The 218,416-nt window shown below is 46.5% G+C and overlaps 2 protein-coding genes and 1 non-coding gene across 3 annotated transcripts; 1 reads left to right on the top strand and 2 right to left on the bottom strand.

Moving 5' to 3' along the window:
* Nucleotides 1–4,586: 4,586 nt before the first annotated feature.
* Nucleotides 4,587–65,268, bottom strand: LOC115094525. Its single transcript, XM_029607663.1, has 9 exons — nucleotides 64,640–65,268; nucleotides 45,746–45,919; nucleotides 45,473–45,630; nucleotides 44,721–44,919; nucleotides 36,256–36,352; nucleotides 27,739–27,910; nucleotides 27,257–27,400; nucleotides 5,640–6,274; nucleotides 4,587–5,188 (listed from the first exon to the last, which is right to left on the bottom strand). Exons 1-9 carry the CDS (start codon nucleotides 64,993–64,995, stop codon nucleotides 5,132–5,134), a joined length of 1,992 nt encoding a protein of 663 aa, XP_029463523.1. The 5' UTR covers nucleotides 64,996–65,268; the 3' UTR covers nucleotides 4,587–5,131.
* Nucleotides 65,269–96,182: 30,914 nt separating this feature from the next.
* Nucleotides 96,183–96,295, top strand: LOC115082807. The gene has a single exon (XR_003854296.1). It is a non-coding gene; the product is annotated as a small nucleolar RNA SNORA17 (small nucleolar RNA).
* Nucleotides 96,296–104,885: 8,590 nt separating this feature from the next.
* On the bottom strand, nucleotides 104,886–217,775 carry ITIH6 (inter-alpha-trypsin inhibitor heavy chain family member 6). The gene is made up of 14 exons (XM_029607650.1): nucleotides 217,587–217,775; nucleotides 190,156–190,191; nucleotides 179,964–180,118; nucleotides 146,806–146,916; nucleotides 146,214–146,461; nucleotides 130,699–130,868; nucleotides 129,429–129,545; nucleotides 112,264–112,435; nucleotides 109,622–111,100; nucleotides 107,370–107,396; nucleotides 107,173–107,217; nucleotides 106,973–107,086; nucleotides 106,470–106,850; nucleotides 104,886–105,785 (listed from the first exon to the last, which is right to left on the bottom strand). The coding sequence occupies exons 1-14, from the start codon at nucleotides 217,695–217,697 to the stop codon at nucleotides 105,553–105,555; spliced, it is 3,399 nt and encodes a 1,132-aa protein (XP_029463510.1). The 5' UTR covers nucleotides 217,698–217,775; the 3' UTR covers nucleotides 104,886–105,552.
* Nucleotides 217,776–218,416: the final 641 nt, after the last annotated feature.

Genomic DNA, 218,416 nt, shown 5'->3' with positions numbered 1-218,416 from the left:
CTCTAGTTGTTGAGCACTCAGAGTTGGCATTTGTACCTCTGACATAAATTGCTGACATACTACTTCATCTTCCTGCTCCGCCATGTAAAGATCTTTATAAAATGCCCTAAGTACGTCTGTAATGTCACCTGGCCCAGCACAAGGTCTATTGGACCTTGAAAGCAAACCCATAACAAACCTGGAACCCTCGTGCGCCCTAGTTAAATTCGCCAGCATACATCCTGGATGATTACCAAATCTAAAAAATTAATGTTTTAGGTCAAAAAGAGAGGCAGTAGCTCTTCTATGCAATAAGTCACTTAATAATAATTTTTGTGTAGTTTGATACTTTCATTTTGCTTCCGAAGTCCTATAGCCATTGGCTGCCACTCGTGCAGAATACAACTGCCTCTGTAGATAGAGGATTCCTTTATTGATAGTTTTCTTCAAATGGGCCATAAAGCTAATAATTTCACCCCTCATGACTGCCTTTGCTTTCTCCCAATATAAAATTGGGTCAGAGAGGTGCTGTGCATTGGATTTAGCATAAAGTTGCCATTTCTTGTCCAAAAATGACTTGAAATCGGTGTCATTAAATAACCAATGAGGCATTTTCCAGGACAGAGAATCGTTAACTGTATGGGTAGGAAACAATGAACGGGACTATGATCAGAAATGACTATATGACCTATGGAGGCATCTACCACTTTGGGGAACAAGGATTCAGAGACCAAGACTTAAATCTATTCGAGACCAGGAGTCATGAGCCCTAGCATGATGGGTATATTCTCTAGACCAGAGCTTTCCAAACTTTTCATGTTGGTGACACACTTTTTAGACAAACATAATTTCACGACACAGTAATTTGGTCTACTAGCAAACCAGAGGTTAAAGGTTAAACGAACGAAATGTATTTCGACAATTTATATATGTTTCCTTAAATATATTCATAAATAAAATGTTTCACAACACAACCTATCTCATGAAAACCTTTCATTTATATTAAAAATATATAATATTCCAAGATTAATGTTAGTTATAATTTATGAGTAACAATAATAAAATAAATTGTCTGTTCCCCACACACTCATTTCTCTCCCCCCCCCCCCCCCCCAACACGTCTGGTCCCCACACACTCATCTCTCTCCCCCCAGCACGTCTGGCCCCCACACTCATGTACCTCTTCTTTTTGATTGCTGCCAGTATTTCATGAAAAATACAAGCGCTACTTTCCAAAAAAACAAGCCCAAGCAAGTCTGTTCCCCCACACCCTCATCTCTCCCCCCCCCAAGCATACGACTGTCCCCCACACCCTCATCTCTCCCCCCCAAGCACACGACTGTCCCCCACACCCTCATCTCTCCCCCCACACCCTCATCTCTCCCCCCCCAAGCACATGACTGTCCCCCACACCCTCATCTCTCCCCCCCCAAGCACACGACTGTCCCCCACACCCTCATTTCTCCCCCCCCAAGCACACGACTGTCCCCCACACCCTCATCTCTCCCCCCCCAAGCACACGACTGTCCCCCACATCCTCATCTCTCCCCCCCAAGCACACGACTGTCCCCTACACCCTCATCTCTCCCCCCCCCAAGCACACGACTGTCCCCCACACCCTCATCTCTCCCACCCACGCCCTCATCTCTCCCCCCCACACGACTGTCCCCCACACCCTCATCTCTCCCCCCCAAAGATGACTGTTCCCCACACCCTCTCTCCCCCCCAAGCACGCGACTGTCCCCCACACCCTCATCTCTCCCCCCCCAAGCACGCGACTGTCCCCCACACCCTCATCTCTCCCCCCCCAAGCACACGACTGTCCCCCACACCATCTCTCTCCCCCCAAGCACACGACTGTCCCCCACACCCTCATCTCTCCCACCCACACCCTCATCTCTCCCCCAGCACACGACTGTCCCCCACACCCTCATCTCTCCCCCCCACACGACTGTCCCCCACACCCTCATCTCTCCCCCCCAAGCACGCGACTGTCCCCCACACCCTCATCTCTCCCCCCCCAAGCACACGACTGTCCCCCCACCCTCATCTCTCCCCCCCAAGCACACGACTGTCCCCCACACCCTCATCTCTCCCCCCAGCAACCTCTTCTCTCCCCCCCAAGCACACGACTGTCCCCCACACCCTCATCTCTCCCCAACACACGACTGTCCCCCCCACCCTCATCTCTCCCCCCCCACGCTCATCTCTCCCCCCCAAGCACACGACTGTCCCCCACACCCCCATCTCTCCCCCCCAAGCACAGTCCCCCACACCCTCATCTCACCCCCCCACCGCCTCATCTCTCTCCCAAGCACACGACTGTCCCCCACACCCTCATCTCTCCCCCCAAGCACACGACTGTCCCCCACACCCTCATCTCTCCCCCCCAAGCACACGACTGTCCCCCACACCCTCATCTCTCCCCCCAGCAACCTCTTCTCTCCCCCCCAAGCACACGACTGTCCCCCACACCCTCATCTCTCCCAAACACACGACTGTCCCCCCCACCCTCATCTCTCCCCCCCCCAAGCACACGACTGTCCCCCCCACGCTCATCTCTCCCCCCCCAAGCACACTACTGTCCCCCACACCCTCATCTCACCCCCCCACACCCTCATCTCTCTCCCCCCAAGCACACGACTGTCCCCCACACCCTCATCTCTCCCCCCCCCACACCCTCATCTCTCCCCCCAAGCACACGACTGTCCCCCACACCATCTCTCCCCCCAAGCACACGACTGTCCCCCACACCCTCATCTCACCCCCCCACACCCTCATCTCTCTCCCCCCAAGCACACGACTGTCCCCCACACCCTCATCTCTCCCCCCCACACCCTCATCTCTCCCCCCCCAAGCACACGACTGTCCCCCACACCATCTCTCCCCCCCCAAGCACACGACTGTCCCCCACACCCTCATCTCTCCCCCCCAGCACCCTCTTCTCTCCCCCTCAAGCACATGACTGTCCCCCACACCATCTCTCCCCCCCCAAGCACACGACTGTCCCCCACACCCTCATCTCTCCCCCCCAGCACCCTCTTCTCTCCCCCCCAAGCACATGACTATCCCCCACACCCTCATCTCTTCCCCCCCAAGCACATGACTGTCCCCCCCACCATCTCTTCCCCCCCCCACCCTCATCTCTCCCCAAGCACACGACTGTCCCCCACACCCTGATCTCTCCCCCCCCCAAGCACACGACTGTCCCCCACACCCTCATCTCTCCCCCCCCCAAGCACATCTGGCCGCCACACCCTGATCTCTCTTCCCCCCAGCACATCTGGCCCCCACACATTCCTCTCTCTGTCCCCCAGCACATGTCTAGCCCCCCACTCATGTACCTCTTTCTTTTTGATTGTTGCCAGTTAAGTGCTTCACTCCCTTCAGGGTTCAAGCCTGCCATGGTACATAACACCTTCCATGATCACCAGACACCGTTGCTTGCAGTCAGTACTCCTTGTGGCCAGGCCTCATCAGCAGCAGCAGCCAATAACAGGGACAGCTGAGCTCAAGTCCCACCCACCAAGCCCAAAAAAAACCCCATGATTGACAGCAAAAATCACAAGAACTGGAGGAAAAAAAAAAGTGAATTGCTAAGAAAAAAAAAGCTCAACTCACGTCTGAGTTGACTGGGCTTGAGCAACACACCTGCACACTGCAGGCGACACACAGGTTGGAAAGCTCTGCTCTAGACCCTGGGTAAAGTGTCCACCAAATGTCTACGCTATGCAGCATGTTATAAAGAAAACCCACCCACTTTGTGCTATGAACACTCTTTGTTACCACTTTCCCGCTCCTGTCAAAATGTCACATCGCAACACAATTTAAATCGCCACCCATTATGAGAGGGGCATTACCCGTAGCTAACACATCTGTCACTAGCTGAACAAAAACTGACAATTATATTGATTTGGAGCACATACGGAAGCCAATATAACCATTTGGCTAAATATTTTACCTTGAACTAGTACATAGCGACCCACCGAGTCAGAGTGGCTAAGCTCCATGCAAAAGGATATAATTTTTATGAAGAAGAAGAATAGCCACACCACAGCGTTCGGTAGATCCAGAAGCGGAAAAATAACCCTGTAATTTGTTGTGTTCAGCTGGGTGCATATGCGTTTCCAGTGGCATGCATTTTTATTAAAAGGTTGTCTCTCTGCTCTTCAATGCAGAGAGACACAGGTGTATTGATCATAAAAGGGCCCTTTCTCCTTCTCCTTTTCAGTGATGAGCGCTATGGAAGGCCCATGCTGCCAGGGAAGCACAAGTTCTGTAAGCCAGTGTGGCAGGGGAGAGCGAGGGATTCAAGTGAAATCTGTTTGCTTCCGTCCTGCCGATGTATCTGTCTCCAAGAGAGTGGGGGCAGAGAGTTTCACCAGACACTCGGAACTGCAAAGTAAAGTGCACAGCAAAGAGTGGAGAGGGATTGCTGATGGGACAGGGCACTAACACTGCCAAGCAGTATAGAAATTTGCTGTGATATGTTTTTATCAGGGTACAACAAAAAGAAATACACACATCCACTAATAGCGGCAAGACAGAGTTAAGCAAAACCAGATTTTTAATAGGAAAATAGCAAATAAAAGGTTAAAACACAAATTAAAAAAAAGTTCCTTGTCATTTCATCTTGGTTTGTGACTGTGACCTGTCCATCATCAGCACTGCTGTGAGAAGTCACTAGCCACCTTCCTCCCCCAGGAGACATTAACCATGGCATGGTGATAAGTGATACATTACAAAGCACAACAATGATTTCTCTGCATGGTGCAGGTTTCTAAGATGAATAGTCAGCCATATTCACCCATTGCTCCAGTGTTATAGCCCTTGGCTTACACACCCACAAGTTAAATATTCTTTGCTTATTTCAACATTTCCACAGACTTGAACAGCCTGTTCAAACCGTTCCCTTTCCTTCCCTTCACTTTCTGCTACATGTAAAACTCACAGACATCAGTGAGCTACAGGAAACGGGCTCCTGTAGAAAACCAAAGGTCCCACCCATATTTTGAGGGACACAAAGCTGGTTCACACAAGGAAAGCAGGTGCTCTGACTGGTCACCCAGCTCCCGTGAGGCTTAATTTATACCAGACGAATGAGTCGGCTTCTCTCCAATCTAAGCCATGCTTCCCGTTAGTCTTGCGAGTCTCACTCCCTGATGAAGCCTGCAACAGATTTCCGGCTCCGTAAACTGTACCTGGGTGTCTGTGGGTGGAAGGGGAAAGAGTCAGAACAAGCATGTGTATACACAGCGGGCAGGGGTCAGAGCAGATACGACATTTCCAGAGAACTGTTGCCAACCCCCTCCCCCCCTCATGTTAGTTTTACTAGATGTTTATATTTGTCACACTATTATATGTCATAATTTATGTTTGTTACTATGCTCATCCCTTGCTTTGAGGGACTTTGGAAATGCATCTAAATTTAAAAAATAAACAAGCCTACATTGCAGGTACCTCCATCTTCCCCGATCACAGACATGTTTGAACAAATACCATGCAGTACCACATTATGAATTTCTCCTGGACAAAGCTACTGTTCTGATCTGCCTTGCATAGACACCAGCAAGTCCACTGAAGCTAGAAGCTTCTGAGGCATAACCCATCTTAGATGTTTTTCCCTCCAAGTGTTAGCATTAAATTAATAAGTGACTCACAGATTCTAGGGACACTGGGATACTATACACAGCCGGCTCTGCCTTGTGCCTGCTTTTGCAGCGGGATGGAGACCCTGGGACATTGTATGCAGCCGGCTCGACCTTGCAGCTACTCCTGCGGCGTGACGGAGACTCTGTGACATTGTATGCAGCCGGCTCAACCTTGCAGCTATTCCTGCGGCGTGATGGAGACTCTGGGACATTGTATGCAGCCGGCTCGACCTTGCAGCTACTCCTGCAGCATGATGGAGACCCTGGGACATTGTATGCAGCTGGCTCGACCTTGCAGCTACTCCTGCGGCGTGATGGAGACTCTATGACATTGTATGCAGCCGGCTCAACCTTGCAGCTACTCCTGCGGCGTGATGGAGACTCTGGGACATTGTATGCAGCCGGCTCGACCTTGCAGCTACTCCTGCGGCGTGATGGAGACTCTGGGACAATGTAAGGAGCCGGCTCTCCCCTGTGACTGCTCCTATGGTGTGATGCAGACTCTGGGACACTGAATACAGCTGGTTCTACTTTGTGTCTGCTTTTGTGATGTGATGGAGACTCTCGGCCATTGCCTGTAACCGGTTCCACCCTGTGGCATGAGGGCATCTTGCTCCTTTTCTTCGGAGTTATGTGTGACTTCACTGCAGAGAGATACAGAAAGTGATTATTCCATAGAGAAGGTCAAGGAGACATTAGTGCTAGATGTGCAGGCCACCACATCCATATCATAAGGATCACTTAGTGCATCCAGTTTGCCCATTAATATCCACTTCCTCATTTGCCGCAGATCCTAATTCCATTTCTGGCCTCTTCTCTCCCTTGGCCTGAAACAAAGGCCCTTTGGTGTCTACATGAAGCATACAGGAAGATTGGTTCTTACCTGTTAATTTTCTATCCTGTAGTATCACAGATCAGTCCAGACTCCGGGGTTTTGCCTCCCTTCCAGCAGATGGAGACAATTTCGCAGGCACCGCCTCTTAACCTGGTGTGCCACCTGCATCTCCTCAGTATTAAACAGTACCCAAGCAGAAAACACTTAATCAAAATGATTTCTAACAAATTAATTCATAATTCAGAACTATAATTAAATTTAGAATATATCCAAACAGGAATAATGAGAAACCTGTACCATTCTTCATTTTCAGATTAATCAGAACTATTAAAGAAAACAGATTGAGCGGACTCTTCAAAAAACTCCTGTTCCCCCAGGCGGGACTCTGGACTGATCTGTGGTACTACAGGAACGAAAATTAGCAGGTAAGAACCAATTTTCCTTTCTCTGTATGTACTCAGATCAGTCCAGACTCCTGGGATGTACCAAAACTTCCCTAACTGGGGTGGGACTGCGAGAGTCCGGCTCAAAGAACACTTCAACCAAAGTTGTTGATATCCGGAGCTTGGATGTCCAATCGGTGTCTGGCAAAGGTATGGAAAGACTTCCAAGTCGCCGCCCTGCAAATCTCTTGCGGTGAAACCAATTGGCACGCTGCCCAGGAGGCTACCTGCAAATGGGTAGAATGAGCTCCCCTCTGGGACAGGCAGTTGGCCTGTCCCCTCTGGGACAGGCCAACTGCAACAGATATATGCAGAACCAATGGCTTCCTTCAAACCAATGGGCTATTATGGCTTTTGACACTTTTTGACCATTTTTTGCACCACTCCATAGCACAAAAAGGTGATCAGACAGCCGAAAACCATTCGTGACTTCTATATACTGCAACAAGGCCCTCCTGACATCCAGATGCCTCAATTCCCTTGCATGAGGTGTATCAATCTCCAGATTTGTAAAGGCTGGAAGCTCCACTGACTGACTTAAGTGGAACGCCGAAACCACTTTCAGCAGAAAGGAGGGAGCCATCCTCAGCGAACTCCGAAATCCACAAAAAGGGTTCACTGCATGACAGGGTTGAACAAATTGCTACCAAGAAAACCACTTTCAGATTCAGATCTTTTATGGTGGCTCTCTTAAGAGGCTCAAATGGCATCTCACACATACCCCTAAGGATCAAATTAAGGCTCCAAGAAGGACACACCTTACAAATAGGGGGATTCAAATGCTTTGTCCCGAGAAGAAAACGCACCACATCTGGATGCACAGCCAGAGTTGTTCCATGAATCTTGCCCCATAAGCAGCCTAAGGCTGACACCTGCACCTCTCTGCAAGAAAGCCAGAATCTGCGCCACAGACGCCTGCTGAGGAATAACCCCCTGTTCCATACACCAAGACTCTCCAAACCTGGACATATGCCAAGGAAGTAGAGGTCTTGCAAGCTTGCAGCAGAGTAGAAATAACATCCTCTGGATAGCCTTTCTTCCTGAGTTGCCTCCTTTCAAAAGCCAATCCACTAGTCAAAAGCAATCCGCTTGATCTGAAAATATAGGGCCCTGCCGTAGATTTGGTAGATGGCCCAGCCTCAAGGGGCCGTCCATCGCTAGGTTGACGATATCCGCAAATCAAGGCCTTTGCAGCTAATCCGGAACCACGAGAATCACCTTTCCTGGGTGGACCTCTATTCTCCTTACTACCTTGTCCACCAGAGGCCATGGACGACACACGTAGATTGGAACATCATGTGGTCAAGGAAGCACCAGGGCATTGACCTCCTCCATTCCTTGCTCTCTTTTGCAACTAAAGAAACATGGCACCTTGGCATTCCTCTGAGTTGCCATCAGATACATGTGAGGAGTGCCCCTTCTGTGAGAAATGAGGACCACTGCATTCTCCAATAGCTCCCATTCTCCGGGATCCAACTGTTGTTTACTTAGAAAATCTGCTTGCACATGGTCAGACCCCACTATGTGCGATGCCTCTATCAAGGTCAAATGCTGCTCCACCCAGGACATCAGCATCTCCGCTTCCAGAGTTACTGGCCAACTCTTGATTCCTCCCTGATGGTTGAAGTAGACCACCATTGTCGCACTGTCCAAAAGGACTGACTACCCAGATGCCGCAGAAGAGGAAGAAACCTCTCTAGAGCAAACAGCACCGAGGACATCAGCATCTCCGCTTCCAGAGTTACTGGCCAACTCTTGATTCCTCCCTGATGGTTGAAGTAGACCACCATTGTCGCACTGTCCAAAAGGACTGACTACCCAGATGCCGCAGAAGAGGAAGAAACCTCTCTAGAGCAAACAGCACCGCTCTTGGCTCTAGACGACTGATGGACCAAGTCGCCTCCCTCTGTTGACCATTTGCCCTGTACCGACTGGGACTGACAACAGCCCCCCAACCAGTGAGACTGGCATCAGTAGTCACTACCACCCATTGTGTCTCTTCGAGGCCCACCCCACCCCCCAAATGGTCCCAGGAAGCCACCAGCCAAGACAGGACCTGGCAAATTCTGTAAGCGGTAATGGAAGATGAAACTGCTCTGACATCGGATCCCAGCGGAATAGCAACTCTTTCTATAGAGGTCTCATATGAGCAAACGCCCACGGGTCAAGCTCCTGAGTCAAGGCCATGGAACCAAGGACCTGCAAGTAATCCCAGACCCTGGGTACTTGGGTGTCCAACAGGTGCCGAACTTGCACCTGCAGCTTGACGATTTGCTCCTCCGTGAGAAAGACCTTGCCCACACGGATATCGAAGTACACACCCAAGAATGCCAGAATCTGAGAAGGAAAAAGGTGGTTTTTGGCCAAGTTTACAACCCAGCCCAAGGATCTCAAGTGGTGCAAGACCACTTCCACCGCCTATCTACAAAGTTTTTCTGATTTCGCTCAGATGAGCCAGTTGTTCAGATATGGATGAACCATCACCACCTCCTTTTTGAGGGCTGTCGCTACCACCACCATCACCTTGATGAAAGTCCATGGAGCCATTGTAGGCTGAACAGAAAAGCACAAAACTAAAAATGTTTTCCAAGAATCATGAATCTGAGGTATCTTTGATGATCCTGGTTGATACCGATGTGCAGATATGCTTCCATTAAATCCAGGGAAGAACTTCCTGCTGCACCGCCACTATGACAGAAATGAGAGTCTCCATCCAGATATATGGAACCTTGAGAGCTACGTTCATCTTCTTCAAATCCAGAACTGGGTGGCCTTTAGCACCACAAAGTAAATGGAACAACATCCCGTCCTCCACTCCTCCCGGGGGATGGGAACAATGGCCCCCAGCATTTTCAGCCTATGGATGGCCTCCTGAATTATCAGTTTCTTCACTGGCAAAATGCAGGGAGATATCATTAAAAGGTTTCTTAGAGGCCGAGCAAATTCTAAAGCATAGCCTCGCCTTATTATGCTTAGAATCCACTAGTCCGGCGTTATCTTGACCCACTCCTCATAAAAAAAAAAAAAGTCAAATGACCCCCAATGACTGGGACAGAGGAGTGGGTTGGCCTTATCTCATTGCGCTGATTTGGCTCCGCTATACCCTTGGCCAGAACCATCTCTGTCTACGTCCACAAAAGGACTGAGACCAGGACAGAGACCTCCCTGAGGTTTGTCTCTGGTCTGTGCTCGGAGCCCTGCTCTGACGGAAGCACCTTTGGCCCTGAAAGCGAGCGCGAACCAGCAGAAAAATGTTGGTCCCCTTAGTTTGTCTTCCAGTAGCTTGTGCACCTTATTATCACCAAGCTGCTTTATCAGTTCCAAATCTTCTCCAAAAAAGGAACTTGCCCTTAAAGGGGAGTGCATTAAACTGAGCCTTAGAGGAAACATCTGCTGACCAGTTTCGCAACCACTAGAGCCTCCTAGCCGAGACTGCAGACACCATCGTCCTAAAAGAGGTACAAAGCAGATCATATAAGGCGTCGGTCCCATAAGCCACTGCTGCCTCTAATCATTCTGCCTGCTCAGATTCTTGGGGTGAGAGATCTCTGGCACTCTATAACTGCTGTACCCATCTCAGCATAAAACTGCTACACACCGCAGCTCGGATGCCCAGGGCCGAAACCTCAAAAATCTTCTTGAGGTGCACATCAAGCCTTCTATTCTGGAGGTCTTTTAGAGCCGCCACACTGGCCACTGGGATGGTGGTTCTTTTTGTGACCACTGACCCAGAAGCATCCACCTTTGGTACCTTCAAGAGTTCCAGAGTCTCCTCCGGCAAGGGATAAAGTCACAAGGCTATGGAAAGCTTTAAGACCTGTCTCAGGAGTATCCCACTCCCTTGACCATTAACTGCTGAACCATCCTATGAAAAGAAAAAGCCCTGGCCAGGCCCCATAAGCCTGCCATGACTGGATCTACCGTGTCCTGGTCCAGCTCCACCTGCGAAACCGCTATTTCCAACTCTGCCAGGATGTGCAGGATCATAGGACCCAGCTCTTCTCTCTGAAAAAGGCAAACGACCTTAGGATTGTCCCTGTCCATGGGAGGAATTTTCTCCAGCTCCTTCTCTTGATCCTGACTACTGAAAGAAGGGGGGCACCAGGAAGACAATCCCCTGAGGGCACTCTGTGTTTGGACTCCTCCGAGGAAGTGTCATCCATGGTACCCCACACTGCAGGAACCTTGACTTTCTGGACCCTCATTGGACCCTGGCGTCTGACTGTCTGGGCACTTTTCTGGACGATCCCTCAGAAAGTCTGCACCTGGGGGAGGAAATGCCGCTTGGACTTCCTAGCCAGATATGCTTTGTGCAATAAAAGCACAAAGTCCATGGAAAAACAGGACGACCCCCCAAATCCCCCTCCAGGGAATCAGGATCTTCACCAGACTGCTCCTTTAGGGCCTCCCGGGCTTAAAATTGGCTGGCGGGAGATCTCCTTCCCTTGCCACTCTCTCCTCAGCAGTCTTAAAAGTTTTCAAAATGGCTGCCAATCCCGCACTCAGTGGGAATGTATTGGCCTCATCCTCCGGGGCAGCTGGCAACCTACCAGGGCCGCGCTGCCTACCCAATGTTGCTACAGCACCTCGCGACAAACCCTCTTCCCCCCCCCCCCGGAGAGGCAGCGGGAGCATTGGCTGGCCCGGGAGAGACGTGAAGATTGCTCTCCACAGGCAGAGCAGCGGCTTGCACGCGACATGGCTGGCGTGACTGACCATGCAGCAGGCGCCGACAATAGCAAGCAGGATCAGGAGCCGCGACAGCGCTACTGCCTGAATGTTCTGCCTCCAGCGATGGGGTGAGCAGCCGGTTTCCTGTCACTTCCTTTAAAAAACATTTACAAAGAAACATGTGACAAACTACTTCTCTGAAGAAGTGTGGCAGAGGCTTCTCACGATCCTCGCTGAAGGGGAGAGAGCCGGACCACCAGCTGTCACCACCGGCGCACCAGAAAAGAGCAATTTAGGTTCCCAACCCCTGCTCGTCCACAACCTGCTACCAGGGAGAATGGTCCCATGAGGACCTGCCAACCCCCTGGGAGAAATTTCTCCTTTTCCTGCACCAGATGTCGCAAACACTTTGTCCCCCCCCAAGAAATCGCACCACATCCGGATGAGCAGCCAAAGACATTCCATGCACCTTGCCACGAAGACAGCCCAAGGCTGTCATCTGTACCTTGAGGGAGATAAAACCCAAGTTTTCACCAACCCTTTCTGCAAAAAGGTTAAGATGTTGCTACCAATGTCTGAGTAGGTCTTACTCCCTGATCTGTACCCCAGGCCTTGAAGGCTTTCCAGATCCTCACATATGGCAAGGAATTGGACGGCCTTCTAGCCTGCAACAAGGTGGAAATGACATCCTGCAAAGATCCTTTCCCCTTCAAACGCTTCCTCTGAGAAGCTAAGCCGCAAGACAAAAGCGACCTGCCTGATCCGAAAATATTGGACCTTAACGAAGGAGCCTCGATAGATGTGCGAGCTACAATAGTCCGCTGACTGCCAGATTGATCAGGTCCACAAACCATGGCCACTGTGGCCACTCCGGCACCACCAGGATGACCTCTCTCAGATGATTTTCTAAGGCTGTAGCACCTTGCCCACCAGTGGCCACAGGGAGAACACGTGAAGAAGAATCCCTCGGGGCAACAGTGCAGCGGGGGCAAAGACTCCCTCTGCCCTGTGTTCTCTTCTGTGACTGTGGATGCAAGGCACCTTGACATTACATTGAGATGCCATCAAGTCCAGGCGGGGTATGCTCCACCTGTGACGTAGAAGAGCCATTGTCTCCTCCGACAGCTCCCACTCCCTGGGGTTCAGCCTCGGGTGACTGAGAAAATCTGCTTGAATATTATCCACTCTGGCTATATGGGATGCTGCTAGCAATTCCAGATGTCGTTTTGCCCTGGGAAACAATTCCTGGGCCACCAAATGACTCTCGATTCCCCCTTGTCGATTGATATAAGCCACAGTGGTCACGCTGTCCGACCAGATGCGCACCGGGTGATCGCGTAATAGAGGCAGAAAGGCAAGCAACGCAAAATCACTGCCCTCGTTTCTAACAGATTGATAGACCAGGATGCCTCATCCTTGGACCACTGCCCCTGGGCCGACTGGCACCCCATCCGGTGAAACTGGCATCTGTGTAACCACCACTCAAGTCCAGAACATCGAAGTCCAACCTGCAACTCAGATGGGCCCCAACCAAGCCACCTTGAAAAGCTGGACCTGGCAGTCTCCTCGAGAGATAACGGAAGATGAAACTGCTCCAACAATGGATCCCACCGGGAAAGAAAAGACTTCTGTAGAGGCCGCACGTGTGCAAAAGCCCAAGGAACTAACTCAAACGTCAATGCCATAGAATTTAGAACCTGAAGGTAGTCCCAGACCCTGGGCATCATAGCATTCAAAAACCTGCAAACCTGCGTCTGCAGTTTGAGTATGTGACCCTCTGTGAGAAAACCTTCCCTATCCTGGTATCGAAGCGTGCTCCTAAGAACTCCAAAACCTAAGAAGGGGTGAGATGACTCTTCACCAGATTTACCACCTAGCCTAATGACCTCAACTGCTGCAGTACTTGAGATGCAGCCTGTCTGCAGAGGATTTCAGACTTCGCCTGAATGAACCAGTCGTCTAGATATGGGTGAACCAGTATGCCCTTCTTCCTGAGCACTGCCGCCACAACCACCATCACCCCTGGTGAAGGCACACGGAACTGCTGCGAATCTGAAAGGAAGGACACAAAACTGAAAACACCTCCCGAGGATCATGGAATTTCAGGAATCGTTGGTGATCTGCTACATACAGGTATGCCTCTGTCAAATCTAGGGAAGCCAGAAATTCTCCTTTCGCGCTGCTGTGATGATTGAGTACAAGGTTTCCATATAAAAACGAGGAATCCTGAGACACACATTTCACCTTTTTCAAATGCAAAATTGGACGGAAGGACCCTTCCTTTTTTGGTACCTCAAAATATGGAATACCTTCCTGTTCTTTGCTCCTCTGTAGGCACGGGAACAATGGCTCCCAGCCTCTGTAAATGATTCATAGTTTCTTGGACCTCCTTCCTTTTGTTCAATAGGGCATAAGGGGAGACCATGAACAAGTCTCGTAATGGCCGAGAGAATTTTAACGCGTAACCGTCTCATCACTCTTAAGACCTACTGTTCTGCCATGATTTTGACCCACTCCTCATAAAACAAAGTCAGATGTCCTCTGATAGAAGGAACAGAGGAGTGGACCGCCCTCGCTTCATTGTGAAGACTTAGCTCTATCAGATCCCTGGCTAAAGCCATCTCGGTTTGGTTTTCTGTCCCCTCGAAAGGTATGGCTCCAGGATTTTTGCCTTCAGCCCCCTTGTCTCTGGGCTCCTGCACAAGGCCTACTCTGACAAAACCTTCTATTTGGTCAGAATTGGGAATGCCCCAAAAAGGAACCCTTGCCTCCTTTGACACCTGACTTGCTCTTCCAAGTCCTCTCCGAATAGGAGTTTTCTTTTGAAAGGCAATGATCCTAAATTGACTTGGACAAAACATTTGCTGACCAGTTCCTTAATCAAAGGAGGCACCTGGCTGAGATTGCTGATAACATAATTCTCAAAGAAGTTCTGAGGAGGTCATACAAGGCATCAGCTACATAAGCCACTGCTGCCTCCAGACAGTCCGTCTGCTTAGCCTCAGACGCAGACAGCAGCCTAGTAGCCTACAACTGCTGAACCCAGTGCAGGCTAGCACTCTGCTTAAAACTAGTGCAAACGGCAGTACGTTTGCCTAACACAGACAACTCAAAAATCTTTTTGAGATGAGTTTCCACTTTTCTGTCTTGCATATCCTTCAGCGCAGCTGAACCAGTCACCGGAATTGTCTTCTTAGTGACCGTCAACACTGACACATCTACCTTTGAAAGCGCCAAAAGCTCAAGTGTGCCTTCAGGCAACGGGTACAATTTTGTCATCTCCTGGCCAACCTTCAGGTTTGTCTCTGGAGTATCCCATTCCCTGATTACTAACTTCTCAGATTTGTGAAAGGGAAAAGCTTTTGTTGGACCCCTTAGGCCATCCATAACTGATCCCTCAAACTCCTAGGTCTTTTACCAGGATGCAGTCCAAGGGATCCCTGAGGCCGAGCTAACTGCCACCCTGCTGCTTTCCTGACCAAGTAGGTGTTATGCATAAGCAGCACAAACTCTAAGGAAAACACCATGGAGTCCTCAGACTCATCCCTGAGGAGGTCCCTCTCATCAGAATTAGGCTCTCTCCTGTTCGTGGGGCTCTGAACTGCGTGGATAAAGGAGGAGGCAAATCTTCCGATCCCCTTAAAGGCTCTGAAGCATATTCAGCCAAAGTAAAGATGGCTGCCAATACCTGGTCTGATGAGAGGGTGTTCATGGCCTTCTGGGGTGCTCCTGCGCCTGATTTTTGCTTGCCTTGCTGCTCCGATGCTGCCGTTGCCTGCCATGACCTACCTTCTCCTCCAGAGAGGCATCAAGAGCAGGGACTGGTGCGCAAGTTGTGCGTATTGCCATATGAGAGGCAGGTACTACCGCGCGCCATCAGCTGACTTTCAATGAACTACGCTGTGCCAGTTGAGTAGGCCTAACTGCGTGGATAAAAATCACTGCCAGCTGAGAACGTCTCCACAAATAAAACTTGACTGGAATACCTCTCACAGCACTCTTGGCTGCTATAATCCTGCCACTTTGCCAGCTGCTTTCTTTTTTTTTTTTTTTTAACTTTACCATACAAAAAGCCAAAAAGAGAGCAGAAATAAAGAGTACTTCCCTGTGTGGCTGAACTGCTGCAGGACGCCAAGAGTTCTCCTGAGAGGGAGGGAACTCGCACCACCAGTTGTCCACCCCCAGCGACAAAAGGACAGAGCTAGCCAAGTGTCCCCAACCCCCTGCTCATCCACTTCAGCACCAGGAGGGATAGCATCACCAGGGACTAGCAACTTCCAATCCTAAAAATCTTTCTTTTTTTTTTTTTTAAATTAGACTGCAGGATTTACACCTTACCATCTGCTCGAGACACAGAAATGAGGGACTGCAGGTGGCACACCAGATTATATGGCAGTGTCAATAAAACTTTCTCTGTCTCCATCTGCTGGAAGGGAGTCAAAACCCAGGAGTCTGGTCTGAGCTGGGTATGAACAGGAATGCTGTTTTCTAATAGACATTGCTTAATTCTCCTGTTCTACTTCGGTCTTGTGTGTGGCTGAATATTATAACAAAAAATATGTCCAATGATTAATAAGCTTATTTCTGCAGGTTCTTACTGTCTGTCTGTCAGGTATGTTGTGGTAATATATTTTGCTAGTCTTTTTGAAAACCCTGTGTGATTTTAAGAGAGGAACACAGGGCTCTACCTACTGGATTTTCTGGGTGTGGTGTAATCAGTTGTACAGTGAGGGGTAATTAAGCCAAGCACTATTGATGACCAGTTACACATAAAATTCTAGGCCAGCTCACCTGGTTCCAGCACTGCTCCTAGCCTCCTGCTTGGGCTGTCTAATCTAATTTTTATTGTGTATATTACCAATATTGTTTGCTTTATTTCTCAACTAGCTTATTAGTCACTATTAGCAAAATGTCCTTTATTCAGTGCAACAATTGTGCAGCTTATATCCGAAGGCCTATCCTTTGGAGAACTAAGGGTTGTCTAATTTGCCTTTGGTAGTCTGACATGAACAGGGAGCTAATACTCCTGAAAGAGATATTATACAAGATTCAAATAACCACTCCTTCCCTTGCAGCATCCAGAATCTCTCTCCCAACTTTGAGGATTCATAAACCCAGATATAAATGGTTTACAATGGGCTCCGATAGAACAAGATCTGTGACTTAGACACCCAGTTTCCCCAGCTTTGAAGCATCCTGAGTATCCATCCCCACTACCACAGAGAAGTCTGACATTCAAGATTCAATCTCCTAGGAATAACTGGATTACAGTGGGATCTGGCAGAATAAGGCCTGTGATGAAGAGAGACCCACTCGCTCCCACCTTACATTTTGTGCATTGGAAAATGAAGTCCAAGTAACAGAATATGAAACGAGGTGTGAAAGGGAAACAGGCATGCAATGCACCTTCAACACGATCAAATTGCCATAAAAGAAATGAAGAAATTACTTACCTGATAATTTCATTTTCCTTAGTGTCGACAGATGGACTCAGGACCAGTGGGACGTACCAAAGCTACTCCCCAAAAGGGTGGGAGGCTGCCCGCGGTCCAGGCAATACTGCACGTGCAAAGGCTGCATCCTCCCGGGCCTGCACATCCAGATAATAAAACCTGGAAAAGATGTGTAAGGAGGACCACGCCACAGATCGGCAGATATCGACGGAAGACAACCGGATAAACCTCCGCCCATGACATTGACTGAGCCCTAGTGCAATGAGCCTTAACCTGAGTAGGCAACGGTTTTCCAGCATCCACATATGCGGCCATGACTACCTCTCCTTAATCCAACGAACTATGGTAGCCCACAAAGCCGGAGCGCCCTGCTTACTCCTGCCATGGAGAACAAACAGGAGATCCGTCTTTTGAAAAGACTCAGAGACCTTCAGATACCACATGATAAGACACATAACATTCAAGAAGCGCAAAAGGCAAAACTCCTCTGCATCCCTGACCTTATCCAGGGATGGCAAGGAGATGGACTGATTCAAATGAAAGTCCAAGACTACCTTGGGCAAGAAGGATGGAACAGTACGCAGCTGCAACACCCCCGGAGTCACCCGAAGGAACGGCTCCCGGCAAGACAATGCCTGCAGCTCAGAAATCCAACGCTTAAAACATATAGCCACCAGGAACACAATCTTCAAAGTCAACAACCACAAGGAAAGGCTATTCAGTGGTCAGAATGTAAGGCCTGCCAAAAGGTTCATCACCAAATTAAGATTCCACAATGGAACAGATAAGCTCAAGGGAGGTCTAAGGTGCTTCACTCCCTTCAAAAAAAAAAAAAAAAAAAGGGCCACATCAGGATGAGATGACAAGGAAACACCATTCACCAGACTCTGAAACAGGCAAGAGCCACAACCTGCAGCTTCAGGAATTAAGAGTCAAGCCTTTATTCAATCCATCCTGCAAAAAAAAATCCAAAATGAGAGGGATCTTAACTGAACTAGGAGAAACACCCTGCTTCTCACAACAGGCCTCAAAAACTCTCCAAACCCACATATAAGCCAAGAACTTGCAAGTGCAGAGTAAAGTGGCAATCACTGCAGAGGAATAGCCACTTAACATAACCGAGTTGGATCCTAGTGAAGAACTGGCCCCTGCTGAAGTAGATCCATGTAATCACAAATCCGCATACCACGGATGCCTGGGCCAGTCCAGCACCATTAGTATTACTACCCTCCTGTGACCTTCGATCTTGTGAATTATCCTGCCCAGCAAGGTCACGGAGGAAAGGCATAAATCAACCAGTTTTCCGGCTAGACCTGTACAAGAGCGTCTATTCCCAGGGACCACAGATCTCTCCTGCGACTGTAGAAGCAAAGAAATTTTGCATTTCGAGAAGTCGCCAGCAGGTCTAGGAACGGAAGGCCCCAGCAATCCACAATCAGCTGGAATGCCTTGACTGACACCACCAACTCTCCTGGATCCAGACTCTCCCTGCTGAAAATGTCCACTCTTACTTTGTCTTTTCCTGCAGTATGAGAGGTCGAGATCATCTGTAGATGACCTTCTGCCCATTCCATCAGCTGGTCTATTTCCTACAACACTTGCTGTCTCTTGGTTCCTCCCTGGCAATTGATATAGGCCACCATTGTCGCGTTGTCTGACATCACGCAAACCGCTTCATTCGGCACCCTGTTGCTGAACTGTAAGCATGCCAGCTGTACCGCCCGGGTCTCCAGACGACTGATGATCCAGCAGGACTCTTCTGCATTCCAGCGCCCCTGGGCAGTTAACTCCAGACAATGAGCCCCCCCCCCCAACCTTGGAAACTTGCATCTGTTGTGAGTACCAACCAGACTGGAGAGGTCAAGGGAACTTCCTTTCTCAGATGATCTTCCTGCAACCACCACTGGAGGCGGGAGCAGATTTCCATCGTCAAGTGTAGCCGAATCACATAATCCTGAGACTGCGGGTTCCAATGAAATAGCAGAGAGCACTGAATAAGATTCATATGCACCCTTGCCCACGGCACAACTTCCAGGGTAGCTGCCAAACAGAGTACCTGTAGGTAGAACCACACCGTTGGGCGTATGGGGTCCTGTGTCAAACCGGACCCCCAGAATCTCCAATGACTAGGATGATTGAAGATTGTTGTTGGTCAGGATCACTACCCAACTGAGCTCCTGCAATAAGGAGATCACTTTGTGTCTCATCAGGTGGCTCTCTTCTTGAGTCTTTGCTCGAATCAGCCAGTCCAAATACGGGTGCACCAGAATTCCTTCTTTTCGCAAGGCCGCCACTACCACCACCATAAATCTTAGAAAATGTTCTGGGAGTGGTGGCGAGACCAAAAGACAGTGCCCGAAACTGATAATGGTGCCCCAACACTGCAAAGCATAGAAAGTGTTGTGTTCCAACTGAATGGGAATATGAACGTAAGCCTCTGACAGATCCAAGGAGGTCAGAAATTCCCCCGACTACACCGCCATTATTACAGAGAGTAAGGTTTCCATTTGAAAATGAGTCACCTTCAAATGACGGTTGACCTTCTTGAGATTCAAGATGGGGCAAAAGAAGCCCTCCTTCTTGGGCACAACAAAATAAATGGAATATCACCCCTATGTTCTTGAGACGTGGGCACCGGAACCACAGCCCTCAGTCTGAGGAGCCTTTGAAGAGTGAACGCCATGGCCTGCTTCTTCTGCGGAGAATGGCAAGGGGACACCATGAACACATCCTGAGGAATACTGCGAAATTCCAGTGCATACCCTTTGCGTATCACCTCTAGGACCCACTAGTCCAGGGGTCGAGAACCCATGGCTCACGAGCCAGATATGGCTCTTTTGAGGGCTGCATCTGGCTCGCAGACAAGTGTCGCCACACTTTCCAGTCCCCCGCTGACCCAGCTGCTCCCCGGTCCTCCTCCGCCCGGGCTTAAAATGCTGTCAGCCCGGGCGGAACGCAGCAGAATAGCTGGAGTCGGCGGCACCGGCATCAGCATGGTCTCTTCTTCCCGCCCCCCCCCCCCTGCGGCCCGGAAGAGGAAGTGGAGAGCATTGGGTGTGTGCGCGGCAAGAAGAGGCCACGCTAGTGTGGTCTGCGTCGGTCCGACGAAAAGAAGACTGCAGCGCAGCTCGGAGGAAAATGAAGAGCTTCAACCGTGGCCGATGGGACTCCTCCTCCGCGAGGGCTTAAAATGAAGGAGGTTAGCGTTGGGAGGAGGCTGCTGCTGCTGCCACGAGTTCCCGGGGTGGGGGAGAGAGAGAGAGTGAATGAGCGAGCAAGCATGTGTGTGAGTGAGAGATTGCATGTATGTGAATGATTGAGAGCCTGTATATGTGAAAGAGTATGTCTGTGATTGAGAGCCTGCCTATGAGAGAGAGCATGAATGTAAGTTTGTGTGAAAGAGTATGTGTGTATGATTGAGATCCTTTGTGTGTGAGAGAAATCATGTGTATGTATGATTAAGAGCCTGTGTGTATAAGTAAGAGAGAGATCATGTGTGTCTGTGTGTGATTGAGAGTTGGTTTAGGTGATGGAGCATGTGAGTATGTGATTGAGAGCCTGTGTGTAAATGAGAGAAAGAGAGGACATGTTTGTAAGCATGTGAATGAGAGTCTGTGTGTGAGAGAAAAAGACAGCATGTATTTATGTGATTGAAAGCCTGTGTGTGTGTGTGTAAGCGTGAAAAGATAGACAGCATGTGTGTAAATGTGTAATTAAGAGCCTATATAAGCGAGAGAGAAAAAACATGTGTATATGTGAGTACTGAGAGCATGTGTGTATAGGTGTGTCATTGAGAGCCAGTGTGAGAGAGAGCGCTGGTATGTGACAGAGAGGAGAAAGTTCTAAGCAAACCACCCTGCCTCCTGCTAATTCAGAACAATCTCAGGACACTGGATATCAAACTTTCCCAGGTATGCAGAGCAAAAAAATTTTTGTATCCTTATTATTTTTCATTACTGGGTCTTTGTGTCTGCTATTTTGAAATATTTTGTTGGTATCTGGAAATGTTTTATATGAGTTTTTAATTATTGGATATTCCACTCATCAGCTGATGATTTTATATTTCTTGATTTGTTTTATAAGGATGGGTGATGTTTCTTTTTTCCTTTGTTACACTGCATACAGAGACTCTGGCTTGTTGCAGTTTCCAATTCAGTTTTTTCTGCTTGCTTCTTGTTATGCGTTTTGGTCTCTTTATTCTATGTTGGGTGAGGGACAGCACGTGATTCAGGTGAGGTTTTCTGCTGGCGTGTAGTTTCTGTGTAGGACTCTATAGCAGCCTGACTTGGTCCGTTTTCCTAATAGGAGATGTATTGGTGTCTTAAGGCCTGGTGTAATATTTTCAGAGACTTATTGTACTTTAAAAGTGTGATCTTACATAAAATGCACACATTTACTTGTATTTAGTTTTAAACATATTGTATGGCTCTCATGGAATTACATTTTAAAATATGTGGCGTTCATGGCTCTCTCAGCCAAAAAGGTTCCTGACCCCTGCACTAGTCCGATGTGATCGTGACCCACCTCCGATAAAAGAGAGAGACGTCCCCCTATTTCCTGTTCTGGAAGGTGGGTCGGCAAACCTTCATTGGGAAGGTTCACCACCTGACCCACTCCTCTCTTGGGTTGCCAGGGATGAAAGGACAGACCTACCGAAAGGCTGAGTCCGCTGAAAGGTTGTCCCTCTGTACAGATGAAAACACCTGAAACCCCAGAAACAACCTCTCATACTAAAGGGGTACTGTAACTGTTTCTTAACCTCCAGCAACCAAGGCATCGGAGACTCGCCCCACTTACTAGCCAGGTTCTCCAACTCGCTCCCAAACAAGAGCGAGCCTTTAAAAGGCATCTTGGTAAGCTGTGTCAGCTGACCAATTTCGCAACAAGAGTTGACGCTTGGCTGCTCTCACCAAAGCCACTCCTCTGGCCGAGGTCTGGACCAAATCGCAGCCTGCATCTGCTAAAAAGGCAGCAACAGGAGGCAATCTGTAAATTCATCACAACTGCCTCAAAGGCTTGCTAAAAATAGCCTCAATCCTTCTATCATGTACATCTTTCAAGGCTGCTCCTCCCTCTACGGGGATAGCTGTCTGCTTAGACACAGCACCTACCAGAGCATCCACTTTGGGAAAATGCAAATGCTCTCTCACAGCCAGATCCAGGGGGTACAGGCTTTCCAATGTCAGACTCCCTTTAAAATTTGCCTCTGGGGCATCCCATTCCAGATCAATCAATTCCTGGATGGCATCCATCACCAGGAAAAAACAAGAGGCTTTAAGTAAGGAAACCAAAATGGGATTCTTTCTCAGAGCTGACATAGCATCCGAACCAGGCACACCCAGCAGTTTCAAGGTCTGGGAAATCAGGGCCAGCAGTTCGTTTCTATGAAAGAACCGCACATGGTTCGATACAGTTCCAGCCCTGGTGGAATTTTCCCATCTTCCAGGGAATCCGGATCAATCTCATCATCAGTGCCATCCGGATTCCTGTCGGGAACACCCACAGGGAGCTGGGGCGAGCCCTGGTGCTTAAGCATAGAACTGGAAGAGGGAGGAGCCACCAGCTGAGGGTCTGACTGGACAGAAATGGGGGAAGCAGAGGACTGCACCTGAAGAAAGGCTTGTAAGCCTTGAAAAAATTTCACCCAAGAAAAAGCAGCCGGGTCCAGAACAAGCCCAGAAGGAACTGGATCTGGTCCCAGAGAACTGCCTTTGCCAGTGGAGGAGCCAGTCAAGGGAGAATCAAGATCTGGTATCCCCCCAGTCAAGGCCATGACCAACCCATCATCAGAATGGGAAGAGCCAGGCTTAGCAAAATTCAAGGAAGACAATTCTCTCTCAGCATCTGAGTAGAGCTGGCATAGGTTAGAAGCCAGGTCACGCTGAGAAGCTCTAACATGACAGGCAATACAAATAGGAAGACACTTAGGCATCTTGCTTAATGGCGCCATCGCTGCAGTAAATGTGTGTCAGAACGGCTTGCGCTCAAAAATGAAATGCGCCCAAAAAATAAGCGCATAAAAAAGTTTTGTGCGCGTAAAAAGTGCGCCCAAAAACTAAGCTCACAGCACGTGTGCAGAGCCAACACACTGTACACACAGACATCCTATAGAGGGCAGAACACACACAAGAGCGCGCAAAAACGGCTGCTGCGGCCCACCACGTGGAATGCAAGAAACAAGACTAAGTGCGGGGTTTAGCCCACCAGGAGCCGCTCAACCCACCAGGCTGCCCAGTTCCCCAACCCCAACGGGAACGAACGTCGGCCTGGCATGCCAAGAACGGAGACCGGAGGAAGTTCTGAAACCCCTCTAATTGTCTGATTCAGGTAAAAAAGAAAATTATTCCTTACCTGCTAAACATCTGCCATCCCCACTGCATTTGGCCTCCTGCACCTGCTGCCTTTCAGATGAACTAGAAGCTAAGTCCATGTCGGGAAACCCAGCTACCGGACCAAGGCACACCTCTGAGGGATGATGGAAATCGCCTCAGGAATTCTCAGCTGGGGGAGGGACCTTTAGGTATCACCGGGGGAAAGCAGGGCTTTCTTTTCTTGAATTTAGAATTTCAAATTTCTCCTTTCAAAAAACTCAAATCAATCCCTATAGGGAGATGCACGTCCACCATCTGCTGGAGACAGAGAATACTGGCAGGCTGGGGGTCACTGCAGGGTTATGTATACAGTGACATCAGCTTGCTTCATCTCCATCTGCTGGCAGGGGAGCATAAACCCACTGGTCCTAAATCCATCTGTCTACACGCTAGGAAAGTGGTTTCTCTTGGGAGATTCAATCAAAGGAATCAATTTCGGAACTCATTTTGATGGGGACACAACAGTTAAATGCCTTCCAGGATCCTCAGCTAATAGAAATGCAAACCAGGTGTTGAACGCAATTATAAAAGAAAGCAAGAACTTTGATATCAATGTTATTATCCATCTGGGGACCAAGGACCTTGCTAGAAATGGTGTCCATAATGTACAGAACGATTTTAAAAATCTAGGGAAAAAAAAGATTAGACACATGACAAAAGACTATTGCCTTTTCAGAAGTATTACCCGTTTATGGAAAGGGAAAGGAAAGGTTATGCCACATAGAGAATTTTAATGCCTGGCTCAAAGCCTGGTGTAATGAATGGGGATTTGGATACATTGGAGGCTGGGGCCGTGTACAGAGCAATAAGAGATTATATGATAAGGATGGCCTACATTTGTCAATGGCAGGAAAGAGATTGCTAAGTGAAAACATTTTTCAGTACAGAGACCCTGCTTGTTTCCCTCACAGATACAGTCCTTAGAGGACTGGACTGTGGACAATTATATCTTTTAGTGATGCTCGACATTTCGGCAGCGTTTGACACAATCATGAAATTCTGATAAATAGGCTCATTGAAATTGGTATATCAAAGACAACACTTCAATGGCTTGAATCATATATAAAAAATAGATCGTACAAAGTAAAGAATGGAGTATTTGAATCTGAACAGGTGGATCTTAACACTGGTGTACCACAAGGGTCTTCCCTGTCTGCAACACACTTCAACATATATATATGTTGCCATTGTGCAAATTACTTTCTGGACTAGGATTAATTTATCACATATATGCTGACGATGTCCAAATATTGCTTCCTATTACAGGCTCTCTCGAGAATTCTTTAAAATTATGGGAAATATCTTGCTTCTATACAACAGCTCTTAACCCATACGAGTTTCTCTCTAAATCAAGCAAAAACAGAAATACTCCTAATATGCAATAAAAAGGACGACAGAATACTGGATATAAAAATGTGCAGCCTAAGTATGCTATAGTCAATGAAGTAAGAGACTTAGGAGTGATCATAGATGGTGAACTGAATTAAAGAAATTTATTAATTTGCTGATCAAAGATGGCTTTTTTAAACTTCAAGTCTTGAAGAAACTAAAACCTCTTTTACATACCAATGATTTTAGAACGTTCTACAAGCACTGATTTTTTCAAAAACGGATTATTGTAATGCTCTGTTAGGCCTTCCAGTATCTATTGGGCTTCACCAACTCCTACAAAATGCAGCTGCACAAATATTAACGAATAGTAGAAAACATGATCATGTAACACCAATCCTGAAAGAATTACATTGGCTCCCAATCACATACAGAAGTCAGTTTAAAGTTCTATCATTAATTCACAAAACGCTATTTAATGACAAAATTGAATGGTTCAATGCAGCTCCAAATTTCCATACACCACAATGGAATTTGCGTTCAGCAAACATAGGCTTACTAATACCATCTCTCAGACCGGCGCACTTAAATAGCGTAAGAGAAAGAGCTTTATCTCTAGCACGACCCAAATTATGGAATTCCTTACCACCAGAGTTAAGGCTAGAGGCGAATTTGCAGACATTTAAAAAGATAGAAACTAAAAACTTGGCTATTCCAACAAGCATTCGCGTGACCAAATTTGATACCTCGATCTGTTGACAAATGCAGAAATATAGTAGTCTTAAGCTAATGCTTTTATTTTTATTTCATTATTGACTTGGTTTATGATTTTATGATTTTTAGGATAACTTGATTTTATTTTTAATGCAATTTTGTTTTTATGTTTCTAATGTATATTTTATTAATAATGATGTATTTTACTAATTTTAATGTTTATTATGTTGTAAACCGGTATGATGTTGCCACAAATATCTGTATATAAAAATAAATAAAATAATAAAATTCAGATCATACATTATCAGGCATTTAAAACTAGGGAGCAGGGGTGGCCAGTGAATTTGGCATGTCACCCCCAACCAAAATGGGAAGAGGGAAGAGGAAATAAGATCAATTCAAAAAAGCAGAAAAGGTGAATTGAGTAGAGCAGCTGGAAAGCTATGACTACAAATGCTTGTAGTCTGGGCAACATAATCCCAGACCTGCAGGCCCTAAAGGTAGAGGCGGACTTGGACATTGTTGCTCTTACAATACCTGCTTCACTGATTCTCAGGATTGGGATATGGCCATTCTGGGCTATAACTTGCTAAGAAAGGACAGAGAGGACAGAAAAGGGGGAGTAGCAGCTCTATGTCAAAAACAATATACAAGCAACTGAACTGCAAGGGACGTGGGGTAGAGAAGCAGCATTGTGGACCTTCCTAAACAAAAGATTGTGTTTCCATTTTTACTGGTGTGATCTATAGGCTGCCAACTCAAACAGAAGAACAGTACAGAGAACTCATTGATGACATCCAAAAGGTGGGAAAGAAGGGCAAAGTGCTGCTCATTTGAGATTTTAATCTTCCTGATGTGGACTGGAATATCTCTTCTATGGAATCTGCGAGAAGTAGAAAGATAGTGGATGCCCTTCAAGAGGCTCTGCTTAAACAAATGGTAATGGAACCCGTGAGAGACGGTGTAATACTCTCCCTGGTGCTCACCAATGGTGGTAAATGTCTATAATTTTCGGGTAGGGGCTCACCTGAGTAGCAGCAATTATCAGACTGTGTCGTTTGATTTTGCAAATAGCACACAGAGAAGTCACACGAAGACCTGAGAATTTCTAAAATACAGACTTTGTCAAAATGGGGATGGACCTGGAGGAAGAATGGAAGAAAATGGGTGAGGTGGAACAACAGTGGGCTAAGTTAAAAGGAGTTATTACAAAGGTAATGAATCTATATGTTAGAAAAGTAGACAAGAGTAAGAGGAGCTGGCTGAAAAAATAAAGGCAAAAAGAGCAGCATTCAAGAAATATAAAGGATCCCAAAAAAAAGGAACACTGGGAAGAATATCTGTCAAAACTGAGGCATTCATAAACTTGCTGTCTGGCACTCCTCTTCATGACTGTGAAGCACTCCCTATACAGCCACTGAGGATTTCCTGCCTGCATTAATCAAAGGCTGCAGGCAGTGCAGCATCTTTCTCCAGCTCTGAGTCGTGGGCACCATCCTAAATACACCACGTGACTGACAGACAGTGCAACTAACTTAAAAATACTACCCGACACTTCCGACACTCCCCGGAGGCTTGCCCTGCTAAACTCTCTTACCAGGAGCAACTCTGAAAACCTCAACTAATGCCTTTTTTTTTTCTTTAAAGGCACAGTCCTCAATCTCTCTTATGCCCTCTGTCTTGAGATAAACAAGGGGCCACAAAGAAGGGGAGGCAAGGATGAAGGAAAGGCAGAAATACAAGAAGTGCATCACCTGTCAGGAGCTGACCAGTCTCCTTAGCTGTGGGCACCTGTGATTGGGACACTCACCAACTGGATTGCTGTCTTGTGGTTCGGCTGAAAATTCCTGGCTACCCAATTTCTCCTTCATTCCAGAATCCACAAACATTGCATGAACCTTGGAGGAAAAAGCATCACTTGGTGGAGCCAAGTCTGCTTTACTCAATATCTTCTCTGCAATCGAGACACAAGTGGTAAGGAGTCATATCACAGCCCCTACTGCAGAAGCAACCATAAGCCTCTTCCCTCCTCAACCATGCTTCATTGCTCTTTGTTTTACATATGTTATCCAGACAATGGGTATATTGCTGTCCCAGGGTAGTTATTTCAGAAATAAAGTAATTCTCCTCTACAGGTTTAGGAACAGGTGGTACACCTGTGAATGTTTTTGCTCTCCTCACCCCCTCACCTTTCCTTTTCCCCATGGATATCATCCTCCAAACCTGGGTCTTTCTCCTCCCTTTATCCCTCTCCCTGCCCTGGGGCCTTCTCATGCCTCTTGGTATTGATACCTGTCTCCCGGAGGATGCGCTGAAGCTCCTCCTGTCTTGCCTGCAGGCTCTGCAGCATCTTCAGGCTCTCTCTGCCCACATCTCGATGGCACACAATGAAGCCAAACAGTACACACAGGCCCAGCCCAGCAGATGCCCTGCGCACAAGACTGACCCAGAAGGAGATTCTCTCCTGAGAACACAGGTAAAGGGAGAACAGAGCTCTGCATCATCCAGCACAGGAGTGAGACAGCAAAGGAGACAGAGGTGAGGAATTCCATGCTCAGCGCTGCAAGAAACTGTAGCGAATAGCAAAGGAGCAGCAGTTAGCAGCATGAGAAAGCATAGTCTTGAGGGATAGGAGTACGGCCTATAGTTGTATGCTTCATGTGGGGTCTGCTTTAATTAAAGCCTCCCCTAAGGCCTCCCGCTGTGTCTTGGAACCTCAACCAGGTGTTGCTCAGCTGACGAAAGCTCCTTTTCAGCTGCTACACACCTGTGGCCTGACGTACCTGACCTGGAAGATCATATATTTAGTGGTGGTCACTTCAGTGTGCAGGGTCAGCGAACTCTAGGCCTTAGGGAGGGTTTGTGTATCCACTCTAAATTCCTGCCTAAGGTGGTGACAGATTTCCATCTTAACTTGTCAATCATCCTGCCAATATTTTATCCAGGCCCCATTCGCACCAAGGTGAACGAGCACTGCACAGTTTGGACTGCAAGCATGCCTTAGCCTTCTATCTGGGCAGATTGCATTTCCTTCTGTTATGCCCAGGAGGAACTGCATCTTGGGGGTCATGTCAAGGCTCATTCTGTCAGAGCTATGACAGCGTTGGTGACCCACTTGCGAGTAGTTCCCGTGGAGGAGATCTGCAAGGCTGCGACATGGAGTTCTCCCTACACATTCACATCTCATTAATGTCTGGATAGGTTTGGCCAGTCTGAACTTCGGAACCTGTTTGTTTGAGGTGTAGAGCCCAGCTCTCCTGCCTAGGGCCCGTTATTTGGGTTCAGGCTCTCTCTCCCTCTGTTACTAACAGCACTCGTGTTGTGCCCGTTGACACTTGGTTGGGTGTCTATTGGTTTTCTTTTGTTTGTGTTGGGGAACAGCCTTTAGCTAGGAATTCACCCATGTGAGGACTACCATCCTGTTTGTCCTCAGAGAAAGCAGATTAGTTTACCTGTAAAAGGATAGCAGCATGTTACTCCTCTTGAAAACCTCCCGCCACCCCGTGGAGTTGGGTTCCTCCTATTTTATATTAATTACAATTCTGTTACAAGACTGGAGAGGGACCCCACATGGACTCATGGTATAGTGCATGTTGGGCATGCTCAGTGCGCCTAGTCAAAGTTCTAGAAACTTTGACAAGTTTTCTGCATTGGGGCACCATCTGATTATGTCACCCATGCGTTAGGTCTACCTTCCTGCTTGTCCTCGGAGAGAAAGATTTAGCACCAGGAAACTTAACTTGCTCTTAGAGGAGAGAACGAGTGTACATACATGCAGAGAGAGAGAGAGAGAGAGAGAGAGCGAGCACTCATAAGCACATGCAAGCAAGAGAAAGAGCACATGTAGAGATAGAAAACACAAACAAATGCACATGGAAAAACGAGCATACAAATAATTGGAAGAAAGCAAGCACAAGGTCACACAGACAAAGAAAGCATAAGAGTATACACATGAAAGAGAGAAATAATAAATAAGGACAAGCGCTAGAAAGCATGGGCATAGAGGAAAAAATATACTGTGTCCTGTCGGGAGAAAGAGAGAGAAAGGAAAAAAAAAAAGAAAGTATGAGCTTAACCTGTCTTCCTGGGGTAGAGAGAGGAGGAAAAAGAGAAAAAAAATCACAAGCTTAACCTGGCTCCTGTGGACGGAAAAGTGGGAGGAGGAAAAAGCGCAAGTTTAGCCTGGGTCTTGGAGACAGAGGAGGAAAGAAATGCAAAGATAAAGAAAGCACAAACTAACAAGTTGATGCAATACCGTGCGCTCAGGCTAGCGCACAGGTTAATCTGAGGTTGGACATGAGTCTATAAACCCTTATGTAATAAGGGCATTAACGCGACCAAACTAGCGCTTCGCTAATAGCGCTCATCACAAGCAAATGCCATGCTGATGAGGCTCTAGGAAAATTGGTTCTTTCTTGCTAATTTTCATTCCTAGAATACCACTGGATCAGTCCAGACAAATGGATTTTGCAACCCTACAAGCAGATGGAGGCAGAGAATAACAATTTTTCAGGCACTTTTACATAACAGAGAATGCTACCCGCAGTCCCTCAGTATTGACCTGTACCCAAGCCAAGATGTCCCAATCCATCAAACCCGAACTCTGGACAAGTAGAGAAAGTTGGAGCCCCCTAAAACTTAGGACCCCCTGCTCAAAACAAGGATTATAATTAGCAACTCTAAGGCATAACCTAAGTACAATCTTAGTAAATCTGCATATGATTACAAACTGTTTTAGCAATATCATCATTTGAAAAAGCCAAAAAGGGATGGGTCTGTGGACTGATCTGTGGTATTTCAGGAACGAAAATTAGAAGGTAAGAACCAATGTTCCTTTTCTGTTCATTCCCTAGTCAGTCCAGATAAGTGGGATGCACCAAAGCCCCTCTATATTGGGCAGGAACTCGAAAGACCAGACAACACACTCTCCCCAAATGCAGACTCCTCTGACGCCTGCACATCTAGGCAGTAATGTTTGGTAAAAGTGTGAAGTGATGACCATTTCGCCACTCGACAGATTTCCTGCGGAGAAATCAGTTGACACTCCGCCCAGGAGGTTGCCTGCGCTCTAGCAGAATGCGCTCACAACTCCTCCGGAACTGACCGACCCTTACAGATATAGGGTGAACCAATCGTCTCTTTCAGGCTTCTTGTAATCGTGTTCTTGGAAGCTTTATTCCCTTCTTTGTTCCACTGAACAGGACAAAGATCTGATCTCTGAAAAGCATTCGCCACCTTAAGATATTGCAAGAGAATTCGCCGCACATCCAATAAGTAAAGGTCCCTCTCAAGTGGAGTATCGGGTGACAAATGTGGGAAGGCTGGCAGCTCCACTATCTGGTTGAGATGAAAAAGGAAACAACCTTGAGCAAAAAAGAACAAACTGTATATAACGATGCACCATCCTCCGAAAAGCATAGGAAAGGGTCTCTACACGATAACACTTGAAGTTCTGATATCCTCCTAGCTGAACAAATAGCAAGCAAGACAATGGACTTCAAGGTAAGATCCTTCAAAAAAGCCCTTCTAATCTGTTCAAATGGAGGACCACAAAGAACTCAAAGGACCAGATTAAGTTTCGAGGGCAGACATCTTCTGGATTGGAGATTGCAGATGCTTCACCCCCTTCCAAAAACTCACGATCTCTGGACGAGACGCCAATGGTCTTCCCGGCAGCTTACCTTGAAGATAACCTAAAGTTACCACCTGAACTCAGAGGGAATTATAGGCCAATCCTTTTGCTAATCTGCTTTGCAAAAAGGCTATATCCTGAGGAACAACCACATGCAATGGCTGTAGCCCTTCTGCGAACACCATAACTCAAATACTCTCCAAACCCGGATATAAGCCAAAGACATGGAAGGCTTCCTTGCCTGAAGCAAAGTCGCAATCACCGGCTCAGAGTATCCTTTCAAGCAAAAAACATCGCTTTTCAAAAGTCAAACTGCTAGACAAAAGCAATCCACCAGGTCTAAAAAGATGGGTCTCTGCTAAAACATACCATGCAGATGGACCAAATGAATGGGACTATCTATAGCAAGATGAACCAGATCTGAAAACCATGGCCAGCACAGCCACTCTGGTGCCATGAGAATCACCCTGCCTGGATGATGTTAGATGCGAAAAAACACTCGATCTATGAGAGGCCATGTGGGGGAATATGTAGAGCAGAAGCTATATCGGCCACTGTTGAACCCAGGGTGTCTCTGCCCTCTGAGCCTACCTCCCTCCAGCAGCTGTAAAACCGATCCGCCTTTTATTTCTTGGAACCGCCATGAGGTCCATCTCTGGCCTACCCCATCTGGCCTGTATAAGGGCAAAGGCCTCCGCTGACAACTCTTACTCCCCTGGATCCAACTGCTATCTACTGAGATAGTCCACCTGTACATTGTCCACTCAGGCCAGGTGAGATGCTGCCACTACTGCTAGATGCCTCTCCGCCTAAATAAACAATTCCTGTGCCACCAGATGACCATTTGTTCCACCTTGGCGATTGATGAATCCGACATTGCATTGTCCAAGAACACTCGTACTGTATGTCCCTGAATGAGCAGAAGAAAGGTGAGAAAGGCTTTGCAGATTGCTCTTGTCTCCATCTGGTTGATTGACCAGGAAGCCTCCTTTGGCGACCACTGACCTTGGGCTGTTCCTTCCTTGACAAATTGCACCCTCCAACCTCTGAGGCTAGCATCTGTGGTCACTACCATCCAGTCCGGCACTTCCAAGTCCATCCCTTTTTCCAAATCGAGATGAGACAGCCACCATAAGAGACTGCACCTGGCGTCCCCTTAAGCGGCAAAGGAATCTAAAATTCCTCAGAGCACATTCCAATGGGATAAAAGTGCCCATGGAACTAACTCCAGTGTAGAAGCCATAGAACCCAGGACCTGCAAATAGTGCCACACTTTGGGAACTGAAAGCTGCAGAAGTCGAAGCACCTGAGCTTGCAACTTGATCACCCTCTCCGAGGTCAGAAAACTTTCCCTACTTGGGAATCAAACTGAGCTCCCAGATACTCCAACAATCGGGACGGCTCCAAGTGACTCTATGCCAGGTTCACCACCTAGCCTAACGGCTGCCACAGCTGTATGACACATCAAATCGAATTATGACACTCCACTTTAGACTTTGCCCTTATGAGCCAATTGTCCAGGTACGGGCGCACCAGGATTTCATCCCTACTGAGTGTCGCTGCCACTAACACCATAACTTTCATGAACATCTGTGGCGCTATAGCCAACCCAAAAGGAAGGGTCCGAAACTGGAAATGATCCCCTAGTACCATGAACCTTAGGAATCTTTTAATGGTTGGCTCTTAAGGGAATATGCAGATAGGCCTCTCTCAAATCCAATGACACCAGAAACTCTCCCTTGCGAACTGCCACTATCACTATCCGCAGTGTTTCCATCCGAAAGCGTGGTACCCGGAATGCCGCATTGACCTTCTGTAGATTGAGAATGGGTCAAAAAGTCCCTTCTTTCTTGGGAACCACAAAATACACGGAGTACCTCCCCAGTCCCCGCTTTTGAGGGGGAACCGCAACAATTGCATTTAGGCGCTGCAACAGCTGTAAAGTGTCCTGCATCATCTCCTGCTTGGCAAGGGAGGCACAATGAGAGACCATATAGGCTTCCCTGAGCGGGTAAAAAGAATTCTAAGGCATAGCCATATCTAATCACCTCCAGAATCCATCGGTCTGATGTGATTCTGGTCCACTTCTCATAAAAAACAGGGACAGCCTCCTGACGGCTTCCAAAGATACCCTCCTGCGGCTCCCTGGCTGGCACCTTCATGGGAAGGCATACGCTGCCCCTGAAAGGACTGCTGCCTTCCCACGCCTTGCTTCTGTGCTGTAGGCAAAGAACTCCTGTTGGATTGAAACCTCCTTGTGTCTCGAAAACGAGCAAGTGGTGGAAAAGTCCTCTTGCCGGTCTTATTAACTTTGGGCAATTTATTTCCCTTCAACTCCCCCAACTGCTTCATCAACTGTTCCAGATCTCCGAACAGCAGCTTTCCTTCAAAAGGGAGATTACACAGCTGTGCTTTACACCACACATCCACTGACCAATTTCATAACCACAGGAGTCTCCGCGCTGCTACTGCAGAAACCATATTTCTGGCAGAAGTACGGCCCATGTCATATAGGGCTTCCGCCACATAGGCCACTCCCGCCTCCAAGCGAGTGGCCTGTGTGGCCTTGCTCACCTCCCCGGAATCCTTCTTCTGCGCCTTCTGTTCCCAGCACAAGCAGGCTCTCTGCGTCAAACTCCCACAGACCACCACTCGAAGGCTTAAAGGCCAAGACCTCAAACAGCCTTTTAAACAGAATTTCCAGCTTCCGATCCTGGATATCCTTCAGAGTGGCCGAACCTGCCACTGGGATGGTAGTCTTCTTGGTCACTGCCACATCCACCTTAGGAAGCTTCCAAAACTCCAAGGTCTGTTCCGGCAAGGGATGGGATATAACAGCCATAGCTCTGGCTACCTTTAGACCTGCCTCAGCAGATTCCCACTCCCAATCCACCAACTTTTTCACCTTCTTTGGTAAAGGAAAGGCCTTAGATGTTCCCCGTAGTCCATCCAAGACAAGGTTCACTCCCTCACTGTCAGAATCTTCTTGCGTGACCTTAATCCCTAATTCTTCCAACACCTGTGGAATCAGTGGCTGCAGTTCCTTCTTACGGAACAATCTCACCACCCTAGGATTGTCCCCCTTCTGCGATTGGGACATCTTCCACATCCTGCATGGTATCAGCTAATGTGCTCACAGGGTCCTTGTCTGGATCACCCCCCCGGACCTCCCTGCAGGTGATCTGTATCTTGTGCTTCAGACGTGCCCGCTTCATCACCCAAGGGATGAACCAGGACGAGAAGCTGAAGAATTCCCCCTGACCCTGACTGCTTAGCTGCCTTAGGCCTCTTAGAAGAACGGGTCCTCTGAGGGGCAGAGGGCTTGGTTCTTATGTCCTTCTTAGCCAAATAGCTTTATGGAAGAGCAGGACAAAATCTGCGGAGAATTCACCGGCATCACTGGACTACTGATCCTGGTCTGCGTTACCCTGCTCTTCCTCTCCTCAACAGGGTGTTGATCAACTGGAAAGAGAAGGGGAGAGGAGTTCAGAGGCTCCCTTGCACGTGGAGCGAAGACGGCCATTGCCTCCTCCGCCCCCCCCCCCCCCTCGGGTCTCCTGCACTGGTCTGGATGACTGGGTGGAATGACCATCACCTGTGAGTCTCACGGCGGTCCCTACCCCTCCGGAGACACAATCGGGGCAAATGCGGCTGCCTCAGGCCATAGCCCTGACAGATTCCTGCGCTGAGCGGGAGGCAGCATTAAGCCACTGTCAGCGCTAAAAATAGACGCCTGCCTGAGGAATACCCTGCTAATGCGACAAAAAGTTCCAACACTGTCCCGGCACCTGACCTGGCTGTCAAATCACTTTCGTCCCCCACTCACTTCAATGCTGCTTCCTGGCTCACACTGCTCAGCCTTCCCATTGCTCAACTCCTTAATTATTGCTTTTTTTTTTTTTTTTTTTTAAAGCAACAATACTTCAGAAGCAGACTCACACAAGGGAAGGCAGAAAGAAAAACTGAATACTTCCCTGCTTCTGGATGCTGGCAGCTGAGGGCAAAGGGGACACAGAGGGAATCAGAACCCCTGATTTTCCCTCCCTCTGGAAGATGAGGGCCAAGCTAGATCAGGGGTCACTAACCCCCTGCTCGCCCTGCTTTACCCGAGGGATGGCCCACAAAGGAACCTAACACCTTGAGGAGCCACACTCTTCTTAGAAATAGTCTTTTTTCCAATTTTAAATGTCTTTTTAGTTATTTATTTTTATTTCAAAACTCAAGATGGCAGGTTTGCACCTCTACCATCGGCTGGAGATAAATACTGAGGACTGTTATGTAGCAGTGCCTGAAAAGTTTTTATTTTCTGCCTCCATCTGCTGGTAGGGATGCAAAACCCACTTGTCTGGACTGATCTGGGGTGTGATCAGGAATAGCTATTACCCCCTTATGTAAAAAATAAATGTGTGCCTGACATGAACATTTTTACCCTCAAAAAGTAACGACAGCCCTGGAGTAATTAAAAGAGTAACTTAAAAAAAAAAAAAAAGTCTTTCTGGCAGTCAGGTTAGGAAAACGGACGCTCATAAAATCAAGCGCCTGTTTTACTAACCCAAGCACAGAGACGTCTCCTGGGCACCCAATGCCATGGAGGCACTAGAAATGCACAATTTATCCCTAGTGCGTCCTTTTTAGCGTGGCAGCACATTTGTCTATTCCATCCAACAGTCAGGAGACCATAAGAAATTGCCATGCTGGGTCAGACCAAGGGTCCATCAAGCCCAACATCCTGTTTCCAACAGAGGCCAAACCAGGCCACAAGAACCTGGCAATTATCCAAACACCAAGAAGATCCCATGCTACTGATGCCAGTAATAGCAGAGGTCATTCCCTAAGTCAACTTGATTAATAACAGTTAATGGACTTCTCCTCCAAGAACTTATCCAAACCTTTTTTTTTAAACCCAGCTACACTAACCACATCCTCTGGCAACAAATTCCAGAGCTTTATTATGTGTTGAGTGAAAAAGCATTTTCTCCGATTAGTCTTAAATGTGCTACTTGCTAACTTCATGGAGTGCCCCCTATTCCTATTATCCGAAAGTTTAAATACTTGGCACTCTTTAAAAAAAGAGGTGCATCCAGTTTGGACGCACATTTTTAGCGTGTTGGTATTGCATCGGCCAGTAAGCCTAGCTCCTGGAGAGAGAGGAGGAGCAAAAGAATGGGAACACTTACCTCTGCTTCATAGCTGGATTCAGAACTCCCCAGAATTGAAGTGGCAATGGATCTCTCTACATATATGTTCACAGCCACCAGCCCAAATAAGATCAGTCTAGAAAAGAATCAGAGGGACCTCACAGCCCTTCCATTTCACTTTTGTACCTCTCTCAGGATGGACCATGCTATGGAGAAAGCCACACACCATTCCCAGAGGCAGGCAGGGGCCCATGCTTACAGTGTTGTTCATACCATTGTCTCTATATACTGATCTGTGTGACATGCTTACAGTCACCCTGCATCTGAATGCTTCAGGCTCCATTTGAGTACAGGGAGGCCGAGGATCCAGGCCAGTGCTTCCAGAGTTGTAGTTCCATGCCCCAACTCCTGCACTGTGTTCAACCTGGACAAACATTTGCTGGGCTCTGTATCACTGTAGATAGCATAAGCTACATGCACATAATGCTGCAGTACCACCCCTAATACCCAAGCAGGGTAACTCAGTGGCCACTTGGAGGGTCCTGCCAAGCACTGCTGCACTGGCAACCTCCCACCCACCAACTGGACTTCTACTTGGCTCTGGGCAAGCCCTGTCCGCAATCTATTCCCTGGTGGTTTCTAGGCACACAGACCTCTCACAACCAAGGAACACACAGTTCCTAGAAATACACCCACAGACTATCAAGATCTTTAGTCAGTCCAAGACAGGCAGAGCTAACAAATTAAGAAGTTTATTAAGAAAACAGAGGAACAGTGAATGGATAAAAGAATTAACTGCAAACAGGTAACTCAACAAGGATTAAACAGTAGAAAGCAGAATTGCTTACCTGTAACAGATGTTCTCCTAGGACAACAGGATGTTAGTCCTCACACATGGGTGACATCATCAGATGGAGCCTGGCACGGAAAACTTATGGCAAAGTTTCTAGAAACGTTGGCACACTGAGCATGCCCAGCATGTCACCATCCATGCGTCCACACGGGGTTCCTCTTCAGTCTTGTAACAGAATTCCGAAAATATAAAACAAACATAGGAAAAACTCAACTCCACGGGATGGTGGGAGGGTTTCATGAGGACTAAAGGAAAATTGGTTCTTTCCTGCTAATTTTCATTCCTATAATACCACAGATCAGTTCAGACCAATGGGTTATTGATCTCCACCAGCAGATGGAGTCAGAGAAACAAAACTTTGAGGCACTGCTACTTAACTGAGAGGACCATCTGCAGTCTCTCAGTATTGACTTGTACCCAAGCCAAGATAAATATGATCCCTTAGAATAGGCGACTGGGCTGAAGGGATGGAAGCCCCCCATCTAACAATAAACTGTAAATGTGGGCAACCGCCACCGAACTATATACAAGAAAAATGTGGGACACTGCGGGTCCTGCTTGAAAGAAACCCGTTAAAAAAAAATTCTTCTTCTCAGTGTCCCAAGAATCAATAGGAATTGCAGGCTTTCGGAGTCAAAACAGGGTGGGTCTCTGGACTGATCTGTAGTATTATAGGAATGAAAATTAGCAGATAAGAACCAATTTTCCTTTCCTGAACATACCCAGATCAGACCAGACCAGACCAGTGGGATGTACTCAAGCCCTCTACACTGGGAGAGAATTCAAAAGGCCTGCACACAGGACACTCTCACCAAATGAGGACTCATCCTGCGCCTTCACATTTAGACGATAATATCGGGTGAAAACGTGAAGTGAGGACCAAACAGCGGCCCTACAAATCTCCTGAGGCAAAAGAAGCTGACATTCAGCCCAGGATGTAGCTTGCGCCCGAGTGGAGTGAGCTCTCAAGCCCACCGGACTCAGTCGACCTTTGCAAATGTATGCCGAAGCTATCGCCTTCCTAAGCCAACGAGATTTGGTGGCTTTAGAGGCCTTATCCCCTTTTCTCACTCCGCCAAATAGCACAAAGATGATCGGACTTACGAAAGGAATTAGTGACCTCCAGATAGCGCAAGAGAGTCCTATGCACATTTAAAAGATGTAACTCCCTAACCCTAGGGGAATCTTTCGACCAGTTTGGAATCCCGGCAAATCCACCGTCTGATTAACATGGAAGGACGACACCACCTTAGGCACAAAGCATAACGACATCCTATCACTGTAAATCCGCAAAAGCGAATCCCTACAAGACAGAGCCTGCAACTTAGAAATCCTTCTGGCTGAGCAAATGGCTACTAGAAAAACAATCTTCAGCGTCAAGTACTTAAGGGTCGCTCTCTTCAATGGCTCAAACAAAGCCCCGCAAAGCACTCGAAGAACTGGATTCAGATTTCAATTCCGGCAAATCTTTCACACTGGGGGAACACAGATGTTTAACCCCTTTCAAAAACCAGGCAACATCAGGATGAGCGGCAAGCGCACGACCGTGATGCTTGCCCTTAAATGCCCCCAAGGCAGCGATTTGTACGCCAACGCCAGTCCCTGTTGCAGGAAATCCAAGATATGAGAAACCTCTGCCACCAGGGTATTCAATGTGCGCCATTGACAGTCTTCAAACACTCTCCAAACCGTAACATATGCCATAGACGTCGCTGGTCTCCTCGTTTGCAGGAAAGTGGAAATAACCTGCTCAGAGTATCCTTTCAAATGTAGTCTCCACCTCTCAAAAGCCAGGCTATGAGACAGAAGTGATCCTCCCGATCAGAAAAGATGGGGCCCTGATCTAGTAATCCTGGGAGATGGGCCAGATGAAGAGGACCTTCCACCAGGAGCCGAACTAGGTCTGCAAACCATGGGTTCTGCGGCTACTCCGGCGCCACCAGAATCACCTAGTTGGGATACGACTCTATGCGCCAAAGTATCCTTCCTATGAGAGGCCATGGAGGGAAGATGTACAGTAGGTTGCCCATTAGCCATGGACACCCAAGAGCATCCCCTCCCACTGAGCAGACTTATTTTCTGTGGCTGAAAAACCTCTCCGTTGCCATCAGGTCCAGTTGGGGGGGGGTTTCCCTCCTGGTGCAGATGCGATTCGACGCCTCAAGAGACAACGTCCACTCTCCAGGATCCAGTTGTTGCCTGCTGAGAAAATCCGCTTGCACGTTGCGACTCCTGCGACATGCAAAGCTGTGAGACCTTCGAGGTATTGTTCCACCCAGGCAAAAAGCTTTCGCGCCTCCAGAGCCACAGCAGGACTCCTTGTTCCATCCTGTCTGATATGTACGCCACCGTCGTGGCGTTGTCTGAGAATACCCGAACCACTCATCCCCTGACCAGGGGAAGGAAGGCCCGAAAAGCTCGACGGACTGCTCGCATCTTGAGCCAGTTGATGGACCAAGCTTTCTCTTTCGCTATCCAGCGACTGAGTGGACCGACCCAAGCACACTGCTCCCCAGCTGGTGAAATTGATGTCTGTGGAAACCACCACCCAATCCGGAGGCTCCAGGTCCACACCCTTTCTCCAGATTCTTATGAGAAAGCCACCAGGAAAGACTGGATCTAGACCCTCGGGGCAGGGGCAAAGGGAAGATGGTACTGCTCGGACAAAGGATTCCACCTGGACAACAGTGCACGCTGAAGGGGCCGCAGGTGAGCAAAAGCCCAGGGCACCAACTCTAATGTGGACGCCATGGATCCCAAGACTTGCAGACAGTCCCAAACCAACAGGATCACCAGATGGCACAGACGCTTGACCTGGTACTGCAACTTCACTACCCTGTCCGCTGCAAGGAATACCTTGCGGGTGTCGAACAGGACTCCCAGGTATACCATGGACTGGGTATGCTCTAGGCGACTCTTCTGGAGATTGATAACCCAACCCAAGGTGCGAAGAGTGCTCATGACCTTCTGCAATGACCGCTCGCTTTCCTCCTTCGACTTCGCCCGAATCAGCCAATTGTTCAGGTAAGGATGAACCAGAATTCCCTCCTTGTGAAGAGCTGCCGCAACCACCACCATCACCTTGGTGAAAGTGCGGGGTGCTGTGGCCAGACCAAAGGGAAGGGCTCGGAATTGAAAACGTTGTCCCAGTACCACGAAACGAAGGAACCTTTGATGGTCCAGGCGAATGGGAATGTGCAGATACGCCTCCGTGAGGTCCAGAGAGGCCAATAACTCTCCCTTGTGTACTGCGACCACTACCATGTGCAGGGTTTCCATGTGGAAGCACGGAACTCACAGGAATCTGTTTACCTTCTGCAAGTCGAGTATGCGCTGAAATGTACCTTTCTTCTTTGGAACCACAAAGTACACGGAGTACCGCCCCTGCCCCTGTTCTGGGCGCGGCACGGGAACAATGGCCTCTAAGGCGAGCAAACGCCGTAGGGTCCCCGACACCACCTCCCACTTGCTGAAAGAGGTGACACGGGACTCCACAAAGGCCTCCCCGATGGGGCAGGAAAACTCTAATGCGCAGCCCTCTTTTATTGCCTGCAAGACCCAACGGTCCGAGATAATCTTTTCCCACTTCTCGTAAAAGTTGGACAATCTGTCTCCTACAGCTTCTACGGAGAAGTGGGGAACACTGGCTTCACTGGGCCACCTTTCCACCTCTGGAGCCCTGACCTGCTCAAGTCTCTGCCTGGCCTGCAGGACTGCTGTCGCCACAAGCCTTGTTTCGCAGCCACGGAAGCGGATTTGTTGGTGTGGAAATGACGCGAATCTCGGAAACGCACCCGAGAAGGGAAAACCTTGCCCGGCTTCCTATCTTCTGGCAGCCTGTTGCCTTTGGACTCTCCCAACAGCTTCACCAGCTAGTCCAGATCCTCTCCAAATAGCAACTTCCCTTTAAAGGGGAGGTTACACAGCTGAGACTTGGAGGACAAATCCGCCGACCAATTGCAGAGCCACAAAAGCCTGCAGGCCGCCATGGAAGAAACCATGGGACATTCAGACGTCCGCACCCAGTCATAGAACGCATCCGCCGCATAAGCGATACCCGCCTCAAGATGAGCTGCCTGCAAGGATTCATCACCACCAGAAGGCAGAACCGCCAGGGTCTTCTGTACCCAGCAGAGACAGGCTCTCTGCATCAAGCTAGCAAACACAGCCGCACGCAGACTCAATGCCACGACCTCAAACATCCGCTTGAGCTGGATCTCTAGCTTGCAGTCCTGCACATCCTTCAAGGCTGCGGCACCCGCAACTGGAATCGTGGTTTTCTTTGTGACTGCTGAAACTGCAGCATCCACCTTTGGAATCTTCAGAAGATCCAGTGTCTCTTCCATCAAGGGATAAAGCTTAGCCATTGCTCTGCCCACCTTTAGACCCGCATCTGGGGAGTCCCACTTCAGAGTCACCAACTTCCAGATCATTTTAGGCAACGGAAAGGCAGGCGTCGGCCCTGAAGACCATTGAGAACCAGGTTCGCGTCCTCATTATCCGATTCATCCTGAGAAACCTTTACCCCTAATTCCTCCAGCACCTAGGGGATTAAGGGGCATAACTCTTCCCACTTAAAGAGGAGCACGACGTGCAGATAGTCGCCCTCAGGAGTCGGGAAGTAGTCCGCATCATCCTTAGGGTCATCCGCTGAATCGGGAACAGGAGTTGATTCCGTTGCATCCGTGTCTCCCTGCAGCCAGCAATCCACGAAGAACCGTAGCCAGCCACTGACTAAAGGGCCTGGTTTTCAAGGGTACAGCCGATTAGCTTATGTTCCCCTGCAGCCAGCCATTACCCTGTAGTGGGGCTTGGCTGGGGTGCCAGCTGAGGCCAGGGGGGTCCGCTGCTATCTGTGGCAACTCCTAGAGCTCACACGTTGAGCATGGGCACAGGAGGCCAGAGGCTAACATTTCTTCTGGCGGTAAAAAGACCTTGCAAGCCCTGACGTGAGGACTTCCTGGCAGAGGATAGTGGGTCCAATGAACTAACCAACACATGCTGGAGGGTCTCATGGTGATCCTTCAACCTAGCCACAGAATCTCTCACCTTGTCATTAAAAAGGTTCTCACCAGTGCATGGGAGGTTCACAAGCTTCTCCTGGACCTCCAGCCAAGGTCCGAGGCTCAGAACCAGGGCATCCTGTGAGCAGCTGTTGCCACCCTAGCAAATGTTTCGAACACGCAAGTGGCGTGCACGCCACATTCCAAGCCTTGCTGGACAAAAGCCATAAAATTGTCCTGTTGCTGCTGGGGCAGACGCTCAGATAACTCCTGGACTTGTTTCCAGAAGTTCCGAGAGTACCGAGTCATATACAAGTGGTAAGAAGCAATATGGATGATCAACATGGCGCTCTGGAATACCTTCCTGCCCAGCACATACAGCGCTCTGTACTCTCAGACTGGAGGGGCAGAGGTATGGGTATGGGAATGCTTGGTCTTCTTGAGCACAGACTCCACGACAACAGCCTGATGTGGGAGTTACGCCTCTCAAAACCCAAGGCCTACTGTACCAGTTAGACAGCAACAGACTTCCTATTTACTGGAGACACAGAAATGGGGTGTTCCCATACTTGACATCTTCAAGGAGCTACTCCTTAGAATTTGAGAACAGCTACCACTTCCTTAGGGGCATCAACAAACTGAAGAACCTCCAGCATCTTATGCCTGGCATCCTCTTCCATCAGAAGCTGGAACAGAATGGTTTCTGCCATGGCCCACATTAATCCCGCAAAGATCAAGTCCTCAGGTGGGGACTGGCGCAGTTCCTCTGGAGGAGATGGGTCTGAGGGAAGATTCCCCGAGTCCTCAGACTTATCGTCCCTCCACGGGGCATCTTCTTCACTGAGATCACCCATAAACACAAGTGGAGGGCTCCTGTCCAGGCCCCTCAGTTTGGGCACCACAGGCATAGAGACCGCCCGAAGGACCCGGAACCAGGGAACACAGGTCGTGGAACCAAAGACCTCGGCGATGCCACGGGCTGCTCCAGGCTTTCCTCCTCCTCTGAACCCACAATGGGAATCGCACTGGACGGAGAAGGCAACTGTGGCCACCGGAGCATCGAAGTACCCCCAGGTACCAGCAGCGGCTGTGTGGGGAGAACGCCAAGAAGGACATTGAGCGCTCCAGCAGTGGTGCCAACATTGAAGGTTTGGGATCTGGCACCAGTGGAAGCACCGGCGGCTTGATGCCCTGAAAGGCTCGGATCACCACCAATTGCACCCTACGATCCAACGCCTCTTGGAAGTCTGCGGAGGACAAAACAGACTGAGGAGGGGGAGGCGTCACCAGATCTCCCTCAGAGCCCCGAGAGAGATCGGTGCAGGCACAAGCATCAGTGAGGGACACCTAGGACTCTCAGGTTCGATGGAGGAGAACAGTGCCTCCCCTCTGTGGGGTCACTTCGGAGGCATCACAGCTGATGCCAGTGCTGACTTGAGCCCAGTGTTATGCGAAAACGGCGAAAGGTGACTATGCTTCCGTCACTTCCCCCGGTGCTTGGTCTGGTCTCCCCCAAGACACCAATGTCTTGGGGGAGACCAGACTTGGGGGGGGGGGGGGGGGGGGGGAGTCGGACGGACAGTGAAGGCTCGGTGTCCATCTGTTCCCCGCGACCTCTCTGAGTCGATGCAGGTCCGTGAAGGACATGGTCTGTGGACACTGATGGCATTGGCAAAAACCTGACAATGCTATAGTAAAAAAATATCCAAGCAGTTGGTGCCCAGTGGTCACAGAGAGCGAGACACACCGGGAATCACCGCAGAGAAGGGAGAAAAAAAACAACCCACTTACCGTGCCGCCTACTGACTAACAGGTAGGGAGAAGAGGGACCCTGGTGCAGGCAAGTTTATTGAAAAATACTGAAGAAAAAAGCAGAGCTCCACAACCGTGACATGATAGCTCCGCGGAAAAGAAGAGACTGAAGAGGGACCCGCATTGATGTGTGGATAGTGGCATGCTCAGTGTGCCAGTCAATGTTTCTAAAAATTTTGACAAAAGGTTTCTGTGCCGGCTCCATCTAATGAGGTCACCCATGTGTGAGGACTACCATCCTACTTGTCCTAGGAGAAACTAGCTAAACACTTTTCACTATCTTACTAGTGTCTGGGGAAGTCAGGAAAAGGCTGTCCACTGGAACTGAACAGGCCTCAGCACAGAGATCTACACTCCTAGCTGAGACTGGAGAAATCCAGAACCTCTGTCTCCAGTGCCAATCAGGGCACACAGTATTATCAGTGAGCTTTCTGGCCAATGGCAATGCAGGATGTTTCAGTGTGACATTCACTCAGGACTGCTGGGATGTGTATGCTGATCAAAGCCACCCTCAGTCAAGGCACCATCTAAAGCCTCTGCTTTGAACTATCGGCAGAGGTCAAATACCACCTGCAGGGCAGCTCATAGGAAATGAGCTCTCTGGGGAAAAGTGTCACAGGGCAAAATAACTACAAGGCATATAAAACCTGTTTTGCCACACTACAGATATCTGGAAAGGCCTGCTCCAAAATGTCTCCCTCACCAACAGAGTATTTTTTCTCCTATTCCATGATAACACTTACTGGAGAACGGCATGGCAGTTCAACATTAACAGAATGCCCAGGGAATGTATCATGCCATGCCATCAAATGAGCAGCAGCAGGCATGGTGCTTACCTGGCCCCAGCAGTGCGCTTTGTGGATGTGAGCAGGAAGGCTGCTATGCTGGCCAGCAGGCTATAAAGGAAGGAGTAGAGCATGCTAGATTCGCCCACCACAAACTGCTGCAGGTATGCAACCCGGTTAAAAATCTCGGTAAAGAGGAGGCGCTGCTCACCGGTGGCCTGCTGCATATCCTGGAAAGCTTGTTTCACACCTGCAGCGCAGAAACAAGAGAATGTCAAGGGTGAGGGGAGGATCCCTTCTCCCCCATCCCTAGAGAGCATGCCTAGTGGCCACACAACATCTAGAAAGAGCTCTCAAACGCCAAGGAGCAAAGAAGAGTCCTAGCCCCATATCTTAATATACTGTATTAGAGGTGCTCGTCCTCTCTGCAGGCCGAGACCATCACACATTGTCGTCATCATTTCTCCTGCATTGAGACATTTTAGCCAAAGGGAGTACCTCAATCCACTCAGCCAAGGCAGCAAAGCACAGGCTCCCTCTATGGAGACAAGCTATAACAGCAGTATCTTTGTGATCAAGAAATGATTGGGTAGCACGCCATGGGGACCAAGACAGTCATGCAGCATTCTGGGTGCACTGAGGGCCAAGACTTCCCTCCACACAGGGACCTTAGCGATTCCTGCGTTAGAAGCACCCACCTCATGTCAGGAGAAGCAAGGGTAAAATGAAGTGTAATTGCTCTGTGTAGAAACCTACAGGGATCTTAGTGGAAGCAGGAGACAGGGAGCATGGAGGGGAATTACCATCTGTGGAATCCTGCAGCGATTTCTTTAGGAACTCCCCATTATGTAGGATCTCCTCTTGGGACAGAAGCACGGCATTCTGGACTTTTATCGTGTCTTCGGCCATCCGATTTGTGGCCTCCAGTTGTCGGGCAACATTGTCTGAGTTGACTGTTAACCTAGAAGAGAAGGAGCAGAGTGGGGTAGCCACGAATTGGGGGATAGCTTACGTGCCAGGTGTCATAACTGTCCTCGTGTTCTCGGTGGCCCGCCCGCTTCCTGTCCTATCCTTACCTGCTCATGGTGTCTTCTGCCTCTTGCTGCCACACCTCACTCTGTAGGAAGTAGCAAATGCTGTGAGTGTGGGTGAAAAACTCTGTGTAGGCGCCAAAGGCCACAGGATCCATATCTTGTGTGCACTGGCGGACAGAGCTGCCATCCTTACACTCAGGAAAACTCCTACCAGACCTAAGTGGAGAAATAGCAAGAAATGCAGGGACTGAGTATACATTTTACTCAATGGTTCATAAAATCTATCAAAGAACAATTATTTTATAATAGAAGAGAGGAAAATGGCAGAAACCTAGCCTGCACAATTTTAGATCACTATCTAGAGTTACTGACAAGGCAAAACACCCAGCATCGAACAGCACTCACCTGATTAAAGAGAACTTCCAAGCTCACCTTGATATGCTGCCTATGCATTTTATACCATACAATCTTCAGAATTAAACCATTTGGCACAGTGCACATAGTAAGAGCACTAGCAGTAAATTCCAGAAATTGTGACCATAGCCAACATACTGTACCCTGGCTTATGCACAAAGTTCATTCTTGTATTGTATCTGCAAAACAACCAATATAAATCCTGGACCTCCAGTTCTGTAAATATATATTCTCCACCAGAGCTGTGAAAGGACCTCAGCAGATGCAACATAACACTCCATATAAGAATGATGATGGGGCTTGGTTTAAGCATAGCAGGAACTGTATTTTTGTTTCTAGTTTTCCCACTTTTGTACTGCATACAGAGTGTCTTTTGGGGATTTCGTTTTCAGTTTTTGTCTGTACATTTGTAATTTGTGGCCAACTGTTCTGTATCTGGTGAAGGCCTTTCTGTGGTCTTTAAGTGTTACCAAGCTGAGGCATTCTGCTAGCGTGTCGAGACATGCACCAGTCTTGTTCATTGTGTTTTCCCAACAGGTGTATTGGTGTTGTAAGGCCTGGTGTAATATTTGCAGTGCTGCCTTTTCATAGGTAGGCTTGTTGCTGTTGGAATCCAAGGAGTTAAAGCTGTTATGGTATGGCAGGTTTGCTATGTACAGCTGTGCTCATAAGTTTACACACCCCTGGCAGAATTTGTAAGATGCGTAGCATTTTAAGAAAAAATGAGTGATCAGATAAAAACATGTTCTTTCTTTTTAATGTGTTTCAGATTAAACTATTATGCATCACAGAATAGCATAATCATTAAACAAACCATAGTGAGAAGGGAAATAATAAAATGGTCTTGTTCAAAAGTTTGCAAACCCTTAGTTTTAATATAGTGCAATGCCCCCTTGTGCATCAATGACGGCTTGCAGTCTTTTGTGATAGTTGTGATGGAGGCCCTTTATCTCATGTGGTAAAGCTGCCCATTGCGCTTGGCAAAAAGGCTCCAGATAGGAACATTGGTTCTTACCTAATAATCGGGCCGATTCAGTAAAATGCGCAGGAGAGCCGGCGCTCCGAGGCGAGCACCCGCTCTCCCGATGCGTGCCCAGGCTACTTTCCTGGGTGCGTGATTCTGAATGCAAATGAGGGCTTTGACAGCCGACGCTCAATTTTACCGGCAACGGTTGTCGAACCCGCTGACAGCCACGGGTTTGGAAAACAGACGCTGGCAAAATTGAGCATCCGTTTTCCAACCCGCGGGCAGATTTTTTTTTAATTTTTGGGGCCTCCGACTTAATATCACTATGATATTAAGTCGGAGGGTGTACAGAAAAGCTGATTTTTCTGCTTTTCTGTACATTTTCCCGGTGCTGTCTGAAATTAACTCCTGCCTGCTATTAGTTTCGGGGGGGGGGGGGGGGGGGGGGTGTGTTGGATACGCGTTTTCCACGCGCTATTACCCCTTACTGTATTACTGTAATATTAGCGCGTGGAAAACGCGTGTCCAAACGGGCGCTAACAGTACACTCGGCCTGAGTACCGTACTGAATCGGCCTGAATGTTTGTTTCTGAAATACCATAGATCAGTCTAGACAAGTGGGTTTTGCATCCCTACCAGCAGATGGAAGCAGAGAATAAAACGTTTCACTCACTGCTACATAAAAGAGTGCACCACCTGCAGTCCTTCAGTATTTCTCTGTCTCCAGCAGATAGTAGCAGTGCTAAACCTGCAGTCTGCGTTTTGAGTTTAAAATAAAATAAGATTAAGGAGAATTTTGCTCCCCCATGTGTTAGGTTCCTTCATGGACCACACCCGGGGAGAGCAAGGTGAGCTGGGGGTTTGATATTCCTGATCTGACTCAGCCCTTGCCTCCCAGAGGGAGGGAAAGCCAGGGGGGTCCTGGTTCCCTCGCTCCCTCTGTGCCCTTCTCACCCTCAGCCGGCAGCCAACTTCAATCAGAAGCAGGGAAGTTTTTTTATTACTATCCTTGTTTTTGGGTATTGTCGCTTTAAAGTCAATAGAGGAGCTGAGCGGCAGAGCTGCTTGTGAGCCGGGAGGCCAGGGGCATGGTTGATTCGACACTAGACCAAGACGGGGCACTGGCGTTTTAGGAGGTGGCTGGACCTTTTCCGTTGTGGTGGTGCACAGGATTACCGCTGACTGCAGCAGGAGACAACTTTGCCGTGCAGGAGATAAGAATTACCGCTGACCGTGGTAGCATGGCGCCTCCTCGCGGGAAATTGTGTTGGGTCTGCGGTGGAAGGCAATTGCATCTCAATGCAGCCTCATTATACCTTAATTGTGCCTCCGGAGGGGAAGGGAACTCCACAGGAGTCACTCAAGGCGGTTGCTGCACCCAATCCTCCGGTCCTATGCAGGAGGCCCGGGGGGGGGGGGGGGGGGCAGTCAGAAGAGGCGGTGGCCATTTTGTCTGCATGTGGCAGAAGGCAGATCTCTGCAAGGGAGCCAAGACTTTCCCCCTCCACTTTCTCTGGTGGAGCAGAGCCCTGTGGAGGACAGCGCAGGGGAGGGGGAACCTGACAACGAGGGGTTGTAGTGGTGCAGAGGAATTATCTGTGGATTTTGTCCTCCTCCTCCATAAAGCCTATTTGGCAAAGAGGGAAGCAGGATCTAAGCATCCTACATCCAAGAAGTCCCAGCGTTCAGCTAAGAGACTTAAGACGACTAGGCAGTCGAGATCAGGGGGAATCCTCCATCTTCTGGGGCTGGGACATTCTGCGGACAACGATGACACCTCAGATGATGCTGACTGTGCAGACGGTCTTCAAGATGGCCTGGAGGAATGATCCGGACAAAGATCTGGGGGATACAGCAGCGGATACCACATCTGATGATGAAATTCCTGTAGCTGAGGAAGACTATCAGACGATGGTGAGGTTGTTCCATAAGGAACTACGGACGCCAATTCCCGAGGTGTTGGAAAAACTGGGGATTAAAGTCACACAAGAGGATTCAGATAATGAGGGCGTGAATCCTGACCTGGATGGACTGCATGGGCCTTCTAAGGCTTTTTTTCTTTACTGAAGTAGGTGAAGAAGTTGATAGACCAGAATTGAGAATCTCCTGAAGTGGGAGCTATGGCTAAGTTGTATCTCTTGCCAGAGCAAACTTTGGGACTGATGCACATTCGGAGCCTCATGCAATGGATGGCCTCAGGGACCCTCCCCTCAGTTACCAGCAAGCCCTTGAGAACATAAGATATGCCATACTGGGTCAGACCTAGGGTTCATCAAACCCAGCATCCTGCATCCAACAGTGGCCAATCCATGTCACAAGTTCTGGCAAGTACCTAAACATTAAATAGATCTCAAGCTACTATTCCTTACTGATTAAGAGTAGTTTATGAACTTCTCCTCTAGGAGCTTCTCCAAACCTTTTAAAACCCTGTTATACTAACTGCCATATCCACATCCTCGGACAATGAATTCCAGAGCTTATCTATACATTGAGTGAAAAAGAATTTTCTCCGGTTTTAAAAATGGCTACAGCCACGTCTACAAGCTGACCTCTCCAGCGTCCCCGGAACGGCTATGGTGCTGCCTCCCGCCATGCTCCTCCCAAGGGCCTACTAGGGTACACGTGCACACGCCACCCATGTCTTTATTCCAGCATTGACGCGAACCTCGGGGGCGTTCCCCTCTACTGATGTCACGCCATCCGGGTATATAGCCTGTACTACCGTATTTTTCGCTCCATAAGACGCACTTTTTTTCCCCCAAAAGTGGGGGGAAAATGTATGTGCGTCTTATGGAGCGAATATAAAAAAAAAACAAACAAAAATCTAACACCCCCCCCCCTGACTCCCCCAAGACCTGCCAAACGTCCCTGGTGGTCCAGCGGGGGTCCAGGAGTGGTCCGGGAACGATCTCCTCGGCTTCGGCCGTCGGCTGCCAGTAATCAAAATGGCGCCGACGGCCCTTTGCCCTATGTCACTGGGACCGACCGCTGCTATTGGTCGGTCTCAGTGACATAGTGAGGGCAAAGGGCCGTCGGCGCCATTTTGTTTACTGGCAGCCGACGGCCGAAGCCGAGGAGATCATTCCCGGACCACTCCTGGACCACCAGGGACGTTTGGCAGGTCTTGGGGGGTCAGGAGGGTGGGGGGTTGCAGTAAATTAAGTCGGCAGGTCTTGGGGGGGTCAGGAGGGTGGGGGTTTGGGGGGGGGAGGGGGTTCCCAGAGAAAGAAACGTTTTCTGATCTGGGGAGTGGACCGAAATGGCCCTCCCCAGACCCGAAAACAAAATGGGGAGAAAAAAAAGCTATGCACTCCCCTAATTTGCTCCATAAGACGCCCAGACGCAGAGCCGGTTTAGCACAATTTTTTTTTTTTTTAATTTTCCCCCTCTGAATCCTAGGTGCGTCTTATGGTCAGGTGCGTCTTATGGAGTGAAAAATACGGTAAGTTGCTAGCTTGTTGAGTTAGCAAAGGATTGGTCTCGGTCGGTCTAAGCTACTCTGCCGCTTCTGTGCTGCCGCTGGAAGCTCTCTCTCTGCCCTTCGGGGTATTGCTAACCTGGGTACTCGCTCCTCGAGGGCCTGCTCTCCCTGCCTCGGTGCCTGTACCATCTTCAACCTGGTGGAATCGCATACCTACAGCAACCATCTAGTGAGTAATCTCTCAGTCTCTCTCATCCACAGTACTGCCTTGCTGGGAAACCTACACCAGAAATCCCCTATACCAACGGGGTGAGAAGGGTCCCCTCTGCCGAGAGTCCTGAGACTGCCACATCCAGACTACCTCACTACTGCCACCTCTGGTGGTATACTTCAAGCTGTATAAATAAAGAACTAACTGTGTTTGTGCGTCCTGTGTTTAGCCCAGTACTGTGGCTCCTCACAGGGCTCCTCCCCTTGTGCATGGTCATCTGCCACAGTACCCAAGAATCCACCCAAACACTGCTTAACCATAACAGATCCTATGATTGCGCTATTAATCTGAAGCCTAACACTGAACCACCCAAGGGACGGCTGTACCCTCTCTCCGTGGCAGAGAATAAAGCCATGTCCGCATATATTCAGGAAAACCTTCAAAAAGGCTTCATAAGACCCTCCAAGTCTCCTGCTGGCGCAAGCTTCTTCTCTGTGGGGAAGAAGGATGGAACATTACGTCCATGTATAGATTATAGAGGTCTCAAAGAGATAACTGTGAAAGATCGTTACCCACTACCTCTCATCTCAGAGCTATTTGACAGACTACAGGGAGCCAAGATATTCTCCAAGCTTGATCTTAAAGAAGCCTACAACTTACTTCGCATTTGCTCAGGTGATAAATGGAAGATGGCCTTCAACACTTGGGACGGTCACTTTGAATATTTAGTGATGCCCTTTGGCCTGTGCAACGCCCCGGCTGTCTTCCAAAATTTAATGAATGACATTTTCCGGATCTCCTCTATAAAGGTGTCGTCATATTCTTAGATGACATCTTGATATTCTCCCAAGACATGACCATTCATCTGGAGGATGTCAAAAGAGTGCTGCAAAGACTCCATGAGAATCAACTATATACGCTAAGTTGTCTAAGTGTGAATTTCACAAGGAATCAGTGCCTTTCCTGGGCTACATTGTTTCCAACCAAGGGTTCCAGATGGAGAGCATTAAGAATTGGGATCAACCCACTGGTCTGAAGGCTCTCAGGCATTTCTTAGGTTTCACAAACTATTACTGAACTTTCATCAAGAACTACTCCTCGCTCACTGTTCCGCTTACAGCTATGAACAAGAAAGGTGCCAATGTTGCTAATTGGTCTATGGAGGCAATAACTGCATTCCAGAAACTAAAAGACGCCTTCTCGAGCAAGCCGGATCCCACTAAGCCCTTCACCACAAGCCGGATCCCACTAAGCCCTTCACCACAAGCCGGATCCCACTAAGCCCTTCACCTTTGAGGTCGAAGCCTCAGACGTGGCGTAGGGGCCGTGCTAAGTCAGGCCGGTGATTCCAAGGCTTTACACCCATGCTCATTCTTCTCTTGTCGCTTCTCTCCAGCAGAGAAAAATTTCGGAATAGGCGATAAAGAGCTCCTGGCAATAAAGATGGCATTCGAGGAGTGGCGCCCTTGGCTCGAAGGAGCACAACATCAGGTCACTGTCTTTACAGACCATAAGAATCTGGAGTACCTCAGCCACACACAGTGCCTAAACCATAGGCAAGTGAGATGGTCTCTGTTTTTCAACAGATTCGACTTTGTGCTGAAATACCACCCTGGAGATAAAAACATCAGAGCAGATGCCTTATCTTGCTCATTCATCTCTGAGGACATCCCAGAGGAACCGCAATATATCATCAATCCGAAAAGAGTTATTTTGGCAGCTACTCACTCAGTACCTGCAGGTAAAACCATCGTACCCAAGAATCTCAGAAAAAAACTGCTAGCATGGGCTCACGACTCCAAACTGGCTGGACACCCTGGTCAACGCAGAACTCTGTCTAAACTGCAAAAGTTTTACTGGTGGCCCATCATGAAGGAAGACACATTCTCCTACGTTGCTTCCTGCGCCTCGGTGCCTGTACCATCTTCTTCAACCTGGTGGAATCGCATACCTACAGCCACCATCTAGTGAGTAATGTAACTCTCAGTCTCTCTCATCCACAGTACTGCCTTGCTGGGAAACCTACACCGGAATTCCCCTACACCAACGGGGTGAGAAGGGTTCCCTCTGCAGAGGGTCCTGAGACTGCTACATCCAGACTACCTCACTACTGCCACCTTCAAGCTGTACAATAAAAGAACACACACTGTTTGTGCATCCTGCGTCTAGTCCAGTACTGTGGCGCCTCCCGGGGCTCCTCCCCGTGGGCATGGTCATCTGCCACAGTACCCGAGAATCCACCCAAACACTGCGATCTCACCATGGAGCAATGCAGAGGTATTATGACATTCGTTTTATTTGCCATTCGCTTCCTAATAATTCCTATCATTCTGTTTGCTTTTTTGACTGCCACAGCACACTAAGCCGATGATTTCTATGACACCTAGATCTCTTTCCTGAATGGAAACTCCTAATGTGGAACCTAATATCATGTAACTACAGCATGGATTATTTTTTCCTATATGTAACATCTTGCACTTGTCCACATTAAATTTTATTTGCCATTTAGAAGCCCAATCCTCCAGTCTCATAAGGTCCTCCTGCAATTTATCACAATGCGCTTGAGATTTAACTACTCTGCATAATTTTGTGACATCTGCAAATCTGATCACCTCACTTATCATACCCCTTTCCAGATCATTTATAAATATATTAAAATGTTCGGTCCAAGTATGGATCACTGAGGCACTTCCCTGTTTACTTTTTCCCACTGTGATAACAGACCATTTAATCCTACTCTGTTTCCTGTCTTTTAACCAGTTTGCAATCCATAAAAGAACATCGCCTCCTATTCCATGACTTTTTAGTTTTCTTGGAAGCCTCATGAGGGACTTTGTCTAACGCCTTCTGAAAATCCAAATACACTACATCTAGCGGTTTACCTTTGTCCACATTTATTCACCCCTTCAAAAAAATGTTGGAGGAGGCTTCTGGTCATGCTCTGAGCAGAGAGGTTGTGTCTTTCTAAGCTCCAGCTGGGCCTACTCGATTTTGGCATCCTGATTGTTTTGCTTCGAGTTGTAAAGGCAAAATAGTGCTTTCTAAAGAACCAAGACAAAGTTCCCTGCCAGTGGCTTTAGGCTGGCTATATAAGCTTTATGTAGTAGTAAGCCAAACCCAATGGAAAAAAACAATTCTGAATCACTGGTCTCCTCAGCAAGCTCCTCAGCCGGCTCTTCCTCAATTTCCCGGTCCTCAGGAGCGCCCTGCACTCACGGGAGTGGGGGCAGGGAGGCCCTGTCCTCCCTGGACTCTATCTGCCTTTTACCACATGGAGACAAGATGGCCACTGCCTCCTTGCTGGCACCCGATGGGTGAAATGCTTGCCTGTTACCACTTAGGAGCTGCCTTCGCCCCCGGAGGCACAATCGGGATAGAGCGTGCCTGCATTCAGGCGCAAACACTGTTCTCCACGGGCCCTTTAAGATTTGGCACGCTGCATGGTCTGCGCCATGCTATCCTCACATGCGTGCTGAGCCAACAGCGCACCTCCGAGAGCCCTCCCAAACCGCAGGTAGAGAAATGTGGCCTTCCAATGCGTGCCTCACTGATTGCACACAATACCCAACAAGCCCTCCCGGACCCTGGATATGCTAATGTGGTCTCCCAATGCACACTGCACCACCTGCACAAAGGCCCGCTGAGCCGTCCTGGACCTCGGTTGTGCAGCCACGGGTTCTCTCCTCACCCCCTGTGTTCCAGTACTAGCAGAACCAACATGTCACCAGCAATCCTAAAGACTTCAAGCGCATCAGTACCTTTTGACTGATTGTCGACAGAGGTCATCTGATTTTGCACGAATGAGCCAGTCATCCAGATACACCAACACACCCTCCTTTTGCAATGCAGCTGCCCTCACCACTATCACCTTGATGAAGGCACAATGAGTCACTGCCAGTCGAAGGGAGGGGCTCGAAACAAAAATGTTCCCTTAGGACCATGAACCTCCAGAATCTCTGGTGCTCTGGCCTGATGGCTATGTGCAGATATGCCTCTATCAAGGCGAGAGATGCCAAGAAGTCTCCCTTACGTACTGCCACTATGATGGACCTCAGAGTTGGAATTCAGAGTTTACCTTCCTTAAATCCAATCTCTCTTGAATTGATACGGAGGGAAAAGAAACAGGATATTTAACTTAAAAATGACCTCTGACCACACTAAGCATGTTCAGGGTCTGAGCCAACAGACTCGAGCCATGCTGAGCGTGTTCAGAGTCTGAGTCAACAAACTCAGCAAGACACCTCTGTGAAAAAAAGAAAAAATCTGAGCAGAGTCCAAAGCGGCTCTCAATCATATGCAATTTCTCCCTCTTCTAGAGGTGAGAAAGCCAATTCCCCATCAGAATCCTCTGAGGTCTCATGATCCATACCCCCTTAAACATTACCAGGGACAGCCCCCCTGTGGCATTTGCCTGCCGTGACTGAGAGGCCCAAATACACGATCCCTACATAGTAGGTTGCTTCGCTTTTGCTGGGCACCCCTGAAATAAGGTCTGCAAGTCCTGGAAACATTCCACCCAGGAGGAGGATGGATTGATCTATATCAGAGCCCATAGGCCATAACTTGCTCTGTCCAACCTCTCTCTCTCGGGGAAGCTTCTGTCCTCGGGAACAAGGGAGGAGGAGAACTGACCACTGTCTCGCCTCCCACTCCACTCCGCCCTCCAAAGACACCACAGGCAGACGGGATGTCCCAACATGGGCAAAAGCTGTAGCAGTCAGATCGCTTTGAGTTTCTAAACAGCGCTGACACAAACAGAGAGAGTGAGGACTGAATTGCTATCAGAAGGCAAGCCTCACAGAGAGCAAAGCACTTAGACCTAATTGTCCCAGGCACCTAGCTCTCCTGAACTTCGGCTCTAGGCGGCCTCCTGTGCGCACACCAATGCCATCTGGGCGTACACGCATACCCCTTCAGGACGCATGCAAATATGCGCTCTAGACTAGGTCGTGGTCGTACACGCAGAAGTACATGCACAAATATGTATTTGTATAGGCCATGGTCATACGCGCACAAGTAGCGGCGCAAATATGTGCTCCAGTCTAGATCGCAACCTTAAATGCACAAGTACCTATGTAAATACGCGCTCAAGTACTAGGTCACAGATGTACGTGCTTAAATCTAGGCCATGGCCTTATGCACACAGGTCCCTGTGCATGCAACCTCTATGCAGCAAGAATGCGTGCCCGCGCCTACGCACGCGGGAAAAGAACTGCTGCCATGGATTACCACACGGCTAAGCAAAGCCTGCCTGCACCTTCAGTACATTTAGGCCCGGATCCGTTTAACATCCGGCACCAAAAATCATCAGCCTGAAGAGCTTCTCAACAGCTTAGGCCTCCGCAGTGGCTAAGAATCCATGGAAACTGGGGCCAAGAGCCAGCATCCCGCTAAACACACTGTTACCTGCCATTGCTGCTCCCAGCTTTAGCGCGGGAGTTTTCCTGGTACTTGCTGCTCAAATCTCAGCACCAGTCACCCGCAGCTCCCTCTAAGCCACGCGGGCTAGTCTTGCTCTACCTCAGACGTCATCAGGAGGCATCAGCTTAAGGGGCTCACAGCGATGCCGGACTCAGCCTGCATCTCTCTGCTGTTACCTGCCATCATTGCTCCCAGCTTCAGCGCGGGAGTTTTCCTGGTACTTGCTGCTCAAATCTCAGCTGCCAGTTACCCGCAGCTCCCCCTAAGCCGCGTGGGCTAGTCTTGCTCTACCTCAGACGTCATCAGGAGGCGTTGGCTTAGGGGGCTCACAGCGACACCGGAGACACCGCGCATTTCTTATGTGTAACTATTTGATTTTTATTTATTTTTAGTTGTTTATTTTATCTGATTATGTAAACCGCTTTGATCAATTATGTAATTGTTAAAACGATATAGAAAAAATTTAAATAAAGGGGCTCGCCCCTTACATATAATTCAACATATAACGTCAATTTTCTTCATTTGTTTCAGTTTCTATCCCTCTACTATTCCATCATCAAAAATGGATATCCCTGTCATCACAAGTCGGCTCTCTGCACCCAGCCCATCATCCACCTCGACCACGGTATTTATCCTCCATATACCCCTAGCTACCTCACCCTCTAAATCTACTGCTCTCTTACGGGCCCTCTTTTATAATGCTACTTTTCAATGTACAATCTCTCAGGAAGAAGACACCCATAATTCACAATTTAATTTCTGAACACACTCCTGATATTGTCCTCATTACCAAAACATGGTTATATGAATATGACATGGTCATCTTAAACAATCTCTGTCCCGAAGGCTACACTTATTTCTCTCAACCACGCCTCAATCGTAGAGGAGGTCTCTTAGCAATTGTCAAATTAACTTTATCTCCAAGCAAGAAAACTGAATCTATTGAAACGCTCTTAATATCTACCTCCCTATTAAACATTTGCCTTGTGTACAGTCCTCCTGGTACACTTACACACAATCTATCTTCACTTCTTGAAACAGTTACCTTCTCACTGAGCTTTCTAATACGTTGATTGCAAGTGACTTCAACCTTCACTTCAATAATCAACACTCAGTTGTATTCCCAATCCAATTTCACCAAAATGAATCAATAACCCCACTCACAAACTCGGCAATATGTTAGACCAAGTCTTTTACAACCAATCTTGCTTTGACCTATCTGCTGCTATTTCTCCAGTACCCTGGTCGGATCATTTCATGATTAAGCTAACAAGAAATATCAAACCACATCTTCATAACTACTCTAAATTTGAGTACTATTAAAAAATCTCCGACAAGACGTAAAAAAAAATCAGCCCAGACTCATTCATTGAATCTATAATCACCAGACATCAACTCGAACCCTTTTATAGATCATGACTCCGTGCTTCTATATTGGAACACAAATATTGAAAGTCCACGAACATCTTAGCCTCTCTGACATCTTGCAAGAACCCGCCCAAAACACACTCTCCCTGGTATACTGAATCCCTACGTTGCATGAAATGTAAACTTTGAAATCTAGAACACCATTTGCACAAAAATCCATTACCCATAGGCAAACAAGCCTATTTTACTCACCTTCACCTACATAAAAAAAGAAATTGATATGAAAAAAAATGTTTTATGCATCTAAAATTCATACAGTAAATGGCAACCCTCATATTCTGTTTAGTATTGTAAAATCCCTAACATCTACTCCCCAAAACTCAGCCATACCTTCTACCAATGATTTTTGCAAAATAGCTCAACACTTCAAAGAAAAAATAGAAAACATCTCAATCAATTTTGCTTCACTTCCTCTTCCAACACCTAACTTACCTCAAACACTCAGCTCCTTTTGACACAACAAATCCCAATACTATAATCCACACTCTAACAAAATCCAAAGCTTCTAATAGCCCTTTTAACCCATGTACTGGATATTTACTAAAAAGTGTTAAAGAACGCATTGCTCCCTCCATATCTGATATAGTAAACGCCTCCCTCACTCAAGGTATTTTCCCTTCCACTTTGAAACAGACCTCAATCATGCCAATCCTAAAAAAGAAAGAAATGTCTGAACGATCATGATTTAACTATCAACCTATTGCCACACTCCCATCAATAGCCAAAATTACAGAATCCATTGTACTGAAACAGTTTACCGATTACATACAAGATAACAGTATCCTACACCCTAACCAACATGGTTTCAGAAAAGGTCATAGCACAGAATCAGAGGTTTTGATACCAACATGGACTACATTCTTGTTCTTCTTGATATTTCAGCTGCATTTGATACCTTAAACCACGAAATCCTACTTTCTAACCTTGAACGCATTGGCATATCTGGTCTTGCCTTACAATGGTTCCAATCATTCTTAGCCAATCGCTCCCAAAGAATAACCCTTGGTAATACCTACTCCAACTGGTATTTTACCAACTCAGGTGTGCCCCAAGGTTCTTCTCTGTCAGCAATCCTCTTCAATATATATCTTCTCCCTCTGTGTCATATTCTATCTGGCCTTGATCTGAACTTTAAAATGTACACAGATGACATACAGTTTATTATCCCCTTTTCAAATTATTGGAAGAATACACTATGTCTACTACATCTGTATTTAAAAACAATTAAAACCTGGCTATCGCACAATAGATTGAAATTGAATGCATCAAAAACTGAACTGATCTTTTTATCAACTGTTCCAGATTCAATACACTGTCCACCTGATAAGTTCATCTTCGAAGACCATACAATTCCCATAACAAACTGTGCCAGAAATCTGGGTATTCTCATAGATTCAAAACTTTCCATGTCCAATAACATAACTGTAAAAAAAAATCTTTCTTCAAACTACAAATGCTAAAGAAACTTAAACCACTAGCATATGATTCCAATTTCAGATCAGTAGTCCAAACCTTGATATTATCTGGCCTTGACTACTGCAACTCACTTTATCTAGGTCTACCAGCCTCGACTATCCATCCCCTTCAACTCATTCAGAACTCTGCACCTCACCTATTATACAATATACCCCATAAAGATCACATCACTCCAACTCTTCAGCTTCTGCATTGGTTTCCAATCTCACTCTGCATTAATTACAAAATCCTCACCATAATACACAACCTAATTTACAACCCTTCTGAAATCTGGCTTTGCTCAATGTTAAAACTTTACAAACCAACCCATCAACTACGAGCAATGGACAAATGTATACTTGAAATTCCAACAATAAAAACAGCCAGATTAGATCTAACTCGCAAGCACGCTTTTTCAGTCGCTGGTCCGGCTTTATGGAACTCCTTACCTGAAGACATTCGTCTCATATCAAATATCAAGGATTTTAAAAAAGCTTTAAAAACCCACTTCTGTATAACTGCTTACAGTACCCCATAGCTTACTCTAATATTTGCTTCTCATATAAGTATTGACCTGGTCATTTTAAGTCTTAAGTTTTAATTTACTTATTATATTTTAACCTACTTGACCTTTTACAAACCTTATACATGTATTCCATTTTATTTTTGTCTTATTTACTGTATTTTAAATTTTTATGCATGTCTTATTGTAAACCGCATAGATCAATTACCAAATTGTATTAGTGGTATATAAGAACTTTAAATAAATAAATAAACAAACACGCTTTATGCATAAGCACATTTAAACTGGCAGGAAGCCTCTACCAGAACCAGAGACTGCTTTCTCAGTGCAAGTGCCTCTCTGCACCTCTGTGGCACAGGGAACTGCAAGCGACAGATGAGGGGATTCCCTTGCCTCTTCCGCAGATGCTGCTAGGGAATTGAAAATGGCTGCCATTTCCACGCTGATGGGGAAAACCTCAGCGCTAGACCATGTCACCCAAAAGGCTTGTTCTACCGGTGTTGTCATGCTCAACATAGACCCCTGAACGCCATGCCACTTTTGCACACGCTGTTCTTCCCCGCACCCGAAACATTAACAGTTCCTCAGCGCCAAGAAGCCAACACCTGGTTTCCTTCACATGCAGAGAAGTTGCCGAAAAACCCCATCACTGAGCTTCCCGAGCTGCTAAGATAGCTTTCCCCTGGAACCCCACTGCTGCACAGATTCCTCTTACAAGTTCCTTGTTCCCTTTTTTTTTTTTTAAACTCTCTGAGAACAAGAAACAAAGAACTTTCCTTCGGTGCAGAGGTTCAGGTTCCAGGAGCGCAGGCCGCATGGCAGATCAGAAAAGAGCCAGACCACTGGCTATATCAGTCTCCTTTCACCAAACTTTAGCAACCCAGCCCAGGACAAACCACTTGGCTTGCAGTGCAGAACTGCCAGCAGATTCCACCGCTGTCTCATGGGGTATGAGGGATCTGGACCACCAGATGTCCACCCCATGGACCTCTGGACTGAGCTATCAGATGTGTCACCCCTCCCCCCCCCACCCCCGCTTGTCCACCTGAAACCAGAGGGGATAGCCCCACCAGGACTTCATAACCCCCTGGGAGGATCCAGAAATTTTAATTTTTAATTTTTTTTCTCTCTCTCCAGATTGCAGGTTATACACCATCTACCGGAGACAGATAAGTACTGAGGGACTGCAGGTGGCATACTGGGTTATGTACAGTATCAGTAAAACTTTCTCTGTTTCCATCTGCTGGTAGTGAGGCAAAACCGAGGATTCTGGACTGATCTGGGAATGTACAGGGAACCCATAATCTTCCACTTCTTGATCAGAGTTTGAACAGTACTGATTGGCATTTTCAAATCTTTGGATATCTTTTTATATCCTTTTCCTGATTTATAAAGTTGACTACTTTTGCTCGCAGATCCTTTGACAGTTCTTTTGCTTTCCCCATGCTTCAGTAACCAAAGTCAGTGCAGCCATGTATAAAATGCTCAAGGGTCTCTTAAGAACTAAGAAACACATTCAGGCTGATGCAATATTGGCATGGGGAAAACAGGCTCATGATTGAGTGTCTGCTCTCTCAACGGCTGCTGCAGTAAAAAGGAGGTGCTAGGGGAACTGTGCGCCCCTAGTGCCTCCTTGGTAGCAGGCACCCAGGAGGGCTCAGCTGTCAGCCGATTAGGAAAACGGATGCTCAATTTTACAAGCATCAGTTTTCCTAACATATGCACAGCCTCAGGTTAGAAAAATGGATGCTTGTTAATCGAGCATGCATTTTCCTAACCCGACTGCCAGCACATTTTTTTTTTTTAAATGTTGTCCTTTTTGTTCCTCTTACTTAGTATTGCTATGATATTAAGTCAGATGTAAAAGCAGCATTTTCTACTTTTCTGTTCACTTTTTGGGCTACTCAAAAAAATAACACCTTCTCTGAGCAGGCGTTAATTCGAGAGTAAAAATGTGCGCTTCAGGTGCACTTTATTTTTTGAATCAGGGAAGTGCCATTAGCTTTGAAGAGGATTGGACGTGTGTTTTAGACAAGCTAATCTCCTTATAGCATAAGGGGTTGTGGACGTGCGTCCAAAATGCGCATCCAACCACAGGTTAAACAATGCACTGTATTGCATGGGCCTGTGACTATTTATACACAGACACTAATTACAATCAGACAAGGCACAGGTGTGGAAACCTACCCTTCACTGCCATCTCAACCTGTGTATGACAACCTGAGTGTGTATTATCAGCCCAAACATTCAAGGGTATGTACTTTTTTTTTTTTTTTTTTTTTTTTTAACAGGACCATTTTATTTTTTTTTTCCCTTATTGCTATGGTTTGTTTAATGATTGTGCTATTCTGTGATGCATAATAGTTTTAATTTGAAACATTAAAAATGAGACATTTTGTCTGATCACTCATATTTTCTTAAAATCCTACACATAAGAACATGCCATACTGGGTCAGAACAAGGGTCCATCAAGCCCAGCATCCTGTCTCCAACAGTGGCCAATCCAGGCCATAAGAACCTGGCAAGTACCCAAAAACCAAGTCTATCCCATCTTAACTATTGCTAGTAATAGCAGTGTCTATTTTCTAAGTCAACAATTAATAGCAGGTAATGGACTTCTCCTCCAAGAACTTATCCAAACCTTTTTTTAAACACAGCTACGCTAACTGCACCAACCACATCCCCTGGCAACAAATTCCAGAGTTTAATTGTGCGTTAAGTGAAAAAGAACTTTCTCCGATTCGTTTCAAATGTGCCACATGCTAACTTCATGGAGTGCCCCCTAATCCTTCTATTATCGGAAAGAGTAAATAACTGATTCACATTTACCCATTCTAGACCTTTCATGATTTTAAACACCTCTATCATATCCCCCCTCAGCCGTCTTTTCTCCAAACTGAAAAGCCTTTTCTCATAGGGGAGCTGTTCCATCCCCTTATCATTTTGGTTGCCCTTCTCTGTACCTTCTCCATTTCAACTATATCTTTTTTGAGATGCGGCGACCAGAATTGTACACAGTATTCAAGGTGTGCTCTCACCATGGAGCGATACAGAGGCATTATGACATTTTCCGTTGTATTTACCATTCCCTTTCTAATAATTTCCAACATTATGTTTGCTTTTTTGACTGCCAGGGGTATGGCACTCTCCACACCCCATCCCTCAAATCAGCACATTCATCTCTTACCAGAGGGAGAGCTTTCTCCGTCGCTGGCCCCACCCTCTGGAACTCCCTCCCCACCTTCCTACGCCAAGAGACATCACTTCACAATTTCAAGAAAGGAGTCAAGACATGGCTTTTCCGACAGGCCTACCCCGATACAAACCAAACTTAAATTTCCTCCCTCTTCAGCTCCTCCCTGCTCGACCATCCACCCCCTGCATCCCCCCTCTCCGCTCGACCCACCCTCTGCCCCTCCACAACCCTCCAAGTTACCCCAGTGATCCCAGTGCCTCCCGGCCGCCCCTAAATCCTTCTAGTTTACCCCTTAAATAAGCTAGACGCTTGACCGACGTGCCACAAATGCGCAGTAGAGAGCAGCTCTACTGCGCATGTGCGGGCGAGCACGTCGGTCTTAGGCGTCAAAAAAAACCAAAACATGGCGGCGGCGGTAGCGGCAGCGGTCAGTAGCGAGAGAGAGAGGGAGGGACGGACTGAGAGGGAGGGAGGGAGTGGGAGGGACAGAGAGAGAGTGGGAGGGAGTGACTGAGTGAGAGGGAGGGAGGAGTGGGTGAGTGTGTGGGAGAGAGGTAGGGGGTGGGGAAGAGTGAGAATGAGGGAGAGGTGAGAGTCAGGGATTTGAGTAAGTGGAAGGGGGAGAGGGAGAATGAGGGAGAGGTGAGAGACAGGGCCGCAGCGGCGGTGAAGACGGGCGGCAGCAGTGAGGGAGGAGAGAGAGAGAGGGAGGGACGGAGAGAGGGGAGGGGACTGAGTGAGAGGGGAGGAGAGAGAGGGCGTGGGACTGAGTGAGAGGGAGGGAGAGAGGGGGAGGGAGGGAGTGAGACTGAGTGGGAGGGAGGGACTGAGTGGGAGGAGAGGGAGGGAGGTAGGGGGTGGTGAAGAGTGAGGGGAGAGAGAATGAGGGGGAGGTGAGAGACAGAGGGATGTAGCCCGTTTTAACGGGCTTAACGGCTTGTAAGCTATATTTAAGTGAATACCGTCGCCCAGATAATACTGCCGGTTTTCAATACCTCCTTAGCTCTACTTAAGTTGATTGTAACTGTACATATTGTCAACTGTACATAGTTTCCTCTATTTTGTTTTTACTTCATCTTTTTCTGCCTTTCCCATCCCCTCCTTCCCCCACCCCTCCTTATCCTCCTACCCTCTCTCCCTCTTCCCCTTCTTATCCTCCTTCCCCTCTCTCCTCCCTTGTTTTATTGCTCCATTGTTGTATTGTATTTTTCCACCTGAGTTCATTGTAAACCGGCATGATGTGCTTCACGAATGTCGGTAAATAAAAGTTAATAAATAAATAAATATGTAAACTTATAAGCACAACTGTATGTCTTGGCATTTTGGGTTTTGTAGGATTTTAGTTTATTTCACAGTGGATGAAGTTTGGAGATGTGTGTAGGAGAGGGTTTCTGTGGATACATAATAGGAATGTTTTGTTACATAGCACCCTCACCACCCACAAAAACAATTGGGGCTTGGTGGCCCCAACATAACACCTCCCACCCTTGTCCCCTTTGTGGTACTTTGCTTTGCTAAGCATTAGTATCCTCTCTCCCCCGTAACCCAACAAGTTGTTCCTTATCTGCCTGTAATCTCTCATTTTCTGTTCAGGGAGCACCACCACCACCACGCGGTTCTCTACAGGACTCAGGCTGACATGCAGATCAGCAGGAGAACACAGGCACCCGTACTGGGGAGTGGGATGTCTATTCTTGCGCGATCTGCAGGTCTCTGTATTTATTTATATTCCACTATACAGGTACTTTAGATATTTCACGACAGGCACTGCAGCAGCCCGAAAGTCAGCCGGCCAGGCGCCCAGTGGCCCACCCCGTTCTAGTAAGGCCTATGGCAGGGCCAGCGGCAGCTCCCCTCGTCCGATTCCTGCCCTGCCCCTCCGCGCATGCAGCGGACTTACCTCTGCAGGTGACAGTGCGTGAAGCTCAGAGCAATCTTACCCTGCTCCTCCTCGCTCAGCTGTCGGCAGCCCGCAGTCACCCTCCTCAGGGCCTGTGCCCAGCATCGTCCGTAACGCGGGTGCCTGGCGTAATCCTCCACCCTCCGCAGCTGGGCCTGGCCCTGGTGCAGAAGGGCCACCTCAGGATAGGCCACGGCCATGGAGAGGCACAGGAGCAGCAGCGGCCACATGCCAGCAGCACAAGAGTGGGGACTCGCTTCCGATCCCAGCTCTTCTACAAGGTAGAGACAACGGAGCGGCCCTCCCCTCTGGAACTGGCAGTGCTGATTACTCCCCCCACCCCCCCCAAAAAACATGCGATTAACCAATCCATTCACTCAATGGTATCATCTCAGCTGATCTGCCAGCTCACCGCCTGCAACCTTTTGAGGGGGGAAGGGGTGGGGGGGTCGAGGCCGCTGTTAGCACAGACCCGGTGCCTATTAGGTTACAGATATACAGACTTTTTTTGTGAGGGCATGGGAAGGAGGAATTTTGGCCGTTTTTAATGAAGAGGTCGGCAGGATCTTTTACACGGGCAACATAATGAATGGCTGCGCTGCGCTGCTCTGCTCTGCCCTCCCACGAGGACCTTCCCTTCCGGAAGCCGAGGCTGTGCGTTCTGAAGGCGCGCGCTGGGCTCCTGAGCCCCGCCTCCAGCACGGGAAGGGGGCGGGACCTGGGAGCCGGGGGAGGGGCACTCGGAGCTGGCCTTAGATCAACCCACACGTGCGGGGCTCAACTAAAAACTAAAACAAAGCCCTTCTTTCTTATTTTGTAGATTCAGGGTGTTGTAAGAATCCATCCATTTTACTATCATGAAACGATTAACTTTTAATGTTTCTGCTGGCCATTCCCTCGTGTAAACTATGTAAGGTGTCCTCTCTCAAATGATGGTGGATCAGCCAGTTTATGAAGTTCTGAAGCGGTGGGATAAAACTGATGCTCTCGTAGTGAGTGTCCGTTTTTCCTAATCCGCGCACAGCCACGTCTCCTGGGCGCCTGATGCTTTGGAGCACTAGAATCACAGAATTTCCCCTAGCGCGTCCTTTTTAGTGTGAGGGCTCATTTGATTATTGCATCCGGCGCCCAGGAGAGGTGGTTATGTGCGTGTTAGTTAAATGGGCGCTCAGTGGGGCCGATGTAATAAAACCCGTGGCAAAACAGGTGCTAGTTATGAGTGCGGGTTTTGATCACCACAGGCGGCTGAAGATGCTACTTCTGTGGGATTTAAAAAAACAAATTATGCAAATGATTTGCCAGCAGAAATTTGCGCACATTCTGAGAAATGCGCGTACCAAAGCGTGGTAAGGCCCAATGTTATTTATTTTATTTAAAATCTTTTCTGTACCGTCGCTAAGTTATATACCATCGCAACGGTTTACATGTAGGCACATAAATTAATGTAGGTGAATGCGTACTATAGTACATTGTAACAGGTGCCACAAAAGATTCTGTTACAATATATTAAAGACAATCAATTGTTTAGTGAAGTAGGTTATGACCCAGGGGTACCTGTAAGGTACTGTTCACTGGTAAAATTCGTATTCATAGTGTTTACAATTATGTTTATTGGGATATAGAGTTCATAGACTATTATAATGCACATTCATAGAATAGTGCTGTGCGCTGGTGCTCTTCTGCCTATTCCTGTATATTTTCTATTCTCCAGTCTCTTTATAAAATGCTTGTTTAAAAAGCCATGTTTTAAAACTTTTCTTAAAGGTTTTAAAAAATAAGTGGCCGCATCTGTGCTCAAAACCCGCACATAAAAGCAAGCGAGGGAACAGGTCTCCCTATCAAGTGAAAGTATGACCCTGGAAAGTATTTTTAATATTTCAAATAACTGTACTGCAGAAAACATGGCAAATATTTTCATGGATGTTAATTCACACTGGCATAGCAGCGAGATAGGTGGGTGCTCAGTTGGGCACCAATCTGGATGCTCAGGTGCCGACATAGGCACTAAGCCAGGAGCAAATATGGATGCTCTGGCACCCAGAAAGGCACCGAGCAAATGTTGCTGCTCAGGCGCTGAGCTAGGCGCTTAGTTGGTCGCGAATCTATACGATCAGGTACCCAGAAAAGCGCCTAGCTAAGCTGGCCACTCGGATGCCGAGATAGGTGCTCAGCTAGGAGGTTTTCAGGACGCTTGGACCCCGACAAAGGACCCCCCTCCCGAGTCAGCGCTGACACTTAACTCATTCCCTGACCGTGGTGGTAAAAAACCTGCACTAGGATTAGTGCAGCTCCCTGCATTGCCTATGATTAGCTAATCGTCTCCTTTGCATGCATTCGTACCCGCTTTTTTCTTGCACACAAAGCCCTTATTACATCCCCATATAGGGCTTTGCGTGGGAAAACGTGTATATAGACCCGTGGCAGCTTCAGCGCACCTTATTACATCGGCCCCAGTATGAGCGCCGGTTTTACTGCACATTTTTATTGCATTGGCTCCACCCCCCACCCCCCCAGTGAATTCTGATGGGGTATCTCTGATAAATCTGGAAAGATGTGAGTATTGTATTGCCTTGCAAATGAAAGGAGCAACACATAATGATATTTAGGTTTCTTTGATTCAATTAAATTGAATTATTTAATCCATCAAGAAAAATGCTAGGCATTTTTCTCCGCTCCCCACAGCACCATCCTAGGTCCTCTCCTTCCTCCAGCTTCATCCTAAACCCTTTCCCTACCCTCCCCCAGTTCCATTCTAGGTCCTTTTCTAATAGATTTTACATGAAAATAGACGTTCAAATTAGTGTTCTGAGATAAAAAATATCACAACATGCATATTATATTTACATCCATTGCTGTGGTGCCAACTAGGAAACCCTGCAAACAAGACGCTTAGAACCAATTGTAACACCTGTTGGATGTGGCCTTTTCCTTCAGAATATGGTAATCACAACAGAGTATACTCTGTCCCCTATACTCAATAATACATCATATCACACATAGGGGAAATATACCTGTTCAGTAATTCCACTATATTAAACATCCTCGTGTTTTATTGACATACATCATTTTTATTATTCAAAAGCTTTTACAAATATAACACATACCATCACTTTTTTAATATACTATAACCTAGTGTTATGGACACATTTTATATACACAATTTTTACATTGTATAAACATCCTGGTAACAATGTTTATTAATAATCCCTTTAAAACCTCCCATACATACTCACCACGCATACTTCACAATCATACTTCCTGTCCACCTAAGGACATTTACTAAAATTATCCCAACCAATTTCCCCTTACTCCACTTATGTCATATGTCTTCTCAAAACCCCTTCCCACACTTCTATCATCTATGTTCCCGACAAGGACCCTTGTTTCGCCCCTCAAAGCTTCATCAGGGGGTGTGATCTTCTCATCTTCCTATTTCCCCAACTCACAGCATCAATATCTTCTGCAACACCAGTTACTATTATTATTCAACTTCCTTAATCCCATGTGTCCATAACTGTATCATCCACCTACAATATGCAAACAACATTAACACCAATACTGCACAGGCATCTAATATTCATACTAGCTTTTAAAATTGTAAACCACTTACTAATACATCCTCACAGGGTAACCATCGCCGTGCTTCTCATTTCGCAGCTTTCTTACTAATCCCGTATCACATATCTGTAAAACCAACATCATCCTTATCAAACCCAAAGACATTTATATCCACTTTTATTTATTAGTGAACACATATAACTCAGAGCCCACCACAGCTTCGTCACAAAATGGTGATTTCACCATATAGACTCGCCTCCATCTACTCAAAGCAGGATCCAAATGCCTTCTCATTCCAACCGCTTGTGTTCTGTGCATACAAACAACACAGGTTCTAACAAAACCAATCTCAAACCTCCTTTTACATTACCCCCAAGTTAAAAATTTTAGTTACCTGATGTTCATTTTTCTCCTGTACGAACTACTCCGACTCAGAGCGCCGTCCTTCCTGATGCCAAGGACCTAATGCGTCACCATGCATACCGTCGTATAAAACTAACCTTCAACCAATAAGAGCTTACCAGTGCTCATCATCCAATCACAACCTCACGTTCTAAACCAATCCTATCACTTCACCACAATCCCATTCTTAATACCGATACTCCCCCGGAAATCTCCTCATAACTGTATAGCTAACACACAATTCCACTTTGAACAGCCCTATTAACAACAGCTAATATTATACATAACAGTTTCTTAATCCTGCCACTATCATTCAGGCATGACGTCACTGTTAAGTCCCCGTGGATATACTGTATTCCACTGGAATATAAATCTTTGTTCCATTCGCCACAACCATCAAGCCACATCCCCCCGATGGTTATCTTCACTCTGCAGAACAACAAAGAATTTCAACTCATCAATCTGATGTTGAGCACTAATCCAATGGGCTACAAGAGGTGCCCCCTCCTTATGGATACATAAATTACTTTTATGTTCAATGATTCTCCGACGAATCATGCGATTGGTGTAGCCAACATATAATAAATAACATGGGCATGTTATCACGTATACAACCCTCTCCAATGTAAATGAGAAATTCCCCTTTATCACATATGGAGCCCTCATACTTGGATGCCGAAACATCTCCACCACCAAGACATTCTCACAAACAGAACAGCCAGAACACGTGGTTTGTCCCTTACCACCACTACATCCCTGTCTCTCATTTCCCTGAGCTATCACTGTCCTGAGGTTCTTCCCCTTCTTAAAGGCAAATACAGTTTGTTCTACACATCCTGGAATAGATTTTAATAATGTCCAGTATTTCAAAATAATATTTTTAATATGTATAACCTTAGAAGAATAGGGAATACAATACACTGTTCTATCCACTTGAGAACATGCTATTTTAATCAGTAAATTATCTCTGTTGGCATACAGACCCCTTTTGTAGGCCCACTTCACACACTTCTTGGATAACCCCGACTAATAAACATCTGAACAAGTGACTGTGTCTTTATTTTATATTCATCAACTGAATTACAAATCCTATGATATCTCAAGAATTGGCTAGTAGGTATACTCTCCCTCAATCTCCAGGGATGAAAACTGTCAAAGTGCAGGATAGAGTTTTTATCAGTGGGCTTGACATGTACTGAAGTCATCAATCTACCACCTTCCCAATAAACCACCATATCCAAAAATGTAATGGACTGATTACTAGACTGTAAAGTAAACACCAAGTTATTATCCACCTGATTAATCCATTGGCCAAACTCTTTCAACTGTTCCACACTTCCTGTCCATATCCAAAACAAATCATCAATAAATCATTTCCAAAACGTTATATGTCTGAAAAATGGACACGGATATATATGTGTCTCTTCAACCCCTGCCATATATTTATTTATTTATTTATTTATTTATTTATTTATTTGAAGTCTTTTCTATACTATCGTTAAGCAGGTGCCTTCACAAATAAGGCACATCAATTAATGTTGCTAAATGTTTTTAAATTATATCAACTTAAACAGGTGCCATCAGGATGCGGTAACATAGTTCATAATAAATACTAATTGTTGGGTGTGATAAAACATGTCATTTCTATCTTTATCAGCTATAAACTGAATTAATTGTTAAATCTTATCTTTGGTGTTAAAATGAGAATCTAAAATAAAATACACACATAGGGGTAGATTTTCAAAAACGGTGCGTTGGAGTACTTTTGTTGGCGCTCCAGGCGCCAACAAAAGTACGCGGGATTTTAGTAGATACGCGCGTAGCTGTGCGTATCCGCTAAAATCCTGGATCGGCGCGCGCAAGGCTACTGATTTCGTGTAGCCGGCGCGCGCCGAGCCGCGCAGCCTACCTCCGTTCCCTCCGAGGCCGCTCCGAAATCGGAGCGGCCTCGGAGGGAATTCGCTAACGCCCTCCCCTCACCTTCCCCTCCCTTCCTCTACCTAACCCACCCCCCCTACCTTTGTTGGGGGATTTACGCCTCCCAGAGGGAGAAGTAAATCCCCGCGCGCCAGCGGGCCGCTGGCGCGCCTAGACACAACCCAGGGACGGTTCCGGAGGGTGCGGCCACGCCCCCGGACCGCCCCGGGCCGAAACCACGCCCCCGGGCCCGCCCCTGAAACGCCGCGTCCCGCCCCGAAAACGGCACGCCGCTCGGACCCGCCCCCGACACACCCCCGACACGCCCCCTCGGAAAACCCCGGGACTTACGCGAGTCCCGGGGCTCTGCGCGCGCCGGTAGGCCTATTGAACATAGGCGCACCGGCGCGCAGGGCCCTGCTCGCGTAAATCCGGGTGGATTTACGAGAGCAGGGCTCTTAAAATCCGCCCCATAATGAGCAAGGTGATGTGTGTGGGTGTCCTACTGATCGCATACTACACTTTCCTGGATTCTACTCTCTATGCTCTTTGTGATACGCTTGCTTAAATAGCCATGTTTTTAAACTTTTTCTGAATGTTTTGATGACTCTTTGCAACCTGATTTCTAACGGCATGGTGTTCCACATTATAGGTCCTGCTAAGGATAGAGCCTTTTCCCTTACTTGCGTTAGTTTTGCTGTTTTGACTGAAGGAATAGTTAGCAGTGCTTTGCTGATCTCAGGTTCCTGTGAGGGACGTGTACGCGAAGGGCTGTGTTCAGCCATTCTGCTTTTTCGTTATGTATTAATAGCGTTTTGTATTGCATTCTTTGCTCAATGGGTAGCCAGTGTAGCTCAGCTAGGGTTTCGATGATATGGTCTCTTTTACTTATACCAATCAGAATTCTAGCCGTGTTTTGTAGTATCTGGCGTGGTCTTATTGTGGTGTAAGGTAAACCCAGTAGGAGGGCATTACAGTAGTCAGTGCTTGCAAAACTTAAGGCTTGTAACACTAATCGGAAGTTTGTTGGTGTTAGCAGTGGTTTTAGTCTTCTAAGAGTCATAAGTTTGGCGTATCCTTCCCTTACTTTTAGAGATATATGCTGTTTCATACTTTGTTCCTTATCAATTATCACTCCAAGGTTTCGTACTTTTTCAGCTAATTCTATTTTTTGGTTATTTTTGGGTGAGATTGGGTTTTGAATGATCTGTATGTTTTTATGTTCTAAATGTAGGAATTCTGTTTTCTCTATATTAATTACTAATTCCATTTGGTTTAGAAGTTGTTTGATGATATCTAGATACATGTTGGCTATGTTTAATGTTTTTTCAATTGTGTCATCGATGGAAAGTATTAATTGAATATCATCAGCGTATATGTAATGTGAGATGCCCAGACCAGCTAGCAGGTGACATAATGGCAGCATGTATATGTTGAATAGTGTGGCAGATAGGGCTGATCCCCGTGGAACTCCTGTTTGAAGGTTTATTTTTTCTGATATTACGTCTTTGATCTGTACTTGGAAGTATCTGTTATTTAGGAATGATCTGAACCATTCGATTGTTTTGTTGCTTAATCCTATTTCTTCTAATCTGTCTACTAGGATGTCATGATTTACTGTATCAAATGTCTCTGACAGGTCTAGCATCAATAAAATGTAGCATTTACGGCTGTCGAAACCTCTCATGATGTTGTCTGTTAGTGCAAGCATAAGAACATAAGAAATTGCCATGGGTCCAAGGATCCATCAAGCCCAGCATCCTGTTTCCAACAGAGGCCAAACCAGGCCACAAGAACCTGGCAATTACCCAAACACTAAGAAGATCCCATGCTACTGATGCAATTAATAGCAGTGGCTATTCCCTAAGTAAACTTGATTAATAGCCGTTAATGGACTTCTCCTCCAAGAACTTATCCAAACCTTTTTTGAACCCAACTACACTAACTGCACTAACCACATCCTCTGGCAACAAATTCCAGAGCTTTATTGTGCATTGAGAGAAAAAGAATTTTCTCCGATTAGTCTTAAATGTGCTACTTGCTAACTTCATGGAATGCCCCCTAGTCCTTCTATTATTCGAAAGTGTAAATAACTGAGTCACATCTACTCGTTCAAGACCTCTCATGATCTTAAAGACCTCTATCATATCCCCCCTCAGTCGTCTCTTCTCCAAGCTGAACAGCCCTAACCTCTTCAGCCTTTCCACATAGGGGAGCTGTTCCATCCCCTTTTTCATTTTGGTTGCCCTTCTCTGTACCTTCTCCATCGCAACAATATCTTGTTTGAGATGTGGTGACCAGAATTGTACACAGTATTCCAGGTGCGGTCTCATCATGGAGCGATATAGAGGCATTATGATATTTTCCGTTCTATTAACCATTCCCTTCCTAATAATTCCTAACATTCTGTTTGCTTTTTTGACTGCTTCAGCACACTGAGCTGATGATTTTAAAGTATTATCCACTATGATGCCTATATCTTTTTCCTGGGTGTTAGCTCCTAATATGGAACCTAACATCGTGTAACTACAGCAAGGGTTATTTTTCCCTATATGCAACACCTTGCACTTGTCCACATTAAATTTCATCTGCCATTTGGATTCCCAATCTTCCAGTCTTGCAAGGTTCTCCTGTAATGTATCACAATCTGCTTGTGATTTAACTACTCTGAATATTTTTGTATCATCCGCAAATTTGATAACCTCATTCGTCATATTCCTTTCCTGATTGCTGGCGGCAGCGTCGTTCCTTGGGAGAGAGTCTGCTCTGGCCCATCTGCATAGACTCATCTTCCGTTTTGCTTGGAGTCAAGTCCAGCCTGGGAGAAGACGAGCGTTGACTTCGAGATTAGCTTGGCGTAGATTTCTTGGAGGCTCTAGACTCTTGCGAGTGCTCCTGCAGCCGGCGGTCGATGCAACCAGTAAGGTCTATCAAATCCAGGGAGGTGGGCAGTTCCCAAGACATTAACTCATCTTTGATCCGAGGACCTAGTCCCTCGAGGAAAATGGACAGTAAGCAGTCTGAGTCCCAATGGAGTTTGGACAACAAGGTCCTAAATTCAATGACGTAGTCTGTTGATGGCCGGGTGCCTTGTTGAAGGTGGAGAAGAGTGGATCCGGAAGCAGATCTTCAGTCGGGATCGTCGAAGACGGAGTGGAATAGAGCCAGACACCCGGGCAGGTCCTGTAGGACCGGGTCGGCACACTCCCAGAGGGGTGATGCCCAGGCCAAGGTCTTACATCCAGGAGGGAAAGGATGTAGGTAGTCTTGATAATCACATCTGGGAAATATGGTGGTTGTAGGCAAATGTGCATATTACACTGATCCAGGAACCCCCTGCACATAAGAGGATTCCCAGAAAAACATGGAGGTGCCAGCAAGGGCACGGTAGGCTGGGGAACCGGCATAGAGGTGGAAGTGTTGAGCTTGGGAGATGTATTTATTTATTTAAAATCTTTTCTATACCGTTGTTAAGTTATATACCATCACAGCGGTTTACAGAAGGGCACAAATAGTAATGTCAGGAATTGTATATGGTAATACATTTATAAAAGTGCCATTAAGGTCCGGTTATATAATTTCATAATAAAGGCTATTTGATGAATGTAATAAATCTTGTCCTTTTATACATGTATCAGTTTTCTTTACATGTATAGTTCTCTTAGAACTATATCATTTCTCTTATGTTAGTGGTGGAATAAAATAATAGAAATCTGCTCATTTGAGCTATGTGCTCTGTGCTGATGTTCTTCTGCCTGTTTTGTTTACACTTGTATTCTATTCTCCGTTCTCTTTGTAAAATGTTTGTTTAAAAAGCCAGGTTTTTAAACTTTAAAAAAAAGATGTCGAAGTAGTAATCACTGTGGCATCCAAATGAGTGCTCAAGTTATCAAAAGCTGCTGCAAGTGTTTCCAGGAACTTATGTTGCTCACTGATTCGTTGTGCCAGGCCAGGGATGGGCTGTATAGCTGAGACCTCTGCCGGGTTCATGGACTTGGCAATCTGTTAGGATTTGTGGGTTTAGTGGACCCTTGGCCCGAGGTGAGTGTTGTTACAGCCTGAGGGGAGGAGCCCCACTGGTCCTTACCATCGGGAGGCGTGGTCAACAGTAGTATGAAACACAACTGTAGTATAGCGTAATAACAGAGTCTCTGGTATGATGACGTAGAAACTGCCCCGAGGAGTGGGGGAGCGCAGAGTCAGTCCTAGCAGCAGCGACGTAGGCTGCCCCGAGGAGCGGGGAAGTACAGAGTCAGATTAGCAGTAGTAATGGAGACTGCCCCGAGGAGCGGGGAAGCAGGAGCAAAGTCACTCGAGTAGAGATGTAGACACTGCCCTGAGGAGCGGCGAGGTGTGGAGCAAGTTGCTGATGTGGCGACGTAGGCCCTACCCCGAGGAGCAGGGAAGAGTGGAGCAAGTCGCTGACGTGGAGACGAAGGCACTGCCCCGAGAAACGGGAAGTGCAAAGCAAGTTGCTGGTGTAGAGACGTAGACACTGCCCCGAGGGGCGGGGGAGTGCAGAGCCAGTTGTAGTGTATAGATGTAGACACTGCCCTGAGGAGCAGGGAAGTGTGGAGCAAGAGTCTCTGTAAGATAGTTCCAGGGTGACCCGAGGAGCGGGGAGGCTAACAGGCAGGACTTCTGGAGAGGTGCAGGGACCACCCCGAGGAGCCAGGGAGGTCTGGAGACAAGTATCCCTAGAAGCGTAGAGGCCCCCGAGGAGCGGGTACCCGAGCCAGAGTCCAGGAACCAAGGTAGAGATCCAAACAGGAACAGACATCCGGGCAGGCAGGCACAAGCACCAGTAGCAAAGAAACTCATTGCCAAGTCGATTAGTGCAGGCCCAGGGCTGGTGATGTCATCAATAGGAGATGCCCCTGAGGTTCCCGCCATAGCGTCCTTAAAGGTAGACTCAGTGGCGCGCGTGCAGGAAGGCCTGGAGGAGGTATGGAGGTCGGCGGTGTCCCAGCCGCCATGAGAAGTCCCGGGAGATAGACGTCATGCGTCGGGAGCGGCTGGCCACAGCTGCGACTTCGCCCAGAGAGGAGATCGGGGCAGCACACGACGTGAATTGGGTTGGCCCCAGCTGCCCGCGGCCGACATTCATAACAAACCCTTGGATGTCAAGGGACATCTCGTGAGGTATCTGGAGGTTTCTAAACCTTTCCGGAGGACGGATCGCCTGTTTGTCTTCCATAGTGATAGTAAATAGGGTGAGCCAGCTTCGCGGGCTACAATAGGTCACTGGATTAAGGAGGTGGTTACGGCCGCATACGTGGATCCTGAACAGCCGTTGCCTAGTCAGGTTAGGGCTCTTTCCACTAGGGCTCAAGTAGTGTCATGGGCGGAAGTTAGATTGTTGTCTCCCATCGACATTTGCCAAGCTGCTACGTGGTCCTCCTTACACACCTTTTCCAGTTATTATCGTTTGGATGTGCAGGCCCAAGAGGATGCAGCCTTTGCACGTGCAGTTTTGCCTGGACTGCAGGCAGCCTCCTACGGGTCGTATGACATAGTGAGGGCAAAGGTAGTGCCGGCGCCATTTTGAATATTGGCAATATGGCCCACGTGCAGGAGGTCGCTCCCGGACCCCCGCTGGACTTTTGGCAAGTCTTGTGGGGGTCAGGAGGCCCCCCCAAGCTGGCCAAAAGTCCCTGGGGGCCCAGCGGGGGTCTGGGAGCGATCTCCTGCACTCGTGACATCGGGTGACAGGAACCAAAATGGCGCCGGCGCTACCTTTGCCCTGTCATATGGTAAGGGCAAAGGGCTACCGGTGCCATTTCTATTAACTCAGCCGTGGCTCGAGAGTGGGAGATCGCACCGGGACACCCCCACTGGACCCCAGGTAATTTAAAACATTTTGGGGGGGTTCGGGAGGGTGGGGAGATTTGTTTTAAAGGGTCGGGGTGGGTTTTAGGGTTGTTTTGGTGTGCCGGTTTTCCCGCCCTCCCCCGATTTACGATTTTTTGATGATAAATCAGGGGAATTGCTATTGTATTGCGGCTCTAACAATTTTTGACGATTTAAAATATATCTGATGATTGTTTTAAATCGTCAAAAAACGATTCACATCCCTACTACTTACCTGATATTTTTCTTTTCTTTAGGATAGTCAGATGAATCCCGCTTTCCGCCCTTGGCTACTGAATGATTGTTCTATGGTCCTCCTGCGTGGCTACGTGTTCCAGGGTTACCGGTAAGTGTTAGACTAGTATTGATAAATTCTTTGCCTGAGGTCAGTGTTGCCTGTTGACTGAGTACTGAAATGGCTATCTGTTATTGATCAAGTTTTTGCTAATCCATCCACAGTTGGCTTTTGAAGAGAATACTGGCAGGCTGATGTCACTGCAGGAGTATATATACTGTGATGTCAGCTTTGCTCCATCTCCAGCTGCTGGTAGAGGTGCATAACCCACTCGTTCTGGATTCATCTGACTATCTTAAAGAAAAGGAAATGATCAGGTAAGTAATAATTTCTCATTCTGCTCTGCACCTGTTGCTAGGGGAGTTTCTGTGGATACAGAATGTATGATAACAGAACTGAGATACAGGGTTTATATTGCGATTGTGTCCCATCCTATACAGAATCTAGACTTCACGTTCACATAGGGAAAAGGGTGTCTAGCTTCGGTCCTCATGAGTCACAAATGGACCTCATTTTCAGGATATCTATGTTGTATTCCGCACCCGCGGCCGTCCGCGGGCTCGGCTCCCTACCTCTTCTCCAGACCAGCCCAGCGGCAGCATCGGGGCCGACTGCCCTGCGCCAAGCTCGGTACTCCCGCGCAGTGGTGCGGGCCTTCGGGCTGGCCGCCGAGATCGGAGCCGTCCCTGCTCCTTCCTCGCGGCCGCTGCTGCTCTCCTCCACGGCCCGGATCCAAGATGGCCACCGCCATCCTTAGGCACGAGGCTGTGTCTCTTCACTAGATGTAAAGGGACCTTGTCCCTTTAATTGCCTGCAGCTGATTCCTATCCACAGGGCCAGAGGAAGTATAAAAGGAGACTTCCTCTGACCATTCCTTGACTTGGCAATGTCTCCTGTGAGAGTTGTTTGAGTCTGCTTGCTTCGGTGAGTTCCAGCGTCTTGACTCCTTGTTCCAGTTTCGTCTTGGTATTCCTAGTTCCGGACCTTGGATCAGCTAGTGGTGATTCCTGGTATTGACTTCGGATCGGCTAGCAGTGATTCCTGGTATTGACTTCGGACTGGCAAGCGGTGATCCCTCGGTGTGTGACCTCAGACTGGTAAGCGACGACCCTCTGGCACTTGACCTCGGACCTCTTCCTGACCATTGTCTCCAACGGCCCACCTAAGTCCCAGTGGCCCGGGTCCCTACGGGCTCCTCCCGGGGGGACCGCGGGCTTCCAGGGGTGAAGCTCCAGACAGCCCTTGCACCGTACGTCTGTTCCTTGACCTCTCAAAGGTCCACCTAAGTCCCAGCGGTCTGGGTCCCTACGGGCTCCTCCTGGGGGGACCGCGGACTTCCAGTGGCGAAGGTACACCTCTGTTCCTTGACGTCACGACTCTTTGTCTGCCTCCACAGTCGCATCTGTCTCCAGTGCCGAGGGTCAGCTGGTCACCTCTTCTGTTCCTGCCTCGCCACCTGACGGGAGAACCTACGGATTTTCCTCCAAGGTATACTATCCTCCCGTCGGCCCAAGGGTCCACAAGCCTGAGGATAACAATCTATAATGAATATGCATGAGATAGATTTGCATGCACTACCTACATTGCATGTATCTCTATCTCATGTATTCTCATTGTGGATATGCTGAAAACCAGACCTGTTTGTGGTTCTCGAGGACTGGAGTTGGCCGTCTCTGTTCTAGGGGATGCTCTACCTCTTGGTTATTAGGCAAAATGTGAATTTGTGTTGGAAAGGTTTTGGGTTTTTTGGGGATTTTCTTTTTTTCAAATTTGCAGGAAAATCATAATCTTGGTTTTTTCCAGGTTCCCCTGTAAGGTTTAGGTTCTTTTGCAGACCATGCAATAAAATGAGCAGATCGTCTGTATACAGTGGGCATGCGATCTGAGCCTTTTAGTTTCAGTCCTGGGTCTTTGGGATCTCTGCGGGGGTGGGGGTGGGGGTGGGGAGGGTTTGCCGTGTTTCCAGATGGATTTATCTTGCGTATACCATTGTAAGAGTGACCCTCGCTCTTAATCCAGGGGGACACTGTGTACAATCTCAGTCTCTCAAATTTACTACCAACGTGCCCTGTGTCAGAGAGAGAGCTTCCTTCTGCAGTTCATACACTATAACACATTCAAGCAAACTTATCAAGTGAGCTTGGAAGTTGTTTTTAATCAGCCCAGAGGAGCCCAAAGCAATTGGAACTATTTCTGTATTGTTCTGTGGCGTTTTCATGAGGTCTCTGTATCTCATGGTTCTTGATGATCTTCTTTCTCTCTCCTTACGTAATACGGAGTAGTTGATTTTTGGTACTGACATTCCATAGGTGATGCCATTCTTGTGTTTTTTTTCTCCTTTACCACAATGTTCCAGTTACGATGCTGATAACATTTATAGCAATGGCACAGAAAGATGTCCACCGGTGCTGCATGCAGAATTGGCAGGGCGCCATGTTGTGTGTGTGGGGGTGGGGGGGGGGGGTCATGATTTGTGCAAAAGTCATTTTGGTTTGCTCTTATTTGTACTTAATGTGTGCCCCCTTCCCCTCCCCCCCAGTACTTTTGTTTAGAGATGCTACGTCAGTCCCAAGGCTCACCCACCCCAGAAATGTGTGTGCCTGATCCCAGGCTTCATCTACCCCTAGTGCGCTGTGTGCCTGATTCCGTGTTTTACCCTCCTCAGTCACATGTCCCTGATCCTGAGATTCACCCTCCTCCAGAGGCACATGTGCTTGAACCTGAACTTTACCACCCAAAAAACATGTGTGCCGTGGGGTTGATTTACCCAATCCAGAGTCACGTGTGCTTGATCCTTAGGAGTTACCACTCTCCCCAAGAGCTAAGTGTGCCCAGTCCCAGGAGAATTAAAAAAAAAATATATATATATATCCATGCAGCTCTGAAAGTAATCTGACCCATACCCCCTTCATCCCTTTTGTATTGCATTATTATTAATCATTGCTTTCACTTCACAGCTTGGTGTGTTAGAAACTGTGCATTAAGAGTTAAGACTGAATGACTGAAAATATGTGGCACTCGTACAGAGAACTTCTTTGATTTGTTATGTTGCCTGAAAGCAAACTTCAGTTAAAACCCTATTCACGGTGGAAAGTGGTTGGGGTGAACAGTTATTTTGTGCTTTCAATGAAGTCTGGCTCTGTGTGCGAGGGGAGTAGGGGCCAGGCTTACAATATTATTCTAAGCTTGTTTGTTTACTCTGTGTGAGGGAGAAATAGGCTCCAAGTGGCCTGAAGTGCACACAGAGGTCACCTTGTATTGCATAGTAGTGCAGCCACGGGAAAGGTTGCCATGTATCATATGATTCAGCTTGTGGAGGATCTCAGTGTGTATCACACCAAGCGGTCCCAGGCAGGGGCAGTTCTATAACGAGGCAGGGTGAGGCGGCCGCTTCAGGCGGCAAAATTAGGAAGCGGCAAAAACTGCTCCCCCAAACTCCTCTAGCGGCCACCTCACCCTGCCGCCAGCAGCCACGCATAACTTTTCTGGAGGCCGTGCACAACTTTTCTACCCCCGCGCAGTAAGACTGTCAGGGCTATGGTGGAGCTCATCCCACCACGGCCTGAAGTACAGACGAGACTCCCAAAGCTCTGAGTGCCCCGCAGTAATAAAAACTCATGAGAGTAGCACTTTCTCTATGCTGATCTTGAGATGCACAAGATCAGCATGAAGGAAGTGCTAGCTCCACAAATTTTTAATATCACAAGGCCTGCACAGAGAAAATAGCAGAACAGGCTTCAGTGCCAATAGCAGCGATTGGCTCCTCCCCAACAGCCACGCAGCGCAGTGAGAGAGGCTCCCGGCAAAAAAAAGAGGGGGCCTTACTTAAGTATGTGCATGTCTATGAATGGGAGCTTGCTTGGTTATCTGTGTGTGTGAATGAATGGGTGCTTGCCTGGGGGTCTGTCAGTCTGTCTGTGTGTGTGAGAATGAATGGGTGCCTGCCTGGGGGTCTGTATAGAAATGAGCTCCTACCTGGGGGTCTCTCAATCTATCTGTGTATGTGTGTGAGAATAAATGGGTGTTTGCCTGGGGGTCTGTATGTGTGTGAGAATGTGTGCCTACCTGGGGGTCTGTCAGTCTGTCTGTGTGTGTGAGAATGAATGGGGGCCTGCCTGGGGGTCTGTCAGTCTGTGTGTGTGTGTGAGAGATGAATGAGTGCCTGCCTGGGGGGTCTGTGTGTGAGAGATGAATGGGTGCCTGCCTGGGGGTCTGTATAGAAATGAGCTGCCTGGGGGTCTCTCAATCTATCTGTGTATGTGTGTGAGAATGAATGGGTGTTTTCCTGGGGGTCTGTGTGTGGGGGTGAAGATGAAGAGAAGCCTGCTTGGGGCTGGGAGAAGCAGCATGAGAATGAATGGGAGTTTGCCTGGGGGTCTGTGGGAGCTTGCCTGGGAACATGTGTGAGAGAATGAATGGGAGCTTGCCTGGGGGTGTGTGTGGTGTGTGTGTGTGTGTGTGTGGGTATGTGTGTGAGGGAGCCAGTGAGCACATGTGTGTGTGTGTGAGAGAGAGAGACATGTGAGAGAGAGAGACAACATGTGAGAGAGCATGTGAGAGTGAGAGCCAGTGTGTAAGAGAGTAAGACAGCATGTGAGAGAACCGGTGTATATGTTTGAGAGAGAGATAACTTGTGAAAGTGAGAGCCATGTGTAAGCCACAGCATGTGAGAGTGGGAGCCTGTATGTGTGTGAGAGAGTATTTGAGAGAGAGACAGCGTGTGAGAATGAGCGCCTGAGTGTGTGTTTGAGAGAGGAAGGGAAGAAGACAGATAGAGAGAGAGAAGAAACAGTAAAAAAAAAGAAATCCTGTAAAAGGAATTGGGAAAAGTCCAAGAAAGGGAATGTGGAAAAAAAAAAGCCTGAGACCAACCGATTAGAGAAATAAGGTAAAAAAAAAATTATTTTGAATTTTTAGTGATTGCCATATGTTATCTTTGGGAATGTGCTTTACTTATTTGTATTTTGTTCTTTCTTCAGTATTCCACTGTTCAGAGTCTGGTTTCTCGGGCTTTCCATTTTATTTTTGTTTGCCTGATTCTGTTTCTAATTTGTAGTCCCTTATTCTGTATTGGGTAAGGATCTATCTGTGTTCTGCATGTGTGACTGAGGTGCAATATGTCTACTGGCATGTAGTGTTTCTGTGGGGCTATGGAGCAGTAGGTGGTGTATTAGTGTTCTAGGGCATGTTATAATATTTGCATTGCTGCTGTGTCATAGATAAGGCTGCTGCTGTTTGAGTCCTGAGATAGTGCTGGTATGGTATGGCAAGGTTCTAGGTGTCTTTTTTTTTTTTTTGCACGGGTTTGTGTTACTTCTCAAAGTGTTTGGCAATGAAGGGTTTGCAGTTACTAAGATGAGTGTGGATGTGGAAGAGGAGGAGTACTGAATGAGTGTGCATGAGAGTCTGAGGAGTGAATGAGAGGCATGAGAGTGAATATGTGTATTTGTGAGAATGAGCGTGTATATGTGAGAGTATGAGAGTGAATATGCAAGTGTATGTATGTAAGAAAGGTTGTGTGCATGCTGCTCCAATGTACCCTTTAAGGATTGGGTTACTGTGAGCATAAATTGATAGACTTTTGGCATCAAAGAAAGTAGTGCTCACAAGTTAATGATACCAAAAACCTTTGCTCACAGCAGCCCAATCCTTAGAGGGAACATTGGCTGTCGGTGGAAGCCAATCTGCCTGGCAGCAAAGAAAAGAAGAGGCTCAGCGGCCACCGGCGGAACTCAACCTGCCGACGGCCGAAAAATCAGCAAAGACCCCCGCGGGCCACCGACAGATCCCAACCTGCCCGGCAGCAAAGAAAAGAAGAGACTCGGTGGCTGCCGGCAAAACTTAACCTGCCAGCGGCCAAAGAATAAGCAAAGGCCCGGCGGGCCACCGGCAGAGCCCAACCTGACTGCTGGTAAAGAAAAGGCCCAACGGCAGCCGAAGAACAAGAGCCCAACCTGCTGGAGGCCGAAAAACAACAACGACCCATGGGCTTCTGGTGGAGCTCAACTATCCAGTAGCAGATAAATAATGAAGGACTTGCCCAGCAGCAAAGTAGGATAGGCCCCACTGGTAGCCGAAAAAGAGACTAGGCTACACAGTGGCAGAAGAAAATAGACTCCAGCTGACTGCTGAGCTCCTCTGCCGACAGCCTGACAGCGTGTGGATGAGGCAGAGGGAGTAGGTATGTGTTTGAAGAGCGTACGTGAAAGCATTTGTGTGTGTGTGTATGAGCAAGCAAAAGCATCTGTGTGTGTGAGCCTGCTTGCAGAGTGAGAACCTGTGTTTGTGTGAGAGCATCTGTGTACATGAGTGTGAATAAACGTGTGTGTGTGTGAGAAAGAGGGAGAAGAAAGTTCCCCCTTCCTGCTACCACATCCCCCTCTCCCACTAAGCCACAGAAATCTCAGGATGACTGGAAATTAAAAGTTCCCAGGTATGGAATTTTTTTTATTCTTACTAGGTTTAATTATTGGGTACTATTTCATGTGTCTGCTATTTGAAAATATTTTATGAATGTTTGGGAAAACCTTTAAAATTTTTATAGGAGATTTTAATTATTGGTTGTTATGCTATTCATCAGCTGTTTTGAAATGATTTTTCTTTTTATTAGTATGGTTTTACTATTATGATTGTTTCATATTTCTTGATTTTATTGTTTTGAGGAATATAATTTCTGTTTTTCCTTTGTTGCACTGCATATAGTGAGGCCTGTTGCGGTTTTCAGTTCAGTTTTTGTCTATGTGTTTCTGTTCATAATGTATGGTCTCTTTATTCTGTATTTGGTGAGGGTCTGTATGTGGTCTGCATATGTAACTATGATGAAGTATCCTGCTAATGTGAAGTTTCTTTTTAGGATCTATAGCAGACTGACTTTTTCTGTTTTCCTAATAGGAGGTGTATTGGTTTTTAGGACTTGGTGTAATATCTGCAGTGTTGCCTTTTCATAGTTAAGGTTTTTACTGTTTCAGTGATGGCAGCTAGTGTTCTTTCTTAGTATGGGAGGTATACTACTGTAAATGTAATTTAGTTTACTTATGGCTTTCTGGAGGTAAAGCCCACACCCAGCATGCATTACTACAGGCCTAATACCATATGCACGCCAAGTGTTTATTCTGATTTTTTGTAGAGCTTTCTGAATGGCACTACAGTAGTGCATGTAAAAATAATATGCATCATGTTGTGATATTTTGATCTCAGAAAACTATACTTTGAATGTCTTTTCATGTAAAATTGGTTGTTATAAATGTGTGTGGCGAGGGCTGGGAAGGAGGGGGGCACAAGGCTCTAAGGTTCACCTAGAGCACCTGATACCCTTGCACTAGGCCGGTGGAGAATTTGCCACACACAGACCCCTATCGTTCACACATCCCCACTTCTCCAGGGGCAAATGCTGGGGAAACATGGGAGACAGGTGGTAGGGTTCTTGGAAGTGTGGCAGGGTTGCAGCTTCCTAGAAAATACTGAATTATCACAGAGACTCTGCTACTCCTCTGGCAACTCTGGCTCCTGCTGTTCTCCTGCATCATTTCAAAACACCGAAAGGACCAGACTATGAAGAGACCCGATCCCCCCTTGCCCCTCTTGATAATTTGACCTGTACCGTACTTTGGGCGGGTGGCGCCTTCTCATCCCTCGCCTCAGGCAGCAGATTCCCTTGAGCCACTCCTGGTCAGAGGAAAGTTCACCCTGCGTCTTGACGGTACAGCCATGGAAAGATCACGTGTGTCCTCTTAGCACTGCTTTTAAGACTTAAGAGGAAGAGCAGTAGGCGTGTTCTGCCCCAGCCCCTCCTCTTCAGACAGCCTGCAGGGCAGTGGAGGAGAGGTTGTTGGCCTGGAGCAGACAGAGCAGAGAACACAGCTACTCTGCTCCCTAAACCAGGCCCTTCCCTCCTGTTCTATATATCAGGAAGTATTTTTTTTTTCACAGAGAGGGTAGTGGATGGCCAGAATGCCCTGCTGGAGGAGGGTAGTGATGACAAGGGACAGTGGCAGACTTCAAGAAAGCATAGGATAAACGCAGAGGATCCTTGGTGGCAAGAGAATGGTAATGAGGGAACTGTGCATCCTTTGCTGAGCTATGGTTTCTCCCCAGGGCAGCAGTTGTGTGAAAGGTGATTTCCAGATCTACTCCACTGCACCACACGACAACTCCCTGAAGAGTTAATGACCCCAGCATCATATTTGATGATACTTAATATTCTCAGTTTAATCCACTTTATTCCTTCTCTATCGTGGCCTTTATGCAGTAGCTCAAAGCTTCTTCCTTGTTGTGTGTTTTGTCTGACTAGTTTGGGGGTGGCAACTCCAGTCCTGAAGAGCCACAAATAGTTCTGATTTTCAGGAGAACCATAATAAATATGCATGAGATAAATTTGATTGCGCTGCCTCCATTATATGCAGATACATCTCATGCATATTCATTATGGATATCCTGGAAACCTGGCCTGTGTGTGGCTCTAAGACTAGAGTTGGCCATTCCTGGACTAGCTTGTAAGCTCCAAGTAGTTGGGGCTGGCCATTATGTGTCTCTGAACAATGCTGCAGACATCTGGTATTCACTATACAAACTGTAACAATACACAGTCTGGTGGTTCCCGCATGTGCTTTTATATTTCCCATGATCACTTTCTATTCTGATTATTTTGAAATAAAAAACATTACTGTTGTAAGACAGAGTAACTCTCTATACACGTTTGTAGAAGAATAAAGTAATACTGTAGAGGGTCGTATTTATTATCAGCTCTGCTCATGCTATATCCTGCTCAGTGGGACATTTGTGGCTTATTGTGGTCAAACAGAATTTGTATGCTATAATCGTGATATTCAGATAGAAGCCGATGCAATACCACTCAACACGCGATTGGACGCGCGTCCATAACCCCAGATGCAAAACGTAGCTAATAGTGCTCATCACATGTAAATTCATGTTGATGAGGCTATTAGCTATTTCCCCCAATGCAAAAAAAAAAAAAAAGATGTGCACCCATCGTGCACATTTTTACCCGAAAAAAATTAACACCTGCCCCGGAGCAGGAATTAATTCTTGAGGAGCCCAAAACGTTTACAGAAAAGCAGAAAACACTGCTTTTCTGTAATTCTTCCGACTTAATATCGTGGCGATATTAAGTCAGAGGAACTGAAAAAGGAAAAACCTTAAAAAAAAAAAAGTGTGCCGGCAGTCAGATTAGGAAAAGTGAAGCTGAATTAATGAGTATTTTTTTCCCTAAGCCGTGGCTGTGCACAGGTTAGGAAAGCAGACGCTGGTAAAATTGAGCGTCCATTTTCCTACTCCGCTGACAGCCACCTCTCCTGGACACCCACTGCCGAGGAGAAGCTAGGGGCGCACAGTTTCCCCTGGCGCCTCCTTTTTACCACGGCAGCCCATTTAAATATTACATGGGGCGCCCCAGAGAGGTGCAGCGGTGCGCGTTAGGAGAGCAGGTGTTCAATCGTGGGCGCCCGTATTCCGCACACTGATATTGCATCGGCCTGATAGTGATTAAAAGCTGGTTTCCCCAGAGATTCAGCGCACACCTCCTTCCCAATCCTTGTCATGCTGGGTAAGTTTCAGTAGGATGGATTCTGGATGTGATGAGTGTGCAGTCCATCCTTCAGTCTTCTCCACGCAGACACCTTGTTGGATCTGAAACAAAGATCCTGCATAGTACATGAAAGGGGCCTGGGGGGGGGGGGGGGGGCTGCTTGTTTTCCACAAGCTCTCGTTTCAGTGTTTATTTTAGAAATAGGTTCAAAAGTCACCATTATCTAGTACAGTGGTTCTCAACCTTTTTTCTTTTGGGATACACCTGGCAGGCAGACAATGCTTACAGGCGTGACGCACTGAACACTTGACCATCACGGGGCTAAATGTAAACATGCACTCTGCATCCACAGGAACCCGCCCCCTCCCCATTCCCAAACAATGGATGCAGAGCAGAACTAGGATATTTCAAATACAACTCGCTACATAAAAAAGATATTCTGATTCTGGTGCTATCTCAGTAACAGAAACACAAACTCCCTTACTACTGTCGCATTGTAAAATACAAAACCTGAAAAAACACACACAGCACCTGTGTAGCAAACCTTCCACACCATTGCAACACTAATTCCAAGAACTCAAACAGCAATGAAAAGGCAGCAGTGCAGCACCAATGCATGTCCTACTGAGAATGGGAAAACACAACAAAGAAGATTGATGCAAATCCCTACCTACTAGTAAAATACAGATCCAACCTTCACCAAATACAGAATAAAAGACCACAAATGACAAATGTGGGGACAAAAACTGGAATGGAAACCTCCAAAAAGCCCTTCTGCAAGCAGTGCAAACTGGCGAGCTAAAAACAGAAATACATCCATCTCCTCCTACACTAAGCAACGTACAAAGAAGAAATGCACATTCCCAAAGCTGACATATTATGGCTCTTGCACCCCATCACTCCCCTTCCATGCCGCCATCATCCTTCAGTTTTCCCAATTACTCCCTTTCAATCATCCACTCACGCTCACATCCCTGCCCAGCGTTCCTGATCCCCCCACATCCTCTTCCCTGTGCTCCCTCTCTCCCCTGCTTGACTCTCCCTACCCCCCTTCATCCCATCTCCCTCTCTGCCCAGGTAGCCCGACCCCTTGTTTCCCACCCCTCCCTGCTCAGCAGCCCCCACACTCCCTCTCCGTTCCTCCTCCATCTTCCCAGCATCCCCAACCTCCTTTCCCCCATCCTCCACAGGGTGAAGAGATCTGCAGCAGCATCACTCCCAGACTCAGTAGGGGAAGATAAAGTTTGCCTCCCATCAGGCCCAGAACAGCAGGAGCTGGCAATGTCTCCCTCTGATCTGGGTGAAGGAGGAAACAGCCTCTCACTGGGCCAGAAAGAAGAGAAGGAAGTGAGAGAAACCTCCCATCAGGCCTAATGTAAGAGAAGTCAACCAACTCCCACCCGGGCTGATAAGGAAGCAGCCATCTGCTGGCCCTGCGACACACCTCCCAGGACCTCGCGACACACCTGTTGAGAACCACTGATCTAGTATACAGTCGGCAGAAAAATGGGGGAAATACAGGTGGCAACATATTTCAATACATCGGATAGGTGTGAGGGGCCAAGTGAGTGGAGGGGAGGGGAAAGCGGGCCTTGCAAGTCAGTAGCCAGTTTTTTAAAATTTGTTGCTGGATATAGTAAGCTGTAGGGGGTTTTGGGGTGCTTTCATTGGTGGAATCAGGGTGCATGCTTCCCCCCCCCCCCCCCCATCCACCTTATTCCATCCCACATCTCTCAAGCAGAGGCATCAACTTCCCCACAGGACACAGAGATTTTGGCTGGTTCCGTAGAAATAATACTGGAGTTCAAAGCGATTTAGACTTTGCTTTGGCACTTGTGCAAGTCATTTGATGTGCTTTTCTTACAAGGCTCTGGGCACACCTGCTTTTGGAATCGGTGTGTGCTAGTCCTCATTCCACAGGAGGCTTCTCACTTTCTTTAAGGATGCTCATCTAGTCGTGGAGCTGTATAGATCTATAATGTGACCATACTTTGAGCACTGTATTTAATTCTGGTCGCCTCCATGTCAAGAAATATATAGCAGAATTAGAAAGGTAGAGAGGATGGGAGAGAACACCAAGGAAATGAATCTGCTTTTTGGGTTCTGCTGGGCACTTCCTAATGACCTGGATTGGCCATTGTCGGGTCTATGGACCTTTGGCTGACCCAGCATTTCACATTTTAAGTTCTTATGTTTTAGTAGACACTCTGGCTTTTCCTTCTGGTGTCTGTAGCCGACAGGCTAACAGAGTACAGAGGAAACCCCTAGGAAACCTCTTTCCAGTTCCGGAGCTGTGTTACTGCAGAGGAACAAAAAAACACTTCAAATAACCATTGTAAATAAAGGAATAACCCGAGTTTTTATTACAACCAAACAGAAAAGCTGAAGAAGAAGCTACATATTTGTCATGACTTTTCTATATCTAGAGAGACAACATTCCAAAGTATCCAGCTCTGGAGTTTTAAGTCCCCTCTTTTAAAGTTCCTTTTTTTTTTCTGGGCTGCACCGTGATGTAACCAGGCATCTCCTATGAATCACAATATGATGTCATGGTCCCCTGAGGTTCCTTGTAGGCTCAGTAATGGCACTTTCTCCTTGAGCTAAATCCTTGGCTCTGTCGCTGACTCTGTGTGTATGACCTCAGGGGAGTCACATTATCTCTCTGTGCCTCAGCTCTAATTTCCAGCTTTGTCACTGGCTCTGTGTGTGTGTGTGAGAGAAAGAAACCTCAGGGGAGTCACATTATCTTCCTGGTGCCTCAACTCTAATCCCTGGCTCTGTTGTTGACTCTTCAGGCCAGATAGAATAAAGGGATTTTACCATTTGAGGGTGAATTTTTAATCGGACGGCTCCTTGGCACTTTTCAGTCAGCACAAATCCAAGCCAAGCTTCAAACTCAAGGTTATCCCCTTTTCATTGTGTTTGAATATTGGTGGTTGTACAGCTAAAATACCCCTGTAAACTTATATGGGGTCACACATTATTGTGATGTATGCATGCTGGTAGCATACTGATGATGTGCATACATTTTTTAAACATTAATATATACATGTAATTTCCAGCCATGCATGCAGAATTCCTCTCTTTAATAGTGCTGAAAGTATGCACATCCTATCAGGTGACTGAAAATCCAATTAAGGATGCAAATATGTACACCTTAGAAGAGAGAAGAGATGGTGAGGGGAGCAGAAGTTATGATAGACATTCAAATACTTCAAAGGTATAAATAATGCAGAAGAAGCCAATGTTTAAGTCAAAAGAAAGTTCTAGAACAAGAGGTTATGATATGAAACTGAAAAGGTTGTAAAGTGAAGAGCATCATAAGGAAATATTGCTTATTATCATCCTGCCAGATCAGTCCAGATGCAGTAGCAGTATTGTTGTAGTTCACTGAAATAAGAATGGGGTTATCCTTGCTGGCCAGCAGATGGAGACAGAGAACACAAGCCTTTTTTTTTATGTCATGTTTCCCTATATTAGCTTGGTGTAGCAGAAAAGTCTATCAGTAGTTCTTTTTCTTCAGCAGAAGGAGCACTGTGACTCTGCAGCAGGAAGGAATATATTTTTCTTTTTTGGCTAAGCTCCTAGGATGATGGCCTAGCAGGTTGATTTTTCCTGGGACAACCTAACCAAACCAAAAAAAAGAAACAGAAAAAAGGGGATGATGGCCAGGATTGGCTGCTCTTCCTTCGCTGGAGAAAAAAATAATCAAGTTCCCATCTGGGTCTGGTCTCAGAAGGCACTGCACCCAGTAGTGGGAGCATAAAGTGGGGGAAAAAAAAGAATATAGTTACAGATTCCCATGGGGGACCCACAGAAGGGCTTGGTTTCTCCCCCTCCCCCCCCCAGCTGCAGAAGACTGATGGAGAGGGTGAGGCATTGTCTATTATGCAGTCAGCGTTTGGTCAGGCATCACAGGAGGAGGTAAGAGCCGCTGTGATGTCTGGAGGAAAGGAACTGCCGGCCTAGTAGGGGCCCCAAGTGGGAGTAGGATCAGCATGCCCGGGAAGCAGTGAGGGCGGAGAGAATACCATGGCCTAGGCAGCCAAGCAGTGGCAGACCCCGGGGCTCCAAAAAGGGCTTCCCTCAGGGGTATTTCAGCAGGACTCCACAGTGGAGTGGTTATGCACAAGGCTTATTGTGCAATGGAGCGGTGTGGGGCCAGCAGAGGTTTGGTTACGCCCCGAGCCTGGAGGTTTAAAGAGACCCCGGATGGAACAGATAAAGGTCCTTCTCTGGTCCATTCTTGGACCTCCCACAACATCTGGGAGGGAGGAGATACAGGAGTCAGGGGAAGGCTCAAAGAAGCAGAGATGACACTTGCAGGTGTAAACACAGTGGTGAGACTCCTCAGGTGAACTTGGGGTGCTTATATCCCAAGTAATCCAATCTCTGAAGCTTTCAAATAAACAGGAAAGGAAAACAGCCCCATGAGTGGATTAAATTTTTGTGGGGATTAAGAAACCCCTTAAAGCCTTCCCTCTTCAATCAGCAGTACTGGAGATGATTATAGTGAAGTGGGAGACCCTGGACTCCTCCCTTAGGATGAGGAGAGCCATGCTGGTACTCTACTCAATCCAACAGACAGAAGTGTGCTACCTGTTTTGCATGCCAAAGGTGGATGTACCATTGGCTGCAGTTACACTAAAGGCAACAATCCTGGTGGAAGGAGGCGTGGGCCTGAAGGACCTCCAAGATAGGAAGATTGAAGCAACTCTGAAATGATCCTTTCAGATTGCCAGTTTGTCTCTACAGGTGGCAATCTGTGGGGGATACATGGCTAGATTGTGTATTCTGTGGGCCTAGCAGCTGTAGCCAGACATGGAGGAGCCCCAAGAAGCCCAGGAAAGAAAGGTGATTAAGCTGGAATGGGGGGTGGTTGCTTTAGTGGATACTTTGTATGACTTAATCAGGACATTGGTCAAAAGATAGTAACAGCAGTGTCAGCTAGGAGGTTGCTGTGGCTGAGGAACTTTTGCCCCCAAACTACTTGAATATGCTGTTCACCGCCGTTGTCTTGACTTTCTTACATCTCAATTTGTTCTTGATCCATTCCAGTCTGGTTTTCGACCTCTACATTCAACTGAAAAAGCCTTTGCCAAGGTTTCCAATGACCTGTTTATGGCTAAAGCCAAAGGCCTTTACTCTGTCCTTATCCTTCTTGACCTGTCTGCTGCTTTTCACACTGTTGATCACCACCTACTCCTTGATACTCTATACTCGCTTAGAATTCGGGACTCTGTCCTGTCTTGGTTCTCTTCTTACCTCTTCCATCGCACCTTTAACATTTCCTGTGGTGGTTCCTCTACTGCCATTCCACTATCTTTCGATGTGCTTCAGGGTTCCGTCTTGGACCCTCTTCTCTTCTCACTATATATTAATTCCCTTGGAGTTCTGATTTCTTCTCATGGCTTTCAATACCATTTTTATGCTGATGATTCCCAGATCTACTTTTGTACACCAGAAATTTCACCAGAAATCCAGTCCCGGATCTTGGCCTGCTTGTCTGACATTGCTTCCTGAATATTCTGCTGCCACCTTAAACTCAACATGGCCAAGATGGAGCTCCTTATCTCCCCCACCCCCAAAGCTAATCTCCCCTCTTCCTCCTTTCTCTGTTTCTGTGGATAACACGGTCATCCTCCTGGTCCCCTCAGCCCATAACCTAGGCGTTCTCTTCGACTCCTCTCTATCCTTCTTTATGCATATCCAAAACACTGCTAAAACGTGTCATTTCTTTCTTTATAACATTACCAAAATCTGTTCTTTCCTTTCTGAACACATTACCAGAATCCTTATCCACTCTCTCATCTTTTTTCGCTTATACTATTGCAACTGGCTCCTCACAGGTCTCCCGGCAAGCCATCTCTCTCCACTGCAATCTATCCTAAATTTAGCTTCATGACTTATCTTTCACCAAAGTTGCTATGCTCACATAACCCCTCTTCTGAAATCACTGCATTGGCTCCCTATCTACTCCTGCGTACAGTTCAAACTGTTCTGTGTTCAATGTAAACCGGTGTGATCCGTATTCTATACAGGAATGTCGGTATAGAAGAAATCAAAATAAATAAATAAATAAATACAAACACCTTTACTCTGCAGCACCTCACTACCTCTCCTCTCTTATCTCTGTCTACACCCCTCCTCATGTACTCCGCTTGTCAGATAAGTCACTCCTATATGTGCTCTTCTCTTCTACTGCCTTATTCCAGACTCCATGCTTTCCACCTGGCTGCGCCGTGTGTTTGGAATAATCTTCCTGAACGGTGTGTCATACTCTGTCTCTTGTCATATTTAAATACCATCTAAAGACCCACATTTTTGAAAGTGATTTGATTGCACTTGGTCAAACCTCTCGTCTGTAGATGCCAATACAATATCTCGTGTACTTAATAAGAGAAAAATCTCATCTTCCCCGTTTGATCCCTGTAATGGGCTATACCTAAAAACTTCAGCGGATCTGATAAACAATGTCCTTGCTAAATTAATAAATCAATCACTCAGTTCTGGCGTATGCCCCGACTCTCTCAAATTAACTTCTATATTACCTATACCTAAAAAGAAAAACGAGGAGTTCACTAATCTAAATAATTTACGATCTATAGCCTCACTTACCACACTGGCCGGCCAAAATATCAAAATCAATACTATTTCATCAACTGAATAATTTTCTGAATGATAACGAGCTTCCTCATCCCAACCAACATAGCTTCAGAAAAGGACACAGCACAGAAACCCTATTACTATCATCATTTGATACAATATTCAGAGGTTTTGATGCTAACACAGATTATATACTGGTTCTTCTCGACATCTCTGCTATGTTTGACACTCTAGATCACTCCATTTTACTCTCTAGATTACACTCCATCGGAATAATGGGTACAGTACATAATTGGTTCCAGCCATTTCTCACAGATCGTACTTATCAAATAAACATTGGTTCATACTCTTCTGATCAGTATTCAGTATCTTCTGGTGTACTGCAAGGTTCTGCTCTTTATCCCACTCTCTTCAATATCTATCTTTTACCATTATATTATCTGTTAAACAGTCTAGATATACAATTCAAAATCTACACTGACGATATTCAGTTCTTTATTCCTTACTCAAAGTCATGGTCCAACACCCTTTCCATTGTCTGTCTATACATTAATACCATCAAAACCTCAATAGTGCCAAAACTGAAATTATCCATCTATCTTCTATTCCACATTCTGCCTGTAGCCCCCATCACAACTTGATCTTGATGGTACCTTACTGCCTATCACCTCTAAGGCTCAAAATCTAGGTGTCATAGTTGACTCAAGCCAATCCATGACACATCACGTATCATTGATTGTGAAAAACTCTTTTTTTAAGCTCCATATGCTAAAACATCTACACCCCCTAATTACCCTTAGAGGAATTTAGAAGCATTTTACAATCTCTAATTTTCAGTGGCCTCGACTATTGTAATTCTCTGTTATTTGGCTTACACGACAATACGATTTGCCCATTGCAAGTAGTTCAGAACACAGTAGCTTGCATTTTAACTGTTAAAACCCATAGAGACCATATTTTCCCTGTCCTACACTCATTGCATTGGTTACCTGTCGAAATTAGAATAAAATCCTTATAACTATCCACAACCTTTTATACAACGATTCATTGACTTGGCTAAGCTCCTAACTCCGCATATACAAACCTAATAGAATTTACACTCTGCACAAAAAAATTTGTTACAAGTACCCACCATCAAAATTGTTTGTTTAGAAATCACAAGAACATAAGAACATGCCATACTGGGTCAGACCAAGGGTCCATCAAGCCCAGCATCCTGTTTCCAACAGTGGACAATCCAGGCCATAAGAACCTGGCAAGTACCCAAAAGCTAAGTCTATTCCATGTTACCGTTGCTAGTAATAGCAGTGGCTATTTTCTAAGTCAACTTAATTAATAGCAGGTAATGGACTTCTCCTCCAAGAACTTATCCAATCCTTTTTTAAACACAGCTATACTAACTGCACTAACCATATCCTCTGGCAACAAATTCCAGAGTTTAATTGTGCGTTGAGTAAAAAAGAACGTTCTCCGATTAGTTTTAAATGTGCCACATGCTAACTTCATGGAGTGCCCCCTAGTCTTTCTATTGTCCGAAAGAGTAAATAACCGATTCACATCTACCCGTTCTAGACCTCTCATGATTTTAAACACCTCTATCATATCCCCCCTCAGCCGTCTCTTCTCCAAGCTGAAAAGTCCTAATCTCTTTAGTCTTTCCTCATAGGGGAACTGTTCCATTCCCCTTATCATTTTGGTAGCCCTTCTCTGTACCTTCTCCATTGCAATTATATCTTTTTTGAGATGCAGCGACCAGAATTGTACACAGTATTAAAGGTGCGGTCTCACCATGGAGCGATACAGAGGCATTATGACATTTTCCGTTTTATTCACCATTCCCTATTTTGACTGCCACAGCACACTGAACTGACGATTTCAATGTGTTATCCACTATGACGCCTAGATCTCTTCCTTGGGTTGTAGCACCTAATATGGAACCTAACATTCGGGCCGATACAGTAAGGAGCGGTAGGAAGAGCTGCGTTTGTGCCGGGAGCACCCGCGTTTGCCGCACGCACAGTCCGACTCACCTACTGCTCGATACTGTATTTAAATAGCTTGCAAATGCAAGCCGCGTCCAAGAAGCGTCCGAGAAGGGTTAGGCCCTCGCAATCCATTTTACTGTATAAGGCGCTATTCAGCGCCTATACCGTAACCTGGGTGCGCTGGTACCTGTCATTTCAAATGACATTTGAAATGACAGGAACCAGGAAGTTGACGGTTCTCCTACGCTCGGGATGGCCAGTCCTCTCTACCCTCCTCCCGAAGCAACGAAAGCGAAAAAAGAGAAAAGCGACATGTGACAGCTTACTTTTCTTGCAGCCCTCCTAGGGAGACGCACCGCGGCTCCCCTGCCTCCCGGGGGCTGCCCCCTGCCTCCCGGGGGCAGCCAGCGGTGAAAGTGGCCCCGCCGGCGAAGATGGATGCCTGCACGGGCCCTCTGACACGATCACTCCAGCTGCGGCCACTCTCCTGCGTGCATTCAGCCTGTGCGTGCAATTTGGCCGCTCAAGGCGTGACGTCACTACGTTTGGCGTCACGGCGTGTGACGTCACGCCTTGAGCGGCCAAATTGCACGCACAGGCTGAATGCACGCAGGAGAAGTGGCCGCAGCTGGAGCATTCGTGTCCGAGGTTTGTGGGGTTTTGGAGGGCTTTTGTTTCGGGTAGAAATAATAATAGAAAGGTCCCTTGCAGCTTTCCTCCGGAATAAATTGGCTGCTGCCTGTGCCTGCAGTAAAAGAGAAACCGAAGGAGCTGAAACACTTTGTTTTTTTCTAGGGGGGGGGGGGGCGAGATTGGTAATCAATAAAGAGGTGGGGGCTTTTCTGTTTTAAGAAGTCTCCCTCCGCAAACAATCACACGGCTCTGTACTTTTCGCAGCTTTTTACTTTTTCCGCAGCCGCCAAGGCCCCGCAGGGAAGGTGGCCTGAAGGCGCTCTCTGTACCCCTGCTTTGCAGGCCGCTCGGGGCCTTTTGTCCCCCCCAGAATGAGAGCCCCAATTAGCAAAACTAAAGGCAAACGAAAGGTCCTCCGTGACTCGGGCTGGAAGGGGCAGGGAGGCTTCGGCGGGGGCCCTCGAGCGGCCTGCGATGAAAGCCGCGGATTACGCTACCCCCTCCCCCCCCCGGTCGCACGCCGCTTTCCTTATCTGCCTGCAGCAGCCAAACCGAGAGACCCAAAAAGACAAGGCAGACCCGTGGGGGTTGCTTTATTTCCAGCAAGGAAACTGGCATTTTCTGTTCCTCCAAGAAAAAAAAAATACAGGGGGTGGGCGACGTGCTGTCTTTTCGCCGCCGGCTGTCCCCGGGAGGCAGGGGAGCTGCGGTGCGTCTCCGGAGGAGGGCTGCAAGAAAGTAAGTCACATGTCGCTTTTCTCCTTTTTAGCTTTCGTTGCTTCAGGAGGAGGGTAGAGAGGACTGGGCCCCCTTTTTCGCTCACCGGCCCTGGCCCTGGCCGGTGAGCGAAAAAGGGGGCCCAGTCCTCTCTACCCTCCTCCCGAAGCAACGAAAGGGGGCGCAGGGGTAAGGGTAGGCGGTAAGTTAGCAGGTTAAATGCGCGGCTAAACTGCAGGTTAAAAAGGCGATAGCCGGGGCGCACGTTACTGAATGGGGGGGAATAGCTAATCCGATCGTTTACATTTCATATACATGCCGCGGGCGGAAGGGGTTACTCGTTGATTTAAAGAGGTGGTAAGAATGGGCTAAAGGGGATAGTGGATCGCGGGTTGGGGTAACGCGGCCAAATTGTGAGTAAAAGGCGGGTTAGAAACAGGGTAACCGCGGCCGCACTTTACTGTATTGACCTGTATGTTTGTTGGGACGATGGGAGGCTGCTCCTCCAACTAACAGGCCTGCTCTTGGACACGTATTTTCCCTTACCCCTTATTCAGTAAGGGGCTTTTGTATTTTCTGTGTCTTTAAATAAAGGTAGGCCCTAGTTTCTGCCGGCATCAGGAAAGTGCACAGAAAAGCAGTAAAAACTGCTTTTCTGTGCACCCTCCGACTTAATATCATAGCGATATTAAGTCGGAGGTCCCGAAGGGTGTAAAAAGTAAAAAAAAAAAAAATTTAAATTGGGCCGGCAGCTGTTGGGCCAAAAACCGGATGCTCAATTTTGCCGGCGTCCGGTTTCCGAGCCCGTGGCTGTCAGTGGGCTCGAGAACCAACGCCGGCAAAATTGAGCGTCGGCTGTCAAACCCGCTGACTGTTGAGAGTGGTGTTTTAGTGTGCCCATGGGCCTCAGCCCGACCCAGACCTTCAGGGCTGAGCCAAGGGTTGATGGTGGCTCCGCATGGCTGTCGGTCTACCCTCCGCCAGGCCAGCAAGCTCCCATGGCCAACATCCGAGCATGTTGGAAGTTGAATGGTCCTCCGACCATTCCGAGCCCTTTTGGACCTGCTGCAAGCAGCATGGAGCAGCAGGCCTGGCCTGAGGTTGAGGGCAGACGGACCTTGACACAAAGACAAGAAGATTGATGCGACGGCATCACATGGCACGAAGACTTGGGCTGAAGACATGACACCAGGACTATGAAGACGTGACACCAGGATCGATGCAACGGCATCGCAGACGAGACTAGACACCAAGGCTGATGCGAAGACATCACGGACCAGTGGTCGATGCGACGGCATCCCGGACCAGGGTCGATGCTACGACATCAGAAACATGACGCTGAAGGGCAAACATGATGAGGAACTTGGAATCCAGACGAGACGAGAAGCAAGGAAGGCGGACATTGGCACTGTCTCTCAGGGCGCCCTACTCAGGCCACCTCCGGGACTAAGTCGCAGACCACCCTGTCCACTATGCGCCCTACACAGCCCTTGCAGACTGGTCACGGACCACGAGGAGAGCGGGACAGTGCAGGAACACACAACCAGGACATGACGGCTCAGTAGCACAGGACAACCGTCCACCAGCAGGTTAGTCCACTCAGGAGTACTGCATCTGAGAGACCCCCGGCCTACCGGGCCAGAAGGCTCGAGAGCGTTGAAGGCGAGACATAGGAAAGAACATCGAGGAAGGCAGGAACACCAGGATGTAGAAGATCAAGACACCAGGACACCTGGACGAGGACCTCAGGCACGAAGACATGACATGGCATGACGAGAAGACATCACGATGAGGAGCTCCACAAGACAAGAAGACCTTACACAGGCTCTGGCAGGCAGGAGCCTCCAGAGCGAAGTCACCACAATGCAAGGCCCTGGACAACTGACGGAGCAGCCCTTTATAGGGCTGGTACAGGAAACAGTCACCAAGGTGGGGCCAAGACACTTCCTGTGTCTGGCCCTTTAAATGTTGAAGGAAGACGCGGCCGCGCGCCTAGGAGAAGCAGGAAGCTGTGCAGGACCGCGGACAGCGGCCTGCACAGACGTACGACATCAGAAGAGGCAGGGCTGGCCTGGGACACAGGCCCAACGTGAGCAGCGGCTCCAGCCGCTGCTGGAGGCCCCGGGGGCAGCTCTAGCCGCCACTCCAGCCCGGGGCTTTTGCGGCCTTCAGCTGCGAAGAAGAAGTCAGCGTCGGGGGCGGTTCCAGCCCCGAAGAAGGCTGTGACTCCGGCCGCGGAAGCCAGGATGATACAGGGCGGCCTCCGGGCCGCGTGGGCAAGCCGACGGCGGCGTCCTGCCATGTCGGCGAAGAAAAGACAGCATGGTAAGTGAGCCTGCTCGCGGGGAAACCCGTGGGCAGAGTTCATAACACTGACAGCCGCCGCTCCGGGGCAAAAGGAGGCGCTAGCGACGCGCTAGTGTCCCTAGCGCCTCCTTTTGCCTGTTTCTACCGCGCTAGTGTCCCTAGCGCCTCCTTTTGCCTGTTTCTACCGCGCTAGTGTCCCTAGCGCCTCCTTTTGCCTGTTTCTACCGCACCACCTCAGCGCGCGCACCGGCGAGTGGCCGTGCACGCGCTGGGAGAGTGGGTGTTCGTCCGCCCTCCCGCGTTTTTACTGAATCGGCCCGTAAGTGAGTTAAAAACTTATTGACCATCTACTGCAAGCTGTCAGGATAAGCATTGCCTATTTTGGAAAGTCGAAGCCTGAGTTTGAACATTGGAAGCGAGCAGTTGCTGATGTTGCCATTATGGAACTTATGTCCCATACTCTTCAGGACACTGTACGTAGATATGAGCCCATCTGGAAACCTTATTGGACTTGGAGATGACTTTATTGTGAGGTCTGAATGTTGCTTAAATTGCTAGAGAACTCACATACAATTTACTTTGTTGCTTTTATTTTTTTCATGGCTTTTGTATTTTCTGTGTCTTTAAATAAAGTTTAAAAAAAAAAGGAGGAACCACTCAGGCTCACTTCAGACAAAGGGCTTCTTTGACAGTGGCTGGCAACAATGGTGCATCCAGCACCATTTTATCTTATGGCCTGGCTATTGAAAGGAAGAACTTGAGACGGAATGGCTATTCGGAAGCAGTAATCTGGGCAATGCTAAAGGCAAGTAAGATATCCACTTCACTGGCATACATCAGAAAATCTTTGGGGCTTGATACTGTAGTAAAGATCTGTTCTCCTTCAAAGCCAATTGGCTTCAATCCTGGAATTTCTGCAGCTTGATTTGGAGAAGGATTTAGCTCTAAACTCTTAAAAGATAGAGGTAGCTACAGGGGGCAGGTTGGGCTCTTGGTCTCGCACCCAAATATAATGAAATTCTTCAGGTGGGTAAAACATGTGGTCTCCAGTCCACCAGGTGATCCCATCTTGGGATCTGAACTTAGTGTTGATATCCCTAGCAGTAGCCTCTTTTGAGCCACTGAGGGAGGTGTGGGTGAAGGATCTAACGTTGAAGACGGTATTTCTAGCGGCCATCTATTCATTAGAATTTCAGAGCTCCATGCGCTGACATGTAGAGATACTTATTTGCCTTTTCGAAGGACCTGGTCATCATTTGGCTAGTGCCTTCCATTTTATCAAAAGTGGTATCAGAGTTCCATCTGAATTGGAAGATATCACTACCTGCATTCAGCAGATGCGGAGCGTATAGGGTCAAGGGATATCTTATAGTTTCTGAATGTGTGTAGGGTACTGTTTAGGTCACAAATGCTTCTGGAGGTCAGATAAGCTGTTCATCCTCTTTGGAGGATAGTGAAAAGGGAAGGCAGCCTTAAAAGCGTCCACCACAAGGTGGGAAGGCAATTCCCTCAGCTTATATCTGAAAGGGCAGAAGGGTCCTGGAGGGGCTGAGCATGCACTCCATGAGGGCACAGGCCTCGTTGTGGGCAAAGCAAAGACTAGTGTCTCCACAGAATATATGCAAGGCAGGCACATGGGCTTCCTTAATGGGCTAGTGGATATTTATCTATATTTGTTTTTTTCAGCACTTCAAAGTGGATTACATTCAGGTACTGTAGTTATTACATTCATTTGTCAGGTATTTCATATCAGATGCGCAGGCCAAGGAGGTCTCTGTATTTGGCATGAGAGTCCTAGAGACCTTGATGGTTTTGCTCTGCCCAGGTTAGTTACTGTTCAGCACCTCCCATTCATCTGGACTGGTCTGGCAGGAAAACAAGGAAAGTGAAATTTAAGTATAGCTGTTAATTTCCTTTTTCTGAGTCCTGATGTGCCAGTCCAGAACACGCCTGGAGGGCCATAGCACCTTTTTCTTTTTGGTTCTTGTTCAGAAACATTTAGGGAGCCCTCTAGTATCAGCATACAGGGGAGTATAGAAGAGTCTCAAGAGAAGGCACTCAGATGAGTATGCATATATACATATATATATATATATTTATTTTTTTTTTAGATATTTGGGGTGTGAGGGGGATGAAAAAATATTTGTAGATTAGACAAAGACTTGGATAAGAAACTATCGACAGCCTTTCCTGCTGCACCCAGCTATATAGGGGAACGTGATATCAGAAAAGGCTTGTGTTCTGTACCTCCTCCTGCTGGTGAATGAGGATAATCTCATTCATCTGGCCTGAAGGAAAGGAAATGAACAGGTGTGTTTAAATGTCACTTTTCTTCACAGAAAGAGTAGTGGACAAGGGCATTGCTAGTTGGCCATGGGCACACAGGGTTCCTTCCCTTAATCTATTGGCCTATGCCCCAAATCTCAAACAGCAATTCTCAGCCCCTCCTCTCCAGGCAGCATACGCAAAACAGAAAGAGAGGGGGCTGGAAATGGGAACACAGCAATTATTCTAATCTCAACTCCTTCCATCCCGAGTCCTTGTTTCAACAGGAGTGGGGGGGGGGGGGGGGCTGGAGCACACACAACCACATCTTGTGATCCCAGGACTCAGCTAAGGGGGGCAGAGTGGGGAGGAAGAAGGAAGCATGGTAGAGCAAAGTCATGGAGCTGTAACTAATTGATGGGGTGGGGGAGAAAGAGAGAGCTGGAAGATAAATGCTGAGAGGGGATGAAAGCTGGAGGTGTGTTTCTGGGGGGGGAGTATCTGAGGTGATGAAAGAGAGCCCAGAATATGAAGGTGAATGTGGGGGGAGGGGCAGTGTGTGGGAGAGTGCAGGAGCACAACACCTAGGCAAAGGAGCTGGTGGTAATGGGGTGTGAGAGAGCCGAAGGGGGAATGTCTGTGTGAAAGAAAGCCAGAGGTTGTTAAGGTAGTGAGGAGAGCCAGCGGTGGTGTTGGGATGGGGGTGAATTTGTGTGTGAGAGAGAGCCAGAGGCGGTGAAGTGGGGGAAAGAGAAAGAGCCAGAGGTATGATGGGGCTGGAGAGGAGGAGATGGGTTTGAGAGAGAGAAAGAAAGAAAGGGGCGATAGGGATTGATGTGCGGGTGCTAGAATAGGTGAAGGAGGAGCAGAAAGGATATTAGAGGGGGGAGGAGGAAAGGGGAGAGTATGCAAGAGGATGACGGGGGGGTGAAAGTGAATTAGAGAGAGAGTATGAATGGGATAATTGAGGATGAAACCGAGTGGGATGATGGAGTGAGAGAGATAAACTGGAGAAGATGGGAGAAGTATGAGAGGAGATGACTGAAATAAAATGGGTGGAGGAGTGAGAAAGTCAGCGTGGGGATGATGGGGAGGGGAGAGTTATGATGGGGTTGGGGAGAAAGTAGCCAGATGGCAGGAAATTGATGGAGGGAGCAATCTAGTGAGGGATCAATGGAGGGGATAGTTGGGGAAGTGACGGTTTGGGAAGGGATAACTGGAGGGTGAGAGTTGAAGGACAGAGAAGGAGGGATGAGATCCTAGTGTGAGCAGATAAAAAATGAAGACGGGATGATGTAAGGGAGAAATTTAGAGGCAGAGAAGAGAGAAATGAAGGAAATTAGATGAAAAGGAAAGATGGATGTCAGGGGAGGAAAGGAAGTGACGAAGCCAGGAGCCAGAATAAAAGTAAAATGGAAAGGAGAGCCTGGAAAAAGAGTTGGGAGATGAAAGACAGGAGGAAACTGGAAAAAAAAGAGAGAGATTAATGTAAAAGAAATTCCACCCAGACAAAAAGTTAGGAAAAAAAGGCATTTTATTTTCAGTTTAGTGATTGGTATAGGTAATGCAGTGATCTTTTAGCTGTATGGCTACTGGAGTAAACTGGATTCTCTGCAGGCTAGGATGGTTTTTATTGGATCAGTGTGTAAGTGTTATCCAAAAATGTTATACAAGAGCTATCAAGACCACATAGATCACTTCTTCAGATGTGAATAATGTTTTTGACATGACATCTGAAAAAGGGACCTCTGTGATTTCAAAAGCTCATGTACAATATTTTTTTTAAATAATATGTATGTTGATCCAGTAAAAAAGTTGCAGAATCTGCCAAGGATCCTGTGACTGGAATGTAATTTTTCAGGTCAAGTTAATGTATATTCTGTGTACCATTTTCATTTTTGTTATATGGAGAGAGGTTGTAGAGGGTTAAATAATTTTTAGGGAAACAAGGAGGCCCACACCAAGTGGGCAGAGCTGGTGAGAGCCCTTTGATAAGAAACTGGAAGCACATGGGCTGTGCTAATCCCTTGGCTCTGCCAGAGTAGTTGGTGCCAGTTTTCTTAAATTGTTCCCATAAGGATAGAACCTCAGTAACACTAGGATCCTGGCTGTGTGCTTTACGCGATCGTTCTCGGTGAGGGGGAGAGCTGATCATGTTTGTAGAACTGAATTATCAGAATCTTGGGATAAGATGTAGAAATCTGAGCTCCATGAGCCTGTGCCCTGAGTTTTAAGTACCTAGCAATGCTTCTGGTGGTGGATCATGGAACAGGCTCCCAGGGGAGGAGGTGGGGGGGAAAAACAGTAATCAGAATTCAGGAAGGCCCTGGATAAGAACAGAGGATCTACGGGGGGAGCAAAAGGTATCTATGGCACTGCCCCAGGAAGTAAATTGGGCACATTAAATGGGCCATCATGTTCAGGATGGATAGATCTTGTGATCCCAGCACAGATGTTATGCTGGGTCTTAAAGATATTTTAAGCCCAGTTGGAGACATGTTTTTATTATGCTTTCTGATATATGATTTTTTACAGCCTGTTTTTAGTTGTTTTTGATGTGAATCAATTGTAATGCTGTTGTACCTCCCCCTTATGACTGGGTCCTGATTCAAAAAGCCCATGAAGAGATTGTGTGGCTATTTTAATGTTTTTCATTCATGAGCTTGGGGCTAGTTGGGTAGTTATTTGTCTATTCTGTTTACAGATTGTGCTTCATCGCTGCAGGCTTATCGTGAGATTTTGGGCATATCTATTTTGCTTTGATATGTTTAATGTGCAAGTGTGAATGATTCCATGCTCTCATTATGTGAGGATTGGCTTATTTGCTTCGAATTAGTTATTTATTTAAGTGTTTTTCTACACCATTGTTTGGAACTGGCCTGTACAACGGTTTACAAGAGAAACAACAGTACCTAGAAGAGCTAACAGGTGCACTGAACGAACGTAAATAAGATACAATTTGCGATCAAAAACAGTGGTATACATATCAGAGGCATTGTGGGATTACAAAATTTGGAAGAAGTAATAGGGAGCTATAAAATATTTAGAGAAGTATTAAGAACTATAAACATTTAGCAGGAAATTTAACAATCATTGGTATACTATATACATAATGGTGGATTGACTTATTTAGCAGGATCGTGATTAAGTGTGTGTTGTGTGGTATCTGCTTGTTTAGCTTATCCGATGCCGTCTTTGTAGGTTTGTTGGAATAACCAGGTTTTGAGGAGTTTTTTTGAACACTTTGATGTTACTCTGAAGTCTTAGATTTTCAGGGAGTTTATTCCAGAGGGTCGGCCCTGCTATTGAGAATGCTCTTTCGCGTACTGTAGTAAGTTTGGCTGCTGCAACTGTGGGAATTTCTAATAATGCCTTATTACCTGTAACCTGCCTAGAAAAGTCCAAAAAGGATTGGTCATAACTCAACTTGTGCAGCAGAAAATATAGACAGTCTTTTTATTAATTGTAAATAAGCAAATAGAGTTTCAGATACATAATTTCTTATAGTACAGGTTGATGGTCCCCTGTCATGGACTGTGTTTTGAATAAACTGTATCAGGAGGGTCCAGGGGTCTAAACAATGAAAGAGAAAACTGTGATATGTTTATACAGGACAAGGGTACAGGGCATCCAAGATATCAGAAATACAAGAAAGCATTTTTAAAAAGTGTACAAGGAACATGCCTACCAGAGCTTAGTAGAGGTCTGGAGCATGTCAGGAATAGCAACCGGTGAACATAATTAAATAAGCAAAAAGCCCTCCACATGACTTGGTTACGTCAATCAAGGCAAAATAAAGAAACAGTCTTTGAGACGATAGCACAGGGGTTAGAAAATATCAAATAGCAGGTTCAGAGCATGCCAAAGGTAAATAAACATAGTAAAATAGGCAAGGAGCCCCCTCAAAACAAACAGGCTGACGCAATATCGGGCGCTCAGGTCGGCGCGCCGCTTAACGGGCGGTTTGATTTGCGTTTTGAACACCGTTTAAAAATGTTTTTTTGTATTTTTGATATCTTGGATGCCTTGTACCCCTGTTCTGTACAAACATATCACGGTTTTCTCTTTTGTGGTTTAGACTCCAGGTCCCTCCCGACACAGTTTATTCGAAACACAGTCCACGTTGGGGAACTGTCAACCTGGACTATAAGAAATTATGTATCTGAAACTCTATTTGCTTATTTACAATTAAAGAGACTGTCTCTATTTTCCTGCTGGACAAGTTGAGTTGTGACCAATCCTCCTTGAAATTTTCTGTTTTCAGATGGTTTGGTCTTCTACCATTTTTTTGTTTTGTAATCTGCTAGGATGTGGAATCTCCCTGTAAAAGTGTAATAATATAAATGCCAAACTAAATCAAATCATATCCTGGGTTCCTGTGTTTTGGGAATGTCAAATCTGCAAGTTACTTGCGTTACCCTGTACATGTATACATCCTAACTAAGCCTTTGAAAATGTACCTGTTTGTGTCTATAAGGGAAAATGCATAGTACATCTGTTCCCCTGAGCGACCTTGGGTAAGTCACTTTCTCTTCCTGTGCCTCAATTTATTTATCCATAATTTAAATAGAATATTATTACTGTCTTTCCTCCCCTCTGCAGATCTTTGGAAGCTGCCATATGATCCCAAGAAGCTTTACAATAAATAAGAGAACTGATGCATATTATCCATGAGCTCCAGGTCCCACCTCTGCCCCACTTGCTCTCCCAGAGCAGCGCGGGGGCAGGCAGCAACTCTGGGACCTGTGGTCCTTTTATAAAATGAAACAATAGATACACTGCTGTCCCTGAGCTCCAGCCCCCGCCTCTGCTCTCCCTCCCTCCCTCCCATGGCTCACACTTGCAGGAGGTGGTTGAGCAGATAGCTGCTGTAATCTTTGCCCAGGAGGCTGGCCACGTCTCTCCGCTTCACCAGCCAGCACTGTGCCTCGTGTGGGGGTAGCAGGGACTCCTTCACCATCTTGGTCACGCGCGTGACGGGCATTGCACGATGCTGCCTGTGCAGCACGCCTGTGGCATCAGAGTCCTGGTCCTTCTCAACGTGGATATCTGCCCTCTGAAATTCACCTGCAGCGGAAAGGAAAGACATGGGGATGGAGGTTACCATAAAACAGTAACTTGGAGCTACGAATGGTACATCTTATGGTATAAGAGTTAAATAGGTTGCTGGGTGTTAGCTCAGAGAAACATAGAAATGACGGCACAAAAGGACCAAATGGTCCATCCAGTCTGCCCAGTAAGCTTATGGTAATATCTGCTGCGCCTTGTAGGTTACCCCGTGCTTATCAGTTTCCCACACCGTAAAAATCAGGGCCCTGATTGGTTGCTGTTTGAATCCAATTCCCCTTTATGCCTTGCCGATGAAGCAGAGAGCAATGTTGGAGTTGCAACAACAGTATCAAGGCTTATTAGTTGAGGGTAGTAACTGCCGCATCAGCTAGTTACCCCCATACTTGTTTCCCCAGATTGTAAAAGTCAGGGGCCTCTTTGATCGCTGTATGAATCCAATTTCCCTTTTCCTCCTGCCGTCGAATTAGAGAGCAATGATGGAGTTGCATCAACAGTATCAAGGCTTACTGGTTAAAGGGTAGTAACCGACTCACCAGCAAAGTAACTCCATGCACTCTTTTCTTCATTTTGCACTCTTTATAGTCTGAGTGCTAACATGCCCACATTTGGACCTTGTTGAATCTTTGCTGATCACATAACCAAAGACCTTCACAGTTTCCCTGCTGCTACAGGTTCACTCACCCAACAGCCCTTGTGCCATAGGTGAGAGGCCCCTCCCATTCACTACGTAGAGTCCCAGATGCTCTAGCTGCAGATAGGTGGGGTGGCGGTAGTGTTGAAAGAGGACAAGTAGCTGGATGCTGCTGCCAATGCTGATGGTGACTCCAGAGGCCGCAGCGATGTTCAGTGCCAGCCCAGGCCTCTGGACCAGCGCTGGGAAACTCCAAGGGAGGGTCAGCCGGTCCCCCCCCTCCAAGGACACGGAGTCCAGTGTGATTGTCACCACATAGTGTGCCCCAGGCCTTTGCACCATGATAGCAATCGTGTCCAGATACGAGCGTGGCTGGTCCTCGTGACCAATCCTGGGGGGAGCACCCAGCAGATGCCCGTTAACAGTGACCCCTGCAGGATAGATAATGACAGGTGTTAAGCTGAAGGAGAGAGATAGAGTCCCTTTTTTTTATAGGAAGACGCTCAACTGGTCCCCTTTGGATGGCATGGCCCCTGTGATCTGTCTGTCTTACCTGCCCAGGGGTCATGCAGTAGCCTTAGGTTGTCATCAGGGTGCCCATCGATGGTGAAGCACAGCCTCTCCCGGCTGCGCGGCAGCATCACCACAAAATGGGGGTCACCGTCCACTGCAAGGCAGAGCAGAGATGGGCATTGAAGGCTATCACAGGAGGCATGGGATAGGCAGAGTCCCTCCAGTCAGGGGTCACTTTACCTGAGGATGTGAAGGTCTGGGGGCCCAGAAAACCAATCTGATAATCTGCAGAGAGAGAGAGAGAGAGATAGGGAGAGGTGGTTAGGCAGATAATTGGCATGCACAGGCTGCACCTCTTCCTCTTGTTATAGCTCGCTATAGGCCAGCTCTTGTCAGGATCTCCAGAGGGAAGAGCTCACACTCGTCTCTTTACTCACCTGCAAAATCTTCTGCTTCTGTGAAGTCTGAAAAAAAACAAAAAACCCAAACAAGTCATTATATATGTGCAAGTTTGGAATCTCTCTCCCACTTTCTTGTGGCAATGTCAGCAGCACATCCACACAACGAGGCAATTGAACTGAACCCTAAGCAGGGAATATTCTGCCTTCCATGAGTGTGGCTATGTCTTACAGCTGGAAAAGGAGGTGACAGCATAAACTGCAAACAGATTACTGAACAGAACAGAAAGATTCCTTTAGAGTCAGCAGGGCAGAGCTGGGGATTAGAACAAAGAGGTTACCACGACACAGGTAATCACCTCTGGTACAGCAGGACAGGGCTGGAGATCAGAGTGCAGAAGTTACAGGGATGCAGAGGAGCACCTCAATGCTGCAGCACGGGTAGAGCCGGGGATTAGAGCCCAGACATTACAGTGACACTGGAGAGCTCCTCTAATTCAGGGACTCTGGGGTAGATACAGCATATATATATATAGAGCAGTCAACATTTGCAGACTGGTTTTTCAGAGGTGAGAGCTCAGTACAAATCTATTTATTTGTTTGTATGCTTTTATATACCGAAGTTTGGTACAAGCCTTCACTCCGGTTCACAGGTAAAAACAACGGTTTACATTGATAACTATATTAGAATGGTATAATAACTATAACAGTCAATTTTTTTTACAATGTTAACAGTAATATAGGGGTAGATTTTAAGAGGCGCGCGAACAGCCTACTTTTGCTTGCGCATCAGACTCAAGCAAAAGTACGCTGGATTTTAGTAGATACGCGCGGAGGCGCGCGTATCCACTAAAATCCTGGATCGGCGCGCGCAAGGCTATCGATTTTGTATAGCCTGCGCGCGCCGAGCCGCGCTGCCTCCCCCCGTTCCCTCCAAGGCCGCTCCGAAATCGGAGCGGCCTCGGAGGGAACTTTCCTTTGCCCTCCCCTCACCTTACCCTCCCTTCCCCTACCTAACCCACCCACCCGGCCCTGTCTACACCCCCCCCTTACCTTTGTCGGGGGATTTACGCCTCCCGGAGGGAGACGTAAATCCCCGCGCGCCAGCGGGCCTGCTGCGCGCCGGGCCGCGACCTGGGGGCGGGTACGGAGGGCGCGGCCACGCCCCCGGGCCGTGGCCACGCCCCGTACCCGCCCCCAAAACGCTGCCGACACGCCCCCGCAACGCCGCGCGCTCCGGCCCCGCCCCCCGACACGCCCCCCTCCGAGAACCCCGGGACGTACGCGAGTCCCGGGGCTCTGCGCGCGCCGGGAGGCCTATGTAAAATAGGCTTCCCGGCGCGCAGGGCCCTGCTCGCGTAAATCCGCCCGGTTTTGGGCGGATTTACGCGAGCAGGGCTCTGAAAATCCGCCCCAGCATGTTTAACACTGAATATATTGAATGTAAAAGGCAAGATAACATTTTCTAGAGATAATAATAGGATATAGTGATTATGTTGTCTGAGAGGATAATTATGGTATTTCTCTAGAGTTGATTTGAATGTCATGAAAACATGACAGTTTAAATAGGGGGGGGGGGGGGTAAATGTGTGGGGGAGATTAATTATTGTGCTTTCATGGCTAAGTGAGAGCGTATGAGGAGAGAATTTCTTTATTTACCTGTGAAATCTGAAAAGAACTGGATAGACAAGAAAAAGGTTAAGCATTCATGTCTCTTGTGACAATGTCGGTAGATGAAATAGTGACTGAATCAAACCAGTAGTGCTTTCAGTGAGTAGCAGCCAGGGAGCAGAAGGCCATATCTGACCTCCCCCCCCCAGCAATGATGAACAATTGGTGGACTCCTAAGTCTCGCTTCTTCTTTCAAAACTTGATATGTTAAGAAACTGCTCAAATGTTCTGTTGAGAGCTGGAAACAGCAGGACTTTCCTCAGCTAATCTAGGAGTCAGGGATCGCCCATATGAGAACAGGGGGTCTCGGCTATTTCTAGTTTCACCTCATCCCCCTTCCCCCCAGGCCCCTGAGGGAACCCATACTCAGGCTAGGCAGGCAGCTGGAGGGCCCCATCTGGAGTTCACAGATAGATTAGCTTCTATAGGACTGTGGGTGCATCCACTATAAACAGCAACTGCAGTGAGACTGGCGGTTAATGCCTTGCCTGCAAGCGCCTTTGTTCAGGGCAGTTACTGGAATTTAATGAGTTCTTAGAATAGTTTTATCTGGTTTACCAGAGCAGTTCTGGGCAGAAATGCCCATCTGGTCTCCTGTTCACCTCTTTTATTTCTCTTACCTTCTATGTTCCGTGCCATGAAGCTGTACTCGGGCGCTGGGTTCAGTGACTCCACAAACACCATATCCATCTCTGGGGACCCCAGTAACTCTGACTCCTGGGGGAGCAGGAGAAGCCTGAGGGAGGTGGGACTCAGGTACTTGGTGGTGGTGGGGCTGCCATCCGGTTCTGTCTCCGCGCCCTGCCGCATGGTTGCAAAACTTGGCAGAGATGTGAGTGTTGGGCTGGGATGCTGTGGCACCTGAGTTGGTCCCTTCACTAGCAGAGTTGCTGCTGAGGTCATGCTCTGCACAGGAACCGCTGTTTTCTGTATTCTGGGATCAGCAGAATCCACTGTAGGTAAGACTCTGCGTGCTTGCCGGGTGGTTGTGACAGGCAGAGTTGCATTGGGAACTGATGGCCCATTCGCCAGAGGAGTGATCATGACAGGGACAGAGCTGGTTGCACTGAACTTCCTGTCTGTGGTTCCCCCGGCGTTCCCTCGTGTCCAAGGCATGGCTAAGCCTGTGGTGGCTCTGGATCTCATCCATGTGCCAATCGTGGCCGTTGCGGAGGGGAGTCTGCCTGTTTTGGTCAGTCTTGGAGTAGAAGTGGCTGGCACTGCTGCAGCGATGATGGTCAAGGCTGTGGTGAGGGGTGCGCTGGTGGTTCTTGTGGCATTTTGCACCCTGACTGTGGTTAGTGTCACCAGATCCTGCTCTTCCTTCCCTCTCTTAGGCTGCACCACAACCAGGGATGTGACTGGAGTTACAAAATTGTACTTAAGTGAGAGGTTGGTGGCCTTCTCAGTGAGCAGTTGACGGGCCATGGAGTCATTAGTCTTCACTCGTGCCTGAAGCAGATCCTGGATGGTGAAGTAAGCCCAGAGTCGTTGCACAAAAGTTGGAATGTGGTCAGCGCTTTCGGAGCACCCAAACGAAAGCTGAGTGGCATTCCCAACCACAGGGATGTCATTCTGCAACTTGATTGGCTTTTGTTGGCTCTGGGCCGTGAGACGCACCCCCAACTCACTAGTGCCTGGTTGCACCCTGCCTGCCACCACCAGCTCTGAGCCTGCAAAGTAGTTGGGAAACAGGGTCTGAGTGGACTGGGGCAAGCTGCTGCCTAGGTACGCCAGCTGCACATCGAAGAGCAGTGGGCTGGCAATCTCATCATAGAAACCTTTCAGCTGCAGGGTGGCATCTATGTCCTCATAGATGCGCCGGGCCACACCCCTGTTCTCCAGTGATAGGCGACGCATTAGGCTGTAGTCGGCATCATCCCCAAAGGCCAGGCCAAAAAGCGAAACCATTCCCCGCAGGGCATGACGAGCATTGGACAGAATGCGGCCGGCTGTGGTCACACCAAAGGTGGGCTCCCCATCTGTCAGAAAAATTAGAAGAGGAATCCTTGGGCCACCTTGACCGCTCTCAGCTTGCCTGGCAGAGCTCTGGTTAAACATGGCAGCTGCAGCCAACAGTGCAGCGTTGATATCCGTCCCTGAGGAGGAAGAACAAAGAAGGAGCACTCGGTAATTACGTGCAACTCACCAAAAGTCCTGCAGGGAACGGTGCAGGAGTGCTGACTGTGCGGAGGGCGAACAGCAAGGAATGGTGGAGGAGCAGTGGATGTGAGGAGGAGCTGTAGGGAATTTTGGAGGAGCACTGGCTGTGGGAGGAACTGTAGAGAATGGTGGAGGACAACTGCCGGGGGGTGAGGGAGAGCTGTAGGGAACGCTGGAGGCGCATTGGCTGTGGGGAAGCTGTAAGCCAGTGGTAGAACAAGGCTCAACAAATCCTGGGCGCCAGGTCACCATGGCGTCCAGGATTTTCCTCCCTGAATGTCCTTCCTCTCTGTAACTGCTGCCAACCCTGGAGCAGCTGTTCTCTCCCGGTCAGGCACCGCATAGCTCTCAGCAAGCTGAAGCGATGCAATGCTGAACCATGCTAGTCTCACGGTCTCTCCAGACTGTTGCTCAAGCACTACACGGTTTCAGCTCGTTGAGAACTGCATGGTGCCCAACTGGAAGAGTACGGTTGTTTCGGGGGCAGTGGCAGCAGCAGCAGCAGCTGCGGTGAGGATGGACATTGAAAACAGGAAAGGGAGGAAGACTTGTGGGGATAAGAGGTGGCTGAGAGAGAGGAAAACTGAGGGGGATGAGGGTTGGCAGGAGTGGGGTGGGGGGAATTGAGAGAGGAACCGCTGGGGACAAGGTGGGGAGATGGAGAGGGAGACCGGTGGGGATTTGGGCCACGGCGATAGGTGAAGCAATAGTACATTAAGTGCCTGATTTACTAATCATTTTTTGTGCATGTGCAGAGAAACAGCCTTGGTAAATCAGGCCCTGAAGGAGCTGTAGCAGACCTTGCAAGGGAGGCACCACCAACCCCTCCATTTCGCTCTCCAGCTTTGATGGGGAGGTTGAGAGCGCTCTCTGCCATGGGCTCCTACGTTTTTAGGCTGGCGTCTGTATCTACAGAAAATGGAGATGTGTTGGCTGGGGGGGAGGGAGGGAACTGAAGCGAATGGTGGAACAGCGTGGGGAGCTGTGGGGGATGGTAAAGAAGCACTGGCTGCGAGTGGGCAGTCGCAGGGGATGGTGGAGGAGTGCTGCTCATGTTGGACTGTGGAACATTGGAAAGTGGTCTGGAGGGGGCACTTACATCCCTCTGTCTCCATTCGGTTCACATACTCTTTAGCACTCTTGATGTTCTGGGGAGTGGCCGGGATGCAGTGATCGGCCTTCCACGCGTTGACTGTATCTGAGAATGTGATGAGGTTGAAATAATCATGCTGGTGCAGGTCACTGAGAATGACGTGCATGGCCTTTTTGGTCTGTAAAAGATGAGGAAAGAATGTGAGAGATGCGGGTTCACATTAACACATGCCGGAGCTGGTGGAAGGGGCGGGTGAGACAGGTACCTAGTGGGGCACCAGGCTGGGTTGGGGGGAGGGGGGGAGGATCACCAGTGCATCATACCACCGCTGTCGTCATTACAGCAGCAGTGGCTGTCCTGAGGAGGGAGTGCCCGCCACCTCAGTCTCTTGGGCACTGTTTAACACAGCAACAGTCCTGAGCCCAAAACTATGAGATAGAATGAGATAGAATCCCAATAAAAACTCTGCACCTCCAGTTCTACAAGCGCACTCCTTGTTCACAAACTCTGCCAGGAATGGGTGAGGTGCAGAACTGGGTTGCTTCGCTTTATTATTTGCCATTCAAAAAAAAAAAAAAAAAAGTTCAGACTCTGGTGTCACCTCAGTAACAGCAACACATACCCCCTCCACTACAAGGCAATCTGTTATGCAGCACAAAATCCTGTAAAAAAAAGGACTCAGAACCGATATAGCAAATCTTCCATACCATAACGGCACCAACTGCCAGGACTCAAGCAGCAACAAGCTAATCTATGAAAAGGCAGCAGTGCAAAAAATGCACTGTGACTAGAACCCCAGTACACTTCCTATTTGCGAGGTGCAGATTGGGAAATGTTACAAGCTGGACTGCATTCAATCCCTACACATAAACTACAAGCTAGCAGATTACCTCACTGTAGTCACACATGCAGAACACAGATTCTCACCATATACTGAATAGGTGACCACACATTAAAAATAGAAACAGAAAAAAAAACAGAACTGAAAGTTTCCAAAAGCCAGAGTCTGCATGCAGTGCATCACTGAAGAAATAGAAGCAGAAATGCATTTCCTCCTGTGCTGTGCAGAATATGAAGCTATCAGAAATGCTGCACAGTTCCCAAAGCTGACAGAGAAAAATCAGACTTCTCACAAAAAGGAATGAGCAGGGAAAACGCCGTATAATCCTGAAGAGAATGGCAGAAAGAGCATCTACAGCAGCAAAATAACTCCTGCTAGGTTCACACCTTCCTTTTATGTCGAAGCAGTGATTATATCATCAGGGGGCAGTGCTGCTGGGTCAGTAAAACTGGTAGGCTGTTGTGGGACCTACTAAAAAGCAGCTGGGTATTGTGTGTGTGGGGGGGGGGGGGGGGGGCAGGACACCGCACGGGGCTCGGGACCATGAGATACAGGATGCTGACTGCAGAGCAGTGGCCCATGGTCGGGCTGGGGTTTTCCTGGAATAAGTGTTGAGAACCAGCAGCTTAAGAAGAGATACGTTGAAGGAGTTAGGGATATGGAGAGAGAGGGGAATCTTGAGTTTCTGGGTCATGGGAATAAGTTGTTTTATAATTTGGTAGGGTCCAATAAATCTTGACGCAAATTTGACGGAAGGTACTTTGAATCGGATATTTTTAGTGATGAGCCAAATCTTATCTCCCGGCCGAATTGAGGTGTGGGCTTATGCTTCTGGTCTGTATATTTTTTGTATCAGTCAACTGCTTTCCTAAGGAGTGTTGTGTTCCGCGGCCGTGGCGCCCCACGACCGCGGCCCCCTACCTGACTTGCAGCATCCCTTCACCACGGGAGCCCCGGGGGAGGGCTCCGACTCGGGCCATTGCGCCCGCGCGGCCTCCGGTGCTGCTCCTTGCAGGGGAAGCCGTCCTGCTTCCTCCCAGTGGCGTCTCCCCTCCGTGGGGGAAATCCAAAATGGCCGCCGCCATCCTTAGGCACGAGGCCGCGCCTCTTCCACAGAATTAAAGGGACCCAATCCCTTTAAATGGCTTCACCTGTTCCCTATCAGCCAGAGCAGGGGAAGTATAAAAGGCAGTTTCCTCTGCTTATCCAGTGACTTGGCAATGTCCTCCAGCGCTGTCTAGTCTGCTTGCTTTGGTGAGTCCCTTGAGCTTTGGATCCTGTTCCGTCTTGGTGTTCCTGGCTCCTGACTTCGGATTGGCTTACGGTGATTCTCTGGTTCCTGACTTCGGATTGGCTTACAGTGATTCTCTGGTTCCTGACTTCGGATTGGCAAGTGGTGATTCTCTGGCGTATGACTTCGGATTGGCAAGCGGTGATTCTCTGGTGTACGACTTCAGGACTGGTGAGTGACAACCCTCTGGCACTCAACCTAGGACTCCTTCAAGACTACCATCTCCAAGGGCCCACCTAAGTCCCTGCGGCCCGGGTCCCTACGGGCTCCTCCCGGGGGGACCACGGGCTTCCAGGGCAAAGCTCCAGTCAGCCCTTGCACCGTCATCTGACCTCTCAAAGGTCCACCTAAGTCCCAGCGGTCTGGGTTCTTACGGGCTCCTCCTGGGGGAACAGCGGACTTCCAGGGGTGAAGACACAGCTCCTCTTCTCGACTCTTCCTCCGCTTCCTCCGCTTCCACCGTTGCCACAGTCTCCAGTGCCAAGGGTCCGCTGCTCACATCTTCTGCTCAGCCTCGCCACCCGACGGGAGAACCTTCGGACCTCCCTCCTAAGGAATTCCATCCTCCCGTTGGCCCAAGGGTTCACAACCCGAGCTTAACAAGGAGAAACTGAGTATTCGGGCGAATTTCTTGCAAATTGGACAAGAGTAGTTCTGCTGCTAGTCTCAGTAGTCAGCTGAAGGGGCATTGATATCTTAGGGTGTCTGCTATTATACAATGTAAAATGGATAGGATCCAGAAGATTTGTTGACTTAGGACGAAGTGGGCCATCTTAGAGAATCTGTCCACGACTACCCAGATAACAGTGTGCCCGAAGGAGAATGGGAGGTCCATAATTAAGTTCATGGATATGTGAGTCTAGAGTTTCTGAGGTTACCGTTAGTGGTTAGAGCAGACCCAGCAGTCGCAGATGAAAGGTCTTATTTTGCACACAATTAGTACAGGCAGATACATAGTCATGCACTTCCTTAGCTAGGTTAGTTGCAGAAGATAAAGTCTAAGGTCTAAAGCCTAAGGTCTTGTGGATGCCTTGGTGATGTGCCAGTTTGGAATCATGTGCCCATTTCAGGACTTTCTGTCAGTGAATCTTGGACACAATCATGTTTCCTGGAAGGATTCTTGCTGGTACCACAGGGGCGATCAAGGTAATTTTAGCCAGGTTAATGAAATACTGGGGGTCCTTGGAGATGTCTGCAAGGTCAAAAAATCTAGATAGAATTTCCACTTTAATGTTTTTGTCAATCGGTTGATAGGTTAGGCAGAAGTTAAATCTGGCAAAAAACAAGACCATTTCACTTGTCGTGGGTGGAGTCTCCTGGCAGATTGGAGGTATAAAAGGTTCTTATGGTCAGTGAAAATGGTAAAGAGGTGCAAGGCACCCTCCAATAGCTGACACTACTCCTCCAAAGCGAATTTGACAATGAGCAGCTCTCAATTGATGATGTCATAGTTTCTTTATGATGGGGAGAATTTTTTTGAATAGAAGGCACAGGGTATCAGCTTGCCAGTATGGGTGGACTGTGAGATGATGGCGCCTGCGCACACAGAGGAAGCACCGACCTCCAGGAAAAGGATTGCATGGTGTCAGGCAACACTGGAGAAGAAAGGAACGCATATTTCAAGAGGAGAAAGTCTTGGGTTGTCATGGTCAGGCAGGCTAGGTCTGGCAGGAGCAGGGCCAGACTCTGGGGCAAGGGTGGACTGGATCTTCTGCCTGCATCAATCTACCCCTGGGTCAGGTTGAGCCCTCAGGTTCTGGTGACTGGCAGGACTTATCTGGAAAAGGAGAGTGGGCCTGCAACTGGGAACACAGCTGGTACTAGAGGCATGGCCTGGAGCTGGAGACCCAGCTGACACTGAAGACAGGCAGGGCTGGAGACCAGGGCTGGAACCAGAGACAAGGCCTAGGACTGAAGACAGGACTATAACTGGGAACAAGGCCTGGGACAACAAGGACAGGACAAGACTAGGGCTGGACCACAGGAACTGAACAAGGAACACAAACACATGAAACAAGGAACTAAAATACAGCAAGTATCCTAAGACAAAAACAAGTAAAACAGACAAGAAGGCCTAAGCAGACCACAAGGCAGGGTTAGGTGAGCCTAAAAGGCCCAAAGACCGCAAAGCAGGGCGAGGAGACTGCAGGATAGAGCTGGAAGGACGAGGAGGTCATATGGCAAGGCTGGAAGGCCAAGGCTGGAATGCCAAGGCAACCATAGAGTAAGGCAGGAGCAAGAAGGCCAGAGTGGCCATGCAGTAACAAGAAAAGCAAGGAGAGAAAATGAAAGGAGACAAGGTGAGTCGAAGAAGAGGCACAGAGTTGTGGGAGAGGCTGGGCTAAATAGGATTGGCCTTGCTGAGTCATGGGAGCTTCTAGGAGGTGGTTAGGATGCAAGCGAGCATGGCTGTGTCAGGGCCTCTGCTGGCAGGGAGGCTGCTTAGCAGCCAGGATCATGACATGGGTGGCCAATCCTTTGAATTAGTCCTCTTTTTGTATGGGCGATGATGGGAGCAATAATTGTAGAATAATGGTGAATGAACTGTCTGTAATAATTAGTGAATTCTAGAAAGTGCTGGAAAACCTTGAGATCCATTAGCTGGGGCCCATCCATGATCATCAATAACTTGGAGGGATCCATTCATAATCCTTGTGCTAATATGTTATGCCCTAGAAATGGAAGCTCCGCCTGCGCAAACACGCACTTCTCCAACTTGGCTTATAGGGAGTGGCTTCTTAGCAATTGGAGTTCCGACTTGACGTGAGAGCTGTGTGACAGGAAGGAAGATGAGAGACCACATTACTCCTGTTTTATACGATTTTCACTGGTTTCACAGTGGCCTGTGAAATTTAAAAATCACCCTTCTTGTGCACAAAATGTTGGTTCTTCAATCCTGCCCATGGGCAAATGCCGTGCTAAAGGTTTACAATCCGACATGTTTGTTGTGCTTCTCTCAATGTGGTTTGCTGGATGTGCCTTCAGCAAGGCAATTGCTGCTGTTATGGATCCCTACTCGAGAGCATTCACATGACGACCTGTACAAAGTCATTTAAAACTACACTGAAGATTTTCTTTTTCACTGTTAGATAATGCAACAAGCTGTTAGATAATGCAACGCCTAGCATCAGGATAATATAGTTGTTGGAATTTTTACCCATTAGTTTTATTTATTTTAACTGTTTTAGTTATTTTATTTGTGCTTATATTTAAGATGTTTGGTGTCTTGTTTGCATGTATTTTATTATGATTGTACATAAATGCTAATAAACATAAACATAATCAATACATGGGCACAAGGACCCATCTTTCTTGCCAGCAAAGAGGAAACTGGCCTGGCAGAGGAAGTGGAGGGCCTGATGAAGCCTCTCTCAAGGTTCTCCCGGACTTATTTGGTCATTGCTTCCATCTTGAGGATGGATAGAGGGTACACTCTACTTAGAGGTAGTGTTTTACCCAGTATTAAATCTATGGTGCAATGGTCAGATGATGAAGTGGGAGGATTATGGCCTGCTTCTTGCTGAAGACATCAGCAAAGGATGCATTGGGCATGGGGAGGCCTGGAAGAGCTGGGAGGTCCGATGAGCAGATTTGCATATGGGGATTCATTGGATGAAGATAGTTATGGAAACAATGGTTACCCCTGCTGAGGATTTCTCCAGTCCATGTCTGGACAGTGTCGCTGAAACCAGGTAGGCCCAAGTAGTATGGGGTTAACAGTCTTCTGAAGCACAAAAAATGAAATGTGTTCTTCATGCAGAGTCCCATTCTTAGGGGCAGATTTTAAAAGCTGGGCAAGCACATCCATGTGGGCGCGCTACCCGGCGCGCACACATGGACATGCAATTTTATAACATGCGCGTGCAGACACCGGAGTCTAGAAATGCTTTACAGAAAAAAATCCCTGCTTCCAAAGTCCAACTGGACTGGCATAATAATTTGTTATGAGGGAGGAAGATGAATAGTGCCTAGGGTTGCCTCTCCCATCCACCCTAAGCATGGGAGTTTCCCCACCTTTTCAGGACATGAGGAAGCATAATGACCTTTGCCTGAGCAGCAATCTCCTCTGATAACTTGGTTTGCCTAGCTGCATGGGCTCTTCCATGGATATGGGCGAAGGCAGAGGTTGAACAGCAGACGTCATAGTTCTTTGAAAGCTGGGTGCTAGGTGAGTCCCTTGTATGGAGACCTCCTGTTCTTGGGACTGTTATTGAAAGTGAACATCTATTTTCACACACAGAGATATAAGGTCCTCCAGATTGATGGGGGTGTCACGACTGGATAGTTCATTCTTGACTCTTTCCAAAAGACCCTGCCAGAATATGGCTATTTGCACTTCTTCATTCCAGTTAAGTTCTGATGCCAGGGTACGGAATTGTACCACATACTGCCCAATGGTCTGGAGCCCTGCCTCAGGTGGAGTAACTGGGAGGTTGAAGATGACATTTGAGTGGGCTTGTTAAAGAGTTTCCCGAAGCAAGTCAGAAACAGTTGGAGATCACAAATACTGGGATAGTCTCTCTCCCATAAGGGGGAAATCCAAACCAGTGCCTGATCAGACAGCAGGGCAACTATAAAGGCCACTTTTGCCTGCTCAGTTGCAAACTTAACTGGCTGGAGTTTGAAATGGATCAAGATCTGGTTGACAAAGCCCCTGCAAGTCCTTGGGTTCACTACCTTAACAGGGTGGAAGGAAGCCATAAGATGGCGCGGGCCATCCAGTGCTCCTACCATGTACAGGGGCCGGCCAATGGCACAGATACCCTGTCACATGGTAAGGGCAAAGGGCCATCGGCGCCATTTTGATTAGTGGCAGCAACGGCCCGAGAGCGGGAGATGGCTCCCGGGACCCCCAAGTAATTTAAAAAAGTTTGGGGGGGGGGGTTGGGAGGGTGTAGGAAGCTAAAGGATATGTTTTAAAGGGTCGGGGTGGGTTTAGGGGTTGTTTTTGTGTGCCATTCTTCCCGCCCTCCCCCAAAACGATAAGAGAACCCCACAAACAATTTCGTGGGGTTTTCCTATTGGTTTCGTGCAACCCTCGATTTCTGACGAGTTTGAAAATGTCGAACGATATTTTCAATCGTCAGAAAAACGATTCACATCCCTAGTAAATACCTGTGATTGAATAGAATGAGCCCTTAAAACCTCAGAAATAGGACGACTTTGACAGATGTACACCGAACCTATTGCTTCTTTCAACCACCGCGCTATTGTGGACTTTGAAGCCTTATGACCCTTTTTTGCACCACTTCATAGCATAAAAAGATGATCTGAGAGCAGGAAGTTATGAGTGAGCTTGAGATACCGCAACAATGCCCGCTTTACATCCGAGAGTCGTAACTCCTTCGTGAGAGGCGCCACCGCATCCAGGTTTGGAAAGGCTGGCTGTTCTGCAGATTGATTTAAGTGAAACAACGACACCACCTTCAGAAGAAAGGAAGGAACTGTACGCAATGAGACTCCGCAATCCGTAATTCTCAAAAAAGGATCCCTACATGACAGAGCCTGAAGTTCCAAAATCCTTCTTGCGGAACAAATTGCCACCAGGAAAACAACCTTTAATGTACTATCTTTCATAGTTGCCCTTCTAAGAGGCTTGAATGGAGCCACACACATCCCCTTGAGGATGAAGGTAAGGCTCCAAGAGGGATACAACTTCTGCACCAGAGGATGCAAATGTTTGTGCCCCAGAGAAAACACAACACATCAGAATGTGCAGCTAAGGCAGCTCCCTGCACCTTGCCTCGAAGACAGCCCAACACCGCCACCTGAACTCTGTGGAAGTTAAAAGCTAAACCCTTCACCAACCCTCGATGTAAGAAGGTCAAAATATGCGCCACAGACGCTTGAGTAGGTTCAACACCCTGATATGCGCACCAAGTCTCAAAAACCTTTCAGACTATCACATAGGCTAAGGATGTTGAAGTCTTCCTAGCTTGCAGCAGAGTGGAAATGACATCATCCGAATACCCTTTCCATCTTTAATGCTTTCTCTCAAAAGCCAAGCTGTAAGACAGAAGCGAGCCGCCTAATCTGAAAATATGGGACCTTGGTGCAGAAACTTTCGTAGATGGGCGAGACTCAATGGCCTGTCCACTGCTAGATTGACCAGATCCGCAAACCATGGCCGCCGAGGCCATGGTGGAAACACGTACATGAGAACACTTTGTGGCCATAGAAGCACCAAGGCATTGACCAGCTTCTGCTCCTCATTCCCTTCTGCGACTGAAGAAGCGTGGAGCCTTGGCATTTCGCTGAGTTGCCATCAAGTCCATATGGGGCCTGCCCCATCTTGGAATGGATAAGCCGCATTGCTTCCTCTGACAACTCCCACTCCTCGAGATCCAGCTGCTGATAACTGAGAAAATCCACCTGCACATTGTCTATCCCGACTATGTGAGATGCTGCCAATAATTCCAGATGCTGCTCTGCCAGCGAATTAACTCCTGGGCTTCCTGAGCACCCTGTCGGTTGATGTAAGCCACTGCATTGCATTGTCTGACAAAATCCTTACCGGACAAATCCTTACCGGACAAAATCCTGCGCTAGAGAGGTAGAAAGCCACACAACGCGAACTGCACCACTCTCGTTTCTAACCGATTAATAGACTATGACGCCTCTTCCACCAAACACTGACTCTGTGTTGACTGAGTCTGGCATTCAGCTCCCCATCTGGAGAGACTGGCAGTGGTGTTAACTACTTTCCAATTTGGAACTTCCAAATCCATTCCACGGACTAACTGGTTCCGACCAAGCCACCATGAGAGACTGGACCTAGCTATCTCCATAAGAGGCAGTAGCAAATGAAACTGTTCTGAGAATGGATTCCATCAGGAAAGCAAGGTCCTCTGCAGAGGCTTCATATGAGCAAACGCTCAAGGAACCAACTCCAACGTGGAAGCCATGGAACCAAGAGCCTGCAGTAATCCCAAAACCTGGGAGCCATTGTCTCTAACAAACTGCAAACCTGCCTCTGCACTTTGCAAATGTGCTCCCTGGTGAGAAACATTTTCACGATCCTGGTGTCAAAACATGCCCTTAGGAACTCCAACTTGTGAGTAGGCGTAAGATGACTCTTCGACAGATTCACTACCCAACCCAGGGATCTTAACTGCTGCAGTACTAACGCCACTGCTTGTCTGCAAAGAATCTCTGACTTTGCTTGAATAAGCCAATCATCCAGATATGGGTGAGCTAGAATGCCCTCCTTCCTGAGAGCCGCCGCCACCATGACCATCACCTTGGTGAAGGTCTTTGGAGCAGTCGCCAACCCGAATGGAAGGGTGCAAAATTGAAAATGTGTCCCAGAATCATGAACCTCAGGGATCTCTGATGATCTGGCTGGATTGCTATGTGTAAGTACATCTCGATCAAATCTAGAGAGGCCAAGAACTTTCCTTTGCACACTGCTGCTATGACCGAGCGCAGGGCCTCCATCCAAAAACGAGGAACTGTGAGAGCCACATTCACATTTTTTAAATCCAAAATTGAACCGAAGGTTCCTTCCTTTTTTGGGGCCACAAAATAAATGGAATACCTTCCCATCCCCCGTTCCCCTACAGGGACAGGAACAATGGCCCCCAGCATCTGTAAGCAGTTGATGGGTTTCCTGTACCACCTGCCATTTGGTTTTGGAAGCGCAAGGTGAGACCATGAACAAGTCCTTTAGTGAGTGAGCAAATTCTAACACGTAACCTTGTCTTATCACACTTAGGACAACTGGTCCATTGTGATCCTGGCCCTCTCCTTGTAGAGAAGTGCCAACTGACCCCCCCCCCCCCTCCAACTCCCCATGACCGGCACCAAGAAGTGGGCTGACCTCAATTCATTGGGCGTACTTGACTCCAGATGCCCCTTGGCCGCAACCATCCCTGTTCGGCTTTCGACCTTGAAAGGACTGGTTCCAGAACGGCTGCCTCCCAGTGCTTGACTCCGCCCCTTTTCAGGATCCTGTCCCTTAAGAGAAGAATCCTCCTCAGGAGGGTTCTCTACTGGAGGGTCCCCTTCCTCTGAATTCCGAGGCCTTGTCTGCAGCATTTGAATGCGCAGCCCTACCAAGGACTCGCCGAATCCTGGTCACACCACTGGTCCATGAAAATGTGGACATCTTCCTAGGTTGCGGACCCTGCGAACCTTCTTTCCTGGGAAAACACCACCCCCACAACCTTCCTGGCGAGATATGCCTTATGCATCAAAAGAACAAATTCGGAAGAAAAAACTGCAGGATCATCAGGATCCTCCCCCAGGAGGTCCTCATCTTCCCCCAACAGAGACTCCCAGGCTCCCCAGTTCTCCAGGGGGCTCCGATAGGCCAAGGGCAGCGATGGAGGGAGATCCCCTCCCCCCTCCCCCCGCAGCTTTAGAAGCAGCCACGAGTGAAGCCAAAATGGCCACCATTCCTGTGCTAACCGGGAAGGGGCCCACTGCTGCACTCGCATCACCTACAAGCCCTGCGGGCTCTCGTTGCCTCCCTGACCCTTTTTCAGCCATTCCCAAGCTGCCCTCTTCCCGGAGAGGCAGCAGGAACAAACTACGGTTCAGGACAGGCATGTATGCATGTCGCTGCATGTGGAGCACTGTCTGCCAAGTGGCATAGTGCCTGCTGGCTTGATTGCGCGCCCAGACAGCTGCTTAGAGCAGTGGTTCTCAACCTTTTTTCTGTCGGGACACACCTGACAGATGGTTCTCACATGCGTGACACACTGACCCATGATCGTCATGGGGCTAGATGTAAAAGTACAGTTTGCATCCACGGGAACCCCCCTGACCCACAATAATGGATGTAAAGCAGAATTATGACATTCCCCATACAACTCACCCTACAAAAAAGATATTCTGGTTCTGGTGTCATCTCAGTAACAGCAACTCAAACTCCTTCTACTTCCAGGCTCAATAGCCCTACTTATGAAAAGCCAGCAGTTTACCACCAATGAATGTCCTCTTGAGAAAACACAACAAATAAGACTGATAAAACGCTTACATGCTAGTAAAATATATCATCTCGGTAACAGACACAGAACCGACCTAACATACTACCAGGATCTGTAGTAATGCACATAAACTAATCCGCACACAGTTACACCTGTATTATGGAATACACTCAAACAGGAGCAACCCTATCTATGAAAAGGCAACACTATAAATATTAAATCAGGCCCTAAAAAACAAATACACCTCTTATTAGGAAAACAGAACTAGCAAGCAGCAATAGATCCCCACACAGAAATAATTGTAAAACTATACTAATAAGCAGAATAATGAAATTTCTGATCTATTAGTTAAAATTTGTAACCTATCATTAAAATCATCCATTGTACCTGAAGACTGGAGGGTGGCCAATGTAACCCCAATATTTAAAAAAGGCTCCAGGGGCGATCCGGGTAATTATAGACCAGTGAGCCTGACTTCAGTGCCGGGAAAAATAGTGGAAACTATTCTCAAGATCAAAATTGTAGAGCATATAGAAAGACATGATTTAATGGGACACAGTCAACATGGATTTACCCAAGGGAAGTCTTGCTTAACAAATCTGCTTCATTTTTTTGAAGGGGTTAATAAACATGTGGATAAAGGTGAACCGGTAGATGTAGTGTATTTGGATTTTCAGAAGGCGTTTGACAAAGTCCCTCATGAGAGGCTTCTACGAAAACTAAAAAGTCATGGGATAGGAGGCGATGTCCTTTCGTGGATTACAAACTGGCTAAAAGACAGGAAACAGAGAGTAGGATTAAATGGTCAATATTCTCAGTGGAAAAGGGTAAACAGTGGAGTACCTCAGGGATCTGTATTGGGACCGGTGCTTTTCAATATATATATAAATGATCTGGAAAGGAATACGACGAGTGAGGTTATCAAATTTGCGGATGATACAAAATTATTCAGAGTAGTTAAATCACAGGCAGACTGTGATACATTACAGGTGGACCTTGCAAGACTGGAAGATTGGGCATCCAAATGGCAGATGAAATTTAATGTGGACAAGTGCAAGGTGATGCACATAGGGAAAAATAACCCTTGCTGTAGTTACACGATGTTAGGTTCCATGTTAGGAGCTACCACCCAGGAAAAAGATCTAGGCATCATCGTGGATAATACTTTAAAATCGTCGGCTCAGTGTGCTGCAGCAGTCAAAAAAGCAAATAGAATGTTAGGAATTATTAGGAAGGGAATGGTTATTAGAACAGAAAATGTCATAATGCCTCTGTATCGCTCCATGGTGAGACCGCACCTTGAATACTGTGTACAATTCTGGTCGCCGCATCTCAAAAAAGATATAGTTGCGATGGAGAAGGTACAGAGAAGGGCAACCAAAATGATAAAGGGGATGGAACAGCTCCCCTATGAGGAAAGGCTGAAGAGGTTAGGGATGTTCAGCTTGGAGAAGAGACGGCTGAGGGGGGATATGATAGAGGTCTTTAAGATCATGAGAGGTCTTGAACGAGTAGATGTGACTCGGTTATTTACACTTTCGAATAATAGAAGGACTAGGGGGCATTCCATGAAGTTAGCAAGTAACACATTTAAGACTAATCGGAGAAAATTCTTTTTCACTCAACGCACAATAAAGCTCTGGAATTTGTTGCCAGAGAAGGTAGTTAGTGCAGTTAGTGTAGCTGGGTTCAAAAAAGGTTTGGATAAGTTCTTGGAGGAGAAGTCCATTAATGGCTATTAATCAATTATATTTAGGGAATAGTATTAGCCACTGCTATTAATTGCATCAGTAGCATGGGTTCTTCTTAGTGTTTGGGTAATTGCCAGGTTCTTGTGGCCTGGTTTTTGGCCTCTGTTGGAAACAGGATGCTGGGCTTGATGGACCCTTGGTCTGTCCCAGCATGGCAATTTCTTATGTTCTTATGTTTCTAAACAGCTATGAACAGAATAACATCCAACAATTAAAAACCCATAAAAAATATTAAAAATTCTCCAAACACCAATAAAATATTTCAAAAAAAGCAGACACATCACATAATATTAAATAATTAAAATGGCAGTCAATCAAGAAAAATAAACTTAAAAAGCCACCTTTACTTACCCCCTCCAGCAGCTCTCCTACTCCTCTTCCATGCAGGCCTTAGCACACAGCAGAAGCAGCAGTAAAGGCTAAGCTCTATACTCATGGTCCTCTTCCTTAATGCCCATGTCTCTCACACACACACACCATACCAGTCATGCCCCCATGACCAGTTTCTGTCTCTCACACACCAATCATCTCCCAAACAGTCTTTGACACACACACCAGTCACCTTCCTGAACAGTTTCTCTCATGCCATACACACACACAGGCTTCCCACTCCCGTGTTCTACTTACATATACGGGCTTCTCACTCTCATAATCACTTTCTCTGTCTCACACACACTCACCAGTCTCTCATTCCCATGCTTGTTCTCTCCACATGCACAGGCTTCTCATTCCCATAATCACTTTCTTTCTCTCACTCACACACACACACACACACACACACCAGTCACCTGATCTCTCTCATGCATACACACACACAGGCTTCCCACTCCCATGTTCTTTCAGATATACAGGCTTTTCACTCCCATGCTGTGTCTCACACACACCCAGGTTTCTCACTCCCATGCTCACTCTTCACATGCACAGGCTTCTCATTCCCATAATCACTTTCTCTCTGCTACACACACATTCATACACACACACACCAGTCTCTCTCTCATTTCCATGCTCGCTCTCCACTGCACAGGCTTCTCATTCCCTGAATCACATTCTTTCTCTCATATTCACACACACCAGTCTCTTTCTCTCATACACACCGTCACCTTACCAACCAGTCTCTCGCTCTCATGCATGCACACACACACACACACAGGCTTCCCACTCCCATGCTCTCTCTCTCTCACATAATCAGGCTTCTCACTCCCATGCTTTCTTTCACACACATCCACCCCCCCCCCAACAGCTGGCTTCTTACGCCCATGCTTTCTCACATACCCAGATTTCTCACTTCAATGCTTTTTCTCTCTCACACACACACATCAGTCACCTCCCTGACTAATGTCTCACACTCTCACATACACATCAGTCATCTCCTTGAGCAGTCACTTTCATTGTCTCTCACATATACACATACATCAGCTCTCTGACCAGTTTCTCTCACTCACACACATGCTCTCATTCACACGCAGGCTGGCTGCTTCTTTCTCTCACTCACTTCCTCTTCCCCGCCCCTCCCCGAGCACAAATAGTAGCTGCAGCAGCCTTTTCCTCCAGCCCCCGCAGGCCAAGAAGGAAGAATCCCATTGGCCGCGGGAGGCTCATGCTGCTGTCTCCTTTCCCGATTACCGTCTGCTTCAATTGCTTGGGGGCCGCTGCTGCAGCCGCCGCTGCTACTTTATCACGCGGCACTGCTCTTTCTCCTTCCTGCGCACCGCGTATCACGTCCTGTTCCGGGTCATGGGGGGGGGGGGGGCAGGCGCAGGAAGAAGAAAAGGCCAGCCACCGGTGCCACAGCTTCTTTTAGCACTGCTGCCGTTCCCACTGGGCTTGAACGTGTTGATAGCCCGGCAGCAACGGCAGCAGGGAAGAAAGAGCAGCGGGAGAGACCGGGAGCACGCGACACACCAGCCGGTGCTTGGCGACACACTAGTGTGTCGCAACACACTGGTTGAGAACCGCTGGCTTAGAGGACACTGAAGAAACGATGCAGGAGTCGTCACAGCCTTGCCCCTACATGTCTGCCTGCAATCTGCCCCCCAGGTCGACCGTTTTGCAAACAAAATAAAAAGGACACTTCCCTTGAAGATGGGAAGCAGGCTCCGCACGTCCTCCCTGGGGAAGAGGAAACTGGTCCTACCAGTTGTCTACCCCCAGCAGCTAAATGAGTGAAGGACCAAGCCAAATAAGGGTTTCCAATCCCCTGCTTGTCCACCTTGGCACCAGAAGGAATGGTCCCACCAGGACCTGCCAACCTTCTGAGAGGAAATCCTCTCTCTTTTCTTTTTCCCTCTCTCTATTTTTTAACTCATTTCCAGACTGCAGGTTTTGTACCTCTACCATCTGCTGGAGACAGAGAAATACTGAGGGACTGCAGGTGGAGCACCAGGTTATATGGCAGTGTCAGCAAAACCTTCTCTGTCTCCATCTGCTGGAAGGGAGGCAAAACCCAGACGTCTGGACTGATCTGGATATGTACAGGGAACAGCAGATTACAGTACACGGCGCAGGGCCTGGCACCATGAGGTATAGGATGCCAAGCAATGTAGCAGCAGTTTATGGTTGGCAGCATGTTACATTTACCCTTTCAAATAATACTAGAACTTGGGGACGCTCCATAAAACTAACAGGTAGCAGATTTAAAACAAATTGTAGAAAGTGTTTTTTCACTCAACGCACACTCAAGCTGTGGAATTTGTTGCCGGAGGATGTGGTTAAGGCATCTAGCATAGCCGGGTTAAAAAAGGGTTTGGAGAAGTTCCTGTATGAAATGTCTGTAAATCATTATTAGCCAGGTGGAATCAGGGAAACATTTACAAACTTTTCAGGGCAATGAAGGGGGCAATTTTCAAAACTGTGCAGGCAGGTGCAAAGCCTGCAGGTACTTTTATCCATAGATTTTGCACCAATCCTCAAAGGGAAGTTATGCATTAAACTTCCCTTTGAAAATTGCCCCAGGATAGAGTACCTGAAGACATTTGCACCTGTGTTTTGTCTGGTATTTTTTTTTTTTTCAGGCAAAAATAATGCACATAGTTGCCCTTCCTGGCTCAAACTTGCCCTGGGAACACCTCCATAAAAATGTAAGTAAAAGTGCACCTTTTGTAGAATAACATGAGTATGTTTACCTGCATATAGTTGGGCAGTTTTCAGATAGCCCCTTTTACCTGTGTAAGTAGCTGTTTATCAGGCCGATACAGTACAGTGCGCTCCTTAACCCGCGATAGGATGCGCATTTTCGATGCGCTAGCTTTACCCCTTATTCAGTAAGGGGTAATAGCGCGTCCAACCCCCCCCCCCCCCGAACCTAATAGCGCCCGCAACATGAAAATGCATGTTGATGGCCCTATTAGTTATTCCCGCGAGATTCAGTAAGTAAAATGTGCAGCCAAGCCGCACATTTTACTTTAAGAAATTAGCGTCTACCCAAAGGTAGGCGCTAATTTCTGCCAGCACCGGGAAAGTGCACAGAAAAGCACTTTCCCGGTGCACAGAAAAGCACTGCCGGCTCTAATTTAAATAAATTAAATTACTGTATCGCGCGCACAGGAGAGCGGGCGCTTGCCCGCTCTCCCGCGATTTTTACTGTATCAGCCCGTATGTGAGTAAATGGCTTTTGAGAATAGTCATCAAAGTGTCTTGAATATGAGTCTGTTGGAGTCTGGATTTCTTCCCTGCTGAGGACAAAAGGGGCAGAGCTGGCCGTACATCCAGTGGTGCCTGGGAACAAATTATATCTGGTGCCCCTCCCGTGTAAGTGTTTTTGCGTCACCACAGGCTACAGTTCAACTAGTCACAGACTGTAATTGTAAAGAGTGTAATTCCACCACTGTATCTCCTCTCCCCTCACCTCCAACTGTTTTCCACCCATGATGTATTTTTCTACAAAATACTTATAGTTTAAGATAAATGCCCCTTCTTATAAAAACAGTTTAAAACATGGGTACCGCGAACATACACAGACACAACTGAGATGAAAATCAATATGCACTTGTGACATGCCTGCTCACTCAGCATGCCAAAACATGACTTCTCCCTCCGCACCATAGATGATGTTTACTGTGGAAGTGTTTTACAGTTCAACTGGTTACAGACTGTAATTCTAAAGAATGTAATTCAACCCCTATATCTCCACTCCCTGCAGTGTGAGTTGAAAATGAAAAGCAAAAAAAACCCATAAGCACTATTGCTGTGTGCTGTGCCTTTTAAAATTGTTGTTGTTAAACCTGTTTGCGAGCATTTATTTCAGACAGTGGTCCGGTTGACCGCCTGGCTCGCCTTACCCAAAGCCCAGGACTGCAGCGTATGCAGGCTGAGCTAATAATGAGAATGACAGAAATAATGCAGGAAGTTTTCTATATTACCTGCTGGATTTTCGTGCCGTACATGGAGCTGCTGACATCGATGACAAAAATCACATTTTTTTGCACTACTTGGAGATTTCGAGGTGCAAAATAGTGAACAAAGTAGCCATTGTAGATCTGGGGAGAGACAAGGAAGGAGAGGGACAGACAGACAAGGAAAAAGAGATCAAAGGAGGGAGAAAAAAAAGAAAAGAGTATCAAACCTGTTCACAGGAAACACAGAACACTTCAGCAGCGAAAAAATAATTCTGTGACAGAACTACCTCTTCCAGAACTGTACCCCATCATATCTAGGAGATTTTGGCACTTGGTGTGATCTTAAAATGGTTGCTGCTGTCCTTCCTGCCTTGCCTCACCTATGTCTCTGCACTCACTTGCTTCATCTCTCCCCACCCAGACACACGAGCTGATTCAGTATGGTGCGCTCGGCTGAGCGCACTGTTAGCTCCCGGTTGGCCGCTCGCTTTCGACGTGCTATTTTTACCCCTTATACAGTAAGGGGTAATAGTGCGTGGAAAACGCGTGTCCAACCCCCCCCCCCCCCGAAACTAATAGCACCTGCAACATGCAAATGCATATTGATGGGCCTATTAGTTATTCCAGCGCGATTCAGAAGGTAAAATGTGCAGTGAAGCCGCACATTTTACTTTCAGAAATTAATGCTTGCCCAAAGGCTGGAGTTAATTTCGGCCGGCACCAGGAAAGTGTACAGAAAAGCAGAAAAAACTGCTTTTCTGTACACCCTCCGACTTAATATCATAGCGATATTAAGTCGGAGACCCCCAAAAATAAAAAAAAATTTAAAATCTGCCCGCGGCCCATGGGTTGGAAGACGGACGCTCAATTTTGCCGGCATCCGTTTTCCGAACCCGTGGCTGTCAGCGGGTTCGACAACCGATGCCGGTAAAATTAAGCGTTGGCTGTCAAACTCGCTGACAGCCGCCGCTTCTGTCAATAAGGATGCGCTAGGGATGCGCTAGTGTCCCAAGTGCCTCCTTTTTACCGTGGGCCCTCATTTGCATGCTCTTGCTTACTGAATTGCGCGCCCAGGAGACTGGCCTGGGAGCGTCGAGAGAGTGGATGCTCGCCGGCTCTCCCACGCGTTTTACTGTATCGGCCTGACAGTGTGTTGACCTCCTTTAGCTCTCCCTGCTTCACTCCTCCTGAGACCCTGAAATTTCTGCTTCAACTCTCCCTGTTCCCTCCCCCTCCAAGATTCTGCGCGGACCTGTACTGTCACTCCCTTGCTCCCGTGAGACTCTGCACTGACCTGCAGGTCTCCAGCTAGGTCCTTCATGGTTACGTCGTATTGCAGCACAAAGTCGGCCATGATCCCTGACGGGGAATAGGACGTCTGCTGCTCTGGAGAGGGTGCGAAGGTTACACGGGCACAATTAGTGCCCCGTTCAATGGTGGTGCCTGGAGGTATTTCAGCTTCTCCTGTGAGGCACAACAAGCATGTCATTATAGTGGCAGAAGCTGTCATTAGAATAACTAGAAGGGTCATTATAACATGAGGACCATTCATTATAGGCATAACATTCGAAGACATTTTTGGCTGTATTAAAATAACCTGGGGCTGAGTGTAAGAATACACGCATAATAACCCGATTTCACACATATTTTTACCCAGACTGAGAAAAGGCATTCTAGGGGGGTCAGAGTTGAGGCAGAGTCAGCACTAAGACACAGAATATTTTATGTAAGCCCTTTGAAGAGGGAGTGTAAATTTACACCTGTGAACGTGTGCACATATTTGGGTAATTGCCCAAATTCAAAGCAAACTTATGCACGTTACGTTCACTTTGAAAACACGCAGTGAAGTCTGCCTAAATAATGTAGGGGAAGGCTTCACCACCATGTGGGCTGTTTGATACTTATCCTTCTTTAACATGAGAACAGTCATTACAGCATTCTGACCAGTCACTATAAAATGAAGTTTCTCACCAGAAACAGGTGTTCTCCGTGGGCAGCAACACAAACAGCCACACAGGTTGGTGACGTCAGCCTCCGGTGTAGAATTCGGGCGTGCTCGCCTTATATGACGCAGAAAGTTCTAGAAGTTTTACAGAGCATGCGTGGGCATTCCTGCCCAACCATCACCTCTCCCAGGGTCCTCAGTTTAGTCTAATACCTGTACCCTTTTTTGTTTACTTCTGCTTTCCAGGGAGGAGGGAGGGATTGTGTGACTGTTTGCGTTGCTGTCTATGGGGAGCACCTGTTTGTTTTCTCTGTGGACGAGCACGCAATACAGCCACACAAGTGGGACTCCCAAGCTTTGATAGCCAAAGAAGTAAACTAATGCCTTTCTTTTGGAAACTTTGCATTCAATTAGTGTCTGCGGAAAGTTGTGCTATTGTCCTTTATTTGTAAAACAGTTTTGAAGACTGATTTTCCAAACTCTGTACTTGGCTTGAGCTCTCTATCCAAGCAATAATGTTTGATGAAGATGCTTCTAGCTGACCAAGTTGTTGCATTTAGAATTTCTGTTAGGGGATGATGACTCTGGAACGCCGTCGAAGTTGCCACCACCCTAATCTGGTGTGTTTAAAAGATTTGGGCAGAGTGCGATTCTCTAGTGTATAGCAAAAGGATATACATTGCCTTAGCCAGGTGGATAAAATCTGTTTGGAAACTGTCACTTTTCTTGTGCTCTGAATAGGAAATAAATAGTTCACAAGATTTTCTATATGACTGTGTTCTCTTTAAATAATAAAGAAGTGCTTATGATAAATTTGTTCTTGTCTTGTAGAATGAGGTTTTTGTTGCGTATGTCAGTCTCAGCAGGCCCGCGGTCGGGCCCCCTTAGCCCCGTTTGCCTGCTCTTTTGCGGCTGTGGGCAGCCACCTCCATGCTCGGGCTGCTCCTGTTGCTCCCAGCTCCTCTGCGGATGTCCCAGCTCCACAGCGGGCCTCCCCACTCGGTCCGCAGCGAGATGCCGCCGTCTTGCACCACGCCTCTTCCTAGGCGCGCGCACGTGCAACCAGGCTATCTTTAAAGGGGCCATGGCAGGAAACCACCCCGCGGCCCCAGATGATGACATCACTGGATCCCGGTATATAAGGCCGGGCCCAGCCAGTGCTTCCTTGCCTTGGCAACAGGTCTCCACGCCTGTCGTGTGCTTAGTTGCTGTTCCCGCGTTCCACTGTGTTCCTGGTTCCCGGTTTGTTCCTCCTTTGTCTGTGTTCCTGATTCCTGATCCTGCCTTGCTCCTGGTACCTGTTCCTACTCCTGAGTGCCGCGTTTACCCGGTTTATCTACACTACTGATTGATACTTGGCTTGACCCCTGCTTTGTCTGATTACGCTTCTGACTGATACCTGGCTTAACCTCTGCTTCGTCTGACTACGCTTCTGATTGATACCTGGCTTGACCCCTGCTTCATTTGACTATGCTACTGATTGATACCTGGCTTGACCTCTACTTTGTCTGACTATGTTCCTGCTTGACCTTTGTCTTGCCTGACCATCCTCTGCTTGACCCTGGTTTGACCTGTGTCCGTTTGCCTCTTCTCCTTGCCTGCTGCCTGCCCTGATCCCAGCCTGCTCTACCACACCTCTGTTGAATCTACTCTGGACTTGGCCTTTCAGGCTCCGGCCTGTTCTTACTCGGGTGCCCCCTGTCTGCTCCAAGTTTCCTTTGGCGCCTGGGTCTCCTGGACTCAGCTTCATCTGGACGTTCTCCGATCTCAGTCATCGCTGCTGGCCCCTGGCTGATTCGCTCATCGCTTCCAGGAAGACCTCGAATGGAGGCCCACCTAAGACCAGCCAGCCCCAGTACCCAAGGGCTCAACCTGCGGGGAACGAGGGCTGGGATTGACGAAGCTCCAGCCGGCCTCCGTCAATCAGCCAGCTCCACCTATCGATGGTGGGGACCATAGGGCTTGCCCTGTGGGTAGCATCAACCTCACCTTGGCCCAAGGGTCCACCTCTGGCGTTTGGAAAGAAAGTAGGTAACTATTGATCGATTTATATGGAAATATGATGTTATTTTAGGGAGAAATCTTGGGTTTGCCCTAAGTGTTACTCTGTCTTCATGGAATATCATATATGGACTGTGAGTAACTAGCGCCTGCAATTCACTTATTCTTCTTGCACTAGTTATCGCATTTAGAAATGCTACCTTCCAGGATTTCGATTGCATAGGAATATCTGCTAAAGTTTCAAAATATGAATTTGATAGTTTTTGTAAAATATAGGTCAGATCCCAAGTTGGCATTGGAGGTCTAATTGGAGGTCAAAGATTAGCTAGGCCTTTCATGAAACGTTCAAATAATGGATTCTGAGAAATGGATTTCGTAAGGATGGAATCATGAAATGCTGTAATGGCGCTAAGGTGTACTCTTATTGTAGAAGTTGCCTGGTTAAAAGACAGGAAACAGAGAGTAGGACTAAATGGTCAATTTTCTCAGTGGAAAAGGGTAAACAGTGGAGTGCCTCAGGGATCTGTACTTGGACCGGTGCTTTTCAATATATATATCAATGATCTGGAAAGGAATACGATGAGTGACGTTATCAAATTTGCAGATGATACAAAATTATTCAGAGTAGTTAAATCACAAGCAGACTGTGATACATTACAGGAGGACCTTGCAAGACTGGAAGATTGGGCATCCAAATGGCAGATGAAATTTAATGTGGACAAGTGCAAGGTGTTGCATATAGGGAAAAATAACCCTAGCTGTAGTTACACGATGTTAGGTTCCATATTAGGAGCTACCACCCAAGAAAGAGATCTAGGCGTCATAGTAGATAATACATTGAAATCGTCAGCTCAGTGTGCTGCAGCAGTCAAAAAAGCAAATAAAATGTTAGGAATTATTAGGAAGGGAATGGTTAATAAAACGGAAAATGTCATAATGCCTCTATATCGCTCCATGGTGAGACCACACCTTGAATACTGTGTACAATTCTGGTCGCCGTATCTCAAAAAAGATATAGTTGCAATGGAGAAGGTACAGAGAAGGGCAACCAAAATGATAAAGGGGATGGAACAGCTCCCCTATGAGGAAAGGCTGAAGAGGTTAGGGCTGTTCAGCTTGGAGAAGAGACGGCTGAGGGGGGATATCATAGAGGTCTTTAAGATCATGAGAGGTCTTGAACGAGTAGATGTGACTCGGTTATTTACACTTTCGAATAATAGAAGGACTAGGGGGCATTCCATGAAGTTAGCAAGTAGCACATTTAAGACTAATCGGAGAAAATTCTTTTTCACTCAACGCACAATAAATCTCTGGAATTTGTTGCCAGAGGATGTGGTTAGTGCAGTTAGTGTAGCTGGGTTCAAAAAAGGTTTGGATAAGTTCTTGGAAGAGAAGTCCATTAACTGCTATTAATCAAGTTTACTTAGGGAATAGTCACTGCTATTAATTGCATCAGTAGCATGGGATCTTCTAGGTGTTTGGGTAATTGCCAGGTTCTTGTGGCCTGGTTTGGCCTCTGTTGGAAACAGGATGCTGGGCTTGATGGACCCTTGGTCTGACCCAGCATGGCAATTTCTTATGTTCTTATGTTCTTATGGTTTTGAGTCGAAATATAGTAAAGGTATTTTAGTAACTGATTCACAGTGAATGTATGAGGCTGAATTGAATTTGAATTATACCAAATACAGAATCTCTCATATTTATTGGAATAAGCCTTTTGAGTTGGGAGTTTTCTTGAGGCTTTCAGAATGTTTGTGATCTGCGTAGAAAAGTCTAAGTTGTCATAGGGATGCGCATCAGCTTCCATGCTGTTAGAGCTAATGTTCATTCATACTTCTGGGTGTAACAGAGATCCGTTGCACTGAGTAAGAAGATTGTCTTGGAGTGTTACGGCTAGACTGCTGTGAGGGTAGATGGTGGACCCTTGGGCCGGCCTACCGGAGATCACGGGGCAGGCCGGGAGGCGGAGACACGAACAGGCGAGGTTTCACCCGGAGCCGGGAACCCCCCCGGGAGGAGCCCTTAGGGGCCCGGGCCCTTGGGACTTGGGCACTGCTGCGAATGTCCAGAAGGGCTAGTGCGTAGGGAGGCGGAAGGCCCAGTAGCAGCAGAGGCGGCTCAAGGATTGCCAGAGAGTCCCAGGGAAAGGCTAGGTCAGGAAGCTGGCCCAGGAGGGGCACTCAGGACCAGAGCAGGCAGGCAGAGGTAAGAGTTCGTGGCAACCCAGGGCGGGGTTGGCGGCAGGCTGTGGCGAAGTCAGAAGCAAACCGGAGTCAAGGCAGGCAGCAGGCTGTAGCGGAGTCAGAAGCAAGCCGGAGTAAGGGCAGGTAGCTGGCTGTGGCGAAGTCAGAAGCAAACCGGAGTCAAGGCAGGCAGCGGGCTGTAGCGGAGTCAGAAGCAAACCGGAGTCAAGGCAGGCAGCGGGGTGTAGCGGAGTCAGAAGCAAACCGGGGTCAAGGCAGCCAGCGGGCTGTAGCGGAGTCAGAAGCAAATCGGGGTCAAGGCAGCCAGCGGGCTGTAGTGAAGTCAGAAGCAAACCGGAGTCAAGGTAGGCAGCGGGCTGTAGCGGAGTCAGAAGCAAACCGGAGTCAAGGCTGGAATCAGGGATTCAATTAGGAAACGCAACTGGAAGCAACTAGTCAGCTCGGAACCTCGTTGCAAGGCGTTTAGTGAACGACTGAACGCTGGTTATATCGGGAGCAGTGTGTGACGTCAGCCGAGAGGGCGGAGCCGTACTTCCAGGAGCTGGACGCACAAGAAGAGCGTCTTCGCGTGTGCGAGGCCGGAGAGGAACAGGCCTGCAATGGCGTCTGCCACGTGGGAAGCACGCGAACGAAGGACCCCCCGGGGCCTGGACCAGACGGAATCCTGCGGCTGCCGGAGCGGAGGTAGGTGGGCCTGAGCCCGATCAGGAGAGGGGCGGTCGGGACCGCAACATTGGAGTGGTAAATGTACTGGATTGTCCACTGAGAGACGGTCTGGGACAAGGGGCCTGTTCCAATGGGTCTAATAGTGGAATACATATCCTGAGCTAAGGACAGAGGGAAGTCAAGGGGCTCCGTATTGAATCATTTAGCAGGGTTTGCTTTCTTCTCAAAGATTCAGGGATGGGGAGACCTGACTAAGAGTTTTATAGTGAAGAAGATGTTGGTAGGGTGGGCAAAGAAAACGGGGCCAGTACACAATCACAGATGCCCAATAACTCACGAGTTGGTAATACGATTGTAGCAGGTTTTATCACTCGTGTGCAATTCAGTTTTCAAAGTCAAGTTATTTTGAGTAGCCTTCTCACTAGCATTCTTTGGCACCCTAAGAGTCAGCAAGCTGATGGCCGCATCGAAAAAGGACATGAGTTATCAAGGAATATTGTTTCAGAATGTCAGGGTGTCAGAGCAATCTCTCCGCATAGTGTTGTAAAGGTCAAAGATGGATCAGATGGGGTGGGGCTCCAAAATCTGCCTGAGGTGAGTGGCATACAGGTTATTTGTCCCGCGCAGAACTTGCTGACCTTTTTGACATTACTGGCGGATATGGGCAAGTATCTGTTAACACACATAGATAGCTTACCGCTCACCAGATGCCAATTTTCTACAGTATTGACTTTGGCTCTTAGCACATCAGGGTGCAATGCGAATGAGTTTGGCACACATTCTTTTCGGATTGGAGTGGCTACCGGTGCGGCCCTGGCAAGGTTGAGTGTTGATACTATCCAGAAAATTGGTAGATGGAAGTCAGACATAGTTAACACATACATTAGGGCAGATTGTGCATGACGAAATAACTTGTTTTCTCAATTTCTGTCCACAGATTTACTCCAGGGCCAAAGGACAGTCTGGACTGTCAGACACTCCTTTGTCCACTGGGTGGAAAAAAGGGCCAGAGCATGCACATACAGGTTACACCTGGGATAGGCCATGAGTGACGTGTGCATTTTATGGATGGGAGAGAGAGGAATGTCTTGGGATCAGCTGATAACTTGCGTGGAGATCAAGAGGGTTTCACTGAATAAGCCCAGTGTCATAATCATTCATCTGGGTGGCAACGATCTAGTGTCTCGGTCTTGCATACATTTGATTCGTCGCATCAAAAGCGACTTGGGCAAGATTGCTGCCTGGTTTCAGGGTACTTGCCTAGTGTGGTCCGATAACATACACTGAGCAAAATGGAGTGACAGTAAATTGTGGAGGAGGGGGCGTAAAAAGATCAACAAGCAGGTCGGCGTATAGGTGCAAAAGCTGGGTGGGTGACACATTTTGAACAAGTGGGCAGACGAGTTTTGTGAGGGCCTTTATAGGAACGGCAGAGTTCATCTTTCCGATATAGGTTGCAATCTGTTTAACAATGCATTGCAGGAGGCCCTAGAGGAAGTCTTCAGGTGAGGAGGCCGCAGCTTTGCATTGGAGGGGGGAATGAAGCAAGTAGTACTACCTCATGCTGGTGGCAGATGCACGAGCTGGTGGGTTGAGTTTGCCAGTTCAGATGGCCCCCTTGCTTGGAAGGGTACGACTGGGGGTTGGGCTTGATGGCTGTCTTGCTAGGTAACATGGAGGACAGCATGGGGTCAGACATGGTTGGTTCAGGTATGACCCTTGGCTCATGTACCGAATTATTATTCTTGCTGTTAATTATAATACTAAAGCTGCGGCCTTTATACCCAGTTCTTTTCCTGTCTCTGCTTCACTTGGCTTTGAGGGAATGATTCCCGGGCTGCGAGGGCAGGGGTCTCGCAGTTATAGCAGATGTCGATGTTATATGGTCTAAAAGAGTAGCATGGATTTCTTCTACTCTGGTGTTGATCAGAAGTGGTTGATGATGATAGTAATTATAAAGCTGTATTTTTTTCTTTATCAACTCAACTGCTTCCTCCATCTTTTTCCCAAACAGATTGTCACCCTTACATGGGGCATCTGCTAGCCTTTCATGTATACCTTCTTTCTTTCACTCTGGATGCTCGTAGCCAAGTTAACCTTCTTGCTGCAATGGCAATTGCAGATGTTCGAGAAGCTAAGTTGAAAGTGTCAAACTGATCTGGTGTTACGCTCTCCTCCTCCAGAGAGGAGGAGTTAGCAATCTATTATCACTCACCCCGCCAGGAGGGTGGAGTTAGGAATCTATTCTGCTTTTCTCCTGAAAGGGGGAGGAGTAGCAAGCTGTCATGATCTGCTCCTCCAGAAGGGAGGAGTTAGCTATCTGTGGATCTGTTAGCGAACTGCTGTTAGATGCTCCTGTAGGAAAGGAGGTAGCAATGTGTTATGGATCAACTCTCCAGGGAAGAGGATTTGGCAATCTGTTCAATGATACTCTTCTGAGGAGAGGAGCTAACAATAGGTATATTGTACTTCGCTACAGAGATAGCAATCTATCATGCCTCCGCTACAGAGTAGCAATCTGTTATATATAGGCTGCTGGCAAGTCCTATAGAAAGAGAAGGTAGCTATCTGTATAATACTTCCATAAGCGGTGTTAGTGGTCGGTAGTGGTTAGTTCCCTCAGAGTGGTAGTAGTGTAAAGAATGACCAATTGGAGGAAATGGTGAATCCCTGGGCCGATGGCAGATGACAGCTCCCCCAGGAGGAAATCCTGAGAGGAACCACCGGCTAGGCTAGAATATGAAGTAAATATAAATAGTTCTTTATTAGACTGGAAGCTGGACCACCAGTAGTGGCAGTAGTGAGTCGATGTGTCCGGCAGGGCTGAAGTCCTTCTGATACTGGAATATAATCTCTGGGTCGCTGAGCTGTAGAGAGACTAGAGGTAGTGAGTAGACAGGGTATACTGGATACAAGATGGTACACTCACAATAGTAGATGTCAGCAATGGTCTCTATGCCACAGAGAGTCTTTAGTACATTCAGGAACAGGAGCCGTAGGCGAGCACTGGTTCCTCTGAACAGTCTGTAATAAGAACTCACAATAGCTGTATATGAAATGGCTTCTAGAGTAGAAGAGAGTCTGTAAAAGATTCTAGGAACATGGGCCCTCATGGAGCGAGTACCGGTTCCTATTTGTAATCTTGCCAATGTAACTCACGATCTCCGTACCTGTGATAACGTCTCGGACGGAAGGGAGTCTTCAGAGTTATAGGAATGTAGGCCCTCGTGGAGCGAGTACCAATTCCTATATATAATAGAACTCACTGTGTTCACGTCTGCGATCGCCTCCAGGCAATGAGGAGTCTTCTGAGTATGCAGGGACGTAGGCCCTCGAGGGGCGAGTACCGGATCCCGTCTTGGCAATCTGAAATCAAGAAGAGAAAGCGGAGCCCCCATGTAGCGGGTACTCCTGGTAAGTTTGAAAAGGCCGAGCAGTGGGGAAGGATTCCCCTCACTGACTCGGATCATTGTTGCAAGTATCGTGGACTGCCGAAGCAAGTCCTGTTGGAGTTCCTTGCTAACTCGTTAGAGGTTAGCAAACAAAGACCTTTTAAAGTGCAAATGGATGACGTCACTACGGGGGGACGCCCCCGAGGTTCGCGCCCTTGCTGGTACAAAGTCTGGAGCGCACGAGCGCGCGCCCTTACGTCATCAGGAACATGGCGGATCCGTAGCATCAAGCCAGCCCGGGGACACCGGGACCAAGAGGCAGAGAGAAGCCGCAGCTGCACCTTCCGTCAGAGCCGAAGGGAGTCGTTCCCAAGGTAGAGAGGGTGGAGCGAGTGGCGAGAAGAGGCACGAACGCAACATCTAGTAATGTGTTTAATACAGTCATCTGAGTCTTTGAATAAAAGATTGAAGTCTTCCTTCTTCTTCTCTGGTAAATTGGAAACAAAATCCTGAATTTTGTTTAAGGTGTTAAAAAGAAACTGGATCATTTGGACCTCTATATGCCTCTATATGCACTTGAAGTGTCGCTGCTAGAAAACCTTTTTTTTCAGTATTATCCAATGTTCTGGGATCTTTTTCTGAAGGAGTATTCGAAAATAATCTTGATTTTTTTTGCTCGTTTCATAGCAGGCTCAATAATCAGTCATTCATGGGAAAGCTGAGATTTGGTGTGGCCTCGACACTGTTTTACAGCATTCTTAATAGTCAGAGGCATAGGAGCTGGTATGATAGTCTATGGGATATTTCATCTGTTGTCTTGTAACTCCAAAAATGTTTCTAGCATTGAAATCTTTTCTGTGATTGAATGAAATGTAGAATTCCAGATTAATTAGCTGTAGGTTTATCTTCCTCAACTGAAAAGTCGTTCTCTTTATCCATGTTCTTTATGAAAGATGAATATGTATTATCCTCTGTGATTGTGACACTTCTCGGAATATCTGGCAAAGGAGAAAATAGTAGGTCAGGAGAAACGTCAAGAATTGTACACCCCAATGAATCTATTTAGAAAGTTGAATAGTCAGATGATATGGTCACTACTGATGATGCATCAGTATCATACCCTGTATCTGCAGGTTTATGGGAAATGTTTTCCTTGGAGCTTTGTTTCTGCTTAATGATTTCTCTTTTGGATCAGACATGTATTGTTTGAAAAAGTTGGACCACGTGCTTTTTACAAAGGCATGATGGTCCCGATGAGGAAAAGATAGAAAAATACCGTCAGAATCATAATTCATTTTATAAGATTCATCAGGATGCTCAGAATTTCCATGTTCTTCAGAAAGATCTCTGTGTCTGAATCAGATAAGAATCTGACATGTTTTGTCTTATTTCTGGCTTTTTTAGCGGAAGAAGAGACATAAGAACATAAGAAATTGCCATGCTGGGTCAGACCAAGGGTCCATCAAGCCCAGCATCCTGTTTCCAACAGAGGCCACAAGAACCTGGCAATTACCCAAACACTAAGAAGATCCCATGCTACTGATGCAATTAATAGCAGTGGCTATTCCCTAAGTAAACTTGATAAATAGCTGTTAATGGACTTCTCCTCCATTTTTTGAACCCAGCTACACTAACTGCACTAACCACATCCTCTGGCAACAAATTCCAGAGCTTTATTGTGCGTTGAGTGAAAAACAATTTTCTCCGATTAGTCTTAATGCAAAAGTAAAAGATACAAAAAGGACTCTCAGGGGCGGATTTTAAAAGGAGTGCGAATAGGCCTACTTTTGTTTGCGCTCCAGGCGCAAACAAAAGTACGCTGGATTTTAGTAGATACGCGCGGAGCCGCGCATATCTACTAAAAAACCTGGATCGGTGCGCGCAAGGCTATCGATTTTGTATAGCCGGCGCGCGCCAAGCCGCGCAGCCTACCCCCGTTCCCTCCGAGGCCGCTCCGAAATCGGAGCGGCCTCGGAGGGAATCCTCTAACACCCTCCCCTCACCTTCCCCTCCCTTCCTCTACCTAACCCACCCGCCCGGCCCTGTCTATACCCCCCCCTTACCTTTGTTGGGGGATTTACGCCTCCCAGAGGGAGGCGTAAATCCCCGCGCGCCAGCGGGCCTCCTGCGCGCCAGGCCGCGACCTGGGGGCGGGTACGGAGGGCGCGGCCACGCCTCCGGACCGCCCCGGGCCGTAGCCACGCCCCCGTACCCGCCCCCAAAACGCTGCCGACACGCCCCGAAAACGCCGCGACGACCGGGACCGCCCCCCGACACGCCCCCGACACGCCCCCCTCGGAGAACCCCGGGACTTACGCGAGTCCCGGGGCTCTGCGCGCGCCGGTAGGCCTATGTAAAATAGGCTTACCGGCGCGCAGGGCCCTGCTCGCCTAAATCCGCCCGGTTTTGGGTGGATTTAGGCGAGCAGGGCTCTGAAAATCCGCCCCTCAGAGTATTGCAAAGAAAATGGAGAAAGCACAAAACATCCGAGAACCTAACTAAATACAGAAAGCATCTAGCTTTCTACAAACAGCTAATACTCAATGTTAAGAGAGAATATTTCAGCAATAAAATAGAAAAATTTGCAAATAATCCAAGAACACCTTTCTCAATAGTTTCAAACCTAACCAGTGACAAACAGGAATAAACACAAAACCTACCAGAAACAAAATGTAATGAAATCGCCACATTTTTCAGTGACAAAATTATTAAATTAAGAGACAAACTTCCAAACACTGCCAACCAAGAAATTAAAATGCAAAAAAGGGATGTCAACCCATGGACATCTTTCACTGAAATATCTGAAATGGAAGTGGAACACATGCTAAAAAATGTAAACCCCGCCCCACACAAAATTGACACAATACCTACAATTGAACTGAAGAAATCAGCCAACATTGTCGCCCATATGCTGACTAAAATCATAAATCTATCCCTAGAAGAAGGAACAATGCCAGATATACTGAAAGGAGCAATAATAAAACCATTAATTAAGAAAAAAAACAGTGATCCCCTTATCCTAAACAACTACAGACTAGTATCAAATCTTCCTTTAATTGCTAAACTAATCAAAAAAACAGTACAGAAACAGCTAGCTGAACACCTGGATAACAATAACATACTGTACCCATCCCAACACGGTTTTCGAAAACACTACAGCACTGAGACTCTGCTCCTCTCTCTAACAGATAACATTCTAAGAGGCTTTGATAGTGGTAAACACTATATTCTACTAATACTTGACTTATTGGCAGCCTTTGACACAGTAAACCATAAAATACTACTAAATAGACTGGAAGAAATCGGATTACACGGCCTAACATTAAAATGGTTCAGTTCATATTTAAAAAACAGGTTTTTCCAAGTTCAGATCAACAACACATTATCAGAAAAAATTAATCTCAAAACAGGAGTTCCACAGGGATCAGCCCTGTCTGCAACCCTTTTTAACATATACATGCTGCCATTATGCCACTTACTTGCAGGACTAGGAATTATACACTACATTTACGCTGACGACATTCAGCTAATTCTACCCATACAGGACACTTTAGAGAAAGCATTAAACCTAGCCAACATGTACCTAAGCATTATAAAACAACTACTGACACAAATGGAACTTGTAATTAATATTGACAAAACAAAATTTCTACACCTAGAACGAAAAAATACTGAAATCAGCCAAACTTCAATAATACTCAAAGACAACCAGAAAATTGAACTGCTGGAAAAATACGTAACCTGGGAATAATTATAGACCCTGAAATCAATCTGAAACAACACATATCACTAAAAGTAAAGGAAGGTTATGCAAAACTCATGGTACTCAGAAAACTTAAACCACTACTAAATCAAAAGGACTTCCGAACAATATACAGGCACTAAATTTCTCCAGCACGGACTACTGCAATGCCCTTATGCTAGGACTACCTAATACGACATTAAGACCACTGCAAATACTTCAGAACACAGCAGCTAGAATACTAACCGGAAAAAGAAGGAGGGACCATATAACTGAAACCCTAGCAGAGTTACATTGGCTACCAATTGAACACAGAATTAAATACAAAACCCTATGTATCATTCACAAACTAATTTATGATGAGAAATCAGATTGGTTAAACACAGCATTACGGGAACACACTCCACACAGGAACCTCCGATCAGCAAATAAAGCACTCCTAACCATTCCATCATTTAAAACAGCAAGCTGACCCAAGTGAGAGAAAGCGCCCTATCACTAGCAGGACCCATAATCTGGAACACAATGCCTCCAGAGATCAGACTACAAAGTAATCTCAAGGCATTCAAGAAAAATTTAAAAACATGGCTTTTTAAACAAGCATTTTACAAAGAAATGGGAGAATAGAGAGAAATTATGCAGAAAAAGACAGAAAGGCACGACACACAGTACTTAGGACTTTACAGTAGATTAGTCCATGAACTCTACACCACAATAAGCATAACTATAATACTATGTTTGATAAAACTACCCGTATAAGTACCTTGGTATAATTGGTCATGGACAACTTCAATAAATGACTATGTCTAATGATATATTGTAACCGAACCTTTGATGGCACCTGTTAGAATGTACTATAGTACACTTTTACCTACATTAATTATGTGCCTACATATAAACCGTTACGATGGTATTTAACTTAGCAACGGTATAGAAAAGTTTTTAAATAAGTAAAATAAATAAGCTACTTGCTAACTTCATGAAATGCCCCCTAGACTTTCTATTATTCAAAAGTGTAAATAACCGATTCACATCTACTCGTTCAAGACCTCTCATGATCTTAAAGACCTCTATCATATCTCCCCTCAGCTGTCTCTTCTCCAAGCTGAACAGCCCTAACCTCTTCAGCCTTTCCTCATAGGGGAGCTGTTCCATCCCCTTTATCATTTTGGTTGCCCTTCTCTGTACCTTCTCCATTGCAACTATATCTTTTTTGAGATGCGACAAAGCTGATTCTATGCCACTGTGCTTTGGCGTGGAAGTAGCTGGGCTTAATATTGGCGTTGAGGGTTCGACGCTGTCTAATGATTCTGGTGGTTCAGCGCCATACTCAGTGCTGACATCTGTGCCAGTTCTTTGGCGCTGATCTGCTCGGGGCTGTCGTTTTCGGTGCTGAGTCATGGGATTTTGTCGCCACATGTTGTGATTATGGATCTCTTGATGCAGAGTGTGTCAATCTTGACACAGATGAATAATGGCTACAATCCTTTGAGGAATGATCTCGAATCCCTCCCTTAGATGGTTACTTTTAAACAGCTGCATGTATGTACATGTATGAGAGTATGCTGACTCGCTCGAATGGATGTGACCATTTTATGACATACACATGTATATGCGCATGTTATAAACTTGGCTGTGCTCATGCACACAATTTTATATGGATGCACGCATGTGCATCCAAATGACGGCTTTACTGAGTAAGTGTGGGGGATTTTAAAAACAATGCGCACTGATGCAATAGCCCCCTTTCCCAGTTCACCCAGTTAACAAATTAGACTTCCAAACCCCTCCTGTTATTTAGCCTCGCTTTTACCCTTTTAACACCAACCCTTAAAACCCTGCTGACTCGCCTATTTTCTTTTAATTTTAATGCTTACACACCGTCCATAGCAGAAGTAAAGTTACATGATAGGGACTTCCCGGAATGCCCATATCCTGCCCAGACCATGCCCATTCCCCACCCCTTTTTTAACTTTTTGATTTGGGCGTGTACCAGGAGATATGTGCATACTTGCACACTTCTTAAAATCTGTTCTGCGTGTGCCGGCCCAGGATACTCATGTATCTCCTGGCTTTGGCGCTCATAGGGCTTTTAAAATTCACCTGTGAGAAAATGGGGAATGGGAGGAGGAATGACTAGGCGATCTTGACTTTAAATATGAAGATCTTGGTTTCTTATGTGCAGTTTGAAAACGTTCAACCAGTTTAGCTCTTTTTGTAGACTTCTTATTTTTCTTTAAAAGGTCTACATCCTGTGCCATTTTGTATCTTAGTTTAAGTTCATGCTAACACGCACCCGTGGCAACATGCTTCCACAAGACTTACAATTTCTTGAATCATGTCTGGAACCTAGGTATCTAAGACAAATCTGATGTGTGTCATGAACAGACATCTTTTCTGACTCCTTTCTCAGAGTTTGAAAGGGACTTCACGCTTCTTCGAGGACATCATTGGAGAAAGAGAGAGCAATTATTTGTCTTTATGCATTACCAGATGAGGAAAACCTGAGGACTTTAGGAAAGGTGACAGTTGGGCGGGAATGCCCATGCATGCTCAGTAAAACATCTAGAAGTGTCTGAGCCATGTAAAGAGAGCATGTCTGAATTAGATGCCGGAGGCTGACATCACCCACTTGTGTGGCTGTATTGCATACTTGTCCACGGAGAACAGGAAAAGCACATTTTAAGCTTGAGAAACAACAGAGAAGGTGAAATATATTGGGATATTATTATTTTTTTAATATTCTTGCAAGCCTCTGGTTTGGTTTTCAGAGTATTTTAATAAAATGGTAATTTCCTGCTTTTGATAATTATGGGGTGGAAGTAGAACAGTTCTGTGGGTGTAAGGGCCGAGTAGTACCTCTGAGGGTGTTGGTGAGTAGGCGGCTGGTACGTAGGGGCAGTACGCGGATGTACTCAATCCCGGTGCGCTCGGAGACTGTCACTGTCACAGTAAGGTTGTGCACCACCTGTTGTGGCCGGACACTGACTGCGTGCTCGTATTTCCCCAGCTTTCGCCGTAGCAGTTCCTCATAGGTCAGAGCGAATGTGATCTCCTCACCACCTGCCACGTTGACCAGCACACGGAACTTCTCCGTCTCACGGTCCCTGCAGAGAGAGTACACAATGCAAATGTGCATGACAACAATGCTCCTGTCCCTGATTTTACCCGGATCACACTGCATGCAAAAAGATCACTAAAAAGCTGGAGAACCAGAGAGAGAGAGGCGAACAGAATAAGCAGCATAAAAAAGCAGATGAAGAAGAATAGGAGGAGAAGCAAAGGAGAACATGAGAACAATAGATGGAGAAAGCAAGATGTCCTCTTGGCAACCCCATGGGTCATAGTGTCTACAGATGTTAAGCTGTTCAGAGGTTCATTTATGACACCAATTTGTGGTTAGTGTGGAAGGATTGGGGTGGGGTGATGTGGGAAAGAAACGGGCTCTCACTTGGTTCCAATATGAGCGGCTGTCCTTCCATGCTTTCTGGCCTCATCGTACAGTTTCTTAGCTTGGAGTTTCTCTTTCACTTCTGCCACAAAGACTTTACCATCTATTGTTCTAAAGACAAAAAAATGAAGTGAAAGAGTGATATAGCAGAGATGACACCAGCCGCATAGCACTTTGAAATCTAGATCATGGGGGGGAAGTGACATCACAATGGCAGCATATTGTAAGTGCTCCAACCAGATGCCTAAATATAAGCAGTAATATTAGCCAAAAAAAACTACAGCTGTGAACTTTTGTTCAAATATTATTTGTGATAGTTGCTGCAGAGACTATGAGCACATGCAGAAAAGTGGTGGAAATAAAGAATTTCTTTGGCATGAGTGATTCAGCTTTGTAATGTTTGGCTGCTTGCAGAACTGTCTCGCAAGCAGCCTCACTCACTTCGATGCTGGCACTCTGCGTTCTCTCCGGCGGCATGGACGCCGTCATGCTATTCCTCCAGACACCAGGCGCATGCTGTGTTAAGAAGTCCCCGAGGCAGGACACCTCAACCCGGCACTCCCTGATGATGTAAACACAGCTGGATATTTTTAATTTTAAATTTTCTTTATTCGTTTTCAAACAAAACATGCTATGTCATAAAAAATACAAGAACCAGGATCGAGCCCTTTGCCCATAGTCTCATGTCATGCATTCAGAATATAATAACAACTCCCCTTAACAACCCGTCAATAACCCCCCTTCCCCCCAGGCAGCATAATTCTTATTGCCATCTCTCCGGCTTCAGGGTATATCAGTAGCAAAAAAAAAAAAAGTTCAAATTAAAAATCATTCAATATTAAACTCCTGGCTTTATGTGTTAGCGATTGGATATATAAGTTCCAGACCAATAAAAATGTTTTCCTCCGCTTATGTAGGTCTGCTTGTTCCACATATGTTTCACAAAGACACACATGGTGGATATAATTTCTCCATTGGGTTATCATTGGTGGGAGTTCATTAAGCCAATTTCACGGTATTGTTTTCTTTGCTAATACTAAGACTTAACTTATCCAGACTCTGGAAAATATTTGGCCCCACCACTCCACTTAAGTTGTCAAAGAGTAACACGTATGGTTGACATGGCAAATTTACATTGGTAATCCTCTAAATATAACTTATTACCTGATTCCAAAATGTACTAATAACAACACAAACCCTAAATTAATGTCCCAGAGTTCCAGGTGCCATCTTACACTTAATACACATTTCAGAAGCAGTCAATCTCATTGTACACACTAATTGCCTAGGAATATAATAACGCATTAAGAACTTATATTAACTCTCTCCAGACATACCACAACCACTTGTAAATTTCCCATCAACACTATGTAATTAATTGTAACACTTTGTAAATAAGTTAATTTATTCTGTTCATTCTTATTGCCTAAATTATTCCAGCTACTCTTCTTCTTACCCAAGTTCAAATTTCCCTTGTTTTATTGTAACTTTTTATATCTACCTATAAACACCAGTTTTTCGTTCAATATTATCACTCCCCTGTTTCCTGTAAACCAGCATGATGTGATTTTATCATGAATGCCGGTATAAAAAAAGCTTTAAATAAATAAAATAAAATATATTAGGTTTCACTCAGATCATTACTGCTGGCGAGGGTGCAGATTCGCTTAAAACAATCCAAATACCGTTCTGGTGTCAGATTTAACTCGACCTCAGTGTTCCAGTGCTGTCTAAGTTGCTGACAGTCCATAGCGGATCTTCTGTCCATCAAGACATAAGTAAAAGATATTGTGTGTTTAACTGGATCTTCCACATCAAAGAAATCAGACAGCTACTCCCTGTTAACATTAGCTCAATCTCCCACCTTAAGAGAGTGGATATACTGCCTAACCTAGAGATAGGCATAATAGCGTTTCTGATCCAGAGTGAATTCTTCAATCAACATGGGAAAAGTTTTGATCGTGCCTTCATCAGTAAAGAACTGAGAAATCATTTTCAGACCCAAGGAGCCCTAATGGGTGAAAGTAGGGCCGGCAACTCCGGGCAGAAAGTGCCCATTGCGTACTATCAGCAATAATTGCATAGTGGAACTATTTAACTGGAGCATTGAGCAGAGAAACCTCCACACCTGAACCAAAGGAGATAACAAAAGACTCTGTTTCAGTGTGGCATCTGAGAGGGTAGCTGGCAAATGCAAAAGGAAACCCAAATTATACAGGGAAAACCACTCTTGTTCCATTAGAGTAGGAGTATAAAACTGCGTTCCCAATATCCAGTTAGCCACACGTCTGAGAGTGCATGCCACATTATAAAGCCTGAAATCTGCTAAGCCCAGGCCCCCTCTGTCCTTTCTCCGTGTTGATTTATGTAGTGCCAATTGTGGCTTCGCTCTTTTCCAAAGATAAACATAGAAACATAGAAATGACGGCAGAAGAAGACCAAACGGCCCATCCAGTCTGCCCAGCAAGCCACGCAGTTCATCCATTTATTTATTTATTTATTTTCCCACCCTTTTTCTCCCTCCCACCCATCACTATTGGCTTCCAGCACCCTCCGGCATAATAATTTCTTAAAACTACTACAGTCTTGGTTGGTTAAAAAGCAGGGCATCATTTGAAACATGTAAAGCCACTTAGGTAGCACAGTCATCTGAAAGAGATTCATGTGGCCTGATAGAGATAATGGGAAATCTTGCCAATGAAAAGCGTTTTGGTGGAAGCTAATAATCACCTATAGTTAATCTTATACAATTTACTAGGATCAACGTGCAAAGTGATACCCAAATAAGTGAAAGAGTCTGTCATCAATCGCATTGGGAAATTCTCTCCCCAAGTCTCCCGTACACAGCTGTAAGTGGGGAGCCCTTCACATTTCTCTAAATTTAATTTTAACCCTGCTATTGCACCATACTTTGCCATTTCTCCCAACAAGGCAGGTAAGGACGCTTGAGGATCTGCTATATGTAGCAAGATGTTATCTGCAAAAACTGCCAGTTTACACATATGTTTGGCATTCTTAGTCAAGGGAATCCCTTTAATCTGATTGTGGTTCCTAATTCTCACTAGAAGAGGTTCCAATGCTGGAATAAATAGCAAAGGGGATAACGGGCAACCCTGTCTCACACCTCTGCTTATAAAAATAGGATCAAAGGTGCAACCATTTACTAAGATATAGGCCAGGGATTATTATATAATAATTCCAAGGCTTGTACAAAGTAGCCATGTATCCCAAAGAAAGGTAGTGTTTGAAACAAGAAGCCCCACTCCAAATGATCAAACGCCTTTTCTGCATCTAGGAACACCAACGAAGGGATCCGCTCATGCTTATTACTTTCCAAGGATGCAATTATCCTACTCATATTCTTAACAGGATAACAGTTTTTTACAAACCCAACTTGTTCCTCCCTGATGACATTAGGCAACAGGTTAGCCAGACGGTTGGCCAGTATTTCCACTAATAGATTAACTTCAAAGTCCAGTAAGGAAATTGGATGATAGGAGGCAGATGAAGTCAGATCCTTCCCCCACTTTGGTAGCACAATGATATTGGTGCGATTAGGATTTAATGAAAAGTGTCTCTAATCATTTTTCCCAGAGGAAGTAGTAAATGTAAGGAGAGAAATTTGAAAAACTCCACTGAGAATCCATCTGGACCAGGAGCTTCCCACAACTTAGCTTCTTTAATACCCTGCAATATCTCCGGAGAATATATGGGTTTTTCAATGACTGTAATTTCTCTGCAGTCACTTGTGGTAAGGGAGTGGACTGCAGATAAGCTGCAATGTCCTGCTCACATCCGGAGCTGCAGTATGTAGTACTTGATAATAAGCTTTAAAAGCTGCACTAATATCTTTTCCTGAGTGAACCACCCTATCCGATTCATTCCACAATTTTGAGATGTATCTGGTCTGTGTCTAATTTTTAGTTAAGTTAGCCAAAGATTTTCTACCTTATTACCAAGGTGATAGAATTTACATTTATAATACATAAAACCTTTCTTTGCTTTCTGATGCAGCAGTATATTCAAGGCACACTGTGTAGCCAAAAATCGCTCTCTGTGGATGGCATTTAGCGCTTGATCATATCTCTTGTTTGTCTAAATGCAGTTGCTTTTCCAGGGCTAAGACCTTTATTGCCATGGCTTTTTTCTGTGCCATCACATAGGAGATAATATCTCCTTGCAACACCATATTAGTAGTGTTCCAAAAATTATGGGGGTGTCCTGGTGCATCTGATTAGTAGCCAAAAAGAATTCCCATCTTTTCATTAAATAATCCCAAAATTCCACATCTTTATAAAGATATCGAGGGAATCTCCACGTCTGAGATATACTCCCTGGGATAAAACCCTCCAGGTCCACCCATACAGGTCTGAGATAACAAGCGGACCAATTTTCAAGTCTGCAACTCCTGAAAAAGCTTCACGTATCAAAAGCATATAATCTATGCAAGATTGTGCATTATGGGCCCGAGAAATGTGCATGTATTACTTGTCCAATGGGTGGAACGACCTTCACACACCAATTAAGTCAAGATTGGAGCAAATGTGCCGATGAGGAGGTAGTTACTATTTAAAGAGGCTTCTCAACTGAGAGCAGATATGGTATTTGTACAAGAAACTCATTTAAGGAAGGTGGATGAGAGAGTGCTGATAAATAAGAGTTTCCATTTTATTGTTCTGGCATCTAACTGTCTGTGAAAAATAAATGTGGAGGAGTGGGAGTGTTGTTTAGGAAAACTTTAAATATATCAATATTAGATACATAGTTATGAAGGGAAGATATATGTTTTTATGTGAAGATTAGGGGAGTGATGACCACTATACTAAATCACTGAATATTGAGCAGGGAATGTATTTTAATTTGATTAAAGACAAAATTTATATCCTTTGCTAAGGATCCCATGATAGTAGATAGAGACTTTAATTTGACATTCAAACCAGAGCTAGATAATTTTGCCTTCCCAGGCATTGCTCAGAGAAGGCAAAGGGGAAAACTGGCTTCTATGATTAGTGCCCTGTACTTTGTAGATGTATGTAGAGCATTGTATCCTAGCACTAGGGACTATACATTTTGTTCCAATCTTCATGGGACTTATTTTAGAATAGACTAGATACTGGTGGATATATTGATGGGACAGGTCTTATCTGCGGATAGAGTGTAACCTGATTTAATCATTCTCCAGTTTGGAAGAACATAAAGGGGTTACAACTATAAAACAAGTCAAAACTCTGGAGATTAAATAATACTTTACTAAGAAATGAGCAGATATGTGGCAGGATAGAAGCCAATATCCAAGTATATATGAAAATTAATGATACAGATGAAATGAGGTCCGATATGATATGGGATTGTTTAAAAGCGATGGTAAGAGGTAAACTTATAGCTTGGGCCTCCCAGAAGAAGAAAAAGAAAAACAGAAAAGCTGAACTCTTGTGTTCCATTAAAGATTTAGAATGCCAACATAAATGTAAAGGATCCGGAAAGGTCTTGGCTACATTGGAAATGGAAAGGGGTACGCTAAAAAGTTTGTATATGGACTTTATTTAATACCAAAGGCAATTAACCAAGCAAGTTTTGGGTATAGGAATAAAGCTTCCAGATTTCTGGCTTTAAAGTTAAAAAACAAAATAGATTATACATACTAAGGATGCAGAAGGAAGGGTAATTTATGATCATAATGGGATAAGAGGCAGATCTGAGCAATTTTTTCAGGAACTGTGTTTTGTTTTTTTTATTGGATCTGTTAGGGAGAAGGATGTAATCTCATATTTGTAGAGTATGATAATGATCACTTCACAACAGCAACAAAGGTTATATATGAAAATATCTGAGCATGAAATATTACAAGCCATTAAAAACCTGAAAGTGAATAAGGCACCAGGAATGGACGGCTATACAGAATGCTTTTATAAGCAGTCTGAAATTTGTTGGCCAAACCTTTGAGAACAATGTTTAATGAGCTGCTCCAGTGGGGGTGGGGGAATGGGGGGGGCTTAAACTGGCACCATCCATGAAGGCAGCTTGTATAGTGGTTATGCTAAAGGAGAGAAGAAATAAAACAGCTTGTGGATTCTATAGGCCTATTTCCTTACTGAACATGGATAAAAATTCTGGCAAAAATCTTAGTTGTTAGATTGGCGAGGGTTATTCTGGAGCTCATCCATGAAGGTCATTCAGGATTTATCCTAGGTAGATATACAATGGATAACATTAGATGGGTGTTTAGGTTGATCTGTGTTGCGCTCGGGGGTGGACCCTTGGTCCTGGAACAGTGTGGGGACAGCCCCAGGGGGCGGAGCACGGAAGGAGACAGAGGCGGTATAGAGCTTCACCACTGGAAGCCCGAGGTACCCCCGGGAGGAGCCCATAGGGACCCGGGCCGCTTGGACTTAGGTGGGCCTCGCCGGGTCTCCTGGGAGAATGGAAGTCCGGTGTGCCCATTGAGACTAGGGGAGTGCTATTGGGTTCGAGGCTGGAGACAGGTTGAAGCAGAGAGAACCAGTATAGTGATGGTGAGGACAAGGCTAGGGACAGTGCCAGAATCAATGGACAAGGTCAGGCAGGCAAAGGTTAGAATCCAGAGGTCAGTCCGAGGAGTAGTCAATGAAGCAAGGGTCAGGAGCTGGAGGTCAGACGAGGTCAAGGAACAGGCTGAGGTCTTAGGCAGGCGGCAGGCAGGCAGTTCAGGAACAAGCTGAGGTCTTTGGCAGGTGGCAGGCAGGTCAGGAACAAGCTGAGGTCTTAGGCAGGTGGCAGGCAGGTAGGCAGGTCAGGAACAAGCTGAGGTCTTAGGCAGGTGGCAGGCAGTCAGGCAGGAGGTCAGGAGCAAGCTGAGGTCTTTACCAGTAAGTCAGTCCGGGGTAAGACCAGGGAGACGAACAGATGGACATAGGCACAAGCAGGATACGAAGCAGGAACAGAACTGGAACAGAAGGATCCTGGAACGAGACTAGGGACAAGCAAGCAAGATACACGAACAAGGGCAATCTCAGGAACAAGCCAACCAGATTGCCAAGGCAAGGAAGTGAGGCCAGGAACTTCCTTTTAACAGGAACTCAATCAGGGTGCGCCGTGGAACTAGGTCCCACCCTGGAGCCTACATCAGAGAGGCTAGTCCGTACGTGCCTAGGGGCGTGGTCCGGGATGCTGAGGACGCCGAGGCTCGGCGTGAAGCCCAGCACACAGCCGCAGGCCCGGCGACTGCTGTTGTGGGACACCGGGACCTAGCTGGGCTAGCAAGGGCCACGAGGGAGACTGAACTGGGACCCGCTGTGGAACCCCGAAGGTGAGCGGTCCCATGTGCGGGACGGCCGCGGGTGGGGCGCATAACAATCTGGACTGCTCAAAGGAATAAAACCTCTTCTCTTTTGCTCGCAATAGATGCTGAAAAAACATCTGATCGTGTTCACTGGGACTATATGTTTGTGGTATTGGTTTAGGAGATAACTTTTGTACATGGATAAGAAAGCTGTTCGAGGTTCCAGAAGCACATATCAGAGTTAACAGGGGGTATTTGAACACCTTCAAACTGAGTAGGGGAACAAGACGAGGTTGCTCTCTTTCTCCATTGCTCTCTGCTCTAGCAACGGAGCCTTTTGTTGAACTAATACCTAGGAATCGGAATATCTTGGGAATAACAGTAGAAACAGAGGAATTTAAGATTTCCTTATGTGCTGATAATGTGCTGTTCATGGTCTCCAATTCTGTAGGCTCGTTGGAAGCCTTAATGGCTGAATTTGAAGAGTATGGTAAACTTACATGATTTAAAATGAATAATAGTAAATCTAAAATACTGAATATCAATATAGCTACATAGCGCATGGAAACCCTGCATGAGATTTTCCCTTTTTAGATGGGCATGGAAATAGTTCCAATATGTGGGAGTTAAAATCATAGTAGATAGGAAACAGATATTGGATACAGATTACTCTCCCTTGTTAAATAATATATTTAAAGATCTTCAAAGATGGATAAATAAAAATATTTCATGGTTGGAGCGGTTGCTGCTTATTGAGGTAATGCTTAATAAGATCCAAAAGAAATCTGTAGAATTTAATTTGGAGGTAAAGATAGCCAAGGGTTAAAAAAAAGAACTACTGTGCTGGCCTAAGGGAGTGGGAGGCCTGAGGTTACCCCACATGGAGAAGTATTATTTAGTTTCCCAGCTTTGACTGGTGACAGACTGGCAATCTAGGCATAAAATGATGCAGTGGGTGAGGATTGAAAGATTTTTATATGGGGAAAACCCTGCTTCAGTACCGTCCATGGATGGCGAAAGGGGAAAGAATATATCAGGTGCCCATGAATCCATACTAAAGACATATGTTAAGACTATGGGATTTAAAATATACATCTCTGATTTCCTGGGAGAGATGTTCCCCATTAACCCCTATAAGATATAATGGGGGACTCCCACCAGATCTAGGGTTAGGAGTCTTTCAGAGGTGGGAATGGCAGAGACTATAGTACATAGGACAACTTTGCAATAAGGGGGAAGTGATGAGTTTTTCAGATGTGAAAGGTAAATATTCTTTGTCAAATGCTGATTTATTTGCCTTCTTTCAAATTAGGCATTATCTTGAAAATGCCATAGGGAAACAGTCTTTGAAGGCTGAAAAAACAATTTTTGAAGGTCTAAGCGCTCAGCCTTCAATAGTTATATAAGAAATGTTCCTCCTACCCGCCACAGAACTTAAATATGATGAATCCTGGGAGAGGGATCTCAACTGCCTTATGGAGGCATTCGGCTGCATGTGGCTAAATCTTCTGTTTCAGCAAACTTAGCAGAAAATACATTTAAGGTGTATTATAAGTGGTATCTCACTCCCTCTTGATTACATAAAATGTATGATCAGTTATCTGATAGATGTTGGAGAGAATGTAGTGAGGAGGGAACCATGGGACATACGTGGCAAAGCTGTATTATTATTACTGACTTTTAGAGGAAAATTCAAAGATTTATTGTTCCATTTGCTGCTCATGGGACGACCCCGCAAGTGGCTGTACTCACCCCGGGGCGGACCTTGCTGTGGAGGGGTGCCACTAGGCAACATGGTGTGGCGGGACACCAACAGGATCATTGTGATTGGGCTTCCCCCTAGGTGTGTGCATGCCTGAAACTCACTCTTTTAAAGGGCCTGCAACAGGAAAAGTCCACGACACCCATGGATGTTGTCAGGATTCTTCGACTTATAAAAGGGCCCTGCCGACGCTCCTTTGTCACCTCAGTAAGGTCATCCAAGTCTGTCTTCAGCCACAGCCTTGTCTTCAGCTTCAGCCGCAGTCTTGCCTTCATCCAAGTCTTCAGCCTCTGCTTTTGTCTAAGCCTTCAGCCACAGCTTGCATCTTTGGCTCTGTCTGCAATTACAGCCTTTTGGAATTTCCTTTAGTCTGGTCCATACAAAGACATGTTCACACGCTGTTGGCGCAGACCTTAGGGCTTTGCCCTGGAGGTTGCGTCAATTGCGCCACAGGAAAGGGGCTCATACTTACGTTGCTCGCAACAGGTTGCTAAGGCCTTCAGCTTGGCGAACACTTCTGTGCAACGGGCCATTGCTGTCTTGGCCATTCAGATGCAGGAAAAAAAGACCAAATTAAATGATCTCCTGAATAGGTTTATGCAAAGGCCCAGCAGCAACTTGATCAGGTAAATGGCCTGGTACAGGCCCTGTCCCAGTACTAACCCAGTGGAATTCTGCACCTGCACCCATACGGACCATGGAATCCATGATAGAGCTCCCACCACCTCTGAGGTATAGTGGTGACCCTAAGGGTGCAGGGGTTTCCTCAATGTTTGCAAGATGCATTTCAAGTTACAGCTGGCCTTTTTTTTTTTCTGACCATATTATTATTATTATGACCATCATTCTCACCACGGCCTCTCCTTTGTGGGAACAAGATGATCTACTTCTCAGGAATTTGGATAACTTCACACAACAGTTTCGCCTGATTTTTGACCAACCCAGGCTTGTCTTGTCCGCTGCCACCGAATTTCTTCGTATCTGTCAAGGCACTCATTCTGTTGGCGAGTATGCAGTGGAATTCTGTACTTTGGCATCTGAACTTGGTTGGGTCAAGGATAGTCAAACTGCCATTTTCTGGCAAAGATTACCTGGGAGAATAAAAGACGAACTGGCAGCTCGGGACCTTCCCCCTCTCCCTAGAAGCACTTATCACCTTGGCTATCTGAATAGATCTGAGATTTCAGGAGCAAGCTTGGGAGAAGAAGGCCTCCCATTGGACCATTCCTGTGGTCCCTAAGCCTCTGGACTCCTTGGAGTCTGCTCCAGAGTTAGCGAGGGCTGTTGCCATTAACCCATGCAATTGGGCAACACACAATTCTCAGTAGATGAGAAACAGAGAAGAAGACTCCACAACTCTGCTTCTACTGTGCAGCACAGGGACATTTTGTTAGCCATTGTCCTGCAAGACCTGAAAATTTCGTAAGAAGTTTAGTTGGGAAGGCAGTTTTTCACCCTCCTGGATCTTCCCCATAATTAATGATTCTGGTGCTCTCACCCTCGGGAAAACATTCAGTTCAAACTGAAGCCTTAGTAAATTCCAGAGCCGGAGGCAACTTTATTCAGGAATCATTGTCACATTAGTGTAGATGCCCTACTACCAGTTTAACCACTCCTTGTATTATTTCTTCCATCTATGAAGAATCCTTGCCTGGTTGTGTGACTACAACCACCTTGCCTATCATTATGCAGATTGGGTCTCCAAGAAACCCTGCAGTTCTATGTGCTACTTAAGGTGTCCAGCCCCCTGTACTTAGATTACCCTGGCTCAGACTCCATCAACAATCTGTTGACTGGAGCACCTTACAGATCAGCTAATAGGGTCCATCCTGCCATGAGCATTGGGATGCCCCATTCTTATCTCTGGCACCCTACTCCAGTCCACCTCGCCTGAAGCACTAGATCTACTGCTCCAGTAGACATCCTGTTTCAGCTTATGTTATGGAAAATGACCAGAAGCCCTAGCATCTTGCAATTCTGTGGAAAGCTCCAAATCTCCGAAGTCCATCGTCTTGGAGGTAGAAGCCACTGCCAACAAGGCAGGGGCCATCCTCATCCAACACAATGATTCCAGAACTTATAAATCATGTCTTTCTCTTGCTGAAGGCTCTTTGTCAGTACAACAGGACCAACCTGTGCCTGCTGTGCCTTTGGATGATGTCAGGACTCTTCACCCTATAAATGGATCCTGCTGACACTCCCTCATCGCCTCAGCAAGTTTGTTCAAGTCTGTCTTCAGCTGTAGCCTTGTCTTTGTCCAAGTTTTCAGCCACAGCTTGATTTTTGGCTCTGTTCATACTTACTGCCTTTTGGACTTTTCCTTAGTCTGGCCCACATAAAGATTGGTTTGCCCACCATCGTCCCAGTCCTTAGAGTTTTGCCGTCCAGGTTGTGTCAATTGAGCTATGGCAAGAGGGGCTCATGCTTACATTGTTCGCAACATTTATACAACAAATGATTGAGATCCAAAATTCTTATTATTCAGCTTTCCAATAGAAATATCACCAAGGAAATCAAACCAGTTTATTGCTCAAGTCTTTAGTGGCTAGATTTGCAGTTGCGGCACATTGGATGGAAACTGCTGCCCCAGTTATGCTGCAACTTTATAAAAGACTTCTAGAAATTTATCATATGGAAAAACTCATGGTGATTAGGAGAGACAGATTTTCTGCCTCTCAGTCTGTATGGTGGCAATCTGAACAGTGGAAAGGATTGCAGGACTTAGCTGATTGAAGGGGGGAAGTGGAGGGGTTGAATTTACATTTCTATGCTTGTCCATATTTTTTTTCCATGGAGTTTCTGTTTATGATGAAAAGCTGACATGGAAATCTGTTATGGAATAAGGTAATAAAAAGTAAATTTAAAAAACCTAGATTGTATGTATCACTGTGTAAAATTCAGGCTGTATTTAATTCTTCTTGTTCCTGTTGGTACATTTGTGTCACAATATCATAGTAGATGTTGGCAGATAAAGACCATTTGGCCCACTCAGTCTGCTCCTGTTGTCTTCTAGCTGTGTTGTATATGCTTGACCTCCTTCAACAAATTGCTCTTTCTCCTTTTGTCCTTAACTGGGAAGTGTCTCAAATTCAGCCTGTAGCACATGCTAGGAAACTTGCTGCCTTCCCTGATTTTAGCTGTAAATGTACCGAAGCTCTGCCGCCATTGCATGTTGATTAAGAACACAAGAACTTGCCATACTGGATCAGACCAAGGGTCCATCAAGCCTAGTATCCTGTTTTCAACAGTGGCTAATCCAGGTCACAAGTACCTGAAAAGATCTCAAACAGTAAACAGATTTCATGCTACTATTGTTCAACAATAAGTAGTGGTTATTTCTTAAGTATACTTGGTTAATAATAGTTTATTAATTTATCTTCCAGGAACTTGTCCAAACCTTTTTTAAATCCAGTATGCTAATTGCCTTAACTGCATCCTCTGGCAAAGAATTCCAGAGCTTAACTGTGTGTTGAATGAAAAATAATGGTCTCTGATTTGTTTTGAATGTGCTACTTACTAACTTCATGGAATTCCCCCTAGACTTTGTATTTTTGAACTTGTAAATAACCAATTTACATTTACTTGTTTCTATTCCACTCATGATTTTATAAACCTCTATCATATCCTCCTCCATGCTGAACAAGGCCAACCTCAATTCTCAGTAAGTTCCTGAATTTCTCTCTGGGACAAATCTAACTCTCAGATCATATATTGCGCTATGAACAGTTAGCTGATTTATTTGCACCTGATATTCAAAAGACTTAGATCCCTAACCATGAAAGTTAGACATCTAGATTTTGAATCAAAAAATTGGCAGTCTAAGTCCTTAAATTTAGGTGCCTTAAATCATAAGGCACCTTAAAAGTGGGTGGTTGCCAGGGCAGAGAAATGAAGTTAGGTGCTCATTGCTGATTTCCAACACTGGGCATCTAAGGCCCCTAAATTTAGGAAGGTCAATACCTCGCTATGGGGCCAATGTAATAAAGCCTGTTAGTATTCAGTGTAAAAGCTAATAATGAAAAAGCATAATTTACCTATGCCTTCAAATCCAAGGGCTTCTGGAAAACCATCAAATGAAACAACACTCACAACAACATAACCCAAAAATACCTGTAACGTACTCACCTCTACAGAACCTGGTACGGTTCTCCAAAGAAAGTATGTAAACTTTTCATCTTGAACATTCCTCTGAAATAATGCTCTTAGAAACCAAGATAAGCGGGGATATTAGCAGTTAAAGAGGATTCTGGATTGGTCTGGCTGGACTCAAGGTAAACAATTTATCAGGAAAGACCAAATTTCGCCTTCCTCATCATCCAACTGGACCAGTCCAGATGCACAGGATGTACCTTTCAATTGGGCAGGAAACTGATAATCCTGCTTCTAGGACAACTTAGTCAAATGATGCCTCTTCTCTGGCTTGGACATCCAAATGATAATTTTTCACAAAAGAATGCAAAGAAGACCATATCACAGCTCTGCAAATCTCAGGCAGAGATACCAAGCAAAACTCCACACACAACGTCACCTGTACCCTGATTAAATGCGCTCTCATACTTCAAGGTAGGAGAGGACTCCTGTTCACATAGGCATCTCCAATAGTCTCCTTAACCCAATGACTATAGATGCCCTTGAAGCTGCCTCTTGTTTTCTAGGACCAGTAAACAAAATGAAGAGATGATCAGACTTTATGAACATATTTGTCACCTTCAAAAAACGAAGAAAAATTCTTCTGACATCTAGCAACTGCTTAAAAACTTGCTTGCATGCCTCCTGCTGAAAGGATAGTAAACAGACCATTTGATCAAGGTGAAAGGCTGTGACTACCTTCAGAAGAAAGGAAGACACTGAGAGATACAGCTGCCTTCAAAAAAAATTAAGAAAGGTTCTCTGCAATGACAATGTTTGAATTTCGGAAATATGACTTGCAGAACAAATCACGATTAAGAATGCAGCCTTACAGGTGAGATGTTTTAGCAAAGCTTTTTTCAAAATCTGAAATTGATCGTCATTTACGAATCTAAACACCAAGTTCAGATCCCAAGCCGGAACAATTGCCGGGACCAGAGGATGAATATGTTCGTCTGCTTTAAGGAATTGAGAAATGTCTGGATTAACCGCCAATGATTTACCTTGAAAACGACCTCGAAAACAGGCAATCGCCACTACCTGCACCTTCAGAGAATTGAAGGCCAGGCCCATACTCAAACCATCTTGTAGAAAATCCAAAACTGAAGGAATTGAGGCTTTCCTAGGCAACAAACCTCTGTCCAAATGCCAGTCCTCAAATATCCTTATGTATGCCAAAGAAAGAGAGGTTTTCCTGGCTTGCAGAAACATACTCGCCACTACCTGGGAATAATCCTTTTTAACTAAATGTGCCCTCTCAAGGGCCATACCGTAAGACAAAATTGAGAGGGTCCTCGTGAACTACTGGACTTGTACCAACAAATCTTTGGACTGTGGAAATTCCATTGGACCCCCTTCCAAAATGCACACTAGTTCCTCGTACTAGGGAAGCCTGGGTCAGTTCAGAGCCACCAGGACAGTGATGGCGAACTCCAGTCCTCGATTGCCACAAACAGGCAATCTACAATAAATATGCATGAGATAGATTTGCATACAATGGAGGCAGTGCATGCAAATCTTTCTTATGCATATTCATGGAGACAACCTGAAAACCTGGCCTGTTCATGGCATTTGAGGACTGGAGTTCACCATCACTGCACTAGGATCACAAGACCGCTGTGACCTAAAATCCTCTGCAGTGTTCTGCCTATCAAGAACCATGGAGGGAACACACAAAGTAGCTCCTCCTCCGGCCATTGTCAAATCAGGGCATCCACCCCCAATGAACCAAACTCCATTCTGCAACTGAAGAAGCTGGTCACCTGGGCATTCTTGTGGGAGACCATCAGGTCCATCAACAGCTCTCCCCATTATTGCAGGATGCCATCAGGTCCATCAACAGCTCTTTCCACTAGTAATGAAAATGCTTCCTTTGCAAGAGATCACACCCCTGGTCTAAGGCATTTAGAATGAGAAAATCTGCATGCATATTTTCTATTCCCAGTATGTGAGAATCCAAAAGAAACTTCAGATGCCTTTCTGCCCACTGTATTTGCTGAGACACTTCTTGTGCCACTTGCATGCTTCTGGTTCCTTCTTGTCAGTTTAATTAGGATGCTGCTGTCGCATTGTTGATAAGACCCTTACTGCTTGCCCCAACAGAAGTCAGGCAAAATGCAAGAGTGCCAGCCTGAATGCCCTTGTCTCCAAATGAATGATTGACCACCTTACCTCCAGACTTGACCAGGTTCACTGAGCCTTCTGATCCTGACAATGTGCTCCCTAACCAAGAAGACTGGTATTCATGATCAATACAATCCATGTTGGAGATTCCAAGTCCACTCCGATTTCTAGAATTTTAGACCCTAGCCACCAAGCTAAACTGCCTCATCGCTTCCAGTACCATCTTCTTGGTATAAAGTTGAGCCTGAGGGGACCACCTGGACCGCAATGCCCTCTGCAAGGATCTCATGTGAGCCCTTGCTCATGATAGTAGCTTCAAAGTTGACGCCATTGAACCCAACACTTGCAGAAATCTTTAGGCTGTTGGGGATTGCAATCTCAACAAAAGCCTCACTTGCTCCTGCAATCTTCAAATCCTTTTCCTTCATCAGATGAACTTGATTTTTCCTCATGTCAAAAAGTGCACCCATATATTCTAGACTCTGGGATGGGACCAGTCTGCTTTTTTGAAAATTGATTGCCCATCCCAGTTCCTGAAGTAACTGAATCAATCTGGCAATCATTGTTTCATCTTCTTGCTCCAATTTTGCACGTATCAACCAGTCTCCAAATAAGGATGAACCAGGATACCTTCCTGCTGAATGAATGCTGCCACTACAACCATCACTTTGGTAAAGGCACATGGAACCATAACCAGCACAAAGGGAAGAGCCCAAAACTGAAATTGTTGACCTAGCACTGCAAATCATTCTGATGCTCCCTTCTTATCAAGATATGAAGATAAGCCTTGGACAAATCCAAGGATGTCAGGAATTCCCCTTGCCTTACTGCTACTATCACCAAGTTTAAACTTTCCATCTTGAAGTGAGTGACCTTAAAAGCCCTATTCACATTCCTGAGATCCAGAATGAGTCGAAAAATATCCTCCTCCTTTGGAACAACAAAGTAAATGGAGTATCTTCTAAGACCGTTCTGCATGACCAAAACAGAGACCACCAACCCCAAGAGCTGTAGTCAATCAAGGGTATTATACCGCTTCCTTCTGAGTAGACAAAGAGAAACTATAAATGCATCTAAAATAGGATAGGAAAACTCTAGGGCATAACTATCCATGACCACCTCCAGAACCTATTGATCTGATGGGCCTATCTCCAGTATAAGGTTGACAAGCACCCTGCTGTCTCCTGCACTGAAGTCTTGGTCCCCACGCCATTGTAGCAGGATTCCTGGTTGGCTTGTAGGCTGTACCTGAGACCTACAATGCTGGGGGTCCATCCAGTGGAGGTGGGGGTGGTTTAACTTCCTGGACCCTTGGTGTGATCATGTCTGTGGTCGTTCACATTCAGTCTCAATCCACCGGTTTCAGGTACCATGCAGGAGGTTCTTCAGGAGGTGCCAAGAGAACAAAAAAAAAAAAAAATACAAGCACACTCTCCACTCACTGTCCTAATGCCCAAAGGGAAGAAAGAGTCACAAAGTCCAGCAATGGTGTTCAACAAAAATTTACTTGAGTTTAAAAATCAAAATCCACACAAGAATAGAAAAAAATTAGAAACCACATTAGAAAAATTAATGTTAGAAAAGCCATGGTTTTCTTATCCATGACACTCCTCCTCGATGTTCTTCTCTCCCCTGCACCAACATCCATCTCCATTATTCCTTCCCCTTGGAGGATAGGATAGCCTCTGTAATTCCAGCATGCAAAAAGCTGGAAAAGGGTGGCAAAACCCCCAAAACTAACCTTCAGAATCAAATAGATCCAACTACTCGTGCTGGAATGTCCAAAAAACTCAAAAGCCTTCACACTCTTCACCCTTGCTGTTGACTCTAAGTAAGGACCAGATTTCTCTTCCTTCAGGAACTGGTTCATCTCCAAAAATCCTCTGCTTAGATCACTTTTACTGCGAAGCAGAGAAAATGCCTCTCCTCCTGGTCAGTCCACCTGGGGGGTGGCAAAGACCCAAATCACCTGCTCCGGGGTTCTTTATAATCCCCAAAAGCCTCCCACAAATTGGTTGGGATAATGCAAGGAGAGGATTCCAAAATGCCCACTTACTATATATAATGGAAACATTTGGGGAAACATCTTAGTGACAGGCAAAGCCGGGTCACAAGTTCATAGAGCATTCCTTGCAGTGGCTGCCGTGCCAGTGCTGGAGTCTTTTGGACCCCTTTTACTGGTCTGAAAGGAATGAAACCTATTATAAGACCTGGAATGCTGGCTGCTTGAATATTTTCCCTCTCTCTTCTCTGCCTGGTGTTGCGATAGTGGCTTCTTGCAAGCATGGGGGCGTGAAGCCTCCGTAGGCCTATCCTCTGGAAACCTGGGCGCCGTCAACTCCCCCCAAGGCTTTCACAAACTTCTCCAAGTCATTTCTGAAAAGACAGACTCCTTTAAAAGGGAACGTCACTGAGTTTTATTTACAGCATCCGTCGACCAGTTGCGCAGCCACAACAGGTGTCTGCCACCGTTGGAGGCCATGCTCCTGGCTGTAGCCCAAAGAAAACGATCAGATGCATCAACTAAAATATTGCATCAGGTTCCATCTGAGCTGCCTCCTCTACAACAGTAGCTATACCTTCCTATACCTGTGCCAACCGACATCCAGCCCTAGCTACTATCCCATTGCAAACTGCAACTCTGAAAGCCAGACTGGCAGCATCACAAGCATTTTTAAGAGCCATCTCAATCCTATCTTGAGCATCCTTTAGGGAAGCACCCCCTTCTACAGGGATAGTTATCCTCATGGTAACTGCGCAGACCAGATTATCTACTTTAGGAATCTTCCGGTTTTTTTTTCTTTTCCTACTCATTCAGACGATAAAGCCTCACCTCCCTAAAGCTGGCTTCCATGGAATCCGACTCTGTGGAAATCAGCTTTTTAATCAGTTTAGGGAGGGGTAAGGTCTTAGGGGTGTAACCAAGAGCATTCTCTGGTTACCATTATGCCTGGGGAAATACTAGCAAGAGTAGGTTAGTGGATGGCAGGAGGACCCATTCAAATTCCAGTCCCCTCCCTTCGAGGGGCCAGGGAATGGCCGTCCCCCTAGGAGGCTTTATAACAGCTCTCTCCTGAGATTCTGGAGGCAGTCATGTATGATTTTTGGAGTTAGAAAATAGTGAGGAGCTTACCTTTTTGTACTTTTCAGTCCCAGTCAGAGGGAACAGGCTAATCCAGCCTGGGATTCAGAGGCGTAGCATGGGTCTCTGGGACCCGGGGGACAGTGCATTTGTGTTGTCTCCCCTGCACCTCCCCTCCCCCCCCCCCCCCCTTTCTCCCCTGCCATCACTTTCCAGTGCATCACCACATGGCACCACTGTGTGGGGGTCTCTTTTCACTGGAGAAGGGCGGGAACCCAGCCAGCACGTCACCCACAGGGTGCGGCTGGGCAGGGCCAGTGCTAACATTTTTTTTTGCAGCCCTGTGTGAACAATTATAGTGCTGGCCCTTCCTCATTCTGGTTTTTGTTTTTTTTTTTTAAACATTTTATTTCAATTCTTTTTCTAATCAGGGCCAGCGCACGGGTATTAGGCACCCTAAGTGAATCTTACAGCTTTGTGCCAGGCCTTCCCCCGCCCCCACCACAGCCCTCTCCACACACAATTTCAATTTATGCATTTATTATAAACGATTTTACATGAAAAAGGACACTCAAAGCAGAGTCTTTTGAAATAAAAATATTACAACAGAATGGGTATTATATTTACATGCACTGCTGTGATGTCAACCAGAAAACCCTGCATAAAAGCTAAAAAGACACTTGGAACACATATGGTATTAGGACTATTGTAACGCATGTTGGGTGTGGGCTTGGTCCTCAGATAGACATAAATGAGCAAATTAAATTACAATATGATAAATCTTATATTCTAAAACAGCACTAACTGCCAGCACTCAAACAGTTATAACCCTATGAAAAGGAGACCCTGCAAACATTACCAGGCCCTAAACATCCATATACCTCCTATAAGGAAACAGAACAAACCAAACTTCTACAGATCCCTACATTGAAATGACATTTTAGTAGATTATTTAACCTCAATCACACAAGCAGAACACAGACAGACCCTCACCAAACATAGAATAAAGGGTCATAAAGTATAAATGGAAAAGTGCAATCATAAACTGAACTGGAAACCACAACAAGTCAGTCTCTGTCTGAAGTGCACCAAATGGAAAAACAAAAGCATCATCATTCCTCAGAAAACATCAAACAATAAAATCAAGAAATATAAAGCATCAACCATAATAGTAAAACCATACTAATCAAAAGAATTAATATTTTAAAACAGCGAATGAACAGAATAACATCCAATAATTAAAAACTCATATTTTTTTTAATTTCCTCATCACCAATATAATATTTCAAAACAGCATACACATCAAATAACACCAGATTAATTAAAATCAATAAAGATTTTTAAAAAATCACTCATTCTCCATACCTGGGAACCTTTGACTTCTGGTCAACATGAGATTGTCATGGAGTAGTGGGAAGGGAAGGGAGTTGCACAGACTTTCTCTTTCCTCATATACACATGTTCATCCTCATGCTCACACAGATACACACAAACACTCTTTCGAATCTCACACATGATCATAGACTCATACAAGCTGGCTGGCTCTCTCTCAGGCTCACACACACACACACACACACACAGACTTTCTCTCAGGCACATGCATGCCGGCTCCACTCCCTCTCTTTTACACACACACTCACACATGCTGGCTCCTTTCCCTCTTTTACATGCACACACACACACACACACACACACACACGCACGTTGGTTCCTCTCCCTCTCTTCCACACACACACATACATGCTGGCTCCTCTCCCCCTCCTCCACACACACGCACACACTGGCTCCACTCCTTTCTTCCACACACACACACACACACACACACACACACACACATACATACGCTGGCTCCAATCTCTCTCCTCCACACACACACATACACACACACACACACACACACACATACAGGCTCCGGCTCCAGTCTCTCTCCTTCAGTTGGGCCACGGGCCTTCTCCACTTCTGCCACTGGGTGGGATGGCCTCTACCTCTGCCACTGGGTAGGATGGGTTCTCTGGTGGCCTCAGGCCTCCTCTTTTTCTGCCATTAGGCAGGATGGGCTGCTCTGGTGGCCGTGGGCCTCTTCCACCTTTGCTGTTGGGTGGGATTGGCTTCCCTGGCGGCCGCAAAAGGGATGGTGCAAGGGTATTAGGTGCACTAGGTAAATCTTACAGTCTGGCGCCCCTCCCCATACACAATTTAAAATGAAGCATTTATAACAACAGATTTTACATGAAAAATTAAATTCTGAGGTAAAAATAATATACACATTGTTGTGATGTACTACTATGTTGTCAACCAGAAACTCTGCAATTTGGAACTCATATGGCATTAGGCCTATTGTAACATGTTGGGTGTGGGTATGATCCTCTTGATTCAACACAGTACTATCTGCCAACACTAAAACAGTAACAATCCTACCTATGAAAAGGAACCCCACAAAGATTTCACCAGACTCTAAAATATCAAATCTTCTCTTATCAGGAAAACAGAACAAACCAAGCTATTACAAATTCGTACAGAGAAACCACATGCTAACAGAATGCTTTCATCTCAGTCACGCATGCAGAACACAGACCCTCACCAAATACAGAATAAAGATACTGTACATTCTAAATAGAAATATGCAGACAAAAACTGAACTGTAAATCGCAACACGCCAGGCTCTGTATATAATGCAACAATGGAAAACAGAAATATAACCATTCCTTATAAAACATCAAATAATAAAATCAAGATATATAAATCATTAATCATAATGGTAAATCATAATAATAATTTTAAAACAGCTGATGAACAGAATATCCAATAATTAAAGACTCGTACAAATTTTGAACACTTTCCCAAACACCAATAAAATAGTTCAAAACAGCAGACACACATAACGCCACCAAATAATTAAAAATAAGGATAAAAAATCTCCTGCTCTCCATACCTGGGAATTTTTGATTTTGAGTTGTAACTTATCATGGATTAGTGGGGGGATGCAGTGGCTGTGATACACAAGTTTTCTCCTCTCTCTAACATACATGCTGTCCAACACAAGCACACTCGCTTACTCACACATATTCATACACATACTCACTCTTTTCCCCACATGCTCTCACATACACATGCTGCCTCCTTCCATACCCTCACTCTCCCCTACACGCTCTCTTATACACACACACACATGCTCTCTTCTCTACATACACTCACACTCTCTCTCCCACACATGTTCCCATACACATACAAATGCTCTCTCTCCCCCACAAGTTCTTAGACACACACACATGTTCTCTTCCCCCACAGGCTCTCATCCCCCAAGACTCTTTCTCATACACAGAATCTTTTTCCCTCACATGCTCGCTCTCTCACATGCTTTTGCACATACACACACACACACATACATACACACCCACACACACACGCTTTCTCTTTCCCCACATATGCTCACACACATACATGCATACACTCTTTTTTTTTCTCTCCTTTCTAGTTGCAGGCAGCAGCAGCAGCAGCAGCAGCAGCAGCAGCAGCTTTCTTCTTGGACTTCCATGCAGCAGGAGGCCTCCACTCTCTTCTTTGTGAGCAAACACGGCTCTTGGCCTTGACCACACAGGCTATTTACTCCTCTCTTCAGCCATGCAGCCCAGCCGCCGAGGCACCCTCTCTTCAGTTGCGTGGCCTGGCCGCTGATGCAGCCTCTCCTTAGCCATGTGGCAGGATGGGCTCCCACCAGCAGCCGTGGGCCTCCTCCTCTTCTGCTGCCGAGTGGGATAGGAGCCCCCGGCGGCTGTAGAGCCTTTTCTTCTTTGGGTGGGATGGGATGCCCTGCCCCCTTAGCACCCTCTATAGCCTGGTGCCTGAGGGCCTTGGCCCCCTTGCTACACCAGTGCTGGGATTCCTGACCAGGGTCTGGAAGGTGTTCTTACCAGCCTACTCCCTGGCTGGTTTGGATACTTCTCCGGGTTGTTTTCAGGATTTTGAGCTTTTCATGGTCGCTTGCTGGACACCTGGGCCTTTCCTGGATTCAGTGAACTGTGTTTGAGACACCTAGGGATAGGGAAGACCTGCCCATCTCAGGTAGTGACCCACTGCAAGGAGTAACTCGGTGTTATATTTGGTTAAGGAAAAAGGGACATTAAGTTTAACCATCCAGGAAGAAGAGTTTTGGCTGCCTCTTCCTTCCTGCATAGGAGCAGGGTAAGAAACCTACTTCCAGGGATCCCTCCCAGAGTTACTGCGATAGATCCAAAGAGAGGAAGAACTGCTAACCGTGAGTGCAAGAACTGTTAAAGAGATTAGAGGATACCAATCCGGGGTCTTCAAACTCTGGGGAGAGACAAGAGATGGAAGGGGTTTCCTGCCCAGCTAAAGACTGCCCCGCTCATCGGAGACCCCCATCTCACCTAACCCAGGAAGGCGGTAGGATCCCTTGTCCATTCAAAGATTCCCGCACAGACAGAGAGAAAGCCTGTAATTAAGAGAAGAGAGACTGTGGTGCTGGAAACATATTTATTGTGCCATCTGCAACTATCTTATTCTGTAAATTTAACTTTGGACACTAGCTCAGTGCGTCCAGTGTCCTTATCTGAGCACACAGAAAGAGAAATGACCCCTCTCCCAGGGATAACCAAGAGAAAGTTACCACCCCTGCCCCGGGACCTGAAAAGAACACTCCCCCCCCCCCCCACACACCCTGGGGAAGTGGGCACAGAAAAGAGCTAATCAGGGCTATAAATACGTTTATGGCCCCCACCCCTGCAGGACATGCACACCAGAGTGGGGGTTACAGGGGGATTCAGTAGCCCCACCATTATCGGGTCCTCTGCAGTCTCCACTTCCTCCCCTTTTTCCTCAGCGATATTCAAAATCACTAAGGACTGAGAAATTAACAAAGAAAATTCCTCCTTGTAAAAAAAAAAAAGGCATGCCAGAGGAGAGTTGCTTTTCCTCCTTGGAGGCAATACTTCCCCCCTCTTCCAGCCCACCATGGCTCCCAGTAAAGCTTAGCTTACTCTAAAAACCTTTAATGAAAGCCTCAGACCCAGAGGACAAAATATCCTCCAAATCCTCCTCAAATTCCTTCCTAACTCTCTTCTTCCAGATTCATGAGTTTAAGGGCCACCTAAGGGATCAGCTGAGAAGAAGAGGAGGATCCTGGAGCCATGGTCAGGACCCCATTCAAATTCTCTCCTATCCTCCTGCTAAAATATCTTTTTTTCAGCGATAGGAAAATAGTTTTAAAAACAGCATCTGTGAGAGCTCACCTGAGTGTTATTGCAGCCTACCATGATCATCACAAAGGTTCTGCAGTTTCTCTCTATCCATTCATTTCACGATTAATGAAAGATCCAGCTCACATTAAACTAGCTCTGTGCTATGAGACCTAACGGTGGTTCTTCTAGCACAGTGGATAAAGCCTCCCTTTGAGCCTCTAGATTCATGTCTTTAAATAACTTTTCCTTAAAAGCAATTTTCCTGGATGCTGTAATATGAGCTCTTAGGATAAGTGAATTATTTGCAAAAGTACTTTAAATATGTCCTCTGTTAATGGGCTTGCAATCATTTCACAATCATATGTCAATCTGTTTCCTGTAAGTAGGGCAGTACATCAGTCTTTGCCCTTTCACAGCTACTACAGCAACACAACCTAAAATTACCAATTAATGCTCTTTGCTAGTTAAGTTTTCTTTTTTTTTTTTAAGTATATAAACTTGCAGAAGGTTCCTCAGTGCCAGAAACAGTCAGACCTCTGTTCTAAGGTTATGAAACATATAAAAAGAGGATGTCAACATTGCCTCACCTTCCATAACCCAGAAGGTGAGCCAGGATTTGCTTGGATACAGAAATGAAAGCATTCTTTGTGCCCCCATGTCCTGACCCTGGGCCCACCCTACTTTTACAGCCAAGGATACTGGAGCATTCACCCCCCCCCCCCCCCCCACCACACTCCCCTCTACACAGACACACTCACCCCTTCTCCCCTCCCCCTCCATCCCCGACACACACCGCTCCCATGCCCCTCTCCCTACTGTTTCTGACACTCGCCCCCTGAACCCTTCTCCCTTCTCCCGTCTGTCCTTGATATATACCCTGCTTTCCTTCCCCTATTATCTCTGATATATATTCATTTCCTGCTCCTCTCTCCCTTCTGTCCCCGACACACAAGTTAAACTGGTTAATTTTACATTAAGGATAAACCCCTTGTTCCCCCCCACTGTCCTTGGTACATGTGTTATGCTAAATTATTATTATTATTGTAACTTTATATTAAGGATAAAGGGTTCAATTTTCTGTAAGCCAGCTAAAGGCAAGATATGTGGGTATTTTTGTACCTGAAGAAACAAGAAGACCATTTGGAGGACTTAGAAAATCATTCGAGGTGCAACATTCTCCGGTTTCTTGGATTACCCGAATCTTTGCCTGAATCCAGTTTGGCTACTTTTTTAGAAACATGGCTGGTGTCTGACCTGGGCCTTGGGGTGGCGTGGGGGCCCTTATGTATTGAGCGGGCGCACCAACTGGGAGCATGGCGAGAACATTCGGAGAGGCCACGTGTAGTAATAGCTTGAATTCTGGACTTTGCCTACAAAACCGAGATCCTACAAGCACTGAGGGCGGGGAAGAAGCTTACCTACGAAAATAAGACTATTTTAGTATTCCAGGACTACTTAGCTAAGCTCTCAGAAGGGAATTCTGCGCCGCCTGCATGTGCCTTCATAAATTGGGCCTACAGCTCAGGCTTTGGGTACAGGATACAGGGAGCTCACTGGCTTAATTCGGCAGCAGAGGCAGCAAAATTAGCTGACTGCTTGGAAAGAGAGAGAGACACTTCATCAGCTCATTGAGGATTCTTTTTCATTAATTGTTTTTCACAGCTGTTCATGTTTTCTTCGTGGTCAGTTTCTTTTCTCTCCATGGAGTTCCTGGTTTGGGCACTATTTGGTGGTCTCTTGCTTTGGACTGGCCAAGCGTTTTGTGATGAATTTTTGGATTCTATCATAGCTTGGAGGTTGCCAAATTTTGGCTGAATTCTGCACCGGGAATGCAGAGTTCTCCTGCTTCACAGGGACTTTGTAGTGGCTTCTGTTTCTATCATGGGGGGGTTGGGGATGGGTGGTTTCTTTTTCCATTTCTTTCATAGGGCAGTCAGCTCTTGGTTTCAGGTTTGAGGAGATCTGGGGGGGGTGGAAATGGTAGGTTGGGAGGTGTATGATTCTTTGGGTGACCTTCCATACATTGATGATTGTTAGGGGGTCTGAGGGGGTTCAGGGGAGGGGAGGGGTGGGTGGTTTGTATGGTTTTCTTTCACGGCATTTCCTACGGGCAAACCTGACCGGAATGATGCTGGGAAAGGTTATCTTAGGTTTTTATGGAGGTGTCCACTCTCAAATGTTATTCTTTTTTCTGCTTTGGAATTTTCCTTTTTTCATATATTCCCATGGGTAAATCGAATCCATAGTTAGTGTCCTGGAATGTTTCCCATTAAACGCCACAAGGTTCTCACAGCTTTGAAAAACAGTCTGCAGATATATAGGGTTTCTGCAGGAAACCCATCTTACTGATATAGAACACCAAAAGCTCCGGCGGGACTGGGTGGGGCAGACCGTTTATGCTTCTTCTTCATCTAGATCTGCTGGTGTAGCAATTCTGGTGCATAAAACTGTGACTTTACAAGTCCTTCAGAAAGTTAAAGATCCACAAGGACGCTATGTGATCTTGGTAGTAGAGATGGGGGGGGGGGGGGGGGGGGGGGGGGGAACGGGTTATCTTTTGTAACCGTTATGTCCCGAATACTTATAATCACATGTTTTTTCTTCAAATCATCCAGAAATTATTGTCGCTTCGGGAGGAGTCTCTAATTATAGGAGGCTATTTTAACATTGTGGCGGACCCTGACCTGGACAAATCACACTCTACGAGAGGTATGCCCTTGGGTGCCAGGAAAAGCAAAACCTTTTTGCTATCTGAATTACAACTTGTGGATTCCTGGCATATCTTTCATCCTTTGGAGAAAGATTTTGCTCATTTGTCCAGGGCCCGCTCCACTTTGTTTAGGATAGACTACTTTTTATGCTCTAGAAATAGCCCCCTCAAGTGGAAGACATGGATATAGGGAATATCAAAATATCAGATCATGCCCCTATTTGGCTTATGTTAAATGGTTTGGCAGGAAGAACTTCCCACCTGTCTTGGAAATGTACTTATCTAGCCACAGATACTGCTTTTCAAGAATATTTGCAGCAATGGTGGGCTAATTATGTGGCTAACAATGGTGCTCACTTTGAAGCTCTCCGAATATCCTGATATACTGCTAAAGCTGTATTGCAGAGGAACATAATTTTGTATTTAGCTTGGAGACGGAAATCTATAGATAAGCAACTGGTGGCTCTGGAACTTAATTTGAGGAAATTTAAAGCAGCATTGCGTTTTTATCAACGCAAGCTGCTTTAAATACTCTTTTACATCAAAGGGCTAAAAAGAATATTTTATACTATAATTTTAAATTGTACCAATAGGCTAATAAGACCGGGAAATTGTTAGCTCGTCTTATTAAAGGGGCCCGTAATCCTAATGGGGTCACCCATCTTCGTGATCAGGGTGGGCACCCGATTTATTCAACCTCCGGTATTTTGCGGAAGTTCACCGACTACTATACGAAGCTATACAGCTCAGGTAGTTGTGACCTGACTAAGTGCCAGGCCTTTTTATCTAAACTTGGCATCAAATAGTTTGAGGAATCCCATTTGCAAAGCCTAAATCTGCCTATTAGTTTGCAGGAAATAATTGTAGGCATTCAGTCGGCGAAGTCACTGAAGACCCCAGGTCCGGATGGCTTCTCCACCGAATTTTATAAAATCTTAGTTGATGATGTTCCCTGCTTGTTAATACTTTTGCTTCACTGATCAAAGATGGACAATATCCTGCTGAAGAGAAGCAAGCAATTATTACGGTTATCCCTAAACCCAGCAAGGATCCTTCTTCTGTTGCATCATACTGATCTTTTTCTTTGCTAAATTTTGATCAGAAGTTGTTGGCAAAAATTTTGACCAATAGATTAGCATTAATTCCGCCAGTCTATATTGGACAGGGGCAAGTAGGCTTTGTCTGAGGGAGATACACATCGGTGAATGTCTGCAAACTGTTATCTGTCATTTCACTCTGTACTAGTAAAGCTTTGCCATTTATGGTAGTTAGCTTTGATGTGGAGAAAGCGTTTGACAGGGTGGAATGGCAGTATTTATTTACAGTATTGCAACATATGCAGTTGGATGGGTTTTTTCTAGCTGGGATCTGTTTATTATATATTAACCCTCTAGCTATCAACACTGTTAATGGAGAAATTTCTCCAGCCTTTGCTGTTTATAGGAGTACGAGGCAGGACTGCCCTCTTTCTCCTTTGTTATTTCTTCTTGTCTTAGAGCCTTTGTTAGTGGTGATTCAGCTTTTGGGTGGGATTCAGGGCATCTCGGTGGGCTTCTTTTTTTTTTTCAAGTATGCTGCTTTAGCAGATGATCTTTTAGTTTTTTTAAGTGATCCATTAATTTCTTTGTCCCATTTATTACAGCTGTTTCAGCCCTTTGGGGAATTCTCCCAGACATGATTAGGGAACAGTGAACAGATCATTTTCCTTTAAAATGGGCAAAGGGTTCTTTTTGTTATTTGGGGATACTTATCACATTGAACCTAGATCGATTTTATACTCTTAATATTGTCCCTTTGCTTTCTTTCACACAAGATAAATTGGCGGTGTGGCAGAATATGCCATTGTCCCTGGGTGAGAGAAGAAGTCTATTTAAGATGATTTTGTTCCCCAAATGGCTTTAAGTGATGCAGACTGTGCCCATTTTGTTAAGACATCTGTTGCGGAAGCGCTAGGGAGTGGATTCAGAAGAGAGAGTGTGCCCTTGGGCCATGGCACGACCCCAGAGGAGGACTCCAGAGAAGCGCTGAGGCAGGCGAGACGCATCCGAACACGGGCAGACAGGCTAGAGACTCAGGACCCTGACCTCTGCCGAACCCGAATACACCAGAAGAAACCCAGCAACGCAATGCTGGTCTCTGGGGTAGCCCTCCAGCCACTCAATAACCCTTTTGGACCTGCCACCTGGATACGGCAGGTGCTACAGGACGGACAGAGATCGAGGACAGGCGATGACACTGGAACAAGGATGAAACATAGGCACTTGGAGACTTGGATGAGACAAATGCACTAGGAGACTCAGGCAGGCACTACCCCTCAGGGCGCCCTCCTGGGCTGGTCATGGACCACTCTGTCCCACTGCGCACCCTACACAACCTGGAGAGGCTGGTCACGGACCACGCAGAGAGTGGGACAAGCACAGGACTGAAGCTCAGGATGAAAGAGGGATCCGGGCAGCACTCAAAGAAGGGTCCAGCCTGAACAGGGCTCCAATGACCGGGAACGGACACCGGATCAGATACGGATGTACTCACAGGATGGTCATCTGGAGGTGGAGTCCGGCGAGCGAGGCTAGGCTTGAAACCTGGAGCCAGGAACAAAAAGATCAGGGACAACTGGACACAGGAACAGATGTACTGGAATAACTGGAGACAGGTACAGAAGAGCTGAAACATCTGAGGACAAAGACATCTGAAGGGAGGAACCGAAGAGGGCTAGGACCATCTGAAGACAGGACCGTCTGAAGACAGGATGGACGAGGACGGAGGATAAGATGGGAGACCAAGAACCATGGACGAAAACAAGGGAGCTCCCAAGAAGAACAAGGGACCTTGAAGGAGAAGCGATGACCTCAGAAGTCTCCTGGAAAGATGGAACAAGATGAGGAATCCAGGAGAAGACAGGCTCCTTGCAAAGGCGACGAGGAACTGGCGAGGGGGCCCTTTTATAGGGCTAAAGAGAAGACGCCCAGATGACATCATCAGGGAGGGCCACAGGGCTTTTCCCACTGTGGGAACTTTAAATATCCAGGAGAGGTGTGGCCGCGCGCTTAAGGAGAAGCCAGGACCGGGGACAGTGGCGGCGGCGTCCATGCCACGAAGAACAGGGCTGGCGGCAGAACTTCTGCCACGGGACAGGATGGCAAGACAGCGGCTTCCGGGCCGCGAGGAAGGAAACAGCGGCAGCTCCACCCGCCGCAGAGTGAAGAGGGAGGAGACACTCCTGCCGCACAGAAGCAGCAGCATCTGCGGCCTCCGGGCCGTGAAGCAGGGCCAGGATATCGGTGGCTCCATGCCGCAGAAGGGCAAGGTTGTCGGAGGCTTTGCCCGCCACAGAGAGAGGAAGGTAGTGGCACTAGGCTGCACAGGGCAATGGCGTCAGCGGCCTCCAGGCCATGAAGGTGAGAGACTGCTCACGGCTAGGCCCGCAAGCAGTATCGCAACAGCATCTTGATATTCAAGCACTGGATAAGTTGTTTTTACGTTTTATATGGACAGGTATGAAACCCCAAATTGCTCTCTCCAGGTTACAATAACCATGGCTACAGGGGGGTGGGAGTTAGGTCTCCCGGACTTATTACAATTTGGCCTCTTTTACGCATTGTTCGGGACTGGTTGTATGATAGCTCTGTTTTTACTTTTATTGAGTGCAATAAGGCGATTTCACATAATTTGGATCTTTGCTATTTATTGCACGCATCCTCGTAGAGCCTTCCCTGTGGTCTTGCTAAACATCGGTTGTTGTCTCCATTGCATTGGGCATGGAGAATTTTGATGAAGAAGTTGCATTTATCGGCCTCTTAAACACCTTTTTTGCCATTGCAGTGGAACTTAAATTTTCAGCCAGAATGCCCCTCTAGGGTTTTTTTTACATTGGAAAGCTCAAGGTATTACACAACTTCAGCAGGTATTATCCATAGATGGGTCCATCCTTTCCTTCCAAACTTTACAAATGCAATTTGGGTTGAGGGCTCAAGATTTTTTCTCTTACGTACAGTTACTTGACTATATTCATTCCTTACCTGCCACAGACCTTGCTTTAACTGTGACGCATAAATTAGATGATTTTTTTTCCATATTGAAAGGAGGAAATTCCCTCTGTCTCAGGTTAAGAAAGCACTGCAGACTTTGATCCAAGACATTGGGATTATGACTCTTTTGGATCACTGGCCTTTGGATGGGAGGATGTAATTGACTGATCAGAACCTATTTGTTTGCTTTAAGATGTTGAACGCTGTGTCTTCTAATGGCTATTTACGTGAAATGCAATTTAATTTTCTTCACAGAGCCTTTGTTTCCCAGGTGCTAGCCTTCAGAGCTAAACTTATCCCCACAGTGACTGTTTAAAATGCTCATCCGCCAGGGGCTCTTTTTCTCATGCTTTCTGGAATTGCCCTTTCATTTTGTGGTTTTGGGAAAAGGTTATACATTACAATAATACTTTATTAAGTTGTAATATTCCCATATTGCCAGAGATATTATTGTTTAATGTGGACCCGCCTAACTATGGGAATCATTTTCTATCTCTATCGCACGCGAAAAGGCACTTTTCGCACGCGATAGCTAGATAGGGGCGGAGTCGGGGCGGCGTCAGGACCGGAAGAGGAGGAGTCAGGGTGGCGTTGGGGCAGACGCAGCGGAAACTTCGCTGGTGGCAATAAGGTAAGACCTGCTATCACCGCCAGTAGCGCGCCCAATAGCACCACCTTTCACAGTGGCGCTATTGGGTGCGAAAGCCGGCAGCGATAACACCGCAGTGGTGCAATCACTGCCGGCGTTTGCAGGCCTGCCTCTCGTTTCGCCCCCCATTACCGAGGGAGTCAGAAAGCCGTACGATTTTAGAAAATCCAGGCCTATATTTGGAAAGATAGCAAGAGATTGCTGCTAAAGAAATTGTTAGCACAGGGGTAAACTTTCTATCTTATTGCTTTGAAGGGAAAAGTCTCCTCCTTCCTTTTGGCAGTGGAGGAATGCAATTCATAATATGATGTTTATGGAATCTCTTGCAACTCGTTTCTCTGTACCATCTAAGTCTAGGTTTTTGAAGGTGTGGGATATATATCTTGCCAGCATTTGTACTAGAGCTAGAAGTCTTATTTTAAATACCTTATAGGGATTATTTTTTTGGGATTGGGTTGGCCTGTTTATTGTGTGGGATTACTAGAGGGGAGGTGGAATTAGGGTGGGGTAGGTGAGAAACATCCATGTTTTCTTTTTGGGGTCCGACATACAAGAGTCAGATGTCGGTCTGGTTCTTTGATCATTTTGTTTTCTGTATCTAACATGGATGTGGGTGGGGGAGAAACACTTAAAACAGTTTTTTGCGCATCTTCTATTTTTATGTTGGTTATCTCCTTAATAAAGATATTTCACTAAAAAGACCCTAAAGATATTCTTTTTCAGAAGCACCTTGAACTTGCCTGCTCTGTGTACGTTTAAGCCTCCGTGCTTATTTTGTCATTTGTTTTTTTTTTATCATTTTTCATTGCACTTTTAATTATGTTTGTTAATTTTAATGTTTTGTGTGTATTATCATTATATATGTTTATGTTTTACTCCGCCACAAATGTTTTAGAGTGAATGAGTTATAAATCTTTTAAATAAATAAAAATAAAATTATTTAGGGAAAGCTTTGGAGAATAGGTTTGGAGATGGGTTATCAGTTATTAATGGCATAGGGAGTAAAGCTGGGATGATGTGATATATTTAAATGTATTGTCACTCTAGGTTTTATGTAATTGTTTTGTGTAAAATGTTTTAAAACTATGTCTATATTTTATCGTAGTCCACTTTAGTCAAATGTTTTTGAGAAAGGCAGAATATAAATTATTTTAATTAAATAAATAGAAAAAACTATGCGTGTGCATTTGGAAATCCAATATTTATGCATAGGTTATACTACCCTTCCCACCCCTCCAACCCAACCCCCCCCTCCAGGAATGCCAATTTTAAAAGCAATTAAATATAGCTGCCTAGTTTCTCTAAGTGACTAAGCTTAATCACTCTGCATGGGACACTTTTAGCTAAGTAGAACTCCTGGGATGAACGCTTTAATTAGCTGGCTAGATCCCTTTGAAAATTGTTCTCCAAACACATGCTCCCCTCCCAGTCAAGGACTTTAGAGCAGGGATGGGCAAACTTTTATTTTAAGCAGGGCCACACTTGTGGCTCTTGCGTATACTGGGGGGGGGGGGGGGGAGGGCAGTGGTGGTTGGTGGGGGGGGGGGCACTCTTTGAGCTCCAATCAAGGAAAAGAAGAGGGCTCCAGCACTGACCCCAGCACTTTCCTCAGCCAGACCCCAGGATTTCCCTCCCTTTTACCTGAACTGGTGCAGCCTCTCTGCTTTGAGTCTAGAATGGCAGTTCCTGCCTCCAGAAGAGGACAGGAGCTTTTGTTGGAGGAGGAGGAGGGGGGGGGGGGGCATGGTGGTGGTTGTAGGATCTATGGGTCAGACCTCCATTCTTTGTCCCAAGGATGTCTCAATTTGCTGCTCCAAAATGAAGAATGCAGGGATTGGGTCTTAGCACTTCCTGCCTTTGGCCTGGCTTCACCATATGACTGCCTCCTCCACCGCCTGCATCTTGAGCCAGAGGGACCCAGGAGGAAGGAGGGAAGGAGCACCATGGCAATTTCTTCGAGCAACCCAAGTGACACAGTCTTCATTATCTCCAGCCTGGTGATGCTCTGGCCCAATTTCATCAACAAAGGCCTAAAACAATGCATGTGATGTCAGGCCATCGCTGATGATGGCCACAGACAATGAGATAGGCTGGCTGCACAAAAAGGGAATACGGGCCGGTGGGCCATAGTTTACCCATTGTACCCTACTTAGAGGTACCCTGTACAATACATAATGCCTGCAAGGGGGGAGAGGCAGCAGATCTCTGCAGAGACTCACAGGGTAAAGTTCGAGATGAAGGCAGAGTTTGGCAAGTCCAGATCAAAGACTGCTTCCTTGGCATCAGGATGAGGATTTCTCACGATACTCTGCACAGTGGTGAGAGCATATCGGGATATGATGGTGGAATGAATGGAGAAACTGCTGATTCGGAGCTGAAAAACAAAATAGAAACATGTTAGCAGATAAAGACCATAACACCCATCCATTCTGCCTATTTCCATCTCCCATCCCAGATACCACAGATCCTAATCATGCCTTGGCATTTCCATTCTTTTCCCCATTCCCAGAGATCCTCTGTGCCTACTGCACATTTTCTTGAAATTCGACACTGATGGGAGGGATTTCCACTGCTCTTTTCATGAAGAAATATTTCTCCATCAAAAAGCAGGTTATAAATAAGCCATAACATGACAGCCAATATAGACTCAGCTCTGAGCTCAGTAAAGACTTTACTGAGCATGTGCAGGAGTTTCTACACTCACGCGCTTCCTCATGAACCCACTCAGCAAGCTCAGGAAAACTCCCCTCATCCCATGGTGCCATTTACCAGATCTGTCTCAGTTTGTTGGCCTAGCATGGCACAGAAACGTGTGGCATTGAGTGGGGTGCCAAGAAGAGCACCTAAACAACGTGATGGACCCTCTTCAAGGCTATCTCTTTCACAGCTGAAGAAAAGACATACAGCATTGGCACAGATTCCACCAAGGTGGGCCCTTTCTCAACACCGAAGTGAAGGGCCAAATCATCCTTCATATCATTGAACATTCCCATGGTACTAAGCCATTTACTGTACGGATTCAGGACTAACCAGGGCACCATCCATGTCATTGGTGTGGAGCCCACATTCCAGTGCGTGGTCTACACACTCAGTGCAGCATGCCAAGGCACTGTCGATGGTGTCAGAGTGAAGTGCCCCAGCGCATAAGCCCAAGAATCTCACTACTGGCATTATGATGCAAAAGGAGATTCTGCTGGTGCCATCCATGGACCAAGGCACCATTAGATGGGACTGGTCGATGCAGCCAGCACGGAGTGCCACAGAGCCGGCTGCTGACATGTTGCCAAGTTCCTCCTTGGCTTTACTGGCAGCTCTCAGTGAGGATGAGACACTCTGTGTGTCTGAAGAAGATCTCTCCCTCAACTGCAACATAGAGGATCCCTCAGTCAGTGAGAGCCCAGCTATTGAAACAAATGAAGAATTTCTGTGCCTCCTTAAGCCCTAAGGACTGGAGAAGGTGGTTAAGAACCTCTGCCGTCCAAGAAGCCGGAGATGTTTCCATATATCGGGGCCTCCCAAAGTCCCACACCAATGCATACACATCCTCAAATGTTTTCTGCCCTGGGAGTAAGTCCTTACCATGAGGTACATAAGAACTTCCATACTGGGTCAGAAAAGAGTCCATCAAGTCCAGTATTCTGTTTCCAGCAGTGGCCAATCCAGGTCACAAGTACCTGGCAGCATCTCAGATAGTAGATAAATTCCATGTTACTTATGCCCAGGGATAAGCAGTAGCTTTCCCCAAGTTTACCTGTTTAATAATGGTTTATGGACTTTTTCTTCAGGAACTTGTTTAAACCTTTTTTAAACCCAGCTACACTAATTGCCTTTACCACATTCTCTGGCAATGAATTCCAGAGCTTAATCGTCTGTTGAGTGAAAAAGTATTTTCTCTGATTTGTTTTAAATGTACTATTTAGTAACTTCATGGAGTGTCCACTAGTCTTTTTTTCTGTTTAGAAATGATTCACGTTTACTATCCTACTCCGCTCATGATTTTATAGACCTCTATCATATCTGTCTCCCTCAGCCGTCTGTTCTTCAAGCTAAAGAGCTTTAACTTCTTTTTAACATTTTTTCATAGGGAACCATTCCATTCCATTTATAATTTTGGTTGCCCTTCTCAGTTCTACTGTACCTTTTTTGAGATGTGGTGACCAGACTTGCAAACTGTACTCTAGATGTTTTTGCACCATGAAGTGATATAGAGGTATTATGATATTCTCTTTTTTATTCTCCATTCCTTTCCTAATTATTCCTAAGATTTGCTTTTTTGATCTCCACCACTGCACTCTGAGATGATAATTTTAACGTATTGTCTATGATGACATCTAAATCCTTTTCTTGGTTGATGACTCCTAGTATGGAACCTAAAATCGTGTAATTACAATTTGGATTACTTTTCCCTATGTGCATCACTGTGCACTTGTCCACATTAAATGTCATCTGCTATTCGATGCTCAGTCTTGTAAGGTCCTCCTGCTTTTTCTCACAATCTGCTTATTTTAACAACTTGGAATAATTTTCTTTCTGCAAATTTGATCACCTCACTTGTTATGCCCTTTCCCAGATCATTTATAAATATATAAAAAGCACCAATCCCAGTACATATCCCTGGGGCACTGCACTATTTTCCTTCCTCCATTGAGAAAATTAATCATTTAGGCCTACTTTCTGTTTCCTGTCTTTTAACCAGCTCACAATCCACAACAGGATATTTGCCTCCTATTTCATGACTTTTTAATTTTCTCAGGAATCTCTCATGAGGAACTGTCTAGCACCTTCTGAAAATCCAAATACACTACATTCACTAATTCACCATTATCTGCATGTTTATTAATCCCTTTTAAAAAATGTAGCAGATTGGTGAGGCAAGACTTATGTCAGGTAAATCCATGTTGGCTGTGTGCTGCTAAACAATGTGTATCTATATGCTCTGTAATTTTGTTCTTTAGAATGATTTCTATGATTTTTCCAAGTACTGACAGGCTCACCAGTCTATAGTTTCCCATATCCCCTCTGGAGCCTTTTTTAAAGATTGACATTATATTGGCCACTCTCCATTCTTCAGGTACAATAGACAATTTTAATGATGGGTTACAAATTACTAGTAACAGGACTGCAACTTCATTTTTTAGTTCTTTCAGGACTCTGGGGTGTGTATACCATCTGGTCTAGGTGATTTGCTACTCTTCAGTTTGTCAGTTTGCCCTATTACATCTTCAGGTTCACAATGAATTGTTTCAATTCATTCAAATCATGATTAAATGCCATTTCTGGCATGGGTATTTCTACAACATCCTCCTCCATAAACATCAAAGCAGAGAATTAATTTAGTCTTTCTGCTATGGCCTTTTTTTCCCTTAGTGCCCCTTGTACCCTTCGATCATCTAACAGTCCAATCGACTCCCCTTATAGGCTTCCAGTAGATTCACCTCCTCTGTGGGAGTTCCTTCATAAATCAGACGAGGATCAGTTCTTTCTGAATTGCTACTAGCCATTTCCCCCCTTGGACCAGCAGTGATCTTAGTTGCCCTTAATGTCGGAGTCATGGCTCAGTATTCCTCTGTGGTGAGGGGAAGAAGAAGATATCAAAGAGATTTATTCAGATTATATGCCAGACTCACCACAGCACACATCTCCTCCAGAGGATCTCTACTACTCCAGTTCTTGGATAAGCTGGCAGAGATGCTGTCAGTGTTAGAAAGAAAAAAGACCCAAGGATAGATGTCTTCAGACTGCTTCAGTTCCTCCAGCGGACTCCCTGGCTATCCTGGTTCTCAAGGACCTGCTGTTGAGGATGTGGCATATGCTGATATCTTGCCTTCCAGCCAGATGGAAGGCCGTTTCAGGCTCCAGGTTTTCCCCCATCATTAGGGCAGCACAACTACCTTGCCACTCGGTGATGGTGGTGGAGACAGTGTTGAAACATGCTATACGTACTCATGATCACTCCAACATGCGTCATGGGAAGGATACAAAAGTATTGGGAATTTTTTGGGGAAAAGACCTTCCAGGGATCCGTGCTGACTATTTAGATTGCAGCTCACCAGCTCTGCATGGTGCAGTATTTACATGAATACATACAGCTAAAGCTTTTGTCAGAATCATCAGACTCAGAGGAGGTGTACTTCCATCAAGTAGTGGAGGAAGGTAAGAAACACCTCATCTGTTCCATTTTATGAAGTTTCTATAAGGACCTGAAGGTTGTGAGTGAGAGGTTGTGAGTGAGTGGTCTCCAAGAAGACATGTGTAATCTTCTTACAGGTGTTCCCTACACTTATTCAGCAACAAACTTCAAAAGATGATGCCTTCAGTAGAAAACAATTAAACTTGTCTCTTCTCAAGAGTGTGGCCAGGGATTTTATTCCTGGTATTTCCTAATCCCCAAACGTCAGGAGGATTGGAGTCTATTCTAGACTTAAACTAAATAAGTTGTTAGTTTGGGAGAGGTTCAAAATGAACTCCCTCTGGATGATATGGCTGAAAGATTGGATGTGTGGTCTGGATCTAAAGGACACATATGTTCACATCCACATTCACATTCACCCCACACATCGGAAGATTTGTGATGAAAGATACACACTACTGATACAAAGTACTCCCTATCAGTCTCTCTGAGGCCCCAAGGGTGTTCATAATATGCTTTGCTATGGTGACACCACAGCTTTGTTAGCAAGTAATCTGCATGTTCCCAAATTTGGTCGATTGGCTGGTGCTGGGTCCACACCATTAGGAGTTCTGGAGTCCTCAAGAAGACCTTATGGATTCTCCAGTTCCTGGGTTTCCTGGTCAACTTTGCTAAGTCAAACCTTGCTCTGACTTAAAGAATTCAGTTCATATGAGCCTGGATAGACTCGCTTTTTCTCCATTGAAAAAGCTGCATTACTGATGGGCCTGGTAAGGTCTCTCCTTTAACAGGAACAAGTTGCAGTAAGATCCATCCTAGTCTTTCTTGGAGACATGGCTGCTGCAGTGCATGTGATTTCTCTGACTTGTCTGCACATGTGGGGCCTTCGATGACGCCTCCAAAGCCAATGAAATCAGCTCTAATGGCCATCAATGTAAACCGATATGATATGTAATTTTTCACATGAATGTCTGTATTAAAAAAAGTTTAAAATAAATAAATAAATAAATAAAATTTCTCACTAAATCTCAGTGACCTCTGGGATGAGAGCATCATTTCAGTGGTAGATGAATCTAGAAGTTCTAAATGTGGATCCTTCATTCCATGTTCCATCGAATCAGGTGACTGTCTACTAAGGGGTGGGGGGACACACTGGTACAGCATAGACCCAAATATCATGGCCCCTAGCAGAGAGTCATCTACAAATCAATTATTTGGAGCTGTGAGCAATCTACTATGCTCAAAGAGCTTTCTTTCACCTTCTTTGGGAAAGAGAATCTTGATCTAGACTGAAAACCAAGTGGCAATATTCTACATTAACAATCAGGAAAGTATGAGCTCTTATGCTATCTGATAGAAGTCCCTTCAAATTTGGTTATGGGCAGGTCTTTTTAATGCCCATCTCCAGGTGACCTAACTTCAGGTATCCAGAACACTTTGGTGGACCACTTTAGCAGATTGTTGCAACTATACGCGTGATCCCTGGATCAAGGACTTGCAGACAACTTGTTCAACCACTGGGGAAGGCCAGTGATTTACCTGTCCACTTCATAAGACAACAGAAATGTTGGAAGTTCTGCTGTATGCATCCAAGCAGCTACAGATCAGCTCTCAATGCTTTTGTACTAGTCTACTCTGTGCGTATCCACCGAGTCCTCTAATCACCAGGACTGTCCAGAATGGCCTTCCGGACAAGGTGAGGATAATCCTTGTAGCACCAGCCTAACCCTGGCAAGTGTGGAGTTTATATCTCATCAGTCAGTCAGTTCATCTCTGGTTCCATTGGGAATGTCTCCAACTCTTATTATACAGGAAACAGGCAGGTTCTGCCATCCAAACTTGATATCACTAGCCCTCATGGCATGAATGTTAAACACACAGTACTTTCCTCCTTACCCCTTCTCAAAGAGATGAAAGATGTTCTGATTTCCTCCAGGAAAACTTCAACCAGAAGATTCTACAGTTTCAAATGGAAGAGGTTCTTGACTTGGTGTAGGACCAGCCAGCTGGATCCTTTCTCTGTACCCCAAGGGATTTGCTTCAGTATTTGTTCTGACTCTCGTACTCAGACCTTAGTACATCTTCTGTCAAATTTCACCTCAGTGAGGGAGTCATGTGATGTGTTGATTCAGAGTAGTCATATTGCTGCTGGATCCTGGTGCCATTCCCTGATTTTTCACTAATTTTGAAGGGGTAAAGGCGGCAGTCGCTGGGCACATTACAGCAATAGCCAAACAAATTGCTGACATTAAATTTGCGTTTATGGAGTTTAGCCCATGGGTGGAAGCCTTAAAAGATTGCATGACTGTCGTTGAAGATGATGCTTTGGCTGCAATATGGAAAATGCAATCTCTGGAAAAGTTGGTTCTGGCCCACAAGGAAAAAAATAGACGAATTAGAGAATCACTCTCGGAGGAATAATTTGCGATTTGTGGGCTTTGCAGAATCCCTTGAGGAACATAAACTAGCCGAGATCCTTGTTGGTTGGCTACCGATGGCACTGGGATTAGCTGACCAGATAACGCTGTTGGTTATCGAGCGGGCGCACAGACTAGGCCCTAAAAAAGATGGAAATCAGAGGCTGCGAATTGTGATTGCCCGATTTCTCAATTTTCAACATAAGCAGATGATTTGGCAAGCTTACCAAAAGGTTGCGGTTCTGCAGTACCAAAATGGCTCTATTAAGATGTTTCAAGATTTTTCTTACAAGGTGGCTATGAAATGAAAAGAATTTGAGCCCGTATATGCTTATCTAGCAGCCAAACAAGTTAAATTTACCTTGCAATTTCCAGCTAAGCTGAAGTTGTGGTGCGATGGTACCTTACATGTTTTTGACTCAGCGTTGGAAGCCAAGAGTTTTGTGGACCATTTGCTATGAGGAATTCAGTTGTGACCTGATGTGTGGAGCTTTTGTTTTGCATTGCATAAGCTATTTGCAGCTTATTTGCTATGATACGCGACTGTGGTATTTTTTTCTATTCCAGGAGGAATTTCTTTGATTTTTGAGTTATGCCTTCGCTAGGTTCAGTTTGCATTGCCTCAGGGGATGGCACTGGAACACTCACAGTACTGTCTCCAACTCTCTAGGCAGAGAGTTTATTTACCAATGGTTTTTGGGGTTGGGGGAAAGGGTATGGGGGGGGGAAGTTTGGGGGGGACTAATGGGGGGTGGGGGGTGGTTAATGGCACCCTTGTTATCCATAGGGAGCACTATTTGTGGGTTCCTCTTTTTCTATCTTATGCTGAGGGAAAGCCACTTTTGTGTTGGACACGCTATTCCATGTTTTTTACGTTTTTTATTGCTACAGTTTCCTGGTTTTTTGATGCCTTAGGTTTTACTGGAGTGAGTTCTCAATTGAGATTTAGTGACTTCATGGTAGATATGTTTAGCTCTCAATATTCAGTAGCATGGTTGCCTGTATTTTTTCCACGTACGTCATGGGATTACCAGCCACATTTATAACCTGGAATGTAGTGGGCATGGGCGCGCCTTTAAAAAGGGCCTTCTCATATTCATCGATTAAAGGGAGAGATTGTCTTTTTGCAGGAATCTCACATGACAGATAAAGAGCACGACAAATTACAGAATAAAAGGGATTGTAATCAGATTTTCTTTTCTTCAGGAACGTCTAAGTGGTGTGAGTTGGACCAAAAATGGGAGGATGATGAAGGTAGGATTGTGGTAATCAAAGGTGCCCTATTTGGAAAGCCCATTATTTTGACATCTGTTTATCCCTCTAATCGTTATGATCACAGTTTCTTTACTAAATTGATTACCTGTATTTTAGCTTTGGGTACAGTTCCTGTTGTTATGGGAGGTGATTTTAATTGTATTCATGATCCCTTATTGGACAGGTGCTCTGCTGCTGAAGTCTCCCATTTAGGTCCTGGGAAGAGTATTCCCTTCATTTGTGACTCTCTTTCACTTTTGGATGTTTGGTGGTCAAATCATCCTGAGGAAAGAGACTTTACACACTATGCACAGGTGCACTTTACAAAATCCAAGATTGATTACATTTTGATATCCAAATCTCTTTTCAATGATGTTAACAGAGTAGACATAGGGCATTTGGTGGTTTCTGTCCATTGCCCTGTGGTTTGTTGTATGGGTGTAAATTGATTCCCTCTTTAAATGGAAAATGCCGGAATGGCTTTGTAAATAGTGAGATTATACTAGCTGTACCCGGCCATGTGGCTCAGTCTGGTTTAATTTCACAATGCGCATTAGCTCTGCTCCGGCCGTCCCAACTCCCTCCCCGCCTTCCCCGGCGGTGGACGGACTGGCCCGGCGAATCTTTTACCCTTTCCTCCTCCTGTGTGTAACTGTCTGGCAGTCCCTACTCCCTCCCCCCTTCCCCAGCGGCGGAGGAACGGGCTGAGCCATTTCTCGTGCTGTGGCTCAGTCTGGTTAAATGGAAAAGACAGAAAAGAGAAAGCACATGTTTCTAATATGTTTAATTTCACAATGCGCATTTGCTCTGCTCTGGCCGTCCCAACTCCCTCCCCCCCTTCACCGGTGGTGGACGGACTGGCTCGGCGACTCTATTACCCTTTCCTCCTCCTGTGTGTAACTGTCCGGCAGTCCCTACTCCCTCCCCCCTTCCCCAGCGGCGGAGGAACGGGCTGAGCCATTTCTCGGAGCTGCGACTCGTCTGCCCTTTCCTCCTCCTCTCTGTGACACCCAGCACATAGCGCAGAGCTCTATGGTCCGCACATGCTCGGTAGAGCTGCTCTCTACTGCACATTTGCGGTCCGTCGGTGAGAGCCCATTTATATTGTAGATAGCGTGTGTTGCTTTTACGTCCAACAGATGGTGCTGTTTTTCCAAAAAAGCATGGTTTTACCTGTCACAGGTGTGACATCTATATGATATAAGTATATAAAAACACGAGCGTATTCGAATGCAACGTTGTGTCAAAATTTCAAAGCAATCGGTGAAGAACTTTTGGAGATTTAAGATTTTGAACAAACGAACATTTATATATATATATATATATATATATATATATATATATATATATATATATGGTTTTTTTTTATGAGGCGTGGTAATTCTGTTTTTCCATTGTTGTACTGTTGTGGTTTCCAGTTCAGTTTTTGTCTGTAGTTTTCTATTCATTCTTCCAGTATGCTCTTTTTATTCTGTGTTTGATGAGGTCTGTCTACATTCTACATGTATGCCCGAGGTGAGGTATTCTGCCAGCGTGTGGTTTCTGTGTAAGGGTCTAGAGCAGCCTGGCTTGTTCTCTTTTCCTAATTTGAGGTGTATTGGTATTTTAGGGCCTGGTATAATATTAGCACTTCTACCTTTTCATAAATAGGATTGTTACTGTTTGCTTGCTGGTAGTTATTGTTGTTTTAGTATGGAGATTTTACTATATTGTTATTATAATTCTTTTACTCATGACTTTCTAAGTGCTAAGCCCATACTGAACATGTTACAATAGGCCTAATGCCATAAGGATTCCAAGTGTCTTTTTTTTACTTTTTTTGCAAAGTTTTCTGGTTGACACCACAACAGTGCATGTAAATATAATATATATGTTGTAAGTGATATTTTTTTACCTCAGACTGTACTTTTAATTTCATCTTTTATATAAAATCTATTCTAAATGCATACTTTTTAATTGTGTGGGGAGAGGAGGGCACGCAAGGCTATACGGTTCACAAGGCACTGGGCCCAGTAGGACACAGCTCTTGTCCTCCATTCCTGTCGGAGCCCAGCAAGAAATGGCAATTTTCTTTCTCTTCCGGACCAGTGATACCTGGTTCTGTCTTCCCCTGCTGGGCCCGAAAGTGACAGCAGAAGAAAAAAGGTTGGTGGCCTCACGGGGGACAGAGAATGCAGCTTATACACAAATTTGATATTCCTGTTCAGAGACAGTACTCTTACCTTCCCCTTGTGTCATTCTTAACAATAAAAGCAATACCGAGGCTTTTTTTTTTTTTTAAAGTTTAGATGTGGAATGTTGTGAGCGGTGTATCACACAAGTGAGCATTGTCCATTAGGTGTGTCCACAATGGGAAAAAGGTTGAAAACCCACTGGTCTAAAGGACCAGATTTAATAATCAGGCCAAAGTATGACAAGAAGAGTGCAGAAAACCTGTAAGAGCCTTTGTTTGCCCAGTTTTTAATAAGCATTGCAATTCTGAGAAGGGAAATCTTCTACAGAAAAAAAAAAAAAAAGTGCAAGCAAGCCCTTAGAATTCTGGCCCCATTCCCAAAATGTGCACTGTAGACCGACAGTGCTCTAAGTATAGTAAGGGTATGTGTGCCGTACCTCCGTTTTGGAACTTCTGCTTTGATGCTGGTCTCTCTGTAAAGAACAAAAAAAAAAAAGAAACTAGTATGAGTAATGGTGGGAGACAGGAGGATGACTCGGTGGCAGTGCTGCCGCACGCTGTCACGTGAAGGAACCTCCATTCAAGGCCCAGCTTTTAAAAAGCCTTAGGTCAGGGTGGGTTTGGGGAGTGGGGTGCTACAGATACAGGTAGAGTTGCACATGCGCAGAGTCTCTTCGACATACCTGGAAACATTGTGGTGGGGGGGGGGGGGGGGGGAGATAGGCAAGGCGGATAGGGTGATCAGAATGGCAAGAAAGGGAGGGCCAACTTTTTCTCCCTATCCGTCTCCTCCTCCTCCTTCCCCAACGTATATTGACCATAATAGCACTAATTCCCAGGACTCAAACAGTACCAACCTATAACCTATAAAAAGGCAGCATTGCAAATATTACACCAGGCCCTAGAACACCAATACTTCTGTTGTCTGGACATTTTGATCTCTAACGAAGTCCCCATCTTTCACAAGGGTGACGACAGGAACTTGGCTGTCCCACCATAATATCTCCCTCCCACAAATGCACACACAGACACTTAGAAGAATGATGAGAGGCTCTTCAGCCCCAACATAATACTATCAAAAGCCTTGATCCAGCTTTCCTCCTCCTTGGCCGCCATATGCTGCTTTTGGGTGAGAGGGGGACAGCAACATATTGTGGTAGGAGAGGAGGGATTGATCCAGTCTCTCTCCCACAATGTATGGCTGGTGTCCTTTCTCTCACCCAAATCTTGATCCAGTGACCCTTCCCTCTTAGCCACCATATGCTCCCCCAGCCCCATCTGTCCCCTACCAATTTCTCTCTTGCCCCCCAACTCCATAAAGCCCCTACCAGTTTCTCTCTTCCTCCCTTCACCAGTTCCATTAGTTCCCCACCAGTTTCTTTCCTCCTTTCCCATCTTTGTCAGTCCCGCACCAGTTTCTTTCCTCCTTCCCCATCTTTGTCAATCCTCCACCAGTTTCTTTCCTCCTTCCCCATCTTTGTCAATCCCCCACCAGTTTCTTTCCTCCTTCCCCATCTTTGTCAATCCCCCACCAGTTTCTTTCCTCCTTCCCCATCTTTGTCAGTCCTGCACCAGTTTCTCTCTTCCATCCCATCAGTCCTGCACCAGTTTCTTTTCTTTTAAGAACTGCCATACCGGGTCAGACCAAGGGTCCATCAAGCCCTGTATCCTGTTTCCAACAGTGGCCAATCCAGGTCACAAGTACCACTACCTGGCAGGATCCCAAATAGTAGAAAGATACCCCCCCCCCCCAACCCTATCGGTCACCCATCAGTTTCTCTCTTCCCTCCCCCTCCTTTCCCCCCCTCACCTTACTGCTAAGAACCTAAGAAGTGGCTGCTTCTTCTTATCTTCTGCTGCTCTTGGGCCTCTCTGCCGATCTGTACTGTTGCCTGCCCCCCCCTCTCCACTTGGTCTGTGCCACCGAACAGCAATTTTCAAAACTTATGGGCAGCATTTCTGTAGGTTGATCTCATTCATCACGAGATCAGAAAATGCTGCTGGCAGAAATTAAAGAGTTGCAGCAGAGACGGGAGCCAGGAGTTCCTGCTGCCTCCTCTGGGTCTGAGTCCATCATGCAGCCTTAAGTTGCAGCGGGCCCGGCTGCTGGAAGAACCCTGCGCGACTGCGCAAGCACAAACAATTTCTCCTTACATTTGAGGGCGATGGGGGCAATATCCCCCCTCATTCCCCACACTATTGCCCCAGGGTAGGGTTGCTGTGCAGAATTTCTCTCTTCCCACTTGCACAGATGTCTTTTTTTTTTTTTTTTCTAACCTCCTCCTGCCCATATTTTCTTTCATTTTTTAAAATTCAAGTTACATCTCTCCTCCTCCTGCCATAGATCGATCAGGGCTGGCAGGAGGAGGCGAAGTCCTTGGTGAGGCCTCACCTGGACCACTGTGTTCAGTTCTGGAGACTGTATCTGAAAAGGGATAGAAACGGGATGGAGGCGGTCCAGAGAAGGGCGACTAAAATGGTGTGGGGTCTCCATCAAATGACTTATGAGGAGAGGTTGAAGGATATGAATATGTACACCCTGGAAAAGAGAAGGTGCAGGGCAGATATGATACAGACCTTCAGATACCTGAAAGGTTTTAATGATGCACAATCTTCAAAACTTTTCCTTTGGAAAGGAAACAGTAGAACTAGGGGTCATGAAATGAAACTTCAGGGGGGACGACTCAGAACCAACATCAGGAAATATTTCTTAACGAAGAGGATGATGGATGCCTGGAACGCCCTTCCAGAGGTGGTGGTGAAGACAAAAACAGTCAAAGAATTCAAAAGGGCATGGGATAAACTCTGTGGATCTCTAAAGGCTAGAAGACAGAAATGAAGAAAAGAGTGCATAGGGGGATAACTCGCTCGTGCAACAGTTACTACCCTTATCAGAAGCACGGGGATTACTACTCTCAACCAATAAGTCTTGATACTTTTGACGCAACTGCAACATCACTCTATGCTTTGATGGCGGGGGGGGGGGGGGAATTGGATTCAGATGGCAACCAACATGGGCCCTGACTTTTATGGTCTGAGGGTACTGATATGCAGACATAAGGGAAGAAGCACAGAACTGCTTCTACAGCCAAGACCAAAAGCAAAGCAAGTCAGCATTGCTGGAATTATCTGGAAAGGTCCTCACCCTGTAAAAATGTTGCCACCAGTAATTTTTTATGAGTTTGAAAGTTGCTTGGTTTTTTATTGTAAATATTTCTACCCTTATCATAAGGATTGGGGATAATTGCACAGACTACCCTTAAGAGAAACCTGGGGTGACCTACACGGTGCAGTAGATATTACCATGAGAAGCTTGCTGGGCAGACTGGATGGACCATTTGATCCTTTTCTGCCATCATTACGATGATATTGTGTTACCTGGGTATTAGACAAACTGAGGTCCAGGGCAACTAAGGAGTGAGCTCAGCCAAATGTTTCAGAGAAATTTCCAAGCTTCGCCAAGGGTGCTTCTTGTGGCACTGCGGCGCCAGGCAGTTGCCCTGCTTGTCATCCCCTAAAGCCAGCCCTGATATCCGTGTTTCCTCTAAGTGGCACAGGAGGCTATTGCCTGTATTTCTAACTGCAGGGTGTGCTGCAGCTCTCCCACAGTTTGAACTCTATGGTGCAGATGGGTCCTGCAGGAGTTCTGCGGACCCGCCTGCTCCTTGCTTCAAACCATTGCCTCAATCCTCCTGACCCCTTCTCACTGTAGACCTCGTTCTTCTCTTTTCATCTTCCTCTCCCTCTCACATCCATTTCTTTTTATCTGTGGCCCCTCTATTTTTTCCTTTTCTTCTTCTTCCACTTCCCCCTTGCGTACTTGCTGGCTGATGGCTCCACCTTTTCTCTCTCTCTCTCTCTGCACAGTCTCTTCATCTAGCTCTCCACCCGTTCTTCAGTAGTCTTCCATAGCCCCAGCTACATGGCAAAGAGAGAGGCTGACAGCGTGTCTGTGCTGACTCTTCCTTCTCCTGGTAGCTCCAGCACTTGGCCATCTGCTCAGTACGCAGCAGAGCATGCACCTGTGCTGTGCTAACTCTGCTGTGCTGCCCAGATCCAATAGCTGCACAGCCGAGAGCGAAGCAGTGCACTTGCGCTTGCCACCAACACCCAATTTCGGTTATTTGTCTAGAGCCCTGGCTGTTGGAAAGAAAACCTGGAATGTCAAGATTAAACTCAAACAGTTCCCACTACGCTCGTTGGCCTGTGTTGCAGCTACTACTTTGTGCTGCTGCAAGACTGGCAAGGATGGGAGAGAAGACAGCATGAACCAGTCCAGTCTGTGCTGTGTCAGTCGTACCCAAGTCTCCTCCAGCTGGTGGAAGATTGCTCCCTCCCATGTGGGGAAAAAAGGAGATAAGCTTCCTGTGCAGAATACTCCTACCAAACACAGTAGACTTGTAGCAAGTCTGCAGGGGGCACAGCATCCCAGCCTTCGTGCAATGGCAACACCTGATGCCCAGAATGAGGATGCACATGGACCCAAATTCCTGAAGGAGCTGATTTCTGTAGTCTCTGGCGAACGACTATCACTGCCATGACTGGGCTACTTGGGAGGGGATGAGGCTTAAAATATGGGAGAAAAAAACCTCAGGTTTTTGGAAGTGAAGGTTCATGAAATCATAGCTCATATGTTAAGACTGTGCGCTTAAATTCCATGTATGATTTCTTAACATGTGCTAAAAAAAAAAAAAAGTGAACTTCCGATGCAATAAACTAGTGATATGCTAAGGCATGAGGATTTTAAAAAGTGCATTGACTCTGAAATGTGCGCCCAAACCTGAGTTAAAATGTGCACTCAGCTTTTTGCCTAGGCTGAACGCACATTTTAACTCGACTATGAGTGCACTGGCTTGGTTTGCTTGTCCATTTTTTCAGTAAAGAGAAAAGTGTGCAAGGGATTCTCCAGAGCTTCTGTAAAGACTTTAAATGAGCTTGCGCTGGAGTTCCCACGCACACACGCTGCCTAAAGAGGTAGTAAAATCTTCAGGGAGGCGGGCAAGTATTAAGAATGGCTAATTCATCCTGGTGTCTACAAAGAACCCTGTTTACAGGTAAGCAAACTTGCTTTCTCCGTTGACAAGCAGATATGAATTAGCCATTACATATGGGGAGCCCCACACTAAGGGTTATACAGTGGAAGCACTTATTTAAGATAACCTGGCCCCATCAGTGTAGAGTGGGCTACTGGATGAAGAGGCTGCAAAGAACTGCTTCTCCAAAGCTACTTTCTCCTTGGGATGTGTTTGTTACGCGCGCGCGCGGGCGCAGTCGTCTCGAGCTGGTGGTGAGCCCTTGGGCCACGGCGAAAGCTAGGGAGGAGCCCCAGCCACACCGTGGGAGGTGAGCTGGGCAGGCATGGTGAGCCAGGCGGGTACAGAAGCAGGCACAGAGTCTGACCCTCAGCCGAACCTGCACGCCCATGGCAACCAACACTGGAAGTTGATTGATGAACGGTCCTCCGACTGTTCCCAGCCCTTTCGGACCTGCCGCTGGGAACGGCAATGGGCAGCAGGCCGGACAGAGGCGAGGGCAGACAGAGTCCTTACACAGAAGACGTCAGACAGGGCTGAAGCAGACATCCAAGACAGGCTGAAGCAAGACGTTGAAGAGGAGGGCTGGAAGGAGACATGGCACTGTCCAACAGGGCGCCCTACTCAGCCCACCCACGGGACTGAGTCGCGGACCACCCCGTCCCAGACGCGCCCTACACAGCCCAGGAAGGCTGGTCGCGGACCACGCTGAGGAAAGGAGGGTGCAGGAAAGGTCCAGACAAGCAGGAACTCCGATGCTGGGATACTGACATCCGAAGCCCCTTCGGCTGGCAGGCAGGGAAGCTCAAGAGCCCGGGGGACGAATCCCTCCTGTTGGCCACTCCAGGGCCCAACAGGACAGAAGGCTCAGGAGCCAGACGAGGACATCAAGGAAAAGCAGGAACTGGATCAGGCACAGGATCAGACATCAGGTAACACATCAAGGCACGGACATCCGGACAGAGACAGGACAAGGAACCATCAATACATGGAGGACCTGGATCAGCAAGGTTACAGGTGACTGTAATGCTCAATCCGAAGGCAAGTTGCAAGTGACAAGAAAGTCCTTATATACTGGAGGTTGTAGGCAACTCCCTGGGAGGAGTTTGCCAGGACCGCCCCTCGCTGGCCCTATAAGTGGGGTAGAGAGCTGTGGGCCAGCCCCTAGGGAAACGGGCGTGGCTGGAAACCAGGAAGTCCAAACAGCCAAGCAAGCCACAGGAACAGCTAGGCCTCTCAGGCCCTGGAGCAAGTCCCGGATGGAACACAGGCGAGGCCCTGGCTTCAGAGCGGCCTCCGGTGGAAGGTGAGAGACCACCTGTAGCGCAGCAACAGGGGGGATCGTAACAATGTTATCCAGACAGTAGTGGAACACGAGGGTTTGCACTGGCAACCATGCAGCAGTTTTACAATTGTTTTCAATAGAGAAGCCACTAAAGTCTTCATGGTCATTGCTAGCCAATTGGATAGACTTTTTTCATGACTGCCTTTCCCAATCTATTGGAATCAAAAGATATGAACAGTTGAGAAGCTTGACACTGAGGTTGACTCCTCTTTAGGTAATACGCCAGGGCTCTCTTATAGTCCAAGGAGTGAAGAGCGGCCTCCTCTCCTTTAGGTACATGAGGTCTTGGAAAGAATGAAGGTAGCACAAGAGCTTGATCATTGTGGAATGCAGACATCATTTCAGAAGAAACTTAGGATGAGTTTGAAGAATAACCCTATTGTGAAAAACCTGAAGGTATGGTAAATGTGATCCCAGAGCCTAAACTTCACGTGCTTTTCTTGCTGAAGAAACAATGCTTTCCAGGTGAAAAACTTCAAATCCACTGACTTGAGAGTTTCGAAAGGAGGTTTTATAAGTTGAGCTATAACTACATTGAGATCCCAAGGCACTGGAGGTTTACTAACCAGAGGTTTGGAATGCCACAGTTCTTTCATGAGTTTTGATACCAAAGCATGGAGAGAAATCAGAGCCTCTTACACCTGCAGATGATACGCCACAATGGCACTGAAGTGAACTTTGACTGAAGAAGAGCTAAGGCCTGAGGGTGAGAGGTAGAATAGATACTGAAGAAAGTTCTTTGGGCCACAAGAAGAGGGATCCAGTTGGCTGGACCACAGTAAGTCGAGAACCTCTTCCACTTGGAATCATAGGACCTTCTGGCAGAAATCAGAACATCCTTCGTTACTTTGGGAAAGAGTAAGGAAGAGACTACTGCGTGCTCAACATTCATGTTGTGAGAGCAATGATGGCAGGGTTGAATGGCAGAACCCTCCTTTTTCCTGTGTGATGACTCGGAGACATTCCCAATGGAAGCAGAGACTGAACTGACAGATGGACTAGATATGATACTACACTTTGTTATGCTCCTGCCCGCAGCCCCCATTCCACAGACAGGCCCTCACCTACCTCCATGCTGGCCCGAATCTGCTGCCTCTCTGCCGTGGCCTGGGCCACCCCCAAGCCGTGCTTCCTCCTTCCTCTGCAGCGCGAGCCGCCCGGGTCCTCACTTGTGGCAGGAAGCCGCCTCCAGCGCTGTCCTCTCTTTTGCGGCCCGACGCCACTCCTGGCACCTCCCTCACGGCCTTTGCCGCTGCCGCTCACTCTTCCTTCATGGCTGTGAGCCGTGCCGCTGACTCCGCCTCTGCAAGCAGGGACATCTCCGCTGGGATTCTCTCCAGCGGCATGGAGCTGCTGCTGTCTTCCTCTCCTCTCTCAGGGCAGGAAGCCGCCCCCAGCATGGCTCTCCTTCATGGCAGGACACCGCAGCAGGCCTCTGCTCCTTCTTCCTTTCTCTGGGTCTCCTCTAGGTGCAGGCATGCGCCTCTTCTTCTCATTTAAAGGGCCAGCATCAGGAAACATTCCACGGCCCCTCCGGATGATGTCGTCTCAGCACTTCCTGGTTCAGTCCTATATAAAGGCCCTGCTTCAGCTCCTCTGGGCCTTCGAATCAGATTTCATAGTCGTCCATGTCTCCTCTTCTCCAGTCAAGGTCCTCCGTGGTCTATTCCTGTCCAGATGGCTTCATGTTCCATGTTCTTCTTGTTCCTGATGTTCTCCGTCTGATGTTCCAGGTCTCATCCCTCGTCAGACCTTCTTCGTGGTATGTTCCAGTCCTCAGGTCCCTCTTCCAGAAGCCCTGGTGTTCCTCGTCTGTGTCCTGATGTCCTTGGGTCCAGAGGTGCCAATCTCCTTTGTACCTGATGTCCTTCATTCCAGTCCTGCTCCTGATGAATCCCCTAGCAGCCTTGCCGACCGCCGGACTTCATCTCCAGCCGACCTTCTTGGGAGTAAATCCATTTTATTCGGTGTCCATCTCTGGTGATTGGAGTCCCATTCCGGCTGGCTCCTTCTTCAAGTGCTGTCTGGATCCTTTCTCCGTCCTGTGCATGTCCCGCTCTCCGCGTGGTATGTGACCAGCCTCTCAGGTTGTGTAGGGCGCGCAGTGGGACAGGGTGGTCTGTGACCAGCCCACAACGGGCTGTGTAGGGCGCCCTGTGGGACAGTGCCATTCTAGTTCCCAGAGTCTCATCTCGTCCAAGTTCCAGGAGTCCTCATTTCGTCCAAGTTCCAGGAGTCCTTGTTTCATCCAAGTTCCAAGAGTCTCGCCTCATCCAAGTTCCAGGAGTCCTCATTTCATCCAGGTTCCCAGAGTCTCGTCTCGTCCAAGTTCCCATATCCTTTAAGTATACTGACTCTTCTTCGTGTCTTCAAGTATTCGGAGTCTTCTGAGTCTTCAAGTCTTCGTCTGAGTCCTCAGTCCGAATCCTCCAAGTATACTGGCTCTATTCATGTTTTCCAAGTATCCGGAGTCTTCTGTTCCAGTTCCTTGTTTCTTTGTTTCCAGCCCTCTGCCTCCGTCTGACCTCATGCACTTGTCGCTCCCTTGCGGCTGGTCTGGAAGGGCTACCAAGTGGCTGGAGGGCTACTCCTCAGCCCAGCATTGTGTTGCTGGAGCTCACTGGTGCGTGTTGGTTCAGTGGGGGGCTGACCCTGCCTTGTCCCAGTTCCTGTGTTCCTGCTTCACCTGTGCCTGTACTCGCTCACCTCTCTCGGGGTGTGTCTTAGGCTCCTCCCTGAGTTGCTCTGTGGGCCAAGGGCTGACATTCTCCCAGGAGCAGGCGATCGTGCCTCTGTGTCCTTCCTCTGGACCTGCAGGGTGCGTTCGCAACACACTTATTGTGACAAGATTGGTATTATAAGGATTATTTATGCCTTGTCCCAAATAACTTTCTGGACTATCCTTGAGCTCAAAAACTTGTAACTTCTGTTTGTTTATGTAGAACATGGCCACCTTGTTATCTGTCTGGATCAAAATTCTCTTTCCCAAAAGAAAATGAGAGCCCTTAGGGCATAGTGGATGGCTTGCATCTCCAGGTAGTTGATTTGTAGATGATTCTCCACTAGGGACCATGATCCTTGAGTCCATGTCCCCACCCTCTACCGCATCCCTTGCTGGAGCTGTCAGTAGACAGTCACTTGCTGCAGCAATGAGTGGCCCTCCTTTAAAGTTTCTGGATGCACCCATCAATGAAGAGATGCTATCGTCCTGTGGGTCACTAAGATGTGGTGGGATAAAGACTGGTAGTATTGATCCCATTCATATTGAAGACCCCATTGAAGGCACTGCATGTGCAAATGAGTTAGAGGAACCACATGCACCACAGCAGCCATTTTTCTAAGGAGGACCAGGACAGACCTTGCTGATGCTTTATCCTAATGGATAGATCTTACCAGGCCCCTCAGCAATGTGGCTCTTTCAACAGGGAGAAATACATTCTTTTGAAGCTAGCTTATCCAGGCTATGAACTGAATTCTTTGAGCTGGAACAGAGTTTGATGGCAAATTTTACCAGGAAACCCAGATACTAGAGGAGCCATGGTGGTCTTCCCCAGGGACCCTAGAACTCCTGATGGCGATAGACCCATCAGTACTTAATTGTTTAAGTATGGGAACATGCAGACTCCCTGCCAGCAAAGCATGCCGCCACTACCGCAAGGCATTTTGTGAACATCTTTGGGGCCGCAGAGAGGTCAAAGGGGCGCACCTTGTATTAGTAGTGTGTGTCCTTCATCACAAACCTGAGGAACTCGCAATGTATGGGGTGAATGGGGCTCCTATAGAAGTGGCCGAAGTCCTGTCAGTGGTGTCAAAAACTTTATAAGCAGAACCGATACGGTGCTTCTCACATTGTTTCATGTCCTTGTGAAAAGGTATATAGGAGAAACCCTCAGAACACTTTAAAGGAGAGCAGGAGAAAGCAGACAATATGCCCAAACTTTTTCTGTTCGAACACTTTTAACTTTGAGACTGCTGAGGTAAGCAGGCTGATATTTTTCTGCTTTATGTGTAAATAAAATACTTTCTGTGAAGAAAAGGCCGGATTCCAGACTGCTCTGCCCTCCTGTACACTCCCCGAGTTGAGAACTGCTCACAAGTCCTCCACTGCTTGCTCTGAGTAGGTTGAATTTGTCATATGCTTTATCTTTTTCATGCATTCATGCAGATACTGCACCATGTAGAGTTGGGGAGCTGCGATCCAGGCACTTGGCAGGACTGCTGGAAATTCTTTTTACCAAATGTCTCCAATGACCTGAGTCCTACCCAGGAAGCATGTTGGAGTACACCAAGTGCACTTAGCATGTTTCAGTGCTGAATTCAGTACTGAGAAGTAGCGGGGAAGTTGGACGACCCAAAAACCTGGGGAAGCTAGAACCCTGTATTTAAAATCCAGTTTACAAGCTGCTGGCAGGCATGATTTTGGTATCTGTTTCATCCTCATCTGAAGTCCCGCAGAAGTCTGTGAACTGGGATATCCGCAGAAGCCACTAGAGGATGAAGAAACTGAGGAAGTCCATAGACATCTCTTCTCAGGTCCTTTTCCTTCCTGATATTGATGAACAACATCTTTGCCAGCTTATCCAAGAACGTGGAGGAGCATAGGTCCTCCAGAGGAGAAGTATGCTGAGGTAGGTCATAGAGAGGATCTGAAGGAATCCCCATAGAATCTTTCTCCTCTCTCCCCCATGGGGGAACATTAAGCCAGACCCCGAAGACGAAGAGGGCAACAGAGGAGGAGACTTGTTCTGTTCTGAGGTTTGAAATATCTGGTAAGAACTCAGAATGGACAGAATTCACTTCATCCATTAGGTGACTCCCCTGGATGAGGGGAATCTTTCACCTTGTTGTGAGGACTTACTCCTAACTCCAGAAGCTCTTGTTGAGAGGCATGCACTTGTGTGTGACCTTGGGTGGCCCCACTATGGGAAAACATTCCTTCCTTTCACTACCTCCAACAGCTGGAGTTGAAGGAGAGTCAACCTCTTCAGAAATTTATATCTGTTCATTATCATTATTGCACCATGGTAGTTGGCAGTGCCAAATCCAAGGTACTCCATGCCGATTGCATTGACACTTCTGTCAATTGGCATCCTAGTCCATGGACAATGCTGGTTGTGCTTCCCACTGTACCCTATCCTCAATAGTAGGACTTCTGGATTTTTGCACCAAAGTGCTCTGCTCAGATACAACTGGTGGCATCTTTGCATACTGTGCCAAGAGGAACCACTGTCCCTTAGAGTATGAGCTCCATACTGAGGACATGGATAGCGTTCTGATCTGCCCCAGGTCCAGGTAAAGCAAATGATTCCAGCATAGCTCTCTGCTTCAACGGCAGGGGAGAAAGACCGATACTTCACGCATATCCAGCATAGCTCTCTGCTTCAACGGCAGGGGAGAAAGACCGATACTTCACGCATATCCAGCATAGCTCTCTGCTTCAACGGCAGGGGAGAAAGACCGATACTTCACGCATATTCAGCATAGCTCTCTGCTTCAATGGCAGGGGAGAAAGTCCGATACTTCATGCATATCCAGCATAGCTCTCTGCTTCAACAGCAGGGGAGAAAGTCTGATACTTCACTTTCAATGCATATCCAGCATAACTCTCTGCTTCAACAGCAGGGGGAATGAAGAAAAGTGGATCTGTATACAGACAACAACCAACAAGGACTGAATTACATAGTCTGGGTAAACAAATAAGCATGGGTGTAGCTTGCTTATTGCGGTGGTTACTACCTCTAACTAATTAAGCTAGATATTCACTTAGATGCAGTTCCAACACTGCTCTCTACATTAATGGTGAGGGTGGAAGGGAAATAGAACCAAAAGGTTACTAAGAGCCAAGACTAACAGAAGTATGAGAAAAAAAAAAAATAGTGCAAAGCTTACTGGGCAGACTGGATGGGCCGTTTGGTCTTCTTCTGCCATCATTTCTATGTTTCTATGTTTCTATTTGGTGCTCTGGGAGTCTTCTGTGCAGTGATGGATGAAGGGGCCTATGGCGACAAGGCTACCTACTGCCTCATCATTGAGAAAGGTCCTTCTCCAGCAGAGACCTGCACCAATGACATTGGCTTTTTCATCAGCACTGAGGGGGTCAACCCTGAAGCAAGTCCCTCACATTGTTTGGGTGCTTTTCTTGGCATCTTGACTGGCGCCACAGGCTTTTGTACCATGCTCAATCTCTGACCAAACGTGGATCCGGAACTGATGCCACAGGAGGGGGAGCCTTCTTGTGATTACAACATCAAAATGGGGAAGATTCCTGCCTTGACGCCTTCTATTGAAAGCCTGACGATGTCTTCCTTCTAGACAAGGAGCGGCTTCACTTTTCAGCCTTTTGGGCTCTTTCCTGACAGCACCCTCTTTAGGTTTTCCATCTTCCAGGCATAGAGCTACTGCATTCTAGTGGACATACGACCATAGCTGTAGCAGTTGGAGTCATAGCCCAGGCCCATGACATCCATTGCAGAAGACATGCATATCCGTAATTGAAGTCTTATCAATCTTCTGGATTGTTTTGAAGGTATAAATAAATATATAATTAAAGGTGATCCAGTTAATGTAATGTATTTGGATTTCAGAAGGCATTTGACAAAGTACCCCATGAGAGACCCCTCAGGAAATTACAGTCATGGGATAAGAGGTAGTATCCTATTGTGGATTGGTAACTGGTTAAAAGACCAGAAACAGAGGGTGGGACTAAATGGTCAGTTTTCCAAATAGAGAAAGATTGTTAGTGTAGTTCCACAGGTATTGGTACTGGGACCTGTACTGTTTAATATATTCATAAATGATCTTTAAAAGGGGACAATGAGTGAGGTGATCACATTTGCAGATGAGACAAAATTATTCAGATTTGTTAAAACAGCAGCAGATTGCAAGGAACTACAGAAGGACATTGTGAGAGTAGGAGACTGAGCAACTGAATAGCAAATGAAATTTAAAGTAGAAAAGTGCAAAGTGATGCGCATAAGGAAAAGTAATCCCAACTACACGGACATGATTCTGGGTTCTTTATTGGGAGTCACTACCCATGAAAAGGAACTTGGAATGCCTGTGGACAGTAAGTTGAAATCCTCTGCTCATGTGCAGCAGTGGTCAAAAAAGCAAATAGAATATTAGGAACGATCCATAAAGGAATGCAGAACAAAATGGAAAATATCATATTGCCTCTGTATCAAGCCATGGTGTAATCACATCTTGACTGTGTACAATTCTGGTCGCACCATCTACACAAATATGTAGTGGCACTAGAAAAGGAGCAAAGAAAGGCAACAAAAATAATAAAGAGGATGGAACATCTCTCCTGTGATGAGAGGCTAGCAGGCTAGAGCTTTTCAGCATGGAAAAGAGCTGAGAAGGGACATGATAGAAGTTTACAAAATCATGAGTGGGATGGAACGGGTAAATAAAGGATGGTTATCCGGCTCCTTCTTATACAGATTTGCAGCAGAAATGGGTAAAGGACACTGATATAGAGGTGTCACCTGAGTAGCTGGGTAAAGCTTTTCCGGGGTCTCTTCTCCTAACAGACAATATGATGTTACGAGAGGCCCAATTTAAATTATTAGAGTCTTTTTCTCGCAGTATAGGGCTTTCAGAACTCAGATAACAGACTCCGACAATTGTATCAAATACGGGGTATCCAGGAGTTCTTTGGCTCATTCTTTCAGGTTTTGCCCTCAAGTCCAATCTTTCTGGCTGCGGGTTTTGGATTTCCTGGGCAAACTTTTAGGACAGCTGCTAATTCCATCATTGGAAGCTATGCTTTTCGACAATCTGACTGGGATGCTGCCGCTTCATAAGAGTGCCCTTTTACTTATTAGGAAGGACCTTTAAGTGGAGAAAAAAGGTTATTTTGACAGGCTGGAGATTAGAGGATCCAGCCTCCTTTTGGAATTGGTGGAATGCCTTGTATATTGTGATGCAGATGGAGAGCCTGCCCTGAGGTACTTTGCTCCGATGTAGACAGAGCTGTCTTTATTGTGGATGAAAAGGGAAACCCTCACCATCACCACCTCCTTGCCCTTGGCAAGTGCATAACAAGATAGGGAGGTAACCAAATGTCCTAGGGCAGGTGAGTGAGGCAGCTCAGAGAGGTTATCGGTGAAGTAGCCACGGGTGGGCCATGGCCCACTCACTTAGGACTCAGGCCCACCCAACCAGAGCTGTCTGATCCAGAAGAGGGCCGGAGCCCGGAGCAGGAAGGCCATTGCGGGATCCCATCCCCATGACAGCAAAGAAAAGAAATGGAGCTGCAATGCCTTTGTGGGGTTCCATCCCTGCGGTGGCAAAGAGGATGGCCGGAGCAGCAATGCCGTCACGGGATCCCATCCCCGCAGCGGTGGAAGTAGGAATTTGGCTGTGCCTAATGAAAAGGCCTGGTGTGTGTGTGTGAGTGAAAATGGGAGCCTGAATGTGTGTGTGTGTGGATTAGAATGGGAGCTGTGCAGGTGTGTATGTAAATGAGAATGGGAGCCTGAGTGTGCATCTGTCTGTGGGTGAGAATGGGAGACTGGGTGTGCGTTTGTGTGTGCTTAAGAATGGGAACCTGGGTGTGCATCTGTGTGTATGAGAATGGGAGCGGAGGCAGGGGGTTGAGAGAGCGAGAGCTTGTTGTGCTAGAGCATGTGAGAATGAGAGTTTATGTGTGTGTGGGGGGTATGGTAGAGCATATTAGAGTAAGAGCTTGTGTGTGTCTGAGGAGGGAGAGTATTTGAGAGTGAGAGCTTGTGTTTGTGTAGAGAATGTGAGAGTGAGAGCTGGGGGGGGGGGGGGGGAAAGCATATGAAAGTGAGAGCTTGTGTGTGTGAGGCAGTCTCTGAGAGAAAGCATGAGCCTGTGTGTGTGTGAGGAAGGAGGAAGGGAAGAAGACAGTAGGAGAAGAAACAGAATGAGAAGAGAGACCCTAAAAAGGAATTAGGAAATGACCAACAAGGGAAAAGTTGGAAAAAAGAAACCAGGACCAACTGATTAGACAAATGCAAAGATCAGACAACAAAGGTAAAAAAAAAATATTTTAAGATTTTAGCAATTGGAATATGCCATCTTTGGGAATGTGCATTTCTTATATTTTTGTATTTTGCTTTTTCTTCAGTATTCCACTGCTCAGAGTAATTTCTCTGGCTTTCTATTTTGGTTGTATCTGCATGTTTCTGTTTCTAATTTGTAGTCTCTTATTTCAATATTAGGTAAGGGTTGGTCTCTGTTTTGCCTGTGTGTGTGACTGAAGTGCAGTATTTCTGCTCACATGTAGTTTCTCTGTTGTAGTCCAGCTTGTTTTGTTACTCCAGTAGGTGATGTATTAATGTCCTAGGGCCTGGTGTAGTATTTACATTGCTGCTTTTCCATAAGGTTGCTGTTATTTGAATCCTGAGAGTCAGTGCTGTGACTGTATGATATGGCAAGGTTCTAGATGTCTGTTTTTTTGCAGGAGTTTATGTTACTTTGCAAAATGTTTAACAGTGGAGGGTTATTTTTTGCTGAGGTGACACCAAAATTTGAATATTTTTTTTCATGTTGGTTGTAATGTGAATTGTCCTAGCTCTGCTCTACACCTGTTCTGATGATTAATGCTATTTTATTGTAGTTTTGATAATTTCTGGCTTTCTGCAAAGAGGATGCATGAAAGAATACATTGATTTTTGTTTTATTACATAATTGATTGACTGTTTGTTTTCTTTGCTTTTTACATGATATACTTGTACATTTATAAGCTGCAATAAATATAAAATAAATTAATACAGATTAATAAGGAATTTTAAGTAAGTGCTTGAAATAATTGAGGTAAAATGTTTTAAAATTTCATGCATGATGCATAATGGCAAAACTACTTAGAAAACCATTGTAGGGTGCAATATATGGCATCATTTATCAATAAGAATACAACTAGTTGTTCTCAGACCTACATGCCTACAGTTCACCCAATTTAACCTTGTGCTCACCCAAAAAAAATCAGTTCTGGCCTACGCCACTGATGGTCATCAACACAGGCTCCAGTGCATGGAGTCAAGAGTTGTCGTTCCAGGGCTTTGCCCCCTTTCTTCCTCAGTTTTCCAGCTTTGCAAGCCTGATTTCCGCTTATAAAACACAGTTTATGTAGCAAAAATCTGTTTTATGCACAATTGAGATTTTCAACACACAAATCTTGAGAATAGGATCCCTGCATCACAACCCCCGCTAGATTAATATTGGTTAGAACATAACAACTGCCATGCTGCTGGGTCAGACCAGGATTGATTGAGCCCAGCATCCTGTCTCTAACAGTGGCCAATCCAGGGCACAAGTACCTGGCAGCTCCCGTAAAGCAGATCTGATTTCTGTTACTCAATCCCAGGGATAGCAGTAGCTTTCTTTAGTCTACCTGGCTATTAATGCATTATGGACTTTTCCTCCAGGAACTTGTGCAAATCTCTTTTAAACCCTGCTATGCTGGTCATCTCAATCATGTCCTCTGGCAACAGATTCCACAGCTTGATTGTACGCTATAGCCCAAATTTTCAAAGCCCGGCGTGCGCAAAAACCGGGGGATACGCACTTGGCCGGGCTGTGAGTGTGCCAAGTGCATTTTTAAAACGACCCGGCCACGCGCATATCTCCTAATACGCACCGAAGTACCAGGCTCCTTGAAAGGGGCAGGCCGGGGGCGGGACAGCAGCCATTAGGCCCTGTCCCGGGAAAGTGCGTGCCAACAGCCAGACGGCACACTGAACTTACTCCTGCTCAGAGGAGCGGGTAAGTTCTAAACCAAAAATTTTACGATAGTTAGGGGAGGTTTAAGGGGTCGGGGAGGAGAGGGGAAAAGGGAGGAAGGGTAGGTAGGGGGGATACGAAAGTTCCCTCCCAGTCCGCTCCTTAATTGGAGCAGATTGGGAGGGAAGTGGGGTAGGTCCGATCGCGTCGCCGCATATTATTTTTTAAAATCCCTCCCTTGCGCACGCGAGCTGCCACCTGCCCGCACATGCACATGCCGATATTCAAATCGGGCGCCCGTGTGTGCATGGGAATCGTATTTTATAACATGCACACGGTGACGTGTGCATGTTATAAAATCGCCACATCCGTGTGCATGCGCCAGGAACCGCACGCACATGGACGCAAGCACGGGCCTTTGAAAATCTACCTCATGTGAAATAGTGCTTTCTGAGATTTGTTTTGGGTCTGCTAGTTGTTAGTTTCATGGTTTTTCTCCCTTGAAAGGGTAAATAACCGTCCTTAGCCATTCCACCCCACTCATTTTATAAACTTCTATCATGTCCCCTCTCAGCTGCCTTTTTTCCCAAGTTGAAGAGCCCTAACCTGCATAGCCTCTCATCATAGGAGATCCCTTTATCATTTTTGTTGCCCTCTTCCTCATCTTTTCTAGTTCTGCAATGTCTTTCTTGAGATGGTTTTGGTTTCTTTATGTATAATCCGCTTAAAATCCCTAAGCAGCTCACATAGAGGACATTCATAATAAAAGAACCAAATCTGCAAGAACTAAAAGAAATTCTAAAACAACATATCAAAAACGATAAAGTATAGTAAAATGTGATAAAACAGAATAAAACAGCAAAGAGCAAGATATGTTATTTAAAAATACACTTCCTGAAAAAAGGAAGGTTTTTAAATGAGTTTTAAAAGTTGTTGTGAAGGGCAGCTATAGAGAAGGGGGTGTTGTAGACACCACCTCCTGAAGTGGCGCAGGGTGACAAGACTGGAGGCTAAGCGTGGGCAGTCCAGCGAGGCTGGAATGGAGCTCTGGAGCGAGGTGCTGACTGGTATGGAGCTCTGAAGCAGAGTGCAGGTAACCACAGGAACAGACTGGAACTGAGTGCTGAGAAGCATGGACTGGAACAGCAGGAGCAGACTGGATTAAGAGTACAGTGACTGCAGGTATACGTGAAACTGTAATGCTGGAATAGACAGGATCTGAGTGCAGGTAAGCATAGTCTGGAACAGACTGCATCTGGGTGCAGGTAAGAGTGGAGTGATTGCAGGTATACATGGAACTGGAATCCTGGAACAGACAGGAACTGAGTGCAAGCAAGCAAGGAAGTGGGACTCTGGAAACAGGGCCTAGGGCAAGACAGACTAGGACAAGACAGGACAAACCAGGACAAGGACTACACAGAACATGGAACAAGAAAGTCCGAAGGCTGCATAGGGAAGACAGAGAGACCTAGAAGCTAGGAAGAGACCTAGAGAGTCTCAAGGCTAGGCCAGGTCTTGGAACAGAGAGAGGCCTAGTAACATAGAAGAGACCTGGAAGCCTCAGGGCTAAGCCGGGTCAGGGAACAGAGAGAAGCCTAGTATCATAGAAGAGACCTGGGAGTCTCAAGGCTAGGCTGGTACAGAGAGAGGCCTAGTACCATAGAAGAGACCTGGGAGTCTTAGGCTAGGCTGGGAGAAAAAAGAGGCTTAGTGTAGGCTACAAGGCAAGGAAGGAAACAGAAGGCCCTAGGCCACAGAGCAAGGCTTGGAACAAAAGGCTGGATGTCCACAAGGCAAGACAAAGGCAAGCTGGGGTCATAAAGCCTGGAGGCCAGGAGATAGGGCAAAACAAAGCTGAAGTCAAAAGGCCTGGAAGCCACGAGACACAGCTAGGAATGGCTTGAAAAAACCGCAAGGCAGAGGTGGCTAGAGCAGAGAGCCAAGAAGAACTCAATGCCGAAGTACTAAGGGGAAGGACAGACCGGATTAAGAAGGGCTGGAGTCTGGGTGTGATGCAGGCAAGGGAGGCTGGGATAGTCAGGGAAGAGAGTTCCTGGAGGTCCCCTGCTGGCACAGAGGCTGAAGCACAGGCTGAGGACAGGAGCCAGAGCTCACTGGGGTCCTCTGGTGGAGGGGAGGCCATGCAGCACCTGGAATCACAACAAAAGGTTTTAGACATGTAGTAAACCTTAAGTGTTTCTGGTAAATTATTCTATACATTGGGTGCAGCAACTGAGAAATTACAATTCTGGGTAACCTTCAAACAAGCTTGACGGATGCTTGGTATTTCTGAAAGGAGCGTAAAGCTCTATTAGAACAATATCTTTTTAGTAATGTATCACATCCAGATGGTGGATTCTGAGAAAGCAGTTTATGTACTGGTACTGTAACTATATATTTAATTCTTGCATGCACAGGGAGCCAATACAGATCAACCAGAACAGGTGAAATATGTTCACAAATTGACCACCCTGAAATCAACCAAGCGGCAGCATTTTACAGCAGTTGCAGAGCATTAATTACAACATTCGGCAAACCTAAATATAGTGCATTGCAGTAGTCAAACACAGGTAAAATCAATATCTGGTCAACAACTCTAAAATCATTAGAATCTAAAAGTGGTTTAATACTACGAAGAAGTTGTAGTTTATAAAAACCCCTTTTAACCACAGCCTTTGCTTGTAAGTGACAGACAGATTTGAATCAAGAGTAAGACTGAGACATTTTGTGTGGGAAACTATTTTAAGTTCCTGGTCATCAGTCAACCAGTCAACACGTTTAAAGGTAGAGTAACAGATTCTTAATAACAACAGTTCTGTCTTAGCTAAATTCAGGATGTTTGTTCTCAGAAAGTCATATTTTAATTGCACAACAAACAAAAACCCAAAAGTGTAAGAATAATATTAATCAAAATATTTCCTCCTGCTGGCGGTTTTTCAGCATTCTTGGAGATTAAAAGAAATATTTAATATGCACGGCCCATTTCCTCTCTTGATAATGAAACGGCTGCTCTATTCCCTTGCATTGTTTGTTTCATGAGGAAAAAAACAAAGAAATGGATGCCACAAGATAGTCCTTTTCAACGTTTAATCAAGGAGACGTAAAATTCTTATAAACATGGCCGAGTTTCGCCACCAATGGTGGCTGCCTCAGGGGCTACAAACAAACATATATAGGTGTTTAATAACTCATACATCATGTTAAAAGCATAAAAATTAAAAACATAAATAATCATGAACAAATAAATACATAATTCAAAAGGATTTATGAATAAATAAAAACTATGTAAATTCTATCAGAGTGACAATGGACAATGGAATTTCATCTTAAAAAAGGAGAAAAACTGCTTAAGAAGAACTACAAACAATTTCAACAATACAAAAATATTTTCAATAATGAATATAAAAGATACCTTGTTGGTCACAGAGCAGTATTCAGATGGTGGTCCAAATAAGATCAAATGTATATCTATGTCTATTTAAAAATAATAAATCATGATCAGCTATATTATAAAATATAATTCAGTGGTTCAATCATATATAAACCATACATTGATATATGATTCAAGTAATTAATGTGACATATAAAACAAAATACTAGTGTAAAGAAATATTTGTTGTACAATCATTGGACTCAATAGAATCTGTCCTCTCTCCAGAATACCCCATAGAGTGGAAACACCTGACTGGGTCCTCCGGTGGGCATATAATTCTAAGTTCGCTGGTCACCCATGGAGAGCGCGACCCCTAGCGTTGCTCCAGCAATTCTTCTGGTGGCCCTCTATGGTCTCTGATGCTAAAGCATACATCAATTCCTGCAATATTTGCGCTCAACAGAAAGCCCCAGTCAGTCGACCATGGAGTTTGTTCCAGCCACTTCCAGCTCCCGAGGAACCGTGGATGCATCTCTCCAGGATTTCATTGTGGACTTACCATCTAAGGGTCACACAGTTATATGGGTTACCATAGATAGGTTTTCTAAAATGGCCCATTTTGTTCCACTACCGTGCCTACCATCTGCTCCCGAATTGGCACACCTGGTTTTTCTCCATATATTTCAGCTACACGGCTTGCCCAAGGACATTGTCTCCGATAGGGGTCCACAATTTGTTGCCCAATACTGGCGCACTCTTTGCAATAAATTTGGCATCAACATCGTTTAACAACAGTGTTACATCTGCAGGCCAATCGACAAGCTGAGCGTATGATCGCTCCTTAAAATCCTTCCTCCGCGCCAGGCTGCATCCCAGGCCAAGAATTCTGCGGTCATCCATCGACACTCGGCCCCTTCCTGGCCAGAAAGTCTGGTTAAGCACACAGTATATTCCGCTTAAGGTACCTTCCCAAAGGTTTGCACCGAGTTACATTGGACCTTTTCCATTCATTTGTCGTGTTGGACCAGTTACATACCAGCTTCGGTTGCCTCTAACATTGGGAATCCATAATACGTTTCACGTATCATTTCTGAAGCCAGTAGTTTTATCTTGGCCTTCACAAAAGGCTCCCAAACCACCTCCGCTAGTTGCGAAGACCAACACTACCTTCAAAGGGGCGTGGGATAAACACTGTGGATCCATAAAGTCTAGAGGACGTGGATGAAGAGTGGGTGGCTCACGGGAATGACGGCTACTACCTGGAGATAATACCCTTATTCAATAAACATACACGCAGTTAATGCGACTCCAACATTGCTCTAAGACTCCAACATTGCTCTAAGCTTCAACGGCAAGAGGAAATGTGGAAAAAAGGATTTGCATTCACAAAAAAGCGGGGAGTAGCTTGCTTGTTACGGCAGTTACTATCCCAAACCAAATAAGCCTGATACTTCACTTTCAATGCATATCCAGCATAGCTCTCTGCTTCAACGGCAGGGGAGAAAGACTGATACTTCACGCATATCCAGCATAGCTCTCTGCTTCAACGGCAGGGGAGAAAGTCTGATACGTCACGCATATCCAGCATAGCTCTCTGCTTCAACAGCAGGAGAGAAAGTCTGATACTTCACTTTCAATGCATATCCAGCATAACTCTCTGCTTCAACGGCAGGGGGAATGAAGAAAAGTGGATCTATATACAGACAACAACCAACAAGGACTGAATTACATAGTCTGGGTAAACAAATAAGCATGGGTGTAGCTTGTTTATTGTGGCAGTTACTACCCCTAACTAATTAAGCTAGATATTTCACTTAGATGCAGTTCCAACACTGCTCTCTACATTAATGGTAGGGGTGGAAGGGAAATAGAACCAAAAGGTTACTAAGAGCCAAGAGTAACAGATAAGTTTGAGAAAAAAAAAGTGCGAAATTTGCTGGGCAGACTGGATGGGCCATTTGGTCTTCTTCTGCCGTCATTTATATGTTTCTACAAGGTCCATGAAGTCCTTGATGTTCGCCATAGGGGCCGCCAGTGGGAATACCTCCTTTCCTGGGAGGGTTACGGCCCCGAAGAGAATTCGTGGGAACCACCTCTTAACATCTTGGATAAAAACCTCCTCCTGCAATTTCATCGTGCCCATCCAGGCAAACTGAGACCTCCAAGAGGGGGGTACTGTAACGCATGCCGGTCGCGGCAGATATGCGTGCTGGTCACGGCAGATCCGCGGCCTGGTTCCCTCACCTCTCTCAGACGAATCCAGTGCCTGGTTCCTCTTCCCTGGCGGCAGTAGACTGCCGGCTCCGTCCTCGGGCTGCCCCCGGTGCCTCAGCTTCAGCTACGGATTTCTGTGTTCCTTGTCGGGCCTCTCTGCGTGGCCCACAGAGATACGCTACCATCCAGCACCGTGCCCCTCCCTAGGCGTGTATGCACGCATCACTGACTCTTATGAAGGGCCCGCCGCGGGAACTTGACTGCTGCCCCAGATGATGACTTCATCGGAGCTCCGGTACTTAAGGCCGGGATCCGCTTCCAATGATTGCCTTTGCAACAGGTCTCCATGCTGGTCGTGTACTCGTTGCCTCCTGGTGATTCTCCTGGTTCCTGATCCTCGCTGATTCCTGTTCTTGTTCGCCTTTGTTCCTGCATTCCTGATTCTTAATTTACCATTGGATTGCCTTCTCGGACACGACCTCTGCATTGCCTGACTATGCCATTGACTCTTTCCAAGCCCGGACCTCTGCATTGCCTGACTACGCTATTAATTCTCTCCAAGCTCGGACCTCTGCATTGCCTGACTACGCCATTGACTCTCTGCAAGCCTGGATCTCTGCATTGCTTGACCACGCTATTGACTCTCTCTAAGCCTGGATCTCTGCATTGCCTGACCATGCAATTGACTTTCTCCAAGCCTGGATCTCTGCATTTGTTGCGACCATAGGTCTGCGACGGCTTCGCCCCGTCTACCTCACTCTTCTTGCGGTTCTTCCCGCTCACCTCGGACTACTGTTGCTGCGGCGTCTGTCTGCCGTCCTCTCCAGCGTCCCCGGACCGGCTTTGGTGCTGCTTCCCGCCATGCTCCTCCCAGGTACCATACGGTGCGCGCGTGCTCACCGCCCTCATCTTTATTTCCTCGTTGCCGTGAACCTCAGGGGCGTCCCCCTGAGATGATGTCACGCTGCCTGGATATTTAAGCCTACTACTTTTTCTAGCTAATCGAGTTAGCAACTCCCGGAACACTATGGATGGGATTTGCTCTCCGTACCGAAGCTACTCTGCCACGTTAGCGTTATCTGGAACTCTTATTGCATACCCGCTCCTCGGGGGCCTCCTGCTTCTTACAGGTGCTATCAGGAAACCGGTACTCGCTCCTTGAGGGCCCATGTTCCCTGAGTCACTGCCTGCATCTACAACCCTTTCTACTTGGAAGACTTCACTAACAGTTTCCATCTGTGAGTACAACTACCATTTATTCCACAGTACTGCTTCCCTGGAACCAGGTACTCGCTCCTCGAGGGCCTGCCCTCTGTTTCAGTGCCAGACCTCTCGTCTAGTGGAACCGCTGTGTGAGTACAATACCACTGAGTCTCTCTACTCTAAGGGATCAGGTATTTGCTCCTCGAGGGCCTGCTCTCCCTGTCTTGGAGCTTCTCCTATTCTACCTGGGACTCTGTATGTTTCTCACAGTGTATTCATAACTCTTTCCACTACAGCACAGCCAAGCAGAGGATTCGCTGTTCCAGTGTCCTGTGGGATACTCGCCCAGCCAGGCTCAATATCTACTACTCACTACCTCTGGTGGTTTCCAAAACTGTTTAAATAAAGATTCAAATCTGTGTTTGTGTGTCCAGAGTCTAGCCTGACACCGTGGTCCCTCACGGGACTGCCACCCGTGAGCGTGGTCAGCTGCTCACGGGTGTCCAAGGATCCACCCAAACATCAATAACCATAACAGCATTGCCTGACTACGCTATTGACTCTCTCCAAGCTCGGACCTCTGCATTGCCTGACTACGCTGTTGACTCTCTCCAAGCCTGGATCTCTGCATTGCCTGACCACGCTATTGACTCTCTCCAAGCCCGGACCTCTGCATTGCCTGACTACGCTATTGACTCTCTCCAAGCCCGGACCTCTGCATTGCCTGACTACACTATTGACTCTCTCCAAGCCCGGACCTCTGCATTGCCTGACTACGCCATTGACTCTCTCCAAGTCCAGACCTCTGCATTGCCTGACCACACTATTAACTCTCTCCAAGCTCGGACCTCTGCATTGTCTGACTATGCTACGATCTCTCTCCTTGTCTAGACCTCAGCCTTGTCTTGCCACCACTTCCTGATTGCCGCCGACCCTGACTCCAGCTTGCTCTACGATGCCTATTCAGTCTACATCCTGGACTTGGCCTATTCAGGCTTCAGCCTGTTCTTGCTCGGGCGCCCCCTGTCTGACTTTGGTTCTATTGGCGCCCGGGTCTCCGGGACTTTGCCTCATCCAGTACAGACTCCTCCATTTCACTGTTGCTGCCTCTGGGTTGACCTCTCTGCCTTTCCATCGACGACGACATATGGAGGCCCTCCTAAGTCCAGCCGGCCCCAGTACCCAAAGGCTCAACCCGCGGGGAATGAGGGCTGGTATTGGTGAAGCGCCAGCCGGCCTCCATCCTTCAGCCCACTCCGACTGCTGACTGCTGTCCCCACGTAGGATCCCCACGTAGGAGGGATCCTACGTGGGGACACGTAGGATCCCTCCTACGGGTAACGTCAACCTTACCTCTGCCCAAGGGTCCACCTCCGGCGCAACATAATTAATACATCAATAAAAGAAAAAAATAGAATAACTGATCATACATCATTTGATTAAAACCAAAAATATTTCATACATCATTAAAACTAAAACAGAAAGAGATCAACTAAAATATTTAAAAGATACAATAAGAAGGAAATAAATCATACATAATCACAATCCTCAATAATAATTAATGCCAATAAATAAATATATAATGAAATGAGTAAAAAAAAAAGATAAAACCCAAAAAAGGCAAATAAATCACATCTAAAACAAATTAGCTGGCTGGAAAAGCTTGCATGAAAACAGTTTTTAGACCTTTTCTGAATTTCAAATAACTTTTTTCTAAATGTAGATCCAAAGGAAGAGAATTCCAAAGGCTGGGGGCAAGAAAAGAAAAAAAAAAAGACCTCTCTAACCTAATTTCTCTCAGAGAAGGTAAAATAAGCAATTGTTGCTGAGAAGAATGCAATAAGCGACCTGGTTTGTAAGGCATGATCAGGCTAGATAGGTATGATGGAGTTCTCCATCGCAGAGCCTTGAAAGTCAGACATCCTACTTTAAATTAAAGTCTAACATATATTGGAAGCCAATGTTGTTCAAACAGTAAAAGGGTTATGTGATCATATTTCTTTTTTCCAAAAATTAATTTGGCTGCAATATTCTGCACTGTTTGTAATCTCCTCATTTGAATCGATGTCAAACCATGAAAGAAGGCATTACAGTAGTCAAGTCATAATAAAATGAGATAGTGAGTTAAGGTCTTAATCAAGAAAAGGTTTAAGATGACGAATGTAGTGCAAAAAGAAGTATGAACTCTCTGTAATACAGATCCTGTGGGGCACCAGAGTGCATGGAGAACATAGTCAGAGCATAGCCCATTAATATGGGCTTGTTGCTATCTATTTGAGACACAAGACTGGAACCAGCTCAACACAGAGCCAGTAATGGCGCGACCAGAACTGCACACAATACCCAAGGTGTGGTCATACCATAGCTTGATACAGAGGCAATATGATATTTTCCATGCCTTTTTGGATCATTCCTATTTGCTTTTTTGACAGTGCCATCACACAATGAGCTAATAATTTTAATATATTGCCCACAAAGACTCCAATGTCCTTTTCCTGGGTCATGCAGAATCCAGCATCGTGCACCTGTAGTTAGGATTTTTTTTTCTGTGCTTTTTTCCCACATTGTTAAATGTTTTCTGAATATCCAAATGCATTACATCAAAAGGCTCACATTTATCCACCTGTTTATTTACACCTTCAAAAACATCTAAAAGATTGGTAAGACAAGACTTCCCCTTGCTAAAACTAAATCTTTCCTCATCCCTTCTTCCTCCCCCAAATAAGTATCCCTTGTGCCGAACGCCCTACTACCCAAAAGTGGAACTAAACTGAGAAGTCTGCCCTCCTAGCGCTGAGGAGAAATTACATGTTCAGCAGACGTAGACATGCTCACAATAGATAGATTGTTTCTGCTGCTGTAAATTCTTTTGTTTTGATTTACATTCTATTATTCTTGTGTTTTAATGTGAATATTCATTTGTACGCTGTTTTGATTTTATTTTTGGAAAGGTGATTATAGAGAATTATTAGACTAAACTACATTATCCACCTCCAGTAAAAGGAAGAGCAATCCAGTTTTTCTTGGTGACATCAACTGGCGTTAAAGAGGAGAGTGTTCTCCTTTCTCCTTGTGCGTGTCCCGTGCGAAAGAAGGAGCCAGGACTATAAAAGCAACATGTGCAGGCTGTAGCTCCTGCATAAACCTGGGCCATCAAACCTTCTGCCTCCCTTCACTCAGTCCAGGCAACATCAGGAAAAGTAAGGAGAGCTATCAGAGAGGGATTACAGCCAAAAGAAGAGAGCTGCCTGGAATTTACACCGCCAAGTTTCCACTGATTGACACTCCTACTCCTCCTGAGCCAGCACCTCAGTTACACAGCAGAGCCTGCTTCTGTCTTGACCTTTCTCCCCATCCCCATGTCTTTTCCTCCGCCCCATCCACTGCCCACATCCCCTCATCCCTGCACCTGCTGGGATCCTCTCCGGAGACTGAACGTAGGCTCAAATTTAGGCTTAAAGCAGCTGCTGAAATTTGGATCAGACACAATGTAAACATCCCCAGTTCCCATAAAGGGGAACTCAGAACACAAAGTGCTAACTCAAACATCTTATTTTTGGAAAGTGATCTTTAATAGTGTAAACAGCCCAAAAGATAGTATCGTACCACCGAATATAAACAGAGCATCCCCTCTGGTCCTTATTTAAGGTATATTTGGTGCTCCAGTGTTAAGATTAGGATTCAGCAAAGACTATTATTTCAGCCTTTAAAAGTCCTGTAAATCGTTCCCTTAAATATTGCAGGAAGTTGTTGCATAAAATTCCTCCATCTACTTAAGCAATGTTGCCTGACCTTTCCCTGTTTAAATGTGCTGTTAGTTTGTCCATCTCCACTGTTTCAATGGCAGTCCTGGACATGTGCACTCCCCCCCCCCACCCCCAAGTCTGCCCACAATCTCTATCCTTGAAAAGTTTCTTGATTGTAATAAGGGCTTCATGAGAGTTGTTTTTTTTGCACCCTCTCAGTTAAACCACTTGTTAAATAGCTGGTTTTCAGGTGACTTACCTGCAGCGCATGGTTGTGGAATGCTGCTGCTTGTGGGGAGCTGAGTGCAAGACAGGACACAAGATGGAGACGCAAAAGGAAGCTCAGTGCAATCCTTTCCAAAGCTGTCATGATGTTCCCTCACTTCGAGAGTATCCCCAGCAGCCCCTCTGGAAGCTGTGCTGATGCAGGCTGCGGAGTCTCGGAGAAGACCGTCAGAGGGAGCAGTCAGAGTGGTGGTGTATAGGAGCTTTATTCACGCTGACACAAGCCCCTGATTGTGCAGGGCTGGGAGGAGAGCCTGGAAAGGTGCCATACCCTCTTTTCCCTCTGCCTTCCCTAATGCCAGTAAAGGAAGTCTACATTAACCATGACTTCTAAAGAGGCAGTGATGTGAGCTGAGAGCCTCATACAAATCCACAAAGCCAGATGCAGCCACGGGACTCATAACTGCAAGGGGAGTCCCCTGTAACAGACATTCAGTTGCCTTTTGACAATGTCAGAGTCTCTCATATAGTAACAGTCTTCCTCAAACCAGATGTCCAGAAAAAACTTGCTGCTGTGCTTTGCAATGGAGAGAATCTCTTTGGAGATAAGGTCAAAGAAGCCGTGGCTCAGATTAGGGACCACTGTGTGACACTTCACGTCTTCTCCATTAGCACTCCAGACCCTCACCCTCCTCAGTCATCTGATAGGAGCTCTGAGGAGGCATTTCTATCAGCCGAGAGGATGTTTTCCTTCTCCCCCTTGGTCTCGTCAATGGCAGGCTCCTTGTGCTCACCCTCGGTAACAACCAGTACCCCAGCCAAATCCTGGGATAGGGTTTTTATTGGATCATAGAGAGCATAGCC

The sequence above is a fragment of the Rhinatrema bivittatum genome, chromosome 1 (assembly GCF_901001135.1).
Source record: "Rhinatrema bivittatum chromosome 1, aRhiBiv1.1, whole genome shotgun sequence".
Lineage (NCBI taxonomy): Eukaryota > Metazoa > Chordata > Amphibia > Gymnophiona > Rhinatrematidae > Rhinatrema > Rhinatrema bivittatum.
This window is presented reverse-complemented; position numbering and strand designations above follow the sequence as displayed.

Excerpts from the sequence above, each read along its gene's own strand:
- LOC115094525 (XM_029607663.1), bottom strand. The coding sequence starts at position 64,995 with ATGTTTTTTGGGGGGGGTGGGGGGAGTAATCAGCACTGCCAGTTCCAG. Across the intron at positions 44,920-45,472 it reads GCTGCAGGATTCCACAGATG|GTGTGAAACAAGCTTTCCAG; the intron begins GTAATTCCCCTC and ends TCTGCGCTGCAG. Across the intron at positions 6,275-27,256 it reads ACAAGACAGCAATCCAGTTG|TGAAGTCACACATAACTCCG; the intron begins GTGAGTGTCCCA and ends ATCTCTCTGCAG.
- ITIH6 (XM_029607650.1), bottom strand. The coding sequence starts at position 217,697 with ATGACAGCTTTGGAAAGGATTGCACTGAGCTTCCTTTTGCGTCTCCAT. Across the intron at positions 106,851-106,972 it reads ACTGCATGACCCCTGGGCAG|GGGTCACTGTTAACGGGCAT; the intron begins GTAAGACAGACA and ends TCTATCCTGCAG. Across the intron at positions 105,786-106,469 it reads TATGGCACAAGGGCTGTTGG|GTGAATTTCAGAGGGCAGAT; the intron begins GTGAGTGAACCT and ends TTTCCGCTGCAG.